This window comes from Podarcis melisellensis (assembly GCF_964234715.1).
Source record: "Podarcis melisellensis genome assembly, chromosome: 13".
Lineage (NCBI taxonomy): Eukaryota > Metazoa > Chordata > Lepidosauria > Squamata > Lacertidae > Podarcis > Podarcis melisellensis.
This window is the reverse complement of record NC_138545.1, coordinates 43,617,349-43,839,590: the sequence shown is the minus strand read 5'-3', so window position 1 is coordinate 43,839,590 and position 222,242 is coordinate 43,617,349. Positions and strand designations below refer to the sequence as shown.

The 222,242-nt window shown below is 44.2% G+C and overlaps 7 protein-coding genes across 16 annotated transcripts; 3 read left to right on the top strand and 4 right to left on the bottom strand.

Moving 5' to 3' along the window:
- Positions 1-7,361: 7,361 nt before the first annotated feature.
- On the top strand, positions 7,362-15,564 carry LOC309354251 (E3 ubiquitin-protein ligase RNF113A-like). The gene is made up of 10 exons (XM_081884351.1): positions 7,362-7,519; positions 8,374-8,450; positions 8,536-8,640; positions 9,426-9,533; positions 9,957-10,066; positions 11,209-11,315; positions 11,466-11,555; positions 13,214-13,307; positions 14,015-14,121; positions 15,415-15,564. The coding sequence occupies exons 1-10, from the start codon at positions 7,420-7,422 to the stop codon at positions 15,546-15,548; spliced, it is 1,032 nt and encodes a 343-aa protein (XP_081740477.1). The 5' UTR covers positions 7,362-7,419; the 3' UTR covers positions 15,549-15,564.
- A 596-nt stretch (positions 15,565-16,160) lies between these two features.
- On the bottom strand, positions 16,161-40,706 carry STRADA (STE20 related adaptor alpha). Of its 6 annotated transcripts, none has more exons than XM_081884157.1 (13): positions 40,508-40,706; positions 38,305-38,392; positions 35,568-35,625; positions 33,847-33,875; positions 30,838-30,940; positions 28,131-28,252; positions 24,550-24,658; positions 23,735-23,858; positions 21,846-22,017; positions 20,540-20,644; positions 20,151-20,392; positions 19,239-19,281; positions 16,161-17,578 (listed from the first exon to the last, which is right to left on the bottom strand). In XM_081884157.1, the coding sequence occupies exons 2-13, from the start codon at positions 38,338-38,340 to the stop codon at positions 17,426-17,428; spliced, it is 1,296 nt and encodes a 431-aa protein (XP_081740283.1). In that variant the 5' UTR covers positions 38,341-38,392; positions 40,508-40,706; the 3' UTR covers positions 16,161-17,425. The 6 variants fall into 6 exon arrangements, with proteins under 6 accessions (XP_081740283.1, XP_081740284.1, XP_081740285.1 ...); XM_081884158.1 differs by having other exon boundaries at positions 38,329-38,392; XM_081884159.1 differs by lacking the exon at positions 40,508-40,706 and adding an exon at positions 40,198-40,250.
- A 2,722-nt stretch (positions 40,707-43,428) lies between these two features.
- POLR1A (RNA polymerase I subunit A) lies at positions 43,429-87,839 on the bottom strand. The gene is made up of 34 exons (XM_081883765.1): positions 87,709-87,839; positions 86,094-86,298; positions 85,194-85,343; positions 85,017-85,124; positions 83,038-83,123; positions 82,795-82,901; positions 81,470-81,556; positions 74,720-74,822; positions 74,442-74,604; positions 74,168-74,347; positions 72,069-72,191; positions 70,787-71,014; positions 69,007-69,261; positions 67,373-67,564; positions 65,971-66,120; positions 64,010-64,193; positions 61,401-61,483; positions 61,144-61,302; positions 60,434-60,532; positions 59,993-60,145; positions 59,704-59,786; positions 58,624-58,789; positions 58,188-58,409; positions 56,947-57,161; positions 54,836-55,003; positions 54,253-54,388; positions 52,781-52,938; positions 52,161-52,296; positions 50,193-50,309; positions 48,913-49,173; positions 47,723-47,923; positions 46,297-46,414; positions 45,544-45,708; positions 43,429-43,741 (listed from the first exon to the last, which is right to left on the bottom strand). The coding sequence occupies exons 1-34, from the start codon at positions 87,783-87,785 to the stop codon at positions 43,641-43,643; spliced, it is 5,139 nt and encodes a 1,712-aa protein (XP_081739891.1). The 5' UTR covers positions 87,786-87,839; the 3' UTR covers positions 43,429-43,640.
- A 30-nt stretch (positions 87,840-87,869) lies between these two features.
- PTCD3 (pentatricopeptide repeat domain 3) lies at positions 87,870-114,170 on the top strand. The gene is made up of 24 exons (XM_081884537.1): positions 87,870-88,063; positions 90,317-90,366; positions 90,706-90,745; positions 91,608-91,653; positions 92,989-93,057; positions 94,648-94,752; positions 95,693-95,816; positions 96,838-96,953; positions 97,818-97,885; positions 99,273-99,360; positions 99,483-99,543; positions 102,721-102,803; positions 103,425-103,569; positions 104,115-104,165; positions 104,839-104,928; positions 106,900-106,928; positions 108,418-108,524; positions 109,426-109,504; positions 109,586-109,676; positions 110,493-110,578; positions 111,300-111,448; positions 112,196-112,237; positions 113,428-113,586; positions 113,808-114,170. The coding sequence occupies exons 1-24, from the start codon at positions 87,885-87,887 to the stop codon at positions 113,860-113,862; spliced, it is 2,112 nt and encodes a 703-aa protein (XP_081740663.1). The 5' UTR covers positions 87,870-87,884; the 3' UTR covers positions 113,863-114,170.
- A 1,654-nt stretch (positions 114,171-115,824) lies between these two features.
- On the bottom strand, positions 115,825-139,183 carry IMMT (inner membrane mitochondrial protein). 3 transcript variants are annotated; one of them, XM_081884174.1, is made up of 15 exons: positions 139,033-139,183; positions 135,220-135,293; positions 134,314-134,500; positions 133,388-133,511; positions 131,724-131,855; positions 130,248-130,334; positions 128,544-128,680; positions 127,500-127,603; positions 127,053-127,188; positions 124,867-124,996; positions 123,418-123,432; positions 121,577-121,800; positions 120,489-120,620; positions 119,282-119,411; positions 115,825-116,804 (listed from the first exon to the last, which is right to left on the bottom strand). In XM_081884174.1, the coding sequence occupies exons 1-15, from the start codon at positions 139,072-139,074 to the stop codon at positions 116,197-116,199; spliced, it is 2,262 nt and encodes a 753-aa protein (XP_081740300.1). In that variant the 5' UTR covers positions 139,075-139,183; the 3' UTR covers positions 115,825-116,196. The 3 variants fall into 3 exon arrangements, with proteins under 3 accessions (XP_081740300.1, XP_081740301.1, XP_081740299.1); XM_081884175.1 differs by lacking the exons at positions 123,418-123,432; positions 131,724-131,855; XM_081884173.1 differs by lacking the exons at positions 123,418-123,432; positions 130,248-130,334; positions 131,724-131,855; ... (2 more) ...; positions 135,220-135,293; positions 139,033-139,183 and having other exon boundaries at positions 128,544-128,674.
- Positions 139,184-142,001: 2,818 nt separating this feature from the next.
- MRPL35 (mitochondrial ribosomal protein L35) lies at positions 142,002-146,831 on the top strand. Its single transcript, XM_081883562.1, has 4 exons — positions 142,002-142,100; positions 144,369-144,552; positions 146,124-146,268; positions 146,491-146,831. The coding sequence occupies exons 1-4, from the start codon at positions 142,067-142,069 to the stop codon at positions 146,677-146,679; spliced, it is 552 nt and encodes a 183-aa protein (XP_081739688.1). The 5' UTR covers positions 142,002-142,066; the 3' UTR covers positions 146,680-146,831.
- A 5,020-nt stretch (positions 146,832-151,851) lies between these two features.
- REEP1 (receptor accessory protein 1) lies at positions 151,852-216,325 on the bottom strand. 3 transcript variants are annotated; one of them, XM_081884375.1, is made up of 10 exons: positions 216,117-216,325; positions 187,509-187,581; positions 185,198-185,274; positions 180,124-180,244; positions 178,053-178,166; positions 174,074-174,124; positions 170,895-171,087; positions 166,431-166,466; positions 160,074-160,225; positions 151,852-152,005 (listed from the first exon to the last, which is right to left on the bottom strand). In XM_081884375.1, the coding sequence occupies exons 1-10, from the start codon at positions 216,146-216,148 to the stop codon at positions 151,934-151,936; spliced, it is 921 nt and encodes a 306-aa protein (XP_081740501.1). In that variant the 5' UTR covers positions 216,149-216,325; the 3' UTR covers positions 151,852-151,933. The 3 variants fall into 3 exon arrangements, with proteins under 3 accessions (XP_081740501.1, XP_081740502.1, XP_081740503.1); XM_081884376.1 differs by lacking the exon at positions 166,431-166,466; XM_081884377.1 differs by lacking the exon at positions 174,074-174,124 and having other exon boundaries at positions 216,117-216,324.
- Between the last annotated feature and the right edge of the window lie 5,917 nt (positions 216,326-222,242).

Genomic DNA, 222,242 nt, shown 5'->3' with positions numbered 1-222,242 from the left:
ATATGGATTTTTATTATACTGGATTATACTGGACTAGATGAATCTCAGGAGCCCTTGCAACTCTGCAAGGCAATAGTAACAACAACAACAACAACAACAACAACAACAACAACAACAACAACAACAACTATATATATATATATTCCACCCATCTGGCTGGGTTTCCCTAGCCACTCTGGCTGGCTTACAGCATATATAAAAACGCAACAAAACATCAAACATTAAAAAACAGGATATCCCATACAGGCAACAAACCAACCAATAAATCAATAGAAACCAAAAATAATGATGAGTATGATAATAATAATAATAACAAACAGCTTACACTTATGCCCAAATTAAAATAACCTCCAAACCCAACCAAACATTTAAACAACCCCCACCCAACAAAAACAAAATAGAGGAACCAAAATTAGAACCGTTTAGAACATTGTAAAACTTTTTAGCCAGTTGCCCCAACCCAAGAGTTGTTCCATCAATGTCCCTCCGGCCTCTCAGGAGCCTCTTTTATCACCATCCCGTTAAAAGTACACCTTTTAAAAGTCACTATTGTTGTGCAGTGAAATGGGATTTTTGCATTTTGTCGCCTTCAACGATTGGAGAGCATCGGAGGAGAAATCTGCAAGACTTCCAAATATCTCTGAAATGCAAGAGAATAATAGAGAAGGCAGGCTCATTAAATACCATCATCATTACTGTATTTATTTAGTGACATCACTGATCATGGCACTTTGCAGAGTACAAAGGGGCAGGTCCTTGCCCTGAGGAGCTTACAATCATTATAAGTCATGGAAGGAAAAGGGTGTGTGTGTGTCAGAGTTCATAGGAAAGTATTTGTGGATGTTTCCGTTTAAATTGTGTAGCCTTAGATATTGGCTGAAGTTACAATAAGGCATGGAAACAATATCACATGGAACAAGGCTGCAGTCCAGTTGTGATGTTATTGAGCTGTTCTACTGTGCTTTTTTTCTGGGGTGACGCAGGGGTACGCATACCCCTAAACATTTTGTGAATCTAAGATTGGCCTCATTGAGGGGCAGTATTTCAATATGAGTCGGAAAATGCGAGTACCCCTAAACATTTTTTTTGAAAAAAAGTACTGGCTGATGGGATATAATACCCACTAACATGCAAGATATTTAGAGCAATTTCGCAAACAGGACACCGTGAGTTTTCTCTTGCAGGAACCCAACACCCCTTGCTTTCCTCCCCTTGGGTTAGTGTTAGTAACAAACGGATATAGTTACTACTGCTGCACACTTTCGTTGGCATAATCAGTTGCAACTTTTAATTTATTTATGAACAGAAGCAAAGGTGAATAAGGGAACTGAATTAGCTGTGGCACACAGATTTAGGCTATTATTGTGTTCTAGTATACTGTATTACTTTTGAATTATGGTGCTGGAGGAGACTCTTGAGAGTCCCATGGACTGCAAGAAGATCAAACCTATCCATTCTGAAGGAAATCAGCCCTGAGTGCTCACTGGAAGGACAGATCCTGAAGCTGAGGCTCCAATACTTTGGCCACCTCTTGAGAAGAGAAGACTCCCTGGAAAAGACCCTGATGTTGGGAAAGATGGAGGGCACAAGGAGAAGGGGACGACAGAGGACGAGATGGTTGGACCGTGTTCTCAAAGCTACCAGCATGAGTTTGACCAAACTGCGGGAGGCAGTGGAAGACAGGAGTGCCTGGCATGCTCTGGTCCATGGGGTCAGGAAAAGTCGGACACGACTAAACGACTAAACAACAACAACAATACTGCATTACCATAACAGAGTGTTGTTATTTTAAAGATGGCCTTCTAACGCTGCATGTAAATATTTGTTTATTTAATTTATGTTATCTAAAGCTTCCATCAGTATCACAAAAAGCTATGTTGAGGTTTTGGTATTGTGCAGATTTATTTAAATTCAGTTCAGTTCACGAATTTCCTTCCACTTTACCATGCAGTTCTGTCAGGGAGTTAACCTGCATCAGAACAGGATTACGACAGCAGGGCAAACCTATTCGCCAACGCGCTCCATTTCCTTGCAATGTTATGGAGAGAGCCTGGTGGTGCAAAGTGCCCTTTCTCCATAGTTCTGCTTGGAGAATCCATTGTGTGTGTTGCATACACAACCTAAGACCATCCATGAAAATATAGCCCAATGCTGTAGTACATCCTATGACCAAAGTTGAAGATTTCCTGTGTGGAAGTTTATACCCTGGTGGTGTGCTGTGATTAGGTTCTAATTTATACTATATCCTATTCTCTGTCATGGTGATGTAGATAGGGCAGTCATTGGAAGACAGCAACTCTTCTTAAAATTTGCTTTTCCTCTCGTTGAACTCAATGGTGCCAGCACTGAGGTCAGTGCAGTGGTACCTCTGGTTGCGCACAGGATCCTTTCCAGAGCTCTGGTCAGATCCCGAGGAATTCACAACCGGAGGTGCCTATTATGCGCATGCGCACGGCACGGTAGAGCGCTTCTGTGCATGTGTGTGCGGCGAAACCTGGAAAAATACTTCTGGATTTGCCACGTTCGCATCCTGAAGGATATGCAACCAGAGGTGTGCGTATCCAGGGGTACCACTGTATAGCATTGCACTATCAATGGGGGGCATGATCGTAGCCTGAATTAATACAAGATAGATGTGTTCTTTCCTTTTCTAGCTGTTCCACCAGCAGAGCTTCACTGGTGCAGCACAGTGGAGTATTTGACAGGCCCATATGGGGAGTTGCACCTGCACATCCTTCGAGGCAGCAGTGTCTCTGATACTGATGCGCTAGGAGGACAGCAGATCTCTTCCACATCCTAATGGCAGGATATAACAGCAACTTCATAACAGTCAAGATGTTAAGGCTGTGTAACAACTACAGTGCCAACACAAGGGCTTTGGAAAGAGGCAGATTTGTGGCTGTGGTGGGAAGGGTTGGAGAGCCTATTCAGAATCTTATCCTCCCCTGCCACTGAAATGTTATTACAGGGATGGGAGAGATGTTGTAAGTAGTTACATCCCATAGGTGTCAATACAAGCCCAAGTTGACATCCCAGTATCACCACCCAGCCACACACGGACTAGACTATCAACTCAGGAGCCAATCATGGCACAGCAAGGACACATTGCTCGTTTTTCAATCTGCTTTCATATTTTATTTTATTTTAAAGACCAATAACAATCATTGAAAAAAAGTGAAAGTAATCACTGCACACAAGATCAACCCATTGTTGCTGATCAGAAGGTCAGTGGTTTGAATCCCCGCAATGGGGTGAGCTCCCGTTGCTCAGTCCCTGCTCCTGCCCACCTAGCAGTTCGAAAGCACGTCAAAGTGCAAGTAGATAAATAGGTACTGCTCCAGCAGGAAGGTAAACTGCGTTTCCGTGTGCTGCTCTGGTTCACCAGAAGTGGCTTAGTCATGCTGGCCACATGACCCGGAAACTGTACGCCAGTTTCCTCAGCCAATAAAGAAAGATGAGCACTGCAACCCCAGAGTCGCCTGCGACTGGACCTAACGGTCAGGCATCCCTTTACCTTTACCTTGGGTTAAGAACTTAATTCGTTCTGGAGGTCCGTTCTTAACCTGAAACTGTTTTTAACCTGAGGTACCACTTTAGCTAATGGGGCCTCCTGCTGCTGTCGTGCCGCCGCCGCACGATTTCTGTTCTCATCCTGAAGTAAAGTTTTTAACCCAAGGTACTATTTCTGGGTTAGTGGAGTCTGTAACCTGAAGCGTCTGTAACCCGAGGTACCACTGTAATCCAAACTGTGTCCCGAGCATCTCAACTAGGTCTATGCGGGTAGTTAGAAATAAAATTAAGGCACATGTCAATTTTAATAACACCATAAATACAGGAAGTAGCTGAGAAGGAAAACATCAGGAGTACCAGATGGTTTACAGCAAACCGTTTTCTATATTAATAAGTTCCTTGGTCTGTAAATAGCAAACACTTTTGACACTTTAATAGGAACATGCTGCACTATTTAAACTGTGAAAGCAGGGGTCTGATTCATACAGCTGTCTCCTACATTTTGCTGCATGGAATAAGCCTCCCCCGACAGGCAGAGGAGTATTCCATCCCGTGACAAAACTATGAGTTCCTGAATTCAGACCTTCATGAATTCTGCCCTCAAATATTCCACCCCTTGCACTTACATCCACTTTCCTATTCTGCACAGCCATTGGTTCCCATTTGTGAAATATATTGGCATTTTTTTCAGCCCTCCTACTCCACTGTTAAGCAGAGGTTGGACGGCCATCTATCATGGATGCCTTGGTTGAGTTCCCTGAATTGCTGGCGTTTGGCAGACATGACCCTGCAGGTCCCTTCCAAGTCTATAATGCTTATTAAAGGAGAGAGCAGTCACTATACTGTACAAATCTTCTTGAGGACTTGTAAGTGTTCCACAAAAGGCTAGTCACATATAGAGTTAGATATGGGGATATTGTCATGGAAACAGTTTATCTGAGCTAGTGAGGTGGGGAGAGGAGTGTTAAAAAGTGCAAATTTCAAATGTCTCCTTTCCTCTTTATCTGTTCTCTCTCTTCTTTGTAGGATATATTTGCTCTTTCTTGGCAGTTAGTGTTGCTGCTAGGTAATGTTAAGACTCTGGGACTTAACGTTCGAATGCCCCCGCCCCGCCACTTTTAGATGATAAAATTCCTTCACTTACTTAATTCAAAATGTGGTCAGTCAGTGCTGCCATGCTTTGGAGACGCATATTACTGCATGTTGCTTTATTTGGTACAAGTTGTTTATTTTAAAATTATTATGACTTTTTATATAGGATCTTATTGTTACTATTAATGTTTGATGTATTATTATTATTATTATTATTATTATTAGCGTTGGAAGCCACCCAGAGTGGCTGGGGCAGAGTGGGCAGAGGTTTTAACAGTGAGTCTGTATGTGACTGTGGAGGCCAATTCTGGATCCACACGTCCTTCGACAGTGGGGACGTACAGTAGGTTTCTGAGTGGGAGTTGATCATGGTGAGGGTTTGCCAAGTGTGCCTTCCTCAGCATGTTTCTCCCTTTCTTCCTGAGTTCTAATGGTGGTCCTTAATTCTAATGGCGGTGCTTCATTGGCAACATCCCACAGCAGCTAAACTGGTGACTGGGAGTGGCCGCCGAGACCATATAACACCGGTCCTGAAAGACCTACATTGGCTCCCAGTACATTTCCGGGCACAATTCAAAGTGTTGGTGCTGACCTTTAAAGCCCTAAATGGCCTTGGCCCAGTATACCTGAAGGAGCATCTCCACTCCCATCGTTCTGCCCGGACATGGAGGTCCAGCTCTGAGGGCCTTCTGGCGGTTCCCTCACTGCGAGAAGCCAAGTTACAGGGAACCAGGCAGGGGGCCTTCTCGGTAGTGGCACCTGCCCTGTGGAATGCCCTTCCATCAGATATCAAAGAAATAAAAAACTATCTGACTTTTAGAAGACATCTGAAGGACTGTTTAGGGAAGTTTTTTTTTATGTTTGATGCTTTATCATGTTTTTAATAATCTGTTGGGAGCTGCCCAGAGTGGCTGGGGAAGCCTGGTCAGATGGGCGGGGTACAAGTATTATTATTATTATTATTATTATTATTATTATTATTATTATTATTACAACTATGGCCATTTTGTCACAAACAAACTTGCCCATCCAGTTGAACAATGGAATCCCCCTTTAGATTTTAACCCTTGCTGGATCCAGGAACCCAGGAATTAGAAGAGGCTCAGGCATCATACAGACTAACCTCCCAAACTCTCAGCAATATTTAAAAGAAGCAAATGTTATAAAAGTAGAACAGTATGTTATATTGAGCTGCTCAAGGGTCCCTTCAGGAACAAATATCAGGAGCACTTCTTGCCTCAGCTTCCTCGCTTCTGCCTCCCCTGTGAACTCACAGGGCAGGTTGGGGTTGGGAGGCGGCTGAGAGTGGGGCACGTAAACAGAAGCGGTTTTAGGGTAGCGCAAGCGGTTTGGCTGCACTGGGCACTAGTGCCACTGCGTGCGCTGCAGCAATGACATAGAATGGAGTGCGAGAGGAGGGGGGTGCCAAATTTTAGCATCACGCAGGGCGCTGCAAATATTTGAGAGCCCAAAGTCCACCTGTGATTTACGGCAGCCCTGTAAGGTAGTCTGTTGTTACTGTTGCAAACTATTAGAGGGAGCACAGGCTGGCTTGGATTTCCATCCATCTTCCCCGCGAAATAAAGAATGCAGCAATCTACTTAAATTGTCTACCCCGCCCTGATCCAGAACTCAGTTGCATGTCAGAAAGCTTTTGCTCCATCGGTCAGTATGAGATGCAATGCACAATCATAGTAATAATAATTGTTGTCCCACCTTTTCCCCTGATGGGACTCAAGGTGGATTCCAGATAAAAATAGGAACAGCTAAAAACATAGAAAAAACGATTAAAAAAAGCATTGATAGAATTAAAACTATAAAGAGATAGATATACTATTGACTTGGATATCTCAGTCGGTAAAGTATGAGACCCTTAATGTCAGGGTGTGTTGTTGTTTAGTCGTGTCCGACTCTTCGTGACCCCCTGGACCAGAGCACGCCAGGCACTCCTGTCTTCCACTGCCTCCTGCAGTTTGGTCAAACTCATGCTGGTAGCTTCGAGAACACTGTCCAATCATCTTGTCCTCTGTCATCCCCTTCTCCTTGTGCCCGCAGGGTCTTTTCCAGGGAGTCTTCTCTTCTCATGAGGTGGCCAAAGTATTGGAGCCTCAGCTTCAGGATCTGTCCTTCCAGTGAGCACTCAGGGCTGATTTCCTTCAGAATGGAGAGGTTTGATCTTCTTGCAGTCCATGGGACTCTCAAGAGTCTCCTCCAGTACCATAATTCAAAAGCATCCATTCTTCGGCGATCAGCCTTCTTTATGGTCCAGCTCTCACTTCCATACATCACTACTGGGAAAACCATAGCTTTAACTATACAGACCTTTGTTGGCAAGGTGATGTCTCTGCTTTTTAAGATGCTGTCTAGGTTTGTCAATGTCAGGGTAAAGATCTGTTAAAAACATGTTTAAATGTTAGAAAACTTCAGAACGACTAGATTTCTCCCACATGACCCATAGTTTAAAGGAGCAGAGAATCGTGTATTTATTGCTATATTCTTCTCTCTTTTCCTTTTTAAGTGAGGGGTAAAGAAGGAACATCCCCTCCCCCCCCCCCCATCGCGGCAAGCCTTGAAATCCGGGGACAAAACGGAGGAGAAGCGGCAAGGATCCCGAAGCGAACTCGGAAGCTCTCAGTTACGTGCGAGTCTACTTTAAAAAACTCATAACAATAACATTCCACTACGTCATAATGATAGAGCTTACGAGCGGTAGAGCGTCGCCTCACTGTCCGTACGCACAGGTAGAACCGCTGTCCGTGAGGAGGGGATAGAGAGGTATCTCAGCTCTTCCGCTTCCGGTGAGGCTTCGTACTTGCGATGGCGGCCCCTCAGCCTGTTTGCAGCTTCCTCTTCAAGAAGCGTCGCCCCGCGCCCGGGAGGGGCCAGCGCAAAAGGCCGGGCAGCGACCAGGAACCCGGTGAGAGACCCAGCCGGTGGGCGCTGGGGGTGGGTGGACCAAGGGGCGGCAGTTAGGCTAAGCTTCCTTGTTGTCATGATGGGGCTGCCATTGAAAAGCGCTCGGAGAACTGTTTTTATTGCAATTATTTGCATGGTATATCCGTGTGTCACACACGCACACAATTTTTGCCCGTGTTTGCTTTTTTAACGACTGGCTTGTTTTTTTACTTGTTAAATTCTTTTATCTTTCCCAGGGCAGCCCAAAGCAACTTAACAACCGACCAAAACAAAGGGACAAACACCCCCTCAAACACATATACTGTACAGATACATTAAAAACCAAGGGGGAAACTAATACGTTTTTAAAAAAACACCTGACCGGCTTCTGATTAGTGTTTTGTAGGTTGTAATTGTCTTGTTTAACCACTACGTCCATGTTTAAAATAGTTCTAGTCCCTGACTTCCACACATCCACGTACCTGTGGTTCATTTATTTTGATTTTATTTTATGTCTCTTGTTTGTTCAACAGTGATCTATAATTGTATATGGACTATGTATATTGTCACCAGATCCTATTGGATAACATTGCTATTTGCATAATCTCCTATTACCTTTTTTAAAAAATGAAAAATATATGTAGCCATAGGAAAGAGAGCTAGCAGGCTTCTTCTGAACTTGTTGTTTAGGAACAAAAGTAAGCCATTGTCTCTTGAATAAAGCAGCTGGCTACCTTTGTTCATAGGAACATGAACTTATTGCAGTGGGAGGAGGACTGTGTAGCCAAACAACGGATGTCTTTCATGGGAGATGCAGCCTGCCAGTATTCATCTGTTTTAGTACTTTGATAATGCTTGTGTCCATCTACCCAACAGGGAGCAGCAGTGATGAAGGCAGCACGGTGGTCAGGAAGGAGAGACGCAAGGAAGTTTCCAACCCCATGATTCAGAAGGTGATGTAGTTTCCCCAAGTGCCCATGAATATGTCCCCTCTTGAATGTTTTTTAGTTAACTCCCACTGATTTTTCCATCTTCTAGACCAAGAAAAGTGTGAAAGACCACACCTCATACGCGTCCAGCAGTAGCGATGACGAGGGCAAGTCTAAAAGAATTGGAGTTGCATATAAGTCTACAAGATCTGCGGTACGAGTGTTTAAAGTGTGCAAAACCAACGTTAGGTGATGCACAGCTTATTGGCAAGAGTTTCTGATGCCAAGCACTTGAATAATAGCAAATAAAATTGCAAGGGTATGTGTGTGAATCTTCCATGGCTTCCCTGCTGGCATCTGTCCTTTTCGACAATGGAGTGCCTCTTTGGGAGTGAGGTCAAGCTCTTGGAAGGTTGAAGCACCTGTTGTGGCTGTAGAGACTGATGCAGGAGAGACATGTTTTGTTGCAGCTGTGGCAGATGAAGGTGTCCAATTATGCTGCTACAGATGCACCATGGCATTTCTTCTCTCTGCGCTTTTCCCAGCGGTCATTCCTCCTGTGCCAGTAGCTGATTTCACAGCTTCCATTTTCCTTAACTGCAAAATATAGCTATTAACTGGTGGCCTTTGTACACATCTGTGGACCATTTTTATAGTTCTATGAAGTAACCCAGGGATGGTATGTACTTGCCTTTGTAGGTTATCCCAGTGACAGGCTCATAAGGTGCATCAGCAATTGGCTCCACCCTCTCCCAAGCACTACTTTACTCTGGTTAGGGATGCTTGGGTTAATAATAATAATAATAATAATAATAATAATAATAATAATAATAATATCAGGTCCTCCAAGTCTGAAGTCTGGCAACCCCTGCATTAGAGAGAGCATGCATCTGTTTGAATGAATCACTAGAATAACTGCTAATTCCAGTAACAGTCTAATGCTAGCTTAATACTGTTCATTTCTTATGCTGCCCTACTGACAACATTCTTGTATCTTAGAAACCTGTGGGTCCGGAGGACATGGGTGCAACAGCTATATATGAGCTGGACACGGAGAAAGAGAAAGATGCACAAGCCATTTTTGAACGCAGCCAGCAAATACAGAAGGTGAATATCTTTACCGTTTAAAGGTTCCTTCCTTCACTACAAGTTTTCATACACCTTCAAGAAATTGACAAGAGTTTCTTAGTGGCATTTCTCATTTTTATTTTGCACCTCTTCCTTATTTCCCCCCCAAGAGACTGCTGCTAGCATAATCTTTCTGGCTACTTGTATCACAGCCATCCTCTTCCTATTCCCTTCACAGATTTCCTCCTCCAGGTGCATCACATATTTATTTATTTTTAAATATTCAGTACTATTCTTGTTTCTGTTTCCTGCTGCTGTCTGGTCTCATCTCTGTTGTTCTGTATTTCACCAGTGCTCTTCTTAGTATGTGGGAATTGAGCTGGTTTCATGTGAGCAAGCTGCTGCTCTGGTGTCAACCAAGCTGTTTTGCTGATGTGGTTTTTCCTCCCTGTCTCTGTTCAGGAACTTGAAGGGAAGGAAGACGATAAGATTTACCGTGGGATCAATAATTACCAAAAGTATGTGAAGCCAAAGGATACGTCTATGGGGAATGCTTCCTCAGGCATGGTAAGGTAAGGCAGGAAAGCAGGAAACTTATCCTCAAAGAAAAGCATTTTGCAGCACGGTGGCTCTATGTGAATTTTGTGCCTGACAAAAATCCAGCTGGCTAATGTTTCTAACATTGCATTTTTTCAATTGCAAATCCTGCTCCTATTTCTAAGTTGCTTATGGTATTGAGAAATTCTCAGCTTACACTGCACATACATGATTTAATTTGTATGGCACTTTTCCATTGTTAAAATAACGAAAACAGTCACAATAAATAAAATACAGAAAAAAGTACATAACCAAATTGAAGAGTTTCCACATTAAATCATAATAATAAAATCATAATAAGAGCTAAAAATAGAGGTACAAAAAATATCAGTAACAGCAACAACCCCGCTCCCATCAAAGCCCAACTAAACAGTTCCTCAACGCAAGAATCTGATCAACACCTCAGCTTTTTGTAGCTTAAGTCAGTCAGGGCCCCAACCCTCCCAGGCCAGGTGGGAAAAGGTATGCAAGGCAGGGAGCAAGTCTCACAGCCAAGATGTATACAGTGGTACCTCGGGTTAAGTACTAAATTCGTTCCAGAGGTCTGTTCTTAACCTGAAACTGTTCTTAACCTGAAGCACCACTTTAGTTAATGGGGCCTCCTGCTGCTGCTGCGCCGCCGGAGCACAATTTCTGTTCTCATCCTGAAGCAAAGTTCTTAACTCGAGGTACTATTTCTGGGTTAGTGGAGTCTGTAATCTGAAGCGTATGTAACCTGAAGCGTATGTAACCTGAAGCGTATGTAACCCAAGGTACCACTGTAGTTGTTCTTCATAGATTTGCAGTATTGTGGTGAGTCAACATGCATCCCAGAATGCTCTCTTTGTTCTAAGAAGTACATGCAGTTGACATGCCAGCAATAAATACCACCAAAATATAGCAGGATGACCGAAATAGATTTCCTGAAAATTCCAGATTTTTAAAAAAGCCAGTGTTAAACAGGTTTTGAAATATCATGTGAAACCACCTTTCTCTTTATCAGATTTGTTCTTCAAATCTTCCTACTTAAAAAAATCTCTCCATTCCCCATCTAACTTTCACTTGAACCTCTCCTTGCTCCTTCATCACAACTTACTATCTCCTTCTGCTGTTTTGAGGCCTTTCTTCTTCATTTCAGGAAGGGACCCATACGAGCCCCAGAGCATCTCAGGGCCACTGTGCGATGGGACTACCAACCTGACATCTGCAAGGATTACAAGGAAACTGGGTTTTGTGGATTTGGAGGTGAATGGCTGTTTCATATACTTTCCTAATAGCGGATCTGTGTGATACCTGCTTAAGATTGTGCATCTCCGTAAACGTAGGGGAAGTTGGCAGCAAGACAGAAATCACTGACAAATGCTCACACGTTGTATTGGTTTGCTTTTCCGATAGACAGCTGCAAATTCCTCCATGACCGATCGGACTACAAGCATGGCTGGCAGATTGAACGAGAATTGGATGAGGGACGCTATGGAGTTAATGGTATGTTGAGCAATCCTTGTTCTCTTGCCTGCAGTTGTTCAGCTTAAGATGTTTGAATGAGGGACTAGGAAATTAGGCCTTTCAGATTTGCATGGCACAAAATTTATAGGTGTAGAGGGCAAGATCGATACTACCTTTGGGCTGCATTGGAGAATAAACTGGGTGCATGACAAATTTTGAAGCTTTATCATTAAATGCTATCAAGTATGCTTACGTGTTTTGTCTAACTTCGATACTGATTTTGAGGACATCGGGAAAATTATCCCTAGGGGATCAGCCTTCCTGAACTGCTTGCTTTCCTCCTAGAACGTTGGTATAAAACAAAGCTGGGGAACCTGATGGCTGGCCATGGTGCCTGGGTTTGATGGGAGGATGGGTGCCTTTCCGGGTCGCCCAACCACTGCCACAGTGCCCTTCTCTTGGCAGATCAAGATGAGCAGATGACAGCAAAGGTTGCAAGGTTTTTAGCTGGGGCAATCGGAATAAGATCCACTATTTGACTATTGATTCAAAACCCTAAAATGTATTTTATATAATTCACTTTTTATTCCTTTTCTTTGTATATGGTATTGTTGTTTTATTGCTATGGCTGATGGCTGATTCATTTATTCAAGTTGGGTGCCCAACACCAGGAGAAAGCATAACAGAATAGCCCCTTCTAGTTCAAAAGCTCCTCAAAAGATTAAAAAGTAAATGGATAATTGAGGGTCAGGCAGCCTTTTAACTTGTTTGGGTGATTTAGCATACATTAAGTGTTGCTATGCGGAGAGGTGGATAAGTCACTTTGAAGGAGTGTTTAGGGGTACCTGTGACAAGTGATATTTGCTAATCAGAATTAGCAAGCAATACCAGACTACAAACAAAGTATGATATAAGTATTTCTTTTTCTCCTTTTGATCTGCAAGCTTTTCAGTCACCGCTCAAGTTTTAACTAATGCTTTTCTGATGTTTCAAACTGCATGTGAGAGATTAAAGTGAGGAACAATCCATGTATTGTAGTAGCAGCTATTTTTCTTCTTTGAATGAAAAGATTATAGCAGTTGTTTTGAGCTGGTGAGAGTTTCTTGTAAGATCATTTAGTTGATTAAAAATGCAAAGACTGCAATACAAGCTGGCTTCCTTTCTGTGTTGCCTTCCTGCTACTTGTTGGTACTTACGTCATGGCAGTGGTGCTGTTCAGATGGGCAGTTTGCAGAGTTCTTAAGATTTCATGCATTAAGGCTCATGGGTCACGGGTTGCCTTCTCTTTGTACAACCCCCCCCCCTTAGATCTTTGTGGGGCCTCTTCTGTTGTAAAAACGTGGAAGATATTCAGTAGCATTGTGCTTTTACGATAGCCTGTGAGAGTACTGAGAACCAGGCATCTGCCTAGTTAAACGGCTGGAGCAAAGGCACCCCTCCTTTCTCTGTCTGTTAATAGAAAAGGGTGGGCGGGAGGCAGGGAGGAGAACAGGAGCAGATGGTTTGAGTGGGCAGTTTAATAAGCTCATTAAACCTAATATTTTCATCCTATGTGCTGGTGGCTTCAAAGGAGCCTAGATGTTGAAGGCTTGCCTATTCTTGGCAATACAGCTTCCCACACAGGGTGGGCAGGAGTTAAGTCACATCCCGTTATAGTTAGCAGCAGAACCAAGCAAATACTTCTTTCTTTTGAGCAGATGATGAAAACTACGAGGTGAGCAGTGACGACGAAGAACTGCCTTTCAAGTGCTTCATTTGCAGAAGCTCCTTCAAGAATCCTGTGGTGACCAAGTAAGATGGCTGGAGGATCCAGGCACTCTTTTTGTTTAAACTTGGAAGCTTTCCACACAGAGCTATGCGGGGGACTTTAAAAATGAAATAAGAAATGTGGCAATGACGCAGTGAGGATCTTGGCTGGGGTGCCAGCATTCTGCAATTCTATAAAAGTGCAGAAAAAAACACTTCTTTGTATTGGGGCATGGAGTTAAAAGGTAAAGGTCCAGTTGTGACAGACTCTGGGGTTGCGGTGCTCATCTCGTTTTATTGGCCGAGGGAGCCAGCGTACAGCTTCCGGGTCATGTGGCCAGCATGACTAAGCCGCTTCTGGCGAACCAGAGCAGCCGCACAAAAACACCGTTTACCTTCCCGCCAGAGCGGTACCTATTTATCTACTTGCACTTTGATGTGCCTTGGTTGGCAGGAGCTGGGACTGAGCAACGGGAGCTCACCCCGTCACGGGGATTTGAATCGCCCACCTTCTGATTGGCAAGTCCTAGGCTCTGTGGTTTAACCCACAGCGCCACCCGCGTCCCTAGGGGCATGGAGTTAACATCCTGCAAACTCCGTTGGCATCAACCAGTCACAATAGCGGTGTTCTCAGTGTACGGCTGTTTGAAGTTGAGACAAAATCAACCTCAAAAAGTGGGGGGAAATATCAAATAAGACATCTTGCTAGAAAGCTGCTGGAGCTGACTATCTTTGCTTTATGCTTTTTTCAGGTGTAAACATTACTTCTGTGAGAGATGTGCCCTGCAGCATTATCGGAAGTCTCAGCGATGTTACGTATGTGACAAGCAAACAAATGGTGTCTTCAACCCAGCCAAAGGTACTCTAGCTTGTGCTGGATTATGTCACATTGTGGGTGCGCGCAGGGTAGAAAGGTGTATTATTCTGACCGTGCTACAGTGAAATTACATGTTGGATGAATAGAGGCCATTTAGAAGTTTTGTAATGGATAGGCATTATGCAAAATTTCCCAGGTAATGGCAGAGGCGTCCACATTAATCCCTCAACAGAAAATATACAGGTTAGCAGCCCCTCAGGTTCCCTGGTTCTAAGCCAAAAGTCTGACTGCAGGGCCAGATTTCAAAGGGGCCACCCTTCTGTGATCCACTTTGATAGATGGGTGGCCTCCCCCATCTTTCAGTCCCATGGCATCAGGGGTTTTCAACTTCAAGCTGCACTTTGCAAAGAAACAAAATCAGGAATGCATTCCTGAGTCATGCTTTGCAACCATGGCTTTAATTTGGTGCATTTCGAATTTGGGGCCACTCTCTGCTGCCATGCAGGGTGCCAGATTCAAAAAGCACCAAATTCCAGCTGCAAAGCATTATTCCTTTGCAGCCATGATTTAAGGTTCCCTGCACTTTGTGTCAGACACAAGGAAAAGTGTGATTTGCCCGAAACAGACTTGTGGGCCTAATTAGGTTCTCTACCACCACTGTGAATTATCCCTTTAAATGTTGTTGTTGCAACTAAAGCGAGACGTTTTTTCAACACCGCTGCCACCTGCCTCACACTTAAATGATCTATCCTAATCTAGAGGGAATCAATGACTGAACTGGGAAGGTCAGGTGGAAATTCTCCTGTAAAAAACCAATCTGTCCTGAGCAAGTAACCTTTGAGGCAGACCAATGTTCCAAGTGGGGTGGTGCGTGTACTGGCCTTGGCTATTTGCCCACTTCAAAGGGGAACTTTATCCCAAAGTAGGATTTCATAATATGCTCTTCTCTTTAGAAGGAAGTTCTTTCTCAACAAGTTCTTTCTCTACAAACTTCTCAAGAGATAGCTCCCCCACCACAGTAGTTTGTCTTAGCAGTAAGTGTTTTTCAACAGATGCCTCACCCTGAAGGGTGGAGGTGGAGAGAAACCAGAGGCTCTTACTGTAAATTTTACCCTCAACTCAAATGAATTTAAATATTTGTAACTAATTAAAATAAGGCCTCTAGGGTTGAGGAAAACTTGCCTATCCTGTTGGAAGCAAAAGAGCACTTTAGTTAGTGTTGCTTCTCCCGTCTGTCTTGTCATCCTGTGGGCTGGAATTATTTATATTCAGTGTGTGAACTTGGACCTTTTGTGTTATGAATCTTCACCCATATTTGGTCTTTTGTTTTTTTAGAGCTGATAACAAAGCTGGAAAAACGCAAGACTGAAGAGGGACTCCCAGATGATGTGGAAGAGCCAGAGACATTGCTCAGCCCTCATTCTCCACCCCCCTCCCTGCCTTCAGAAACTAGTTCTGTGGCTGAATAAATAACTTATACACAAATGAGTTAGCTTACTAGGCATTGTTCTTCCAGGTAAACTGAATCTCTACACACAGCTCCTGGCAATTTGTTAAACAAAACAATTCGGGGGGGGGGGGAGAGCACTGTTTCTATCCCAGCAGCCTTCACATTTTGAAATCATTTTATAGCTAGCAAAGAATGTATTCCATTATTCTGCTTTTGTAGTCTGGAGAGTTTTAGCCTCCAATATTGGGCTTCTCCTGTACCACACAACATCCAGCCTAAGTTCATGATACTCTAGTTGGTCCTAATAAATGTATTATCTTTAAAAAAGCCAGTTTATACTTTATAGGACCTATTTATTATAATAAAAAGCAAGGTCATTGCTTTAGTGAATCACCTTTTCCATCTTACCTTCATTCTGCTTCAATAACTGAGCTTTGTCTCAGCAGACACAAGAAGGAAAAGTTCACTGGTTAAGTTAGCAAGACCAGGCTTTAGAATTCATCGGTTTAGTCTGCTAGGCATGACACCTATTCTATATATCCCCAGAAGCTGTGCTTCCAATTACAGGTGCATAAATCTCCTTTGCAGAGCAAAAATAGGAAGAGGGCTATGTTACACAAAAGCTCTACCATTTAAGAGTGCATAAAATTTTAATTGGCAACAAAACTAGAAGAGCAAACATGGACTGGGGTTCAAGTACAGTGTAAGACACACAGGCATACATAAACGTCCTGCATCAGCTCCAACCAGACAGATGCAGCATTGGCTCAGTGCTTGATTGAGTGAAAATGATTAAGAAGAAAACAGCTCCCCTGGGGGTGGGAGAGAAATGGAAAGAAAAGGCTTCACTACACCATTTGGGGAAACTTCAGAACAGCAAGGTGTGTAGTAGACAGGAATACAGGGGGAAAGTGTTCAAGGTTCTGCAAGTTTTGTCATCAACCAGCACTTGTCCTAGGTGGAAACTAAAACTGGAGTGGCAAAGCATTTTTAGAATGAAAAGCTACAGTGAACAATGAACACTCATGCCCCTAAGAAAAAGAGGGTAGGATTTTGGCAGAGATACAGAGGAGTTTTTAAAATACGTTCAACCTGTGTTGGAGAGACAGCTAGGACCAGCTTCCCTTAAACTCCTTACCCATCTCTTCCAGCAGAGTACATTTTAAGTGTTTCTTTTTTAAAAAACAGGAGTGCACAGCACTCAGATCCACAGATGGAGGTGAGCCATTACAGCAATACTTACACTAGGGGAAAATGCTGGCTTTGCTAGAAAGTGACTTGAGTCCTGCCTTTCTGGTTTGCTGTTGGAAACTTTTAGCACCATAGGGTTAAGTCTACCATTCCCATCATACTTTGATTATCCAGTAGGAAGGGAAAGGGGTGAATACATTCAGCATGGAATGCAGCTGTTGCAAATGCTACCTTCACTTTTGTCTTGCAAAGCCGAGTTTTCCATTGGGTAAGAATGCTTTGCAAGTAATATATGAACATCCAAGCTGATTCCCAGCTCTCTCAAAGGCAACCCTTGACTAGGAAGCTACAGCAAGGAACACCCAAACATCCTCCCTAAACCTGGAGCTCTTGCAACAGCACAGATATGGCAGGGGAAAACTGGTTCAATGGGCCATCATTTTGAATGCAAACCTACCAAAAGCTGAGCTAGAATTCACTAGCACCACATCCTTACTGCACTCACTGCACTCCCACAGTCTATACTCCCTGGGTCTGGCTCCAGTGTGTCATCTGGACCACCTTCCTATGGAAGACGTAAACTGCAGTATAACATCACGACTCGGTGAGAAAGGGAAGTGGTGTTACATAAGTAAACCATGCCTGAAGAAAGCTTGCTTTCTCTCAAGAACTTCTACACTTTATATGCTTCCTTCTGTTGGAGGTCTAGAACTCCCAGTCATCCATCTCAAGCTGCTCCAGATGGGAAACCAGTCCAAAAATAAGACTAGGATCTTGTGCCTGCATGCCTTCAAAGCTTGTGATAGGTGTGACAGGATACAGCAGTTCAGGAAGCGCTTCAGAGGCACGGCGCTTGATCTGGAAGACATGGGGAGAAGGGGAAATGCTAAATTGAGCAGAATTAAGAATTCCAAGCCAGAGTGAAGAGGTTAAGTGTAACTTACACCCATCTTATTATAGTCATGGGGTAGGGTATACAACTGCACTTTGAATATTTGGACATTCTCTGCACATGCTGTTAATTTAGTTTCATTGACTATTGTGGTCTCCACTGAAATAATAAAATAGAATTCTGGCTTTCATTAGTTTCATAGCTGCTGGGAAAAAACAGAGCTTGGCTGTTGCCTTCATGCCCTGTTTGTAAGTGTCTCTGGGGCATTTGACTGCCCACTGTTGGAAATAGGACAGTGGACTAGATAGATCACCCAGAGCCCTCTTCTGTTAGGGGATGAGGAGGTGGCATTTGTGGAAAAGTCAAGCCAGGTTGAATTTTGTATTGGGTGTTCTATCCAAACACAACTGCTCTTATTTCCTCCAATATACCCTCATATTCATACATTTCCCACCTTTTGCAGCATTTCTGAATGACAACCTCACTGGGGGGGATCTCAACAGTTCCCTTACTTCCTGGTAATCTGGTTTCACAGTGTAATCCAAAATAAATCCAACAAGTCATTAGCATAGGGGGTGGCTAATGTCTGGGCTGGAGCCAAGCAAATTTCTCCCCTCCCCAAAATGTCGGCAGTGTCAGCAAAAATTAAAACCAGTGCTGTGGTGTGCAGGGTGGTTTAAACCCATCCACTCCTTCCAGAAGCCTGATGGGGATGCAAATCACCCTCTTCTCATTCATCAGATTAAACATCTGATGAGTGGGGAGAAAGCAGTAGAACACCCCTTCCTAGTGGATCAACACAGATGTGTGCAAGTGAAGAGAGTGGGGTGGTCACATACATCACTGAGGGCCGACCAATGTAGCCCTTGAGCCAAAGAATTGGTTAACCACGCCTGCATTAGAAAAATGGGGAAAATTACCAAATTTTGTATAGCTACAGGCTCAGCACAATACAACAAAATAAACTCTAAAAAAAACAACAACAACCCCCAACTCACCCACCCCCATCATGCATTGGTATCACTGATAAATTGTATACAGCCTGAGTGATATAACTGGCAAGGGATATTACCAAAGGACACTGCTATTTGTTTCAGGCTAGTGGCCAGCAGCAAGGCCATTGCAATCACATAAGCAGGATTGCATGCATTTTCTCAACAGGCAGACAAATCTTGAAAAACAAAAATTTCCTAACCTTCAGAGTAGGATTGGGCCAGTGCTTTTACTAAGGGGTAGATACTTTAGCCTCAGCAAGGCTGGGGGAGAGACAGAATAGTGTTGGAGCAACTCACAGCCAGTGAGGAAGGGAGAAAAAAGCCCCCAAAATCCTGAGTTGCAGGAACAATCTCCTTGGCTCACTGGACATATGTAGCAAGGTGTGCTTTGTGGTCCTTGCAATCCCTTGGCCCTCTTGCCCACCACTAGATCAAAGTGCCCTCATTCACCCAAGGGTTGTAATAAAAACCAAGAGCAGCTTCCGAGTTTCAAAACCCTAGAAAAGTCCCATTATCACAGGAGAAAGTTCCAATAGCAATGGGGTCCCCCCACCCCCGGTTTCTGGAGGCCTACTTTCTGCTACAGCATGATGGGGGAAAAGGAAGAATATTACTGGGGCAAAAGTGTTACCTGTTTGAAAAAGGAATGGTTGAGCAGTGTACTTGCGCTTGGCCTGTTCAAGAGAATAACAAGAAGGGGTGGCGTATCAGTACAAGAAGGAATAAGGATGGAGAGAGAGCAGTAAATATTATATTTTATAGCTTCAGGATGGTGAAGCTATAAGAAACACTTGCCCACTGTTTGTGGCTTTCCTATCTGCCCCAAGCGAGAAAAAGCTTCAGAACGTCCATATCCAGGTTAATGAAAGAACAGTGGGGAATAAGAACTGCAAGGGACATACAATCCCTGTTCCAACTACATTAGATAACACCTGAAAGCCACCATCCTCTCTATCAACCTGGGCTAGTAGTTCATCTAAGAAGTTTCTTGCTGTGGCTACATCAACGGCTATCCTGACTGTATCAACACCGATCACAAAAGCCATTCTACGTCTGCACATTTGGAACAGGTGAATACATTCAAGCAGAGAGGACATTTGCATACTTTGTTATTGCTTTGCACCTTCTGAGAGCAGATCTGTTTGATAAAGACTTTGAATGTCCCCCTTTTACCAGCCAACACCATGAGAATCTGCTTTATAGGGATACGCAAACAGCTGCTTTGATATATCAATTCATCAAGCCCTGCGGGATGTTTTAGCTCAGTCTCCCCCACCAGACGCTTTACAATTATCAAGTGTATCCCCTGTGCACCCTAATCAGGGAGTTTCCAGGCCTTCCACGTTCTGGTGACAGAACCTAGGTTAGAGAACATGGATCCTACCCAAGTGATGTTCTTCCTTCTTCTACCATCCCACTAGCATACTATTAGAAAAAAGGCTTCAATGTATACCAAGCATAACATAGGTCTCCCACGTCACCAAAGGGGATGCACCTTTTCAAACCTTGCTCAGTCAGTGAGATTTCTTTGTTTTTGCTATACCTCAGGTCTGGGTTCCTTTGTAGGCATTGCTCCACAAAGTGGTGGAAGGAGGGCGAGAAGGTACGGTGGTATGGATGTGGTGCTGCCTCGCCATTAGAGGCCCTGCCACTGCTGGCTGCCATGCCTTCCCCCAGCCCAGTGCTAACCCCTGAGCGTGATGGCTTCATGGTCAGCTCCTCTGGAGGAATAGTAGTTGTGTCCAGCAGGCAAGGAACAGTGCCATTTAGCTTCTCCAAAAGCATCTGAAGTACAAGAGGGGGAAAGCAGGTGCATGTGGTTTACCAGAAAAGCTTGCCCTACAGTAACACGGCTAGCGCCACAATACTTTTAGCCTCCTGGCTCTGATAATAGTACAGGCGGGGGCTGAAGTAGAGCAGAAAATTCCCTACCTGAGTTGCAGGCATATCCTTGAAAGGGACATGGCCATTTGCCAGCTCACAGGCTGTTATTCCTACACTGTAGATGTCAGATTTTGCATCATAGCCTTGGAGATTCTAAAAGGATAAAATGAAAATAATGTGCTTAATCCATTGTGACTCCTGTTTAAATTGTGGTGGGAATTAATTAAACAAAGAATCTATCACTGCTACCTACAAAAAGACAGTATTTTAGGAACAGAGGAAGCTGCCTCATACCGAGTCAGATCACTGGGTCCTTCTAGCTTAGTCCTGTTTACACCAGGGGTTGTCAACCTGGTCCCTAGTGCCCACTAGTGGGCGTTTCAGGATTCTAGGTGGGCGGAAGGGGGTTCTGCAGCACAAGCTGAATCCTCCTTTCATGAAGCACTGGTGGGCGGTAAGGAAATTTTACCATCAAGAAAGATGTATTAGCAGGCGGTAGGTATAAAAAGGCTGACTATCCCTGGTCTACACTGACCGGAAGCCACTCTCCAGGGTTTCAGATACAAGTTCTCTCCCTGGAGACATGGGTGTAGCCAGGACTTTTGTTGGGGGTGGCAGGACTTTTGTTGGGCGGGGGCAGAACTGACATGATTGGTCAGTTAGTTAAGTACAGTGGTACCTCTGGTTACATACTTAATTCGTTCCGGAGGTTCATTCTTAACCTGAAACTGTTTTTAACCTGAAGCACCACTTTAGCTAATGGGGCCTCATGCTGCTGCCACGCTGCTCCCAGGCGATTTCTGTTCTCATCCTGAAGCAAAGTTCTTAACCTGAGGTACTATTTCTGGGTTAACAGAGTCTGTAACCTGAAGCGTATCTAACCTGAAGCGTATGTAACCTGAGGTACCACTGTATTTCTATTGTTTTACATGATCTAGGGGGCAACTTCCCCCCCCACCCATGCTACTACACCCATGCCTAGAGAGGCCAGGGATTGAATCTGGCATCTTCTGCATGCAAAACAGATGCTCTACCCCCGAGCTGTGGCCCTTGTACCAATTTTATATGTGCTTTCAGTGCTACTTCCACGTTACCCCCCAGGATCTGCTCAACAGAGGAGGAGGACACCCCTAATCTGTGGTTTAAGCTCAAGGCCCTCAGTGCAAGAGTTCAGTGTTTCTTTTAGAAAAGTGGAGTTGGTGAGGTGGGAGGTTTACCTGAACAGCTACCTTAAGACTACATAGTTGGGGTATTACACAGAACAATTTGTTTTATCAATGAGGCACATTTGGCAAGAGTTGGTCCTGTACACTCGAGGGCTAAGTAAACGAGACTAAGAAAGACTCTAACATACCTGCTGCAAGACCTCTGGGCTTAGCCATGGCAGAACCTTGATGCTATACTTGGGGAAATCATGAACTACTTTGAGACGCTGACCATGACTGATCATGCTCAGGTTACTGCGCAGGCCAGAGAGGTACACCTTCCCATCTGCAGAAATCAGGACATGACTGGCCTTCACGCTCCTGCATACAAAGAGGATAGAGAGATAGCAGCCACAAACCCCCCACCCAACCCCTCCATCCAACCCTACTCAATTTTATATGTAGGAAATCTAAAGCCTGGGATCAAAGTATATGCAAGTGTATACTGTAACACTACATACTATATGCAAATAGGAAGTCATGTATCATACTCAGCAACCATTTGATTGCTGAGTCGAGGCAAGACTTACAACATCTCTGCTTATTTCTTAGCAAGAGGGAGAAGCCTTGAAACTTTCCTTCTCCCTACCAAACTTAGTAAGACTAGCTGAGCACACTTGTTGTTCAGGTTTCAGTCCATGCTTCTAATGCGGAGTAACAAATGAAAACATGGCAATCTAGACTGTACTTATGTACCAGACGTGAGAGAGAGGCTACCTGGTTCACAATTTAATAGAATAACCCTAATAAAAAAGGTAAAATTAAAGGGACAAAACGACTGACAACTAATTCTTACGGGGACATTTCTTTGCAAGCAGTATGGGTAGAATGTCGGCATGCACACATGCTGTTTTTACATTGAGAGCTAAGCTCTCAGCTCAGCTCAGATTCCGTATGATAGATTCTATACTGATGTGGCAAACACACAGTAAACCCCAGTGGTAGTTTGGGTTGTGCCCTCCGACAAAAAGCAGGAGCAAGACAACTTCAATTCTCCTTTAGCCTAATTATGTTTCCAGTCCCATGACATTTTAACATTTCTTATTGTTGTTTACACCACAAACTCAAACCAGCTTCAACTCCATTTGACTGTACAGTGGTACCTCGGGTTAAGTACTTAATTTGTTGTGGAGGTCTGTTCTTAACCTGAAACTGTTCTTGACCTGAATCACCACTTTATCTAATGGGGCCTCCCTCTGCTGCTGTGCCGCTGCTGCAGGATTTCTGTTCTTATCCTGAAGCAAAGTTCTTAACCCTTTTGACCTTTAAAGCCCTTCACGGACTAGGACCCTCGTACCTACGGGACCGCCTCTCCTGGTATGCCCCACGGAGAGCCTCAAGGTCCATAAATAACAACACCCTAGTGGTCCCAGGCCCTAAAGAATTTAGATTGGCTTCAACCAGAGCCAGGGCCTTTTCAACTCTGGCTCCGGCCTGGTGGAACGCTCTGCCTCATGAGACCAGGGCCCTACAGGATCTGATTTCTTTCCGCAGGGCCTGTAAGACAGAGTTGTTCCGCCTGGCCTTTGGCTTGGAGCCAATTTGATTCCCTCCCTCCCTCCCTCCCTCTCTCTTTTTTTTCTTCTTTCTTTTCCTTCTCCTCCTGTGATGAGGCTACATTTTAATATTTTAATGTTCCATTATTTTAATGTTGTATTTTATTTTTGTTTTTAAGTTGTAATCATTCATCTTGTTTTTATTATTGCTTGTAAGCCGCTCTGAGCCCGGCCTTGGCTGGGGAGGGCGGGGTATAAATAAAAAATTATTATTATTATTATTATTATTATTATTATTATTAACCCGAGGTAAAATTTCTGGGTTAGTGGAGTCTGTAACCTGAAGCGTATGTAACCTGAGGTACCACTGTAATGCCTACCAAACAAGTAGTCCAGGAAACTACAGCTCTACCAATGGACTATGTTTTTTTAAGAAATTACACTCAAATGACTACAACTTCCTAAATCTTTGTGGGAAGCTGAGATACTAGGCCTCATTTCAGAAGAGTTAAATTTTGCTTTCTAATGCTTAAAGGGCTTACCTGTGAACATATCCCATATGGTGAATGTAATCAAGGGCCTTCAAAACACCTTGGAGGATATAAGCCATAGCTAGCTCACTCATCCCATCCATAAAATGTGTACAGATTAAATCTTTAGCAGAACCTACAAAAAGGAAAAAAAAACACAAGGTGCTTCAACGGTTGCAGAAAAACTAAACCCAGTTGTTTTAACAATTGTTCCTCTCATTATTTGTAGAAGATGGACACATGCATAGACCTGCCTTCAGATGCCAGAGGGAATAAGTTCAAGCACATATAACTACACTTGAGAAGACTAAAGTAATTTCTGGTCCAATTTTCTCTAATAGTACCCCACCCCAAACAAAACTTCCTCCCTTGTAGAGACGACATTAGCAGAGAGAAAGGTTAAATTTGATTGAACCAAAGGCTGGTTACAAATACAAAAGCTAAATTCTATCATTACAAAATTCTCTTTTATATCAAACAGGGAATTTTTATCGCAGAAGACGCTTTGAAACCTTCATTTGCTTTTAAAAGGCTTTCAAGTTTCCCTTCCTGAGGGTTATGCTTACCTCAAAATGACTGAGAGACAGAGAGGGAAGGGCCTCACTTGGAATTTCACCACCCACGGCCTAACAGAATACTCTGTCTCTGAGGTTAACGTAAAACTTTCCTGGAAAGAGCACATGCAGAGCAAATACTGAAAAAAAGGAAGCTGCCTCACCTCATTTACAGCATCATAAGTGCATAGGATCATTGTGGGTGTCTGAATGTGTCCTCACATCAAACCTATATCCTGTCTAATGGTGGAGGAAGGTTCATGTTTTACTTACCATAGGCCATGAAAGATGTAACAACCCACAGTTCATTGTCGGCTATGAAGGCTGCTTTATATGGCACAAGATTTGGGTGGCTGAAGAACTTTGAGACATGAAGCTCACCCTGAAAGCAAAAAACGATAAGACAACAATTATTTTTTTAACAAATGAGTAAAGGAAACTTGAAGAGGTATGGATACTCTAGGGGGAAAACAATTGGCCAATTGGCACCCTTTCACAACTTATATCATGGCTTATTGCTTCTTTTGCCAGTTAAGGGTACAATCAGAATTTGGATACTTAATCCGCATGAATTACTGAGACAAATAAAATAATAAAAACACCATTGCACTGTAACAGGAGTAAACCAAACCAAAGGGTCAGCAATAAAACAGCATTTTGCTAGTAATTTTATTTGCTTAGCTATTTATACAGCAGGTAATATTTGGAAACAAGCTAATCAAGGTTTCTTTTTGTTTAATCTTGTAAATCGCTTGACAGCTTTGACTGTTTTTAAATAACTAGTTCTGCTGGCCAGGTGTTTTCTAAATTTGGGGTACAGCTCAGCAAAACATATTATGTGAATCAAAAGATACCAGCTTCAAATGAAGGTGCCCTCTCTTTTTACAGGAAAATACATACCGTATTTTTTGCACCACAACACTCACTTTTTTCCTCCTAAAAAGTAAGGGGAAATGTCTGTGCGTGTTATGGAGGGAATGCCTACGGGTGGCATGCCTATGGATTTTCCTCCTCTAAAAACTACGTGCGTGTTATGGTCGGGTGCGTGTTATAGAGCGAAAAATACGGTACATACACACATACACTATATACTTTGGCAAGTTTCTTGCTTGACAGTTCACTATGCATTTGGACACTTGTTAAGATATAGTAACCCAATTCTTCATAATGGATCTTGAGATTAAACAGTGGGTTTTCATCTATGTTTGGATACAACTGGACACCATTTTGAATCAAGATGGCGGACTGAACCTTTCAAAATCGTCCTCATTCTAACCACTTCTTTCAAAACTATCCAATTTTTGGTTTCTTGGAAAAGTACACAGGGTATGAGGCTACTAGCAGATAATAATTGGGAGGGAGGGTTGTTTCCTCATAATTTATTCAGACTTGCAGCCTGTATTACTTTTGAGTGCTCAAAGATAATGTTTACAGGCACTTAAAAAAACCCAAACTCCTCGATTTCAGTGGGTAAGACTTACATTGGCTATCACCTTTAAACATTTAAAAGTAATAAAATTCTATTCCAAACCAGTGCTTATGAACAATCTGAAACTAAATCCATGTAAGTCATAGTTGTCAATGATGGATTATCTATGTGTTCTCAGCATTAACAGGATCCCAGTATCTTGAAAGAACATATTTGCAGTCCGTGGTGTCTTCGTGACCCAATTTTGCTCCTGGATTGTCATGAAAGCTTTTCTTATCAGCTACAACTAGCAAATGCCCCTACTTGTTAGAGAGGTCACTGTTAATCTCAAAGATTAATTACTGTAATATACTATCCATGGAGTTGCCCTTGAAGACCACTTGACATTTCAGATGACAGAGAATGCATTACTACATTATAAGCAACCAATAAACTACAATATAGAATGAACAAAAATATTGAGTCTTTCTGTGGTGTTTAGGACCTAATGATTCATTCTACTAACTCTTCCCCTCTACATCATGAAGTCGTTTTTATCTTACCAGGGACTTATGTCTGAGCAGGCATGCATAGGATTACACTATAAAGAAGCCATTTAAAGCTCCATATCTTCCAACTGTAAGAGCAATTTAGCAGTGGAAGATGTTATGGAAATGCCTTTCTTGTAAGTTCAGGAGGACAGGAATTTGTTGTCTATCTCTGTTTCCCAACTGGGAGTCTTAGGCAGGATATTCCAAGGGGGCCACAGGTGAAAATCACATAAATGGGGGGCACAGCACGAGGCTAGGGAGCCACAGAGGGTCATGAGAAGTGAAGGGAAAAAAGCATTTAAAAACCCCTGATCGGCTGGCTATCACAAGAGGGTAAGAGGACAACCTACCAGAGCCTAGTGTTTCTGGCGGGAGGGGGCAATCACTGAGGCTCCAGTTTGGCCAGCAGAGCCTGTGATCCAGAACCTCCAGGTCAGGTAAGTCTGGGCGAGCCAGAGTTGCTTGTTGCTGCCGCCAGTGCTGGTCCTGGGGGCAGCCTGGGCCTGACTCTGCAAGGTGCAGGGTGCAATCCACTGCAGCACCTAGAGGATCAGGGCCTTCAGATGTTGTCGAGGGGCGTAGGGCCCGTCAGCAGCGTCTGTCCAGCTCTGCAAGGCGTGGGGTGAAATTCACCCCAGAGCCTAGCTGAGTGGGTCATCTGGTGCTGCTGACTTGCATCTAGTAAATAACTATCTACTCACAAGAACACTGCACTGAGTTCAGTAGGCCTTACTCCCAGGTAAAGGTGTGTGGAGCTACAGTGTTTTATCTAAGCAGCCAGGTTCCTCCAGATGACAAGATCTTTTTGCAGCAGGTCAGTGAGGACCACTTGCTTTTTAAAATTTTCCCATATATACCAAACTCCCTGTGTGCCTTTTGGACTGAATCTACTGTAGGTTTCCCCTACTGTATCAAATAACTTGGGTTAAATAAGTGCTATTTACTTTTTATAATACATGGAAGATGGATCTCCCTCAGAAGGTTCTAGACTCTCCTTCCTTGGAGATTTCTAAGTAGAGGTTGGATGGCCATCTGTCATGGATGCTTCAGCTGAGATTCCTACATTGCAGGGAGTTGCACCAGAAAGATGATCCTTGGGGTCCCTTCCAGCTCCATGAGTCTATGTTTTTGTGCTTCAACAATATTTCATTACAGTGGTACCTCAGGTTACATACGCTTCAGGTTACACACGCTTCAGGTCACAGACTCCGCTAACCCAGAAATACTACCTCGGGTTAAGAACTTTGCTTCAGGATGAGAACAGAAATCGTGCTCCGGCAGCGTGGCAGCAGCAGGAGGCCCCATTAGCTAAAGTGGTGCTTCAGCTTAAGAACAGTTTCAGGTTAAGAATGGACCTCTGGAACAAATTAAGTACTTAACTCAAAGTGCCACTGTATGTTTTTATCATTTTATGCAATTGTATTTTGTATAAATTATAAAAATGTTCTATTTACAAACAAAACCTTTAAATAGCTACCTTTCTACCGGTAGGATGGGGGTGGGGACATGAGTGTAGCCAGGATTTTTGTTAGGGGGCAGAATCTCAGATTTGTATTGATTTTCACTTATTGGGAGGGGCAGTTGCCCCCCTCCCCCATCTAGGCTATACCCATGGAGGGCATAGAAAGGAAACAAGTTTGGAAGGGGGCTACAGGGATAAAGGTTGGGAACACTATCTTAAGACTAGATAGTCTTAAGACAGAGACTTTGTCAGTTGTTCAGTTCTACAACCCAGCCACTAACAGATGAAACAACACCATATAGAATCATAGGGGCCTAAGAAAGTGGAATGTCAGCAAAGGAGTGCCATTTGCCACAGTAATTCAGACTGAATCAAGGTAAGCATCTCCAACTAAGGACAAAGCAAAGTAACAGCACAAGATTGCTACCTCTACCTGCAAAAATGCCACCATCTCATTGGTGCAGGCCTCTAAGTTGATCCTCCGGACAGTGACAAACTCTCCTGTTGGTTTATACCGTGCAAGATTCACTATCATTAGCTCCCCAAAGCCCTTGCCTGAAAAGATAAGAGGCATTTTTGTCACAATAACACTTTCCACAAAATCTTAACTGAAGCATTTTCCTGCTGGGAGTTATCTATTTTTGAAATTATGGTAGAATTCAGATAAAACCTATCTTAATCTAGGTTCCAAAGCTGAATTTATCAGTTTTCTTCCTACTTATTTCATTTTGTTAATATGTTATAGTGTTCATTTATATACAGCTTACTCATTTTCTTTTTGACTCTTGTTATATTATAAATCAAACCAAGAAACAGCTAGCAGAAAACAAAGCAAATGACCACCTGCCTGCGGACTGTCTCGCCAGAGTGGTGCATGCTCTGGTTATCTCCCGCTTGGACTACTGCAATGCACTCTACGTGGGGCTACCTTTGAAGGTGACTCGGAAACTACAACTAATCCAGAATGCGGCAGCTAGACTGGTGACTGGGAGCGGCCGCCGAGACCATATAACACCGGTCTTGAAAGACCTACATTGGCTCCCAGTATGTTTCCGAGCACAATTCAAAGTGTTGGTGCTGACCTTTAAAGCCCTAAACGGCCTCGGTCCAGTATACCTGAAGGAGCGTCTCCACCCCCATCATTCTGCCCGGACGCTGAGGTCCAGTGCCGAGGGCCTTCTGGCGGTTCCCTCATTGCGAGAAGCAAAGCTACAGGGAACCAGGCAGAGGGCCTTCTCGGTAGTGGCGCTCACCCTGTGGAACGCCCTTCCAGCAGATGTCAAAGCGATAAACAACTACCTGACATTCAGAAGACATCTTAAGGCAGCCCTGTTCAGGGAAGTTTTTAACGTGTGATTTTACTGTATTTTTGGTTTTTATGGAAGCCGCCCAGAGTGGCTGGGGAGGCCCAGCCAGATGGGCGGGGTATAAATAATAAATAATAAATTATTATTATTATTATTATTATTATTATTATTATTATTATTATTATTATTATTATTGTTATAACTTCCCTCCATTAAATGAAATGGAAATGCTAAACCTCTACAACACAAATTTTCAAAAAAACAAAATGCGTACCACAGTGGAATACCTGCCAGTAAACAATGTCTGGAAACAATAAAAATCATTCATTCTATCACAATGTTCTTTTATCAATGGGACTTAAGTCCTGGCAAACTTTTCACACTGATTTTAATGGATTCTATGTGTGACTAACTTAGCCCTGATCTAGCTCACTTTTTATGATTTTGACTGCATGATAAATTATCATTAGATAAAAAACAATCATGAAGGATGTTACCCATCACAAGGTATGATCTGAATATTCAGGAGGCCATCTCCTTGCTAAAGCTTAGTAGGTCTGGATACAATAACAACAACAACAACAACAATAATAATAATACTCCACCCATCTGGCTGGGTTTCCCCAGCCATTCGAAGCAGCTAGTCAGTGACTGAATGAGTGATCACCTGGGAAATAGATGGGCACTGTCTTGAGTTTCACGATGGAAAAAAGGCAGGATATAAATGTAATAAAATAAATACAAATACACTTTTTTAAAAAAAAATTGTTTAAATTGCTATGACAATTTACTTTTTCTATGTAATTTCTCTGAAATTAAGAAAACTCTCCATAGTAAATTTCATGGTGATACAATATTTGTACAAAGTTAATAACTGCAGAATGTTAAGAAGTAGCCACACTTCTAAATCCCATTTATTATACTCCTGCAGCTGTATGATGCATAAAATTAAGGAGTAGGGTAAGTGAAGCAACCACCTTGAAAAACAGTGGGTTGGAAAATCAGCTCAGAATTTTTTTAAAAAGCAAGTCTTCAGAAGAAGTCTGAATTTGCCATCTCAGGACATGACAAGTTGGGGGAGAGGGAAGAGGTGTCTGGACAATTATCAGTGTCTACAACAGCAGGACAGGTTTCACAAATGGATCTTGAATACAATAAATACCTTGCAATATCCCTTGCCTGAAAATGGAACCTGTTCTTCTCAACACGCAAGGAATGCAAGACAGATATAAAACCTTATCCATTTCAAAGTGACTGGAGGGAATTTAGGAAGTAGCACAGGTGGAAAGAGCATTGGGCTTTGCTGTACTGCATCAGAAATGGCAAGGGAATGGAAGGTGAACAACAGCAACTGATTAGGACTAACCCCACACGCATGAGTGACCTGATAGATGTCCAATTCTGCATTTTTGAGATTCTGTATTCACCCCAGAACACACTGACTCCTAATCCCAGCTTCACCTGAAATAGCATGGGGAGGGCAGCATTTGATTGCCCAAGATCCAAAACAATTTCCTCCAGACTCAGCAAAAACGCTGAAGCTGGAATGAGAGATGGGTGGCCTGGCACCTCCTTCCCAATACCCACCCACTCAGAGGTGTCCCAGTTTCCCTAATGTCTCAGTACTGCATTACAAGAGGATACTTCTTTTTTAATTATTTGTCATTTTATGGCTTAACAGTATATGCCTAGAAATAAAACAGCAGCCAATATCAGTGCTGTTAAAAATAACAGAACCTCAAGAAAGGATAACATTATTCAACTCATAAACAAAGTCAACTAAGGAAATGAGGAGAACTTCAATACTATGAAAAGTGAAAATCAAAACATTACCTATTATGGTCAGTAACTCATAACAATTGCTGTCGGGCAAATAACAGTTCATGGTGTCCCTTTTCGGGGAGGATGCTATAGATTCTGAGCTTGCTTCATTGGTCTGGAAAAGAAAAGAGTAAGGTGCAAGAGACTAACAGGACAGGGTTAGCTTTTCTGTATGACAGTTTTGAATACACAGTACTCAAATTGCAAGGATGTGGTTTGTATGCTGGAGAATCTCTCCAAAATATCATTTATAGCCTTTTGTAACCTTAGGATACAATCCTATACACAAGTCCCAATGAACTCAATGGAACTTGCTTTTAAGGGGGCATGTATAGGATCATGCTCAGAGTTCAAAAATGTCACTGCTCTCACACCTTATTATGTATGGTCTCCTTTGCTACCTCATATAGTCAAATTCCCTCCCAGAACACTCTTGTGGCCTGCCTCCTCAAAACCAGTGCACAAAAAATCAAAATCCAAGAAATTTACAATCTTCAGATGCAAACATTTCCAGATGTAGACTTGAAATCTGGGTTTAGAAGTGCCACGCAACTTCAGAACTTCCTGTCACTACTTTCCGCCCTACAGGAAGTACCATAATATCTCAAGTTCAATCTTCAGCTCCTTTAACTAAAAGAAAAAATAAACAGGGCTAGGAAAGACTTCTGACTGAAATGTGGAGAGCCTCTGTCAGTCAAATAAGGCTCTTAAGCTAGATTGATTAATGGTTCATATGTTCCTACCACAGCTTCCAAAAGGACAGTCATTGTATTTCCTTTGCAATCTTACTGAGAAACCCTTGTTTTTTATTCACTTCCCTTATTTGCGCTTCAATTGTCTGAAAAGCACAATGCACACTGAATGCGCTTCATAAATGGGAAAATGCCTGTAATAATAAAAACAGAGAACCTGCAAAGAAACTCAGATACTGGAAATGAAAAACGAACAGGAAAAGTCAGACTTCAGCCTAATGGCAGCTGTTTGTCTAACAGTGCAACCTTAATTATGTTTACTCAGAAGGAAGTCCTACAGAATTCCATGGGGCTTACTCTCAGGAAAGTGTGCTTATGACTGCAGCCTAAAACTCTTTTAAGATGAAGGCAGTTATGTTAGTAAAGCATAAAGTTTTGTATTGTAATAAATAGCTAATCTGCTATTTTTACACATCAAGATCCCCTCCCCCAGTACATTTTATTATGACATTTCCTCCCCCTCTTCCAAAACTTCTTAAGGTATTTTCTACATCTCCACGCAGAAACAGCAACTGGTTGAAAAATTCTACCCATGCAGAGGAACTCTACTGAACTTGATATTTTATAAACAAATAAAAAAGCTTAAATTAAAATGCTACTTGTGAAGTACAGCACACAAAAAGCCCCTGCAAGAAAAACAAATACAGCTGCCCGCAAGGGTTTCAACACAGGACCTCTTTTGGTGTAAATGGCAAAAATTTAGAAATCAGGAAAGAAAAAACCCTTCTCCTTCTGAATTTATAAAATACTCTAGCATCTAAACAGATGGCTTTTTGGATACTTAAATTTAGCTGGACCTATATTTTAATAACATGTGTTTGGAAACATCAGATGTACTTTTACTAGTGTGACTGGAAAAAACAGAGCCAAGACTGGAAAAAGAATCTTGTGTACAAATTAGCAACTCAAGATTTGACCACCTACTCCAGTCTCTTCTCCCAATCAATCTCTTTAGCATCCTTGGCCCACAACCCCCCAAATACTACCTTGTTCATTCTCTCCATACCAATATAACACAAGCATCCCATCCCTAGACTCCCATGTGAGATTTTCCCAGCTTCACTTTCTCTAGTTCTTAGTCTTCACTAGCCTTCATATGCTCAGATTCTACCATTTTTTTCCACTGCCCAGTCTGCCTTGCCTACTTTAGCCAATATCTCTCTCTGCTTTGTTCTCACTCAGCTTTCAGCCTGCCTGACTGCTTTATCTTTCCTTCTCTCCCTGTCAACAGTATATATATAGCCCCTTCTACTGCTAGATCATGTAAAATACATCCCTCATTCCCCTTTTCTCATTGGCCCTTCCTTACCCTAGCTTCCTGTCAATTCTTGTCTTATTTTCCTCAAACCTGCGCCACCTATGATTTTGTTTCTCAGCTCACTGCCTACTCTGCTCCATTTCATTAGCTACTCTGGCTACCAATTCCATGTATCATAGCTTCCCAACTTTCTGGGCCCTTTTCACAGGCCTCGGCTTCCCTTCCTACTCAATAGCATGATTTTCCCCAGTGAAAATGACCTTTCATTTCTCTCGCAGAAGCTGCACGTTGTCGCAAGGTTGTAAATGCTGATGTATATACCCTGAAGAGCTAGAATATTTATGAACATTCCATGACATCACAACAGTTCAATAAATGGTATGTGTGTGTTGCAGTCAGGCAGGCAATTATTAGTTTTACACTGTAATCCTATACGTGTCTACTCAGTGGGGCTTTCGTCTAGGTAACTAGGGATAGGACAGTAGCTGTGGGCTACTAGATGTTCCACATATTCACACTGATATGGAAAAGTAATAATCCTAGGTGTCAGCAAGTTGGCCAGGTCCCTGGGATTTTTCCAGCTCTGGCTACAATTGTGATAGGATAGTGCAAATTGATTTTGGCAGGCCATTAACTCTTGAATTTGAGCATAGGCTGAGAAAAAGGGTCGTTTCGAATATTTTTAAATAGCTGTTCAACTATCTCACTTCCAGATTTTCTTTTTAAACAGGAATTTTATCGTTTTATTTTTTAAAAAATAAAAGATCAGCTGAACAGCCATATAATTTTACATTACTAGTGAGAACAACCATTTAAAATCCAGGATTTAAGGCTAAAATAAATCAACATGCCACACACCAAAATCTTATTTCCAGGTTGAAACCTTGTTCCCACAAATGTAGAGCTGAAAATATTAGATGTATAAATAAGGCAAAATGGAAAAAAATGTCATAATGTCCACAAATCTCCATGCAATAGGCCACAGCACCACAGCCTACAAAGGTCACTTACTTTTCTCCGAGAGTCACCCGGAGGCTGCTCTGGAGTAAAGAAATTAATCATTCATTCAACTGTGTTTTCTTAAATAGATACCCATTAAGAACAAAACCAGAATCAGTTAATTTACAAGAGATATTCAAATAACCTCAAAAGGGCATCATAACCTACACTAGCGTCATTCTGATCACTGCTACTGGACAAAAATAGTAATTCCTTGCTGGTTTGGAGGATCTGATTAATGCTATTTTGTTCCCCTAAAACATATCCACATAAACAGCTTTAAACTGAGAGAGACTTCAAGCTACACTTCCCTTCCCTCAAGAGGCATAGCACCATTTGTATAGTGTCCAATTCTCCATCACAGGGGAAAAAAGAAATAGTTTGAGATCCATGCTTTGAGGCTCCAACATTGTGAGTTGGAGCCTCAACAACTCAGCCACAGCCAAGCAAGAGGGAAATATGAGGACTGCAAAACTGGAGCCAGGAGTCAGTTCTGAACTAGCTTATACTGGCTTACTCACAGTTGCCATATGGAAATCAATGGATTTTTCAAGCTCATCCATTTCAATGAGTCTACTTTAAATTTGAGGATTTTATAATCCACAAGCACTTCTGAATCTGCTTTTTGTAGATAAATCACTTTAAATAGTCAGTGCTAAAAGATCAGGGGAGGGAAAGAACCTACTGAACCAGTGATAAGAACACTGGAGAAAAATGAAGTTTGGATGGCCGAATTCAGAAGTCAGGGCAGATTAAGTGCAAATAGATGTTTTGTGCTGATATCTTTAAAAATACCCAAAGCTCATTATGCAGATAAGCCATCTGCCCTAAAGTCAAATTATGCCTATCTTAAAGGAGGGCAACTCAGTAGATGGCCTTTAAATCAGACCTGGATGCAAAAAAAGAGGAAAAAGGGAGAAGGTTCATATGAAGGTTTGAAAGTGTCCCTATGTTAAAATTCTGCCTGCATGGGCAAAGCTTACATATCAAGAAAACATCTACTCCAGCCTTTCCCTTGATATGTTAGCTTTCCAAACAAGCAATCTGGCACATTCATTCTGAAAGGGTATTTGTTTGGCTTGGGAGGTCTCTAATCTCATGCTCATGGAGCACTGGAATTGGCTTGGCTTAAAGAATACATTTTAATTTCTAACCCAGAATTTTGTTACTGCAGAATGGAATGAGGGACATATCTGGTTAATTATAGTCGCTTACGGCTTGAGTATTTAAGCAGAATTTGTGGTGGAAATCTCTTAATGTTCCTATGAACAGGTACAGTTTCAAACCAATGTATTAAGAGTGACTGGAAATGTCTCTCATTGAAATCCAGTCAAAATAAATGGTAAGAGCACAATCCACATTAGAGAAGCTCCTAGTGGGTGCTGCAACTCATGAAACAGTGGACAGATTTTGTAAACTAGGAGCAGAGAACCTTTGTCCTATTGTCTTTGCCCCATGGGAAAACCTAATTGTGAGCCAAAGCCAACTGAGCAGCATATCTATCACGGTAGGATTATATAGCTCTCTCTCTGTACAACCCTGTCTCTGGGGGTCACATGAAATTAAGCCAAGAGCCACATCTTCCCCAACACCATTTGTCTTTGTGAGGTTCCTCCAGGATCAGAACTGAAATTACACCTACAGATGTGCTGTCAAGTATTTACCTTACTTTCACAGCACTGAGAAACATGGAGCACAGCTAAGGAAATAATCAATTCATTTAAAGCACTTACCTCCAAACAGTTCCAACTCCCTCAAGCCCTCAAAAATGAACTTCTCGGACATCCACCGCTAGAAAAATAAACCCCACAAAGGCATAACTTAATGTGGCACCATTTAAATTGTACTTAACCAAAGAAAAAACCTCTATTGACGTAAAATGCAGCAACAAAGAGATTGTTCAGACATAATGCCTTGATATTACACCTAAGCCTCCCATGCAACCCCCCATGCAGCCTGCTGTTTTATCTGAACCAGCACACTATGGTATGCAGTGTAAGCAAAAGCTCTAGTGTGCCATTTCATACAAACGGTAAAACATGGTTTGCCTCAAATCAGGATCAGAGGAGGGAACTGCTATGTGAAAGGGGAGAGTGATTTCTCGCTGCTCATTCATGGTTTGCAATTTGCAAAAATCTTCTCTTGGTAACAACATCCTGCCCTCTCCCCACCTTACCTAATTTCAGACACTTTTTCCCCACCCTAGCTTCAATATGGAAAGCCAAGATAGAAAGAACAGCACCTGAATGAAGCAAGGGAGATAAAGTGTTCATTCCCCCCACCCACATTTTTCTCTTGATGTAAAAAGTGTGTATGTGATAGAAATATGTGAACAAGCCTGGCTGGCCCAGGTTGCATCTATTTTGGTCCTGAGTTGTGTCTAACTTGTTCCACTGGCTTCAATGAGGGCAAGTCATGACTAAGTTTAACTGAATCAGCAAAATCATTTTGTGGCAACTTGGAACAATCTTACTAAAAATACAAAAATCCCCACATCTATTAAAAGAATCTGTAATGTGGAGTTGAAGTTTTTTCACTGTTAGAAATGCATTGCTTCTTAAGATTAATTAGTAACATAATGAATGAGCACAACATGTTAAATTGGGAAACTGGGATTGTTAAAATTCTAGTCCAATCTAAAATGAAACTTGTAATTAACTTTCCTCAGGTGATTTCTAAGAACATACATATATATGTGTACAACTCTTCAGGCAAGCTAAAATTACTATGGTAACAGTTTTCAGTGCTTTAATCCCCCCCGCATCGAAAAAACATAAAGTTAAGTGTATGCTATTGAGTTGCCATGTCTTAAAATACCTATAAGTGCTCCAACAAAACTAATGCCAAGTAAATGTCTGGATTTGTTTAAATATAACATTTAACCCATGCTAAGTGTATGTTGTTGAATTGTTCAAGTCAAATATTTCACAGCTACTTTTGAGAAAAACCAACAACTTTCATATATTTATATAGCATGTAAAATTAAGATGACACACATTAAGCAAAGGAAAAAAATAAGTTAAACAAACATGTTAAATCAGCACAGTGTCAATTTAGACCAATAAAAAATTATCCAATCCAAAACTTTCTAGAAAACCCACATCACTGAATAGAAAGGTCTGCACTGCAAAACACTATTTGAACCACTGCAAAACATTTACCCTGCTTCAACTTCCACACTACCGAGATTTAAAACTGCTAAGAAGTGTAACACACATTGCCTCACTGGCCTATATATATATTCCCTGTATGAAGAAAGAGCTGCACTTAGTTCTGGAAAACTCAGCTTCAAATATTAACTTTGCCATGCACTGAGAAAGTAGTTTGCTCAAATCTCCTCAGCTCCTCATCTGTAAAATGGGAAGTGAACTATTGCATAGTGTTGCTGTGGCAGCAAACAAAACGAAGATTGCAAAGCATTTTTCAAATTGAAGGTTACATATAAATTAGAAACATTGCTGCAATATTTGTTTTAAAGGTATATGTAATCAAAAGCTTGACCATTTGCCAAACCACCAACAAAGGAGGTTTGTGAACAGAAGTTCTGGTCAAGTCCTCCTTCTCAAGTGGCCAATTCCCACTCATTCTTGTGAGCAGCAAGCAGGAAATTTGAGGGCTGTGGACTTTATGGGGGTTTGGGTGGGGAATGACGCAAAGAGCCCTCCCATCTGGAAGCGTGGAGAAGGGCCACAGCTCAGTGACAGAGCATCTGCTTTGTGCACAGAAGGTCCCACAGCATTTCCAGACAGGGCTGGGATTTAACCCTGCCTCTAACCCTGGAGAACTGCTGCCAGTCAGTGTAGACAATACTGAGTGAGATGGACCATTGGTCTAACTCAGTAAGGCACCTTCCTATATTCCCATGTGTTGAGGCACCCAACAGAAAAGCTTAGGCAGGTAATTAAAATAAAAAGTCTAACTGCTTAAACTGCATGACATTGTGCTTACTGCTATGGATCTTCTTTAAGATAGCAGTGGCCAGCTTTGTAAAAAATGGTTCACCTAAAAAGAACCACTTCACACCCAAATCATAATTTTAAACCGAGTGAACTTATCAGTTCCAGCTTGAAACTAACTATCTTTCCTCAAGAACATTGTTTCTTTCCCAGAAAGTACACTTAGGATTGCAATCAATGTGTGCTGTTCCTAACTTCTGTCATCACCCTCACAGGATGAGATGCTTTCTGAAAAGGAAACGTGAGCAGGGTGGAATCTAGACAGATATTTAAAACGTTGTGAAAATGCTTTTTAAAAAAGCATTTTGAAAAAATATGGGATTTGCCATAGCTCACCATCGCCATCAAGTGTCACATTCATATATTGAACTTTACAACACACTTAAAACATTTTATTTGCAGCTGTATAGCTGAGTCCCAAGTCAACACAGCTCTGTCTCATAAAGTAAGCCCTATACCTTGAAAGGACGTGCAGAGAAATGCTAATTAAATTGTGAAAGTGTTTGACACTCACCCTAATTCGTTCGGGTTTACTTACAAGGAAAGACATGGAATCCAGACTTGGTAACGCTACTCCAAAGGCATGAAATGTTAAAATAGGCCTGATAATAACAAAAAACAACAAGTGATTCAAAAGGCTGTAAAACAAATAGGCTCATTCTACCTTAATTCTAACCAACAGGACTTTTGTTTGGTAAAGGAAAACTCTTAGTATGGCATGAACTAAATAAACAGGGCTCCAAAAGGTGGTGGGAACTTTGCAACGGCTTAAGTACTGGGCTTAGATCCAGGAGCACCAGACACAAATGCCTCAGCAGTCACAAAGCTCACTGGGTTGTCATGTAGTAATAAAAATCACATTAGCCAAATTTAATTACTTAAAGAGCACAATGTGAATGCTGGTGATAGGAACTATGTAGAGAGGGCACATGCGCAAACGAAACACATACAGGAAGAGTGTTCTGCTAACGATAGCCTTCTCATGGGTATGCCATCTTAGGACTCCAGACCAAAATGCCCAACAGTAACTTCTACAACGCCCCTACAACTGGAGATGCAGGAACAAAGCACCTTATGCAGGCATGCAAGGGAAGCGGGGAAATCAAGACTTTTAATGCACAAACGTTGCAAATGTCTTGCATGCCCCTCTCCTCAAATTCAAATGCATCTTATTCATCTTATTTATTCCAAGTAGGGATCCTGCACTATTGGCAAGCGCGATGACCATGATAGAGCTGGCGAAGGAATACCCAGCACAAGGCTGCAACCGGGGCAAGCTTTGCCATGCAACTGTCTAAAGAACAGGAACTCTGCAGGAGCAAAAAAAAAGGTTGGCAAACCCCAACTGTCTCCCTTTTTTCAGAACCCACTTCGCTCCTGAGGCTGCTGTTGCTTCTCTGTTACCAGGGGTGAAGCTAAGGGTTCCTTTCCACCCCTCACAGCTTATGTACAGTGGTACCTTGGGTTAGAGGGACGCAGGTGGCGCTGTGGGTTAAAGCCTCAGCGCCTAGGACTTGCCGATCAAAAGGTCGGCAGTTCGAATCCCTGCGGCGGGGTGCGCTCCCGCTGCTCGGTCCCAGCGCCTGCCAACCTAGCAGTTCGAAAGCACCTCCGGGTGCAAGTAGATAAATAGGGACCGCTTACCAGCGGGAAGGTAAACGGCGTTTCCGTGTGCGGCTCTGGCTCGCCAGATGTAGCTTTGTCACGCTGGCCACGTGACCCGGAAGTGTCTCCGGACAGCGCTGGCCCCTGGCCTCTTAAGTGAGATGGGCGCACAACCCCAGAGTCTGTCAAGACTGGCCCGTACGGGCAGGGGTACCTTTACCTTTACCTTACCTTGGGTTAAGTACAGTGGTACCTGGGGTTACATACGCTTCAGGTTACAGACCCAGAAATAGTGCTTCAGGTTAAGAACTTTGCTTCAGGATGAAAACAGAAATCGGGCTCCAGCGGCAGCAGGAGGCCCCATTAGCTAAAGTGGTGCTTCAGGTTAAGAACAGTTTCAGGTTAAGTACGGACCTCCGGAACGAATTAAGTACTTAAACTGAGGTACCACTGTACTTAATTCATTCCAGAGGTCTGTTCTTAACCTGAAACTGTTCTTAAGCTGAGGTACCATTTTAGCTAATGGGGCCTCCTGCTGCTGCCGCGCTACCAGAGCACGATTTCTGTTCTCACCCTGAAGCAATGTTCTTAACCTGAAGCACTATTTCTGGGTTAGCGGAGTCTGTAACCTGAAGCGTATGTAACCCGAGGTACCACAGTATTCTATAGCATTTTATTCCCTAGTTTTCTCCCTCCTACTGACACAGGGTCTGCCCAAGACATTTGGGTGCCAGAGGCGAACCCCTCAAAACGGGGCGCCCCCTTCTTCCCTGCCAAGGGGAAGCAGCGTGAAAGAAGGAACCTGGGGGACGGAGAGAAAGAAAAGATGGACTCCGGGAGCTGCCGACCCTGAGGACCCTGCCGCCTGAGGCGGTCGCCTCACCTGGCCTCACGAGTGGGCCGGCCCTGCTGCGCGCGCATGCGCAGACGAGAGACCTTTTCTTCTCCCAACGGTCTCCCTGACGGGGGTCTATACGGAGCAGGGAGGGAACGCGTTTGAAAAGGAACCGTTGAGGGTGGGGCAGCACGCGCGGCCTCCTCTTCCTCCTCGGCCCCTAACGGCCCTCTCCCGCCCTCACTCAGCCTCCTGAGGGCCGCCGCTCCTCACTCACCTCAACACCTCTCGACTGGTTCCCCTCAGCGGCCCAGCGAGATAAAGAACCAGTGTCCGGTGTGTGTGAGGGGGAGGCGGGGCCAACGACGCCACTGGCGCAGCGCTACGCAGCTCACGTCGCAGCCCGGCGCCTTCTCCGCAAGGTAACCCGCTGCCGCTTTGAAGCTGGGGAAGGGAGGGGGCGGAGAAAAGCCCTGCGCCGTCCATAGAGAAAGGGTTGGAAATGGTAGAGTGACAACGCTCGGCTATGCAGATGCGACTTCCGGGTTCCTTTCAGTCCTTCCCCACCACCACCGTTTTTGGGCTTTGCCCTTTCTGCGGCCGGGCGGAAGTGGCGACTGCCCGGGGTAAACGGAGAGGAATCCATGGCTCTTGGAGACAAGGGTTCGAATCCCCACGAAGCCATGACGTTGGGCCACTGGACCGCATCTTAGCCTTACCTACCTCACAGGGTTGTTGTTGTGAGGAGAATAATCTACTGCCTCGAGCTCCTTGTAAGATAGAGATGTTATAGAAATGCAATAAATGAATTTTTTATTGTTATTAATAGTGTGATGGTTGAAATTGGGCTGTAGGATATGTAACGGCAAAGAACACAGAGACCATAGCTGTCAACTTTCAGATTTGAAAATAAGGGATCAGTAGCCTTGAAAATAAGGGATCAGCAGCCTGACCTGTCCCAGGGACAGTCTACGGGATATCTAACAATCCAGGATAGCAGCGGGAAACGGCGCTGGAATAATAGAATTTCCCACAAATAAAGGGAAGGTTGACAGCTATGCACAGGAATATATAGTTTATGTTCTTTCTCTTATTTCTTGCTTGGGGCAGGTGAAAGAAAAGGGAAATCTGCACATGTATACACATAATTATAGAGGTATTATTATTATTATTATTATTATTATTATTACCACCCACTTTTTCCCTTGACAGAGACTCAAGGCAGTTTACAGATAAAATAGATATATAAAAAAAATTGACTGTAGGAACAAACATGCAGTCAATTGGCAGTTCCTGCTCCACCGCATAGCAACCACAGTTGCATCGTTGTATTAGTAATAATGATGATGATAATAAATTCAATAGCTGCCCATTTTAAAACATTGTCGTTCCACAGGTTTCATGTGTCTTGGGGAGCTTTATAAGCATTTTCTTTCCTCGCTGCAAATGAAGCACGTTTTGTTAAAGATTTGGTAGATTCTTACGTTGTCTTCTTCCTTGTACCTTTTCTGGTAAGCTTTTCCATCAAGATTAAGTCCCAAACATAAGCATACCAAATTTTACATACAAGGGAATTTTTTTATATATGTAAGAAAATTGCCCTACCAATGCAAACTACGTTGTAGGTTGGAGGAGATACACTAGTTAGGCTGCAGCGTGGTTTAATCTTGTTTTCCTCATTCTCCCAGTCCTAAGGAAACGCTCGGCTGCATGTGCTCCATTGACCTGCATATCAATATTTAGCCTTTTTTTTTTTTTTTTTGCAGAAATTAAGATCCAAATTAAAAAGGGGCTGCTTTTTCAGAGCCGGCCTGGCCCATTCATGACGCAAGGTGAGGCGACTGCCTTTGGCAGCAGGATCATAGAGCTGGAAGAGACCACAAGGATCATCTAGTCCAACCGCCTGCAATGCAGGAGTCTTTCACTCAATTTGAGGCTTCAACCTATAAACCTGAGATTAGGAGTCTTGTGCTCAACCAACTGAGCAACAGGGGCAGCAGATCCTGATGTAGATCTTTATTCTCCCATTGTTCCTAATGTAGATCTTCACTTCTTTCTTGGTGGTGAATTAAAAATGGGGGTTTAAGTCCGATGGGAAGCTCTGCTTCTGCACATGACTGTGGCCTGGTGGGAAGTGTTGCTTGTAAGCTTTGCTTCTGCATATGATGCTGCACAAACCGTTCTAATACTAAGACATTCACTCATCACCTTAGAATGTTCAGTTCACATTGAGTTCAGGAAAAACATTATACTCTGACCTGTTCTTAATGCATAGTTGACCACATCTACGGAACGTGATTGTTGTGCTCTTTTAAGTCTCACTATATCAATCAAGGGACGCGGGTGGCGCTGTGGGTTAAAGCCTCAGCGCCTAGGGCTTGCCGATCGAAAGGTCGGTGGTTCGAATCCCCGCGGCGGGGTGCGCTCCCGCTGCTCAGTCCCAGCGCCTGCCAACCTAGCAGTTCGAAAGCACCCTCGGGTGCAAGTAGATAAATAGGGACCGCTTTCTAGCGGGAAGGTAAACGGCGTTTCCGTGTGCAGCTCTGGCTCGCCAGAGCAGCGATGTCACGCTGGCCACGTGACCCGGAAGTGTCTTCGGACAGCGCTGGCCCCTGGCCTCTTGAGTGAGATGGGCGCACAACCCCAGAGTCTGGCAAGACTGGCCCGTACGGGCAGGGGTACCTTTACCTTTTATATCAATCATTGGTAATTGTTTAAGTCCTGATATAGTAATCACTAGTTATAATTTAATTAGGAGGTTTTCATGCCTGTCTAGTTCTGTGCTCCCTTTCCCAGCCTTTAATCTATTGGTGATTAATGCTTATATGCAACCTTTGCTTTATATTTGTGTTAACCAATCAGCAATAAGCACATACGTGGCAATGCTGTAATATTCAATAAAAGGGACTCCTTTTATTGCTCGGGAGATGCCTCCCATATGACACTCCTCACTCGTCTGTCGTTATTTCAACCCAACGTAAGTCAAGGTGCCAGGAAATACTAAAAAAACTGCAGAGGAAGGTTCTTCCTTGGCAACCAGAAACAGGCATGCAAGGCTTGGGACCATGAACACATTGGAGCCTTCACTTCCTGCTGGAAAAGCATCATGCCAGACTGTCTGGTAACACATCTCAAACCTGGAACATATTGTTTACTCTGATTAATGAACCCACAGGTACCGTAAATAAAAACACAAACTGAGGGAATAGCACAAGACCTTTATTATCATTAAATATAATTCCTGAAGATCCGAAGGCACCAGTAGTTATCAACTCAATAAGGTCAACAGTAGTATTTACATTCAATGGCAGCTGGAAAAAAAATCCAAAATCAAACGAAGAAAAATAGCAGCATGTTTCTTTCTAGAAAAAAAAGTTTAATAGTCTTTAAGTTAAGCAAAAGCAGGCACACTATTTTAGAGGCTGTTTCAGATCAAACAAGCCTGTTCCTCCTTTGACAACTTTTCCTACCACGAGGCAAGCAGAAGGAGACTGAAGTTCATCATGGGAGCCTAGGGGGGAAAAAAGAAATCAAAACCAGATCATTTATATTTTGGGACTTGGAAGTCTGACATAAGAAAATTACTTGCTTGGCTTGCTTTTGTGTGTGTGTGTGTGTGTGTGTGTGTGTGTGTGTAGGAGTAGAATAGCCACTTGCTGGTGGATATAAACTGAGGATGATCTTTTAGCTGATCCATCTTTTATCAAATCAATTAAGTGGAAGCTTAAACAGTTTTAGAAGATGCTATTACTTTTTTAAAAAAAAATTCTATATCTCAAAGATGACATAGGAGGCTACAACCATTCTGGTCTCCAAAAGGAATTCTTCTGAGATCCTCTTACTTCAATCGACTAGATCTGGAGACTACAAAGGCCATTTCACACTACAGATATTGCAGGGACCAATGATCCTTTGATAGCAAATGACATGTTCACGTGACATGGTAAGCCAAACTATGGCTTAGTGAGACTCTGTGAATGTGTGGGCTCTTGCAGCAAATTTGGCCCTTCCCAGTCATGGCTAGTTAGGAGAGATCTTAACTATGAGCCCTAATTCTGATGACAAAGCTTTATTTCCAGGTGTCTGCATGTTCACGTAGCTTTGCTAAGCCGTAGTTTGGGTTACCATGTTGTGGCAAACCAGCTCTTAGAGAACCTAAAGAAACAAGCACACCGCCTGAATGAAACTGTCTTTAAATAAGAAGTCCGGCTTTGACACCTGTTTCGGTTGAGTTGCAAGACTGTCCCCCAGAATTCTCATTCATGCTAAATCACAAATGTGATGATCACCAGCAATGCAAATTTAGACAGCTAGTGTTCAGTAGAAATTGTGATCACCTGAGGGACAATTGTTTTCGAAATAAAATGTGGAAATGAACCAATAACCAAAAAAATTTTGCTCCCCCACCCCCACCTCGAAATTCATGAGAAAGACAGGTAAATCCTTATTATTTCAAGATCAGTTAGTCACTTTTTGCCAATGTCAGTGTTGATGGGGGCAGGCACCAGATATGACCATTGAGTAGTTAAAACTTGGGGTAAAAGGTAAATAAAGGTAAAGGGACCCCTGACCATTAAGTCCAGTTGTGACTGACTCTGGGGTTGCGGCACTCATCTCGCTTTACTGGCCAAGGGAGCCGGCGTACAGCTTCTGGGTCATGTGGCCAGCATGACTGAGCCGCTTCTGGCGAACCAGAGCAGCGCACGGAAACACTGTTTACCTTCCCGCCGGAGTGGTACCTATTTATCTACTTGCACTTTGACGTGCTTTCGAACTGCTAGGTTAGCAGGAGCTGGGACCGAACAACAGGAGCTCACCCCGTTGCGGGGATTCAAACCGCTGACCTTCTGATCGGCAAGCCCTAGGCTCTGTGGTTTAACCCACAGAGCCACCTGAGTCCCCTAAAAGGTAAATAGCTCCATGCAAAATGTTCATAAGGGTGGCCAGGCTCATAATTTGAGGGACTGATCTTGCACATCATCTATGCCAGCATACATACTTTTTCTCTAGGGTAACAGAACTGCCTATAGCAGAGAACGGGAACTTCTGACCCCCCAATGCTGCTGGACTCCACTTTTCATCTGCCCTAGGCAACATGGCCAAGGGTCATGAATGACAGAAATTGCAGTCCAACACCTGGAAGGCCACATATCCCCCATTGCTTCTAATTAGGCGGATAACAACTATTCTATTTGCGGCAAAGGTGGCAGAGAGGGTAGTGGGTATGCTTGGACAGAGTGGATTATCTGGGCCCATCAGGCAATCTGGTTTGGATACGGTACTGAAATAGCACTGATTGCCCTGATTATTTACCCTGCATTGTGGCTTCCTTCAGAAACTTGTAGCTCGTCTCAAATGTCATTTGCTGCAAGGGCGACGAATTGGACTGTATCCCAAACCGATTGAGTGGCTTGTAAACACCTTCAAAGCACATGTAGTCCGACACCAGAGAGAGATGTCGAGGATCAACCACAATCCCTGTCAAAACAAGGAGGAATGTTAGAGTGTTGCCTCTTTAAAAAGTTAAGAGAGAGATGAAAGGGGGACTTCGATGGAGCCTGTCCTCCAATATCTTCCTTTAAGTCAAGCTGATAAATCGTTCTGCCCGGACACTGAGGTCCAGCGCCGAGGGCCTTCTGGCGGTTCCTTTACTGCAAGAAGCCAAGTTACCAGGAACCAGGCAGAGGGCCTTCTCGGTGGTGGCCCCCACCCTGTGGAACTACCAAAATAACTACCAAACTTTCAGAAGACATCTAAAGGCAGCCCTGTTTAGGGAAGCTTTTAATATTTAATAGGTTATTGTATTTTAGTGTTTTGTTGGAAGCCGCCCAGAGTGGCTGGGGGGACCCAGCCAGATGGGTGGGGTATAAATAATAAATTATTATTATATTATTATTACTACTAAAGCCTCATCATCTCTTTGCCCTGTAAGAGCACTGTTTATGAGAGAATGGGAAATACAGCCAATACAAGCAGAATGGAGTTTTTCCCTCCCCAAAGCTTGATCGGATAGGCCATGTTTTGCATCTACAGTTAGGATTAACTGACAATCTAAAACCGCCTTACCGTATGCAGCAAACACATCTTTAATCTCTTTCTCAAGGACTTTCAAGGCAGCCTCAATGCCATAGGTATTGGCCATCGCATGAATATCATTGCAATAAAGCCGGTTCACGTCAAAAATCTAAAAGAGAGGGGACAGTTGACAGGTGAGCTACTTTTTGAAGTTAATCAAGAAATGTGTATGTAGCTTGCTGGAAAGCAAATAAAAATGCAGCAGCTTAACAGACCAAGGGGAAGGGGGATTTATTCTAAACATGCCCATTAAAAACCACACAAACACAGACTGCATGTGACTGAATTTCTTAGGGCAGAGGTGAGCATGATGCAGACTGCATGACTGATCATGACCACACCTACTTGCTTCAACTATCATTTGCATATTCCATTCCAGAAACCGTTACAAGCAGTTTGCTCTAATATTTCTTAAAACATTTAAGTTGTTCACAGCAAGAATCAGGAAATACCGTATTTTTCGCCCTATAGGACGCACTTTTTCCCCTCCAAAAATGAAGGGGAAATGTCTGTGCGTCCTGTGGGGCGAATGCGGGCTTTCACTGAAGCCTAGAGAGCGAGAGGCGTCGGTATGCACCGACGCCTCTCGCTCTCCAGGCTTCAGGAAGCTATCTGCAAGCCTTGTGCACCCGGCGGGAGTTCCCGCGGGCTCGCAAGGCTTGCGGGCGGCAGCCTGCAGCCCGGAGCGCCCTCCGGAGGATGCCCCGTGCTTCGCGCAGGTGTCCGCAAGCCTTGCGCGCCCGGCGGGAACTCCCGCTGGGCGCACAAGGCTTGCGGATAGCTTCCTGAAGCCTGGAGAGCGAGAGGGGTCGGCTTGCAAGGCTTGCGGATAGCAGCCTGTTCTGGGGGCTGGGGTCGGGGGAAGCTCGTGCTTCCCCTGCCCCAGCCCCGCGGCTGGGGGGGGGGGGGAATAAATTTTTTTTATTCATTTCCCCCCCAAAAAATGAGGTGCATCCTATGGGCCAGTGCGCCCTATAGGGTGAAAAATACGGTATATGTTAACACATATTGGTTGAACCCCTTATGGACAGCGCTGTTCCGCTTCTCCACTAGTGTGAGCCACTTTCCACTGAATTTCTGTGGCTTCTTACTATCCTTTGACAGTAGCTTTTGCAAATATCAGGCATTAGAAACGCAACCTCAATTTCCAGGGCACTTTGCCCAAACACAAAAGGAAACGTTTCCTCAAATCTGCTCACAGCTACTGAAGCAAGAGGTCAAAAGCAGTTTTATTTTGACAATGGCAAAATCACAACGCTCTACTCAAAAGCAAAAGCTGGGACTTCTCACTGAAATCAGCGGCACTATTATCAGCTTCGCTTTGGTGTAACCGAGATCTGCATAAGCTTCTCAAGCTCCCATTGCCTTCCTTCTTTGACACCCTATAGGAAACACAGAACAGCTCCTCACTACATACGTCAGCATATCGGAAAAGCTCAGGGAGGTTTATCCCTTCAGTCTGCAAAGTGAGCACCATCTCTCCTTTCTTATTGCTGGTTTCGTTTAAGAGACACCGTGTGATCCCTTTTGTCTCCTGGACAACAGTGTTGTTTGCCAGAGTTGTCACAAGTGAGGCAAGGTCAAAGTACTGCTTCGTTAAAGGAAGTTTCAGTGAGACCTAGAAGGGGACACAATATAATCCTGTGTTAAAAGGCAGCCTTTTCGATCCACTGAGAAGAGCAAAGCTAACACCCACTTTAGTGATGTATGGAAGTGAGAGCTGGACCATAAAGAAGACTAATTGCCGAAGAATTGATGCTTTTGAATTATGGTGCTGGAGGAGACTCTTGAGAGTCCCATGGACTGCAAGAAGATCAAACCTCTCCACTCTGAAGGAAATCAGCCCTGAGTGCTCACCAAGGACAGATTGTGAAGCTGAGGCTCCAATACTTTGGCCACCTTATGAGAAGACTCTCTGGAAAAGACCCTGATGTTGGGAAAGATGGAGGGCACAAGGAGAAGGGGACGACAGAGGACGAGATGGTTGGACAGTGTTCTTGAAGCTACCAGCATGAGTTTGACAAAACTGCAGGAGGCAGTGGAAAACAGGAGTGCCTGGCATGCTCTGGTCCATGGGGTCACAAAGAGTTGGACATGACTAAACGACTGAACAACAACAACACCACCCACTTCTTAATACAGTGATTTAAAAACAAACCTCCCAATGAGCTAGAACTTTGGGACCCGCTGTCCTTTAGGCTTCCACTCCTGAAACATCTCAGAGCAAATAGGTCTGGATATTCACCCTCTTTTGGAATCGTGACAAATGTAGTAGGTCCCCACAAATTGATGTGGGAACACTGTATTGCACAAAGCAAATGCTCACTTCCCCTATTATTTTATCATATTGTGTAGGTATTTTACTATAAGATTTCTACTAGCTAGTCATTTTCTTTTAGAGCTTTATCCGCTGCTTTTATGCCTATATCTGTTTGTATTTGGTAAATAATGTTTTCCTTTTTTATTTGCAAGCCACTTTAAAGCCTCTGCAATAAAGTGGGCTAAAATGCTAAATAACTAAATAAATAGGTCAACTGCAACAGTATGGTTTGTGTTCCGCAGCATGAACACATCAGTTTTTGGACGCACACACTTCCACCACCTTACCTTACACCACAGTTCATTTTTTATGTCATAGGCATAACTCTCTATGGAATCGCTGCTCTCCTGCACAGCATTAATTCTCTGCTGTGCTAATTCATCCAAGTTCTTCCTCTTGTTTCGAGTTTGTTGACTACAGGAAGGAGCATAAGGCTCATCCTGAGATTCTGTTCCCTCTGGGCTCCTCTCATCCAACCCTTGTGTCTCTTCCTCATCCAGAATATCATCATCATCTACTTCGTTGTCCTCATCGCTCTCATAATCAACCTGCAAGAAAGATACACTTCAGTCAGAGGCGAACCATAACCAAGAAAAAAAAAGAGAGGGGGAAATGTTTAAACAAATTTAACCAAGTTTTGCATCTCCTCCAGTGTACATGGATAGAACCAGTGTACAAGGATAATTTCACTTTCAATTGGGCCATAGAAAAGAATCTTCCATTGCTCCTAATGTCCTGATCCAAACAGGCACCCCCACCCTAGTTTTCTGCTTAAAAACCCAACAAACAACACCTTCGGGGGGTGATTTTCAGAAGGAAAAAAATTGTGAGACCCCTGGAGCAATAGCAGGTTCTGGATCAGGGCCCTATGGATGCTTTCCCTCCAAAGTAAAAGCAGGCAGGTGAAGCATGTTTGTTTAAAAACATGACTTACACAGGCTGTCATTTGGCAACCAGTATAAAGGTGCTTTGAGTCATATACTTCTCTAGAAAACATATACTCATTACAGAACACTGCAAACCAAATCTTTAATGAAGCAGATTTATTACTTGGAAAAATATTGCTCCTTAAGTATTTTGACCCTTCCCTTCATCCCACCTCCCTTTCCTTCTGCTTCAGAAACTGACCTGAGCAGAAGGCCTTTCGTAGTCGGCTCTTACTGAAACAAGCAGAGCCTACTGGGACCTAAGAGGGACGCGGGTGGCGCTGTGGGTTAAACCACAGAGCCTAGGACTTGCCGATCAGAAGGTCGGCGGTTCGAATCCCCACGACAGGGTGAGGTCCCGTTGCTCGGTCCCAGCTCCTGCCAACCTAGCAGTTCGAAAGCACGTCAAGGCAAGTAGATAAATAGGTACCACTCCAGCGGGAAGGTAAACAGTGTTTCCGTGCGCTGCTCTGGTTTGCCAGAAGCGGCTTAGTCATGCTGGCCACATGACCTGGAAGCTGTATGCCGGCTCCCTCGGCCAGTAAAGCGAGATGAGCGCCGCAACCCCAGAGTCGGCCACGACTGGACCCAATGGTCAGGGGTCCCTTTACCTTTACTGGGACCTAACAGTATATCATTACCTCCTCCTCCTGCTTTGCTCTTCTTTTTGCATCTGTAGCATCATCATCCCCTTCACCTGTTTCAGCATCAGGAGCACCTCCACCTCCTCCTTCCTCACCTACAGCTTCATCGTCACCCTAAGCAAAGAGAAAAGCTGCAAGGGGGAACGGCCTCGAGATTCACACTTTTACATGGGTTATTTGGGTCATGTTGCTGAGAGGCTTGAAAGAAATACTAGGCATAAGGACACTCTGCATCCACAGAGAACTAAGCTTCCACTGGGCAAGGCTTCCTTAATTTCACACTTGATAGTGCTGTTAAGGTCTAGAAGGTGGATTACCGTATTTTTCACTCCATAAGACGCACCCGGCCATAAGACGCACTTAGTTTTTAGAGGGGAAATGCAAGGAAAAAAATATTTTTAAAGGGAGTGCTGAGCAGAGCCTGTATGCTCAGCGCTTCCTTTCACAAGCCGCGTGGAGTGTGTGAGCCATGTGCGGCTCTTGGGGGCTTTTCCTTGAGGAGGGAGAAAGGCAGCCCGTCACCCTCCCTTGGGGAAAAGCCCCCAAGAGCCACACACATGCTCAGCGTGGCTCTTGGGGGCTTTTCCAGGAGGTGGGGGAAGGGACTCAGGGGCTGCCCTCCTGGAAAAGCCAGCAAGAGCCACGCTGAGCATGTGTGTGGCTCTTGGGGGCTTTTCCCCAACTCTTGCGGGCTTTTCTACGAGGTGGGGGAATTCCCCCACCTCCCGAAAAAGCCAGCAAGAGCCGCACACTCTTTAAAGGGTGCGTGGCTCTTGCGGGCTTTTCTACGAGGTGGGAGAAGGGCAGCCTGTCAGTGACAGGCTTTTCCCGCCTGCATTCGCTCCATAAGACGCACACACATTTCCCCTTACTTTTTAGGAGGAAAAAAATGGGTCTTACATAGCGAAAAATACAGTATTTCAAAAGTCTAATGACTTAACAGAATCATACAGGAAGCAATTGAGAGCCTTTCTAGCAGTAACTATTGCTTTGTAGAATATCCTGAAGAAGCTGACCCGCAAGGAGAATCTTAGGGCAGTAAAGCTAAGATCCTTCGAAGGTCTGGAAAACAATCCTAAATGCCCAACAATTCAACTGGTCGTTCTCATCGATTGCAATGCCGAGACCAGCATTTTGTTAAATTGGTTTTTACCTTGGGTACAACCTATGGCCTGTATGAATGCTAAAAGCAGTATGAAACATTTCCAAGGGGGAAAAGCTCAAGAAAAAAAGACTTTGATTCAAGGTCAGAAGGAACTATTCTTATACTGTATAACATGTCTACACAAATGATTCCTGGACACTTCAAATAACTCCTGCGTACTTAAGAGAGCAGTTTACCACTGTAATACGTGAAAGAATGAACTGCAGGAGCAAAACTATGCAAATAAAAATGAGTTGATTTTTTTACAAAGCCTACCAACAGGGGTCTGCAACCTTTAAGACAAAAAGAGCCACTTGGACCCGTTTCCGAAGAAAAAAAAACTGGGAGCTGCAAAACTCGTCATTATAAAAATAACTTTTTTGTCACTTTTTATTATTATTTCTTTGTTTGACCCCTCAGAATTACTCCTCCTCACAGAAATAAACGTTAAATTAACAAGTTACCTTTTTGTGTGTGTGTGTTCTTCACTCCCCTTCAAAACAGTGACCAGCGTACATGCCCCCTTTCAATGCAGTGACCAGCGTACATGCCCCTTACAATGTAGCGGGCGGGCGGGCAGGCGGGAAGGTGACGTCGGGAGAGTGCGTGACTAATGCACGCACCGCCCCCATGCGACGTCACAGCCAGTACAGCGCCCGCCACAGTGGGGAGTGTCGGGGCGCACAATGCGCCTCCTCCCCTCGTTAGTATCCACCCCAAAGGTGTAAAAGAGCCACATGCGGCTCCAGAGCTGCGGGTTGGAGACCCCTGCCTACCAAGAATTCACAGTACTAGTAGACTCAAGAGGACTAGACTTTTACCTGGTTTTCTTGGGATACGCCATCTTCCCCATCACCTTCTAAGTCCCTCTGCATTGCTCTTCGAGTGCTCACAGTATTGTAAGATGCCAACTTAGAACTCTTCCTCTTAATTGTTTCAAGCAAGATTTTAAAGAATCTGGGGGTAAGGAGTGATACATTCACAATTAAAGCCTCAAATTGGATTCCAGACTGTGCATCACTGCAACCAATGCTAGACATTCTTCCTTTCTGGATCCAGACAAGTCAGAGGACAAATTCAAAGGGAATTTCCCTGCCAAGTTGTTTTTATAATTAAAATTAATAGAGCTATTGTAATTCTGAAACCTACAGTTTTCATTTCATAAGTAGGAGGGTAGCCTCAAATAATGCAGAATCTGGTTATAGGGCTAGTGAAAAATTCCTGAACTAGGAGTAGCCAGGGTGTGGGGAAATATGAAAATCCAGTTCAAGTAAGAGTGTACAGACGATGACTGGTCTAAAATTGGAATGAAGGAAAGCAATCTCCTTCTCATTGACGCCTAATCATGTTTAAACAATTAGCAAAGTACAGCTGTGAGGCTTAAGATCTCTGCAGTCCAAAGATAAAAGTCTTGAGAAGGAAAGAACACAAAAGGACTAACCTCGACTCCATAAAATGCAGTATGTCCCTGGGCTTTACACATTTCTCTTCCTGGTAGCATTCATATGGTAAGAAACTAAATTTGATGGTGTAGATACGGTGCTTGCTTACCATCCCCTCCAAACACAAAGACTCTTCAATGTCAAATTTTTGCAAAACCTGAAAGAGTAAGAAGAATGTCTAAATTCTAACGCCATATTAGGAAGCTATCTGTACCTATGGAAGCCATCATGCTGCCAGTACAATTGAAGTTTCCCTTCTTTTAAACTGAAGTTTTTTTTTCTAAATAATTTTAGCCTGCTCCGTTTTCAAGAATGTGAACGTTCCGTTAGGAAAACAAACACACACAAAAAAGCAGACTTTCAAATCTGAAGCACCATTGGGATTCTGAACTTCCACAGAGCACAGAAAGCAGTTGTCTTGAGGATTTAGAAAGTGCCTTACAGCTGCAGTGAAGGGACGCGGGTGGCGCTGTGGGTTAAACCACAGAGCTTAGGACTTGTCGATCAGAAGGTCGGCGGTTCAAATCCCCGTGACAGGGTAAGCTCCCGTTGCTTGGTCCCTGCTCCTGCCAACCTAGCAGTTTGAAAGCACGTCAAAGTGCAAGTTGATAAATAGGTACCGCTCCGGCAGGAAGGTAAACGGCGTTTCCGTGCGCCAGAAGCAGCTTAAGTCATGGTGGCCACATGACCTGGAAGCTGTACGCCGGCTCCCTCGGCCAATAAAGCGAGATGAGCGCCGCAACCCCCAAGTCGGCCACGACTGGACCTAATGGTCAGGCGTCCCGTTACCTTTACCTTTACAGCTGCAGTTAGTGAGTTGTACACCATGAAACCTCCCTCCCTGCCCTTTACAAGATGGCTTCAGGAGGAAGGAAAAAGTAACTATTTTCACTTTCCCGCTCTCCAAAAACTTCCTCTACAGTCCACTGGAGAAGGATATATGCCATGATGTTGTTGTTGTTGTTTTAAAATCCAAAACACATTCTGAGTTTTCAAAACGGGGTGGAGGAAGAGAAAAAACCACACCACTTCTCTTCCTGCACTATATAGTAATCAAGTGCTCATGCTCAGGTCTGCAACCAGCTCCAAATCTGATCCCTTTGTTACTTTAAAATACAGTGGTACCTTGGGTTAAGTACTTAATTCGTTCCGGAGGTCCGTTCTTAACCTGAAACTGTTCTTAACCTGAAGCACCACTTTAGCTAATGGGGCCTCCCGCTGCCGCGCGATTTCTGTTCTCATCCTGAAGCAAAGTTCTTAACCTGAAGCACTATTTCTGGGTTAGCGGAGTCTGTAACCTGAAGCGTCTGTAACCCCAGGTACCACTGTACCAGAAAGGAAAGGCTTCAGGAAGGGAGAGGGGAGGTCTAAGACTCAGATGCAAAGATACACACTGCTCACCCCACCCACCAAAGTCTCTGCTCATGACAGTGTCTCCACGTCCAATCAGTGCATATACAGAATGACTTGCCTCGCCTAAGCATACTCTGGTAAGCTGCTTCTTCAGCCTCTTCACCTTCTTGTGAGCTTTACTGGTATTAAGTACAGGAACACTCATCATCGGGGTTTTAATATTAGCAGTAGCCACCATCAGGATCTCCCGCAACCTATAGCAAAGAATTATTGAACGTTTAGACACACGGATATTAAAGAGACTTTTTTTAAAAAAGAGAGTTATTACCTGCTGAAAGTCTACTCTCTTTATAAGTGGGACAGACATTCAACATTGTGTTAGGTCCTGTCCTCTGGCAACTGAAGGGAAGGGCTGAAATTTCCCCAGAAAGCAGAAACTACTCAAGATGGCAGAGCAGTGAAAAAAATATGAAAGCAATTATTTTCATTTCCCAATGAAAACAAAAGTATGGGGGGGGGGACTAAAATGGCAAGAATAAAAAAATTAACATATTCAATTTTTCATGATAAGGCAAGTCTCTGCCTTTTTCTATCTGTATTCAGTGCAGCATAGCTTAAAGAGAGAAGAGGTTAGGAGAAGCTCATTCTGGAGCAGGGTCTTAAGCGTTAGTACAAAACAAGACAACACAACATTATCTTACCTTGGGATACCGAGTGTGACATTCATTTCACCTCTTCCAGCAAAGTGAAAGGTGTTCAGAGTCATCTGCGTGGAGGGCTCTCCAATACTCTGAGCAGCAAGGAGACCAACAGCTTCTCCTGGGTCACAGAGCGATTGCTGCCACTTCAAATGCAGCAAGTCTTTTAACCTGAGGACACCCAAGTAAGGAGCTGGTTTATGAATTTGGTATCCTGCCTTTCTGTATAAGATGTTACTGCTCAGAGGTTACTTACAATAAAACAGAAATGTCAAAACGACAAATTGCACCAGACTAACCTTTCAAGGAGGCAACCAATTCTAACAAAACTCCCTGGAAAAACATAGCCTTCACTGTCCTCTATTTCATAATCTGGGTGCTGTGATTTTGATGCCTAAAGTAGAGTCAAAATGACACCCACCCACATCCTGTGCCGGCGTAAAGGCTTTAAAAGGCCTTGGTGCATCATTCAAATAGCAATTCCTGTCTTCATCTATCCCACCTCCTTCCTTAGACTACAACTCCTATGCACAATTACCAAGGAGTAAGTGCAATTGACCAGTAGTGATGTATGGAAGTGAGAGCTGGACCATAAAGAAGGCTGATCGCCGAAGAATGGATGCTTTTGAATTATGGTGCTGGAGGAGACTCTTGAGAGTCCCATGGACTGCAAGAAGATCAAACCTCTCCATTCTGAAGGAAATGAGCCCTGAGTGCTCAGTGGAAGGACAGATCCTGAAGCTGAGGCTCCAATACTTTGGCCACCTCATGAAAAGAGAAGACTCCCTGGAAAAGACCCTGATGTTGGGAAAGATGGAGGGCACAAGGAGAAGGGGACGACAGAGGACGAGATGGTTGGACGGTGTTCTTGAAGCTACCAGCATGAGTTTGACCAAACTGCGGGAGGCAGTGGAAGACAGAAGTGCCTGGCGTGCTCTGGTCCATGGGGTCACGAAGAATCCTAAACGACTAAACGACTAAACAACAACAAAGTGCAATTGAATCTGGGAGGACTTACTTCTGAGCAGACCTACAGAGTATCATGCTGCACATTCCTCTATCCCTCTTTGCCTCTCTCAAATACGCACAAATTCTCCAGCTCCACATCAGATTCAGTGCCAGCGTCTTAACTCTCTCTGCACCTGTTACCTAGCAAGTGTAGTATTAATGATTCCTAAAGCCTCCTCTGTTACTATTACAGAAGTAATTCTTGGAAGATAAAAAGCCAGTCGTACAAGTAAAGAGAGCAAAGAAAGAACCCTAAACCAGAGATAGGAAACCTGTCACTCTCCAGATGTGGCTGGACTACAACTCCCATCATCCCCAATTGCCAACCATGCTGGTTGGGACTGATGGGAGTTGGAGTCCAGAAACATCCAGAGGGCCATATGCATTCCTCACTCCTGTCCTAGACCACTGGTTTGTGTTGGATGGCAAGTAAGCAACACAACAATGTATTAGGTTTATTATTTGTGAATTAAAAAAAGGTAAAGGTACCCCTGCCCGTACGGGCCAGTCTTGACAGACTCTGGGGTTGTGCGCCCATCTCACTTAAGAGGCCAGGGGCCAGCGCTGTCCGGAGACACTTCCGGGTCACATGGCCAGTGTGACATCGCTGCTCTGGCGAGCCAGAGCTGCACACGGAAACGCCGTTTACCTTCCCGCTGGTAAGCGGTCCCTATTTATCTACTTGCACCCGGAGGTGCTTTCGAACTGCTAGGTTGGCAGGCGCTGGGACCGAGCAGCGGGAGCGCACCCCGCAGCAGGGATTCGAACCGCCGACCTTTCGATCAGCAAGTCCTAGGCGCTGAGGCTTTAACCCACAGCGCCACCTGTGTCCCACAGGTGAATTAGAACACTGTTAATCTTGAAGATTTGGGCTCTCTTTTTCAGGATTATAAAGACATTTCAGCTCCACACTGGGAAACTATTGTAGCGTGCCACATGTTCTGTTCAGAATCTGCAGCAACTTTGTGATGCAATCAATTGTCTCTTCACAATAAGAAGAGACCTAAGATGTCGCTTAACAGATACTTAAATACATAGACGAGGCATTCTGGACCCTAAGACAGAAGCAGCAGTGCTTGCATATGCCTTAAAATAAAAATTGCTACCTCTGAGAAGAAAGTTCAGATTTGCTGTAGCTCGTGTTGTTCCGAGTGTCCCACTCTCTGAGGAAATTCTCAACTTCGCTTTCAAATGTTTCTGATACTGATGCAAAATGGATGTCTGGCCGCCAGACAGCAAGGCTAGGATCAGGACACTTTGCTGCCTTCTTTTGATACTTCCTCCGCTTCTTCTCACTCAATTCATACCACATCTTTAACAACTGAAATGGGTAGCAGAATTAAAGGCAGCATAAGTCGTCCCCCCAGTATTGTACGCAGATTTCCTGCACTTGAAAGAACACTTTTTTAAAAAACATGGCACAGAGGCAAATTACCGTATTTTTTGCTCTATAAGACGCACCAGACCACAAGACGCACCTAGTTTTTGGAGGAAGAAAACAAGAAAAAAAATATTCTGAATCTCAGAAGCCAGAACAGCAAGAGGGATCGCTGCGCAGTGAAAGCAGCAATCCCTCTTGCTGTTCTGTGATAGCTGCGCAGCTTGCATTCGCTCCATAAGACGCACACACATTTCCCCTTACTTTTTGGAAGGGAAAAAGTGAGTCTTATAGAGCAAAAAATACGGTATTTCCCTTATAACTACAAACACCATAAACCACACAAACCTTTGCATTCACGAATCATTACAATCAACTGCAAACCACCCAGACAACTGGACAGTATATAAATATTATTGGCATCCGTCTCAAGAGACAATAGAGTGCACCTCTGGGGGTGAAGTCAAACTGCCACATTAGCAGCACAGAAGCGACCTCCCTGGGGTGCAAGCCTAGGCAGTGTGTATGGAGGTCTTGGGCTGCTCAGATGACAAGACCTCCCTCTCGGCCTTGCAGATGTGGTCCAATGGAAAGCAGAGCAATACATTTACACCAGCCTGGCTGCAGGAGTTGCCAGAAGGAGGCATACAAGATGCCATCCAACCCCCTTAGGGATTCCACTCTGGATTTGTGTAGAGTTTACTCCTTAGCCTTTTTCTTCTTCCAAAGATATCCTGCAAGGCACTGGAGCAGGCTTCCTCAGCCTCGGCCCTCCAGATGTTTTGAGACTACAATCCCCATCATCCCTGACCACTGGTCCTGCTAGCTAGGGATCATGGGATTTGTAGGCCAAAAACATCTGGAGGACCGAGGTTGAGGAAGCCTGCACTGGAGGTTTAAGATCAATTTTCCTTCTCCTAGATGAGCTACCTTCCTAGGCTGACAAGCCCCACCTGTATTGAAAATTACCTGCAGAGTTGCAGGATCTCGCCCATTCACAAGTTCTCCTGTAGGGATCTGTGCTTTTACACTAGCCAACATTTCCTGAGAAAACAGCAAAAAGCCTCCTTCCCTTCTCAAAGACTGCTGATGCTTGCTCTGCCATTTCTTGATGGATCTGAACTGACTGTCTGCTTGCTGAGGGTCCATTTTCGGCAACACTTCATCCAAATGCTTTGATTTCTCTATCACCTGTAAGATATATACAAAAGCAGTTGATGGGGATGGAACAGTGGTCATTTACCATGAAAGGGCCTTTTCTGACAGACAGACAGCGCTATGCAGCCATTTGCACATATTTCATTTCTCCCGAAAACTCTGCAACATGCCATTTTCAGAACAAGTCCTTTTTAGAAGAAGATACACTCCAAAGTCTACGGAAATAAACGGAGGCAGAAAACCCTACCTTGTGATTATCCGTGATGAAAGGGAACTGCTTTGAATGCAAGAACTGTGTCTTGGGGATGTCTAGGCCATCTTCTCCATAGAGAAACTGGACTAGGCTGCCATCGCTGTCTCGCACAGTCAGGTCATAGTGAACGATCAGCCCTTCCAAATGTTTTATGATACACCTGCACAAAGATTAGCGTGACAAGAGGAAGAGAATGTTAGGGGACCCTGAAGTCAGTGTCTTTAAAAGATTTACTAAGAAACTTTAGAAATGCAGCCGCTGGATACAACACAGCACAATGCCTGCTCGCTAATGACATGAAAGAGGCTATATTTAAGACGGCTAAATAGTTTGCTCCTTGCTGATTAGAAATAGGCAGTACAGTGGTGGACTGGGGGACTAGGTTAGTCCCCTAAATGTTCCCGGTAAAGGTAAAAGATAAAGGACCCCTGGATGGTTAAGTCCGGTCAAAGGCAACTCTGGGGTTGTGGCGCTTATCTCGCTTTCAGGCTGAGGGAGCCGGCGTTTGTCCACAGACAGCTTTCCGGGTCATATGGCCAGCATCCTTGCACAAGGGAACACCATGACGGGAGCCAGAGCACACGGAAATGCCATTTGCCTTCCCGCCGCAGTGGTACCTATTTATCTACTTGCACTGGTGTGCTTTCGAACTGCTAGGTAGGCAGGAGCTGGGACAGAGCAATGGGAACTCACCCCATCGCGCGGATTCGAACCCATTAGAGTATTAAAGTCTGGTGCCTCCCTCCCAAAGCCCAGGAAGCTTCTGCCCAGTTTAGGGAGGGAGGCACGATGCTCCGACAGGGTCCCAGACCTTCCCTAAGCCAAGCGGACTTTGGGAAGGAGGAAGCAGGATTCCAGCATCCTGTCAGAGGCCTGGCACCTTCTTCCCAAAGCCTTAGGGAGGGAGGTGTGATGCTCATGTTTGCAATGTCGCCCCCCGCTCCAATCGCCCTTGCAAGCTGGCACCCCTGGCCCTAACTGTTCCCCTATGCAAAATTTCACTGCACGCCACTCACTGAGGCAGTAACATCGGTAAGTGTAAAAACAGAAACACTGTAATAAAGCAGCTCTTACCTTTGAAGGTATCCAGACCGACTGGTTTTGACAGCTGTGTCCACTAGGCCCTCCCTACCAGCCATACAATGGAAGAAGTATTCCTAAAGCACAAATATAACCTGTGAGAAAAGGACTCTTGCCCTGCGTAACCAGGCAGCAGCACGCTACGTAAGGCTCTGCTTAAAACTGGCCTTCCAGAAAGCAATATCCAACAGAACAGAATTAGATTATGTCAGCTTGAAGGCACATTTAAATCACATGAGAGAAATGTAGCCCAGGGGAAAAGAGTCAAGGCGGAAGAACTTACGGGCGGTTTAATGCCAGTGAGGAATCTGCCAGCCACAAACCCCCCTGATCTGGGGGGAAAGTCGTAAGGTTGGAAACATGGCAACGATTTGCCAGATGGCATCAAGGGAGGCCTTCGACCTTCCAACTCAATCTGGCCCAGCAAGCAAGAAATCTTTAAGAAGCCAAGAGAGACACAATGAGATACAAGCACAAGGTCAGATCAGAATTAACTAGCTTACTTCTTTGACTGCTTCAAATAAAAGTATACCTCTTTAAAAATATGTTGAGTTAAAGCATTATTACTATTTTTCTTATATTCAAGTTCTGTCATGGAACCTGCAGTTTTCATCCTACTAGAATAATCTAAAAAGATCCCTGTCATTTCTCTCTGGACGACGTGGAAGGTATATTGATCTCGCTTTGCAGATCACAGCTAAATTGCATTGTCTGAAAATACTACCTGCATAGTATTCACAGTAGATCCTTTGGCTCCTGACTGCACCATCAGCTGCAAGTTATTCTCTGGGAAACGCCGGTGAAGTCCAAGAGGCATGCACACCTACAGTTTTGGGGGAATAAAAGAAGAAACAAAGTCACTGTTTAAGCCAGGATGACACTACCAAGAAATAGGGGGGAAATAAAAAAAAAACCAATGGGGAAGCTAAAGCAGTGTTTCCCAACCTTGGGTCTCCAGCTGCTGTTGGACTACAATTCCCATCATCCCTGACCATTGGTCTTGCTAGCAAGGGATGATGGGAGTTGTAGTCCAAAAACAGCTGGAGACCCAAGGTTGGGAAACACTGAGCTAAAGAACCAACTCTCTTTTCTATATATTGTTAATGGAGCTACAATTTCTTTAGTGAAAAAGCAGTATGAATTACTCTGTCAAGAGCTAGTGTAGTGAAGTGGATAGGAATCCGGACTAGGACCAGGAAAGGTTGAGTCCCCCACTCCCCTTGCTATCTATAAGGCCCATTGGGCAGGCCTGGGCCTAACCCACTCCACTTAATTGCTCCAATCATAAAATGGAAGAACTCGTATATTACGTGCCCCTGAGCTCCTCAAACAAATGTACAGATACATTTAAGCATCTATATCTCTATTTCTGTGGACTGCACAGGAATGATAAGAAGTCCAATAGAGGATGACCTCAAATTTCGTGATGCAAACCTTGTTAATTTCATTGCTGTAATGGTTGACTTCCTCTTTGAATTTCAGATCGACCATGTTAAAATCTCTCTGGTCTTTGTGAAGATGGGCGTCTTGCCACTTCCCTCGGACCTCCTCATCCAATGAGGTTTGAGGCAAGTTAAACGCAGCTTGAACAGCCTGAAAAGAACAAGGCGGTGTTAAGGGCCAAGGCAGGTATAACAATGCAAGGCGGTTGAGGAAGTGAGATCCCCCCCCCCAAAAAAGTATCAGTTTACCTTTGTACCACACCGGGTGCTTTCTTTAATGATCTTGCGCCTCTTGTGGTCTGCCCGGTGTTTGACCAAGATATCTTCAACTCCTAGAATGAGAAGATAGAACTGAGTGCTTACCCTCTCCCATTTGAGATTCAGCAACAGTTTCTTCAGGGGGGTTTCCCCCTGAAAGGAAGCTCTTCTCTGCTAAACCCAGACAGACTTTCTGCTCTGCTTGGCTTAAGGTAAAGGTAAAGGGACCCCTGACCATTAGGTCCAGTCGTGACCAACTCTGGGGTTGCGGCGCTCATCTCACTTTATTGGCCGAGGGAGCCGGTGTATAGCTTCCGGGTCATGTGGCCAGCATGACTACACCGCTTCTGGAGAACCAGAGCAGCAAACAGAAACGCTGTTTACCTTCCCGCCGGAGCGGTACCTACTTATCTACTTGCACTTTGACGTGCTTTCGAACTGCTAGGTTGGCAGGAGCAGGGACCAAGCAACGGGAGCTCACCCCGTCGCGGGGATTCGAACTGCCGACCTTCTGATCGGCAAGTCCTAGGCTCTGTGGTTTAACTCACAGGGCCACCCGCGTCCCTGCTTGGCTTACCAATTGCTTTATTTAAGCAACTACCTTTTTATGAATTTTGCAAAATATGTTCAAAGAGCAGAATCTTCCAAAAGACTTAAACAGCAGAAGAACTGTAAATAAGACTATGCTGCAAATAATGAATGAAGTCGTTATTGGAAGCTTTTTTTATACAGTGTAACCCTCTAAACCAGAGATGACACAGCCTGAAAGCTGTGTTTCTTCAGGGGCAATATTAGGGGGAGGGACATGTCACTGGTGGGCGGGGGGGCAAAAGCAGAAGAAGCAATGAACATACCGTATGCTACATTCAACTCATAAAAGTCAAGAGGTTTCAATATACAGTGCTCTCCCCCCAATTAAACAAGAGGCATGTCCAAGGACACGCTCCGAGGCTAAAGCACTCAAGCTGAGTGCAAAGCTGGGAGGGTAAAGATGAAGCCTGGGGAGTAATTGTCCCAAGGTCTGGATAGAGAGGCCTGGAGGGTCTTAGGTTCGCCACCTTCGCCTTAAACCACAGATTAAAACAAATCCTCCATTGACTATTCTATATGCACACAGGTCTCGCTTCCCGAATGCTTGCTAGACAAACATTCACCGATCCGAATATGAGGAATTAGTACCCAAACCTCACTATACAGTGGTACCTCGGGTTACAGACACTTCAGGTTACAGACTTCGCTAACCCAGAAATAGTACCTCGGGTTAAGAACTTTGCTTCAGGATGAGAACAGAAATCGCACAGCGGCGGTGTGGAAGGCCCCATTAGCTAAAGTGGTACCTCAGGTTAAGAACAGTTTCAGGTTGATAATGGACTATATGGAACTTGCCAAACTGACTGGGAGACTCCGAGACCAGAGAGAAGAGACGGTGGAAGAAGATTGGAAGAAGTTTAAGGACTATTTGAAAAAATATGTTAATATTTAAATCTTAGAATAGCTTTGGAAGTGGATATAGGCGGTAGGGTTAGAAGAAGAAGACAGTGTATTCTATAAGTGATAAAATGTGAAGTTTTTATGGTTAAAGTAAGTGTGGGCGGGAAAGGGGGGGAAAGATGGTTAGAAATTATTATATATGTAAACTGCTAAAGATGGAAGTAAAATGAAAATCAGATTGGTGGGACTTGGGGAAGCCCACTTAACAATGTTCAGAAAAATAAGGAATGACAAAAATTTGTTTGTATTGTTTATCTTTTCTGTTTTTTATTTGTGTTATAAAATGAATAATTTTTTTTTTTGAAAAAAAGAACAGTTTCAGGTTAAGAACGGACCTCTGGAACGAATTAAGTTCTTAACCCAAGGTACCACTGTACACACGGCAGATTCAGACAGCTGAACAGACAGAATCTTTACTTCTTTAGCTGTCTTTTGTAGGTTGGCTGGAGAACTGTAGCGTTCTGTACTTTTCTAAGGTTTCAGAGGGTTTCTTTGGGGGGGGGGAGTCAAAATTCCATGGTCGGGAACACTTAGGAATCAATCAATGAGAACCGTTATTTGTCAATAAAGTTCAGAAAGGAAAAAAAGCACACTGAACCAAGAGAGAACCATCCAAATGCAGATTAAAGGTAAAGGTAAAGGGACCCCTGACCATTAGGTCCAGTCGTGACTGACTCTGGAGTTGCTGCGCTCATCTCGCTTTATTGGCTGAGGGAGCCGGAGTACAGCTTCCGGGTCATGTGGCCAGCATGACTAAGCCGCTTCTGGCGAACCATAGCAGCACACGGAAACGCCGTTTACCTTCCCGCCGGAGTGGTACCTATTTATCTACTTGCACTTTGACATGCTTTCGAACTGCAGGAGCAGGGACCGAGCAACGGGAGCTCACCCCGTCGCGGGGATTCGAACCGCCAACCTTCTGATCGGCAAGCCCTAGGCTCTGTGGTTTAACCCACAGCGCCACCCGCGTCCCTTAAATGCAGATTACTTTCAAACAAAGGATCAGAGCAGAAGTGTCATTCTAGAAGTTGTTTTCATTAATATTTTGGGTGCTGAAACAACTGTGTGCTTTTTTAAAGAGAAACAGTAAAGAGAGCTGGATTACTCACCCATTGTAAAACCTCTGTAGAACTGCAGGTAGGCAGTGAAGAGCCGAGCCAGAGCTGTGAGCACCTTTCCACCGGTCTCACCACCATAGACCTCATGGCAGCAGTGGACCAGCCCATAAGCAGAGCTACCATAATGAGCTTTATCCAACACCCCACAGAGCAGCTCTCCATTTCTGATGACAACCTGGCAGATATAAAAGACTTCCAAGTCAAGACTTGACTACACCCACTCCGAAACTTCCTCTTTTAGTGTACTTTTAGATGCCCATTTTGGTTTTACCAAAATAGCACAGATCCTTGACCTGCATTTATACTGTAAACTGCTCCGTGATCCTCAGATGAAGAACGATATATTTATTGTCATTGTCCTATGCAGAACACTGAAATTGAAAAACTACATAAAACTACTACAAAACTACATAAAACTACTATAAAACTACTACATAAAACATTCAAAAACCCTTAAAAACTCTGAAACCCTATTTTAAAATACACTATACTATAGAGACCCCTTATGCTGCGTTTAGAACCAGAATTGCATTTGCGTAGAAACTGTTCCTTAGGTGGCTAGTCCTGGCCTTTATAACCCTATACAGTGGTGCCTCGCAAGACAAAATTAATTCGTTCCGCAAGTCTTTTCGTCTTGCGAGTTTTTCGTCTTGCGAAGCACGGTTTCCCATAGGAATGCATTAAAAATCAATTAATGCGTTCCTATGGAAACCGCCTTCAGACCAGGTCCGGGGACAGTCTGTCCCCCGACCTCTTCTGAAGGCCGGCGGGGGGCGCAAGTCTTTGCTCCCCCCGCCTGCCTTCCCGGGAGAGCTGAAAACGCGGAAAGCGGGAAGGCAGCGCTGTGTTTTCCGCTCTCCCGGGAAGGCAGGCAGGGGGGAGCAAAGACTTTTGCCCCCCGCCAGCCTTCAGAAGAGGTCCAGGACCTCTTCTGAAGGCTGGCGGGGGGCAAAAGTCTTTGCTCCCCCCCGCCTGCCTTCAAAAGCCGTCCGGGGCTTTTAAATCGCCCCGGGACAGTCCTGGGGCGATTTAAAAGCCCCCGGGAAGGCAGGCAGGCAGGGGGGACAAAGACTTTTGCCCCCCGCCCGCCTTCGGAAGAGGTCTTGGACCTCTTCTGAAGGCTGGCGGGGGGCAAAAGTCTTTGCTCCCCCCGCCTGCCTTCAAAAGCCGTCCGGGATAGTGGGAAGCGCTTCCCTGCTATCCCGGACCACTTTTAAAATGCTGGCGGTGGGGAGCAAAACCTTTCGCCCCCGCCGGCCTTCCTGGACCTCTTCTGAAGTCCGGAGGGGGGGGGGGAAAGGCTTTGCTCCCCACCGCCAGCATTTAAAAGAGGTCCCCGGATATTTCCCTACGGGCTTTCGTCTTGCGAAGCAAGCCCATAGGGAAAATCGTCTAGCGAAGCGACGCAAAAACCGAAAAACCCTTTCGTCTTGCGGGTTTTTCGTCTTGCGAGGCATTCGTCTTGCGGGGCACCACTGTACCTTCTGCCAGAAGGCAGAAGCTGAAAGAGATCATTTACAGGGTACGTACTATCCTGCGGTATAGAAATTTAATTAATTATAGTAATAATAATGCCAGGGTGGACAGACAGGGCCTGGAGCCTCAGAGGTACAGACAACCCCCATCTGCTCATGTTCAATATGTGTGCAACTGCACATACGTGCATTGCGATGAACCCAGAAGTGACCCAAAAATGTCACAAAAAGGGGCAGCACAGGGCAGAGGTGAGGTGGGATTTGCAGGCTATTTCTGTTTCAATGATGTTTCAAATATGCACAGTGTCACTTAAACATGCAGTGCTTCGGAATATAACCCCTGCATAAATGGGGAGTTGCCTGTATTGATCAGGATATGCTCCTATGTCAATAAGAACTGTCCCGTCTGGCCAGCAAGGCCAGCCAAAACTCTGGGACCCTTGTTGACCCCGTACATTATTAAATATTGAACCATACCTGTGATTCGCACATAAAGGCAAGACCCGATCCATGAATTCTACTGGCAGAGCCTGTCATCCAGGCTTTTCCATCAATCTTGGCTTTCCCAAGCAGGTTCAGGGGAATGTGATCCTCTGGAATTACATTTATTAACAATGTAGAAACAACCTGCGATGGAATACAAGGTTTGGTTACAAATGGAAAAGGAATTCGTTCTGATGTGCAGTTGGTCCCTTCAAAGCATTTACCTATCCCTACCTGTTGGCAAATGGTATATTCACCTGTGTGGATAGAACAGCAGGAAGCACATACATACAACGCTAAACTGCACAAACACAACAAGGTCTTGGATGCAGGCAACCTATCAAAAGGATCTTTGTGTTTTAGCCATCTTCACCCATCTTATTGTTTTTTTGTGTGGGGGGGGGGTATTGTCATGTTTTCACTTTTTCATTTTATTCTTTTGCCCTGTATTTTTATTTTGTGAACCACTCTGAGATCTTCAGATGAAGAGCGATTTATAAAAGAAAATAGTTGAAAATATATTTAGTAAGCACCTGTTATGCACTAAAGGGAAGTGCTGCATAAAAAACAACAACAAACAAGCCCCTGCTCACAGAATCGAATTCTAGAGGGGAAAGGCGAGGGGAGCTGGAGGGAAATGGGGGAAAACGTGATGGGCGGGAGAGAAAAGAAAAGGCTGAAAAATATGGAAGGAAGCTGGACTTAATACATAATGGGGGCGGATGGGGAAAAACATAATGGAAAAGTCCAGCACGTTAAAAGGAAAATTGGGGAGTCTCCAATCCCGTTTCAGCAGACAGCAACATAGCCGAGAGCAGCAGGAGGAATGGGGCATATTCTTAACCAGCTAGATTCATTCCTCTTGTTTCTATCCAAGTCTGTCAGGTGCATAGCTAACAGATTGCTCCTTCACACTATTAAGGGGAAACTGCATTATACAAACAAACAAAAACCACAATCTAATAACTCCAGAGATATAGATATATAGGGTGTGTGTGTGTGTGTGTGTACACACACACACATGCACACACACACACACAGTGGTACCTCTACTTACGAGTACCTCTGGTTACGTACCCTTCGGGATACGCATGCAGCAAACCTGGAAGTATATGCACCACGCGCATGAGTAGAAGCACTCTGCTGCACCATGCGCATGCGCAGAACAGGCACCTCTGGTTGCAAAAACCTTGGGATCCAACCAGAGCTCCGGAATTGATCCCGTCCGCAACCAGAGGTACCACTGTATATGTGTGTGTGTGCGCGCGCGCGCACACCCACCCACCCACACACCCACCCAAATATGTGCCCATTATTTCAGTGAAAGGGCAAGGCTTAAATCATACTGTTCAACTCTGAATAGACTATTTTATTTAAGGTGTACTGGTTAACCTACCTGCTTCCCTGTCCACAAGTGTTGTGGCTTTATAATGGCCGGAGGGAGAAGCTTCACAATTCCTTTTTTGTCTACCAGCCCTTGATACACAAGTTCCACATACTGTTCTCTAGTGAAGAAGCAGCCCCGTGTGGTCATACTGGTACCAGAGATCATGTGATCTTGGATCAAACCTGCCAGCGGCTGTCCATCCTGAGAAATACACCAAGACAGAAAAGAAAGCGCCAAGCGGTATGTTAGCAGGTCCAGTGGGAAATTCTATAGCTCCTTTAAACACTGCACTTAAAGGATTAAGTTACAAATGAACTTGGAAAAGACCTTGGACAAAACCAGCAGCCCACGGTTATTACACTACAGGCTGGAAGACTGTGGCTCAGAGGGGCTTACAACTGTGAGGCAACGCAACCATCCTGGGGCTTAGAAGCATGAAGGTGCATGGACCCTTTAAGGAAATAAACGTTAGGGCAGGCTGCAAAGTTAATGGCAGGCAGGCTGAGGAAAAGCCCTTTCCCCCCAGGCTGCTTCTGCAATAAGCACCACCACCCACTTTCCTCCCCACGTGGAAAAGGGTGAAAGGCCTCTCCAGACTGCAACGCATCTTGGAGAGGGAATTTTGCTGCACAAAATGTCATGCAGCAAAAGGGCTAACTCAAGCTTCCTCAACCTCGGCCCTCCAGATGTTTTTTGAGACTACAATTCCCATCATCCCTGACCACTGGTCCTGCTAGCTAGGGATCATGGGAGTTGTAGGCCAAAAATATCTGGAGGGCCGAGGTTGAGGAAGCCTGGGCTAACTGCTCTTCTTCCCACCACCACCCCGCACAATGCCACTGCAATCAACTTTGCCATCCCCTCCCTTCAAGACATTACATATACCCTCTGGATTTTTACAACTGCTAAACCATGCTTTCCCCTTCATGGATCACTGCCTTGCCGTGACGAAGAGGCTTGAAGAACTCAGAGAAGCTATGAACGATGCCGAGCAGGGCACCCAAGATGGACAGGTCATAGTGGAGAGTTTTGACCAAACGTGATCCACCTAGAGCAGGAACCGGCATGCCACTCCAGTATCCCTGCCAAGAAAACTCCATGGACAAAGACAGGAGTGCCTGGCGTGCTCTGGTCCATGGGGTCACAAAGAGTCGGACACGACTAAACAACAACAAAAACCATGCTTTAAAATACCACGGTGGACATTATCATCAGACCCCCCATCCCAAAGTTGGTCACTTTGCCAGTGGCTGCCTTAGATTTTCAATTTTCAAAAGCTAAACCCCACCCCCCCAAAAAACACCCCACCTTGAGTTGTACCACAGCTCAGTTACAAAATTATACCACCCTGGCTCCCTCCCAGTGCATAGCCAGCGCTGAATTGCATTCAGAGGCCTTGTGCTCCATGGATTGGCATGCAGATCGATTGCAGCTGGACCCTCCCAGAGTATCCAATGGGAATTCCAAACCCTGGCAATGCATGCCCACCAATATTTTTTGTAAGTTCATGATCCTGTTTCCTCCACTGGCAGATAAAGAGTTATCTTTCCTACCACCACACGGCTGAAAAACAGAGAAGGAAAACGCAAAGGAATCCGGGGGGAAATCAAGCAACGTCCAACACAATTTGCTCCCCGGTTCACCTTGGGGACAAGATACTGTTCGTCAGTACACGCCAGGACGTAGGCTTCAGCTCTGCCCAGTTCGTTCTGAGGAAAGTGGGCGTTCATTTCATCACCATCAAAATCAGCGTTGTAGGCTTTGCAGTTGGCATAGTGAAGCCTCAGGACCTTCTCTTCGGGCAGGATCCTGGCTCGGTGAGCTTGGATGGAGGGTCTGTGAAGGGTAGGCTGCCGATTCAGCAAAAGGACATCTCCGTTTTTAATATGGCGGCACACCTGCAAGAGGTTCAAGTTCAGCCGCATAAAAAAGAAATCTTTCCAAGGGAGTTAAGATAATTTCTCAATACACAGTAGGAGACCCAGAGCCTTTCTTCCCTCCTAAAGGCTAAGAAACTGCAACCTGTCTCTCTCCCCTCCTCCTCCTTGATGGTGGAATCCATTGACTAAAACTACAGTGGTGCCTCGCAAGACGAAATTAATCCGTTCCGTGAGGCTCTTCGTATAGCGTTTTTTTTCGTCTTGCGAAGCAAGCCCATTGACAGCTTAGCGGATTAGCGCTATTAGCGGTTTAGCGGCTTTTAGCAATCAGCTGTTAAGCGGCTTATCAGTGGATCAGCTGATAAGTGGCTTAGCAGCTTAGGAAAAGGGGGGGGGAGGGGAAAAACCCCGCAGGAACTCGCAAGACTTTTTCGTCTTGCGAAGCAACCCCATAGGGAAATTCGTTTTGCGGAGCGCCTCCAAAACGGAAAACCTTTTCGTCTAGCGGGTTTTCCGTCTTGCGAGGCGTTCGTCTTGCGGGGCACCACTGTAATGAGGCAGAGGACTCTCATGGAATCCATTGCAGGCCTGAGCAGTGAGATTGGAGCCAGGTGAGACAGGGGAAGAGGAGGAAGGAGTCTTGTTACAACACCCTCCTAGGAAATTTTCTTTTTATTCATGGTCCGTTACTTGTTTCGTTTGTTTAATCTGTATACAGTGGTACCTCAGGTTAAGTACTTAATTCATTCCGGAGGTCCATACTTAAGCTGAAACTGTTCTTAACCTGAAGCACCACTTTAGCTAATGGGGCCTCCCGCTGCCGCTGCGCCGCAGGAATTTCTGTTCTCATCCTGAAGCAAAGTTCTTAACCCGAGGTACTATTTCTGGGTTAGCAGAGTCTGTAACCTGAAGCATATGTAACCTGAAGTGTATGTAACCCAAGGTACCACTGTACCACCCTTCATCGGAAGATCACAGGGTAGTTCACAACAAGATGAGAACTCAAAATACACAATTAAAATGAAAACAAACCAACAAAGCCCCCCCTCCCAAGCATGTTTAAAAGGACACAGCTAGCCAAAGTGGAAGGAGAATTCACAGAGAAGTAAGGAGAACCCAGAATCTGCTTTTCACCTAGTGGTCCAGTACCTTCTGTTCAGAATATCAGATACTGAGGCTTCAGAAAGCAATGTTCCATTTGCCTAAGGAGAGAAGTGTGTTCCCTCGACTGGGGAAGGTGTTGAGAGGGGACCAGGCTATCCTGCACCTCTTGCTCTAAGTTTTGGACCTGATGGAGCCAGCTTGGTGGTGGACTGCTAGAAGTCCTGTAATCTTCAATGATGCAAGTTGAGTCATCTAGCCAGGGAGGGTTGTTTTTTTTCTAGGTCAGGGGCATTATCCAATATGATACCCTCCACCTACAATGGTCAGGGATGATGGGACTACAACTCCCATCATCCCTGACCACTGGACCTCCAACCATTTGGAGAGCACCATGTTGGCTGCCCTGAAGTGCCCTTATGTGTGAAGCGACTCTACTCACAATTTTTAGCCCTGGTTTCGGTGCCCCTGTGGAAGGAGTCAGGAGTTGCTTGGCTATGGCTTCCCTCTGGGTCTGATTGGCTGTGCTCAGTATCGTGCGAGACCCATCTTCGTTGATAACCATGGAAGCACCTGGGTGCTCATTGGGACCATTGATGACCGCCTGCCTCAATTCTTGGACATTCCAGGGAGTTACAGGCTGAGGATAAGTCAGCTTGGTAGCAAACACCTACAAGGAAGAAAAAAGCAAAGGCAAGGATCAAGTTCTTGTCTGTGGTATCACAAGAGCAGAGATTCACTTCCATTCTCCTTACTAAGACTAAGTAATCAGTGTACTAGCGAGATAAATATTATTCACTGGCATAGGCCTTTAACTCTCACCCACAACTGTAGCAAGGTCAAAATAAGCTGGCCCTCCCTTTTATCATTCCTTCTTCTTCCTCTTTCAGTCCATCCTTCTCTGTACATTTAGTTTGTCGGCTCCATGTGGGTCCTTTTTTTGGCTGATGTTACTTTTCAAAGTGCTATGTATATTGGTGGTGATACACACATAGTCATTATGTGTTCCCAATGAAGCCTACCTGACCAATCATCACTGCAAGATGTTTCGGAGGAAATATATTAGAAGACACAAATTCCCAGCTTTAGAAGTAAGGTCCAGCTCCAAGGGCCTTCTGGCGGTTCCCTCACTGCAAGAAGTGAAGTTACAGGGAACCAGGCAGAAGGCCTTCTTGGTAGTTACATGCCCCCAGTAGAACACCCTCCCATCAGATGTCGAAGAGCAAAACAGTTATATGACTTTTCATAGACATCTGAAGGCAGCCCTGTTTCAGGAAGCTTTGAATGCTAAATGCTTTGTTGTGTTCTGTTACAGTGGTACCTTGATTTAAGAACAGCTTAGTTTATGAACAACTTGGATTAAGAATGCTGCAAAGTTTGTGAACTTTGCCTTGGAAGCAGAACATGTTCTGCTTCCTGTTGAGTGTAAATTGAGTCCCCCGCTGCTATGGGAAAGAACACCTTGGTTTAAGAATGGACTTCCGGAATGGATTAAGTTAGTAAACCAAGGTACCACTGTATATTCCATTGCAAGCCACCAAAGTGGCTGGGGCAACCCAATCAGATGGGTGGGGTACAAGAACTACTACTATTATTACTACTACTACTATTATTATTATTATTAAAGACAACATCTTCCAAAATTATGGAAGGGTATAAAAATGCCAACCCCCAAAATCTCCACAATGATAAACCACGTTCTGCACTAAGTAGGCTTCTCTTACCATAGGAATGCCAATTTCATTGGTCCGAATGTACATGTCAGGGCAAATGACTGACCGAGCTGCATAATCCACTCGCTTTCCCATCATATGCTTGCGGAACAGGCCATCCTTTTTCTCCAGAAACTTTATCACAAATGGGGGGGGGGAGGGAGAGGGAGATAGAGACAGACAGACATTTTCACTATCTTGACCTATTTAGGTTTTCAAAAAACAACAACAGACCTCTGGTTACGTGAAACATGTTCAATAAACACACAAGACGTAACCAGCTGTATGTTTGAAAAAATAAGATATACTTATTCATTGTATTGAATTGTAGATTTCAACAGAAGCAGCTCATAAAGTTCAACCCAAAAAGGAGAAGACCCAGTGGATCAGTTCATTCTTGTCTATTTAGGTTTTCAGCATCAAAGTTCAAGGAAATCTACATGAAACTGCTGGGGAAGGTCATCTGGTGAGGTGCCCTCAATATACGAATGACACCTAACTCAACTTCTCATTTACATTCAAGTCAGGTGAGATGGCGCAAGTTCTGAACTGTTGGATGAAGGCCAATAATCTAAAACTCAGTCCTTACAAAATGGACATTTGGTGGATTATGTGGTTTGTCTGCTCAAGGAAATGGTGTTCAGCAGATGAGGATTTACTCCCCCTAAAGCAGACATAGGGGGAACTCTGGCCTCTCAAATCTTGGACTCCAGCCAGCATGGCCAGCAGTCAGGGATTGTGCGAGTTGGAGCCCAACAATATCTGAAGGCATCGTACTGGCTACTTCCATGCCCTTAAAGATCAGGCTTAAGGTCTGGGGATGCTCCTAAACCCAACTTTGTCACTAGAGATTCAGGTGGCCTGTATATCATTGTGTGACTTTCATCAGCCAAGACTGGTTATGGTAATCCATGCTCTGGAAAAATCCAGAATTGGAGATCGCAATGCATTATTTTCAAAATCTGCTTGCATATTAGTTTTAAGCCTAGCAGCTGTATTCTAAACTAACTGGGACTGAAAGCTGGAATCCTATCACGCCAGCACTTACAAGAACTGCACTGGCATCTTGTTCGTTTTAGAGCACATTTTGAAACATTGCCGCTTACCTTCAAAGCCTTAACATGGCTTGGGACCTGGATACCTGAAGGAAGCCTGGTCCCGTATCAGCCAGCCCACCTGAAGTCACTGGTGGAGAACTCTCATCTGGGTGTGCTCCCCAATATATTTGAGACGAGATGGGTAGTGACTTGGCAGACCTATTTTTGATGCTGGTACCTCATTTATGACAATCCCTCACCACTCCTTAGGCCCTCCTAGTTAGGCCTTCTCTGCTATCTTTTTTGGCTCCAAATGACTGTTTTCTTTCATTCTCCCAGACTTTTAAACTTCTGTCTCTTAACTTAGCTTAAGTGCTGCTTGATTGCTGGCTTTATTAGGACTGGTTTGTTTTGCTACAGTGTCTTGGTATTCTGTTCTTTATATTTCATTGTGACCTGTGCTGGGAGCTGTTTTGCTGAAGAGCATTTTTAAAATACAGTGGTACCTCGGGTTAAGAACTTAATTTGTTCTGGAGGTCTGTTCTTAATCTGAAACTGTTCTTAACCTGAAGCACCACTTTAGCTAATGGGGCCTCCTGCTGCCTCTGTGCCGCTGCATGATTTCTGTTCTCATCCTGAAGCAAAGTTCTTAACCTGAGGTAATATTTCTGGGTTAGCGGAGTCTGTAACCTGAAGCGTCTGTAAACCGAGGTACCACTGTATGCAAAATAAGTAAGTGTCAGGAATACAGTCGTACTTTGGAAGTCAAACGGAATCCATTCCGGAAGTCTGTTCGACTTCCAAAACGTTTGGAAACCAAAGCACGGCTTCTGATTGGCTGCAGGATGCTCCTACAGCCAATTAGAAGCCCTGGAAGCCCCATTGGGAGTTTGGCTTTAAAAAATAGTTCACAAACAGGAACAGTCACTTCCAAGTTTGCGGCATTTGGGAGCCAAAACATTCGAGGACTAAGCCATTTGAAAACCAAGGTACGACTGTAGTTCACAATGTATCAGCCCCTTCCAACAACTTCAGAATACTCAACCAAACACTGAATATTTCTGCAGCTCTCACCTGACGTACACCAGGGTACTTTTCAGACATTAACTTATCCATGTCGCTGTCGAACACAATATTTACATGGCTCTGAAGACGAATCCAAATGTTGTAAAGCTTATCTGCAGTAGTCTGCCCTGGGATTGTCACCAAGACAGAACGGTCCAGGGGCTCCACAGGCTGTTTATCTGTGTTTATCTGTGAAACATAAAAACAAAACTACTGAGGTCAAAAAGCCTCATTGGGTTTTCCACTGATACAACGGACACTGAACAGGTCCTCCTGACCTTACCGTCTTCAGGTCTCCTTCTTCAATTTGCAGCGACTGACACTGTTCCTGAGCTATGAAAGCCAGAAGTTTCCGAGTCAGAAGCGCATCCTTCATCACAGCTTGCAAGTTCACTGTCTGACCATTTGCAAACATCTGGTCTGCAATGCGATTCACGGGACGATATCTATAACCAGAGATAAACAATACCCTCTTTCTAGAGCTGATACAAATCACAACTGTAAATCAGTAAAACCTTTCAGGATCGCATTGTGAAATAAAGTCCAAAAGTGCTTCATTACCTGGAAGGTGGAACAACAAGTTTATCGAGGAAGAACATATCAGGATTGAAACTTGAATCGCCAATGGCTGTCATGCCAGAGAGAAGCTTGCAAAGGAAAAAACCTAAAAACAGAAAAAAGAAGCATTAGCACCTTGCTACATTTAGGTCAAAGGTGTCACACACAAAAACAGGTGTTAATACAAATTGTTCGCAGAACACACACCTACAAAGTATGTTTTCCAACAAATCCATTTGATAGTTTCCTGTGTATTCATGGCTGTGAGCATGGACATAATTTATATCCTCCTAAAACCTTTGAAGGGACACAGGTGGTGCTGTGGGTTAAACCACGGAGCCGATCAGAAGGTCGGTGGTTCGAATCCCCGCGATGGGGTGAGCTCCCGTTGCTCGGTCCCTGCTCCTGCCAACCTAGCAGTTCGAAAGCACGTCAAAGTGCAAGTAGATAAATAGGTACCTATGATGGGATAATGAGCTGCTTGCGCGTAAAAGCTGGATCCCGCTGGGGTTTGGCTGGTCATCCAAACCCAGGCACTAACGGAGCTCCCCCAAAGCATGACTCCGCTAGTCGCTGGTAGAATCTGACAGTGGGCGGCTACGGAACTTACGCCAACATAAAAGTTGTTTGACAGACATGCGCCTTCGTGACTCTCTGCGTGACAGTTTCCGGCGAAGGGATGGAGTTCCTAAGGGAGGTCTAGTAACCTCTTCACTGTTTCCACTGGAAGTGTCCCAGAGCCCTTCCTCCGCAGTGACTCTGGCATTCCCCCTGCTGGTTCCCTCCGCTGCTGCAGAGTCTCTCCTATTCTGCTGGAGCCTGTCCACCACTTTTTCCTCGGATGACAGTTCCCTGACATCCACCTCCCCCCCAGGGCCCCCTTCACACCCCCCTACCTCCTCTCCCACTGGCGGTGAGGGCGGAAAGCCCCTGAAGGAGCTCTCCTCGTCGTCCGAGGATTCAAACACTTCTAACCATGGCGTACCGTCTCTCTCCCCGTCTTCCTCTTCTTCGTCGGAGTCGGCTTCCTCACCCACCCCTGACTCTGGGAACCCTTCAAACTCTCTTTCCTCATCGGTGGTCCCAAAGTGTTCCCTTCTAAATCGTGCCACGGGTTGCGGTTTTTTTGGAAAACGCTGGTGAAATGTTTCTATTAAAACCTCGTCCTTGACTACCTCTGCTGGTACCCAAGTGTTTTCCGACTCTACTTCCCCCTCCCATTCTACCAGATATTCCACCTGATTCCCCTTCCACCTGGAATCAATGATTCCTGCCACGTTCATGTCGCGTTCTCTCTCTTCTATCACGGGCGCTTGGGTGGCCTCTCTCTCACGCTCCCCCCACTCCCGTCCCTCTCGGTACGGCGACAGTAATGACCTGTGAAATACTGGATGTAATTTCATGTGACTGGGCAGTCTGAGTTTGAATGCTACTGGATTGACCTGCTGTATGACCTCAAAGGGTCCCAATCTTTTGGGTCTCAACTTCTTACTCCCCCCTTTGAACGGTAGACCTTGGGTTGACAACCACACCCGGTCTCCCACCCTTATGGTTTCACCTTCCCTCCTATTTCTGTCTGCTTGTTTCTTATATTCTTCCTTGGCTCTCTCTAAGTTAAGTTGGAGCTGACGGTGAATCGCTTCCATCTCTTCAAAAAACATTTCCGCCGCCGGCACGCTCCACCTCTCCCCTCCCTCTCCTGGGAATGCCCGGGGATGGCACCCATAGTTTGCCAGGAAAGGACTCATTCCTGTGGACACATTCTCCGCGTTGTTGTAGGCAAATTCGGCCAGCGGTAGCTTATCTACCCAATCATTTTCTCTGTCCTTTACATAACACCTCAGGTATTGTTGTAAAATCCCGTTTGCCCTTTCCGCTTGCCCATTAGTTTCTGGGTGTCGGGCAGTGGAGAAATTGAGTTCTACTTGCAGTAAGCTCATAAGTTTCCTCCAGAACCTGGAAGTAAATTGTTTGCCTCTGTCACTGACCACCCTCAAGGGGGCGCCATGCAACCTGAAAATATGCTCTACAAACAACTTGGCGGTCTCTTCCGCTGTAACCGCATGTGAACATGCTATAAAATGACACATTTTGGTTAATAGATCTACCACCACCATGACAGCTGTTTTGCCTTTGGATTTTGGCAGATCCGTCATAAAATCTATGGATACTGCCTCCCATGGCCTCTCTGGCGTGGGTAAGGGTTGTAATAGCCCCGCTGGCGCCACCCTCTCTCCTTTTGCTCGCTGGCACCTGTCGCAACCCCTGACATATTCCCGCACGTCCTCCCTCACCTTGGGCCACCAAAACTCCCTGGTAACCAACCACATGGTTTTGTGCTGTCCAAAATGCCCCGCTGTGGGGCTGTCATGCAACTGCTTGAGTACTCTCCCCCTCAGTTCCCCATCTGGTATGTACAGTGCCCCTTTGTAATATAACGCCCCGTTCTTTTCTTCAAACCCCCCTGTGTTCTCTTCTGTCCTCCTGAGTTCTCTGAGTTTCTCTTGGGCGTATGCATCGTTCTCCGTCCCTTCCATCAGTTCCCTTTGCCCCACCAATGCCGCCCCACACACCCAGCGGTCTTCAGAGATTACATGCCTTGCCTCAGGCGCTCCCTCCCCCTCTAAGTACTCCGGTTTCCTGGAAAGGGCATCCGCTCTCACGTTCTCTGAGCCTGGCACGTAACGAATCTCAAAGTGGAACTTGGAGAACTCCTGAGCCCATCGCACTTGTCTCTGGTTCAGCACTCGAGCTGTTCTCCAATATTCCAGATTTTTGTGGTCAGTTCGGACTTGAACCTTGTGTTGCGCCCCAATCAGCAAGTGCCGCCATTTCCGGAATGCTTCATGAATGGCGAGCAGTTCTCTGTCGTACACCGTGTAGTTCCTCTCGGATTTGTTCAATTTTCGCGAAAAGAATGCACACGGTCTCCATTCAGACGTATCCTTTCCCGGCTGGAGAAGCACGGCCCCCACCGCTCGGTCTGACGCATCAGTCTCCACTCTCATTGGTTTTTGTAGATCCACGTGCAGAAGCTGCTCTTCCGACGCAAACGCCTGCTTTAGGCGTTCGAACGCCTGCTGCGCTTCTTCCGTCCAAACAAATTTTTTTTTGCTACTAAGACAATCCGTGATGGGCGCAGTCAAATGGGCAAAGTTTTTGATGAACTTCCTATAGAAGTTTCCGAAGCCCAGGAACCTTTGCACGTCCTTCTTGGTCTTTGGTGTTTTCCATTCCAGTACCGCTTGAACCTTGCTGGGATCCATGGCCAATCCCTTGTCAGACAACCGGTACCCCAGGAATTCCACCTCCCTGGTATGAAACTGACACTTCTCCAGTTTCACCCACAGCCGGTTTTCTCGAAGTTTGCTCAGTACCTCTCTTACATCTCGCACATGCTGCTCCTCATTCTCTGAGTACACCAGGACGTCATCTAAGAACGCTACGCAGTTCTTGTAGAGCAATGGCCCCAGGACGTGATTCATGAATGATTGAAAACAGGCGGAGCCTCCTTGTAATCCGAAGGGCATAACGAGGTACTCAAAAGCCCCCAAGGGGGTGAACATAGTGGTCTTCCACTCATCCCCCTTCCTCACACGTATCAAGTTATATGCCCCCCTAAGGTCCAGCTTGGTAAAATTTTTCCCTTTTCTCACCTGTGTCAGAATGTCATCAAGTCTAGGCATAGGGAAAGTCACTGGTTCTGACACTGCATTCAGGGACCTGAAATCACACACAAGTCTGGGCTTGCCCGTGTGTTTCTTGTCCACAAAGAACACTGGACTGCCCCCCACCGCTCGTGACTCTCTGATGAAACCTCGCTTAAGATTCTTGTCAATGAACTCCCTTAACTCCTGCATCTCACTGTCTGACATTGCATACAGCTTGCCCACTGGCAATTGTGCTCCTGGGAGTAAGGTGATTTGACAGTCAAAGGGTCTGTGCGGGGGCAGTTTATCTGCTTCTTTTTCGCTGAATACGTCAATTAAATCAGCGTATTGCGGTGGCACCTTCCCCTTGTCCATCACTTCCACCCCTGCTAGAGTGGCCCTGGCACCTGCCTGCGCCTCTCCCTCCTTGCAGTGTTCTAGGCAATGTGCTGATCCAAAGGAAACCACTCTCTGATGCCAGCCTACTAGCGGATCGTGTAGTGCCAGCCAGCTCATTCCCAAGATAATAGGGGCTCCTCCCAAGGTGGCTACGTTAAACGCAATCAGTTCTGTGTGCCGTGCCACCCTCATTATCATAGGTACAGTCTGTTGGCTCACTTCTCCTCCCAACAGCTCCCTCCCATCTATCGTGGTAACCTGCAAAGGCTTACTTAATGGGATAGTCTGTATCTGATGTTCCGCTGCAAACTCCTTACTCATGAAATTACATGAGCTACCTGAGTCCAATAGCGCTTTTATCTTTAGTGGGTGTCCGTTTGCCAGTTCCAGCAACACCTCTATCACAAGCGCTGGTCTTGGAGGTTCCGGCGTGGGCACGTTCACTACTCCCTGGCCTGGCTGCTGTGCCCTGATGTTGGCAACCAGGCGTTGGCTTTTACTTGTTCCTTCATTTCTCCCTCCTCCTTCCCCCCAACAGTTCCTGCCATCCCTTGCCATTCCTTTCTTTGCGGACAGACTCTGGCAAAGTGACCTGGCTGTTGGCAGAGATAGCATCTCTTGCCGCTCTTTCCCTCCTTCTTCCGCTCTTCCCTGGTGTTTGAAACTGCGCGCGTGCGCGCTGTTCCCAGTTCCATCGGCTCTGCTGGCGGGAAAGGCTGCTCCGGAATCTCTGGAATGCGGAAATCCTTCCAACGTTCCCCCTTTTCTTCCCGCTTTTCCATAGCTCTAGCTTCCTGGCGTGATCCTATGGACAGCGCTGCTTTAGTCAGCTGATCCATAGACTCCGCCCTAGGTGCCCGGGAAAGTTCATCCTTCACTGACGGAGACAGACCTTCTTCAAACATCATCTGAATAGGTTCACTAGCAAGGTCCCACCCCAGTCTGTGAATCAGCATGGTGAACTCAGTCCAGTACTCACGTACAGATCGGCTCCCTTGTTTACATGCCATTAACTTCCTGCGCACCACCCCCTGCTCAATCTCGCTGGAAAACATCAAGTCCATGGCGCGAAAAAACTTCATTGTGTCCTTTAAGATTTCGTTATTGGCTGCCATCAGGGGCCGAACCCAGTCCCTCGCCCCTCCCTCTAGATGGCCAATCACGTACGCCACTCTAGAGTTCTCATCGGGGAAGTCATCAAACAGTAGATTGAGAGCATATTGCATCTCTGTCCTAAAGGCTTGATAGTTCCTGGGATCCCCCCCAAATTTCTGCACCAATCCAGGCACCCTTCTGGCAAGTGGGGTGGTTTTCCCCTTATCTGCATCTTGAGCCCTCCTCTCCTCTAGCCTCGCCGTTTGCAGTGCGAGCTGGACCTCCAACGCCCTATACCTTTCTTCCAGGCTTGGACCTGCTCCCGCTCCTGCTCCTCCTGTTCCGGCTGGTTCGCTCATGATGCCCTCTGCTTGCACAAGCTGCTTTCGGAGACTGTCAGATTGCTATGATGGGATAATGAGCTGCTTGCGCGTAAAAGCTGGATCCCGCTGGGGTTTGGCTGGTCATCCAAACCCAGGCACTAACGGAGCTCCCCCAAAGCATGACTCCGCTAGTCGCTGGTAGAATCTGACAGTGGGCGGCTACGGAACTTACGCCAACATAAAAGTTGTTTGACAGACATGCGCCTTCGTGACTCTCTGCGTGACAGTTTCCGGCGAAGGGATGGAGTTCCTAAGGGAGGTCTAGTAACCTCTTCACTGTTTCCACTGGAAGTGTCCCAGAGCCCTTCCTCCGCAGTGACTCTGGCACTCCCCCTGCTGGTTCCCTCCGCTGCTGCAGAGTCTCTCCTATTCTGCTGGAGCCTGTCCACCACTTTTTCCTCGGATGACAGTTCCCTGACAGTACCGCTCCGGCGGGAAGGTAAACGGCGTTTCCGTGCGTTGCTCTGGTTCGCCAGAAGCGGCTTAGTCATGCTGGCCACATGACCCGGAAGCTGTACGCCGGCTCCCTCGGCCAATAAAGCGAGATGACCGCCGCAACCCCAGAGTCGGCCACGACTAGACCTAATGGTCAGGGGTCCCTTTACCTTTACAACCTTTGAAACAGCCATTATAAATCTTCTAGTGCCACCCAAAAACCCACAACCAAAAGCCAACCGGATCAGATGCAACTGTGAAATAAGATGACGGGTGGCAGACTGGGGTACACCGAAATCTGGCACACAAGACAAAATCCATTGGGGTTGAAATAAATGGAAGCTGCATGGAACACAACTTTTGCACAGCTCCCAACTATTTTAATGAAGCCTGTTCAGGAAAGCATCCTGTTGGACTGTGCGCCATGTTAATTAGCAGCAGTTTTGAACTTTCTACTCTGGGCACGACGACATCTGGGCTGAGCCCTGGTGTACAATGTAAATATTTTAGATATAGCACAAGTTCCTCAACTTGGAAAGTGAGACACATTTTCAGTTCTTTCTACCCACGGGAAAGACCAACCGATGTCACAGGATACCCCGTTTCGCAGTATTTGGAAGAGGCAAACGTAGCACCTCTCAACCATCTGAGATGTTTCGATGCCAAGAGCAAGGAATTCTCAAAACATAACAAAAATCAAACCCACAACAGGAATGGTTCTATATGCTGTATCCATAAATATGGACAGACACAACATACACCCCAGCTATAAATAAGGACCAATCACTTACCTTCATTCTTCCACAAGGCTTCAACATGTTTTTTGGCAATAGCAGGTGTCATATAGCCACGTTTTCCCAGCTGGGTTTCATCTATGGCTAAGGAGTTAAAGTTTATGGATTGGAAAAAAAACACCATTAAAATTCCATAAGAAGTTATTTTTAGAATTTCATACAACTAAAACACAAATTAATAAAAACGGCACTTGTTCAATACCAGCAACTGTCAGCTACAGCCAATCCCAGTGGAAAGCGGCACACACAAATGGTAAGCTAAACTTTCTAAATATTCTAGCTTCTAAATATCCACCCATTGGGTTTTTGATATAGCCAGTGACAAAGAAACAGCCCCAAGTAAATAAAAATAAGTAATTGGGAAGCTGTTTAAGAAAGCATATAGTATATAGCTAGAATGGGAAACAAAAGACGAGGAGGTCAAATCAGTTATGATCAAATGGGCACAGGACATAATATACAATTTGAGGAATGGGAAAAATTGTAGAAAGTAAATTTGAATTTTACAGATTGTTCTCTTTTGAAAGAAAATTATATGAAAATGATGTATAGATGGTATACCACACCAGTACAGATAGCAAAAAAGTACAAAACCGGGTCAAACATATGTTGGACATGTAAAGAAAAAGAAGGGACTTTTTATCATATGTGGTGGGAATGTAGAGAAGTTAAAAAAAGGGAAATGATATACAATGAATAGAAAAAAATGTTTAAAATGACATTTGTAAAAAAAACCAGAAGCATTTCTGTTAGGGATTGTAGGACAAGACCTGCCAAGAAAAACAAAGAACTTATTTATGTATGCTACAACAGCGGCAAGAGTCTTGATAGCACAAGGATGGAAGAATGAGGAAATCACAACGAAAGAACAGTGGCAGGAAAAATTGATGAGCTACGCAGAGCTTGCGAAACTGACATACAAATTGAGGGACAAGGACAACTGTGACTTTAAGGAAGAATGGGAGCTTTATACAAATTATCTAAAAAGACAACAAAATGAACTGGACTCCTTGGCAGGTTTTGAATAAACATACACAAATTTATTGGTTCATAACATGGTAGATAGATAATGTAAGGATATGTATAATTTTATAACATGCAGAAAATAATATGTGCTGATAAATCAGAGAGAGGAGCTGAGGGAAGTCTCGGGGGGAGGGTTTGATGGGGGGGGGGAAATAATGAATATGATATGTTTTGAAATTTTGTTATGCTGAAATTGCAAATAAAAATATTTGTAAAAAAAATAAACGAAGGCTTTTAAAGTAAATGAGAAGTTATACTTTCTCTGAAAATACATTTCAATGCAACGACATACGTACTTGCTGCTTCCTCCACTACCATCTGTTTGCCTGACTTGATTACTGTGGTAGGGTAAGTCACAGTGAGCTTGCTATTGTGCTCTTTTCGGACAAGTGATCTTCCCGCTCTTGAAGAAAGAGTAAAAAAGGACAACATTGCAATTATTAAAAGCAGTATACAGAATTCTAGCAGTTATTGCTGGGGAGAGGAAAGAAACAGCCCTTATAAGGTTAATTGGCTTCTGATCAATTGGATATACTTACTTGCAGTTTGGACATCTCTTTGAGCCCATGTGCGATTTCCAAAACTGGGAGATAAGTTTGCTTCTATACTCGCATACGTTTTTTACCTAAAAGAGGGAAAAAATAACAGCTTCGTAATTCACTGTTGGCTTGCACAACTCCCAGTAGCCTACATATTGATCATTTCAATTCAAACATTCATCATTCACGTAGGTGGTGGCAGTCTTCTACAAACACCAGCAAATGTAACGTAGAATTGGACCATCATGGTCCCAGCCATTTAGTGCAATTGCAACAATGATTCTAACCATCATAACAGGATGGTTGCTGACCATACCTGTGATCACCTGGTTCACACATTATATTTGACTGTACAAGTTTCCTTATTTCATTGCACTTAAAAGTTTCAAAACACATAAAATACATTTTTGTACTAAACTAAGCTAAACATTACTAAACGTTTTTGTTCTTGGGTTGAAAAAAGTTTTGACATTTCACAGTCACTACACTCAAGTACATTGATCCAAACAATTTTATGCAGAAGACTCTTTTCATTGTTTGGAATGCTGAGTCCAGAATATACTGTATTTTTCCATGTATAATACGCCCCCTATTTTGGAAGACGAGCCCCAATTTTAAACCTAATTTTTTGGTTAAAAAAACCCTAGTCTTATACGGTAACGCAAGACTAGGATGGATAAAAATGAATTGCACTGACACATATACAGACATTACCTGAGTAGACTAAGACTAGCCACATAGTGCATTTAGTATATACTAAATTCTCTTTGATGTGCTGGTCTGTCAATGGACCCAAGGTGCCTTTTTTCCTGTTGTCAACATTTTGTCTCCCAGGTATATCGTTTTTGGAGAGTTCATGCCTGATCTAGGCTGTCCAGATTGGGAGGTCAACATCTTCTCAATTTGACTACAGAGATATTACAAAAACAGTAGCTCTTGTGCTCACTATCCCCTTCCTCATCATTTTACCCAAGGATACCATTTGACTGATGGTTAGCTAAGCAACTCAGCCCCTGCAACATCAAATTTGTATATCCTTACCTGTAGGTTTGTGGTGATTTAGCCCAAGTGTCTGTTCACCTGCCCTACTAACAATGCAATCCTTTGCAAGTGCCAGGTAAATGTGCATAAGAATTCAGATGAACTATATTTCACTTTAATATGTTGTGATCTTATGGTGTGAAAGTTATTCAAGAGATAATGGTATGGAAAATGATTTTTAAAACCACACCTGAGTTAATTGGAGAAAGAGATACAGTAATCCAAAATTCACTTGGCTTCTACTAAAAGCTAATTTTCTTTAAACAAGCAACAAGATATGTTCTACATTTGTTAGCCGGCCGTTATGCTGCATTACTATGTGATGTAGGAAGTGAGAAAAAAAGCAATGCTTTTATTAATTTCATTTCCTATTTAACATAATTTGAGTAAATCTGCCACTGCAAATTTTTCAAGAACTAGTCCAGAAGAGTGTTTACTCTAAGATAACCTCAAAACGGCAGGCACTTTAATAAAGAGGAATTGCAAGCTTGTCTCAAACATGGAAAGGGACGCGGGTGATGTTGTGAGTTAAACCACAGAGCCTAGGACTTGCCAATCAGAAGGTCGGCAATTCGAATCCCCCGACAGGGTGAGCTCCTGTTGCTCTGTCCCAGCTCCTGCAAACCTAGCAGTTCGAAAGCACGTCAAAGTGCAAGTAGATAAATAGATATCACTCTGGTGGGAAGGTAAATGGCATTTCCATGCGCTGCTCTGGTTAGCCAGAAGCGGCTTAGTCATGCTGGCCACATGACCTGGAAGCTGTACGCCAGCTCCCTTGGCCAATAAAGCGAGATGAGCGCCGCAACCCCAGAGTCGGTCATGACTGGACCTAATGGTCAGGAGTCCCTTTACCTTTACCTCAGACATGGAAGCAAGAGCAGACTGCTTATTCAAAGCACCATAAATAGTGGTCTATAATACTGTTTCGTCTTACTTACGTGTGCACCATGTTCTCTGAATTGGTTATTTTGGAGCAATTCCTTTGTGTGCAAACTCAGCACTTCTTCCACATCTGCACCTGGTGCGTCTGCATTGTCATCTAAAAACTAAAATGAAGATTGAATTAGAAAAGTGCTGAATGCTCTCAGACAAAAACCAAGAGGAGCCAAACTTACCCTGCTTAGGACGGCCTCAAGATCATGGGCTGCTTGAAGCAACCCTACTTCCAGAAGCTTCAGCTGGTTAAGCAGTAAATGAATCACAGCCCGTGGACAGGTCAGGTGGCCACAGCTCAAGCAGGAACCTCGTATCAACAGGAATAATTTCTGAAGAAGATAAAATAGTTTATTATCACACTACTAAATATTTCATTAAAGTTTCAAAGTGCTTTTCATATTTAATCTTGTTAAAATCCTTCCAAAAACCCAGAAAGGTAGAACACTACACCGTATTTTTCGCTCTATAGGATGGACCCGACCATAGGACCCACCTTGTTTTAGAGGGAGAGAACAAGAAAAAAAAAAATCTCCCCCTGTCAGCGAAGCAGCAGGAGAAACGGAGCCCCTTCCATTTCTCCTCCCGCTTAGCTGAAAGGACGCTGCACCTTAGCTGAAGGGGCACCTACCCTTCAGCAAAAGGAACCCGAAGCCTCCAGAGCGCAGCGGGAGCTCTGGAGGCAGTTATCTTTGAAGCCTGGAGAGCGAGAGGGGTTGGTGCGCACCGACCCCTCTCTCTCTCCAGGCTTCAGTAAAGGCAACCCGAAGCCTCCGGAGCACTTTGGGTCCCTTTCACTGAAGCCAGGAGAGTCTTGCTCTCCAGGCTTCAGTGAAAGGAACGCAAAGCCTCTGGAGCACAGTGGGAGCTCCTACCGCACTCCAGAGGCCTCGGTGAAGGCAACCCTTAATTTTTGGAGGGGAAAATGTGTGTCTTATAGAGCGAAAAATATGGTAATTAACCAATGTGAAGTGTTCACACCATACATTTATTCTCCACACTGCGGTAACTACAACACTGAAGCAGCACAACCCCATAGGATCTAGAATATGAGAAATCAGGAATGTCATGAATATACTTACATCAAAAAAGAGAGGATTGTAGACAGTGAGGGGCAGTTCTATGTGACCCAGATGACCTGGGCAGTTGTTGAAGTCCTGCGTGCAAGTAGCACACACTTCTTTGTTGTCAGTTGGCCCCAAAGACAAATCGTACAGTCCATTTGGTGACGGAGTACCCGCATTATCCAGAAAAAGTGGGTTGGTTATAGATTTTACACTCAGATTCCTACGCACAAAAACAAAGTTAGATATGTAGCATCAAAGCCATTTTTGGATTGCATTTATGTGATACAGAACTATTCTTCAATTGTCTCAAAGCAAGCAACATTTCCGGCACAGCATTTTACTGTTTGCTGCTGCAACAAACTCTGACACCTAGAAATGTGATCCAAGATGCAAACGGAACAGGGGAATATAATTTTAACAGCCCATTTTTACATCCTAGTATATATATATATGCATGCTGTTAACAGCAGCACAACTGTGTAGGCGCGAATTTTTTTAACGGGTACCTCTCCCATAGCTGAGTAGTATTGTACACAAATTATGGTACACGTTTTCCCCAACTGAATTGGCTTGCACTACATTCAAAGACGGTGACAGCAGCCACAAAATTAAAAGATGCCTGCTTCTTGGGAGAAAAGCAATGACAAACCTAGACAGCATCTTAAAAAGCAAAGACATCAGCTTGCCAACAAAGGTCCGTATAGTTAAAGCTATGGTTTTCCCAGTAGTGATGTATGGAAGTGAGAGCTGGACCATAAAGAAGGCTGATCGCCGAAGAATTGATGCTTTTGAATTATGATGCTGGAGGAGACTCTTGAGAGTCCCATGGACTGCAAGAAGATCAAACCTCTCCATTCTGAAGGAAATCAGCCCTGAAGGACAGATCCTGAAGTTGAGGCTCCAATACTCATGAGCCACCTCATGAGAAGAGAAGACTCCCTGGAAAAGACCCTGATGTTGGGAAAGATGGAGGGCACAAGGAGAAGGGGATGAAAGAGGACGAGATGGTTGGACAGTGTTCTCGAAGCTACCAGCATGAGTTTGACAGGCAGGGGAAGACAGGAGTGCCTGGCGTGCTCTGGTCCAGGGGGTCACGAAGAGTCGGACACGACTAAACGACTAAACAACAACACATTCAAATAATGCCTATATCTGCACCAACAGCTTTGCTGGCACATCTGCAGTGGAACAAACAAAGTGATCTAGAATAACCAAAGGAGGAGTGGGGTCCCCAAAAAGCACCGTGGAAAAAGAGTCAGATATGCTACTAAGCACCCCATAGCTGAGCATGTTGTTGGGCACATGATTCCTGCATCACAGGGGGATTGGAGTAGATCTAGGCTGGGGAGGGCAGGGTATAAATTAAAAAATATGATTATTATTATGATTATGATTATTATTATTAGATGACCCTCGTGGTCCCCTCCAATCCTCGCTTCTCGGCCTTTCGGCTAAGATCACGCGTAGCACGTGTGCATCTACAACCCTTACTCTCAATCTCAGGCTCGCAGGTTCGAGACCCACGTTGGGCAAAAAAAGTATCCTGCCTCGCAGGGGGTCGGCCTAGATGACCCTCGGGGGTCCCTTTCCAACTCTCTTAACAGTCTTGCTACCCAGCCGCGGGGCGTACCGTATCTCCTCCTCCGTGTACATCCCGAACGACAGGCCCGTCAGCCGCCGCCACGGCGCCTCCTTCGCCGCCGCCATGGCCCCGGGAAGAGGGGTCGCCGCCCGCCGCCCCTGCGAGGAGGGACACGGGAAGGAGCCTGAGGGCGAGGGCCGCACGTGTGAAGAGGCGAGGAGGAGATGGAGGAGGAGCAGGAGCGAAGCGCCACTTCCTCCCCGGCTTCTCCTCCCTTTCCGCCCCGCGAAGGGCGGCGCAGCGTGGACATGGCGGCGCGGTGCCTGAGGCGGCTGGCCTTTCCGCGCCGTAGGCCGGTGCCGCACGCGGGCCAGCCGGGCTCGGGGGCGGGAAGGGGCGCCAGGTGAGGCGAGGGCACGAAGCAAACGGGCAGCGGGTGGGAGTGGAGGCGGACAGGCCTCCTTGGCAACGGACAGGCCGCCCTAGCAACGGCGAGGACGAAGCGCCCGGGGAAGGCGGAGAGGCCGGAGCGCCCCCTCATAGAAATGTAGAGTCTGAAGGGACCCCGGTGGTCATCTAGCCCAACCCCCTGCGATGCAGGAAACCTTTTGCCTAACGTGACGCTCGAACCCGCGACCTTGAGGCTAAGACAGGCATCCCCAAACTCGGCCCTCCCGCTGTTTTGGGACTACAGTTCCCATCATCCCTGACCACTGGTCCTGTTAGCTAGGGATGATGGGAGTTGTAGTCCCAAAACAGCTGGAGGGCCGGGTTTGGGGGTGCCTGGGTTAAGAGTCTCAGGCGGAAGGGGCCCTGATGGTCACCTAGCCCATCTCACTGAGATGCAGGATTCTTGTTGCCCAAAGTGATGCTCGAACCCACGACCTTGAGGTTAAGAGTCTCAAGCTCCAGAAGCATAGAGTCAGAAGGGACCCTAATGGTCATCTAGCCCAACCCGCCGTGATGCAGGATTTTTTTGTCCAATGTGGGGCTCAAGCCCACAATCCCATAGGAGCGCAGGAAGCTGTTTTATTATTCTGAATCGGACCACTGGCCTGCGCAGCTCAGGCAGTGTCTCTCCAAGGGTTTCAGGCAGGAGTCTCTCCTTGGCCCCCGTAAAGGTAAAGGGACCCCTGACCATTAGGTCCAGTCGTGGCCGACTCTGGGGTTGCAGCGCTCATCTCGCTTTATTGGCCGAGGGAGCCGGCGTACAGCTTCCGGGTCATGTGGCCGGCATGACTAAGCCGCTTCTGTCGAACCAGAGCAGTGCACGGAAACGCCGTTTACCTTCCCGCTGGAGTGGTACCTATTTATCTACTTGCACTTTGACGTGCTTTCGAACTGCTAGGTTGGCAGGAGCAGGGACCGAGCAACGGGAGCTCACCCATCGCGGGGATTCGAACCGCCGAGCTTCCAGTCGGCAAGCCCTAGGCTCTGTGGTTTAACCCACAGTGCCACCCATGTCCCTTTAGCCCCCCTAGTGACCCATTAATAAAACTACTACAAGGCTAGGGCATTTGCAAACCTGAGCAGGGTCTGGTGTGATTTCATATTGGGTGGGGGACCGTGTGTTGGGATTTCCTGTATCGCAAGGGGGTTGGACTAGATGACCCTTGGGGTCCCTTCCGATTCTATGATTCTGTCTGGAGATGCCCTGGATTGACACCCCTGGGACCTTGCTGCGTGCAAGGCAGACGCTCTGATGTTCAAATAATAAGGCCACCCCCACCCTAAGTGTCTGGATGCAGGGAAAAGGTGAGTCTGTATCTAGCTGGCTTTGGGGTTGAGAAGGGGCGGAGGAAGTGGGCAGTTGAACGATATTTTATTTCTTTGCTGCAACTTCAGAAGTGTGGGCATTTTCTGTGGTGGGGTCTCATTGTATTAGAATAAAAGAATTGCAGAGTTTGAAGGAGCCCTTAGGATAATGTAGTCCAACTCTGCAGTATCCAGTACAGTGGTACCTTGGGTTACATACACTTCAGGTTACATACGCTTCAGGTTACAGACTCTGCTAACCCAGAAATATTACCTTGGGTTAAGAACTTTGCTTCAGGATGAGAACAGAAATTGTGCTCCGGCGGCACGGCAGCAGCAGGAGGCCCCATTAGCTAAAGCGGTGCTTCAGGTTAAGAACAGTTTCAGGTTAAGAACGGACCTCCGGAACAAATTAAGTACTTAACCCGAGGTACCACTGTACAGTACATTTTGCCTATACAAAAATAGATGCCAGTAACAACTTTGAACCAAATCTCTAGCCCTCCTGGAAAGGAAGTTACAGGGCATAATGTGCAGGTACTTTACCAGTGATTTCTGTGAAATGGGAAAAATACATCTTGTATATTTTTCAGGGTGCTGAGGAATGCTCCCTGTTGCTAGGATCATTGTGTGTGTGTCTGTGTTTGGGAGAGAGAGAAAGAGTCATCTCCATAAAAAAGACCAACAAGACATTGCTGACTTCCCATAGTAAGCAGGAGGTTCGGGGTGGTTGTCTCTCTAGTTTTGTGTTATGCCACACAACCTTCATGATAGTCATTTTGTGCCTGGTGCCTCCAGCCCTCTCTGAAGATTTGAAATGTGCCTACTAGTCCAAAAATGTTAGTGACTGTTTGTGTGCTTTTAAGAATCCGTGTTTCATGGATGCGTTTGATTTCCGTAGGCCCTGCTCAGGAAATGCAGCCCTTCAGAAAAAATCACCTAATCTTGAAGGTACAAGTATTTTTGTGATTAATTTTGAGCTCATAAAAACGCTTCACAATAGTGAAAAGTTTGCTGTGCTTCCTTGAGAAAAGTGTGCGATTTTAACCTTATTTCTGTGGGGAAATGTCTTCGCTAAAAAAAAAAAAATTGGACTTCCATCTAAGTAAATGCAATTAGGATAGGGCTATTTGTAGAACTGGCAAAGTTTGATTTTGATACAGGCAATGTTTCAGCTAAAGTGGCTATGCATATGAATAATTGTTTGTCAAATTAAGGCTTTCATAGTTGCAGTCTATTCAAATATGCGTATCCTTTACTAATGTAGTTGTAATAATGTTCTTTTCAAAGTTGACGAAGGAATTATTTCTCTTCCAAGAAAGAAAACCTGGTGAGTAGTTTCGTATAATGCTTTATTTGAGAAATTTAAAGAAGGGATGAGGAATCTTCAGATGCTGTCCGACCCCGGCTCCATTTTCCCCAGCCACATGGCCAGAAAATGATGGAAGTGGCAGTCCTTCAATATCTGGAGAGCCACAGATTCCCATCCCTATCTTAACAAGTTGGGAGAATTGTATGGGAGGAGACAATCTCTTGGGTATCCTGTTCCCAAACCATTTAAGGAGTCAAAGGTAATAAGCAGCGCTTATTATTGGAAGTTAAGAGGAAACAAGTATAGCTATTGTAAAATGAACTGATTTATTTCAGTCACTGACCAGAGTGTGCTATTGTAAAATGGATGGGGACCATCTTGGCCTGCCAGGGGTTCCCAGCTTCGCCCACAAGACTATTTGCCCCCTCCAAACCATGACCATCTGCCCTTCATCTGACATCACTGTCTTAAAAGGGGAGCGGAAGGGAGACTTGCAAAACCTTTCCCAAGTCTGCCCCCTACTCGCTTTTAGTTTGTGATTTCAGAGGCTAAAAAAGGAAAGCACAAGGTGCCTTGGAAAAGGTTTTGTGAGCCTCCTCCAGTTCTTCTGTTAAGCCTCTTGAGATCGGGGACTGGAGGAAGGGGAATATTCACAGAGCCATGCCCATCTGTTGCATTTGGTTCACAAGGCAGAGTCTGTAAAGGTTATGGCCGGTGGAGTCAGAAAAATTCCCCAACCCTGACATAGATACTAAAAAGCAGGGGGGACAAGATAATATGGGGCAGAAGCCAAGGAGGCACCACCTTCTGGAACTGCAGAAACAATTTAGTATGATAAGTTATATACTGAAAACTGAATATTTAATTTTCTTAAATTTAGGGATAAGTTAGCAGTTCTTCAAGCTCTTGCATCAACTGTAAAAAGGGTAAGTGCTTTTTTGAAATGATACAATGCTTGGTGTCCCCCCCCCCATGTAAAACTCTCCCAACAGTGCAAAATCACTCCCCCACCCCACCCCACGCCAAGTTTTCAAATATTGATTTTAATGCTACTGTCTGATAGAGGGCATGATGTGTGCATATTATTCTATCCAAACTGAAGTAAGCACATTATTCCAACAAAGTAATTTCGAGATCAAGAGTGCAAAAGTGATCTCAAATGGACCTTTGCACCAGTTTAGAATGATGTGCTTGGAGCACACAAGAGCTCATGCAGTGGTACCTCTGGTTACGTACTTAATTTGTTCCGGAGGTCCGTTCTTAACCTGAAACTGTTCTTAACCTGAAGCACCACTTTAGTTAATGGAGCCTCCCGCTGCCGCCACGCAATTTCTGTTCTCATCCTGAAGCAAAGTTCTTAATCCGAGGTACTATTTCTGGATTAGCGGAGTCTGTAACCTGAAGCGTATGTAACCTGAAGCATATTTAACCCGAGGTGCCACTGTATTTTCTGCTCTCCTGCAAAAATCAGTAACAGAGCAGCATACAAGGATAATCCTTGAATAGTGCCAACTGGAAAAATTCTTGCTGCACTGGGGCATTTTTAATGGATGAATAAGGCACCCTAAATAGTGCAATGCAGTGGTTTTCAAATAGTGTGCTATGGCACCCTGGGGTGCCTTGAATGATGGTCAGGGGTGCCGTGGGCAATACTGGCCTCTGTCCCTCTTTCCTTCCCTCCCTCCTCTGATTTTCTATTGCGTCTCTGCCTCCCGAAGGCTTTTCACATCTGTTTGTTGCAGCAGCCTTGGCTACAAGCTCCTCAAGCGAACGGTGCCTCTGGGACTGGCCAGGGGGTGCTTCCCAGGCCCCTATGGGGCAGTATGAGGAGGCATCTTTATTTGGGGCAGGGAGGCAGCTGAGAGACCAGGGGCGGCAGAAGCAGCTGCCCAGAGGACTCCTAAGGAGAGGGGAGGAGGCTGAGGGAACACTCCACAGGATGTTCAAAAAAGGGTGAGAGGCTGCCAGTTTTGCAGGCAAGGGGTGACATAACTGGGCTCCCGAGTCCCACAGGGGTGCCGCAGAAAGAATAGTTGGTCAGGGGAGCTGTGGACTCAAAAAGGTTGAAAACCTCTGGTGTAATGAATGTATGGTTAATGCATAGTAAAAGTAGTCCTTTTTTATTGAAGAGGTTTTTGGTGTGTGTTAAAGCAAAATGTTTAGACACGATTTTTAACCTCAGCAATGCAGGAAGATGAATCTGTCACGTATCTTGTCGTTGCAAAAGCTACAATTTAAACGCTTCCTCCTCCTTTATTCAGGATCCCACAGCTCCTAACTACATGTTTCAAGACGACCCGTATCTTATTCCTAGAACCAGTACTGAGTTTGTAAGTAACTCTCTTAAAACTGATTTTGCTAGAAAAAAATGTTTAGTAGGCTGGTCCACAGTTACAAGCACTTTTGTATGCATGGAAGGTTCCGTTGCTACTTACATTCTTGCAAGTGTGTTTTTAGGGTTGGGACTTCCCGTTTTGTCACCCAAACTGACAGTATGGGGACTGTTAGGGCTGTGTCTGAAGATGAAATGCTGGTTTTGTGTTGAATTCTGTGACAGTTCACTTCTTAGATTACTCCCCCACCCCAAAATACTCTTCATGTGACAAAACACAGCAGCACAAGTTGTTTTGGGACCTCGGGTGCATGGAGTAGACAGCCTGTCTGCCTGTCCTGCACATTCTATATAATATTTGTGTATTAAGTCATACTCCTTAAACATCTGTGATATATTTTCAGAGGCTTGTATCCACCAAAGTCACCCCGTTAATACAAGAACTTCTGCCTGTACAGTAGGACTTTCTCCACGTTCCTCCCAACCTGTTCTGGGTTTTCCCTCAACTGTCTGGAGCAGATTTGGGAAGAGAAGAGGGAGAGAAAGTCTCATTGTGCACGTAGAAGCCCATGAATGTAACAGGACAGCTTCACTGGGTGTTGTTGTTGTTGTTTAGTCATGTCCGACTCTTTGTGACCCCATGGACCAGAGCACGCCAGGCACTCCTGTCTTCCACTGCCTCCTGCACTTTGGTCAAACTCATGCTGGTAGCTTCAAGAACACTATCCGACCATCTCGTCCTCTGTTGTACCCCTCTCCTTGTGCCCTCCCTCTTTCCCAACATCAGGGTCTTTTCCAGAGAGTCCTCTCTTCTCATGAGGTGGCCAAATTATTGGAGCCTCAGCTTCAGGATCTGTCCTTCCAGTGCGCACTCAGGGCTGATTTCCTTCAGAATGGAGAGGTTTGATCTTCTTGCAGTCCATGGGACTCTCAAGAGTCTCCTCCAGCACCATGATTCAAAAGCGTCAATTCTTCGGCGATCAGTCTTCTTTATGGTCTACTCTCACTTCCATACATCACTATTAGCTTCACTGGGTACAGAACCAGAATTACTGCTTTTGTGTTGCAGCAGTGGGGAGGTAGCTCTCTTTAAATTCCCTACCTAGAAATATTTATCACTTCTCTCCCCCCCCTGCACCCAACCCATTTCTCATACGGACTCTTTCTTAACATTATTGTCAAATGTAAAAGAAATTCCCTGACGCAGGGTTCAAGACCTAGTGCCAAGCGCCCCCCCCCCCATAAATAAATTGAGGAACACCACTTGTTTTCATCAAAAGCCCTGCTCATATTAAACTGACTGTCCCTGGCTCTAGGGAGAAAAAGAGAGGTGCTTTCTTTTGCTTTTGCAAAAAACACCAGCAGCACCTCATTGCTGCTTCCTGAAAAAACAATATATGCAATGATTGAAATGTGATAGTAAAAGCTTTAAAATGGAAAATTGACTTGATGGTAGTAAGAATATGAGAGAAAAAGGACTAAATATTTGATTCAGAGGCCCTTGGGTAGGTTTTATGAAACTGCGGTATCGTGAATGGTAACTTCTACTTTTAGTAAAGAAAATAATATGGATACATTCTTTTTCTAGCGTTTATTTTCCTTATCAAAAGAATCTGGGGAAAATGCAGCCAGATATATTCTTGACAAACATCCTAACCTTTTTGAGATTGACATAGCCGAACCTCATGTACCGGTAAGCTTTGTGATTTTATTATCATCATACACATTAATTCTTGTTGCTAAGAAAAACATCTGTGTCCTCTGAGCATTTCGTAAAATTATTCCATTGTCTTGAACACAGTTAGCAGAACTGAACTTGAATCTGCTGTAGAAGCATCCTGCGTAGACAAACCTTTTTCTATGCGTTGTGACAGGGGTACGATAGAGAGAATCATGCACACCCTTGCCCTGGCCTTTGCCTCATCAAGTACAGTGGTACTTCTGGATACGCACACCTCTGGTTGCATATCCTTCAGGATGCGAACGTGGCAAACCCGGAAGTATTTTTTTGGGTTTTGCCATGCATGCTTGTGCAGAAGCGCTCTGCACAGTAGACTCGTAACCTGGTGAACCGGGTTCGCTTCCCTGCTCCTCCACATGCAGCTGCTGGGTGACCTTGGGCTAGTCACACTTCTCTGAAGTCTCTCAGCCCCATTCATCTCACAGAGTGTTTGTTGTGAGGGAGGAAGGGAAAGGAGATTGTTAGCCGCTTTGAGACTCCTTAGGGTAGTGATAAAGCGGATATCAAATCCAAACTCTTCTTCTTCTCTACCGCGCCGCATGCATGAGCAGAACAGGAACCCCTGGTTGCAAATTCCTCAGGATCCGACCGGAGCTCTGGAACGGATCCCGTGTGCAACTGGAGGTACCACTGTATTGCTGTGTTGGCTATAAATGCTAATCTGGACTTAAACGGAAAACAAAGCAAATTAAAAGGCAATAAAGGGCACAATCATTCCTCCATTTTTTTCAAGACAGACCAGGGGCTGGTATGTGTGGAAGGTGGAGTGGATTTGTCACAGATTTTGTTGTAGATCCAAAGAAATGCTTATTAGACACTAGAGGAAACACTTATGAATTCCCTTTTCTTTAGATCATCTGAAAACAATTGCCTTCTTTCCCCCTTATTTTAGTGTCTCATGCCAGAAAAATTGCCATTGCAACTTGAAGAAGTGGGTGAGGATGCACTTAAGTATCAGATCCATTTCAGAAAACTAAAAGCTTCGGTGGACATGTATGATCAACTCATGCAAGCAGGTACTAGCTAAAGCTACAATCCTGTACGCCCTTCTTGGCAGAAGGGCCTACTGAACTCCATAGGATTGCACTGTGAAATTACTTAGAGCCCCTGGCTGAAGCTGTTATGAAATGTGGTTGCCGTTTCCTATACTGAGGTGTAGAACTATTCTCTGCTAAAAAATCTCCAAAACACTAGGTCTGACAAAAAGGCTAATTCATTTGTTACACCATCTGAGAACTGAGGAGGAAGGGAGGCAGCTTGTTCAGACCTTCACAGTTTCTCCTTCATCAGCCATCAGAGCTGAAACCTACGAAAGTCAGCTCCAACAGCCCAGGGAGGAAGCTCTGACTCACAAAAGACCAACAGCTAGCTGCTTCAGCAGCTATTTCTGGGCCAGGATCATGCCCTAGCAGGTCTGCTGTGGTCCACAGGTTCAGCAGCAGAGATGCAGTTCCACCTGATAATTAGGTGGAAATGCATGTTTCTCTGTTTTATAAACAAAGATTATACTGCTTAATATAATAATCTCTTAAGTGGTTTACATAAACAGTAAAAATTTAACAATATTCAATAAAATTTCCTAACAGCTAGATTTAACATGAGATAAAAACGCAACACGACTGGATGTCACAAATAAAACTGAGCACTGTACAAGGCAAAAAAAAGTTAAGAGGTCCAGGAAATCTTGGGTAGATCCATGAGGCATTTAAAAGTGATTACTGATTTAGGGCATTTTTTAAACGTTGCTGTACTTTTATTCTTACGTAAACTGCTTAGATTTTATATTGAGCCTTATTACCAAAATCACGCTCTGAAGAATAGTTCACGTACATGTCCATATATTGATAACTGCATCGTATTTGCAGCTGTTACATCACAGGACATTATATAGCCTGATACAAAAATTTTTTGATACTTGTCCATAAAGACAGTTCACACGTTCTGCTCAAAGACATTGAGCGCCAAGTGATGTAAATGCACATGTGAGCTAGCTAGAAACCTGGCTTCCACTTTACTCCCCCCCCCCCCAATCTGCAGGAACTTCTGTATCTCTGGAGACATCAAACAGCCTTCTTGATCTCCTATGTTTTTATGGTGATAGAGAACCTGATCAGCTGAACTCTACTGAAAATAACAGCAGATTGGAACAACTGGTAAGCAAGCATGGTAGAGGGTGGATGTTGTTTCACCCAGATAGTATCGTATTTTTCGATCCATAAGACACACCTAGTTTTTAGAGGGGGAAAGGGGGAAAGCCCCGTTTTTGGGGGGATCAGCTCACAGTTGTGCAGCTTCTTTTGCAAAGGGGAAAAGCCCCTTTTTTAAGGATCAGCTCATAGTTGTGCAGCTTCTTTTTGCAAAGGGGAAAAGCCCCTTTTTTGAGGATCAGCTCAAAGTTCTGCAGCTTCTTTTGCAAAGGGGAAAAGCCCCGTTTTTTTGAGGATCAGCTCCAAGTTTTTATGGGGTTCAACTCACAGTTCTGCAGCTTCTTTAGGAAAGGGAGCCGTTTCTACAGTTTCCACACGGATAATCTAATCAGCCAGTCCCATGTCGCTGGGGAACATTCAGCAATGGAGGCCTGGGCAAGGGGGCTGGGCTGGAAAGGGAGCCAGCGATCACCATACATTCACTCCATAAGACGCACAGACATTTCCCCATACTTTTTAGGAGGAAAAAAGTGTGTCTTATGGAGCGAAAAATACAGTATATAACATTACAGAAAATAGGACTTGAAATAAGATCAAGGTATTTCTAAATTACTGTGATGTGTCTTGTATCTCAAAGATGGAGTGCTTGAGAGGGAAGAAAGCGCCCACCTTTTCACGTGTTTCCATAGGAACTCCTGCCAACTTTCACTTGAGGGAGGAACATTAAAACTGCTGTCAAGCTATCTAGCTGTCTTGATTACTCTTTGTACCAGTCCTGCATACTAACTTAGATAAAATGCTTTCTAAGCTTTTGAATGCAGAGGTGATTCTGGTATGCTAGTAAGACTGATCCTGGAAATCTTGTTGCAGGAGGAAGCTTCAGAAGAAAAGAAAAAAAGGAGAAACTGGCAGAATGGGAACCGTGGGCTTAAGTGGCGGTATGAAAAATGACACCAGTTCCTTGTTATATTTTCATCTGTACTCTTATTAGGTAGTCCAGAATATGTTTTCTATGCTGTTTAGCCCTTTTAAAAAAAGATTAATTGTGGGGCAAGGAATATTCAGACCACATAGTGGTAGGTAGCTGAGTATAAGCATGGTGTACTGTTTAATCCTCAGAGTAAATTCTCAATTTTATTTATTTAAAATGTTTATAGTCTTCCCTTTATCCAAAGATCTCATGGCGTGGGAACAATACAATTTCATTTAAATTGGAAAATCCATAGCAAGTAAAAACTATAAAATTCATGCTACGATTCATCAAGCTTTGCAAACGTCTTTTTGATTTCCAAGCAATCAGGTGCAATTCTGATGCACGGATCTGTGACCAAAATGTGAGCAGACTTTTAAAAAGAACATGCATAACATTCCTGAAATGCCCTAGAGGTGCAGATGTGATAGCTGAATGTTAAGGATACTTTTCTGGGGGAATTGTGAAAGACTGTTTGGCATATACCGTATTTTTCGCCCTATAGGACGCACTTTTTCCCCTCCAAAAATGAAGGGGAAATGTGTGTGCGTCCTATGGGGCAAATGCAGGCTTTCGCTGAAGCCTGGAGAGTGAGAGGGGTCGGAGCGCTGCCACCCCGCTATTCCCCGACCTGATCTGGAGGCTGGCGGGGGGGGGGAGCAAGCTTGCTTTCCCCCCCGCCAGCCCCACAATCTCGGGGGATAGTGGGCAGGCGGAGTGCCGCCACCCCGTTATTCCCCGACCTGATCTGGGGGGGGGGAGCAAACTTGCTTCTCCCCCCCGCCAGCCCCACGGAGGCTAGAGAGGCTGTCCCTGAAGGCAGAAGAGGGAGACGGAGCACTCCGTCTCCCTCTTCTAGCTTGGGGATGGCTGCGCAAACCTGGGGGGGGGGGAAATAAAAATGTTTTCCTTGATTTCCCCCCCAAAAAAACTAGGTGCGTCCTATGGGCCGGTGCGTCCCATAGGGCGAAAAATACAGTACTCATAAAAATGTGTATACTGAGTGTACAGCAGGACAGCCATTTCATGTCCTCAGGTACATGGTAGAGCAGCAGAAACATGTCTATACTCATACTTGATTGACCATCTGTGCCATGGTGTCTAAATTTGCAGATTTGGTGCCATGTATTTGCAAATTTTTATCCATGTTGCCTGAAATGTATACGCAGTTCCTGATTTTAAGGTCATATTGTATGTCGCGCAACAATGGGTGCAATCCAACTAAGTTTGGATTTTAATAAAAAACTGATATGGCTTACCAAAAAAAAAAAATCGCAGTGTGCATTCTTTTGAGAAGGTGCAAAAGTATATTGATATAAATCACGTTGATACAAGTAATGTTTTCCAATCAACAGGGAGAACAATAACGCTGAAAGAATATTTAACCTAATGCCAGAAAAAAATGCACATTCGTATTGTACAATGATCAGAGGAATGGTGAAGGTACAGTTGTAACATTATTTATTCCGCACTTGCTTCTGTTATTTCTCCAGATTAATAGATTGGTTTTCCTAAGTTTATTCTAATTCTAAAAATCTAACTCCTTCCCCTCCATATCTTTCCAGCATAGAGCAGCTGCAAAAGCTTTTGACATGTACACTGACTTATTGAATAACAGGCTTAAGGGTAAGTTCTAGGATTTTTAAATATACATATATTCCACGCATTGCATTGTTGAAACTGTACACCTAATGACTTGGTCCTGCCTTTGTAGTATATGCGGTGCAAGATAAGGCATGGTGTGGAGAAATAATAATAGTAGTAGTAGTAATAATAATAATAATAATTTTTATTTATACCCTGCCCTCCCCAGCCAAGGGCGGCTAACAAGCAATAATAAAAACAAATGGAATGAATACAACTTAAAAACAAAATTAAAATACAACATTAAAATATTGAAACCTCATCGCAGGAGGAGAAAGGAAAAGAAAAAAGAAAGAGGGGGAGGGAATCAAATTGGCTAAGGCCAGGCGGAACAACTCTGTCTTACAGGCCCTGCGGAAAGAAATCGGATCCTGCAGGGCCCTGGTCTCATGAGACAGAGCGTTCCACCAGGCTGGGGCCAGTGTTGAGAAGGCCCTGGCTCTGGTTGAAGCTAATCTAACTTCCTTAGGGCCCGGGACCACTAGGGTGTTGCTATTTATGGACCTTGAGGCTCTCCATGGGGCATACCGGGAGAGGCGGTCCCGTAGGTACGAGGATCCTAGGCCGTGAAGGGCTTTAAAGGTCAAAACCAGCACCTTAAATCAGGCAGAGAGAAGTTTTCTCTGTCTCACTTTTCCATCTCATGCTGGAACCCAGTGCCATCCACTGAAGCCAAACGCTGGAAGATTCAGGGCAGACAAAAGTACTTCACATAATGGACTTCGTTCCTAAAAGATGTAGTGACGGCCACCAGCTTGGATGCCTTTAAAAGGATCCTTTAGCTGAGATTCCTGCATTGCAGGGGGCTGGGCTGGATGACCCTTGGGGTCCCTTCTAACTCTACAATTCTATGATTCCATGAAAAGAAGATTGGACAAATTCATGGACTTTCAGAAGGCAGTATTCTTCCTACATGGTGAGAATGGCATGTGGGGAGAATGCCTTTTGGGGGCTTTCCATGGGCATTTGGTTGGCTTCAGGATGCCCAACAGTGTCATCTGTACTAGAACTTTCAGTGGTGCTTTCAACGTCACTCTCAATGCCAGAATCTACATCTGTGTTGGCATTGATGGGGAAACTGTGGAGAACCTCTCTCTCCTGTCGTGTAGTGCATTCTACATTCCTAGTAAGAATCACTGTGTCAGAATCAGGCAATAAAACTCTGTGCTGACCTTCCTCATAGCCCATGAAAATGCCATGTGCACCTTTTGCAACTTGTGGTGTTTCTACCCACATGTGAGACCCAGAAACCTGTAAGAAGATTTTCTCTGGAACAGTTTCTCAAAAGGAGAACTTTCCATACCTGCTGAAACCTTTCTTCTCCATGTCTCACGCTCTCAGACACTCAAATGATATAAGCAAATGTTGTGCCACTGCTGGAGCAGCACGGGTGGTTAAAAATCCTAACAAGATAGGCCTTTGTTCTGATCCAGCAGGACCCCATATTAAGTCAATAATAATAATAATAATGTCGGGGTCTGCTTTCAGGGGAGCGGGGAGAGACAGGAACGTACAGACAGCTTCTCTGTTGAGCAACTGCACTTCGTCAGAGTCCGGGGGGAGCTTTCAGGAGACACGGACGACGAGAGAAAGGGGGGGATTAGGCAAAGGCTCGGTTAGGCTGAGGGGAGCCAAGACACCACTCCCAGGGAAGTGGATGTGCCTCTTCCATCACATAGTTTTCGCCAGGGAATTTCACGTAAGGAAAAGAGGAGGAGAGGGGGTTTTCCCGGGCTTTTATGCTGGAGGGCAAACAGGAAGAAGGCACTTCCGGAATCTGCTAGCGATTAAGGCAGACATGGTTTTTGGACTTCTGGACTGTACATAAGTTTTGCACTCAATAAAACCTGTAAAGAGAGGCAGGAGTCCTGGCTGTTATCTTCGTGAGCAACCACGCTCCCACCTTACAAATAATAATAATAATTTATTATTTATACCCCGCCCATCTGGCTGAGTTTTCCCAGCCACTCTGGGCGGCTCCCAGCAGAATATTAAAAACACGATAAAACATCAAACATGAAAAACTTCCCTAAACAGGGCTGCCTTCAGATGTCTTCTAAAAGTCAGATAGTAGTTTATCTCCTTGACATCTGACAGGAGGGCGCTCCACAGGGTGGGCGCCACTACCGAGAAGGCCCTCTGTCTCGTTCCCTGTATCTTCACTTCTCGCAGGGAGGGAACCTCCAGAAGGCCCTCAGAGCTGGACCTCAGTGTCCAGGTTACTATGCTTTGGTATGCCCAATGGAGGACCTTAAGGTCTGCAAATAATAACATCCTGAAGATCCCAGGCCCCAGGGAGATTAGACTGGACTTGACCAGAGCCAGGGGCTTATCGGCCCTGGCCCTGGCCTGGTAGAACGCTCTCCCACAAGAGACCAGGGCCCTGCGGGATTTGACATCTTTCCGCATGGCCTGCAAGACGGAGCTGTTCCGCCAGGCCTTTGGTCGGGGTTCAGTCTGATTCTTTTCTTTCTGTATAAGAACAAGCATTAAAGAGGCCTCCTGGCCCGCTCAGAGGGCCTTTCTTTATAAGACCAGTGGTAACAGTTGGCCCTGGAGAATATTAACCACTCTCAATTTTACCCATGGACTGCCATCTGTCCAGATTTTAATTTACTCTGAACTAATTTTAAGATGTATTACAATGAATTGATTGCCTGTTCTTATGTTCTTTGTATACTGTGTTAGTTTTATGATGTTAGCTGCCCTGAGCCTGGCTCCGACTGGGGAGGGCAGTGTACAAATAATTTTTTATTTTTTTAATTATGAGTGGGACTTTCCTTCTCATTCCCTTCCCCCTGTGTGTCCTGACATGTTACCCGAAATATATGGCCATATTTCATGCACATACATTTTTCTCCCTTTGGGTGGTGCTTGGATGGACGCCTGCCTTTCTGACACACTGGGTTTCCGTTTGCAGCAATGATGATTGGCGCAGGGGTACGGACCTCAGCTAGATCATGGGAGCTGATTGTGAGCTATCTGCGTTCCGGCGTCGCTGGCGTGTGGCTGGCTTCCTGGAAACGGGCTTGCAAGAGAATTTCGCCTTACACTGAGCTGCCTTACAAATAATCGGGGGGTGGGGTGTAAAGCCAAATACAAAGAAAGCACACGCTGTTCAGTACAGTTGCTTAAAACACAACTTTTCATTTCTTCCAGCTGATGTGCACACCTTCAATGCGTTAATTGTAGCAGCTTCAGAAGTACGGGAAAAGTACACTGAAAGATGGGAACTTGTTGAGGTAAGAAGTAATAACTAATTCAGGAGCTTTTAATGTACATATATTTGCCATGCCAAATATTTATTTAGGTGAATTTATATCCCACCTTAGTAGGGATGTGGGTGGTGCTGTGGGTTAAACCACAGAGCCTAGGACTTGCCAATCAGAAGGTCGGCAGTTTGAATCCCCGTGACGGTGTGAGCTCCCGTTGCTCGGTCCCTGCTCCTGCCAACCTAGCAGTTCAAAAGCACGTCAAAGTGCAAGTAGATAAATAGGTACCGCTCCGGCAGGAAGGTAAACGGCGTTTCCGTGCGCTGCTCTGGTTCGCCAGAAGCGGCTTAGTCATGACCCGGAAGCTGTACGCCGGCTCCCTCAGCCAATAAAGCAAGATGAGCTCCACAACCCCAGAGTCGGTCACAAGTGGACCTAATGATCAGGGGTCCCTTTACCTTTACTATATTCCGCCTTTTCATTATTAGGCAATATTCAGGGTGGTCGTGGGACTCAATGTGGGTTATAAAGAGGCCTAAATTTCATCTCTCGATTTGTGTGTGTGTGTGTGCGGGTGGCAGTGTAGAGAAATCCCTGCATCTTTATAAAAGCTTCAGTCCAGTGCTTGATTTGTTTCATCTTGGTTAATAGGATTTGCTGAACCAAATGGCTCAACAGAAGATACAGCCAAATCTGCTCACTTTTAATTCTGTCCTGAAGACTTTACGGTGGTGTGGTGCCTTTGGCAAGAGTCTGGCCCTTCGCACACTAAATGAGATGAAGGCACTAAATATAGGTAGGTTCTCAGCTGTCTGTTAAGATTGTCCCAACAAAGCTTCTCAAGTGGTGAATATGTAGGGCACGGGTCTCTAAGCTTTCCTTGCCTCGGGCCAGTGTCTCGAGCGACGATCACACGGAGGGCAGCGGAGCGCGCATCCATATGCGTGCGCACACGCTATTTCCGGCGCACATCCAGGTCAGAGGAGGCCCATGTGCACAAGCTATTTCCCATGCTCCTCTGACCCAGATGTGGGTCCCTGTGCCGTGCCAGTAAGAGCGGGCAGCGGCGGGGCTCCCCACGGGCTGGATAAACGAGTCCCTCAGGCCTTATCCGGCCCCTGGGCCATAGGTTGGTGACCCCTGATGTAGGGACTGCATACACGAGATTCATGGAGTTCCCCCAAATGCACTACCTGCTCAACAAAACTGGAATTCTGTGAGCAGTTTCAGTTTCTATTAGGGGGCACTCAAGTGATTAGAATATGAATTAATGGATTTTTGTATCTTGGCCACAACATCAGAATTGCCTGGTTCAGTATATGCCTCTCTGTTTGTTTTTAGAGCCTAGCCTTGCAACCTTTGACCATCTTCTTGGCATCTTTTATAAACCAGGTATGTGATTCCTAAATTAGAACAACATCTAGTCAATTTGTTTCTGTAGTCTTTTGACGTTTGAACTGCAGCCCTCCAAGGTGCTGCACTGGAAGCTCCTTCTGGCTTTGCGCTAAACACAGGAATCTTCCCCCACATGACTCCTGCATTCTGACCCTTCTTCCTAAGCTACAGCATAGATCTGTTTGACCGAAATGGCATCTGAGTGATGCTGCCCTGCCGCAAGGCTGAATTTTTTAAATAAAAATATTGCATCCAAAATGTATGGTGTTTGTACCACTTATTGGAGAAATTGGAGTCTTATTGGAGTCTTCCTGAAGACTAGTTTCTCTAGAGGATTTGGCCAATACTGTTAATTAAGGTATAAAACTATTATGTGTGTTACTAGCGTGTAGTGGGAAAGCTGTTGATAATTCGGCCCCTCTTATTAACAGGAGATTGTCAGTTCTTAGGGCCTTCTTGGCATTTGACTGTCCCAAAACCTTGTGAGGTGGAATGACTGATTGCTACGGCAGTCACACTCTCATTTGGTATTTTGAAAGTGTAGTATTGCGTTCTTGGCCAGCTGGGCCCCACAGCAACCCTCAGCACCAAATACGGATTACGTGTTGTACAATCTGTCTACTGAATGTGTGTTCTTAATGGCGCCATGGCGTGTCTTGTTATTCTACAGCGGCATCTTCTCGAGGCGAAACAGAAATGATCTATGAAATAATGGATGAGATTAAGGGAAAGCGTTTTTACCCACAGGACCCAGACGATGGTATGAATTCCCTCCTGTATTCTGTGGTGATCTTGCATTATGTGGGACTAACGTGAATGGGGGGAAATGGCCTTTAAAACTTTATGTGAGAAGTGGGCTAAATGATCGATTTTCCTTGCAAAATAAAATATTAGGTCCGTGTTCTTCACAATTTGTTGTGGGTCTATAAAAATAGCAATCTAGTCCACATACGCACACATACCACAATAATTCTCAGGCTCCATGATCACTGCTGATGGTGACAGCAGTCACGAAATTAAAAGATGCCTGCTTCTTGGGAGAAAAGCAATGACAAACCTAGACAGCATCTTAAAAAGCAGAGACATCACCTTGCCAACAAAGGTCCGTATAGCTAAAGCTATGGTTTTCCCAGTGGTGATGTATGGAAGTGAGAGCTGGACCGTAAAGAAGGCTGATTGCCGAAGAATTGATGCTTTTGAATTATGGTACTGGAGGAGACTCTTGAGAGTCCCATGGACTGCGAGAAGATCAAACCTATCCATTCTGAAGGAAATCAGCCCTGAGTGCTCACTGGAAGGACAGGTCCTGAAGCTGAGGCTCCAATACTTTGGCTACCTCATGAGAAGAGAAGACTCCCTGGAAAAGACCCTGATGTTGGGAAAGATGGAGGGCACAAGGAGAAGGGGATGACGGAGGACGAGATGGTTGGGCAGTGTTCTTGAAGCTACCAGCATGAGTTTGACCAAACTGCGGGATGCAGTGGAAGACAGAAGTGCCTTGCGTGCTCTGGTCCATGGGGTCACGAAGAGTCGGACACGACTAAACGACTAAACAACAACAACAAAGTGCAATTGAATCTGGGTTATGCAATGATTTTTGGGTGGGCTTGTGCTGCCCTCATCTGGGTTATCTTGCCTGCTTTACTTTACTTTGCATAGTATCTGTCCTGGACTGGCTGGACGCAGAAGAATTGTGGGTGGCACCAGCTGAGGAACCCCCAAGGGAAGAAGGCTCAGAGCCCGGAAAGTGGCGGTGGGATGAGTGAGTGGTCAGGGGGAGAAAACTGGGAAGAGGAGGTGTGGAAGCTGAAGAGGTAACAGGGTTTAGTGAGTGGGGAGAGTCTGTGGCAGAGAGAAGTTCAGAAGCTGAAGCAGGAAAGGAGGGAGGACAAGAGGCAGAAGAGCTGGGCCAGTGAAGAAGCCAGGGTCTCCCCCTCCTACTTTGACAAGCTCCCCTCCCCCCAGTCTCCCAGGACCAGAAGAGGTAAGAAGAGGGAGGAGCAGGAACAGGTGGTGTAGTCTCAGGTTTCTTGCAAAGGACCCGGGAGAGGAGGAGACTTGGACAACTGTGGGAATGCAGGGATCTTTAGACTCCACAACTGCTGCCCCATAGGGGCAAGACCTATCAAGAAGAGTTGCTGTGCTCATTAGGCCTGGCTCCCCTGAGCAGGCCTTGTTTCTCCTCAACTTCAACTACCCCATGTGATTTATTGCTGGCTTGGCTCCCTGACTGTATCTCACCCAGCTTAGTTGAAGGCTGATCATTTTGAAAGTGCCATTATGGTGGGTAGTAGTTGCATATGTACTGTGCCTTTGTTATTCTGTTAAGCGTTAACAGGTTGTCATATATCTCATGGCAGGGGGGTCTACGCTAGGATCAAATTAGTTTTAAGTTGTCTCCACTTCTCAGGAAAACCTGGGAGTAGTAGTTGGGAGAGAGGACTAGGATTCTTTTACACTGAATTCTCAGCACTTGGCCAAGCTACGATGGACAGTATTCTGTGGTCAAAGCCGTAAAATAGCATAAAGCTTGTATGTTTGCATTGTAGATATGATCTTAGATATTACCTTGGCTTAAAGAACAGTTTTACCAGACTTCTATTGGTTTAGACAGTGGTTTGTTTAGCTGTTCAATTTTATTTCAGTAATGCTAGGAAGTCTGACAGATGTGCTTATCTTCTGCACTGCTAGATGTTGAAGATTAACATTGTTTGCTATTTCTTCTTTTTAGGCAACTTTTTCCCAAGTGCCATGAGAATAGTAAGTGGATTTGGTTCCTGCTTTCTAACACTTAATTGTCTATTATAATGGCTTTCTAGCTACCTGTGAATTCCCTTGAATAGTTCATAGTAAAAAAACAAAACCTCTAAATCTGTTCTGCTACTCAGATTCCTCTTTATCCACAACTGCAAAATTCTTCCACATATACCTCCTTCTGTTCCTTCAAGTTTTTGGTTTGATTTTACAAACCATTATTCCTTGTGATGCTCCATCATGCCCTTTAACTTACCGTATTGGAACAAATAACCTAAATGGACATGGAGCAGATTCAGCTTCCAGACGTTGGATGGAGGAACGTTGTAGCAGAGTTTGATTATACGGGGATGGTGGGAATTGGGATCAAACTGACCTAAAGCAGGTTTCATATTTTACTCATACTCATAAAACCTTTTATTGGCATCACATACAACATCCAAAAGGGACGCGGGTGGCACTGTGGGTTAAACCACAGAGCCTAGGACTTGTTGATCAGAAGGCCGGCGGTTTGAATCCCCGCCACGGGGTGAGCTTCTGTTGCTCAGTCCCTGCTCCTGCCAACCTAGCAGTTCAAAAGCACGTCAAAGTGCAAGGTAAACGGCATTTCTGTGCGCTGCTCTGGTTCGACAGAAGCGGCTTAGTCATGCTGGCCACATGACCCGGAAGCTGCACCCCGGCTCCCTCCGCCAGTAAAGCGAGATGAACACCGTAACCCCAGAGGCAGCCACGACTGGACCTAATGGTCAAGGGTCCCTTTCCCTTTCCCTTTTACAACATCCAAAACAAAACAAATCAGTATAGAATTACCACTTCCCCAGTGACACAAAACATTTGCTAAAAGAAAGGAGACAGAGCAGTCTATCATCACATCTCTTGGTCTCCAGGGAGATCAGACATCTGCAGTGTATTTCGACGACAAAAAACCAAATAGAGATATTTAGCCACTAACTTGGTGAGCTCCTGATCATTCCCCAGCAATAGAAATTGTATGACCTCTGACTCTGGTTTCCATTTGGGGATATAGAGTTGATCTAGAAATTGCTGGTGGAGATCAGCATATAGTTTACAATTGACAATTATTTTGATGTTCCACATTTGATGTGCGAGCACAATTGCTTTTCAAACACAATCATTTGCCCTTAACTGCAAGGCACTTGGGAACCAAATATAAATATATATGGGTTCCTCCCCCTTTGATGTACGAAGTGGATGGTAATATACCCCTCAAATTCCTGTTAGACTATTGGTGCCCTGCTGATCCAAAGAAATAAAAAAATAGCTCCTTGTAGCTCATCTGAATCCTCTTTCTTACCCTAGCAGTTTAGAGTAGCTATTACGTCTTGCTATTTCATGATCATTTGCAAAACTTTGCTTTGGGAATTCCCTTCTCTGCTTGCTGATGAAAGTGCAGGGAGCTTTTATGTGGTGCACTGTGTGGCAGGGTGCTGCATGTCTTTAATATGAGTGCTCATGCTATGTGTCTTGATTGCAGTGCCTGGACCTTAAGGATATTCAGCTCGCCTATGAGCTACATAAAGTGCTGGAGACAGGAGAGAACAGGAAAATGTTGGCAGACATTGGCCAGCAGACTACTTACTGGTATTTATTGTTTGGTACTCCCTGGGGTTACAGGAGCAGGAAGAAGAGACTATGCGCTGTCAGTTTGGATGCAATTGTACTTCTAGGCTCAGTTGAAGATGTTTGCCTTTGCAATGAAAGCATTTTATGTGGGCATAATACGTTGGGGGACATAATAGGAATCAGTTCATCTCCTAAGAGAGGGACGTGGGTGGCGCTGTGGGTTAAACCACAGAGCCTAGGACTTGCCGATCAGAAGGATTGGCGGTTCGAATCCCCGCAACGGGGTGAGCTCCCGTTGCTCGGTCCCTGCTCCTGCCCACCTAGCAGTTCGAAAGCACGTCAAAGTACAAGTAGATAAATAGGTACCACTCTGGCGGGAAGGTAAATGGTGTTTCCATGCACTGCTCTGGTTCACAAGAAGCAGCTTAGTCATGCTGGCCACATGACCTGGAAGCTGTACGGTGGCTCCCTCGGCCAATAAAGCAAGATGAGCGCCGCAACCCCGGAGTCGGTCACGACTGGACCTAATGGTCAGGGGTCACTTTACCTTTTACATCTCCTAAGATGTATGGGAGAGGCCATACTTTTGAGTCTCTTCTGTATTGAGAGAGTGAAATTGTAACAGGGAAGAAGAAATGTTGAAAAGTGTTGTCTTTTGAACCCCCTTTCTCATGGAACACTCTCCTGTTCACAACTGACTTGATTTGCCAGTTTCTAGAAAGTGAATCAAGCTGTCCTGGTTCCACCAAGCCAGTTGAATAGTTCAGGTTATATGAGCTGCCCGTTTTAACTTGGATAGGCAAACCACATAAGCTTAATATTAAGTGTTGAGGTTGTTACATATCCTGTATTATAAAGCTTTTGAAATCTCAAGTTGTGCTGGGTTTTTGCTTATTTTATTTTTCTCCTCTCGCTACAGTGGAAGGTTTTTTACCTTGCTGTGCATGATGGAACAGCTTGACATTGTAATGAAGTGGTATAAAGAAATGGTCCCATCAGTAAGTATTAGTGTGTTGACTTTACAGCTTTTTTTAAAAAAAGGTTACGTTGAAACCAAAATATCTTGCTTGTTTCATCAGATGTTTTACCCAAACTCTCAAGGAATGCTGGATCTTCTTTATGCATTGGACACAGCGAACCATTTGGAAATGATTCCCCAGATTTGGAAAGGTTAATACTTTTTGTGTTTTATTTATTTCAATATACATTAGTTGGTTTTAACTTTTCTAGAGTCACCAAACTTTGAAGATCCAATCTGATGAGAGTCACTGTTTGGTGACACCAGCCTGATGAGGCTTCCCCTTAAGATAATTCCAATCACATTTTTTGCAGTGAAAAGGATTACTTCTACATTTCTATCCACACTGTACATAGTAATGTAAAAGAAAAGAAAAATCCCTGCTCCCAGATGCTGCTGGGATGAGTTGGGTGGTAGTTTCAAAATTTCCCATTATGGGACGCATGTGGCGCTGTGGGTTAAACCATAGAGCCTAGTACTTGCCGATCAGAAGGTTGGCGGTTCGAATCCCCACGACAGGGTGAGCTCCCGTTGCTCGGTCCCTGCTCCTGCCAACCTAGCAGTTCAAAAGCCCGTCAGAGTGCAAGTAGATAAATAGGTACCGCTGTGGCAGGAAGGTAAATGGCATTTCCGTGCGCTGCTCTGGTTCGCCAGAAGCGGCTCAGTCATGCTGGCCACATGACCCGGAAGCTGTACGCCAGCTCCCTCGGCCAATAAAGTGAGATGAGCGCCGCAACCCCAGAGTCGGTCACGACCAGACCTAATGGTCAAGGGTCCCTTTCCCTTCAAAATTTCCCATTAGCTTAGTGCTAAAGTTCATCTGTTCTCTGTTATTAGAGCAGGATGCAAATACTGCTAGAATAGGAGGAGTTTAAAAATGTGGCCTACAGCAAAACCACTGGGATGGATGGGCAGGAATACGCTTTGTGTGGCTTCATTTCTGATTGCCTTTTACCCTACCCCTGCAGATATCAAGCAGCTTGGACATGGCCGCAGACCTGCTATGACAGAAGAGGTTCTGGCCCTCATGGCCAGAGATACGCAGCCCCCAGAGGTGAGTCTAGGTGAGACTCTTGCGGTGTGAAGAGTTGGTTCATCTGGACCAACAATAGTCACAGCGTAATTTACAATAGCATATTGTAATACAGTGGTACCTCGGGTTAAGTACGTAATTCGTTCCGGAGGTCCGTTCTTAACCTGAAACTGTTCTTAACCTGAAGCACCACTTTAGCTAATGGGGCCTCCTGCTACCGCCGGAGCACGATTTCTGTTCTCATCCTGAAGCAAGGTTCTTAACCCGAGGTACTATTTCTGGGTTAGCGGAGTCTGTAACCTGAAGCGTATGTAACCTGAGGTACCACTGTATTGAAACATACTACAAAATAAAAGCATTAAAACAGTTCTTATAAATTGCGTAAGCAGCTTGAGTAAAAACGGTGAAGTTACTCAGCCAATCAGCTACTAAAAGCCCAGCAAAAAAGGTAGGTTTTTACCACAGATTCTGGGAGAAATGGAACTCTGGATATATTTCAATATACCATTGGTATATTTCAGTAGCTTCTCTCGGCGAGTTGCTAGTCACTGTTGCTAAAAGCTTAATGGGAAGATGTTTTCTGCAGTATTCCTAGTACTTTTGGAACTTTCCCCCTACTTATTCATTAGGTAAAAAGTGAATTTACTTGGATGAGTCGGTTTCTAAAAGCTACAGTATAAAAAGATGCTTGTATAGCTTCCTCTGTGAGCTTAAACATTTTGGTTTGTCCAATATTTTTCAGACTCGGGTAGCATTTGCTGACTGTGCTGCAGATATAAAATCTTTCTGTGAGGCACAGGAAAGGAGACAAACAACCCTAGAATGGACACCCACTTCACTGGGTAATTGCACTATATTGTTTGCCAGGGCTGGGCGAATGCAGGAAGCCTGGTAAGTACAGCAAGGGTAATTCACTGGTGACCAATGTAACGTTTGTAAGCTTATTTGTATCATATTTCATGTTTCAGTTAATATTTAACTCCAGTGACATTCATGTGTTAACTGCCTTGATCTTCCCTACAAAAATTACCGTAATCAAGAAGTATGTCACAGGTAGTTTAAATGCTTTTTGTTTTGGTTTAGAAATATATGACTAATGTAACAGTTTTGCAAGCTCAAGAATTTGTCTGTAACTTGGGTTTTGCCGCCTCCCAAAATCTGCAGAGCGGTGAAAAGATGCCAGGGAGTTTGAGGCGCTTGTGTTTCCTTTTGAACAATTAGGCACAGCGGGGAATGCAGTGTCTTTGTGGCATATGGTTTATTTACACATATTAGGCCATTTTGGGAAAGCCGTGGCCACCCACCCTATAGGATTCTGTGATTCAATACTTAAAAGGGTGTTGCATACATTGAAGGGACCTTCAATGCATGATGTTTTACTTTAGTAACATGACTTTTGCATTCTTTTGACTTGAGTGCTAAATTCAAGCTGTGTACAATTGAAAAGGGCATTAGGTTCAGAACTTGTGTTTCACAGGCATAGTTCCTTTTTGACTGAATGCATTTTTTGCAGTAGGGGTTGATGAGAAATGGGTTAGGTCTGATCTAAGGACTGAAACAGTTCCTATCCTCTCCTTAATTAAGAACAGAACTTTTTTAAAAAAATCAGTGCAATTCAGAACTTTTCTCTCCAAATAGGAACATGCTGGAGCTATTTAAGAAACACAATCGAATCCCCAGGTAAGTTCATCTACTGCCTAAATGCCCCAATGCTACTGTTGTTCACCATATAAAAGAGATAGGGGATACTTTAAATCTGTCCCTCTTCTTCCCTTTCATTATTTCTGCCCCACAAATAGACCTAAAAAAACCCAGCCCCTTTTATTCCTTAGTTAACTCTTTCCGCAACTCCGAATGGTGCTTTCTGCTGGGCTCCGCCACATGTGGAGGACAAACCCCACCAACAAGGGCTCTCCTGACTTGGGTTATGTTCACAAGCATACTATAACGAGGTGTTTGCAGCTGCTGCATAATCACATTTCCTTATTTCTTTACACGTTGCTTGTGTTACGTTGACTGCCTGGAATGCTTGTGGTGCAAACTGAAAGTGAAAACAGCAATTGACATGTCTACTTAAAGTATGACACCTTGATTAGCACCTGCCCCTAAATACCTTGAAACCTGATAGGCAGAGACTTCTGCATCTTGAGCGCTTTGCAGAGACATATTTGGATCTGAAACAGTGCACGTTTGGTGTAAAAGCATTTAAGAATCCCTGTACATAGGACTCCTGCCCCAACACCTTCTGCACAAAGAGCTAAATTCCATTATGTACTGTTGCTGCTCTTCTAACCACAACCACAGCCACTTCCTCATGCCTAGGGTTTTTGTAGCCTTGATCTTGGCTTTCTCTGAATCTGGTGCTTTCAAGTCCTTCCGGACTACCAGCTCCCATTAGCTCCAGCCAGTAGTATAGTCCAAAACATCTGAACGCTGAAGCAAGAATGTCTTAGCACTGTATGAGCGAGCTTTTCATGCAAGGGTAGCTCAAGCTGGGAGTTCCTGCCAGCAGATCTGCTGTATAATCTTTGTCCCAGCTTTCATACAGAGCTTCTTAAGAAAGGAAGGTTTCATTTTGTTTGGATAGACCAAACCTCTGCTTAGCTTGTCTTTGGGGTGACAGCAAAGGGGTACATTTGGTACTGGTAGCAAATGGTACTTGCATATAAATATGTCAAGAAATAAATGAAAGAAACTTGGCTGAAGTCCCTGGGTCAGAAACCATTGTGAAATCTCCCCCACATCGTTAAGATTGTAGTTCTGGGAATAGAATAGTGTGTTAAATGCAGCCTTACCATGAATACCATCGGAGCATCCATGCTTCTCTCTCTCTCTCTCTCTCTCTCTCTCTCTCTCTCTCTCTCATGCAGTGATTTGGTGATGGGTGAAGTCTTGAATTGCATTAAGCAAAGCAAAGAGCCAAGTCAGGCCCTTGACCTGGTAAAGTTTGCTGCAGACTTCAGCTTACAATCAACTTCAAAGCTTGCCAGGAGAGCTCTGGAAGAATTTCAGCTCTCTGAAGAGCAAAGGTGAGCTTCGGGAAATGGGTGAACCGTGGATGAACACTTTTGAGTTCAAAGCAATGTCCAGTCTTCACTCCCAACTGCCTCTTATATTGCTCCTGTGTCTAACCATTTTTAACCAGACGCTGCTCTGCCAGCAACAGGAGGGTTGTGCCAGTAATTTGATGGGGCTTTATAATACCCACTTAACCATTTTATCTCTGAGCTCTGTACTTTTTTCCTTACAGGAAAGCTCTGGCTGATATGACAGCAGAAAGCAGCGACAACAGTGATGGTGAATAAATAGATGCCAGGAATGGACCCCTTTATTTCCTGAAAAAAGGGATGCCTCTGATCTGGCATGTGGCAGTCAAAATGGCTATACTGGACTTTGCCTGGTTGCTAGTTTTACATTCACTGTCCTGATCGCTGACTAATCTGTACTGGGCATCTGAACTCGGGCATGTCCTGTGTTGGAGAGACTTGTCCCCTTTGCATGTCACCTCACTCTGGAAAGCTAGAATTTCCTACCTGCAACAGAGGAGCAAAGCAAAAAGACAGTAATTCCATTGCCTCCACAAAAATGGTTAAAAATAAAGCGTAATACAGTTTTCTTGCTTCCTATTTGTGATTATGATCTTGACAGAATATGCAGCAATGTGTTCCTGGTGGGGATTCTCAGGCTGGTGTATGAGACATCCAGGGTTTTGTGCTCCAGTTTACTCAAGGTGGGGACACCGTCTTGGAAATCTGTATAGGCTTCCTCCTGCTTCTTTAGTCGCCTGCCCAAAGGAGATGTGAATGTTGCTGTCTTTGATCTGACTTGTGCTCTGGTTTTAATTTGCTATTTTCCCCGCCTTTTCCACTACTTTTATTCTAGTATTTCCCCCTTGTTCTTTCTCTGTCCCTTTTTTTTGGGGGGGGGGGAGTGTCCCTCGGCGTTTTCCAGCCCCTACGTTCTAATGTTCAATTCATGAAGCATCTCCCTGCAGGCCCTGGCCATTGTTGGGAAGGGGATAGCTCCTGGGCCATGCTGAAGAATCGTGCCGCATCTGACTAAATCTAGTCCCAATTTCTCGGTGGCCAGTCTGTTGCTTATGGAAAGTCACAAACAAGACAAGGAGCACCTCCCTGCTTGCGTGTCCCAAGAACTGGATTTCAGAGGCACGTGGTCTCTGCTAAAGGAGGTAGTGCATAGCCATTAATAGCCTTCTCCTTAATGAATCTGTCTAATTTGATAATTTATGTGCTGTATGAAACAGTACATGTGTTCTCAATTTCCCACCGTTCAGCTTCGTAAGATGAAAAGGGTGGGGTAAAAATAAACTAGTCGACTTGCAACTTAACGTGCATTTAACTTGCATGATCTTTACAAGCTTGGTGGCCAGCCACCAACTGAAATCGCCAGTGGCGTAGCGTGGGGGGTGCAGGGGGGCCCAGCCACACCGGGTGCAACACCTGGGGGCTAGGGGGCACAAATCCACGGGTTAGGGGGCGCAAGTCCACGGGTTAGGGGGTGCAAATTACTTCCCTTGCCCCGGGTGCTGACAACCCATGCTACGCCACTGGAAATCGCACAAAGTACAAACACTTGCAAGGTGCAAAAGCACTTTCCACATTGGTATCTCACAGGAGTCTCCCAGCGCCCAGTAAGCAAGATCTTGGGGAGGGGGGGCGCGAGGTCTGCTCAGTGCATCAGCTTCAAAAATGTAGAGATGCTCACATGGGGGCAGTTCCAGGGTTGCTTTGACTATATGTGATTTTGGTTATGCACATAGTTCCTGGAGTGTAACCCCTGTGCACTCGGCAAGTCAACTGTATTTTTTCTACACCCAGTATAACCTCTATCATGCCTGTTTAAACAAAAAAAGAGCCTCAAATGTAACCTTTCCTTATTGGGGAGGTGCTCAAGAACATCATTTGCACCATGCTCTGGCATACTACCCTTAAAAGATGTATCTGACAAGTTATCCAAGAGCAATATTTACATTAGGTAGAAAAGAAATCAAAAGTTGCTGACCTTATCAGGAATCTTAATCCTTTCAGCAAGGACTGACTACACACTTCAAAGTATCTATTCACAAGTACTTTGTCCAGAAGTTGTCATTTCCTGCACTCCTGAGAACTTCAGAATTCACAGTCCCATTATCACATTCCATCTTATTAGGGTTATAAGGAGAAGACCAACCCAGTAAACATCCTAAGAGCAACTATTTTCTTACAGGATATTATCTAAGCAGAAATGGGGGGAGGAAAAGCAAGATGGTGGGTTTAACACCATTTATTTAAGTGCACCAAGTGGGTGAATCAGTAATAGAGGTTATAAACATTATTTTGGTTGGCTGACAAGCCTGATCAGTTACCTGGAAACTTAAAATTTTGTTATGCAAGTTGCAAAAAAACATTCCAGACATGATAAATGGCTGAGGGGGGGAGGAGGGGAGATACAAATGCAACCGGTGCTACGTGAGAAGAAAACTAGAGACAGAACACCACGTCTTGCCAAGTGACATCACAACTCTGGTACGGTTTCCAAACCTCCTAGATCTAAACCTTTGGTTTCCTCCCCGGCACTGTTAACGAATCTTGCATTTGTGTGGTTCTGAAGACACGGTAGCCTTGCATAGCTCATCTGCATCAGTCCACCTGAGTTGTTCCTAAACCCACAGCAGTGGCATAGGCAGTCAGGATATCCACCACTTGTTTTGCCTCTAGTGTCATCCGAGCTTCATTCAGCCAGTCCTGAGCCACTCTCCTGGATTCCCCTTTCAACTGATTGACAAACTTAGCTGCCAGCTCCAGGTCTCCATGTTCGATGCAATAGGATGCGTAAGAGAGCAACTTAAATGTGTCCAGGTCTTCGGGGCCTAGCTCAGAAGGCGGCTTCAGCTGCTGAGGGTGCATGAGGAGAAGGGATTGAAGGTAAGAGAGGAAGTATTGATACAAGCTGTTTCTCGTTTCGTCTATCAAGGCCACCCTCTTCGCCAGCTTTTGGACAGTGTGGAAGCGTGCCCTTAGTGCCTCTTCCGTGTACACTCCTCGACTGAGCGATTCCCGCGGAAGCGCAGCTGTTAAGGCCTGGGTGAACGTGTTGTCAGAACAGCTGGCCTGGATGGCTTCTACTGCACTCTCCAGGGGCTCGGTGGGGCTGTCTCCAGAAGCAGTTTTCATACTTTGCTTCAGAGCTTCAACCGAAAGCCACAGCTGATGGGCCTTCCTGGCTTCCTCCTCAGCAACAGCATGGCCTGTAACATAAAATCCCACAGTGGCTTAACAGCAAGTCCACTTTTAAACAGTGATTAAGTGGCTCATACATTAGCTCAAGAACCCCAACAGAAGTAACTTCGTAGGGTGAGATCAGTACAGTGGTACCTCGGGTTAAGTACTTAATTCGTTCTGAAGGTCCGTTCTTAACCTGAAGCACCACTTTAGCTAATGGAGCCTCCCGCTGCCGCCACACCGCCGGAGCACAATTTCTGTTCTCCTGAAGCAAAGTTCTTAACCTGAAGCACTATTTCTGGGTTAGCGGAGTCTGTAACCTGAAGCGTATGTAACCCGAGGTACCACTGTACTTCAGTGCATGGCTCGGACAGAATGATGGCTTGCAACAGGATACACCTGAGCCAGTGACATCACAACTCAAATTTCATATCCCATGCGCTGCACCAGCTCTCAAATTAAGGTGGGCCTTAGTTTGCTTAAAGCTGTTTATGTATAGCAGGCTCCGCCAACCTGTCTGTGGCTGATGGGAGTTCTAGTCCAAAGCCTGGGGGAACCAGGTTGGCAAATCCCGCTGTGCAGACTGGTCATTTGGCAGCCTGCAGGAGCAAGCAAAGCATTTATTGAGATCTGGCCTTTCCAAGGCCTATGGATGTTATCTACAGAAGGGAAGCACCTTCCCACCACATTCTGTCACAGAGAAGAGGAGGAAAGTGTGCCTGAGCCTTTGCTGATTTTGTCTGGCAATTCTCTCTAGTGGCTGGAGATTACCGTATTTTTCACCCTATAGGATGCACTTTTCCCCCTCCAAAAATGAAGTGGAAATGTGTGTGCGTCCTATGGGGCGAATGCAGGCTTTCGCTGAAGCCTGGAGAGCGAGAGGGGTCGGTGCACACCAACCCCTCTCGCTCTCCAGGCTTCAGGAAGCTATCCGCAAGCCTTGGGAGCCCGGCGGGAGTTCCCGCCGGTCACCCCAGGCTTGCGGATAGCAGTCTGCATCCCGAAGCCTGGGGCGTGCTAAGCAGCGTGTCCCGGGCTTCGTGCAGATATCCACAAGCCTGGGGAGACCGCGAGAGTTCCCGTCGGGCTCCCAAGGCTTGCGGATAGCAGCCTGTTCTGGGGGCTGGGGTCGGGGAAAGCTCGGGCTTCCCCAGCCCCGCGCCTGGGGGAAAAATTTTTTCTTTTCTTTCCCCCCCCCCAAAAAAACTAGGTGCGCCCTATGGGCCGGTGCGCCCTATAGGGCGAAAAATACGGTAACTCTTGAGGCCTTCCCTAAATACATCACATACGATGAAAAAGAACCAGAGTTATCCAGGTCTAGCATTTTCAGCTTGAGTGTATCACATCATTGTAAAGTCCTTCAGCCCGCTCCCAATTCACAAAAGGTCATGCCAGAATTTTGGTGTGGAGCAGACCCTCTGAAATTAGCAAGTTAGGTACAATAAGGTCAGTGGTGTATTCAGTAAAATTCGTTCTGGAGGTCCATTCTTAACCTGAAACTGTTCTTAACCTGAGGTACCACTTTAACTAATGGGGGCCTCCTGCTGCTGCGCCGCCACACGATTTCTGTTGTCATAGTCTGTAACCTGAAGCATATGTAACCCGAGGTACCACTGTATCTATTCTGAATAATTAAATGGTACTACCGTACCTCGGGTTACAGACGCTTGTGGTTACAGACTCCACTAACCCAGAAATAGTACCTCGGGTTAAGAACTTTGCTTCAGGATAAGAAAAGAAATTGCATGGTGGCGGCGCAGCGGGAGGCCCCATTAGCTAAAGTGGTGCTTCAGGTTAAGAACAGTTTCAGGTTAAGAACGGACCTCCAGAACGAATTAAGTTCTTAACCTGAGGTATCACTGTAGTTGAATACCATCAGCAGCAGAGAGCTGCACATGAAGCAGAGGGAGATCACAATTTGTTCCCACAATCCGTGCAAGTGGTAGCATCTGCCTCTTTGTGCACGACGACAAAGAGATCAGCTGCAGGGACTGCCTCTCACCATTCCAACCAACCACACCAGGTTCCAAGGCGTATTGGCATGCTTGGAGCTAGTATGATAGATCAGGGTTAAAGGTAAAGGGTAAAGGGACCCCTGACCATTAGGTCCAGTCGTGGCCGACTCTGGGGTTGCGGCACTCATCTCGCTTTACTGGCCAAGGGAGCCGGCATACAGCTTCCGGGTCATGTGGCCAGTATGACTAAGCCGCTTCTGGCGAACCAGAGCAGCACACAGAAATGCCGTTTACCTTCCCGCCGGAGTGGTACCTATTTATCTACTTGCACTCTGACGTGCTTTTGAACTGCTAGGTTGGCAGGAGTAGGGACCAAGCAACGGGAGCTCACCCCGTCTTGGGGATTCGAACCGGTGACCTTCTGATCAGCAAATCCTAGGCTCTGTGGTTTAACCCACAGCGCCACCTGCGTCCCTAGACCAGGGTTACTCAATCAGAAAACGAAATTAGCCAGACAGCAACACTCCTGTCAGTTTTCCCATACTCACTTTCAACGGCCTGCTCAATTCCTCTCAGCCTGGCATAGGCTGTGTTGATGTCCAGAGTGAAATTGTCAAGCTGTTCCTGAGTAAGGCGTTTATACTGCATTTCTTGTTCACTGAGTTTTTCCGACAAGTCCTGAAACCAAACACAGTATCAAAATAAGATTTCATGAACACTATCATCTTCCCAAGGCGAGTACACCACGGTGTTAGAAACTGAGATATGAAAGCTAGGAGCTAAACAGCACTTTAAACCTAGGTTATGGGCGCCACAATGGAGTGTCTAGGTGCACTCTTTTATAACCATACAAAGCTGAAAATGAATGAACTGCAGCTAAAATCTTATGTTCATTTTTCACATGGTCTAGTTCTCATTGTAAGACTGCAAAAAAATATATACTTCCACTGCCCGCCCCCTTAATATTATTATGAGGGTCCCTTCTCCAGTCTTCAGAGAGTGGCTGGAAGAGGAGGCAGAAAAAGGTCCTCTTTACTTCCAGCAGTGGCAGTTTTCTGAAATTTTAAGTGCAGTACTGTGCCCAGAGCTCAGAAACGGCTCACAATAATGAAATTCCCTGTCGCAAAATGCGCCTAGAACAATGGGAGCTTCGAACGCTGCTACACCAGCGATCATCTTCTTAAGAACCATTTCTAAAGATGTCAGATTTTTAGTGCCTATTTGAGGGGGGCAGTGTACTTTGTAGCATCAAAAAAACCCCGTCATTTTCCCATTAATATTTAAAATGATTTATGATAGAGCCTGTCCTGATGGAGAAAAGAAAAAGCCACGCTACAACAAAGAATTCTTGCCACCTTTGTGCCTCGAATCGGCAATAAAACATATTGTCCCACATGTACTTGGAATTAAATCATGTATTAGCTGAGGTCAGCGGAAATAAATCCACAAATGCACAATCTTAAGCACTTACATAGAAACAACTTCAGCTTAGATCAATGGCATTATCATGGCTGGGATCAAGATTTTAAGAAGGCAATAATAATAATAATAATAATAATAATAATAATAATAATAATAATTTATTTATACCCTGTCCATCTGGCTGGGTTTCCTCAGCCACTCTGGGCAGCTTCCAACAAAAGATTAAAAATGCATTAAAAATACATTAAAAAGGCAAGTCTTTTGAGACTATAGTGAAGCAAAATGCTACACTCAAAGCCAACGGACCCTTCACAATCATATCACAAACCCCACCTGGTCAAATTGCAGCTTGAGTTCTTGCTCTTGGATTTTGAGCACATCTCTCAAGTGATCAGCATGTGCAGCAGCCTGCCGGCGGAGCTGAGTCCTCATTTCAGTCTCCATTACTTCTCTGGCTTCTTCAACCTGCCAAAAAGTCACTAGCAGTCACCACTTTGTAGCCTATTAGGGGCCAATGTAATTAGCTGATTTTACAGGAACAGATACCCACACCTGAGCCACTGGACAAAGAGCAATTTTATCTAAGAAATGGGACCTATCCCCTAAGAGATCTACAAAACCCTGGTAAACAGTTCTGTGTCACGTGAACTAATACATTGCTGAACTTGTCGCTACAACAACCATTTTGAAATTTCTGACTGCCTTTTCCATCTTTAAAAAGAGCTAAGAGTGCTTTTGAAAGCAAAACAGGCTTAAAATGAATCTGTCCTCCGAAGTCTAATTGAAAAAGTCACAAAAGCGAAAAAAGGTGTCTCACTGCAAATACGCTGGGGAGGTTAAAGGGAGTGCATACAAGAAAACAAGAAAACTTGTTGAACACTTTCTTATGTTTCCTTCTAAAATGCAGGTACATTATTTTCTTAAAGGAGCAGCTTTTTCAGGATTTTTACAAGACTTATTAGTGACCGACAGTTAAAAGGAGTTTTTAGATGGGTGCATGGTCATACTGGTTTGATGACGCACAGAGAATTGCCTTTTCCCATAAATTTGCCAGGAACTGCACCTTATTTCTGAACAACCCACATCACAACAACTGCTTAGCTGTCTCGGTTGCTGCAGCCAGCTCCACTTATTAATTGGTCCAAATGCTTCCCTTGACTGCGTCTGCTGGTAGATGGATCTTGTGTCTAAGGTGGGTCCCTGGGCAGTGCAACCGAGTAACTGAAAGTATGTACTAAAAACCTATCGAGAACCAGATCCACAGTGTACAAAGATGTACGGACATCTGCTCATATTACTCAGCAGAATTAACGTTCTGTGTTCTTCCCTTTCAAACGACTAAAAACATTGTGTGTGCAGCTGCATGCATACACGCCCAGAGAATGATCACGACAAGACTGGAAAATAACAACAGTGCTTACCTTCTTTTCCTGTTCAGTTTGGATTTCACTCTTATGACGTTCTAGTGCCTTTGCCACTGCTGACTCAAAAGCTTTTTTATCTTCCAGTTTCTGCTTTTCCAGGGCTGTCTCAATGTGCTGCTGTTCTCGGACTCTCAACTCCACCAGCTCCTTGTTGAGTTGGTCTATACGTCGGTGAGCATGAGCAATGAGAGAGTTCAAGTCGTCTGTTGTCAGCTTGCCAGCTAAAGAGAGAAGACGGTTAGATACAGCAAACTGTAAAAAGGACATCAGACCTTTATAATCTAATTATTTGCATGAGCAAAGCAGGTAATAGATAATATTTTAAACTGATGTCTGGTCAAATATGACTGCATATTCTCCTTGGTTCAGAACACAGGATAATGCTGTTCATTCAAAAGAAAGCTGCCAGGAATGAAACCCAAGAGGGGTTTCTGTGCTTTTCAAAGAAAATGTTCACTAAATTAAGCTTCTCTCATTATAGTTCATTCACACACACACACACACACACACACACACATAAATAAAATATTATAGTACAGTGTCGTACAGGGAACCAGACAGAGGGCCTTCTCGGTAGTAGTGCCCACCCTGTGGAACACCCTCCCCTCAGGTGTGAAGGAAATAAGCAGCTATCCTATCTTCAAAAGACATCTGAAGGCAGCCCTGTTCAGGGAAGTTTTTAATATTTAATGCTGTATTGTTTTTAACACTTGATTGGGAGCTGCCCAGTGTAGCTGGGGAAACTCAGCCAGATGGGCGGGGGTATAAATAATAAATTATTATTATTATTATTCCTAGAAGCAGGACGTCATCTGTATTGAGTCTAAATTTCAGGATACCTTTTGGGCCCTGGGACCAGTATTAAATGAAAGGAGGAAAAAAGTGATGCCCACTGACCTAATCAGATAAAAGCAAAAATATACTTTACAAGTGTATTTTCTTACCCAAAGATCATCTCAAGCAAAACAAAACAAAAAAACATAGCATATACTGTGGGCTTTGTGAATTCATGTGAAAAAGAAAGGACAAAAATTGCATTAGTGGAGGGAGCTTAAATCAGGGATTTCTGAATGGTCTCATGGAGTCAACCAACTACCGTTAAAACAATAATGTTAAGAAGTAAAAACAGCTAAATGAAACACTGGAATATTTTGGGCTGAATATAAAGGATGAAGTCTGCCGGCAAACACATTCATGTTAAAACTGGTTTGATATTGGAGGTTCTTACAGCACACAAGTATCTAGTTTATCCTAAGCAAGCCTCACTCCAATGTCAGCTATAACTTAACTTTGAGAAGCATGAACCACTCGATGTATAGTATTTGTGTAGTATGTGCATGAGTGATATACAAGATGGGTATTAACTGCAACATGCTCCCCACTGGTCAATTTGCTTAGTCTACAGAAGGGTTGGTGTAAGCAGAAACAGATGTTTTGGGGCTTTAATAGCTGACTCTTCTGCTATAGTAGATTTTCTCAAAGGGAATGAAGGTTGGTGGCATAGGTCTAACAGTGACCGTTTTTTACGTTCAGTCCTACATTCCAGCCATCTGTAAAACAGTCATCTGCAGACAGCTTTGCGATATGTTTTTACTCAGGCCACCATCACATATAACTAGAGGTGCACTGATGATTATCTACACTCACAGCCTTGTGACTGTCAAAACAGATCATCTTCTTCTTAGTAACACACCAAACTAGAGCCTCTAGTTACTCTTAGAAGTAAAAAGCCAAACAATTGAAGCAACTTGGATACATGTACTTGCCATCCCATTCCCAAGAAGAAATGCACAAGGCACACAGCGTTTACAGAAAGCAGAAATGAGAAAAGAACTCACCGATATCAGTTATCTCTGCAAGAGAAAATGAAGGTTTGGAAAAATTAAAGCATGTCCATAGAAGCAGATCAACGAGCCGTTAGAAGCATGCAGGAGTGGAAGAGCACAGATGCAAGCAGACAATTCAATCATTAATAAAGAGTATACTTGAAAGTACAGCATGGAATGGTTCATTTCATAAAACCATCTGGGCCATGCTGAAGTTAATTACAGCCATTAATTGGAGAGGGCGAAGGGCGCCTGGTGTTTCCCCCACCCCCAAGGTCTTCTGTCCTTCAGAAAAGCTTTATCAGACCCCACCAAACTCAAAAAGCCCAGATTTCATGCACTTTTAAAAAGTGCAAACAGTGCTAGAGTGTGCATGCTGATACCCACCTTGAAAATATTATTATACTCCCTTCTGAGGAGGTACAACTTAGTGTCCCAATTCAGATAAACTGAGAGCACAGGCACGCACTCCCTTCAAATGTGTTATTCAGACATAAGTTTATCAGTTATTCCTTTACCCTCTTTCTATTAAATACAGTGGTGCCTCGCAAGACGAAATTAATCCGTTCCGTGAGGCTCTTCGTATAGTGGTTTTTTCGTCTTGCGAAGCAAGTCCTTTGACAGCTTAGCGGATTAGCGCTACAGCTGTCAAGCGGCTTCCAGCGATCAGCTGTTAAGCGGCTTATCAGCGGAACAGCTGATAAGCGGCTTAGCGGCTTAAGAAAAGGGCGAAAAAAGCGAAAAAAACCCGCGGGGGGATGCAAGATTTTTTTCGTCTTGCGAAGCAACCCCATAGGGGAATTTGTTTTGCGAAGCGCCTCCAAAATGGAAAACCCTTTCGTCTAGCGGGTTTTTCGTCTTGCGGGGCACCACTGTACTTAGATGAGAGCAGAGTGAAGGAAACAAACTCTCATAACTACTGTTCCAACAGAAATGTGTTCTATTTATTAAGGAAATGTACATATCCCGCCTCTCTTGTTTTTTCTGTAAAACAATGAGACTTTATCTTGGTTAACGAACACACTTTTTCTTTTACTTCTAAATTATAGTTTTTAAATGCTTTTAGCTTTTCCGCATTTTAATTTTTGATCCCAACCACCTCTGCTTATTAAAAGCTCAAATATATAAGGCAGCAAACGTTTGAGCCATGCCCAATTTATGTGTGACTGTGCACCAAACCCGTAAGTTCCCCAACAAGGACCACTATAATATAGTTGATCAAAGTGACAAGAGAGCCCTGCTTGCAAAGGAACAACCAAGAGCTCCCTTTAAGTTCCTAATTGTTCCTTTGTAACTGTCTGTACCTGCCCCCACACCTGACATCATATATTATGTTAGGGGTGTTTTGTGAGGAATGGGCTCCTGGGGCAAATTGGGAAATCAATGAAAGTTTTATTTAGTGCTCTAAACTTTGGCGTACCAGTAGAGATGGTCAGGACCACAACTAAACATATTACTTACTTAGTCCCTTCCAACCAGACTGAACTTCTGGAGTAACACTATCAAGCTCTTTCTGAAATTCTTCTCTTGCTTTGGTTACAAGTTCATGGTACTGAGTTACGATTTTAGCTTCTGACTGGGCTGCTTGCACCTAAGGAATAAATAGAGAAAAGGAAAAAATTATTAAGGCAAATATTTCTAGCTGGCAAAACAATGAAGATTAAAAATGAAATACAGTGGTACCTCGGGTTACATATGCTTCAGGTTACAGACTCCACTAACCCAAAAATAGTACCTCAGGTTAAGAACTTTGCTTCAGGATGAGAACAGAAATCGTGCTCTGGTGGTGCGGTGGCAGCAGGAGGCCCCATTAGCTAAGTGGTGCTTCAGGTTAAGAACAGTTTCAGGTTAAGACCGGACCTCCAGAACGAATTAAGTACTTAACCCGAGGTACCACTGTAATAGTCTAATACTCATTCAAATTCATTAACCACTCTTTGCAGACACCGGAAATCACTGCGTTACATACACAGCTGGAAATTAGGGCAAAGGTCTAATTGTAAAAACATGTAGTTAAAGCAGGGAGGAGTAGTTGCAAGGGCTTTTATACAATATACTCATCTGAATGTACTTAATGTTCAGAGCAGAAACAAAATATTTGATATTTTTTAACTTGAAAGACCTAAACTAAGACAACTACCTTTGCATTGCATACGGAATCTAATAAAAGGCAGAGGAATCACATTTCAACAGAAAGCCTATACAGGCAGACATTTTATCCCTCTTGAAGACAGAGGAGATAAGGAACAGGGACACTGAATTACTGCACAGCCACTAACTGGTTCATTGGTATAAACATTTTTACCCTGTTTGGTACATTACAAAAATCAGAACCAAAACACATTTTTTAAAAGTTACAAAATAAGAGCAGCTAAAGCAAAATTGGCACAAGTCTTGCCTGCATATATTTGGCAGTGAAAAAACCAGGAAATTCAAAATTAGCCACTTTTTCCCATTTCATCCAAACCAGGAAACAATGATTACTGGCTTCTGAACAAGCCAGGATATTCAACTAAGGTTTACTATTAGCTTCTTCCAAAGTTGGTAACCATGGTTTTTCCAATTTGGGTGAATGGGGGGTTACGGTTAATTAGAGGCTTCCTACTTGTTTGGTGCAGAGGAAGGAGCAAAACGGCTCCATGCAGAGGCAAAAGGCTTGTGCTGTTCTCAGCTTAATAAACAGATTACCTGAACAAGCTTACTAAGTTAAATCACAAAGAGCAGTTCTAAAAAGAGATGTAGTCTCTCCTGTTTCCAGAAGCTTAAGAGACACATGCATTGAGAGCTACTGTGCCTGATCACAAGTGGTCACTAATACTTCATTAGCAAGCAGCCGTAAAAACCACAGCCTACAACATTGATTTTGAAATATCTTAAGGAGAGTGACAAAGAGCTGAGCAAATACAGGTAACTCCCAATTTACCCAGAAATTAAATTCCAAGGCACCACACATTCAAGTGAAATTGCGTATATATGAAATATAATTGAAAAATTCTGCAAACACCCTGTTCTGATCCCACCACGCCCCTTTTGGGGTCGCTTCCAAATTCGGCGCAATACGTATGTGCAGTTGCGCACATATTGAACATGCATAAATGAGAGGTTGCCTGTACTCAAAAAGGTTCCCTCAATCTTAGGCTTGAGGCCAAGAAAAATCAGCATAGTGCCATCTCTGAGTATAGCTGTGCCTTTATGTGCTGTACCCAGTGATTTTTTTCTGGGAGGACACATACCCCTAAACATTTTGTGAATCTAAGTTTGGCCTCATTGAGGGGCAGTATTTCAACATGAGTAGGAAAATGAGAGTACCCCAAACATTTTTTGGGGGGAGAGCACTGGCTGTACCCAATGACTATCATTGCCTCAAGCCCTGTACAACTCATATCACAGATTCTGCCAACGTAAAAAAGTCATAAGACTTTTTCGCCACTCTCTACTTCCTTATGGTTCAAATACAACAGTTTAGAAGATGGGGTGAGTTCTCAGATGCTCTGATATCCCAAAGACAATCTCACAAGTACTCAAGTGCTCTGTTATATTCATAATGTGAATAAACATACAACTGGAAATCATATTCATAAGCATCCAACTGGATATTCATAAGCATCAAATTGGAAATCATTAAAGCTAATTCGGCCAAAGTTTACCTTTTTGACCACATTGTCCAGATCAACGATCATATGACGAAGGTTCTCTTCTGCAGCTTGGATGTGAGGCTTGGCCCCAGGAATCTGAGACTTCTTGGCACCATCAATCACTTCCTTCGTTTTCTCCAATTCTTCTCTAAACAGAATCAGAAGCCACCAATTAGCTATATTAATATTCACTGTCTGTTAAAAGAAAAACGTGAAATATAAAATCTGTCAGTCCATGGCATGTTTGGGAGTGCTTTTGGGGTGAGGGCTGAGCCTACCATTCCTAACCACTGAACATCAAGCTTGATGTCTGCATAAAAAGCTATTTTACGTGCATAGCCCCATATCAGGCTCTATTAGTCACATTTAAACATTTTATTATTATTTTTATCTTCTTAACTTCATAAAATCCCATTGTTTGCTTTCTACCGGATTCCTGCTGAAGCTAAGAAATCTTACTTGGCTTTTAAAAGGACGTCAGCAGCTTCATCCACAGCTCTTCTACGATCCTTCAATGCTTCCTCCAACGTCCTCCACTGAGTCGCCTTTTTATCACTTGGAACCTAGCAAAATGCACAATCATCCTCAATTTCTCAGGTTTCTAACTGCTTGTTAGAAATCAGCACACACTTACACAAACTGCCAAAAATCTATCAGATGCCTCCTCATCTGATAAATTCTACACGTTTACAAAGAACATGGAAAATGATTATAGTTTGCCATCAAATGTCTTGTGCAACATGTATTTTTACAAATGTTCCCCTACACAAGCAGAAAATAAGTCTGCACGATGTAACACAAGCAGCAGAAAAGGAAGATCAGACCTACATCATGCTCTGATGAAGCAGTATATACAGAAACAGGTAACTCCATCCATCCATCAGTGAGTAAAAATTTCCAGGTACAGTGGTGCCTCGCAAGACGAAATTAATCCGTTCCGTGAGGCTCTTCGTATAGCGGTTTCTTCGTCTTGCGAAGCAAGCCCATTGACAGCTTAGCGGATTAGCGCTATTAGCGGTTTAGCGGCTTTTAGCATCAGCTGTTAAGCGGCTTATCAGCGGATCAGCTGATAAGCGGTTTAGCGGCTTAGGAAAAGGGGGGGAGGGGAAAAAACCCGCAGGAACTCGCAAGACATTTTCGTCTTGCGAAGCAACCCCATAGGGAAATTCGTTTTGCGAAGCGCCTCCAAAACGGAAAACCCTTTCGTCTAGCGGGTTTTCCGTCTTGCGAGGCGTTCGTCTTGCGGGGCACCACTGTATCATGAGAGTCACCTTCTCAGATATAGTTGAAGAAACCAAGTACAGTGGTACCTTGGAAACCAAGTACAGTGGTACTTTGTTTTGCAACCACTTTGGATTACAACCGTTTTGGATTACAACCACGTCAAACCCGGAAGTGTGTGTCCCTTTTTTTTTATTACAACCCATTTTTGGGGGATTACAACCCATTTCTGGGGGGGAGGCCCCATTGGTGAAAGCGCAGTAATTAAGCAAACACACACACCTCAGAATTATCCATAGCCTCTCTTAACTTCTGGGCATGAAGATTGACAGCCTGCACGGCAGCCTCCTGGAGTGTAATCGCATGCACGGTTGCACGAGCAGTGCCATTCAAAGCACTTTCCAAGGTCGCTGCAAGAGCTGGTGAGAGAAGAAGTAAAACAATTTGGCTTGTCCACTTCTCATCTTGCATAGCACGGTTTTGTATTTCCTTCTTCCCATAGGCGTCTGGTCCACACCGCTGGCTCAGATTATGGCAGCTAGGCTGCTTCTGGGGGCAAACTACCGCGAGCTTGTAGGATTTGCACTGGTTGCCCAATCTGCTACTAAGCAAAGTTCAAGATGCTGGAGCTAACATATAATTTACTGTATTTTCTTGATTAAATCTATATACAACCCTTCATCTGAAGATCACAGGGCAGCTTACAGCATAAAAATGCAGAATCAAAATTAAAGAAACAAACTCCCACACTTTGAAAAAGGCCACAGGTTTTTTAATCAGACAAAGGCCTGGTTATAGAGGAACATTTCTGCCTAGCGCCTAAAGATATGTCATGAAACCAGTAGGCAAACCTCCCTGGCGAGAGCATTGTACGAATGGGGAGCCAGCACAGGAAAGGCTCATTCACAGGTTGCCACCCTCCAGACCTCTCATGGAGCAGGCACATGAAGAAGGGGCTGAGATTATGATCACAGGATCTGGGTTAGTTCTTATGGGGAAAGGTAGTTTATGTATTACAGTGGGACCTCAGTTCCCAAACAAAATCTGTTCGGGAAGACCGCTTGGCTTCTGAAATGTTCGAAAAATGAAGCGCGGCTTCTCATTGGTTGCAAGAGGTTCTTGCACTCAGCAGAACCTGCATTGCACGTTCAGGTTCCGCAAAGCATTTGAAAACAGAAGCATTTACTTCTGGGTTTTTTGGTGTTTGAGAACCAAAACGTATGACAATGGAGGCGTTCAGGAACCGAGGTTCCACTGTATGGTCCTGAGCCACACATATAACCATGTACAGCTAAGGACTAGGTTACTTAAGAGACCAGGTTATTCCTATATACCCAGGTCATTGCAGTCTGCAGGAGAACGTCTCCCACAAGTTCCAGAAATACAATAAACCCACTCCACAACAATCTGGATAAGAGCTCTCAGTGCAGCTGCTCCTATTCTGTGGAACAGCATTCCTGTTGAGATATGACATGTGCCCACTATCTGCACTTTCCAGAAACAACTGAAGACTTTTTTTGCTTTGATTGGCTTTCAACTGAAAGACCTGGGGGAAAGCATTACTGCACGGAGCCTAAGCTGCGAGTGAATCTAAGGTGTGAAACTGTAAAACAGGTTCCACTGCTTACATGAGATAGCAGTTAAAGGCGGGAATTGAATAATCTGTAAATCTATATACCAAAATAAGTTGCAGTTACATTCTGGGTGAGCAGAAGAATGGTTAGAGACGCTTCCGCTCCAAAGCAAACTGCTTAAACTACTACAACTCAGACATTCTTCATAGGATTTTTCTGAAAATGTGGGCAAAGTATACCCTTCCCCAGGTAGATCATTTTCATGCCAAGACGAAGCTGACAGGGCAAAGTGAAATTTTATGAAAACAGCTTTCAGCTTCAAAAAACTAGCCACCTTTATTACACAGCTACTCTTGCAGCTGAAAAGCAAGCCGAACTTGAAACTGCCAAGGTATACTGTTTGCCTACATACCAGAAACCTTCGCTTGTTCCTCTTTATCTTGCTTTGCAAGACGAGCTGCAACCTCATCAGCTGGCCTCTCTTTTACACGTTTTTCACCTAGGTATAAAGGTTTACATTTTAATAAAACACTGAAAACCAAGATTGATAAAAGTTTATTCACGAGACAGCTATTTCCCTGTTAAGAAACAGCCGAGAGGTCAGTGTTCTAGAAGTGTCTTTTGTCAACAAACTGATCTCTTGGCTGGTTATGCTCCATGATTAAACCAATCCACCTACCGTATTTTTCGCTCTGTAAGACGCACTTTTCCCCTCCTAAAAAGTAAGGAGAAATGTGTGTGCGTCTTATGGAGCAAATGCAGACGGGAGGCTCTGCTCAGCACTCCCTTTAAAGAGCCGCGTGGAGGAAAAGCCTCCAAGAACCGCACACATGCTCCGTGCGCTCTTTAAAGGGAGCGTGGCTCTTGGGGGAGCCTTCATCCTCCTGCCTGGGAGAGGCTGCGCGCAGCTATCCCATAAGCCAGGACAGCAAGCAGGATCGCTGCGCTGCAATCCCGCTTGCTGTTCTGGCTTCTGGGATTCTGGATATTTTTTTTCTTGTTTTCTTCCTCCAAAAACTAGGTGCGTCTTATGGTCTGGTGCATCTTATAGAGCGAAAAATACGGTAGCAATAATAAATTCAGCAAGGTGACAATGTGCTCGGCCAGGACATTACATTCAGAAATCAGTGAGAACTTAACACTACAACGTAACCACCCATGTTCCATATTTCTGTTCACCTTCTAACAAGTGTAATACAAAGAGCCCCAGCCTTCCTCTCTCGCTTCGAAAATGAAGTCATCTCTGCACCAATTCAGAACTTTGAAGGGCTTAGTGAAACAAAAGAGAAAATCCCTGCCCACTTCAAGGTAGAGGAGTATGCTGAAACAGCCCATTTTGGTAGTGGGTTTTCCTCTGGCCCCAGAAGGCAAACTGGACTTGACTGTGGTGGGCAGCCAAGATGCTGAGGACACCTTGGTTAGTCAATGCCCAAAATGACTGTCTGTTCCCATCTCCAAGATATGGACCTGAGAAGAAACTGTCTTCAATATCTCATGGAGGCAAGGCATGAGGAAGACACCTGTGGTTTCAACTCTACAGTCACTTCCTGACCTGGGAGTAAGCTTTATTGGGCAAAGAAAAATGACTTTCTTCCAGAGTAACATGTACTGTATTAAGGCTGTTTGAAGGGCAGGAGGAAGGTCCTTATAACAGAGATTCTGGCAAGGCTATTGAAGCCAGTCAAAATATGTGGAATTCTATCATCACTTACAAATATATTCTCTTTTCCTTCATATACCTTGATTAAAATTTGGTAAGGCCAGCAGAGGGAACAATGGAACAAACAAAGGGATTCATCACAATGTAACTCTAGTTTTGCAAAATTCTTTTCTTTCAGAATTTCAAAAGTAAAGAGGCCGGGAGTTTGCAAAAAGAACCAAACAATACCTAGGTCAGGAGGTTTGTGTTTTCCTTCAAGAGGCGCATGACTTTTGCTCTGTTCTGTTTCCTGCATGCCTGGAGCTGGAACGGAAACAGCTTCACCTGTTGCTGAAATTATCTGAGCCGCTTCTGAACATGCTGTAATTATCCACATGCAAACATAAATTAAAACCATGACAAATTTTTAATAAATTGACATACCATCTGAATGGAGTAACTTCTGAAAAAATGAAATAATTTGAAGATTCTGAGCCTCTTTTACTGCTTTTATTTGGTCCTTGCTCTTCTTTCTTGAGGTTTTTGAAAAACTTTATTCAGAACCACAATTGTTTGCATGAGTCAAACGGCAACACCAATGAACAAAAAACAACAGCAAGAACTATATGGCAGCCAAAGGAACATAATATTCTCTGCCAGTGCATAAACTGTATAATATAGAAAAAGGAAACCGTCAGTGTCGTATTCATCAGACAGAGGTGTTTAAGGAATATGCAAACAACATGAGATGATCGTACCTTCTTGGACACTCCAATCATTAATTACTTTTCCGAAATGTGTCATGTGGTGCTGGTATCATCCTTGTACTTATCAGGCTTATTAGCATGAAAAATAAAAAAACTTCATTCTGCAAAAAAGACATCCCATTCTACTTGCCCTTCAAACATGTGGATTTGATGTCTAAGCTTCCCAGTGTCTATTTTCCAAAGTTCACTATACCCAAGAACTACAGTAGGGGTTCTATTTCACTTCCACAGTTATGTTATCACAAGTCTGGCTGCGACAGGTATGAATATAAAATCTGTAAGTACTATAATCACACACCCACAGATAAAACAATGAAAAAGCATTCTTTTTCCTGTTTCAACAGTTGTTTGTCCAGTTACAATCCTGATCTCTTTAGTATCTCATCGCGAAATCTTTCTACCTGTGGGCATTCCCACCTCAAAGGAAGATAAATGCCATGCTGACCACAACCCTTCCAATTTTGCCAAGCACATGTCAATCTCACCAGGCTATAAACAGATCGGCTGGGCATAAATTAAAAGTGAATGTCCAAATTAACTGGCTTATTTCTCTCTCAATTGTTCCATACGTGGATGGTGGTGATATAGGAGTCTTTACACCAGTACAGCCCTCGTTTTCTATACTGAGTCAATACTGTAGAAGGATGAATTATTTAATACAGGTGTCAAGAAGAACCGCCTGCTGAAAATGTTTTTGTTTCAGTGTGCTTATCTAGACTGATGATTTGGTTACATGTTTCATTGTGTATTTAGAAGTTTTTAATGCTTTTACAATGTTTTACATGGTTTTTTTAAATTGTATTTTTATTGCAGATGTTTGCCTTCTTGGCTTCTTTCGGCGGAAGGGTGAGATATAAAATTTAGTAATTTAGATTGCCATGCTTTCTGCACCATATGAACACAACACAAAATTTTGCAACTGTATGTGAGTTTTTGGAAGAAAAGGTTGCAAAAGAACATTCTTTAATCTTGCAGCCAATCAGAAGCTGCACTTTGGTTTTCAAACGTTTTGGAAGTTGAACAGACATCCGAAACGGATTCCATTTGACTTCCAAGGTATGACTGTAGTTTCAAATTCCAAATCATAAATTGCTCATAAACAAGCCAGCCCCCTCCTGCATATTTTTATAACGTATCGTATCTTACCTTCTTTTTTCTCACTAGCAGCTGACGGTTCCTCTGTTTTACTCTTTGCAATTTTGGCAGCAGGCTGTTTAGATTCTTTCATTACCTCTGTTACAGAGGAGATTTTCAATGGACCCGACTGTATCTGTGAGTGTGGGGGGGGGGGATATCAGTGAATTGCATACTATGAAGAATGCATGTAAGACAGATATACCACTTAAATATGCAAAACTCCTAGACTGGGGTGGATAACTTGTGGCCTTCCAGATGTTGCAGAATTACAACTCCCATCAATCCCACCCTGCGCAAGATGGAAGAAGCAGTTTGGGGCAGTGTAAGAAAAGCAGCAGAAGAGAAACAACATTTCAAAGTGACAGCATATCCCAAGGCTAGATTATCTCTTTCAATGCGCAGCATGTCAACACACTGAAAGGTCGTGTGCACATGTGAAGGCACTCACAAAGGGCACTCATTGTCAACACGAGACTACAAGGGGAACAGAAGGCACCTGTCTTCTCTGAAACTAATAAGCAAGCACTCTCTCAGAACTGGAATCTGACAATTCGAGGACCAGTTTATCCCAATGAAAAGGTGTATAATGCTATAAAAGTGTGGCAGTTAACCAACATATTTTGATAGGAGTAAAAAAATCAGGAATAGAAGTGTGCAAATGCAGCTTTAAACAGCATACATTTTAAGTAAGATGGCAGTATATCTTCATAACCCATGAAATCACAGCCTCTTTTAGTACACCCATGAAAAGCTTACAACAAGAACTCTGACCCCAGCAGTTGAATCAAGGTTATGAAGCCTGAGGACAGTGAATAGGATATCCAGCTTTCTAATCAATTAGGTTTCTCAGTGGCATTAAGTGTGCAAAATCTAAAGCACGACTTAAGAATTGTAAAAATGACAGGTGTGTTATTAAAGCAAGGATAGAAACTTACTGGCTTCTTTGGTGTTGGAATACTAAAAGAAGGACCCAGTACCATGTCAAAGACGTTGCTGGAATAAGGGATGGTCTTCTCTACATTTTCTCGGAAGCGTGGATCATACTTAGCATATAAAATAGTTCCGCCTACTCCTCCACCAACAAACAAAACACTGGCTCCTATGATTTTGCCTGCAGAGACACTGTTTAAAAAGAAAATCCATGCTGATATACAACAATAAATTTATAGTACAAGTCAGAAAGCATCAAGGATTACAGGTGTTCAGTACCTAGAGCTACAGCTGTCTAATATTTTCTAAGCCAATTAAAATAATATTGGCCCTTTAATTAAGGAGGCTGAAGCAGGATATGCAGAAAGGGATTTAATACAAGACACTTAGATAGACAGGACAGTTGTAAATAAGATGAAGATCTTATTACAGTTTCTATTCCATTACACCACCCAGAGATCCTTTGATAAAGGGTGGTATATAAATTGAATAAATAAATAAATAAAATGTTTAGCCTTGTACATTTAATAAGCCCAAGGGCTTTCTCTAACACCTTGGGCTCCTTTGGGAGGAAGAACAAGATATAAATAAATGTAATTAAAATAATAACGGTCTAGTATCCAGCCACTGTCAAAGCACCATCAGGGCAGAAGCCACACAGCTCCGCAATCTAGCTACCACACATAAATTCCTTTCACACATCTACACCAGCTGGTGACATGATGTGCAGAATGGCCTTGGCTGATCTATGTGGAGGGGGCACGAACTTGTGGCAAAAGATTGTCTCACACTTTATTTATTGTTCACTTTTTTTGACTCAATGAACAAAAAATGCTTTGCTAGGCACTGGTTTATCTAGCAAAAGGAATACCCTACTGAGGATTTATTTTTTTAAAAAAAGATCTACCTACCCAGATTCTCCAGATGTAGCATATCCACGACCCAGACGTAATGGACGGACTGAACTTCTGCCACACAGACAAGTCTAAAGGAAAAGGAAGAAACTTGTGGTTAACAATGGCTCCATTCAAACACACTCCACGTAGCTCAAAAAGAACCACGGAATCATTGTTCTGTTGCTGTGGCTTTGCTTTTTGTTAAGAGGAGACTTGCAAATAACATTATCTCATTATTCCTTCTCCCAACACATACCCATACAGAAAATTTGTGGCCCACTCTGAAGGAACGCCAACCATTAATGGTCTTGTTATTTAATAAAACTACCATGTCTGGTCATCTGGAAGCCATTTTTATTTGCCATGGGTAACCAAGCAAGTGACTACTGATACAGTTGCATTAATACACTTAAACAAACTGAGTAGCGTATTTTTCTAACTAACTCCATCGCAAGATCATGAAATATTGTAACCTCAGATCCAGACACGCTAACTGAAAATTATACAAAGCAGATTACCTTTTATCCCTCATTTCACAATCTTAAAAAGGTTATGAACCTTATTTACTATTGAGAGGAAGTCTTGCAGTCATGTTATATTATCTCATTTCAAAGGGTCTCTTACAAAATGATTGATAAATTGAGTCACTCTGGACAGTTTGGTATCAGTTTACAAAACCTAAATTGACACACACACAAAAAGCTTGCAGGGTTGTGGGTTGTAAATATTGGCAACTAAATATTAATAGCAATATTAAATTCAGTCAGACACAAGTTAGTTTTAAAACTTAATTAGCTAAAAACTGCAACAACTTACTGAAATTAGAATTCCCTTCACTGAGCTGCTGCAATGTTAAATAGAATATTCACACATGCCCCTGATATTCTGGCAATCATTTTTAATATATCTGAAAAGGTATGCCACTAACAAGCAAGTATCTTTCTGTGGGGAAAAAACTTTTTTGAAAAAAAAATCCCCACAGTACTGTAATACTGCTTTAATAGTGTTGGCATAACTCTGTTTTTCCACAGGAAGAACAGATGCCCAAAACCTTCATTAAAACCATATGCGAAGTTAGGAAATAGAAAACTCTGGAAGTGTGTTCCATGACACACCCTAGCTCAGGAGTTTCCATCAATTGAAAACATAACTTTGAAAATGCCAGACAGATTGGCATCCAGAATTTGAACACCCACGCTCAAAAAGTCAGAATTGGCATATAGTTGTGAGACTTCGATGGCTTCAAAATAGTCACACAATAAAGTGTTTGGTCAATTTGTGTGAAGGCTTTTACTCTGCATGCTAAGCTCTGTTATTTAATAGCTTGTATTTTCCAGCCCAATGTACCCCAAGGGTGCCCCAGAAACCTAGCATACAGAAATGCAATAATCTCACTTTACAATTCATTCAGTTATATGCAACTTTATAGTGCACAGGCCTGAACTTCTCTCTCTGCGGAACTGTACAAATGATTATAGACCAGATGGTAAGATTGTCTTGTCATTGAACAGCAAGAGCAAAACATATGAAAGTTACTTACAGTGTTTTAAAACATATTTTGAGTACTTTCTAGAGAAGGTCAGAAAATTCAACAAAATGGCATATGCAGCCACGTGCACATTTACCGAAGTCCCACTAACATTTAACTTGAGTTACACCAAAGTATGTATAAACTGGCTATGTTTTACAGTACAATCCCATGCATATTTATTCAGACACAAGACCCATTATGCTCAATGGGACTCACTGCTACTAAGCGCATATAGGATTACAGCCTTGGTCATAGTCCCAGACATTTTCACAGCTGTCACTTTGAATTTCTCTTTTTGCCTTCTTTCTAAATAAATAAAAAAGAACTCTGCAATAAGCAATCTGGGGCTCCATTCCAACTTCATCCTCGAGTCCCTTTTCTAACAGGATTCACAAAAAGAACACTTTAAGAACACCCACCAAAGCTCTTGCTCCACTAATCTAAACATCAGAATTCAGTGGGCAGGAATAAGTGGGGCTCTTCAATTGTGGCGCCCAGATGCTTGATGGGGCACCACATTGTCCATTTTTAGAATATTAGAAACAGGGCTGATTTCAGTGAGTGCTCTTATGAAAGTCTTTATCGGCATAATCCTACATATGTTTACTCAGCAGTTAATGACACTATACTCAGCAGGGCTTACATCTTGGAAAGTTTTAAGTATGCCATTGTGTCTTTTTTCACTACCACTTTAAGCTGTTCTTTTGGATGCCTTTTTTTTCATGTGTCCCCCCCCCCTTTTAATACAGGTACATTGTTTTATTGTTCACCATTATCTTAAAGCTTATAAGGTGCTCTGAATTCACATTACCGCAGAAAATGTGTGTGTGTGTGATATTATAATGATCCAGTGTCATCTTTACTGGTTACCAATTTGTCTCCGGGCTCAATTCAAAGTGCAATTATTATTGTTAAGTTTTGAAGGCAAAAGTCTAGGACCAGTTTATTTAAATAATAACCCATCAGAAAGGAAACTCCTCAGGCATTAAGATCTACCTCTGAGGCCCTGCTCTGAGTCCCCCACAAACATTAGAAATATGGTGGGTGTGCACCAGAAAATTTTGGGGTTTTGTTTCTGCTGTTATGCTGTCCAGAATCTAGAACCTACCCTGACAGAAGTTTATCTGGCCCAACTGCTGCACACTTTCCAGCAAGACTTTGTTTCAACAGGCATTTTTGGATGCTGCTTCTTAAATGATAAACACAGGCTGTTTGCATTGTATATTTTATCATTGAAAGCCACCTTGAGTTCCATGACAGAAATGGCAGGTATACCTGATTGCAAAAAAATAATTTTAAGCTTTGAAATAAAACCCAGCAAGTATGAAGCTCCAAAGCCACTACGCTTTCCAAAACTGTTACTAGTTAATTAGAATAGTAGTTTCAAGATCTCTAAATGGATAATGACAGAAGAAGGTGGGGTTCGCCAGGCCTTGCTCTGCAACCAGGCTCAGCCCTAGAATCTCTTTTTGAAAGTGGCCTGCAAAACAAACGAACATCTCAAGAGTAAGTGCATAATGTTTTCTGCCACCACAGCCTGCTTAGTATGTATGAGGAAGCAGACTTTCCAGCACACTACTCGCTGCAAATATTAAACAGTGTAATCTTTAGGACACAGAATAATTAAAGCAAGGTCATGTCCTTCTACGAGCTATGAGAAGGTCCTTGCCGGCTTTTAAAAAAATGGATCAGCGCTGCTTGCCAAAGGACACACCCCTAGTTCGCTGCTTCACATGAAAACCCCAAGAAGTAGTGAGGGAAACCAGTGGAGGCCCTGTTTCTGGGTTTAGAGGTGACATCCAAGGAGCCTACAAGACCCAGCAGCCCTCTCTCCGGTGGCGACCCTACGGCAACTGGGAGCGCCCATCCACAGCACCGCCTCTGCACGTGAGCACGCGTTCTCACGAGCGTTTCATGGCTTCGATCTCTTCCGCCCGCCTCTGAGGCAATGAAGAACTACGAAAGCCCCGGTTAGACTTGCAGCCACGTATCTAGCTAGAGATAACGAGTAGAAATAAAGAGCCAAGAAACAAGCGTCCCGCAGTGCATGATGGGAAATGTAGTCTTGGGTTTATTCATGAAAAGAAGACAAACCACGCGAGTCGTCTCGGCTGCCGACGCCCCCGGCTGCCCCCACCCCCACCCCACTATGGGCGGCCAATGGGCTCCTTCGCGGGTCTTCCCTCCTCCTCACGGGCCAGGCGCGGGTTCACGGGCGCCCTTCGCCTCCGTCACGCGCGCGGGGAGGCTCCCGCCGCCCGTTCGTTCCCCCCTCACGCCTTTCTCCTTCCCCTCACCTGAGCCGCTGTGCTCCCCGCGCGGTGACAGGCCCGCAGCATGACGCCGGTTCGCTGAGGGAGGCGCTCGACGGAAAGCGGCGGCAAAGCGAGCCTCGGGCCTTACGCTGCGTGCGTGCTTGCGCGCATGCGCGAATTGTCTCCGCCCCTCCCCGCTTTGCGCGCAATCGCTCTGAGGCCGAGCGCCTGAAGAGGCGGGGCTTGCGGCTCACCAATCCGGACGGAGGGGGCGGGCGGTGCGCGAGGGAGCGCTTCTGTGCCGCGGCGGCCAATCGGAAGGCGAACCGCCATCAGCCCGCCTACCTAGGCAGCATATAGAGCAACAATTGTAGAGTAGGCGCAGCCTTTCGTTGTCTGCGTGTTTCAGGGTCCGTAGAAAAAAAGAGGCTGTGCTCTTTCTTTTTCCTGCTGCTGGAACGGGGGCGGTGGCTGCTGGTTATGGGGAAGTTTGCCAGTATTTTAAGAAAGACGCTTGATAGCTCAGTCGGTAGAGCATGGGTATCTTAATTTCAGGGTCGTGGGTTCGATTGCTGCATTGCAGGGGTTTTATGCAATGCAGGGATTGCTGCATTGAAGGGACTATAGATGTCCCTTGTAGTCTTTTTCCAACTTTGCAACTAGTGAAGTGCACTTTGAGGCTGTGTGTTTTTCTGCAATCGAGAGGTATAACATCAAATACATAAATACATAAACATCAAATCGCCAGCCCAGACACAGTGTGGGGAAAAGTTGCCCTATCTCACAACAAATTTGTATTTCTTGTATTTCATAAAATGTATAAATGTGAAAAGGTAAAGGGACCATTAGGTCCAGTTGTGGCCGACTCTGAGGTTGCGGCGCTCATCTCGCTTTATTGGCCGAGGGAGCCGGCGTACAGCTTCCGGGTCATGTGGCCAGCATGACTAAGCCGCTTCTGGCAAACCAGAGCAGCGCAAGGGATGCAGGTGACGCTGTGGGTTAAAGCCTCAGCGCCTAGGACTTGCTGATCGAAAGGTCGGCGGTTCGAATCCCTGCGGCGGGGTGCGCTCCCGCTGCTCGGTCCCAGCGCCTGCCAACCTAGCAGTTCGAAAGCACCTCCAGGTGCAAGTAGATAAATAGGGACCGCTTACCAGCGGGAAGGTAAACGGCGTTTCCGTGTGCAGCTCTGGCTCGCCAGAGCAGCGATGTCACGCTGGCCACGTGACCCGGAAGTGTCTCCGGACAGCGCTGGCCCCTGGCCTCTTAAGTGAGATGGGCGCACAACCCCAGAGTCTGTCAAGACTGGCCCATACGGGCAGGGGTACCTTTACCTTTACCGTTACCTACTTGACATGCTTTCGAAATGCTAGGTGGGCAGGAGTAGGGACCAAATAATGGGAGCTCACCCCGTTGCAGGGATTCAAACCGCCAACCTTCTGATCAGCAACCCCTAGGCTCTGTGGTTTAGACCACGGCGCCACCCACGTCTCTGCAATAAAATATATATCTCCCCTATCGGCTGCTACGAACACGGGTGGTGCTGTGAGTTAAACCACAGAGCCTAGGGCTTGCCAATCAGAAGGTTGGTGGTTCGAATCCCCGTGACGGGGTGAGCTCCCGTTGCTCGGTCCCTGCTCCTGCCAACCTAGCAGTTCAAAAGCACGTCAAAGTGCAAGTAAATAAATAGGTACCACTCTGGCGGGAAGGTAAACGGCATTTCTGTGTGCTGCTCTGGTTCACCAGAAGCGGCTTAGTCATACTGGCCATATGACCTGGAAGCTGTACGCCGGCTCCCTCGGCCAGTAAAGCGAGATGAGCGCTGAAACTCCGGAGTCGGCCACGACTGGACCTGATGGTCAGGGGTCCCTTTACCTTTTATTGGCTGCTACAGCCACAGCAGGCACTCTAATTCTCCAACTGATTGATTCCCGCCCCCGCCAGGTGCACTCTTCCTTGACTCCCAAGACAGATGCCAACCTTCAGCAGTACAGATATTTGTCGCTTTTGAGTCAGTAGCAGTTATTGGAAATATTGATGGAAACAACACATCATGTAACAATAGAGCAAATAACTATTTATCACCACCACCCCGACCCCTGCTCCCAATTTTTTAAATTTTTTTTTGTTAGCAATCCACACACTTTGCATATTCCAGAATAAAAATTCAGCAAAACTGTATTACAAGCGGGAGATAAAGAAGATAAATAAGGCCAGGAAAACTGTTTACGTGAGATGCTATAAAAGGATGAGGTCCTCGCCCATAACCGCAATGAACTATGTGGGAAGAACGCAGTGCTGAAACCTCAGTACAGATTTAGTTAAGTGTGCCAGATTTATGAGGGTAATATGTTGTGAGAATGTCCTATTTTTAAATTATTATTATTTTTGCATTTTCCAAAACAGGAACAGAGAGCATATTTAGGGAAGGGGGTAGTTAAATAATTTCCTAATTCTTAATGAAAAATAGCTCCGAGCTGAAGTTGCCATGTTAAGTTAAATTAATTGAAAACAGCTTGCAGATACTTAATTGGCTTAGGATTTTTTTATGTTAAGGGATGAATTAATATGTTTAATTTCATAATGTGAAGATCTAAGGATGTTAATGTTTAAGTTATATTTTATAAGAACTGTGATTTGGAAAACCGTTAAAAGGATATGCAATGAAATTCAACCAAGGGGACGCGAGGAAGTCACCTAACAATGTTAATAAGTGTAATTTTCAATAAGGCTATGGTTTATGTTTGTTTGTCTTATGTGTTTGTTTGTTTGTTTGTTTATAATGTTGTGAAAACCAATTGGAAAAAATTGGGGGGGAAAGAAGCAAATTTGCCACGCGCAAAACTCGATTTGTTTCCCAAACTAAAACCGCAAAAAGTCAGCATTTCAGAGCTAAACCGGGAACGCTTCCCTTTGGCGGGCGACGACCAGGAACGCCGCTTTGCGCTTGCGAGGAAGTGTTGCTGCAGATCCAGCCTTGATAAGGCAGCGAAGGGGGCGGGGCCAGGGGCGGGGCGCGCCTTTGCTTTCCGCTTCGCAATGACCCTCCGTGGATGCCGTAGCGGGCTGAGGAGACGACATGGCGGCGCTCGCTGCGGCGCGGAGGCTGCCAGGTCAGTGATGGGGGGCGGGGGAAGCAACGTTGACTGAGGGTCGCACGAGCGGAGGGGGGGAGGCGTCGTTTAACGGTTGCCTCGCTTTAGCACCGAGCGAGGAACACGCAGGAAGAGAGAGAGAGCCTATAATAAATCATTGGCCCTATTTGATTATTCGGATTATTTATTTTGTTGCAGGTGATGCTTGGCAGTGGGACTTGGAGCTCCTGGTTAGGAAATAATAATAATAATTATTATTATTATTATTATTATTATTATTATTATTATTATTAATTTATTTATACCCCGCCCATCTGGCTGGGTTTCCCCAGCCACTCTGAGCGGCTTCCAACAGAATATTAAAGTACAATAACCTATTAAACATTAAGAGCTTCCCTAAACATGGCTGCCTTCAGATGTCTTCTAAAAGTCTGGTACAGTGGTACCTCGGGTTACAGACGCTTCAGGTTACAGACTCTGCTAATCCAGAAATAGTACCTCAGGTTAAGTACTTTGCTTCAGGATGAGAACAGAAATTGGGCTCCGGCGGTGCAGCAGCAGCAGCAGGAGGACCCATTAGCTAAAGTGGTGCTTCAGGTTAAGAACAGTTTCAGGTTAAGAACGGACCTCCAGAACGAATTAAGTACTTAACCTGAGGTACCACTGTAGTTGTTTTTCTCTTTGACATCTGGTGGGAGGGCGTTCCACAGGGCAGGTGCCACCACCGAGAAGGCCCTCTGCATGGTCCCCTGTAACTTGGCTTCTCGCAACAAGGGAACCGCCAGAAGGCCCTCGGTGTTCGACCTCAGTGTCCGGGCAGAACAATGGGAGTGCAGACGCTCCTTCAGGTATACTGGACCGAGACCGAGACCATTTAGGGGACTTGCTGGTTTGACCCTGCTCGGACCACACAGTTGCCAACTGATTTTGGAGCTACCTCCATGGGTCCAAATTTGGAAGAAAGGCTGGCTGTCACTAGATCACCCTAAACTAGCTATTGCAAAAAGAAAGAAAGAAATGGAGACTATAGGTATAATAGCATTGGCTCCCAGCAGAGGCTGAAGCAGGTTAAAATGATGAGCAGCAATAAAAGTAGGGCCTGAAGACTTTCATCTTAAGGTTGCTGCTGTTTCAAGCAGGAAAGGGGGTTGTGATGAAATCTTGCAGGATAATTGCGATGCAATGCTACTTTTGGAAATTGACCATCACTTTCCTTGTGTCTGAGTGATAGTCCTTTGACTAATCATAGCAGTTCGCTTAATGTGAAATGCTGTAAGCAAGAAATCTCACCAACTTTAAGTCATATTATTAACAATTACAAAAGAAAACGGGCATTGATCTGATGAAGTCTTGTAGTTGGTTTATTATTATTTAAATAATAAAGTCCTATTAGCACACACTCATTTGGTTGATTGCCCTTCCACATTGACTTTTCACCCCCAGTATATATTTTTTATTATTTTCATCAATTTATAGTCTGCCTTCCATGATACTAATCCTTCCAAGGCAATTTACAAGAAACATTAAACTACATTAAAGAAAAACCCCATAATGAGCAATTAAAAGCCATTGGGATCTTTTCCACAGGACAATTGACAGTACATTGCCCCAGACCAGCCTTTCTCAACCTTGTGTCCCTAGATGTTATTGAACTGCCACTTCCATCATCCCTGACCATGCTGTCTAGTAATGATGGGAGTTGTAGTGCAACGTCTGGGGACCCAAGATTGAGAAAGGCTGCCCTAGACAATCTTCTACAGGTGGCAGGGTAGAAGCAGGCCCTGAGATCTGACTTCTGAGGTAATATCAGGTAACCTCCAGTCAGAGGGCCTTCTCGGTAGTGGCGCCCACCCTGTGGAACACCCTCCCTTCAGATGTGAAGGAAATAAGCAGCTATCCTATCTTTAAAAGACATCTGAAGGCAGCCCTGTTCAGGGAAGTTTTAAATATTTAATGCTGTACTGTTTTTAACATTTGATTGGGAGCCCCCCAGAGTGGCTGGCGAAACTCAGCCAGATGGGCGGGGTATAAATAATATACTATTATTATTATTATTATTACTATCATCATCATCATCGCCTGCCTCCTGCTCTCTCCTGGTGAGAGGAAAATTAAGCTGATGTAAGCTCTGAGATAGGTCTTCACCTGGCTCCACCAGTCTCATAATAGTCAACACTCACTGTGAGAAGTCCAGAACAAGGAGAAGCCAGATGAAGGCCGTTCCTGGTTTCATTTCTTGATACATGGTATGTTTGCTTTTCATAATGTTTTCTCTTATTTCCCTAGGGGTTTTAAGATCGTTCTGCCCTTTGGTCCCTTTGGCCAGTAATAGTTCTTACAGCATCCGCCCAATTTCTTGGTTGTCTTCACTTCACATCAGCCACAGGACAATATCAACAATCTCCACCAGAAAACCTCTTCTCTCTGTTGGAAGTGGGTCTAATGGGCATTCAGTCTCAATTTTGAACAGGTAGACACAATTTAACATGGTTATCCTCCATAAAGATTTTGTTTTAAACTCTTCTACCTGGTCCCCAACCATAATAAAGTCAAAGTATGTGTAACTATATCCTGCATGTTCTCCCCTCTTCACTGTTGAAATTTAGATTTTTACAGATTTTGAGCTGGAGCTAATATTTGCTTGATTGTTCATAAAAGCACCATGTGTTCCATTATATAGGCATGATAATAGTGTAAAATGTTGGGAAAGGTCCCTATTACCCCAGTTTCCTTACTAATACAGTGGTATCTCAGGTTACATACACTTCAGGTTACAGACTCCACTAACCCAGAAAAAGTACCTCGGGTTAAGAACTTTGCTTCAGGGTGAGAACAGAAATCACGCAGCGGCAGGCCGCATTAGCTAAAGTGGTGCTTCAGGTTAAGAACAGTCTCAGGTTAAGAACGGACCTCCGGAACGAATTAAGTATGTAACCAGAGGTACCACTGTAGTAGTAAGAGGATTCCTAGTGTATTGCTGGTGTGTTTAACAATGTATTAGGTTATATGTGTACTTTGGCTAAGATGTCAAAACATCAGCAGTAGTTAGAGGCGATTCCTCTGGGCTTGCTTGATTCAGTTTGGGACTAGTAATTTGCGTGAAACTACAACACATTGAAGAAAAAATATTTTCCCCTTACGAGTTCTAAGTCTACTTCTACTTGCCAGTCTTCAAACCTCCTACCTAAGAGGCCCTGGTGGTTGCTAAGCTGTGACTGCAGTTCCTCAGCTAATGCTGTTTCCCCAGGATGCCTCTTCTCCCCTCCCCCCACCCCTGCTTTCTGGAGCTTGGGAAAAGTACATTTTCCAATATTAATCATACTGCAGCTGCCAAAGCCACATAAACAAGGAAGGACGCATTAGTCCATTTTCTTTCTTTTCCTTCCCATTTGCCCATTGGGTTATTTGTGCCAGAAGCCAATTATGGGGGTAAGACTGGCCCGTTGGTAGGCATGTATTAGTGCACCAAATTTGCATTCTGAAGCAGGTATTGATGAGGCTTAGTGTTAGTAATAACAAAGTACGATCCCAGTTCCTTCTCCCCTATGTGCATGCTAGAGCCGTTATCGGGGGGGATGCATGCTCCCACCTCCCATATATAATGCAGTTTCCCCCATTTCTACTGTTCAAGGAACATGGGATAGAATTGGGTTTGATCACAGAGAAGTGGGCAAATTTTGGCTTTGCACAGGGTACCAAAGTCTGCCACTTTGGTAAGGTCAGGGTGGGAATTAATGGGAGCAACAACAATATTGTGGTGTGATCATACAAACATACTTCGGAGGTGAGCGTGTGTTACATCCTCTTCATCCACGGTGCCCTAGTTTGAATTCTTGTATAACAGAAATAATTTTAAGGAGATATTTGAACATTTTTGTGACTTCTGCTATTCATGGAATATTGCTGAGATGTTTAGTTTTTGTCTTTCAAGGATTTTGGGATAAGGTTTCTGTGCTATTGAGACACTGATTAATCAAATGCTAAACAGGTCACAGCTATTAGATCTAACTTCATATTTTCTTGATTTCCTACAAATTTCAGTGTAACACCACTGCTCCCAAGTATCCTTCATCAGCAAGTAAGGACCCTCATCAAATTCGGCTTGCGAAAAGGAAAACGGAAAACTGTAAAACCTGTGATTCACAGATTTCTCAGATTGCACTGTGGCCTTTGGCTAAGGAGAAGGGTAATATTTTCTTCATTGAATGCTATTGTCTTGACAGCATGATATGGCGGCGTGTGGGAGAGATGTTGCTTTTCTAATTGTAGCTTGGAAATGTGCAAGAATTTAAAAAATGAAGGACAAAACAGGCTATATGAAAATCTACTTGCGTGATGATTATGTATTAATTTTGTGGATAGCCATTCATACGTTTGAAGAATTAAATCTTTTACTCTTTGATGACAGGCTGGTTACAAGAAACGTCTGTGGAAAAAAAATTATAGGCGGAGGAGGCGCTTGAGGGAACATGTGTTCTGCAATAAAACACAGTCTAAGCTCCTTGATAAAATGACATCGTCCTTCTGGAAAAGAAGAAACTGGTACATTGATGACCCCTACCAAAAATACCATGATCGTACAAACTTGAAGTTATAAATTGTCAAATGCACACCGGCGGATCTTTGTATGCCAGTCCAAATATTAATGGTGCAGGTTGATTGCTTTTCCATACATCTGTCTAACAAGCAAATGAACAGTTTATGTTAAATTACTGGTGCAAAATAAACCATTGATCTGATTACTCTAAAGATTGATTGTATAATTCTTTTGTTTTATTAGCAAAGGGTGATAGCTGCAGAATGTATAAATATACTTTAGTTGATTGTGGAATATAAATTATATGCCTCAAAACTGTTTTAAATAGTTATAGCTACGGTTTTAAATCTTGGGACTGTATAAAATAAGCATTTAGCCTTAGTCAGCCATGGTCCATTTATTCTTTCTGCTGAATAGCAGTGCAAAATGTAAGCACATGGATTGTCTTAAAGAAGGCAAGCTGATAAAGTCTTTGATGAGTAATTAATGGCTGCCTTATAAAAAAATTCAGCTTTGCAGTAATTACTACTTTTAAATGACAAGAGAGATGCTATAAGTCCTTGGGCAGTCTTGGAAATGATGATGATGAAACTTCCACTACTGATGGTTGTCTCATATTATAATTTTCTGTTTAATTGTTGATTTATTTATATGTGAGAACACAAATAGACACACACATAAAAATGTGTGAATGTATGTACTTGATACCTGTTTCAAATGATGTATCAGAATCATTCAAGATACTAGGTTTATCTACCACAGTAGAAATCTTCCGTCATCTTACCAACTTGAGGCTCTTACTGATTCATGAAGTCTTCCTTCTTTCCATCAAGACAAACAAACCCCAGCCATTTCCTCAAGTTTTCTTGCAATTATTCACAAGGCACATTTAACACACATGATTTTCCTCTCCCCACAACAACAAATGGAATAGGCTAGGTTGAGAGAGAATGACTGGTGCAGAATCACTCAGTGAACCTTGTTGGCTTGAGGTGGGGAACCAAAATCTCACACTGTCGCAGTAGTAGACCATCAGTTTGCTAATCTATTAAGATTCCCCTTACAACAGGGGTCAGCAAACTTTTTCAGCAGGGGGCCGTTCCACTGTCCCTCAGACCTTGGGGGCTGCGGACTGTATTTGGGGGTGGTGGTGGTGAACTAATTCCTTTGCCCCACAAATAACCCAGAGATGCATTTTAAATTAAAGGACACATTCTACTCATGTAAAAACACGCTGATTCCCAGACCATCCACAGGCCAGATTTAGAAGGCGATTGGGCCGGCCCCTGGGCCTTAGTTTGCCTACCCATGCATTACAACGATAGCATATAGTGGAGATAAACAATTACAGAAATTAGAAACTACAATAATATTATAATACTACAATATTAGAAGTGTGATTATAACAGTTTCGCCTCCTTTGAACAGAAGACCCATTCCTTTTTTTAAAAGAAAGATTTAAGACTTTATTTTCAAGATGTATATCAAGCATTATAACAAAACATTGACCTTTGGAATACTGTTGTAGTATGTGATCTTACAATGCATTTTTCAACGTTCTAGCCCGGCATGTCTTTGCTATGGATCAGTGGAAACAAACAATATTAAGTGCCCCATTGCCAGCCTCAGATATTGGCCACTTGCTTTACTTTCTAAAATACAATGCTCTTGACAATTTCAAATAGTGTGCCAAGTGCAAAGCAGGTACTCGCAAAAAAAACTGCAAGAGACTAATTAACAAGCATTTAGGCACAAGTACATGTATCAGCTACTTAAAGAGTACAATTAGCTTGCAGAGTACAGCTTGAAGGTAGCAGGTTGTTTACAACTGGCTAGAGAGCATCCCAACTTTATGTTCAGTGTTTTAGTTTTAAAACTGACTGGTGAAGTTATTTGATCTACATTGAAATAAAATATTTTTCCTGCTGCCACCAGCCATTGGCTAGAAAGGCCAATGGTCAGACTTCACAGAATTGTAGAGTTGAAAGGGAAGAAGAAGAAGAGTTTGGATTTGATACCCCGCTTTATCACTACCCTAGGGAGTCTCAAAGCGGCCAACATTCTCCTTTCCCTTCCTCCCCTACAACAAACACTCTGTGAGGTGAGTGGGGCTGAGAGACTTCAGAGAAGTGTGACTGGCCCAAGGTCACCCAGCAGCTGCATGTGGAGGAGCGGAGATGCGAACCCGGTTCCCCAGATTACGAGACTACCGCTCTTAACCACTACACCACACTGGACCCTGAGCATCATCTAGTCGGACCCTGTGCCTCATACCAGAGTAGACTCAGTACTGTCTACACTGGCAGGCAGAGTTTGTGGCAGAGGTATGTCACATGAACATAAACTGGAGGGGCCAGGGATTGGAATGGGAACCTTCTGCAGGTAGAAGGTGGAACCGAAGCATGTGCTCAACCGTTGAGCTATGGTCTATCCCCATGAATAGTGAAGGGTGAGAAACTTTGGTAATTAGATCAGTACTGATACGTAGGCATACGCAACTAAGCCATAATAGCCTGTTCTCTTGTGAAGTTGGCTATTTTCCTACCATAAAGAACTTTTACAGTTATATGTTTGGGAACCCTCCCCATAGTTTTAGAATACTAGAATTGTAGCAACAGAAGCAGTACTGTGCTGGAGAGCCACAGTCCTTGTGTGGTTTACTGTTCTCTCCCTGGGGTCCCTTCTAACTTTATGATTCTATGTAGCACTGGATTTGGGGTGATGCAGGCAGTTCCCTGACACAGGGCAATGAGCCGAGTGGGTACAAAATTGAGAAGAACCACTTGGGGGCACCAAATTTGGGGCTCTCACAGGACGCCCTGTTACCAAAGAGTACCAAAGTCCGCCTCTGTTCTATGGTTTTACATCTGTAATGCAAAAACAAAAATTGGCAGAAACAGAGCATTGTGGAAGCTAAAGTTGGCTATGCAAAGCTGACCCCCAGTATTGGTCCGAGGAGGTAAGACTAGAGAACCAGAGCAAGACCATAGAGCGTATTAATCCCCAATGTGTACATGAAATTAAATTATATAGGAGACTTCTACTGAAAATAAAATGGATAGCCCTAGTAAATTGGTAGAGAGTACAAGTCTTGAGTGTTCAAAATGCTAGAAGCTGATATGTTTTGGTGCACATGTCTCAGCCAAGGCTGTGAACAACCTGCTTCCATTGTATTGCAGATTTAAAAAATGTATGGAACATAAGTGCTACACTTATTTAGCCATTCATGTTTCTCACTGATCTATATACAGATAACACAGTTCAACTGATTGATTAGCACAACTACCAGTGATTATTATTTTTTCTTACAGTGAATTTAATTTGAGAGATAAGGCAATTCAGAGAGTTTCACCTTAGCACTAAACAACAGGAACTCCAGAACAGTCATACTTGTCAGTAAAACAGCAGGTCAGATAGACATTGGATTGCTTTAGGTAGAATGAGCATACGAGGAGAAATTTACAAATGTGTCTTTTTGGCATAATTAAATACAAAATTGCAACTTTCTCTTTTATTCTGTCACACATAGCGGTATATATTGGCAAAAGTTACCTGCTTGTAAGATGATGTCATTTTGCTGATGTCGCAGACAACTTTGAATTCTGTGCGTGAATGTATACAGACTTCAAAAAACTGCTCAACAAATATGCTAGCCGAACTCCCCCAAAATTGAGCTTTTGTGCTACAACTGAATATTTTCTAGCTGCCATCTAAATTATTCATTTGTTGACTGAAATGGCAACGGATCCAAATATGGTAACTGTTGGAGGCATCTGTTTTTTGTTTTCTTGCACAGCAGTAACCATGCTGATACATGCTTATGCAATGGTTGGATTTTTTAAGGCTTTTCAAAAAATTTAAGAAGTTCCAAATTAACATTTAAGAAGCATGAAGGGAGGCTAGGATATGGATTCTTAAACCCCAAACAAAAATATTTAACAGACATTTCATAGTGCTAATCTTGGAACCTGAAACACAGCCACCTAAATCCCTGCTACACATTTAGGAGGTCAGTAGTATCATTTGCAATCTACCCATCTGATCTCAGTGGCAAGATCTTTTATATTCTACAATATTAAATATTCTAATTAACACATACAATTGTCTACAGAATTGGATTTTACATGCTGAACACTTACAAGAGACACCAATCTGAAGCACGAATACACAAATCCTAGTACGGTTTCCTCATTTTGTACCTCTCTAAAATTACAAACGCACCGTGGGATCTACAGACTATTGTGAATTCTACCAGAAGCTAACTACAGCCAAAATCTTTGCATTACGTGAGGGAGTTTGCTTACAGTCTTTCACTATCTTTCTCTGAAAGAAATGCCTACATACCTGGTGGGGAAATGTTAGGATTAAAATCCCATGTGCAGAGATGGCTGACTTTCACATAGGCCAACCCACACTTTGCTAATGTGATTCTGGTTTACCTCCTAGCATTTATTATGACTGCATGCTGTAGGCATGTTCATTAAGTTGGCCAAGGGTTATAACGTTAGTTTCTTTTATGCGTAATATACTTAACAATGCAATCCTAATTCTGTTTACAAAGTCTGACTGATTTCAGCATGACTTTCACCCGGGTAAATATGCTTAAGATGTCAGCCTCAGCCAATCACTGTCAGCAAAACCAAAGTGCCTATGCTCCCATATCTTGTGATAATACGTACATGTGTGTATGCGTGCGCACGCATCTGTGAGTTCCTCCTTCTCTAAAATCCTCTGCTCTATTTTTTCAGGAGTACACACAGTATCTGAGTTACAATAAATAAAATTTACAGGGGGCGGGGGGGGGGCGATTAAGCTCATGTCTAACACCTGTACAGTGAAAAGAATATCATTCACAGTCTTGTAATAAAGATATGATGGAGAATGATTGGGTAGAAAAATCTGTGGCCCCTGCCACTCTATACATTATGAAGCCCAAAATAAATAGGATGGATCCAAGTATTTAGAACAGGTGAATAATTATTTTCCTGGTTGCACTCACAGAGCTAAAAACTAAGCTGAAGTAAGGAGTAATTACAAATGTACAGCCTCACTAGCATAGCTGAAAGAACTGCTATTCTGCAAAGAAATCCAGGGGGGTTGCTTTTGCCTTCTGGGTTTGCAATGCCACAGAAACGGTCAGGGAACCCACAGCAAATGGAAAGGGAAGCGAGAAAGGCCATGTTTATAACGTTGCAATATCAAAAGCACATCCATCTCACCACTGTCCCCCCCCCCCCAACATTATTAACGGAGTAGATCTTTTAAGGCAGAAGAGAGACATTCCGTGGATTTCGGTGCTAATGGCTCATCACGCTCACATGGTTTCAGTGGTCGAAGATGAGGTACTTTTTTTCCTGAAACGAGGTCTAAGGCTCCTAGGCGGTGCCTGTCAAAAACAAAATGCAGTGTTGGTTAGTCTTTCCATTCATTTAGCCACCAGAGATGCGAGTCAATTTGTGCAGGAATTTAGCAAGTGAGGATCTTCAGCTCCAGAATAGGGGCAAGGCTGCCTCCACCTCCCAGAACGGTCATGGTCCCTTCCAATTCTACAGCTCTACGATTCTAATATTTAGCATCAAAATAATGTCCGCTACACTGGTATAAACCCAAGGCATCCCAAAAGATGGAGGTGGAGCACTTTATTGGATCTTGTCAGGCTGATAAACATAGAGCTACAGAATAATAATAATAATAATAATAATAATAATAATAATAATAATAATTTATTATTTATACCCCGCCCATCTGGCTGGGTTCCCCCAGCCAGTCTGGGCAGCTTACAGCACATTAAAAATGGTAAAACATTAGACATTAAAAATTTCCTGATACAGGGTTGCTTTCAGATGTCTTCTAAAAGTCAGATAGTTGTTTATTTCCTTGACATCTGATGGGAGGGCACCACTACTGAGAAGGCCCTCTGCTGGGTTCCCTGTCACCTCACCTCTCGCAGTGAGAGAACCACCAGAAGGCCCTGAGCTGGATCTCAGTGTCCGGGTTGAACGATGAGGGTGGAGATGCTCCTTCAGGTATACTGGGCCGAGGCTGTTTAGGGCTTTAAAGGTCAGCACCAACACTTTGAATTGTGCTCATAAACATACTGGGAGCCAATGTAGGTCTTTCAGGATCGGTGTTATATGGTCCCGGTGGCTGCTCCCAGTCACCAGTCTGGCTGCCGCATTATGGATTAGTTGTAGTTTCCGGGTCACCTTCAAAGGTAGCCCCACGTAGAGCACATTGCAGTAGTCCAAGCAGGAGATAACCAGAGCATGCACCACACTGGCGAGACAGTCTGCGGGCAGATAGGGTCTCAGCCTGCATACCAGATGGAGCTGGTAGACAGCTGCCCTGGACACAGAATTGACCTGCACCTCCATGGACAGCTATGAGTCCAAAATGACTCCCAGGCTGCACACCTGGTCCTTCAGGGGCACAGTAACCCCATTCAGGACCAGAGAGTCCCCCACACCTGCCCGTCCAGCTCCCTCGGCCAATAAAGCGAGATGAGCGCCGCAATCCCAGAGTCGGCCACGACTGGACCTAATGGTTAAGGGTTCCTTTACCTTTACCACTGTAAATGGTACAAATGTACAAAAAGAAGTACAGTTTCCTACCACCCCCCTGCTCCCATTTGCTTGCTTGCTTCTTGTCTCTCCGCTCCAGTATACTTTCACATGGATATTTTCTCATATCTGATGAGGCCGCGTCATAATACACTAATTCCATTTCAGGTTGCTGACTTTTTCATGAAACAATGCTAACATAGCAATGGTTCAAGAATTGCTTTCAGTGACAGCTACTCCCTCCTTAAGTGTCATTACAACAGAATATACGTTACTGAAACAACTTAACCTTGCATTTGCTGACATCTCCGACTGTATACATCTTCACTAACAGAAAACAGACTACTATCTGAGTAGCTGGAAAAAAAATATTAATTTTGTTCCTTAGGGCTCAAAATATGACATTTGTTTGAACGCTGTCTTCAGCTACTTAATTAGAATTGGAATGAGACTGAATGGTTAGGTTAGGTGCTTCATTTATCAGAATCTTTTATTCTGATAAATATGGCATTATATTAATTCAGAAAGGCTCCTCAGACGAACCTATTTGCCACACTAAGAGCAGAACCTGTCCATCAACATATTACCATTTTTAAACTCATATAACAATTTTTCTCCCATACTATGAGCTTTCAGGAGGTATTTTAAATACTGGTGCCTGTGGGGTTTTTTCCATGCTATGGATATTGCATGGCTTTTTGGCAAGTTGTAATTTGCACAGCGAAGGCCTGTTATTAAACTAAAGATGCATTGAAAGCAAGCATTCAAATCAAGAATTAGACCAGGGATCAGCAAACTTTTTAAGCAGGGGGCCGGCCCACTGTCCCTCAGACCTTGTGGGGTCTATATTTTGGAGAGGGGGGAAAAAAGAGAACAAATTCCTATGCCCCACAAATAACCCAGAGATGTATTTTAAATAAAAGCACACATTCTACTCATGAAAAAACACCAGGCAGGCCCCACAAATAACCCAAAGATGCATTTTGAATAAAAGGACATTTCTACTCATGTCAAAACATGCTGAATCCCAGACCGTCCGTGAGCCGGATTTAGAAGGCAATTGGGCCAGATCCGGCCCCTAGTTTGCCTACCCTTGAATGAGATGGCAGGACAATTTTATGATCTAACCTCAGCTAGCTGCTGCTGTGCTGGGGCTTATACCAGCATGATTAGAATCGTAGGCTTTCCCACCAGCTACAATGCCAAAGCATAATAATAATAATAATACTAGAATGGAGAGCTAACACAGCCACTCCTACAAAGTCCAGAGCAACAGTCTCACCATAATCACATCACTTCTGGTGCTCCCACAAATGGAAGGAACCAAGCAGCTATGCAGGTACACTTTTATGGTATCACACAACACACTCCATTCCCTTTCCCACACATGAGGGACAATTGCTGTGGCTCACTGATATTAGGTAGGAAATCAGATGAGACTAGCAAAGCTTTGCACCATCATGAGTGCTCGCAAAGAGGGGCAGCTGTGTTCCCTGGATAAGCCGCAACCCCTTGATTCTCCGCTTTCTTTCATTTAAAATAAAGTTGCTAGCACTTGGGGGGACCCAAGATGTAAGGCAAAATGTACAGGCAGTGTTCTCATTTGTTTCATGAGAAACCAGGGTGCTGCTCACACCTTTTCACTGTCTTTAACCAATGCTGACGTCTTAAAATGATTGAGAAAAGCAGGCCTAGGCAATTAGACAAAAGAAAAGGCTACAGTGAAACACCCATTGCCCTAGTAGACTAAAGAATGAACATCTGGTTCATTTGATGTTGACATCCAGAATTCAAGAATATTGTAGAGGCCATCCTATCAATGTTCTGCTGAAAATCTTATATACAGTCATACCTTGGGTTGCAGACGCTTCAGGTTGCGTGTTTTCGGGTTGCGAACCGCGCCGAACCCAGAAGTACCGGAACGGGTTACTTCCGGGTTTCGGCACTTGCGCATATGCACTAAATTGCACTTTACGCATGTGCAGAAGCACCGAATTGCGACCCACGCATGTGCAGATGCGGTGCTGTAGGCTGCAAATGTGCCTCCCGCATGGATTACATTCGCAACCCAAGCAGGTACAGTGGTACCTCGGGTTACATATGCTTCAGGTTACATACGCTTCAGGTTACAAACTCTGCTAACCCAAAAATAGTACCTCAAGTGAAGAACTTTGCTTCAGGATGAGAACAAAAAATCGTGCAGAGGCGGCGCAGCGGCAGCAGGAGGCCCCATTAGCTAAGGTGGTGCTTCAGATTAAGAACAGTTTCAGGTTAAGAACAGATCTCCGGAACGAACTAAGTACTTAAGCCGAGGTACCACTGTATTACAAAAACATATGAGGAGCGGAGACCAAGATGGCTGCCGAGTGCTTGGAGCAGGGTTTAGAGCTCTAAGATCAACTCTAAGGCAAATCTCTGCTATATAACCAATTCTTAGCACCTGTTTTTATTCCCTCTTCCGTTTTACTTTTTAATTCCTTTCAGTGCTCTTTTTTGTTGTTTTAATTTATTGTTTTGTTGTGTATGAGGTTTCTTCTTCTTCTTCTATTATTATTATTATTATTATTATTATTTGCAAACTGATCCGCTGTACGAGCAAGTAATGCAGCAGGTGTGATTGCCAAACGGAAGCTGCGTGGAGCCTGCTTCCTAAAATAAAACTATTTGTCCTGAAGAAACTGCGGCAGCGGAAGCCAGTAGGCGGGGAAGGGGGCAGCGTCCCGTATGAGCTGTAAGACAAAGGGAAGGACGGGAGCTGCCAGGCCTGGCATCAGCTCCTGACACTCTTGGGCAGCTGCCAAGGCCACAAGCTCTCAGGCAGGGCTCGCCAACACCTGACACTTGCCCTGATGTCTGAGTCTGCGAGTCACCGTTTTAATTTATCGCAATGTCCTGCATATATAGTGTCACTCCAGAGGAATTTGAGGGAACTCAATGGCCACCTGCTGCTCTCACCCTCGCTGCCAGGTAAGCCCACCCATGTAGGGAGGGACGACTGCTGAGCACTTTGCTGACGGCCTCCACAAACATAGAGCTGGGTATAAAGGGGAGTTGTGAGAATTCATGCTGATCAATTCATCTCTGTGTTTATTCCCCACCTTTAAAATGTATATATTAGGGGTAGGCAACCTAAGGCCCGGGGGCCAGATGCGGCCCAATCGCCTTCTCAATCCGGCCCGCAGACAGTCCGGGAATCAGCATGTTTTTACACGAGTAGAATGTGTGCTTTTATTTAAAATGCATCTCTGGGTTATTTGTGGGGCATAGGAATTTGTTCATCTTTTTCTCTCCAAAATATAGTCCGGCCCACCACATGGTCTAAGGGATGGTGGACCGGTCCACGGCTGAAAAAGGTTGCTGACCCCTGGTATATATGTTTCCTAAAGTTAAAGGGACCCCTGACCATTAGGTCCAGTCGTGGCCGACTCTGGGGTTGCGGCGTTCATCCCGCTTTATTGGCCGAGGGAGCCGCCGTACAGCTTCTGGGTCATGTGGCCAGCATGACTAAGCCACTTCTGGCAAACCAGAGCAGCACACGGAAACGCCATTTACCTTCCCGCTGGAGTGGTATCTATTATCTACTTGCACTTTGATGTGCTTTCGAACTGCTAGGTTGGCAGGAGCAGGGACCGAGCAATGGGAGCTCACCCCGTCGCAGGGATTTGAACTGCCAACCTTCTGATCGGCAAGCCCTAGACTCTGTGGTTTAACCCACAGCGCCACCCACGCCCCTATATGTTTCCTACAGTGTAGTTATTTGGAGAGGGGGGAAAAAGAGAACAAATTCCTATGCCCCACAAATAACCCAGAGTGTGATGTGTAATGTGACTTCAGTGGCAGTCCATGGTTTGGTTCATTTCCTCAAAGGGCGGTGAACACATACTGTTCTGAGATCCATCAGTAGGTTATCATAGGCTGCAAACCAAGAGAAGAACGGGTATTATGGGGAAAACAGTGGTCTACATTGTATGCACAGCACACCTCTTGAACGTTTTAGACAAACTTAATGTAATAATAAAAACATGGATGATGATGATGAAGAAGAAGACGAAGACAGCCTAACCAACAGGGTTGATAGAATGTTTATTGTGATAATGTATGTGAACTTCTTTTAACACCTTCAGGATAAATGTGAAGAATTACAGAGCCAGAGTGAAGTTCACATTTGCTGTCACCTACCTCTCCTGCAGGTGGCGGTGTGGGTTAAACCACAGAGCCTAGGGCTTGCCGATCAGAAGGTCGGCAGTTCAAATCCCCGCGACGGGGTGAGCTCCCATTGCTCTGTCCCAGCTCCTGCCAACCTAGCAGTTCGAAAGCACGTCAAAGTGCAAGTAGATAAATAGGTACCGCTCCAGCGGGAAGGTAAATGGCAATTCCGTGCACTGCTCTGGTTCGCCAGAAGCGGCTTAGTCATGTTGGCCACATGACCCAGAAGCTGTACGCCAGCTCCCTCGGCCAGTAAAGCGAGATGAGTGCTGCAACCCCAGAGTCAGTCACGACTGGACCTAATGGTCAGGGGTCCCTTTACCTTTACCTTTACCTCTCCTGCTCTCTGAAAATGCTCATTTAGTGCAGGGAATCCCTTTTCAAAATGAAGGAAATTCCATGATTTTTTAAATTGTTTTTAAGAAACCCTTCAATGTACAAGAAAAGGCTACTGCATATTCACCCATGTCCCCCAACCATGAAAGCTGCCCTATTATTATTATTATTATTATTATTATTATTATTATTATTATTCCCTGCCCATCTAACTGGGTTGCCCCAGCCACTCTCGGCAGCTTCCAACAAATATAATGGCATAATAAAACATGTGTACAATCAGGGTCTTATACAGGATCAACTATTGTGCTCATTTACAATTGAGGCTCTAGGCACCTATACTTTCCCCCCTTGTTCTTTCAGCCCCAGTCTTTATAAAGGTTTGGCTGGCACTTAAAAAGGATTACGGGCAGAGCAAATCCACAAGCTTGCTGCTCTTGATAATACTTCAACAGCAGCTATGCTACTTTTACTTCTGCCTAGTCATGAACAGAACTGAACTCTAAGAGCTTGGCTGCTTTTGCATATGGTTCCCCTATATATTTCCATAGGGAGCAGACAGGGCCGGCTGAAGAAAGTTAGGCACCCGAGGCGAACCACAAAATTGTCTCCCTGCGCCAGGGAAGAAGGGAAGGGGGAGCGTAGAAATAAATTGGGGACAGGGGAGGTGGGAATGAAGATATGCATCAGGAACAAGGCGGGGGGAATCAAATCAACCTTACCCAACAGTTGAAGTGGGGAGAAAAAGGCTGTTGGGGGGTGGGGGGAGGGACCCAAGAGACCCCAGAGGGCAGCCACCACCATTTCCTCCCTTGAGCTGGGGCAACACCAGCAGTGCCTCCTATTCACTAAGAAGCCATCACGGAAGAGGCAGTGGTGGGACTGCCAAGAAGTTGGCAGATCTGGCCTCCAGGAAGCATGTTGCAGCGGGCAAGGGTTCCTCGGAGGCCAGATATGTTGCCCCTCTAGATCCCATGGCCTGAGGCGGTCACCTCACTTTGCCTCATGAAAGGCCCTGTCCTGGAAGCAGCTGTAGCTTGCTACAGTGGTACCTTGGTTCTCGAACTTAATCCATTCTGGAAGTCTGTTCAACTCCCAAAACCGTTCAAAAACCAAGGCGCGCCTTCCGATTGGCTGCAGGAGCTTCCTGCACTCAAGTGGAAGCCGTGTCCGACGTTCAGCTTCCAAAAAAACTTCGCGAACACTTACTTCCGGGTTTGCGGCATTTGGGAGCCAATTTGTTCGGCAACTAAGCCCTTCAAGAACCAAGGTACTACTGTATTTTTTAAAAGGTTGCTTGTCAGACATAGAACTTTTAAAAAGAGAGGTGCTTGTACATTTCAACCATTTATATGTCTGTGACCCCAACGTCACTATTACTGTGCTTGCAGGCAGAGACTGGAGCTAAAAGAGCAAGGCAAAACCTAAGTGCATGAAGGCTAAATTGCTGCCAAGCATAATATGTGACAGGACGTGGGTGGCGCTGTGGGTTAAACCACAGAGCCTAGGACTTGCCAATCAGATGGTCGGCGGTTTGAATCCCCGCCACGGGGTGAGCTCCCGTTGCTCGGTCCCTGCTCCTGCCCACCTAGCACGTCAAAAGCACACCAACGCAAGTAGATAAATAGGTAACACTCCAGCGGGAAGGTAAACGGCGTTTCTGTGTGCTGCTCTGGTTCGCCAGAAGCGGCTTAGTCATGCTGGCCACATGACCCAGAAGCTGTACACCGGCTCCCTCAGCCAATAAGGCGAAATGAGCGCCGCAAACCCAGAGTCGGCCACAACTGGTCCTAATGGTCAGGGGTCCCTTTACCTTTATAATATGTGACACTGAACAGTTTCTTTGATGCTTACATGGCACAGACGATAAGAAAAGGCAAGAACCGTAACCGTTTTCCACACCTTTCGGTGCTGGGGAGAGTGGATTTGAAATAGGGTTCTCCCTTAAAATGAAGGTTTTCCAATCCTAGAACATTGGTAAGATTGAGAAATAAATATGCACCTTTTAAAAACGTCTCTATATTATTTAAATGTGAGGACATTCGCCTCCCATAATTCAAAGGACACATTCCAGTTCTGGATAGATGTGTCTAGGACAGGGGTGGGGAATCTGTGGTCCTCCAACTCCCATCAGCCTCGGTCAGCATGCTTGCTGGGGGTGATGGGAGTTGTAGTTCTTCATCATTTGGAGGGCCACAGGTCCCTCACTCTTGGCCTAAAATGACCTACATGCAGTTTTATAATTCTATTGGATTCAGGGCCGGCCTCAACAACCGTTCCATCGCAAAAGAAAATAGCATTTGTGGAAGTCAGGCACCTGTGTTCTTAATCCCATTTCCAATGTGAAAATACCTCAATGACGGGATCCTTCTTTTTAGGTGTTTTAGCCTTGGATGTGCCATCCAATGAGTCGTTCTCTTCATCATCTGAGAACACAACTCCTGTTGGTTCACAGTTTGCCTCAGGTGGCCTTTCACTCTCTGCCTCAACCTCTAGTTCAACCACTTAGAACAGCCATTTAAGATCTAAATGGTGAAGAGAAAGAGGAGATGGAAAGGTCAGAGATGGTTGTCAGCTAATGGACTAACGCCAACTGTTGCCCCATCCATGCATTTGCCGGGGTTAATAATATAAGCGGGGTTAAAAGGCACACACCAGGAACAATTTTTAGTTGTCAGCTTGAGTTGCTTAAGAAGATTTCAATGCAACACCCATGATTATTATGAATTTAGGCTGTCACCCTGTGCTAATTTGGGAGTAAGTTCCATTGGACTCAATGGGCTTACTTCTGAGCAGGTATGTTTAGGATTTAACTGCTAGATGCCTTCATTTATTTGTGGATTTAAAAGGATTTAAAAGGGGGTAATGTGGATGACTAGATCAGAATAATTTTAGTTCCTGTATAACAAAACCAAATGGAGCATAGTTTACTGAACTGAGAAAGTTAATCAGGAATAATTGCCTAATGTAGTGTAGTGGAACATTTAGTGTAGCCATCACTACCTGCCAAATGGATTATCAGTGCTCAATTATAGTCCAGGCAAACACTGTTGACAAACACAGTGCGCTATAAAATGTTCCTGATGGCATGAACAAATTCTGAATAGTGTGTTCTGCGTACAATGTAAAGATTAACCTCTCATAGCAATGGGTATTGAGAATAATGTTGTGAGTTTGGCTGTCTTGAAGACAGCCATAGGGTGGTCAGTCTTCAACAAAGAAACATTGATGTTCCTTGATTGGCTTTTCACTCCTAACTTTGGAGGGTGTTACCTTTCTGCTGATAGGAACCAAAGAAACACTTCATTGAAATATAAGTCGGGGAATGCAGAGAAAGCTGAGCGTTATTACATACTTAGGGTGGAGTTACGTTCATTAGGAACCTGATGTGAGTTTAGATACAAGCTGATTTCCTATTTAGAAATCTGCTTGCTTCCGGTTGTGAAGACACCTTAAATTTATGAAGAAGCCGTAGGTTTATGAAATTTATGAAGAAGCTTCCTCTTATCCAAAGGAAACTAAACACTGAAGCACTGTCCCTAGACTGATCAGGGAGGTGGGAAGCACCCAGGGTGGCCCTGAGCCATACTTTTCAGTCCTCTATTTGTAGAGCTATCTAATCTACGTCCAGTTTAATTAGAAAGAGCTGAAAGGAGAGCAGGGGCTTTGAATGTGGCCATCAACAAACAGCTGAACAGCAGACTGAGTGAACACACAGACCACCTAGCCACAAGTTTATCCAGTCATGGTGGAATGCATTGCATTCCTACTGAAATAACGAGTAATAATTGCTTAAATTTGCATATAAACATAAACATGCAAACGTCCTTTTTTGTGATGCTGTTCCTGTTTTTTGGCAATATGCAAGTAACCTTCTTGGCATCAGCCCATCTTTTGTTATGTCTAGACCCACTGAACTGGCACAAAATTGGCCTATATAGCAACACAGACAACTAAATAATCCAATGAAAAACACAAACATTACAAAGATAAAATCTGATTTGCATATTATTTCTAAAAGGTGAAGAATATTAATGTCCACTCTCTTCCTATCCTTCAACACAGCAATGTTCTGTATGTTCTGCATTAATGTCAGTTTCTAGCAAGTCAAATTTCACAACCACAGCTGTACAAAACTGGTTTAGGCAGACTTACAATAAACAAGTAAACCACAATGTACATAAACCATGGTGTTTGTTTACAAAGCAGAATCCAAAATGTTGCTTGTGGACATGAATCCACAAACTGGCTGAATGCACATTTGCATTATCATAAGTCTGGTAAGCAGAATTTGGTTGCCAATATTCTCTGCCATGTAAAAGCTGTGAAAACAGAAGGAGCATAGCCCTGGGAGAACGTTTGCCAGGAAACACCAAGACTGGAGCTGTGTATGTTGTATCAATTCAGGGGGAAACATCATTTCATTCCACTTCAAACTGCAATAAACTGCAAATGAGATTCAGTGCAAGTATAAGAAACGCACATTGGGTGAATAAGGACAACCTAAATTATACTATTATTGGAAGAAAGGCTAAAGTGTTTGGGGCTTTTGCTTTAGAAAACCAAAGGCAGTTAAAGTGAGGTCATGATAGAGGTTTTTAAAATTATGCACTGGGTGGAGAAAGCAGACAGGTATATTTTTTCCTCCTTTAAAACTAGATCTCAGAATCACCCATGAAACTGACATAAAGTTCTTTTACCACACAAAGCAGAAACTAAGTTATGGAGATTGCCAGTGACTTTAAAAAGGGCTTGGGCAAATTAATGGAGGACAGGTGTATGGCCAGTTATTATCTATGATTTTTAATTAAAATAAACCCCATGTAAACAATATGCCTAGCCACTGTCGAGAATAAGCTGCTGGAGCAACTTTGATTTGACAGCAAAGCTCTTCTTAGGGATTTACTGTAATTTAAGATTGTCACTTGTGTGTGGCTGAAGGACTTACTTTGCTTCATTTGTCATCAGTCTCTAATCTCTAATGAATGTAGGTAAATTCATATCAAGGAGCTAAAGGGCTGTAAAGGAATCAGGTGCTACAAACAGCCGTTACATTTGGATTTCTATGCAGCAGTAAGTCACATTTGAAAGCCTCATGCTTTCTGCTCCTCAAGTCGCCAAGAAAAACAAAATCTAGGCAGATTTTCACACTTCAGTTAGGCTACAACAAGCATCAATTGCTACACAAACATTGCTGGTTCACGTAGCATAATATATACTTTGATCAGAAGAAAACCACATAAGCCGTTTGCCTACAACCGCTTTGTTGGTAAGCCAAAAAGGCAACACAGAGCAGTCTGATGAAATGAGGCCCATCCAGTGGCGTAGCATGGGGGGTGCAGGGGGGGTGGCTGCACCGGGTTAGGGTTAGGGGGCGCAAATCCACGGGTTGGGGGGCGCAAATTACTTGCCTTGCCCCGGGTGCTGACAACCCACGCTACGCCACCGGGCCCATCTATTAGAACAAAATAAAATCTAGAAAGTCAGTGATTAGAGAAGGATTTCCGGGCACACTGCACACAATTAGGAACAACCTATATACTACTAAAAAATTTAAGGGTGAGAAGGAAGCAATTCTTAGTTGAGCAGTGCAAACCCTATGACTATTTACTTGGAAGTCTGTCCAAGCCATGCAAACCAGTAACACTTACATCCATATCCCAAAATATTTACATAAGGAAAGAAAGAAAAAAACAGTAAATAGAAAGTACTTGGATGGGAAATAGCATCATCAACTGAACTCAATAGTCTTTTTCTCTTTTTGGGGGAGATGGCCACAAATAGCATTCATTTTTAAACTATTCAAGTCAGCTCAGTTTTACTATTTTAGCCACTGCCTTATCAATAAGATTTCTCATCAGCTCATTCTACAGTATAATAGAAAATATAGAGGATTAATTAAAAAGCTAAAACATTTATGTTAGGAGTCACCAGTACAGTCAATAGCATTACTTTAAACAAAATAGTGTCTGTATTTTGTGCAAAGAAAGCAAATGGAACCGCTCTTCATGCCTTGTAGAGATCAGCATCTTCTAACAAGTGGTGTTTACTTAACAAACAGAGGTGGTACTGTTTTTTTTTAAAAAAAATCTGTTACCCTTTTATGTAATTATCAACAATATCTTTTCTCTTTACTAGATTCTAGACAAAACAAACTAAGCAAACACTAAAGTATTTTAAGGCTAAAGAGGTTTGGAAATGATGTCCTCATATTTCTATTTGCTTCCCCATAAATGAATCTTGTCTAAGTTTCGTCTCAAATATAAAGGCTTTTAACAACAATGGATGGGATCCAGATTTACCATTGGGCTTATAGCTGCTCATTCTTATATTGTAATCTGGTGGTGTCCGTTTGGACATTGCTGGGCCATTTTCTTAATATCTGCCACAAGTGAACTCTGAAAAATGGATTCCTAAACTGAATATTCATTCAGATTATATCCAGAAGTGATCATCAGCTATAATGCGCAATGGTTTCCAATACTTTCCCACTGGAACAGCTCTTCCTAAAACCACTACTGATGTAGGCTAAATCCCAGATTCACTTTCCAGCCCTTATTTAATCTAATCATTCCTCTTGAAGCCTTTGCAACGCTTCTCATTTATAGTAATGGCCTTGCTGAATTAGACGAAGGTCCATTGCATTTGGCATCCTGTTTCAAACAGAAAGAGCTAGGAGGGCAAAATTCTAGTATCCAGGTGAGCTTTAGGGACAGAGCCTAGCAATTGTCCAAGTGTGCAGCTCAGCAGTAAACTCTTTAAATTACACATCTGCTTGCACAAGTCCCCTGATACCATTTTACAGGTGGGTCACACTGAGACCAAGAGCTTCTATTCCAAAGAACAGGTAGTGAATCCATGGCAAAGAACTCAAACTCATGCAAAGCAGGTCATGCAAGGCAGTGAACCAAGTCGCAGACCAAGAGGATACATGGAAAGGAACTCAACATCAATGCAAAGTAGAACACCAAGGGAAATTATGCATATTATGCCAACTAATCTAGCTCATTTCAAGGAATCAAGTGCCTAGAATATTTACCACCTACCGTATTTTTTGCTCTATAAGACTCACTTTTTCCCTCCTAAAAAGTAATGGGAAATGTGTGTGCGTCTTATGGAGTGAATGCAGGCTGCGCAGCTATCCCAGAAGTCAGAACAGCAAGAGGGATCGCTGCTTTCGCTTCGCAGCGATCCCTCTTGTTGTTCTGGCTTCTGAGATTCAGGATATTTTTTTTCTTGCTTTCCTCCTCCAAAAACCTATGGTCTGGTCTTATAGAGTCTTATGGTCTGGTCTTATAGAGCGAAAAATACGGTACTTGCAGACACAAAAACAAACACACACAAAAACCCGCACACTTTTATATCAACACCAAGAAACACACGCTTACCCATTCCATTCAAACACACAGAGCTCTCACATAGCTTAGCCAAATGCCTCCAGTGAGGAGTCGCCCAATGTGCCCACCCAAATGGTAGTCAGACGAAAATAGGAATTCCAACAACAACAAAAAAGGAAGCAGAAATTTCTGTGGTCTGTGTATTCATCTGTGGTCAGGAACAGAAATCAGTCAGGCAAATGCAACTGGCATTGATTCAGATCGTTGTTCTTTTTAAGTCTGCAAACGGTACATTACTAGAGACTGGGGTGTTTTTTAGTTTTTGTTTTTTAAACAGTTTCAGTGCTTCCTTTACATTGAAATGAACATATGTTAAGCAAGTTATGTAGATAGTTACACAACATAACATGCAAACCACGCAACTTATATCAGTGGACAGTGAGATGAATAACACAGTGTTTGGCAGAAACTGAACTGCAGCAGAACAGAAGCAGGGCTGATTGTGATAATTACTTTGGAACAGGAATCATCACTGCCTTCTTTCATCCTTACTTAGAAGCTACTGGCACCAGTATCACTGCCAACAGTAGCCAGCAGAAACCCCTCAAACTGGGGGATTGATTCCAGTCCTTGATTGCAACAGGCCTAATCCAGGCCCCTTCACTGTGCCAGTAAACTATGGTGCCCAGAATTCTTTGAGGGGAAGACTGTGCTTTAAAAGGTATTGTGTGTACGCAGCTGCAGATGTATGACTTTAACAGCAAGACAGCCTCCCTCCTTACATACACAATTTGTTTAACATCCAGCCCGAGAAAGAGCTTTGGAGAAGATGAAAGCTTGCTCACTATTTTATGACATCTTGTTTCATCCCAATAAAGGTTGTGCCCTACAGTGGATTTTGAAACACTGGAAAACTTTGCAAACAAGTGCCTTAATGCACATGTTGCACATGCTATCAGGGGCCGTTTTTGTGACTGGATCAATTTGAAAGAGGCTGCAAAATCTAAAGCTAATATTGAACCGTCCAAATTCAAGCCAGCCATGACTTTGTGATGGCACCTGTTAATCTGAGTAATCCTTCCTTCAGCGGGAATTAAAGCAAAACACATACTAAACATCAGTGTTAAAATACCTTATGAAACAATCCCATTTTTCTGTACAATGCTCACACAAAAACAACACTCCGAAGTCTCGCCAAGGCACACAGCTCATTGCGAAGGGCACCTATTAAAACCACATGCATTAAGGTGCATACATTTGATATTTGGTTGTCATTAATAAAAACCCCAGTTAGGGCACAGCAAATGCAAGGAATGGGAACTAAGGTTTCACAAAGGGCGCATGGATTTCAGAAGAGGAATCCAGTACTCACCTTGGACAATGCGGCAAACCGAACAACATGCACACGCTGGAAAAGGAGCCATATATTAAGAGCTTATCATGCCGAGATGGGAGGGGTGGTAAAGCACTTAAGTTCATTTTCCCCCAAGCCATTTTGGAGGCCGAATAACAGATAAGGTTAAGCTATGCTCCATTTATATACTCAACTACCTAAGAGACGGATACATAGCATTTGCCCCTTGTAATTAACAGTGGAAATAGTTAAGTGCACACACATAGGACGCTATTTGTCAGAGGGCAACGCAGTACTCATACAATTATTATCTCATTAATTATCAAAGTGGGGCAGGCCAATGGGTATTATTGCTACCAAATCACAAATAAAACAAACTGGAGAAGGAGCGACTTGCAGAAGGCTGATTGAAGAGTCCCTGGCAAATTCTATCATCCATTCGGCCACAAAAATAAAACACACCCAGAAATTCATTCTGCAAGCCTCTATAAAGCTCATTGACCGCACTGCACACCTAATTGATAAAACTATAATTGTGTTTTCACAAACTGCAAGGCTTGCTTGAGTATCTATTTTACCCAACATTATAACCATTTGATAATGCTGAAGGCATTGACAAGCAGTCTTTGTGTATGGTATCTCACACACAGGTATTATTTTTTTACATCACCGAATACGTCAGAGAAGTCTGCTCAGGATACCAGAAAAAATGCAGTTGGGTGTTAAAACCATCTTTCTTTCTTTTTTTTACATCAAATAACAAAACTGAGGCATTAAAGAATCAGATTTTGGGGGCTGGGGGGTGGCGAAAAGAAACTAAAAGTCCCACTGTGCAAGCAAACTGACACCCCCCATTCATATGCTTCAACCAGCCAGCTCTTTTGATATGGGCTTCTGGTTATTATCTATTTACTCTTATGGAGAATGTGAGATAGTATGGAGAGATAACCTGTTTTGTATGTATGTGATGGGAACAATGCATGCGCCTCTAGTATGAGCTGCTTATAGTGCAATGTGCTGCGCGCAGGCTGTGTGTGCTCATCTTTGCCTGCCCATACGGACAATAAAGCGTGTCATGTGTTGATATGTGAAGATTGATATCATCGGACAATATTTCCACTGCATCTATTCCCTCCGAATGTTAACCTGGGTTCCATATAAAGCGTGCATTAGCTGAGCAGTCAGGCTGCTGTAGAACAGGCATAGGCAAACTCGGCCCTCCAGATGTTTTGGGACTACAACTCCCATCATCCCTAGCTAACAGGACCAGTGGTCAGGGGTGATGGGAGTTGTAGTCCCAATAACATCTGGAGGGCCAAGTTTGCCTGTGCCTGCTGTAGAAGAATATCCACCACAGGACCCAGCAGGACAAACCATTTCATCAGGAGGGATGAGCTGACTGGCTGGCCCCAGCAATGTCACAAACCCTCCACCTCTGCTCATTCCACATGTTGTTTGGCAATTCTTTTAAAAAAAGGGTTTCCCTTTTCTTTCTTTTCTTTAAGAAAACAAAACTGACAGCTGAACATTCAAATGAATAAACGTTCAGGGGGTGCAGAGAGCATGGCGGGAGCAAAAAAGCAAAACAGAATGACTGAATCAGCATTCAAAGCCCTTATAAGTACACATGGCCAATGCACTGTTAAGGTGGGGTTCACTCCACAGAGTTCGGAAACACAGTATTCAACCAAGTATAGGGGAAGTTCTTTTATTGTTTAACATTTTCTCATGTTTTTATATATGCTGGAAGCCTCCCCCCCCCCCCGAGTGGCTGGGGCAAGCCAGTCAGATGGGCAGGGTATAAATAATAAAATTATTATTATTATTATTATAAGTTTACTCAGAGTAAATCCAATGCAATTAATGGACCTAACAGTCATGTCCATTAATTGCAGTGGGTTTGCTCTGAGTGAAACTTAGCAGTGTGTCTTGTTTACAGATGTACTTGAATGCACCCTGTATGCAGTTGCTTTGTACATTTAACACTCCCTTTAAAGGCAGAAAGACAGCTGCAATGAGCCTGGTCAGCAAATTATTGTGGCTTCAGATAGATTTCTATACAGGGAAGGGAAGGGGAGTGACAGTGACTTTTTAAATCTGGATTTCAGGGAGCTAGTCACTACTGCACAGTATTGAGTATATTCTACTTGTCTGTGTTTTTTTCAGCATCTTTGTCACATTCTGAGTGCCTAAAATTACTAGGTAAAGGTAAAGGTACCCCTGCCCGTACGGGCCAGTCTTGACAGACTCTGGGGTTGTGCGCCCATCTCACTTAAGAGGCCAGGGGCCAGCGCTGTCCGGAGACACTTCCGGGTCACGTGGCCAGTGTGACAAAGCTGCATCTGGTGAGCCAGCGCAGCACACGGAAACGCCGTTTACCTTCCCGCCAGTAAGCGGTCCCTATTTATCTACTTGCACCTGGGGGTGCTTTCGAACTGCTAGGTTGGCAGGCGCTGGGACTGAGCAACGGGAGCACACCCCGCTGCGGGGATTCGAACCACCGACCTTTCGATCGGCAAGCCCTAGGCGCTGAGGCTTTAGCCCACAGTGCCACCCGCGTCCCTAAAATTACTAGGTGCTTCACCGTAAATTTGGTTTTGCAACTCAGGTCACCTTTAGACTTGCAGCTATACTGGATTTAGCAAATCAAGTGCCATTTACATGTAGTTTTGCCCAATGCAACTTGCATTACAAACACAAAACCATCTGCTCCTTTTCATTCCAGGGACAGAGAAATCAACCCTTATCCCCAAGTTCTTCAGTCCACAGCAACTGGAGTTCTTCAACTGAGATGTCTCTGGGCAAAAAGTAACTTCTGAACCACACTAAGCACAACGTGGGCTTTATATTATTATTCTTTTTAAAATTTGTATACCGCCCTTCACCTGTAGATCTCAGGGCAGCAGAAGCCCTAACCGACCCAGAACAACAGCGATAACATTTTAGAAAGAGCAGGTAAGCATGTTGTTTATTGGACCAGATTAAATTGAGTACTTTGGTAGTTCTCCTGAATGTGATAAATATAGAAGAGGAGGCAGAAGGCCGACACTGCATCCCCCGAGCCCTTACAGATCTGCTAAGTGCATATTGAGATAAATGGCTGCAAGCCCATAGAGTGAAATTTTGTGATAAGACAGGGTAAGTCAATGTGCAACAGCAAACATCTAAATATCAAAGTCTAAAGTTACTTTGTATTAATTCTAATTGAATTAGATTTTAAGTGGCAGGTGCTCAAATGGTCGCCTCAGTCCTATAACCATGCCCTAGATTCTAGGGTGACGATTGACAGATTCACAGAGTTTCCTTATGTCTCTCCAATACAATGTTATCCAACTAAACAATTTTTATAATAATAATAATAATAATATAATATTTTTTTTTTTTATACCTCGCCCTCCCCAGCCAAGGCCGGGCTCAGAGCAGCTTACAAGCAATAATAAAACAAGATGAATGGTTACATTTTGCAAGCATAAAAATCCCAACATCATTTGTGGCAGCAGTAATATTGTATCCAACTATGTAGTAGGTAACATCGAGCCCCCCCTCCCCCCCCAAAAAAAAACCAATTGGATGAATGACAATGGAAACATGTTATTTGGATTTCCTTACTACAAAAGTTAATATCTGAGAACAGCTTAGGTCTTCAGTTAATGGGTAGAAAAGGGGGAGGGTGGCAGGCCTAGAGGTGAATATGGGAGGAGATTGGAATTATTCCAGTCTGCAAATTCTGCCAAAAACATCACAATTCAGCTAAAACATCCCTGAAAACCAGGGGAAACCATTGAAAAATGGCAGGTGTATCAATGGAAAGCTGGTTGGCAAAGAATCTCAGGTTTGAAAGGCCTGTCTGAAAAACAGAGGGTGTGTGTGTGTATAGGTATAGGTATAGGTATAGGTATAGGTATAGGTGGGATGCGGGTGGCGCTGTGGGTTAAACCACAGAGCCTTGGACTTGCCGATCAGAAGGTCGGTGGTTCAAATCCCCGCCACGGGATGAGCTCCCGTTGCTCGGTCCCTGCTCCTGTCAACCTAGCAGTTCGAAAGCACGTCAAAGTGCAAGTAGATAAATAGGTACCGCTCTGGCGGGAAGGCGGCTTAGTCATGCTGGCCACATGACCCGGGAGCTGTACGCCGGCTCCCTAGGCCAATAAAGCGAGATGAGCGCCGCAACCCCAGAGTCGGCCACGACTGGACCTAATGGTCAGGGGTCCCTTTACCTTTACCTATAGGTATAGGCATAGGTGTGTTGTGTGTGGTGTGTGGGGGGGGGGACATCTAAATACGAACAGGGATGACTCTTGTGGAACCTCTATTGGCAAGCAGCTCTATGGGGAAGGGGCTGCCACGCAAAAAGTTCAACCCCTTGGTAAAGACCAGAGGTATGTGGGGACTACCCCATAAGTCTGCTACAGTTCTCACGCTTAATTCTTGCTCCTTTTAGGTAACCGATGCAGAGAGGAAAATATTAACTCTTGCACTGACCTGAGCGTCCAATACTTTCTGATGCACTTTTGGACGTTTTGGGGTGACTCTGCTTGCTACTTGTTCGTGCTGAAACTGAGGGGGCAGGAGGAGGCGGACTCACAGTGCTGCTGCTGCTGCTGCTCTCTCCCCTAATTGTGGTGAGATCTTGCATGCTGAAGCTGCGGAGCCTCTCCGACAGAGCGCCCTGGCCCTATGAAAACGGACAAAGAGACACGGGGTACCTTAAGCGATTAATTTATTGCATTTCTGCACAACTTCAGAACATGAAGAGGACAATAAATCTAGTAGCAACATACAGTAGTGCCTCGGGTTACATATGCTTCAGGTTACATACGCTTCAGGTTACAGACTCCGCTAACCCAGAAATACTACCTCGGGTTAAGAACTTTGCTTCAGGATCAGAACAGAAATTGTGCTCTGGCAGCGCGGCAGCAGCAGGAGGCCCCATTAGCTAAAGTGGTGCTTCAGGTTAAGAACAGTTTCAGGTTAAGTACGGATCTCCAGAACGAATGAAGTACTTAACCCAAGGTACCACTGTACAGACTTACACTGAGACAGACCATTTTTTTCCTGGATTAAAATTGCATTAGGTAACATAAAACAGGTTCAATGAATTCCTCTTTATTATTCCAACAGGAACAGATGCCTTCTGAATCTTTTTCTTATCTTATCAGGCCGTTCTTGAAAAACAGCATGTTTTCAAGGTGTGCAAAACTCTTTGCGTGGCAATTCCTGCCCCATCCCAATGATGAAGTAAATAAAGACACCGGACACAGAATTAAAGGTTAATGGGCGAAAATGGCCACAACTTTATTGATTACAGGAAAGAGCGGTATTGGCTTTAGGCATTGGCCCTACCAGACTATCCGGTCTAACCGGGAAGGGTTAAGCACCAACCGGAGGAGCCCCCGAGATGTACATCCCTGGGGTGCTCCCCAGGGGGTTACCGCTCGGGGGCGCGCTTTAGGCCCTAGCCTCCTTAGGTTTCAGACGAGGCGACGCCCCCCGGAGTCCTTTAACGAACTACCCTTCAAGCTTTGGGGGAGGTGATGGCTTTCCTCCCCCCCAACCTCATTTCCATAACAATACCCCTGCCAATGCCTAACCGCCAAAAACCAGGAGTTGTGACGTTTTGCTACGAGGTAGGCGAAAAAACCAAGTGGCTTCAAAATCCAGCCAATTAGCCAAATGGAAAAATTCCTACCAGGCCCCTTACGGCGACCAGCCGAAGCCCATAGCAAAGTCCAGATGCAAACCTAGAGGGCGGGTGGGTGGGAAACCGCTATTGCTCCGGGACGAAAAGGGGGCGAGTCACGGCTGCCCCGACCTTAAATGAACCCTGGGAAGCCCGCCCCCAGCGCCAGCCGATTGGCTGCCGCTGTGGGTGGTGAATATTAATGAGTTGGGGAATCCCTGCATCTCGCGGGGCTGACGCCAGCCCCACGAGATTGATGATGGGGGCGTGAGCCCGCAACTCCACCCCCTCTTTAAGTCGGGAGTGGCTTTGTCATCTGAAATAGGTGTCTGAAATTTCTTTAGTTTCGGTTCTGAGATAGTTGCTGTACAAAGCAATTTCAGCTTTCTCAGAACTTATTTTTCCTTATTCCTGGGATACTACTTAACTCTTTGCCATATTAGTGCTGGGTTAAAGTATTCAGCCCAAATTTTGTGCAGCATTTGGAGGTGTGGTTTTTTGGGGGGGGGGGGAGGGTACCTCTAAATATGGTTGTTTTCCAATATATGATTACAGCGGCGAGATTTTAATATGCACAAAGATTGAAAGACTAATTATCAACTATGGAGGAATGGTTATTAAAACTACTGGGCTTAGCCGATATAGTGAAATTGGCATGTTTACTCAGAGAAAAGCCATTGTTAATATTTACTAAAGATTGGAGGCCTCTCATAGAATTTTGCCTGTAAAAGAAAATTAATTAATGACATTTGGGTTTGAAGGCTGAAGATAATGTTGGTTTACAGAAAGTACGTAGTTTTGCTGGGTGTTATATTGGAGTGAATGAGTTGAATAACGTTTATATATAGCTGCCAGATGAAGAATCGGAAGTTCTTTAGTTTCTTAACTTTATTTTTTTTTAAATCTCTTTCATTTCTTTTTCTATCTCTCTCTACCTCCCTCTTTTCTCTCTCTTCTTTTCCTCTGGATTTGTGTTTTTATCTAGATTAACATTTTAGTTTGGATTAAAAAATATATCTGATGTTAAACAAAGATCATCGAGGGTACCGTGATTAAAACCAGATACAAAACACAAAAGGTACAATATATATATATATATATATATGGTATATTTCTATGCAAGCTCCTATAAACAGGCACTGCACTGAATGGGGCTTCTGCAAAAGAACTTGCTGGTGGATTGTGCTCAGAGGCTCCAACCAAAAATACAATGTGTAGCACAAGGTGAAGGAAGGGCTTGAATCTCCCAGTACTGAAGTCACTTCAGTAGGGAAACCTTCATGTAACTTGAATTTCTTCTTAAGCCACATGTGCTCCTGGGAAATCTAATACAGAGGCACCTTGGTTTAGGAACAGCTTAGTTTATGCACAACTTGGATTAAGAATGCTGCAAACCCGGAAGTAGGTGTTTTGGTTTGTGAATTTTGCCTTGGAAGCAGAACATGTTCTGCTTCCTGTTGAGTTTGTTCCATTTGTAAATTGAGTCCCCTGCTGCTATGGGAAAGCACACTTTGGTTTAAGAACGCTTTGGTTTAAGAACACTTTGGTTTAAGAACGCTTTGGTTTAAGAATGGTCTTCCAGAACAGATTAAGTTTGTAAACCAAGGTACCACTGTATGTGGAATGCACCCTTGGCTGGGTTGAAAAATGAACATTCCCATCTTTGACAACAGACAATTAAATGTAAGCTAATATTTCTAATGGATATTCTTGCCATACATTGAAAGCTGTCCCCGGCTCTGTATTTTGGATCAGAATAGAAGTAATGGTTTGCTTTTGCTAGTAAAACCCGAGTTAGACTTTAAAGCTGAATACACAAAAGCCACAGAAGGGAAACTAAGCCAAAGTCAGTACTCTGTAAGTTAGTCCCAGTAATGACCACAACACTTTTTGTTGTTGTTGTTATTTTGTAATAAATGCTACAACATTTTCCAATCATGGTGGTTAGTTTAGCAGTTAACAGAAACACTGACAGGGTTACCTGCCCTTCTTTCAGGTCCAAATATAAGAGAAACTGAAGGAGCTGGGAGATCTGGCAGGTGAAAAAGAGACCCGATTGTGGCAACACATGACGACACAGAGAAATACTGAGAATACTCCACAGCAAAGGTGAACGAAGTCACAGATGGACTTTGGTGCTAAGAGACTGTGGGTGATCTTGCTGCTATCATTCCAGGTTCTGTTGCTCGTGTGGCAATGGCGTAGCTCTGCCCTCAGATTTTCTTGGCCTAATATTATCTGTAGTCCACTAGAATGTTTAGAGCAGGCATAGGCAAACTCGGCCCTCCAGATGTTTTGGGACTACAATTCCCAGCATCCCTGATCACTGGTCCTGTTAGCTAGGGATGATGGGAGTTGTAGTCGCAAAACATCTGGAGGGCCAAGGTTGCCCACGCCTGGTTTAGAGTAATGCTAAATGTAATACAATGGAGGCTCCACCTCTTTATATATACAGTGGTGCCCCGCAAGAAAACCCGCAAGACGAAAGGGTTTTTCGGTTTTTGCATTGCTTCGCTAGACGATTTTCCCTATGGGCTTGCTTCGCAAGAAGAAAGCCCATAGGGAAATCTCCGGGGACCTCTTTTAAATGCTGGCGGTGGGGAGCAAAGCCTTTCCCCCCCCCTCCGGCCTTCAGAAGAGGGCCGAAAGGCTTTGCTCCCCACCGCCAGCATTTTAAAAGCGGTCCGGGATAGCAGGGAAGCGCTTCCCGCTATCCCGGACGGCTTTTGAAGGCAGGCGGGGGGGAGCAAAGACTTTTGCCCCCCGCCAGCCTTCAGAAGAGGTCCAGGACCTCTTCTGAAGGTCGGCGGGGGGCAAAAGTCTTTGCTCCCCCCTGCCTGCCTTCCCGGGAGAGCGGGAAGGCAGCGCTGCGTTTCTCCGCTCTCCCGGAAGGCAGGCAGGGGGGAGCAAAGACTTTTGCCCCCCGCCGGCCTTCAGAAGAGGTCCAGGACCTCTTCTGAAGGCTGACGGGGGGCAAAAGTCTTTGTCCCCCCTGCCTGCCTTCCCGGGGGCTTTTAAATCGCCCCAGGACAGCGGAGAATTCCTCCGCTGTCCTGGGGCGATTTAAAAGCCCCAGATTTAAAAGAATTCCTCCGCTGTCCCGGGGCGATTTTAAAATGCTGTCGGGCGGCAGCGCTGCCGCCCGCCAGCATTTTAAGATCGCCCGGACAGCAGAGAAGTCTTCCGCTGTCCCGGGGTTTTTAAAATGCTGGCGGGCGGCAGCGAAGGGTTCGCTGCCGCCCGCCAGCATTTTAAAATCGCCCCGGGACAGGGGAGAAGTCTCCGCTGTCCCGGGAAGGCAGGGGGGGGAGCAAAGACTTTCGCCCCCCGCCGGCCTTCAGAAGAGGTCGGGGGACAGACTGTCCCCAGACCTGGTCTGAAGGCGGTTTCCATAGGAACGCATTGATTGATTTTCAGTGCATTCCTATGGGAAACCGTGCTTCGCAAGACGAAAAACTCGCAAGACGAAAAGACTTGCGGAACGAATTAATTTCGTCTTGCGAGGCACCACTGTACTTAAAGTACAGTCATACCTCGAGTTGAATGCGCTTCAGGTTGAGCGCGTTCGAGTTGCGCTCCACGGCAACCCGGAAGTAACGGGGCACATTACTTCTGGGATTCCCCGCTCGCGCATGCACAGATGCTCAAAATGACGTCGCATGCATGCACGGTAGCGGCGAAACGCGACCCACGCACACGCAGACGTGCCGTCGCGTGTTGCGTTCCATTCGGGATGCGAACGGGGCTCCGGAACGGATCCCGTTCGCATCCCGAGATACCACTGTATTTAAGGACCTTCAGGCATTTTGCAAACACTAACCGAATCAGGTCACTTCCAGGTGACCTGTTAATTTACAGGCAAGGCCGGCACAGCCATTAGGTTGGGTGAGGCCACTGCCTCCAGCGGAGGAAGCCCTCGAGGTGGTGCCACCGTGGACATGCTGCCGCCTCCACATCTAGCAGAGAAGCGGCGCTGGCACCACCCCCATTTTCAGGCAAAATCTCACTGAAATCATCAGATTTCATGAGACCTCACCCAAAATCGGTGCCAATGTCTGCGTAGGTTCTCTGGCGGCGGCAGTGGGGTGGGTGACACAGGCAGCAAGGGAGGGAAGCACCTTGTTCGCAGCGATATTGTAAGATGTCACATCAAACAAGAATTTTTGGTGCATTTTCCTCTCCCATTCTTTACTACAAGAAGTCACATTTTGGGGGAGGGAGAGGGCCAAATCCACTTTAACTGTGCAACCTGAATTTGCCAGTGTGCAACTGGATCCCACCCGCAAAATAATGGCAACCTGAAAGTGGCCAGAATTTCAAACTGTTTCCCTATAGGAAAGCATAATTCCACTTCGTAACAATTCACAAAAAGCTTAAACACAGTGTCAAGGGGGGAATTTATTAACAGGGATGGGGGGGATCTCAAGCTCAGGTGCCAAAAGCAGCCCTCAAGACCTACTATATGTGACTCTCAAGACTCTCCCTATGCCACACTCTTCATTGGCTAGCCTACTAGTCAAAGTTTACATTCGTTGATCCTCTCAACTATGGCTCCACCCACCACTGCCCATGTGGCCCCCAGAAGGTTGCCCAGAACACAATGTGGCCCTCTGCCTGAAAAAATGCTCCCCACCCTGATATATATTAAACCCTTATGCCCTCTACCTCATATCATAAATTCTTCAGTGTCTGCAAATAAAATGACAAAAGCAGCCTTTCCTAGAATGCTTGTTTGGTGTGACAATGTCTCTCTGTTTTACATTGACAATACAATGGTACCTTAGGTTACATACGCTTCAGGTTACAGACTTTGCTAACCCAGAAATAGTACCTCGGGTTAAGAACTTTGCTTCAGGATGAGAACAGAAATTGTGCTGCGGCGGCGCGGCGGCAGCGGGAGGCCCCATTAGCTAAAGTGGTGCTTCCGGTTAAGAACAGTTTCATGTTAAGAACGGACCTCCGGAACGAATTAAGTACTTAATCCGAGGTACCACTGTACTGATTAGTAATAGCACCACATCTCAGGCTAAAACTAATGTTTCCTGAGGTTTCTTAACTTGAAGCGTGAACACCCTTTGCCAAAGGGACAACGTGGCCATATTAAGAGGAGACTCTTCTTTATGCCAGCAGGTGACCATTTTAATGGACCACAGTTGTATCATATTTAATTGCAATCATTGTAAGAAGTCATTACTAATAAATATGTGCAATAAGTGCAGTTTAATAAAATAATTCAGTTGTATCAATTAACTAATACTCCAGTATTGTTAGACAAGAGTTCATATGATTGATTACAGTTTCTGAAAGAATCAAGTATTTCTTGGTTAGATTTGTGTACCATTTGGGCTACATTCTGTAAAATCTCTTTATAATTTCTGAGACCAGTAAACTCATTGTAAGTGTTTTTAACCCTAAAGCCGAATTTTGCTGCCAGTTATCCAAAAGGACAAGTCAGTAGAAGTCTGAATGAGACTCTGGGATGTTTGTAAATAGCCATCGCTTCCCTCAAAGACTCTTGTGAAATATAGTTTCTGAAGGGTACTGATAATTGTTAGAAGACTTCTGTTCACCTCACAGAGCTACAATTCCCAGTGTGGTTTAACAATAAAACCCTCTTCCCAGGTAATTTGGGGAGTTGTAGCACTGTGAGGGGAAAGGGGGCCTCCTCTCAACGCCCTTAACAAACTGAATTTTCCAGGATTCCTTTGGGGGAAGCCATGACTGATTATAAAGTGGTTAATCCTGCTTGAAATAGTGCAGGTGGTGCCAAGATTGCGCAATGCCAGATTTCTATAGTCTTGCTCTGTTTATAAATCACAAGAGGTCTGTACATAAAAAGTTAAAGAATTAAGAGCATTCTGCCCCGAGCATTATGTCTCAGGCACTCATTGCCACTGGCTAGAAACATAGACTTGTGATGTTAACACAACCACTGTATCCTTCGTTATCCCACTGGTTACCTTGGAAGCTGCCATCACAGCAGCTGTGGCTGCAACATTTAGCCCCCGCTTCCCAAAATGCACCAGGGCATCATAGCTTCGATCTTTTGCTTGGACTAGGCAGTCATCTATTTCCTATCATGGAAGACAAAAAAATAGATAAATAAAATAAAAACACAGTCGAAAGGGATTTCGCCTCCAAGCTCCTCCAAAGTACTTTTGCATTCATTCTCTGTCCTCAGACACCTTCAGAGACAATTCTGGGTCGAACCACTTGCAAGAAGGGCAGCCATGCTTGTTTATTCATGCGTCTCCCGAGTTACTACATAAAGTGTTTAGGGATTTTTATATTCAAAAGGGTGTGTAGGTGAGGGGAGCCAAATCTACCTTCTTTTCTCTCTCTCTGCTGTTGAAGCAACAGAGTGTGAGAAAGGGAAGATGAGAAAGAATTCAGTTCTCCTCATTCATGTTTTCCATATGTTGTAAGCATTAGAACCGACACGCTTTAAATGCAGCTTTAAAAAAATAAGAATCACAAGTTTGCCAATAATCTGACCATGAGGGAGAGCCTGGGGCCTGTATAGGTAAAGGTAAAGGGGCCCCTGACCATTAGGTCCAGTCATGGCTGACTCTGGGGTTGCGGCGCTCATCTTGCTTTATTGGCCGAGGGAGCCGGCGTACAGCTTCCAGATCATGTGGCCAGAATGACTAAGCCTCTTCTGGCCAACCAGAGCAGCGCACGGAAACGGCATCTACCTGCCCACCAGAGCGGTACCTATTTATCTACTTGCACTGGCGTGCTTTCGAACTGCTAGGTTGGCAGGAGCAGGGACCAAGCAACAGGAGCTCACCCCATCGTGGGGATTCGAACCGCCAACCTTCTGATCGGCAAGTACTAGGCTCTGTGGTTTAACCCACAGCACCACCCGCGTCCCTGGGGCCTGTATATATACAGGTAAATCAGAAGGGTACCTCTGGGGCTTTGCATTCTCCCAAGCCTGGCTGAGGCCCAGTCTGAGAAGGGGCAATCTTATAGCCTATCTTGAGGAAGAGGTTTTGGCACCTGCCCTGGAGGTGAAGCTGATACTCAACATCTACCAAGCTGTTTGCTTATTTATAAATAAATAAAAAATTAAGGGCCCAGAGCGGTTTACATAAAAGAATAAAGCCAAACCAAATACCTTCAGGTGACAAAAACTATGACTAAATCATCAAAATAAACAAAAGCAGAATTGAAAATCTCCAATCATATTGAAAGCCACAAGGAATAATGATGTTTTTACTGCCTGCCTTGCATGTCACAAAAGATGGAGCTAGCTGCACCTCCTTTGGGAGGGAGGTCCATAGCCAAGACAAAGCCAGTCAGATTCCCACCAAATGAACCTCTTTTGGTGGTGAAACATATAACAAGACTTTGAAAGAGAATTTCAGTCTATGGGTTGGTTCATAGGAAATGAGCTGGTCTTTGAGCTGGTCTTTAAGCTCTTTACAGCTTTACCGGTTGGCTGTGATGTATCGAAACTAATTGATGATATACAAGGATCTGAAATATGTTATTACTGTTATTATGATTATAATTATGCTATTTTATGTGGTTTTTAATTCTATTAAATGGCTGCCATGGAGAAATTTTGAATGGTGGCCTGTACATTTGTTAAGCTAATAAAACAATCTGTGGATACTTTATTTTTATTAGAAACCAAGCTACCAGACTACCTGAAAGTGTTTAAGTCTAATAGCTCCAGGTAAATTTGACCATCATTTCCTCATCTCAGTAGGGACAATTTTTTCAGGCACGATGTTAAAGTAATTTGTGAGAAATGAGTAGTTTTGGATTCAGCAGCTCTGAGCTTCGCAAAGCAACACAAAAAGATTAAAAAAACTGGCTGAGGTGAAAGAACCACCTTATCAAGAGAGAATAGCAGAACATTGAAATATTACATGAAAATGACATATGCCCTAGATGTATCTACTCAGAAACAAGCCCAACTGAGCTTACTCCAAGATAAGTATGGATGGGATTGCAGCCTAAATTGTTCTTCTCCCATAATCACTACCCCCAACTACAGTAGTGAGAAACAGTTTCAATTACCTTTTCTTTTGAGGACAGTGTAGGGTGCACAAATTTCCTATACAGGAGGCTGGAGCCCTTTGTGTAAGGAGACAACAGCCAAGCTACAAAAGCTATTTTGAGTTCGTAATAAAATGGAAACCTGCAGGAAAAGAAAAGAGCATATTTACCCACAGAAATTTGTACATTTAGGCCTCCTCCAACATTTAAAAATCAACACTCTTGACAATCAGAGTATAATCCAGGATGAAAATCTAGCACATCAGATATAGAGATATACATAATAATAATAAATTTTATTTATACCCCGCCCTCCCCAGCCAAGACTCGGCTCAGGGCAGCTAACAACCAATAATAAAACAAGCTGATTGAAATACAACTTAAAAACAAGTTTAAATTGCAACATTACAACATTAAAATGCAGCCTCATCACAGGAGGAGAAAGGAAAAAAGAAAGAGGGGGAGGGAATCAAATTGACTCCAAGCCAAAGGCCAGGCGGAACAACTTTGTCTTACAGGCCCTGCAAAAAGAAATCAGATCCTGCAGGGCCCTGGTCTCATGAGGCAGAGCGTTCCCCCAGGCCGGAGCCAGTGTTGAAAAGGCCCTGGCTCTGGTTGAGGCCAATCTAACTTCCTTAGGGCCCAGGACCTCTAGGGTGTTGCTATTTATGGACCTTAAGGTCCTTCGTGAGGCATACCGGGAGAGGCAGTCCCGTAGGTATGAGGGTCCTAGGCCGTGAAGGTCTTTAAAGGTCAAAAATAGTATATTACATTGGTTTTGAAATATGGTAGCATTACTTTAAAAACAATAATCTTGGAGTGCCAAGTTACATTTTGGTGCAACCATCCTTCCACTTAAGTGAGAGAGAGAGAGAGCCAGGAACTAGAGGAGGATATACTGCCAGTGAGTTTCTTGGATAGCTGCATTGACACTTGTTGAAAAAGTGCTGACCTGTTCCTTTTCAAAGGCAGCATTACGGTTGCTGTTTTATGTGGCCAATTGCTGATGCGACCAAATGCATTTATAGCGGGGGTGGGACTAACCACGAATTTAGTGACGGATACCCAAAAAGGATTTAAAATAGTGCAAAACAGCTTATAAGGAATGTTACGTACTGAAGTTCTCACCCTGGGCCAGCAGGGGGATATTGTAGATAGTTATGCAAATGAAGGATTGAAAGTGACGTTCAGTGATTGGATAGTTTGTATGCAAATAAAGGATCGAAAGTGACGTTCAGTGATTGGATAGTTTTAGAAAGTTGCAACAGTTATGCTGTTCTGGAGCTCTATATAAGCAGGCTGACTGAACTCCTCAGTTCAATTCTGTTCTGGCATCTGAATAAAGAAGAGCTGTTTGAAGAATTGCTGTGTCGTCTGATACGTTCACCCACAACTTAACAAGAAAGCCTTTTGGAAGGCAGCTTTGAGAACTATGGTTTCCACATTGCCTATTTTGGCTGCACCCACTTTCATGCTTCAGCCATGCCCACGTGGTTAATGGAGGGTTGGTCATGCCTGTTTTAGAAGTTTCTCCCCTCCCCCCCCTTGCTGATATCTTTAACTCTGTTAGACAAATCAAGAATCCCTTAAAGGTAAAGGGTAAAGGGACCCCTGACCATTAGGTCCAGTCGTGGCCGACTCAGGGGTTGCGGCACTCATCTCGCTTTATTGGCCGAGGGAGCCGGCGTATAGCTTCCGGGTCATGTGGCCAGCATGACTAAGCCGCTTCTGGCGAACCAGAGCAATGCATGGAAACACTGTTTACCTTCCCGCCGGAGCGGTACCTATTTATCTACTTGCACTGGTGTGCTTTCGAACTGCTAGGTTGGCAGGAGCAGGGACTGAGCAACGGGAGCTCACCCCGTTGCGGGGATTCGAACCGCCGACCTTCTGATCGGCAAGTCCTAGGCTCTGTGGTTTAACCCACAGCACCACCCGCTTCCCGACAAGAATCCCTTAATTGATCTCAAAAGTTCAGTCATCTCTTCATATTGTTCTCCATCCCCACTCAAATAACAACAAAACAGCACCATTTCTCCTCCTCCTCCTCCTCTTCTTCTTCTTCTTCTTCTTCGCAATTCAGGCCTTCTTGGCTGATGATGCAACTGCAGTCTCATAACACATCTAAATTATAGCTCTCTCCTCTGCGAGTGCAAGACTGACTTTGCAGACCTGCCATATATTTTTTATTTTATTTCTAAAAGGTCTAGGAAGCCAACAAGCCAACAAATCATTTCCATACATCCTAATGTACAGCCAAAACACAAAATCAAATATATCAGATTCGGCAGGGTTGTTATGTTCTTCCTCTAGGCCAGGGGTGGGTAACATGTGGCCCTGCAGCTGATGTCGGACTCCTACCAACCACAGCCAGCATGGCCAATGGTCACAGTCGGGTTGATGGATATTATAATCCAGGAGCATCTAGGAGTCCTTCAGCTCATGCTTGAAAGAGAAGGCAAACAGGAAGCTCCAGTTTGTTCAGCTTGCAGTGGTTTGACGGACTGTTTCCACCACCACACCAATAAACTCAAACGTCTATCGCAACAGGGAAATGGGTGGGAGAACAAACTAACTCAATAGGTACAGGCAAACAAGGAATGGAAAACAGGGCACGCAGACAAAAGCACAATATATTTATCCTTGTTTGTGCCTTTTCTCCCTCCTCTCTGCTTCCTTCTTCAAGAGCCCTATCCTAATAATAATAATACTACTAATAATAATAATTGATTACAGTGGTACCTGGGGTTACATATGCTTCATGTTACATACGCTTCATGTTACAGACTCCGCTAACCCAGAAATAGTGCTTCAGGTTAAGAACTTTGCTTCAGGATAAGAACAGAAATCGGGCTCCGGTGGCACGGCAGCAGCAGGAGGCCCCATTAGTTAAAGTGGTGCTTCAGGTGAAGAACAGTTTCAGGTTAAGAACGGACCTCCGGAACGAATTAAGTACTTAACCTGAGGTACCACTGTATTTGTACCCCACCCATCTGGCTGGGTTTCCCCAGCCACTCTGGGCAGCTTCCAAAAAAGATTAAAAATACATTAAAATGTCACACATTAAAAACTTCCCTGAATCTTTCCTTCTACCAGCTCAACCTGGGAAGGTAGCCTATCTAGGAGAAGGAAAGCTCTGGCCCTAAACCTCGGCTGCCTTGCAGGATATCTTTGGCACTCAGGTAAACCCTTCAGAAATCCAGAGTGGAGTCCCTAAGATGGTTGGATGGCACCTTGTATTCCTCCCTCCCACAACTCCTGCAGCCAAACGAGTGCCAGCAACCTGCCTGCTCTCCACTTCAGATTCTTCATGTTCTCTTCCCACTTTCTTTTTTTAAAAAAGAAGTTACAAAAATGAGAAGAAGAAAAAAAAAGAGAAACAAAAAATACAAAATACAGAAAAATAAAAACAATAAAAACAAATCAGTCTTTCCATGTCTTGTCTTTCATTTGCTTGTTTCCCTGACCTCCTCACACCTCCCTTTTTTGTATTCTAGTTCAATAGTTATTTCAGCAAGTCCTTACCCATTTTTGCTTTTATCTTAATATTTTATCTTAATATATTGTAACTTTACATTTTCACCTGTTGACAGTCCATTTTTACATACCCCTTTGTAACATTTCTCTTCCCACTTTCCTCCCTCCCCCCAAGCACCTCCTCTTCCACCGCAGCCTGCCATGACTTTCCCAAGGCCAATTAATACTATAAGCTTGGGGCAGGAAAAGTCAAGGGTCGCTCTCCATGGCCTGTTTCCTTGATGCTTTTAGCACATATTCATGCCAACAAGCACACACACACACACACACACACACACACAAGTTAAGTGTACTGCAGCTATGTCAGAAGGGGAACTCTGATCACCACATGGGCCTGGTTTGAATAGTTTCTAAGGCCCAGCCAACTTTTTCTTCCTTCTGGCTCTGTTCCAACTTCGCTTGTCACTGCCAGCCCACCCACCTGGGAGGTCAATGGATCAAGAAGAACGAAGGGTGGCTGTGAAGAGAGCACCTTGTCTGTTTACTGATTCTGGCCACAGGTGGGATGCAATAAGGTGGTGAGCATCTCCTTCCCAGTAGCTGAGATTGGGATGGTTCAGCTATTTCTCCCCACAATTTGATTTGAGTTCTTTGTTCTACTACAATCATCACTGAAGGATCGTAAAATGCAACAGTGGACCATTCTTGGGCAACGCTAGTGAGTTTGCTGATGGCAGAGAGGAGGTTTTCCCTTCTGTGTGCACTCTGCATCCTCTCTGTTCCATTCTCATTTATTCTTATCATAGATACAGTTTTTCTCCCTGAAACTAGATTCGGCCTCAGACAAATGTTATGCTCTCCCACATATGACTACACTAAGAGTGGGGCACTTTTCCTGCTTTGCCCTTTTTTAAAACTAATCCTCCACAACCCACTTTGCTGGGTGCTCTCCAGTACCAGTAAAGGTAAAGGGACCCCTGACCATTAGGTCCAGTCGTGACTGACTCTGGGGTTGCGGCGCTCATCTCGCTTTCTTGGCCGAGGGAGCCGGCGTACAGCTTCCGGGTCATGTGGCCAGCATGACTAAGCCGCTTCTGGCAAACTAGAGCAGCGCACAGAAACGCCGTTTACCTTCCCGCCGGAGCGGTACCTATTTATCTACTTGCACTTTGACGTGCTTTAGAACTGCTAGGTTTGCAGGAGCAGGGACCGAGCAATGGGAGCTCACCCCGTTGCAGGGATTCAAACCGCCAACCTTCTGATCGGCAAGTCCTAGGCTCCGTGGTTTAACCCACTCAGAGCCAAATGTGGCAGCAGGATTCACAGCTTCCCATTCACTGCAGCAGACCCATCACATTAAACTCTTTGCAGCCATTTCCCTGCACAGCATTTCCCATCCAATTTATTACACACACCCCAAAACCCCTCGTGCACCACGCCAATGTGGCATTTCTGACAGGAAATGTCCAGCTTCTAAGATAAGCACCTGATGCGCCTGGTGCTATTGAGCAACGTCTAGTATTATCTTGCACTTTTGCTCCTTTCAAAAACATTTGTTTTTCCCTGCTTTTGTTTTTTTGGGGAGGGAGGGAAGGAAGCATCTTGGCAGGATACTAACCAGCAAAGAAAAATGTCCGTGAATGTCTCTGCTGTTGTGAAGAGTGCAAATATGATCCAATACATCATCCATTTTACCTAGGAATAAAGCACAAGAATGGTTATAAGCAAATGTTCATTTGGCACGATTGTGGGTATTGCTTCTTTCCCCCAGGCCTCAGTCCCTCAGGGCCAGGGCCAGTCCTACCATTGGGCCAAGTCATGTTGGTTTACCTCAGGCGGCAGATTTTGAGGCACCCGTATTATTGTTTTTATTACTATATACTCTGTAAGCACAAGGCACAGGTGCCTTCAGATTTTATGTCTTGGGCACCAAAATGGTCTAATCTTAGGAATAAATGAAAAAGAGTGATTTGAACAAGGGTCATTTGGCACAATAAACTATGGTCATATCCACAGCACACATTTAGAGCGCTCTCATACCCTTAACAGACATGCAGAATCTTGAGAATTCTGCGGGTTGTATCCAGCTAAGTAAGGACGACCCATTGAAATTTATGGAGCTTGGTCATGTTCATTAATTTCAGTGGGTCTACTTGTGAGCAACACTTAGGTGAATATCACACTGTAGTTTAAGGGTGCTGAGAATTGTACCTCCGTGAGGGCCCTTAACTTCAGCTCCCAGAATCCTTTGGGGGAAGCTATGACTGTTACAGTGGTATAACAGTGCTTTAATTATATGATATGAATTTGTCTTAAGACCCAAGAAAGTGACAGGAAATGAAACAGATGAAATGGAGACTCTGAACTTGTTTTCAAATTGCACTGAATTACATTTAGATTTATAAATCATATTTCAACGTTCTTGTGGAGGAGAGGTCAAACTCACACCATTCACCAAATTTCAATCTAGGTTACTTGTACAAACCAATGCTTCATTTTGTAATGCATTATTAAGCTTAATAGTTAGTTCACACTGTTTAAAAATTAAGAACTTGAGTTTTCATTATTAGCCTAGAACTGTATCTAAAAACTGTATGCAGTGCCTGTATAACAAATACATCAGTTCAAGTGAATCACTAAGTGCAGGCATTCCTGGCCATTCTTGTAATTCAAGAGTTGTACAAGAGTCTTGAATTATCTTTAGTGACGGAATGGGAAGAGGGCACTAGGAGCTATCTCCAGTTACAAATGTGGGCCTAAAGGACCCCAGTTTATGCCTCCAAGAAGGAGTAAACTATAAGCAACTCATCTCCAAAAGAAGTGTTCACAGAGTAAGGCTCCTGGCCACAGCATTTGCTGGTGCCACAAGCGATCACGTCTGCGATTCTGAATATTCTCTGTGCACTCTTATGCTGAAATGGATATGATAATCCTAATTAACCCCAAACCTCTCCAACGACAGCTATGCAAAAGTTACAAGGATAAGTCCTTATATTACATAACACCTGCTATTTATATACCTCCATATTGCACGATATTTCTATGATCCCCTCTCTTGTAAACTACTGAGAATATTTAGCTATTCATTCATTTCAGCTTAGATACTTAGCCTCAATCTAGCCTTGCCTTGTAAATACAACTATCACAATTTCAATGAATCCCCATATCTGTTTTGTATCACTGCACCCAGTATTCGCAAACTTTTTTTACTGTACCCCAAAACCTGGTTACTACAAAATTAGCTACTGAATGCCTAATTCCTCCTATCTGAATGTTAGAGTTGGGTATACCAGCCCAAATGTATGCTAAGAAGTGCAGTTAAGTTCACTGTAGTTGGGAAGGGCCATGCTAATAACATTTTATTAACATTAACAGGCAATAACTGTTCATGAACTCTGTTCTTGTTTTTTAACTAATGACAAAATGGCTGCCCACATTGTGTTCAGCACTGGTGTTAACACCCAATACAACTCTATAAATTACCTAAATCACCATGATGGCCCTATTTAAATTGAATTTGGGAATACAGAATTTAACAATTTAAGCAGGGAGCTAAAGGCATACAAGAAAGATGTACTTCATGCAGGCTTCCCACTACTTTTTTTTTAAATGGGATTTTATGCAAGAGCTACACAAAAGCATCATTCAATGGGACTTTATACCTAGCATATGTGTTTTTAAATAGTCTCCAGGTTAACTAATATAGAATTTGCTTTTACAAAAATTTATTCTTTTCTCAGGTGACGCAAAATGGTGGAAGATGTGCGCTGATTATTTAGCACCAAATATACATACAGGGAAATCAAATCGGAAACTCTGAAGCATGTTAAGTTCTTCATTCTGCCTAAAGAGCCAGGTAAAATCCACTGGGAGGCATTTTGCAAACAGAAACCTAGGTTTACCTTGATAATCCCAGAAGTGATACTTACATATTCTTTAATATCCTTTGATTTTACAGCTTTGTATGAGTAATATGCAGGATAAAGAGTGCCAAACACAAGCCTGGAAGAGGGGAAAAAGAGCAAAAATCATTTTCTGCTGCCGGGAAATGTATCTTTTTGAGAAGTAATGGCCACTTCAGGGGCATTTTCTCTGAAATATTTTAATCTTAATTCCTGCCTCAGTTTAACTCATTTCAGTGAGAACAAAACTACATACGTGTAGAATCCAAATTAAATTAAATTAAATTAAATTAAATACTCTCCTCAGAGTATTGCGGAAGAACAATGTCAATCAACATTTGATGATCTTCTACTGGTCAACAATAGAAAGTGTCCTTTCATACTGCATCACGGTGTGGTACGCTGGTTTGACATCAACTGATAGGAAGTGCCTACAGAGGGTAGTGAATACAGCACAAGATATTATGGGCTGTCCCGTGAATCTGCTGGATGAAATAGAGGAAGAACGTTGCCTGAGGAGAGGGAGGAAAATTCTCAGGGATGATTCACATCCTGGCCAGCACTTTCTTGATCTCCTGCCCTCAGGCAGAAGATATAGAAGCATGATTAATCGCACCAACAGGGTAAAGAACAGCTTCTATCCGTGGGCTGTTAGGCTGCTGAATGAAAAGATAACAACAGGGCAACCGACTTTCGGGTTTGGTTGGTGTACGTCAGTAAACGAGGGGAATTAAGACTAAGAGAGCTGAGTGGGGGGTGCTCATGTAATCTCACTGTATACAAGTTGTACAAGTGACAATAAAGTATTTCCTTTCATTTCCTTTCATTCATCAACCCACTCTTCCTCCCGAGTGTCCAGTGCAGCAAATGAGTGTGAAAAGGATAAAATCATCTTTAAAACAATTAACATGCAGATGCAAACTGGGAAAGATCTTGGCTGAAATGGCTTGTTGAAAGATGGTCTCCAGCAGGTGCCAAAAAGAAAACAAAGATGGCTCCTGTCTAATTTTCAAGGGCAGGGAATTCCAAAGACCAGGTACTACTATACTAAAGGCTTGGTTCTTACATTATGCAGAATGGACCTCCAAATAAAGATGGCGTCTGCAGGAGGTCCTCATGATATATATGGGGTGAGATGATCTATTGGTCCCAAATTGTACAGGACATCATACACCAAAATCAACACAGTGAACTTAGCATGGTAGCTAACTGACAGCCAATTCAATTATTTCTTTATATATATATAAAGATATATATAATTTTATATTATATTATATATAATATAATAAAGATATATATAAAAATATATAATTTTTATTAAGTACAAATTAGAAAACATACATATTTACAACACAAGAAGATGCAAAAGAAAAAGAAAATACATATAACCAAGGGGGAAAAAATACAGAATATTTTGTCTCTTTTCATATTTACAGTTATTTATACCTCTATAAAATGCTATTCACAATAAAGCAGTGAAATGAAAGATAAGATATCAGAAGAAAGAAAAAAAGAACAAAGAAAAAATAAAGAAGTAAAAGAAAAATATCACAGGTGAAATTTTTTTAAAGTAGATAAGATGAAATTATACAATTGAATATAAATATAGATGGGAAACGGCTATGTATTGTGAGAACTGATCTACAGTTCAATTATTTCGACTGCAGGGTAATGTGTTGACAATATCCTGCTCCAGTGAGCAGTCACACCACTGCATTTCACTCCAGCTACAGCTTTCAGACCCTCCACAAGGGCAGCCCCATATAGAGTACATCACAGTAATCCAGACTGTAGGCTTCCAGTGAATGGACGACAGCAGTAAGGCTACCCTGGAACTGCATAGTTGTCTTACTAGCTGAAGTGGATAGAAGATATTCCTGGCCACTGAGGTCACCTGAGCCTTCAGGAGCATCCTCAGATTATGAACCTGCTCTTTCCGGGACAGTGCAACCCCATGCAAATAAGGAATTGGCTCAGTAACCACCCACCCACAGTGCTTCTGTCTTGCCAGGATACTGGTTCTCATCCAGTTCTCTGTTGAGTCCAAGCACTGGCTCAGGCTTTGCATAGCCTCACCTGATTCCAATGTTGCAGAGAAGTAGAGCTGGGGATCATCAGCATGTTGGTGACACCTTGCTTGACATCTCTCCCAATGACCACTCCCAATGGCTTCATATAGATGTTAAATAGCACTGGAGAGAAAACTACCGTACAGCACAACTACCAGGAGGCTGAAAGACCATCACCCAATGCTATTCTCTGAAGCTGATCCTGGATATGGCATCAGAACCACTGTAGAACAGTGTGTCCAATACCCATCCCACTACGTTGGCTCAGAAGGATACCATGGTATCAAAAGCCACTGAGAGATCAAGTAAGGATAACACACAAAGCTGCACTTACCAAGAGAAGAACGCCACTATACCAAGCTGTCCTGGCAAGCTGCCAACACTCCTTTTCTACAGATATATATTAGAGGTACAGATGTTCTGCTTGACCCTGTTCCTCTTGGTTTCTGAAGGCTTACCAAGGCAATCAGTCAAATTCTAACTTGACTTTCATTAATGCATTGCACCAGGAAGACCAGCTGTTCTTCAAGAAGGAGTCATAATCCCATTAAAGAAGGCATTCTCACATCCCCATGGTATTAGGGAATTATAGGCCAGCTTTTAAGTAATCATTCCCGACCAAGTTGTTGAAGCCTGACGTGGCAAATCAGCTCCAAGTGCTTTCAGCTGAAAGTGATTGTCTAGATTCATTTCCATCTGGCTTCCAGCCAAGATTCACAACTGAATCTGCCTTGATCAGTCTGGTAGACTACCTGTAATGGCAGGGATGGTGTGAATCGGTTGAGTTTCCTGGATCTCTATCTAGGTGGCTTTCAGTATTGGGTCAGCATACTGATGACACACAGTTAGATTTCTTCTTTCTCTTTGTGTCAGGTAAGGCAGCGTCACTCTGAATGACTGCTTGAGGTCACCAACAGACTGTGTAAATTTAAGCTTAGTCCAGGAAAATGGAGCTACTAATAGTGGCTGAGTAGTACACAGCTCTGGCTATAATGGACATGCCTTTTCTTAATGGGGTCAAACTCCACACCAAGACACTGGCTCCATGCCAACTAATGAGTGCTCTAGAATCTGACTGCTTTCAACAATCCAGCTGATAACCATGATCAAGAATATTTGTTATTCAGTATCTGCTGTTCTACTGATAGTCTATTATTGAAGAAATTGATCCGGGAAGGGAGGCGGGAGAAAAGTTATTGAACAGAATGCACTGAGGTAAAGGGATCAGCCCCTCCTTACTTCCTGCACATTCCTTTCCTCACTTGGTATGTGAAGAAGAACATCTGACCAAACAAATGTGGCAGTTCTGTCACATCCAGTTTGCCCTAAGGGTGCATGTTCAAAATGGCTTAACACGGATTAGCTATCCTTGCTGTACAATCAATCTGGTACAAGTTCAGCAAAAAGATATCTTTCTCTCCCACCCTGGTTGGCAGTAAAGTTCAGAATTCAATCAGAGTCAGTTACTGTCAGTAGAAGCATGGTGGTGGTAAAATATTTATACTGCATTAATTTATAAAAAATAAAAGAATGTTTTATCAAACGTTCTGCTTATTCAAAGTTACACAAGAGGGTTTGTGGCATAGCAGAGACATTGCGCAGAACGGTTAGCCTCGCTTTGGTCTCAGCCTCGCTTTGGTCTAAACCACTGAGCCTAGGGCTTGCCAATTGGAAGGTCGGCAGTTCGAATCCCTGCGACGGGGTGAGCTCCCGTTGCTCGGTCCCAGCTCCTGCCAACCTAGCAGTTCGAAAGCATGCCAGTGCAAGTAGATAAATAGGTACTACTTCAGCGGGAAGGTAAACGGTGTTTCCGTGCGTTGCTCTGGTTTCGCCAGAATCAGTTTAGTCATGCTGGCCACATGACCCGGAAAAACTGTATGTGGACAAACATCGGCTCCCTCAGCCAGTAAAGCCAAATGAGCCCAACTTAACTGTCAGGGGTCCTTTACCTTTACCTTTTTTTTAATAGTGAAATATCTATCCCAAACATTTGTTTAAATAAAATCTTACACCCCAGAGAAGCATACAAGGCCTCTAAAAAGCCTGACCAGATTTCTCTCTCTCTCTCTCTCTCTCTCTCTCCCTCTCTCCTTATTTATAACTGTACCACACTTTTTTCCAGTTCATTTTTCTCCTTCATGAGCTTGGCTTGTTGCTATCTCATGTTCTTGTTTCCTGCAAAATAAGACTCCAGCGTTTGACAACTAACATTTGCTTCTTTCGTTTATCCTAACAACAGAAACTAACTTGGCCTTACGGAGACAGCTGGATTTATAGGCCCTGTGGAAAATGGTTATATATGGCAAAGCCCTGGACTGTTTCCCATTGAAGAAGTGTGAGGAGTGCTCCCTACTGTGTTTACATATGTCTCTAAGAGTCAGACTACATGCTACATTGGAATTCTGTGACTGGAACTCCAATGCGATTTTCTTTTGCTTTCCCAACAGTAACAATGGCTCAAAAGCGACTTCTCTCACATACAGCACCCTCAGGAGGGAGTTATTTGTACTGGTATTTCAGAGGAAAAATGGGAAGACACAAGATTTACCCATTTTGGAAGAATGGCAGATGAAGGTGATAGATTATATGGGACTGGCAGAAATGACTGGCAGAATCCAAGACCAGGGAAGAGAGACGGCGGAAGAAGATTGGAAGAAATTTAAGGACTATCTTGGGAAATATTGCAAAATTTATGAATGTTAGAATGATGTTGGATTAGAAATTAAGTGGTTTCCAGCTGTAATGATTAAGTAAAAAGAAAAGAAAGGTTGAAAATTAATTGAAAACTAAGGGTAAGGATTTGCTGAATTAATAAGTAGAATTGGAATACAAAAAGGGGAAGTATGAGGAGGTCTGGGAAGTAAGTTATAAGAAAATAAGGGAATGAAATTTTACTTGTTTTTAAATTGTTTTTAGTTTTGTATTTTTCCATTTTTTGTGTGTGTTTTGTTTTTGTTATTGTTTCTTTTTCTTGTATAACCTTTGAAACTTTAATAAATATCTTTTTTTTAAAAAAAGAGGAAAATGTTCCTCACCCCTATATCGGTGTATGCGGTTTGTGCATACTGTTTATGACAGGGAGAAAATATAGCATGTGAGGGAAAGTGCAAAGGAGTGTAGCTGGTAAAAGGGGACAGCACTCATGTAAGGGGGACTTGAGGTAAGTCGCCATGCAAAGGAGTTAAATCAGGGGGCATTTTGCTTTGTGGGCATTTCCACACACACCCTGGCAATCTGTTTCAGGGTACCGTGAAAGGAGGTGAAAGGATTTGGCTACTTAATTGTTGTAAAGTATATCAAAGTTTTGTGGGGTTAAAAAATACAGTGGAACCTTGGTTGTCGAACACCTCGGAAGCCGAACAATTTGGTACCCAAATGCCGACAAGCTGGAAGTGAATGCTTCCGTTTTTGAACACGCCTTGGAAGTCAAACAGCTTTCAAGGCGTGTTTCTCCATTTTTTAAAAGGAATTTGCTGACCAGCAATTGTGCCTCAGTTGTCAAACGGTCTTCTGGAACAGATTACGTTTGATAACCGAGGTTCCACTGTATGTGGCATGCAAGTGTTTAAAGTAAACAAAGGGTACACTTTTTGCACTAGGCCGTGCCCAATCCTGGTGAGGCTGAGCACATGGAAAAATTTGGAGAAAGCAGCTCCAAAAAGTGGTCTAGTCATTGATGCCAAAGGCAGTTACCGTAATAATGCACAGGCTAGGTCAGGAAGTATGAACTAGAGCCAGGGGTCAGCAAACTTTTTCAGCATGGGGCCTGTGCACTGTCCCTCAGACCTTGTGGGGGGCCGGACTATATTGGGGGGGGGGGAATGAACGAATTCCTATGCCCCACAAATAACCCAGAGATGCATTTTAAATAAAAGCACACATTCTACTCATGTAAAAACACCAGGCAGGCCCCACAAATAACCCAGAGATGCATTTTAAATAAAAGGACACATTCTACTCATGTAAAAACATGCTGATTCCCGGACCGTCCATGGGCCGGCTTTAGAAGGCGACTGGGCCGGATCCGGCCCCCGGGCCTTAGTTTGCCTACCCATGAACTACAGTCATACCTCGGGTTAAATATGCTTCAGGTTGAGCGTTTTCGGGTTGCGCTCCGCAGCGACCTGGAAGTAACGGAACGCGTTAGCTCCGGGTTTCACCGCTCGCGCATGCACAGACGCTCAAAATGACGTCATGAGCATGCACAGAAGCGTCACATCACGACCCACAGGCGCAGGTTGCGTTTGCTTCAGGATGCGAACGGGACTCCGGAATGGATCCTGTTCGCATCCAGAGGTACCACTCTACTAGACAAACAATGTCAACCAGAGACAGGTTCTTCAGTACCGTGGACAGTTCACAGCAAGCAGACAACTTGTTCCAAGGAGACCCACTCAACTGAGAGCTTATATTATCCCTCCTCTGTTCCTTTCCTTCCTGAGGATGGAAAGGGGTAGCCTTGTCACTTGGAGCCTACCACTCCATCTCCTATTTACCGCAAAGTACAATGCCTGCTTTGGTGAGCAGGGCCTGGGGTGAACTCTTTGGCGCTGAAGGTGATGGCCTCTCGGGGGAATATGACTGGAAGGTTCAAGTTTGGCATTGGGGCCTGGGTGCAGCACCTCTGCAATCCGCATCAATGGCTTTCGCAACCTAGCTTGGACCACTAGCTACGTGTCAGTGTCCAAGTCACTTTTGGCGGGGTCACAAGAGACTGTTAAAGCAACTAGGCCAATGCTCCCTCTTGTTCCGTTGGATGCTAAACTGAAAATACAGTAAGGCAAGACCCAAAAGTGTCACGGCAACCGGCATTCATTCCCTCTTCCATTCTGAGGGATGGCAAGGTGAAGGTTTTGTTCTCTGTGATGTTGTCTCATAGACGTATCTGAATGGTTATGTGGCCCCATTATGTCAACACATTTACACTATCCCCGATTGCCTGGGATCACCTTGTAAGGAAAACAATTAAAAATGGGCCAAAGGAGAATAAAGAGAAGCTGTAAACAAAACAACGATTTGGGTACATTTCAGTTTTTCCTGTGTGTGTGTGTGTGTGTGTGTGTGTGTGTGTGTGTCTGTTTTGTGCCTCCTCAAAGAGCTTTATCAAATGTGAAAGAGCTACACCACCGCTCTAGCTGCAAGCTTAATGCTGGGATTGTCTCCTTCTTGAACAGAGATGTTGATTACTACTATGGCTCACAACACCAATCTAGAGTGCCTGCTAATATGCATTCGTCATCTAATTAAACATTCCTCAATTATTAAATTATTCACTATTTAATTACGTTTTGCTTTAAACAAATTACTGGAATGTTTCTGAAACACACTGAATAGGCATTCATACAAGTCCACTCCCTGTTTGTGGAAGCATCTGCGATGCTGTGCTAAGAAGAACACTAGTCCCTTTTCCCTTAGCACTTTAAATCAGAAAGTATCCAAAGGGGTGTTAACCAAAAAACAGAAGCACAATGTATGCAAAAGGATTTGTTGAAGAGAAACCCAATAATCTGAAACGATAAGCTTTAGCAGAACAATTCCTGTTCTTAAAAAACACCATTCACACAGACTCTCCAGCAATAATACGCAATATTATTTTACCTGTGCCAACCTAAGAACAAGCAAGGCTACTGCCCTGCAATCTCATGAGGAAAATTCAACCAAAAGATAGTTAGCAAAAATATAGTTAACAAAAAGAAAAAAGCCATGGTCAATGCCAGCACTCTTTCCACATTGAGAAATTCTAAATAATTGTGTCATAACATGGTTTTGAATTTGACTGGGACTCTACACTTTAGCTTAATTCGTTTATACAGTGGTACCTTGGGTTAAGTACTTAATTTGTTCCGGAGTAACCTGAAACTATTCTTAACCTGAAGCACCACTTTAGCTAATGGGGCCTCCTGCTGCTACTGCGCCGCCAAAGCACTTTTTCTGTTCTCATCCTGAAGCAAAGTTCTTAACCTGAAGCACTATTTCTGGGTTAGCGGAGTCTGTAACATGAAGCGTATGTAACATGAAGCATATGTAACCCCAGGTACCACTGTAATCAATTATTATTAGTAGTAGTATTATTATTATTAGGATAGGGCTCTTGAAGAAGGAAGCAGAGAGGAGGGAGAAAAGGCACAAACAAGGATAAATATATTGTGCTTTTTGTCTGCGTGCCCTGTTTTCCATTCCTTGTTTGCCTGTACCTATTGAGTTAGTTTGTTCTCCCACCCATTTCCCTGTTGCGATAGACGTTTGAGTTTATTGGTGTGGTGGTGGAAACAGTCCGTCAAACCACTGCAAGCTGAACAAACTGGAGCTTCCTGTTTGCCTTCTCTTTCAAGCATGAGCTGAAGGCCTCCCAGATGCTGCTGGATTATAATATCCATCAACCATTGGCCATGCTGGCTGGGGTTGGTAGGAGTCCGACATCAGCTGCAGGGCCACATGTTACCCACCCCTGGCCTAGAGGAAGAACATAACAACCCTGCCGAATCTGATATATTTGATTTTGTGTTTTGGCTGTACATTAGGATGTATGGAAATGATTTGTTACCTGAGGTAAAATTTCTGGGTTAACGGAGCCTGTAACCTGAAGTGTATGTAACCTGAAGCATACGTAACCCGAGGTACCACTGTAGTTAATTCTGGACTGCATAGCCACTGCGGCGGAAACCGGCCTACTAAACCGAGTAAATTCTATAAAAGAAACGTTTCATGGCTTTCCTAATGACACCGCAACCCATCTGAGCTTTGCTTCCTTGGTTGCCATGCTGGTAGAACCTCTTGGTAGTTGAGCTTGAGAGCCTCCTAAGTTTACAGCACTGCTGGGATAACAAATTCTTCATAGGTTCCTAGCAAAACAAAATTGTGCTTCCCCAAAACCAGCACAGAGAATCTGTAAACCTCTCATCTGAACAAATGCTGCTGCAATATTTCAGTTTGTGTTCTGGGGGGCATGGGCTAGCTGCAGCCTTTAGCAATAGCTGCAGCTAAGCTATGAGTCCCTGTTTCCTATTACCAGTACCATTTAAATTTGTTTGTTTGTATCTCGCCTCTCCCCTAAAACTGGGACTCAACACAGCTCACAAAAATTGAGACAAATACAGATAAAACGCACACAGCTAACCATGTATACAAGATTATTGTTAAGAAGTAATTAATCTATCAGGGACGCAGGTGGCGCTGTGGGTAAAACCTCAGCGCCTAGGACTTGCCGATCGCATGGTCAGTGGTTCGAATCCCCGCGGCGGGGTGTGCTCCCGTCATTTGGTCCCAGCACCTGCCAACCTAGCAGTTCGAAAGCACCCCCGGGTGCAAGTAGATAAATAGGGACCGCTTACCAGCGGGAAGGTAAACGGCGTTCCGTGTGCTGCGCTGGCTCGCCAGATGCAGCTTGTCACGCTGGCCACGTGACCCGGAAGTGTCTGCAGACAGCGCTGGCTCCCGGCCTATAGAGTGAGATGAGCGCACAACCCTAGAGTCTGGCAAGACTGGCCCGTACGGGCAGGGGTACCTTTACCTTTACCAAATTAATCTATCTATGGAATCAAAACAGTGTAGAAAGCCGTATCTACTAAAATGCAGATAATAATAATTTTAGAAACGGTACAGTGAAACCTTGGCTCCTGAACGCCTTGGGAGCCAAACGTTCCGGCTCCCGAACAAATGAAAACCGGAAGTAATTGTTCCGGTTTCTGAACTATCTTTGGAAGCCGAACACCCGGTACGGCTTCTGATTGGCTGCAGGAAACTGCTGCTCTTGGTTCTCGAACTGTTTCGGGAATTGAAAAGACTTCCGGAATGGATTAAGTTCGGGAACCAAGTTTCCACTGTACCGCACACTGTTAAAGAGTTCTTTTCTTAAAAGCAGTCAGTTCCCAGAATCCTGCCGGAACGAAAGGACAACAAGAAGGGAGTTAGTCTAGCTCGGAGGTCAGCAACCTAAGGCCCATGAGCTTCCTGGAACGGGCCCACAGCTGTTCCGTGGATCGGCGTGGTAATTCTGTGATTTTCTTTTCGGGGCGCCATTTTTTTTCTTGCTGAGGGGACCGACTACCGGGTTGGAAGAGTGCTGGAAATAGCATGTGTGCATGCGCACGGGCACTCCTGCATTGCGGAAGTGCGCCTGAAATGGCGTGTGCGCATGCACCTGTACATATGTGTATACGCTATTTCCGGTGCACTTCTGGGACGGAGGATCACCTGTGCACATGCGCACACGCTATTTCCAGCGCTCTTCCGACCCAGAAAAGTGCTGGAAATAGCTTGAGCGCATGCATGGACGCGCATGGGCACGCACGCTCCTGCCCACTGAGATGTCTGCCGGGGAGTGAACTGGCCCGGCCTCAAAAAATGTTGCCGAGCCTTGGTCTAGCTCCTCTAGGAAAGGAGTTTCAAAATATACTCGAAGTCCTGTAGTGATTTCATGCTCTTTATTGCAGATTGTAAAACAATGATTTAATTGCCCCCCCCAAAACTCAGGCTTTTATGTACATTATTTACACAATGAGTCCCGTCTGATTGGCTGGTTCTGCTTCGCTCCTGGAGCCTGATTGGTCTTTTCCTGCAAGCCAATGAGTTGTTGCATTCTAGGATCCTACTTGCCTATTGTTCTAGGATCCAAGCTTAGTACATAACAAGTTTCAAAGCCAGGGAGCAGCCACTGAGAAGGCCCTCTCCCACATTTTCACCAGATGTGCCTGTGAAGGCGACAGAACTGAGAGAACGTCTCCCCTGGATATCTCAGAACTTGGGCGAGTTTGTATAGGGCAGGGGAAGATATGGTTCCTTTGATACCATTCTTAAGTTCGTAGCAGAAGTAGTTGCTTTTGGAATGTATGTGCAGTGGAGACTCCTCCAATAAACATACAGCACACTAAATGAGAATGTCAAAAATAAATAAAATAAAATAAAATAAAATAAAAATCTCCTCCCCACAAATCTCAAAGCCACACACTCTTTCCTGTCCCACCCACATTTTAAAGGAAATCAAAACAAGATCAGAATAAAATCAGCAACAGAGAACAGTAGTGTTCAAAAAGCACTGAAACAGGATGCTAACCTTACAAAAACCGAGTTTTTGTCCTTTGATCTTTTGCTTTAGCTTTGGAATGTGAATATTCAGATTACGTTTTTGCTTTAAAATATGAGTGTGTGTATATGTCTGTGTGAGTGAATGATGTTCCAAGATATGCACATGTGAGCTATTTAAAGAGGGGAGAGATTACCTGTTTAGTGAATGTGTGGATATTTGCAAATATAAATAGATCAATCATTTGACTAACATTATGGTGACTAATATTTCATAAATCAGCTTGCAACCCTAACAGAATGTAAAAGAAAACTAATATGAAATGGTTTGTAAAGCAATGTGGACATGGGAGAAAGCTGTGTCACGTAATTAATTACAGCATTAAAAAAATTGCAATAAGTCCTCATGGCAGTCACAATAAAAATCTCTGGAAGAAGTTCAGAGAAGATGTGATGATAAATAAGGGGTGGGATGTATATTTATTGCAAATAAAACCAATACTCTAAAGCGGTTCTTCTACATGAAAAGTTACCCCTATTGAATTTTATTTCTTTTTTCTAAAAATAGTTAAGAAATCTGCCTTTACTTTTCACAATCTTTAGCTGCTTTAGACACCTAGCCCCTAGAAGCTCAGACATCTAGAGCTGAAAGGGAAACCTGTTTCTAATTTAAGCAGCCACGGCTGTCTTGAAGCAAGACCTGTCTTTTAGAAGGAGTCTCTGCATCATTCTGACTTGAGTGACTGGACATCAGTTGCTGGACACTGGCGAACAGGTGAGATTGTCCATTCAGAGGTTATAGACACTGAAATGACCTTAGCCCACCCCGTTCTTCCCAGTCCAGCTGAGAGCTAAGCTTCTCGTCTTAGCTTCCACCCATCCCAACGCCTTTTATGAGGCGCAGAGAATTGAATTACCCTTCCCCAGAATTCACATATGGTTAAAAGTAAGCTGATGAAGAGCCTCTTTGCTGGAAAGGGCTGCCTCTAGCAAATCTGAAACAAGACTCATCTTCTTCGTCACCCAAGCTTTTTTTAAAAAAAATCCCAGCCTCCTTTAAATGTTTCAGGAAAGCAATAGTCACACATAAATTAATGTTGTTTAGCTTTCTCTGAAGACATCTGAAGGCAGCCCTGTTCAGGGAAGTTTTTAATGTGTGACATTTTAGTGTATTTTTTGTCATTGTTGGAAGCTGCCCAGAGTGGCTGGGGAAACCCAGCCAGATGGGCGAGGTACAAATAAATTATTATTATTATTATTATTATTATTATCATTATTATTATTATTCTCTGAAAGAAACAGCAACTCTCTTTCATTACTATTATTATGATTAATTAATTAAAACTGTATGCCACCTTTCATCCAAAGATCACAGGGCGGTTCACAACATAAAAATACAAAATTTGAACGCGTCGTAAAAATCATAATAGGAATATAAAACCAAATATAAAACCAAAAGAGGTAGGAGAGAATACTGACAACAAGATTTGCATTTCAGTCAATTTAGAAAACCTGAAAGTTAAATAAGATGAAGCGTTTTTTTTAAAAAAAGCATTTTATGAACAGAATTTCCAAAGGATGTTGAGCTTCCCATAAGTGCTCTCCTTCCTCAGAAGTCTGTATCTTCAGTCTTCAGGAGACTAGGAAACATTCTTTGTTTTTAACCAGGCAACTCCTTTCCTAATGACTCTCCTAAACTATCTTGACTTACAAGGGTTAGAGCAGTGGTTCCCAACCTTTTTTTTTTTTTTTTGGCAATGCCCCACCTAAGCATCTCTAAAATCCTGATCCCCCCCCCCCGGTGACATATAATTCTTATTATTCAAAAAGTGAACTCCTATTTACGTGGAGGAAGCCTAAAAGGCCATTAACTGTTAATAACTCATTCTCGAATTGCCCCCCCTTAAAAATCAAATTGCCCCTCTGTGGCATAGCTGTCAACTTTCAGATTTGAAAATAAGGGATTATCAGCCTCACCTGTCCCGGGGACAGTCTACGGGATATCTAGCAATCCGGGATAGCAGCGGGAAACGGCGCTGGAATAAGGGAATATCCCGCAAAAAAAATGGAAGGTTGACAGCTATGCCCTGTGGGGCATGTGCCCCACATTGGAAACCACGGGGTTAGAGGCTCCTCATCAGTATCTGCTTTTTGTTCCAAGGATCCTAGGCATAACTTTCAAGAGAGTCAACATTTAAGCAAAATGAATCTCACTTACAATCAAAATGTCTCGAAGTGCAATATCGTTGCTACCACATTTATTACTGTTGTTCTTGCTCACTGTGCTTCCAGACATTAGCAACAGAGACCACAGCTGGAAGCAAACTGGGGGGAAAGTCGCCTTATCCAGGTCAGAAAATTCCACTGATCCACCTAACTCAGGGGTCTGCAACCCGCGGCTCCGGAGCCGCATGTGGCTCTTTTACACCTTTGCCGCGGCTCCGGGGCGGATACTAGCGAGGGGAGGAGGCGCATTGTGCGCCCCGACACTCCCCACTGTGGCGGGCGCTGTACTGGCTGTGACGTCGCATGGGGGCGGTGCGTGCGTTAGTCACGCACTGTCCCGACGTCACCTTCCCACCCGCCCGCCCGCTACATTGTAAGGGGCATGTACGCTGGTCACTGTTTTGAAGGGGAGTGAAGAACACACACACACAAAAAGGTAACTTGTTAATTTAACGTTTATTTCTATGAGGAGGAGTAATTCTGAGGGGTCAAAGAAAGAAATAATTTAAAAAAGGTGACAAAAAAGTTATTTTTATCATGACGAGTTTTGCGGCTCCCAGTTTTTTTTCCTTCGGAAACGGGTCCAAGTGGCTCTTTTTGTCTTAAAGGTTGCAGACCCCTGACCTAACCCAAGAGTCCAGCAGCTCTCCCTTCTGGCGGTTCCCTCACTGCGAGAAGTGAGGTTACAGGGAACCAGGCAGAGGGCCTTCGGGTAGTGGTGCCCGTCCTGTGGAACGCCCTCCCATCAGATACTAAGGCATGGGTTGGCAACCTAAGACCCAGGTGCCGAATCCAGCCCAATCGCCTTCTTAATCCGGCCCACAGACGGTCCGGGAATCAGCATGTTTTTACATGAGTAGAATGTGTGCTTTTATTTAAAATGCATCTCTGGGTTATTTGCATGGCATAGGAATTCGTTCATTTTTTTCTTTCAAAATATAGTCCGGCCCCCCACAAGGTCTGAGGGACAGTGGACTGGCCCCCTGCTTAAAAAGGTTGCTGACCCCTGCAATAAGGAAATAAACAACTACCTGACTTTTAGAAGACAGCCCTGTTTAGGGAAGTTTTTAATATTTGATATTTTATTCTGTTTTTAATCTGTTGGGAGCCGCCCAGAGTGGCTGGGCAGGGTATTAACAACAACAACAACAACAACAATTAAACCCACATTTTCCACACTTCCAGCAGCAAATATTACTATTTCCATAGAGATTAGCTTGTGCTAAAGAAGCCATATGCCACCACATTCATTTTTGTGTGTGGTATCCTTCAGAATACGTTTAATCAATAGCAGGCCTGCACAACTTGTTATTCAGTCAATGCAGCCCTACAGCAGCAATGTGGCCTGTCAGGTGCGTAACAACTGCTGTCTTTTCCTTATCCAACGTTGGCAGCCAAATCAGGAGGTTTTAACAGCTCAGTAGGTCAAAACAGTGCAGGCGTGATATACACAGACAGCTTTGGCCTGGCTGCCTGGCTGCTCTCTTCTCTTTCTTTTTTTATATTTCTTTTTACTTATTCAATCAAAAGCATACAGTTCAACAACATACCGAAACAAAAAACAAAGAGAAGGCAATACAATTGCATGAAAATTGAAATGAAACATACACACACGCAAGATACAAAATTAAGTTGTTGCATGGGAATATTAAGAATACTGTTGACATCGGAGGGTGGTAAGATGTCCTTAAAAAAAGAAAAGAATTTGCTTTGTTTATCCCTGTTATGTACTGAAGTTCTCACCCTGGGCCAGCAGGGGGATACTGTAGATAGTTATGCAAATGAAGGATTGAAAGAGACGTTCAGTGATTGGATAGTTTTAGAAAGTTATTAAAGTAACGTGATACTGGAGCTCCATATAAGCAGGCTGACTGAGCCCTTCAGTTCAGTTTTGTTCTGGCCTCTGAATAAACAAGAGCTGTTTGAAGAATCGCTGTGTCGTCTGATATGTTCACCCACAATTTAACAATCCCTGCATCCATAATGCATTTCTGAGTGTCTGTGTGTTATCCACTAACAATAACTGTGAAAAACTGATGTCTAGAAACTATGTACTCAGGACTGACAATGCACTTTTGAAAAGCCTTGAAATTTTGCACTGATAATTTGTGATTTGTATCAGATATATCATTACCCCCCCCATATATTCTATTGCAAAACTTTTTTAAAAAATGGCTTCCATATTTCCTCAACAGATTTATTTACGTCACTTGTAGCTTTCATAACATAGCTATCCTGTTTGTGTGCAGAGCTTCCCAAGACTTACTCAACAAATGCTTAATTGTGAAAACATCAACTGGTTTCTACATCCTTTCGATATTAAATTTCACAGTTGTTATTAAATTTGCTACCAATTCTGTATAAAATGCTTTCAGAAGAGTCATAAGATGTGGAAAGAAGAGTCTACACAGAACACACAAGTTCTCTTCAAGAACACTAGTAATTTGCAATACTGAAAGTATCTAGTTTAAATTACTCCATGTAGGAATAACCCCAGGATTCCAGTCTTTGATCTTCTTCATAGATGGGAACCTGGCCTTACGGTTTGACTTTGAACTTACAGTGGTACCTTGGGTCTCAAACGTAATCCATTCTGGAAGTCTGTTCCAAAACCAAAGCATTCCAAAACCAAGGTGCACTTTCCCATAGAAAGTAATGCAAAATGGATTAATCCGTTCCAGACTTTTAAAAACAACCCCGAAAACAGCCATTTAACATGAATTTTACTATCTAACAAGACCATTGATCCATAAAATGAAAGCAATAAACAATGTACTGTAGTCACAATCAATCAATCAGTAACTGAGCTGGGTTCCACACAGTCACAAAAACAAAACAAAAAAGCCGCAAAAACAAAAATGCAAAATAAATAGCAAAAACAGACAGACCTCAGCGTAACACTCAAATCGAAAGTGTAACACTCAAAACGGAGCATGTTCAGCTTCTGAAAAAAGTTCGCAAACTGGAACACTTGTTTTCGGGTTTACAGAGTTTGGGTTCCAAGTTGTTTGAGTACCAAGGCGTTTGAGAACCAAGCTACCACTGTATCTCCTTGTACTGTATTTGACCATTGGACTGTTCGACTCCTCCCTAGTGTTGCCCTTGGGACTATGTGCAATATTGGAATTTACCTACTCTGTCCAGGGAACAGGACAGACAGACACACTGGGCCCACGTTCCCCTACTCACAACAGAGCTATGGGGCACATGCCGTGGTGGGTGGGGCCCCGAGGAAAAAGTGGGCACAGCAAGGACTGCCAGCTTTACTGCTTCATCCAGACAACCATGAGTCATTGTCAGAGTTCAGATACATATTCCATTCAGGCCAACTTTCTCAGGGAGGGTGTGGTCTGGAGAGACTCCCCAGAGAGGCTTGGAGGGCCAAATTTGGCCCTGAGGTTCCCCAATCCTGACCCGGGGCAAGAGGGCTCACTTCCTTAGCTCTTACGTCAAGAACATTCACACACACCCATTCTTAGGAAAACATTGGTCACAGGTACCTACTGATTTATTGTTCCTGACCCTCTCAGGCGGTCCAAAAACACCCTCTTCCCTACCATGCTCATACCATTTTGAGAGCTTTCTACAAAGGCTATAATTTATCATTTTATTTCATTTTTAGGAAGTGGAACGCTCCCCACTATACCTTTCCAGTAAGGGAAGTCATCATGTGTTACCAGTTTGAAAGAAAAACAATGGTGAACACCAGAAAAGCTACCCAGGACAAATGTTTGTGAACTTAAACAAAAAGACACCATTGTAGATCTCCCCCTCTGGTGCTAAAATGTACATCTACCTGGTGTTTCTAGGGCTTTTCTGGGTAGCAGAAAATTACAGATAATTTCTTCCTTTCCTTGCAGTTTCCAGTAACGCTTTTAACAAAAGCAGCATCACTAAGATGAGATCATAAGCAATCAATTAAGCTCCTTCCCCTTTACATAAATATTCACTCTCTTTCCTAAGCTATCTCTGCAGCACTGAAATTAGAGTAATGTAATCACTCTGGAGGGGAAGAGAGGTTAAAGCTGTGCACATTTACTTTGGAGTAAGCCTTAATTAGCATAGGACTTCCGAGCAAGGTTGCATGGGCCTTGCACTGCAAAAAGGTAAAGTAACAGACAGTTCTTCTGCTTCACTGGCAAAAGGGAATGTTTTAGTGAATAAAATCTAGCATGCACAATCTTGCAGATGGACTAGGATCTGCTTCTTAGGGAGATGGGTGCAGAGCCCCAAAGCAACCCCGAGGCAACAGATATTGTTTTGTGCATGGCACAGAGAGACATCTGCCACCTGGGAAGAAGGCCGCTCATACAAACATTGGAAGGCAGTAATTGTTATGATGTTCCCTCTAATGCTCCACTAAAAAAAACTTGTGGAGCTGCCAAGAATACATTTCTCAGTCATTCTGGTTATTTCACTTGCAGGCAGTTAGCGACTCAAGCCTGCTGGCTTATTCTGATGGAAAGCAATCTCTCCCCTCCCCACGTTCCTTATTTTTCTGAATGAAAACTTTTTATTTTATTTTAAATGCTTTATTATGAAAATGCTTTTCATTTTCCATATACAGTGGTACCTCAGATTAAGTACTTAATTCGTTCCAGAGGTCCGTTCTTAACCTGAAACTGTTCTTAACCTGAAGCACCACTTTAGCTAATGGGGCCTCCTGCTGCTGCCGCCGCGCTGCTGGAGCACAATTTCTGTTCTCATCCTGAAGCAAAGTTCTTAACCTGAGGTACTACTTCTGGGTTAGCGGAGTCTGTAACCTGAAGTGCCACTGTATAATTATACAACACATAATCATCTTCATTTCAGTCAGTCCAATAAAGATATCACACAAAATATATACAGTTTCAACTATGTGCTTTCTACACAAACCTATGACTTCCCATCCTCTCCGTATTTTCCTTTATATTAAACATATTGCTTTAATTTATCATGACTATTTTGTAAAAATGTTCTTTCGATATCATATTCCATCATATGTATTATTTACAGAAATCATTCAAAGGCAACTACCGTGTTTAGATTACAACTGCTTTTCAAATAATTTTTGAAAATCTAGAATGAACTCCTGTCTGGGCTTGTCTCCGATTCTTTCCGAAAGAGAGGCTAATTCCGCATATTCTGTCAATTTGGATAACCATTCAACTCTGGTAGGGAGTCTGTCATTTTTCCAGTATGTTGCAATAAGCACGCTCGCGGCCGCGGTTGCGTACAAATTTTTTTTCCTTAGGGATGAATGAAAACTTAGGAAACGTAGCTGTGTTTTTAAAACAACCCTGCTTCTTCCTCACCTACACAATAGCCACTTAAAGAAAAAATCTAACCCATGGCTCTCTCAGAACACAGAGATCATTGCTGAGCATTATGTTCTCCCTACAGATGGTACTTTGGGTGAGATTTCTTAGGGTGACACACACACACACACACAAAATAAAGCTTCTCAGTCAGCATATAAATGTCAATTGCACAGCTGAAATTCTATTCAAAGGTAAAGAGAAGACAAAAACGGATGCTCTCATTATCCGCAGCATGGAAGGGTCATATTTCTTTCTGTCAGGTGAGATGCAGCATTGGAACTACAGCTGGGACGGTCACAATAATATCTAAATCACCACAGAGCGGAGCAACCCTATGCTTAAAATGGTGGACCAGGCAATGACAGCAGGCCTCAACTCACCTCCTATCAGCTGGTGAGACCAATTTCTGGACAAACTACAAAAGTTATGTTGGACCAATACTTGGCCTCAGTGGTCGGCAAAGGAGGACTTATTCACTGCCCTTATTACCATTTGTTAGGCGCAATTATGGCCTCTAACCAATGTTCAGTCAGCCTTGGAGTGAGATCTATACCACCAAAACTCTTGGCAGTCACACAACCTGTTTCAACACCCACAGTTCCCTTGGATACCAAGGTGGATTGTAGACCCCCTTGGCATCAGAGACGGCACTCAAGAACTCTCTGCATCTCACCGTTTTGTAACGAGACAAGATCCTCAATGACATCATTTGCTCTTCCCAAGGGGAGATGCCCCAGAACATTCAGGAATCTCTCAAGATCTGTAAGTCCCAACAGAAGGCGCAATAAAAAAAACAAATTTAAAGGCTTGCAACAAGAGGTCAGAAGAACCCCTTTTGGGAACTGACTTCCTCAGGCATGGGGCTACCACTGAAAAGGTACCCAAACTAATTAGGTCTCATGGGCAAGTACAGGTGCAAGCCTTCTGAAAATAATCTCCAAGGGAGGAAAAGTTGATAATGGGTGAACAGTGACACGAAAAGAAAAGGTTGGCCCAAAATAAATTTTAAGAAATCTACATTAGGGAGCTACCATCACTTGGCCAACCAAAACACTTTGCCCTGATGTGGATTTGCAAGACATTTGGTTTTCCAAAAGTGGGGGGGGGGCGGAGACCTTCTTTTCCTTCTTGCCCTCCTGAACCAACAACACCCACTCCAATTGTGCTACGTAACACTGAAGGATTCTGGCTTGCAGCTGACAGTCGGATTTAAATGTGAGGACTTTATTACCGGGGGGAAGGGAAGAGGAGCAAAAGGATTTCAGGAGGGGGTGAAGAGGCACACTCTCCTGAAACCTTCCTCAGAAAGCTATATAGTGCTACAGAGCTCCGGCTATGCAATATTTATCAAGCTAATTCCCAGCATTCCCTTGCCCCAGCCACAGCGATGACTTCAGTGATGGGTGGCAGCAAGGACAGGAGCGATGGCAGGGGATACAGATGTTCCATGCAGAGCAGATGGGTACAGAGCTGTATAAATGATGGGTGGTCCCATCCCTTCTTCCCCTCTCCCCTGTCCATCAAATTAACTAGATTATAAATAAATAATACATAGACACACAAACCATCCTCATCAACATTTTTGCTCTGTCACCCTCGGGGCTTTTGAAGTCATTGCAAGCAAACCGAAACCTACAAAGAGATGGAAAGCAGGCTTATACCATCGGCCTACCTGGCTCAGTACTGTCAACTGACTGGCAGTGGCCATCCCACGGTTTCAGGCAGGGAATATTCCTTTTCCTATCTGGAGAAGCCAGGGGTTTAACCTAGGAGCTTCTGCATGCAAGTCATGGGCTCTACCACGAAGCTACGGCCTGTTCCCAATTTAATATACTTCCATTTCATGATTTTCGTTGGCAAGGAAGACATTTATTTGAGACGCATTAGTCCCGACCCATGGGACCACAGAGCCTAGGACTTGCCGATCATAAGGTTGGCGGTTCGAATCCCCACGACGGGGTGAGCTCCCGTTGTTCAGTCCCTGCTCCTGCCAACCTAGCAGTTCGAAAGCACGTCAAAGTGCAAGTAGATAAATAGGTACCGCTCTGGCGGGAAGGTAAATGGCGTTTCCGTGCGCTGCTCTGGTTCGCCAGAAGCGGCTTAGTCATGACCCGGAAGCTGTACGCCGGCTCCCTTGGCCAATAAAGCGAGATGAGCACCGCAACCCCAGAGTCGGCCACAAGTGGACCTAATGGTCAGGGTCCCTTTACCTTTAGTCCCGACCCTCTCCTAGGTTTGGGAGAATAAGGAACCACAATAGTTCAACTGGGAGGTCAGACTGTCAGTCCTTCCTAAACGCAATGCCAACGTTGTGAGGGCAAACGTTCCAGGTATTTCACTTCCCCCAAACAAGGAGGTGTCTTTGCCCCAACCCATTCCAATCACTGATGCAGCTGTTGAGTTGGGGAGGGAAGCAGACAGGAAAAGTTTGCTGAGTGTGCAGCAAAGCTAAGAATACAAAAGAAAGCGCCGCTCCTTTCTCCTTCCACTTTCTGGTCCTCCCATCCATCACCGAGCAATTAAATTGACAAAAGACTAGGATTTTGACAAGCGTGTATGAAGAATGAGGAAATTCCCAAAAGGGACTAAAGATGATACCCCTACCCTTCCTAGTTCCTATCATCTGGTTCTCGAATGATATGAAAACTCAGATCCTAGATCAATCAAAGGCTCAGGAAACCTTCGGTTGAAATGGAAGAAATTTGCATCCTTTTAACATCTATACTAGGGTAGTAATGTAATGAACATAATCTGTTAGAATTAAAAGCAATGGCACTGCTGCGAGTGAAATTATCTACAGCAGCTTGACATAAAAGGGTAGGTTTGATTAAATTTATTATTACGTGATGCTGGAATGTGCTGTGTCAACATAATATGGCATGATGGGGAATGCCTTGTCTTATCAACTTCCAATCTAAAAATGCTTCAGGGAAACCTAACGTAATCCAGTGCTCAGTGAAAAGGATAGCAATTGCCATAAGCTCCACAAGCAATCTGCAGTCCTCAGAAAGCTAGAACAAAGACTTCCAACAAAGCAAACATAAATTTTTAGCCATAGTTCCGAAATCAGTTTCTGTCAGCTGATCTGTTTTATTAAGGGTGCAGCTACAGGATGGAAGAGACCAGAAATCCGTGTAGGTTAAGACCAGACCTCAGCGCACATGGAACACATTAAAAATTAAATCACACAAAGAAAGACAGAGGCAGTTTAACTGAACGGGGCTCAGATTGCCCTACATTTCCTTACGGCATCTCCACAATATTTGAATAAACCAACGATGCAGACAAGGATAGAGATTTGAAAAGCTAGCTTTCATTTGCAGAAAGCAGATATAGAGGAACGTGATTAAATGCAAAAATGATTGTGCTGGAACTAATGGAAAATCGGAGTCGGGAGGGGCTCACTATGGTGCACATTACACAGCCTTTCATTGCCTTAAAGGAGGCTCCTGTTAGGAGCCCATCATTCTTCCCAGTGAACACAGAGCAGAGGTTGCCAATATGGTGTCTGAGGGCCCCAGTATGCTCACCAGTACTTCTATGTACCTCCACGAAATTAAAAGACACCTTCTTCTTGGGAGAAAAGCAATGACAAACCTAGACAGCATCTTAAAAAGCAGAGACATCACCTTGCCAACAAAGGTCCATATAGTTAAAGCTATGGTTTTCCCAGTAGTGATGTATGGAAGTGAGAGCTGGACCATCAAGAAGGCTGATCGCCGAAGAATTGACGCTTTTGAATTATGGTGCTGGAGGAGACTCTTGAGAGTCCCATGGACTGCAAGAAGATCAAACCTATCCATTCTGAAGGAAATCAGCCCTGAGTGCTCACAGGAAGGACAGATCCTGAAGCTGAGACTCCAATACTTTGGCCACCTCATAAGAAGAGAAGACTCCCTGGAAAAGACCCTGATGCTGGGAAAGATGGATGGCACAAGGAGAAGGGGACGAAAGAGGACGAGATAGTTGGATAGTGTTCTTGAAGCTAGCAGCATGAGTTTGACTCATGAGTTTGACCGCAGTGGAGGACAGGAGTGCCTGGAGTGCTCTGGTCCATGGGGTCATGAAGAGTCGGACACGACTAAACAACAACAACCTCCAATAACACATGCAAGTAACCTCAGTGAACTTCCCCTCAAAAAGCCACCATATGCAATGGTTGACACTGCCTCGCATTGACACATTCCCTTAAACAGGTTCACATGACATTGGATTCCAGGACTGGACCTCCCTCCCTTTCTTCTGTTCTAAAAAAAGAGTATCTCTCTCTGAGTAAGGGCAGCAGTAGGTGCCTTTTTGCCCCTTTTCTGAGAATATGCGGCTCTCTCTTGTCTGCTTTTAGATGAGGCAGCCATTTTGTGTGATGTCACACTTCCATAGCAGCCATTTTGTGACCTGCGCCCATGCCACTTAATAAAATAATAATAATAATAATATTTTATTTATATCCCACCCTCCCCAGCCAAAGCCGGGGAGCGGCTAACAACAGTAAAATAATACAGCATTCTAAAATCAATTCATTATAAAATCAGTTCAAATCAAATTAATGGCAACCATAATGAAAATTCCGTGTGCCCACTAACTCGGAAAGGTTGGCTACGTACAGCCTCACTCCTAAAACCTGTAAAGCCCCCCACCTCAAGGGTCTGGATAGTTTTAAGTAGGTTGAATGGGGCTACATCAGCCTTCCCTTGCCGGCTGCCCTTCAGCCCCAGACAGCCTGGCCAATGACCAAACCATCTGGAGGACGCCAGGTTGGGGGAGGCTGGACTAGACGCTCCCAAAATCAACTGGTGGGTGGCATAAATGGTCTTTCCTCCCTTCAGAACGCCCTACTTTGGCCCAGGGCTGCTGACAAATATTTAAAGGATCTATATGGCCCATGATTCAAATCTGTACAAAATTTGCTTATTCTACTCATTGATACAGGATGAGGCCTCTTCACAAATTCAGATGATGACTGGAGGGCTCCCTGGCAATACACATTGCAGCAAGTCCAGCTGTTCTGTTAGCAGATTTTTTTAAAAAAAGAAAAAGGAGCGGACAGGAAATATGGTGCCCAGAGCCAAAGATGAGGACTCATAACACCACTCCTACCACGGGTGGGGGTGTAATATTGTTTTTGTTTGTTACATTTTTGTGTTTTTATATTGCAAACTGCCCTGTGATCCTCAAATGAAGGTTGGCCGGGGAGGGCGGGATATAAATATAATAATAATAATAATAATAATAATAATAATAATAATAATAATAATAATAATAATACAGTGGTACCTCTGGTTAAGTACTTAATTCGTTCCAGAGGTCCATTCTTAACCTGAAACTGTTCTTAACCTGAAGCACCACTTTAGCTAATGGGGCCTCCTGCTGCCACCGTGCTCCCAGAGCACGATTTCTGTTCTCATCCTGAAGCAAAGTTCTTAACCCGAGGTAATATTTCTGGGTTAGCGGAGTCTGTAACCTGAAGTGTATGTAACCCAAGGTACCACAGTAATTAAAATTTAATAAATAATAATAACAATACTTCCAGTTTGTCTGGTTTTGGCCATTGTTGCTCCTAGCTCCCAATGTACTTGTTCAGCTTTGTGTCCACCCTTTGCTGCCAAATTCCTGTTCCTTCCAGTTACAGTACCTTGCTTGTCTCCCAATTTTCTGTACAGAGAAAGGATGGGGATTCTGTGGCCATTGGGAATGTCCATGGGGGGGGGGGGGACACAGTCGCTCTGCTCCATCAGATGAACTGTGATTTCCCAGATTCCCATTTTGTTATTTAAAAAAATAGTTATAAACTTTTAGCATTTGCATAACCTGAGATCTGAGGCAAAATGTCCAGGCACTTTCCCCCCTCGTTTGTTTTGCGAGAAACCAGCCTGCTTCTACCTTTCAGTGTTTTTAGCCAATGAATGAAGCCATAGCAATGACTAAGATTTAGGAAAGCAGATCTAGCCAATTAGGGAAGGCTGAAGAAGAAAGCTCAGTACAGACCCTTGCTTTGCTTTTAAGCATACAGTGGTACCTCAGTTTAAGAACAGTCCAGTTTAAGAATGATTTGGTTTACAAACTCCGCAAAACCGGAAGTAGTGTCTTGGTTTGAGAACTTTACCTTGGTCTAAGAACGGAATCCAAACAGTGGAAAGGCACCCGCGGCGGAAGGCCTTATTAGGGAAAGCGCGCCTCAATTTAAGAACGGTTTTGGTTTAAGAACGGACTTCCAGAATGGATTAAGTTCGTAAACCAAGGTACCACTGTATTCTGCTGGTCTTCCCTACTAGAGAAGTGATAGCTGCTCCATAGAAAACAAGTCAAATATCTAGGGGTTTATTGTAGCTATGACAGGGAATCAGTGTGTCGACTCCAAACAAAAAAGTAGCAGCAAAGTCAGGAACTCGTGTTCTTTCTAGCTAAAGCCTTATTTCCTACCCCCCAAAAATGTGATTTCCTTTTGACTTGATAAATATTTTATAAATTACTCTGTTAATGCCAATGCAGATAAAAGTCCACTGCTACTATACCCATTTCGCAGAGAGCAGGACTGTGGCTGAGAGAGTATGTGTTACACCAGCCCAGAAAAGTAACCCAGTGTTGTTTTTGCTGAAGATGGGAAGGAGACAGTGTATGCCAATCCTGAAGCGTAGTCTGGCACTGTTAACCTGGCACTTTGGGGGTTCGTTTTTACGGGAACTGCAGTGGAAAGAGAGTTGTGAAGCTGACTGTAGCAGCAGTGCAATGAATTAAGGGATGGAGAAGGCGAAGGGAGCCTGGGAAATAACTGAAGGTTTCAGCAGTGAGTGGGAAGGTGTTGCCAGGTCTGCCAACATATGGACCACAGGTTTAGCCATTGAGAAGCAACAGAGGGATAGACCTGGAATACAAGTTTCTCAAAGGCCAGGACTACCCAGGTCCCACCATGGCTATGTCACCAGGTCAATTAGTGTCAGGAATGAACCAGCTCCTAGCAAAGGTTTGCAGCCAACTGCAGACGTCAGCCAAGAACAAAGAGGCTTAGATGTTAGTCAGGCAGGGGAGAGCTGGCAGCTGCAGACTTCGGCTCTTCCTGACCTTGAAGGGCAGGCTAATAAGGCAGTAGCTGAGAGCAGAGTAGAATACGGTCAAAGCTTGCTGGAAGCTCCAACAGGCGCAAACAACACACAGATAGTCCAAAGAGTCGGTGAATGGGAAGGCTACTAGACAGGAGGCAAAACAAGAGACGTAAGAGTCGTAAGTTCAGTATCTTCTGTCAACGCCGGAAGAATTCTTCCGAAGGGTCATCGTGAGTGATGATGCCGGAGGCTTTGTTAGAGCCGTCTGGAGCTATCTGTTTGTTTTTGCAATAAATCCTCCTTTTTAATTACCTACACCTACTGTGTTATCAAGCTGGGAACCTGGACTCCTGACAACCAGAAATGGTAGATGCCTGTTCTCTGATGCTAGTTATGCTGATTGTCTGTTTAAGAGTTTGGTTTTTTCTTGTGGGGCAACTCAGATATGCTTTAGCTGAGATTCCTGCATTGCAGGGGGATTGGACGAGATGACCCTCAGGTCTACAATTCTATAATTCTACAGTTTCCTTTGATTTTTGCATTTCTCCCAACTGCCGCTTTAAGAATATTCCCAACTTCAGAGCCAACAGACCCTGGCTGGGACTCAACCAGCACTTTAAACTTTTAGCGTTCTTGTGCATTCCTCCCTTGGAACTTTCCACATTTGCTTCAAATGGCCATGCTCTGAATTAGGCATATGTTCATTGCAATCGGGTAATGGGGAGCAGGCTTTGGAGGCTACTTCGATCAAATGCTTATATTTAAATTCCATTTAAACCCTAACGCAAATTTGTATGACCTGAAGACTGCCTTCACACCCCATTAACACACAACCTAGCACATTCAGAAAGGGAATCTAGGGGTGGTCTGTACTGTAAGAAACCATTTCCTCTATGTCACGGATCTGGCCCAATCGCCTTCTCAATCCAGCCCATGGACGGTCTGGGAATCAGCGTGTTTTTACATGAGTAGAATGTATCCTTTTATTTAAAATGCATCTCTGGGTTATTTGTGGGGCATAGGAATTCGTTCATTCCCCCAAAAAATTATAGTCCGGCCCCCCACAAGGTCTGAGGGACAGTGGACTGGCCCCCTACTGGAAAAGTTTGCTGACCCCTGCTCTACTTAGTATTTGATGAGGGCTATTCTGCACCATCAAGCAACTTTGTGTTTTATTCCTACAAGTCCTGATGTCGCGTCATACTTTTTCTGCTTGCGGACCATGTGCAACAAAGAACTGTAGGTGCACTTATGCTGTTCTCTTCCTCACCCCACCCCACGCCTTTCAAACTGTGTGATGTATGACCTCACTCATAATACGACCGTTCCTTGAGCTGCCTTTGTTTCCCAGAACTACACACCAATCGGCACTATTTCAACAAAGCTTCACAAGATGGGAGGAGGCAAATACTGTAAACAGATTAATACTAGACATTTAAAAATGAGTCTGAGTTTAAAAGTCAAATGAGAGACTATATTCGAAATTATGCCAAAAACACAGAAGAGTGGAACAGCATCTTTAAACATGAGCTTAGATATACTATGCCAATCACACACTTGGAAATACTATGTAAATTATGTGAAGAAAACACAGCTTTTCAGAACAAAACCTTAAAGTGCCATCTTATTTTTAAAAAAGATCAGCAAAAGACTTATCTTGTTTGCAAAATACCCATCTGATATTTAACATGGTTCACCCTAGCAAAGTGCAAGCTCAACCACAGAAAATGACAGCTGCAGATTGATCAGGATCATATAACTTGCCGGCTTCTGTTCTTACACCCTTTGCCATGATCCGCCATCAAAAGGCTCTTGATTGTCACAGAAGGAAACTCAAAAATCAATCCCACCCTCTTCCCATCTTTCAGACTAGTGGGCAGAGACAGATGCCAGGTGGATCAACTGGGCGTTATCTCCAGACAAAGGTGGCGCTGGGCCTCCAACAACAAATTGCCTTCAGCATCCTAGAAGAGGAAGCCCAAGGAAAATCCACATTCGGGTTCATTCTGTTGCTGTCCTAACTTTGGCAAGCTTTCACAAAAGCAGCATCTATGAGAATAACCAGCTTCATGTTGCGGGCACATGTTGTAGGCCAACTCCCTTCCCTTTCTGGATGCAAATGGTCATGGAAACAGACTCCATTGTTTGCTTCCTGGGGAGAATTTCCCAGGGATTCCTGTACGGCATGCCTGGACACCCCATGACATGTGAAGATCACCATCCACGCCTATGTTGAAGCAGGAGAATCCACCACTTTTCCAGAAAGGCTTTTCCAGAAAGGTCTTTCTTTTGTTTTGGTTTCAAAGAGAGGGGAACCCCACAAATGCTTCCCCCCACCCATTTTAATCATGTAAGGTAAACGGCGCTTAACCAACAAATAAATTAGGACCCCTCTCTCTCTGCTCCCACCTCCCATGGGATGGCTCCAGCAGCGCCCTCTAGCGAGCCCCCACCCCACAGAAATAGGTATTGCCAGCAACAAAGCGTCAATTTCCCTGCCGCCCTTCCCAATAGTCGATTTTTGTCCCTATTTGCAGAGGGGAAACGCTGCAAAAAGCAACCCCGCTTTCGCATGCATCCGTCCTGACTTTACCCCTACCAGGGAGCGCCAAGCCAATATAGGATTTTGCGGGGTGTTTTTTTAAAAAAATAACCCAAAAATGCACATCTTCCCTTTGCTGTATTATAAAAAAAAAACAACCCCAAACCCACGCCGATCTCCTGCTGCTGAGCGCAAGAAAGAAAAGGAAAAAAAAAACCAAGCACCGGCGGCAGCCTGTGAAGGAAAGGCTATAATTAGATGGGCAGATATTCTTAGCCCGGGGCGCGTTGGGTGGAAAGCTGCGTTGCGCACGGGAGACAGAGACGGAGACCCACAACCCCATGCAATCCTATGGCCCGCCACGCTTGCAAAAAGGCTGGGGGTTCCCCAAAAGCGCAGGGCGCGCGGCGGGAGACACCCCCGCGCCGGCTACTCACACCACTAGCCTGGAGATGATCCAGGAGACCATGGCGCTGAGCGGCTCCGGTGACAGCAGCAGCAGCAGCAGCAGGGAGTGGGTCCGCTTTCCCCCGCCCGGCTCGGAGCTGCCCGTCTGCCGTCGCGGGAAGAAGGAGCAGCAGCAGCAGCAGCAGCGCCAGGCGCCTCAGCCATTCGGCATGCCAGCGCGCAGCCTCACTGGGGAGCGGCCGGAAGCGGCCGAGGGCCGCACGAGCGCGGCTGGGAGGGCCGGGCGCGCGAGGGAGACCTCGCACCTGCCCTGATGCTGTGCGGAGCCTCTTCCATCATCAACCAGGCCTTTGGTTGACCTGAACAACATCCCATACACTTTTAAAATGCGGCTCTTTTGTAGGGGATAGTACTGAGCTTTTGCTTTTATTTTTATTTTAGATACTGTGATCTTTTTATGTGAACCGCTCCGAGACCTCCGGGTATATAAATTCAATAAATAATAATTAATAATAATATGCATCAGAAGCCATATAGAGTAATTAACAAATCCTCAGTGAAACAATTACAACCTTTAAGCAAAAAATAAGCTAAACATCACAACTATATCATCTATTCAACGATATTAACGGCATTAAAACATCAGCCAGAAAAATAAGCTAAGCACTTTTTTGTTTGCAAACTCTCTATCCATCCCATGACCAGTGTTTTTTCTTTCTTTCTGGGGTACTCAATGGTACACAGTACCGACATATTTTTCTCCCCTAAAAGAAAAGCGCTGGTTAAAAATGTGGCACTTACTGTAACAACTTAATGGTGAGAACCGGCATCTCTTTGTTTCTAGAATAAAAACACTGCCCATGACTCATAATCTTTCACACTACAGTGGTACCTCGGTTTACAGATGCCTCAGGTTACAGACTCCACTAACCCAGAAATAGTACCTCGGGTTAAAAACTTTACTTCAGGATGAGAACAGAAATTGTGCTCCGGCGGCGCGGCAGCAGCAGGAGGCCCCATTAGCTAAAGTGGTACTTCAGGTTAAGAACAGTTTCAGATTAAGAACAGACCTCCGGGACAAATTAAGTACTTAACCTGAGGTACCACTGTATTCATCTCATTAAAATATGTGTATGAATTATACCCCCAGGCAGCAACTTCCTCTGGCTGGAACAGTGGCGTAGCGTGGGGGGTGCAGGGGGGGCCGGCCGCACTGGCCGCAACATCTGGGGCTTGGGGTTAGGGGGCGCAAATCCACAGGTTAAGGGGCGCAAATTACTTGCCTTGCCCCGGGTGCTGACAACCCATGCTACGCCACTGGGCTGGAGGTGGGGCAGCACAGGTAAACCAACCGTCCCTTGATGGCAAACAGTCTCTCTGCCCTCACAGTGCTTCCTCTGAAAACAGTCCCTTGAAGAAGGATGTTGACAAGCTGGGACATGTGCAGAGGAGGACCACCAAAGATGATCAAGGGTCTGGAAACCAAACCTTATGAGGAACAGTTGAAGGAGCTGGGTATGTTTAGCTGGGGGGGGGGGAGGAGACCGAGAGGAGATATTATTGTTGTCATTGTTGTTGTTGTTGAGTTGTTTAGTCATGTCCGACTCTTCGTGACCCCATGGACCAGAGCACGCCAGGCACTTCTGTCCTCCACTGCCTCCCGCAGTTTGGTCAAACTCATGCTGGTAGCTTCGAGAACAGTGTCCAACCATCTCATCCTCTGTCGTCCCCTTCTCCTTGTGCCCTCCATCTTTCCCAACATCAGGGTCTTTTCCAGGGCTGATTTCCTTCAGAATGGAGAGGTTTGATTTTCTTGCACTCCATGGGACTGTCAAGAGTCTCCTCCATGGAGGAGGAGGATATATGATAGCTAAATATTGTGATATACCAATATATCACGATGTTTGAAATAATGATGAAACTACATAAAGGGGAACAGTAGGGCTGGGTGATGGCTGGTTTTCAACTTCACAATATAAGGTAAAGGGACCCCTGGCCATTAGGTCCAGTCGTGACCAACTCTGGGGTTGCGGTGCTCATCTTGCTTTATTGGCTGACGGAGCCGGCATACAACTTCCGGGTCATGTGGGCATGACTAAGCTGCTTCTGACGAACCAGAGCAGCGCACAGAAACACCGTTTACCTTCCCGCCAGAGCGGTACCTGTTTATCTACCTGCACTCTGACGTGCTTTCGAACTGCTAGGTTGGCAGGAGCAGGAACCGAGCAATGGGAGCTCACCCCGTCGTGGGGATTCGAACCGCCGACCTTCTGATCAGCAAGGTTCTGTGGTTTAACCCACAGCACCACCTCCGCCCCTATCGTCAGCTAAATATTGTGATATACCGCGATATCACAATGTTTGAAATAACGATGGAACTACGTCAGTACAGTGGTACCTCGGGTTACATACACTTCAGGTTACAGACTCCGCTAACCCAGAAATAGTAGCTCGGGTTAAGAACTTTGCTTCAGGATGAGAACAGAAATCGTGCGGCGGCAGCGGGAGGCCCCATTAGCTAAAGTGGTACCTCAGGTTAAGAACAGTTTCAGGTTAAGAACAGACCTCTGGAACGAATTAAGTACTTAACCTGAGGTACAACTGTAGAGCCATAAGCTGACTTCACGGTTTCCCCCACATTGTGATTTTTGCACAGCACCTCCCCCATCACGATTCGCGATATATTGCCATGTCAAAAATCATGATACTGAAAAACCGTGAAGCCAGCCAATGACTCTACATAGCTCCATCCTTATGTCAGACATTGCGATTAAATCGGTATATGTCAGGCAGCACTCCCACGGCAGGCTGCCAGAAGCAGAAACAAGGGGAAAGTCCTTACCATTGTCTTTTATTCAATATTCAAAGGCATGGAAGAAAGAGGGAACAAGCTTGTTTTCTCCTGCTCTGGAGGGTAGGACCCAATCCAATGGCTTCAAGTTACAATGAAGGAGATTCTGACTAAAATTCAGGAAGAACTTTGTGACAGTCAGAGCTGTTCCACAGTGGGGCAGTCTCCCTTGGGAGGTTGTGGACTCTCCTTCCTTGGAGGTTTTTCACCAGAGGTTGGATGGCCACCTGTCATGGATGCTTTAGCTGAGATTCCTGGGGTCCCTTCCATCTCTACTATTCTGTGATTCTCTAAAGCTTTGATGGCAGAACTAGGAGCAAAGATCTAGAGGCAAATAGAGTAGACCAGTGGCATAGCGTGGGTTGTCAGCACCCGGGGCAAGGCAAGTAATTTGCGCCCCCTAACCCATGGAGCATGCCCCCCCAGATGTTGCGCCCGGTGCGGACGGCCCCCCCTGCACCCCCACGCTACGCCACTGGAGTAGACTGTTCTTTCTTTCCTGGCAGCAGACTGACACACACAAAAATGATGTTTCTTAGGATGCAATTCATGAAGCAGAGTCCCTTTTATGTTTGTATGAATGAATGTTTGCATAACAGACCGGGGATATTTGTGGAAACAGAAAATAAGTGACATTCACACAATGACGACGTTCTTTGTTCCCCAGGACTCAGATCTGATGTATTTTGTATCTGACATGCGTTGTCCGAGCAGATATGAGCCCAAATATGGAAATGCCCACATTCTACCTAAATATATATGCTGAAATTAATGAATGTATTGCTTGATTATAGCAGTCAGCTGACCTCTTTATCAACCAGGAGCACATTTGAGAGATATGCTTGTAGCACTTGCGGCAGGAAGTACAAGGCTTTGTAGAAGACCAAAGGTGATTTCGTTTTTCCCCACTAGGGGGAAACTTTGTCACATACCTTTCGTATGGGAACAAATAGCACTAGACAGGAAAGCGGGGGAATCTCCCAACTACAGTACTTAGATGACATGGACAGCAAAAAATGCATTTGATGATACGTATTATTAGCATGGTGAATGCTGGTAATACCATACCAGTACTGTACAACCCTGCAGCTGAATCAAATTACAACTGACTGCAGAAACTGGATTATGTCGGCTGCCCGCAGGTTTTTCTCCCTGCATTCATAAGATGTTTTTGTCTTTGCAACAGAAACAAACGTAAGGGCATGCATAAAAATATCCTTTATTAATGTACACATAATAGTGCATACATTGGTATGCACACATTAAAACAAGCTACTGATTTACAAAGAGGATAAACATGAGAAACTTAACTAATTTTTGTTAGGTTGATTAATAATAATAATAATAATAATAATAATAATAATAATAATAATTTATTATTTATACCCCGCCCATCTGGCTGGGTTTTCCCAGCCACTCTGGGCGGCTTCCAACTGAATATTAAAAACAATACAGCATTAGACATTAAAAACTTCCCTAAAGAGGGCTGCCTTCAGTTGTCTTTTAAAAGTAAAATAGTTGTTTATTGCCTTGACATCTGCTGGGAGGGCGTTCCACAGGGCAGGTGCCACTACCAAGAAAGCCCTCTGCCTGGTTCCCTGTAACCTTACTTCTCGCAATGAGGGAACCGCCAGAAGGCCCTCGGCACTTGATCTCAGATATAGAGGGAGGAGAGCAGTATCGTGGCATTCATTACAACGGGGTGAATGTCCTGCAGGCCTGTGGGAATCTACCGTATTTTTCGCTCTATTAGATGCACCAGACCATAAGACACACCTAGTTTTTAGGGGAGGAAAACAAGAAATAAAAAAAAAAAATGCAAAGCATCCTGAGCTAAGAGGGAGCGCTCCTCCATCTTCCCTCAGGAGGCCTTGTGGGTCTATCCCTGAAGCCAGGAGAGCAAGCGGGATTGGTGCGCACCGATCCCTCTTGCCCTCCTGGCTTCAGTGAAAGCAAGCCTACTGGCTTTCTCCCCACCTCCCACAAGAGCTCCCTCTTTAAAGGGAGTGCGGCTCTTGGGGGGCTTTTTTGGGAGGTGGGGGAAGGGACAGAGCCGCATGCAGCTAAGCCAGAACAGAATTCGCTGTTCTGGCTTTTGGATAGCCCCACAAGCCTCCGCAGGGCACAGGGATGAAGGCTCCACGTGCCCTGCGGAGGCTAAGCCAGAAGCCAGGACAGCAAGTGGGACTGCAATGCAGCGATCCAGCTCGCTGCCTGGCTTCTTGTTTAGCTGCGCACAGCCTCTCCCGGGCAAGGGGAGCCTTCATCCCCTGCCAGCAAGAGGCTGTGTCCGGCTAAGGTTCCCCCAAGAGCTGCACTCCCTTTAAAGAGTGCGCGGAGTGTGTGTCCGGCTCTTGGGGGCTTTTCCCCTAGGAGGGAGAAGGGCCCAAGAGCCGCACACACACACCACACGGCTCTTTAAAGGGAGCGCTGAGCAGAGCCTCCTGCCTGCATTCACTCCGTAACCCCATTTCCCTACTTTTTAGGAGGGGGAAGGTGCATCTTATAGAGCGAAAAATATACTTTGCTTTTTAACAGATCCCCAAGGTCACCATCAGAAACCAAGTGCAAAATAGTGATCCGAGGGAGCGACCACTTAAAATCCGGCATATCTGAGCCACATGCTTAAGCCCAGGAGTGATATCAGTATTAGGAATCACTGCATTCCTTTGACACATAAATCCATTTCCTTTTCCCTCAAGCTTCCTTCATGTTGACAGCCTGGCCTGGGTACAGACCTTTTCATTATTGCTAATGTTAAAACAATTGTGAGTCGGAAACCATTATGGATCTACTGGAAATCATCTGGAAATTTTCCGGGAGATTCAGATCTACCTTCTGTTCACCTGTGGCCTATACCCCTCAAATTTGTCACTCTGCGGTACGATTCATGTTCCTTTTGTGAATTCCAATCCTTCTGTTGATTACTTTTCCATGCAATGTAAATCTTGATGCATTTATGACTTTTTGCTGTACCTGCATATTGATTTCCTGTCAAAACTGGATGGTGGATCATGACAGTGGTACCTCAGTTTACAAACGATTCAGGTTACAAACACTGACCCGGAAGTAGTGCCTCGGGTTAAGAACTTTACCTCAGGATGAAAACAGAAATCGCGTGCTGGCAGTGCGGTGGCAACGGGAGGCCCCATTAGCTAAAGTGGTACCTCAGGTTAAAAACAGTTTCAGGTTAAGAAGGGACCTCTGGAACGAATTAAGTTCTTAACCAGAGGTACCACTGTAATTTAATTGTGATATAAATTCTTTCTGGAAATGCATCCTTTGTTATTTAAAACTGCACTGT

What these genes read in the sequence shown, in the direction of transcription:
- LOC309354251 (XM_081884351.1), top strand. Translation starts at nt 7,420, where the DNA reads ATGGCGGCCCCTCAGCCTGTTTGCAGCTTCCTCTTCAAGAAGCGTCGC. An exon ending in GCAGCCAGCAAATACAGAAG is followed by an intron (nt 9,534 to 9,956) that starts GTGAATATCTTT and finishes GTCTCTGTTCAG; the next exon opens with GAACTTGAAGGGAAGGAAGA. An exon ending in GGGACGCTATGGAGTTAATG is followed by an intron (nt 11,556 to 13,213) that starts GTATGTTGAGCA and finishes TCTTTTGAGCAG; the next exon opens with ATGATGAAAACTACGAGGTG.
- STRADA (XM_081884157.1), bottom strand. Translation starts at nt 38,340, where the DNA reads ATGTCTTTCCTTGTAAGTAAACCCGAACGAATTAGG. An exon ending in CAAAGGAACCCAGACCTGAG is followed by an intron (nt 19,282 to 20,150) that starts GTATAGCAAAAA and finishes TCTCTTGAACAG; the next exon opens with GCCAAGCGCAAGTACACTGC. An exon ending in ACCATTCCTTTTTCAAACAG is followed by an intron (nt 17,579 to 19,238) that starts GTAACACTTTTG and finishes CATGTCTTCCAG; the next exon opens with ATCAAGCGCCGTGCCTCTGA.
- POLR1A (XM_081883765.1), bottom strand. Translation starts at nt 87,785, where the DNA reads ATGGCGGCGGCGAAGGAGGCGCCGTGGCGGCGGCTGACGGGCCTGTCG. An exon ending in TCAGAGAACATGGTGCACAC is followed by an intron (nt 83,124 to 85,016) that starts GTAAGTAAGACG and finishes TCCCTCTTTTAG; the next exon opens with GTAAAAAACGTATGCGAGTA. An exon ending in AGATGTGTTTGCTGCATACG is followed by an intron (nt 45,709 to 46,296) that starts GTAAGGCGGTTT and finishes TTGTTTTGACAG; the next exon opens with GGATTGTGGTTGATCCTCGA.
- PTCD3 (XM_081884537.1), top strand. Translation starts at nt 87,885, where the DNA reads ATGGAGGAGGAGCAGGAGCGAAGCGCCACTTCCTCCCCGGCTTCTCCT. An exon ending in AAAGATGGGAACTTGTTGAG is followed by an intron (nt 102,804 to 103,424) that starts GTAAGAAGTAAT and finishes CTTGGTTAATAG; the next exon opens with GATTTGCTGAACCAAATGGC. An exon ending in GGCCAGCAGACTACTTACTG is followed by an intron (nt 108,525 to 109,425) that starts GTATTTATTGTT and finishes CTCTCGCTACAG; the next exon opens with TGGAAGGTTTTTTACCTTGC.
- IMMT (XM_081884174.1), bottom strand. Translation starts at nt 139,074, where the DNA reads ATGCTGCGGGCCTGTCACCGCGCGGGGAGCACAGCGGCTCAG. An exon ending in AGGCTATGGATAATTCTGAG is followed by an intron (nt 127,604 to 128,543) that starts GTGTGTGTGTTT and finishes GCATTTTGCTAG; the next exon opens with GTTCCAAGTGATAAAAAGGC. An exon ending in AATTGAGCAGGCCGTTGAAA is followed by an intron (nt 116,805 to 119,281) that starts GTGAGTATGGGA and finishes TTTATGTTACAG; the next exon opens with GCCATGCTGTTGCTGAGGAG.
- MRPL35 (XM_081883562.1), top strand. Translation starts at nt 142,067, where the DNA reads ATGGCGGCGCTCGCTGCGGCGCGGAGGCTGCCAG. An exon ending in TCAGTCTCAATTTTGAACAG is followed by an intron (nt 144,553 to 146,123) that starts GTAGACACAATT and finishes TACAAATTTCAG; the next exon opens with TGTAACACCACTGCTCCCAA. An exon ending in GCCTTTGGCTAAGGAGAAGG is followed by an intron (nt 146,269 to 146,490) that starts GTAATATTTTCT and finishes CTTTGATGACAG; the next exon opens with GCTGGTTACAAGAAACGTCT.
- REEP1 (XM_081884375.1), bottom strand. Translation starts at nt 216,148, where the DNA reads ATGGTCTCCTGGATCATCTCCAGGCTAGTGGT. An exon ending in CTGTGATGGCAGCTTCCAAG is followed by an intron (nt 174,125 to 178,052) that starts GTAACCAGTGGG and finishes TTCACCTGCCAG; the next exon opens with ATCTCCCAGCTCCTTCAGTT. An exon ending in GGTTTGCCGCATTGTCCAAG is followed by an intron (nt 160,226 to 166,430) that starts GTGAGTACTGGA and finishes GGCTGTTCTAAG; the next exon opens with TGGTTGAACTAGAGGTTGAG.